Source organism: Mustela lutreola, chromosome X, assembly GCF_030435805.1.
Source record: "Mustela lutreola isolate mMusLut2 chromosome X, mMusLut2.pri, whole genome shotgun sequence".
NCBI classification, from domain to species: domain Eukaryota; kingdom Metazoa; phylum Chordata; class Mammalia; order Carnivora; family Mustelidae; genus Mustela; species Mustela lutreola.
In genome coordinates this window covers 91928705-92217062 of record NC_081308.1, presented here as the reverse complement: position 1 = coordinate 92217062, position 288358 = coordinate 91928705, and the positions used below count along the sequence as shown (strand labels likewise).

General features: G+C 36.8%; 3 protein-coding genes across 10 annotated transcripts; 2 read left to right on the top strand and 1 right to left on the bottom strand.

Annotated features, from left to right (window-relative positions):
- Positions 1-63150: 63150 nt before the first annotated feature.
- Positions 63151-101561, bottom strand: DNAAF6 (dynein axonemal assembly factor 6). Of its 2 annotated transcripts, none has more exons than XM_059158193.1 (8): positions 101492-101561; positions 100648-100922; positions 94595-94738; positions 90628-90700; positions 87345-87450; positions 84313-84409; positions 68649-68734; positions 63151-64291 (listed from the first exon to the last, which is right to left on the bottom strand). In XM_059158193.1, the coding sequence occupies exons 3-8, from the start codon at positions 94733-94735 to the stop codon at positions 64162-64164; spliced, it is 633 nt and encodes a 210-aa protein (XP_059014176.1). In that variant the 5' UTR covers positions 94736-94738; positions 100648-100922; positions 101492-101561; the 3' UTR covers positions 63151-64161. The 2 variants fall into 2 exon arrangements, with proteins under 2 accessions (XP_059014176.1, XP_059014177.1); XM_059158194.1 differs by having other exon boundaries at positions 63154-64291; positions 94598-94738.
- Positions 80312-190824, top strand: NUP62CL (nucleoporin 62 C-terminal like). Of its 5 annotated transcripts, none has more exons than XM_059158191.1 (11): positions 80312-80456; positions 100658-100702; positions 140833-140939; positions 142443-142517; positions 147101-147266; positions 155186-155336; positions 155611-155660; positions 156020-156154; positions 158317-158428; positions 162176-162242; positions 189920-190824. In XM_059158191.1, the coding sequence occupies exons 3-11, from the start codon at positions 140882-140884 to the stop codon at positions 190012-190014; spliced, it is 909 nt and encodes a 302-aa protein (XP_059014174.1). In that variant the 5' UTR covers positions 80312-80456; positions 100658-100702; positions 140833-140881; the 3' UTR covers positions 190015-190824. The 5 variants fall into 5 exon arrangements, with proteins under 5 accessions (XP_059014174.1, XP_059014171.1, XP_059014173.1 ...); XM_059158188.1 differs by having other exon boundaries at positions 142443-142541; XM_059158190.1 differs by lacking the exon at positions 100658-100702 and having other exon boundaries at positions 142443-142541.
- A 4325-nt stretch (positions 190825-195149) lies between these two features.
- On the top strand, positions 195150-253902 carry RBM41 (RNA binding motif protein 41). Of its 3 annotated transcripts, XM_059157040.1 has the most exons (8): positions 195204-195505; positions 198498-198614; positions 199179-199371; positions 199666-199870; positions 201754-201825; positions 228454-228908; positions 246184-246331; positions 248347-253902. In XM_059157040.1, the coding sequence occupies exons 1-8, from the start codon at positions 195285-195287 to the stop codon at positions 248511-248513; spliced, it is 1578 nt and encodes a 525-aa protein (XP_059013023.1). In that variant the 5' UTR covers positions 195204-195284; the 3' UTR covers positions 248514-253902. The 3 variants fall into 3 exon arrangements, with proteins under 3 accessions (XP_059013021.1, XP_059013023.1, XP_059013020.1); XM_059157038.1 differs by lacking the exons at positions 195204-195505; positions 201754-201825 and adding an exon at positions 195150-195195 and having other exon boundaries at positions 228505-228908; XM_059157037.1 differs by lacking the exon at positions 201754-201825 and having other exon boundaries at positions 228505-228908.
- The last annotated feature ends 34456 nt before the right edge of the window (positions 253903-288358 follow it).

Below are 288358 nucleotides of genomic sequence, written 5' to 3'. Positions count from 1 at the left end.
CCCTCTCTCTCTCTCTGACAAATAATTAAATAAAATCTTTAAAAAAATAAATAAAATGTTTTATCATGAAATATTCAGATATACAAAAATACGTAGAATGGTATAATGGACACCCATTTATTCGCCACCGTGTTTAAGAAATAAAACCTTACAAATATAGTGGCATCTCCTGCTTACCCTATTCCCATCCACTTCTCCACTCCCAAGAAATAACACCCTGATTTTGGAGTTTATCATTCCCATGCATGCAAAAGCCTTCTTTGATCTTTGTTAATCCATATTCATCAGGAATTTCAAACCTAGTGCAAAACTCACCTTCTTTGCAAATCATCCCTGATTAATCTCACCTCATTTAAATGTCTTTATTCTCTCTTCTCAGTCTTGTATTTCCACTTTTTAAACTGTATTCCTTTTTACCTGTGGCGTGGTAACAGCATACTACTTTCTTGGGCTTCCTTGATCTCTCCAGCCAGCACTGATGTGAGTTGTTTGTTCTGAAAGGGAGATACAGTTGGCTTTTAAGTCAAAACAGTCTTGGATTCAAACCCTGACTCCATCAGTTTCTAGCTCTGTGACCTTGAGCAATCAATTCCTTTCCCTGGGCCCCTAGCTCCTCATCTATCAGATGTAGGTTACATTCAGGTTGCTGTGAAGATCAAGTGAGTAGGGTATTGGGACTTATCATCTGCAATGCATGAAAAAGTCTTCCTCAATGTACTGAAGTCCATAGCCACCATCAATTTCAAACTTGTAAGCATTGATTTGGTGCTTGTGTTTATTTGATTCATCTATTGGTTACATACTGTCTCCTGATATACTATAATTGCTCCGTGTGCATAAATAAGTTTTGTCTTCCCAGATAAGCTGTATGCTTATGATATGCAGAGAGTGAGCTACACAGAATGATTATTTAATTTATCTCCCAAACCAAGACTATTTTGATACTGAGGGTGCTACTAATATTTGTATCCAATCCTGGTATAAACCAGGACTGTCCCAGGGGAACCAGGACAGATGGTCACCCTCGTCACATATCTTTTCAGAATCTCCCCTACTGCTCAGTCCAATGCTATGTAGGGAATAAGTGCTTGCTAAGTCAATAGTGAGGAGTGGACCTGAAGGACTGGCAGCCTTGGAAGTTAGCAAACATGGCTAGTCTTACATAGCTCATCCCTTCCTTCCTCTGTCTCTTGCACGCCCTTCTCCTTATTCAGTACTAATGTCACCCCCAAATGGCACATTCATCATCCCAAATTAGCCATTATTAAAGCCATCCATTTGCAGGGCTGCAGCTAAAATGAATTGTGTTATTATTCCAGTTACGGCAATGAATGGCTGAACATCAAAAGCCATTTTGATACTGCAGCAAGAAGGCAATCAATTATTGTGCCCTGCTGGCTTGTCCAAAGCAGCATCTAGCTTGCTTCTGGTGAGCAAAACCCTCCCTCCCTACCTAGTCATCCACATACTTCATGGCACTCAGGAGCTCAGGGAGGGGAAGGCCATATTTTTTCTACCAGTCTCAATCAAAACCCGGGGTCTTCTGGGCTTTGGGGCTGAGGTTTGAGGCTCCTCCTGGTTTATACTCCTTCCCCCTCTCCCCTGCTTCTGACCCCTATAGACCTGGGCAGGGAGCCAGCCTGGGTTGAGGTCTTCGTTCCATTCCCTCCTTACCTACACTACAAGCTGGTCTTAACAGAGGCCCAGCAAACTCATTTCTGAACCCCTCCTTGAGTCACAGAGATCCCTGGATCCCCAGCCCAGCTGCCTGGTTCCTTCCCATTGCAAAGATATTAATGGATGAGAAAGGTTTGGGGTGAATCATCTCCCAGAGAGTACTGCATCTCAATAGGGTCTTCATTGCTTTGCCTCAAAGGAGTGGCTTAAGGTCGCAGGGTAGTACAGGGGAGATTGAGGTGGGGTGACTAGACAGGGTGTTAATGGGCAGGCCCTTTCTGTGGTGGGAATAATGATGATAGTGATGGGAATAATAACAGTTACTGGGTTTTGACTGTATATATCGACTGTATATATGCTAGACATAAACCAAGCAGTCCAGACTCATCCAAATCATGCTGTGACAATCTCAGGCTGCTGGAAAGATGAACTGAACTAAGTAAGGTATTGCAGCCTGTCAACACGTATTTTCGGAGGGCCAAACTGGATGAGATGCTGTAAGCTCTGCTTCTTCTCATCATCTTGCATTGCAGCTCCGCTGCGTCTTCAGCCAGAGTTCCACACTGAGAGCCTTGTTTTCCCATCACCCCACTTTACTTTACGAGTTAGACCTGGGAGTAAGACTTAGTAGGAGTATGCAGGGTGGAGCAAATTTCCTGGGCGCTCTCCCCCATCAGCAGGTAGTGGGAGACTGGGGCCATGTGAATTAGCTGAAACTAAACTCTCTAAGCTGGATAGTGCCTCTAAGGACTACCAGAAAGGAATTCATTTGCCTGGGTGCAGTGACAGAAATCACACAAGTCCTGGCATTTTCCTCAGGCCTTGGAAACAGACCTGTGGGCAGACTGTCTCCCACTCCTATTTCCCATCATGTGTGTGTGCACAGGCTCACACACACACAGCCACAACCTACACACAGTTCCCCTCCCATGTTCCCCATCCCCCCACATCCCCCAGACATACCCACACCTCTACTCCCTACTTACCTCCCCTTCCCTGAAACATACCCCACAACACACACACCGTAGGGAAACTTTCTGGTGAGATCTTCTTAATAAGTGGGCTATAAGGACAAAACACGTTCCTCAAGCGTCAGGCCTCAAATAGTCACTGGCTAATAAATGGATTCTTGGTTAATATTTGCATTGCTTGTGGGAACACAAACAAGACCGTAAACTATATGATCTATGTTTCTAACTGCATTTCTGCCATTGCCCGGAAGAGGATAGATAGAAGGTATTCTCTTCATTTATAGGTGAGAAAAGAAGTATGAGAGGTAAGTGACTTTTCAAATTATGTCACAAATCAGAAGCTGGACTGGCATGACAAATGTAACCTTAAAGCTTCCAATTTGTTTCTTCACTTTTAAGTCAGCTCTGAGTTGAGAGTACTTGTTTATTTGTTCTATTGGGCCAGGCAGAGCCAGAGATTAATGTGTTCTTCCAGGTATCTGTCCAACTCAGATTCAAGCTTGTCCGTCTCTCTTCCAACTTTTTATGTCCTGATAGAGAGCAATAGCCTTCAAAATACAAGTACCAGTCCTGTAAGAAATCTATTATTTGCCACAATTTAACAGTAATACAAGTGTATTTCTGGTATTTAAAAAATGAAGATAAGCAAAAACATATACAACCTGCAGTTCTACCACCCAGACACAATGGCTGTAAGCATTTTGGTGCATTTCCTTTTTGTCTTTTTTTCTGTGTGCGTGTGTGTGCTTGTGTACGAAATGTGTACCTATTTTTCTTTTTTAAAAGATTTTATTTCTTTATTTGAGAGAGACAGAGTGAGAGAGAGAGCATGAGATGGGGGAGGGTCAGAGGGAAAAACAGACTCCCCATTGAGCAGGGAACCTGATGCAGAATTCAATTGGTCCTGGGACTCTGGGATCATGACCTGAGCTGAAGGAAGACTCCCAACCAACTGAGCCACCTGGGCACCCAATGTGTAGCTATTTCATACCATATTTCCTGCATTCTAAGGTACACATTCTTCATTTCTGACATCAGGATGCATCTTATGATGGATGTCAAAAGTGACTTGCAAATGGCCAGACAGAGGAATTCACTGTTATATTGTCATCATTGCTGATGTGTGTGCAGACTTAGCTGGGCATAGAGGGCATCTATTTATCTTATTGTCACTTCGGTTGAATTATTTGTATTGATAACACTGTTTGTGGTTAAATTTTTAACTTAAATTTGGCTTTCTCCCTCATTTTCACTTAAAATGTCTCCTCAAAACTACACGATGATGCATCATTGAAATGAAAAATTATTGTGTCTTCACAAGATTGCCTGTCATATGCCAGACAATACAATTAAAGGCAGTAAAAATTGCCAAATCTCTTGGAATAGATCATAAAATTTTCAAAGCTAGGAAAGGTTGGTGTGACCGTTGCATGCATTGTTGGGGACTATTACTCAGACACTAAACATCCATCTGTCAAAAGCTTCTGAGTGACTTTCAAGAAAAACTGATTGATTTTTAGCTAATGTAATTGAATTGGAAAAAAAACCCAAAGTAAATAATAAAGAAACTAGGAGGTTTTTTTTTTTTTTAAGATATTATTTTAAGTAATCTCTACACCCAACCTTGGGCTCGAATTCACAACTCTGAGATCAAAAGTTGTACACTCTAAGGACTGAGCCAGCCAGGCATCCCAGCAAGAAGTTATGAGTTTAACCAAACAGAAAATGCAGACCAACTCCCAGGATTCTTCTACATGCTTCAATATGACTAAGTCACATCATTATTAGCTGAGGTTATGAAAAGCAGCTGTAGGTTACCACAATATGCTGCTTCATTACCAATGGCCAAAAGTAATACTGAAGAGTCTTTAAACTCTCTAATGTGAAGAAAGCTTAAACTCTCCTTTTGGGGTTGTTCTTGAAAAAGAAAGTGGTATACAATTGTGTGGATATATGTATGCTACCCAGCAGATTAAAATTTAGGTATATCAAAGGTAGTGTTTATTTTCCTTAAAGCTATTCATGAACCAATGTCTTACGAACTATGTCATCTCTGAATCGAGAAATAATAGTTGGGCTCACATTGTCTGACATAGAGTTGGGATTATGCTTTTTAACTGAATATATCGTATGCATTTTCAATGTCACTAAATGCTTGAAAACATGATTTTATGGCTTGCTATTTTTTATATGACTATGACATATTTCAACCATTCCCCTATTATTAGACATTTAGTGTGATAAATAACACTGAGGTCAACATCCTTATCTTTTATCAGGGATTACTCAGTTGAAAGACAAAAATTGTTAAGGCTCTTGACACATATTGAAAAACTGCATCTCAGAAAGATTTTGCCAATTTACATTCCCATCTGCAGTGTATCTCCATCAAACATGGTTTTTTTTTTTTTAATTGAAAAAAAAAGTCTTACTAATTTGACAGGTGAAAAAAGATAGCATCTCATTTTTATTTACAGTTCATTGATTATGATGAAAGTTAAATGCTTAAAAATATAGATGTTGGGCATTTACATTTTTTGTACAACTTGCCAGGTCATATCCTTTGCTCATGTGTCCACTGGCGTCTCAAGGTGTGTTAGATTTGTTTCTAATAATGCACTAGATGCTGTTGATGCCACCCCATATTCTGGCCCACTTTATTTCACCTGCAGCTGCAGTTTCCAGCATCTTCATAGTCTTCCACCTCAAGTGGATTGCCTCTCTTCTCTGCCTGAGGCTTTCTCTGACACAGTGAACACTTGCTCTGCCTCCACCAGGTGCAACCTGGAAGTGCAGGATAATTTACACCAGTGGGGCTAACCTTTGATCAGTGGGGATGGAAGTCTGTGCATAAATATCACAGATTCCCTGTCCTCCAGTGGGAGGATTCGGAGACATGTCCTACATGGTTTCTCAGAGAGTTTCCAGCAGAACTGAGTCCCAGCTGCCCACAGAGTAGCTTTCTCATTAACATACTCATTATTAGCTTTTCTCCTTTCTTTGTCTCACTTTGCCCATTCCCTTTTTGTGCTTCATGAACTGTCTCCCCAGTAAACGTCCTGTACCCAAATCCTTTTCTCCAAGTCTGATTTTGGAGCTGAAAGTAAGAAAAAATAAGCAAGAACAGTGTCTGTCCACACACCTTTTTACCGCAATGTTCCTTCTCTCAAATTGAACTCCTCAGTGCAGATGGTACATTTGAAAACAAACATAGAAAAGTGAATACTATCTTCTTAGTAAATTTTGGAGGGCAGAACACAGCAGTGTGGAGGGCTCAGTCACCAAGGGAATGCCAGTTGACTGCTTCTAAAAACCTTGCCCGAGATAGACTGGACTCACAGTGAGGAGACAAAGGTAACTTTCTGAGTTGCAAGACTAAAGACCAGAGTCTGGACTGAGTGAATTCAAGAAGGTCAAGTCAACTTAAGCAGGCTCACATGCCCTTTTGATATATGAGACTTCTTTAAAAAGTTTGTATTTATATCCATATCTGTCTATTCTCTCTCTCTCTCTCTACATATATATATATATATATATATATATATGCATATATATATATATGCATATATATATATATATATATATATATATGTGCCAATCGATTAATTTACAATGAGAGACACAATTGTTAACAGGCCAAATGCTTGAGTAGGCAGATCGGTGTATTCTTTTCCTGTGGGCAAGTTGTGTGGGGAGCCAAATAAATTATCAAAGGATTGCTTGGTGAGCATAAAATCACAATGATGGGAGTTAGTCGATTGTAAGAATCTTTCGGATTAGTCAACTTGAAGCACTTTCATCAACTACAGGGACAGCCTTGCCAATGAACCCATAATGCTGGGTTCACTTGGCCAAGATCATTAATTTGGATGGAGCTGGCTTGTTACAGTCATTTCTTTGCTTCTAGCTGGCCAACCACTTTCTATCCACTCCAAACAGTGTATAATACAATTAATTTGGTTTCCACTTACAGAATTACAATTGCATTCCAGTTCTGCTTCCTTAAGATTTGTCCTAGATCACCTTGAGCAGAATTTTGAGAGTTTCCAAAACTTCCAGTTGCACAATTACAGATAATTTCCTGGTTGATTCCCATATATCTCTAATCCTATCCCTTTGCAGTGGATTTTCCTAGTTTAACTCCCACTGTGGCAACTTCATTTACTTTTTGTGGGAAGGAATAAAGTCTATATAGGGAGCATCATATAGCTGTCTCCCCACTTATGTTGAGATGAGAACTACTTTCAACTCAACAGATTTCTTACTTCTTTTTCAGTTCCATCTTCCACAGTCACTCTATGTTCCCGTAACAGCTTTCATCTTGCCATCGCCAGAGTAGTCAGTGCTCATTCTCCTCCCCAAATTCCACACATGCTAGAATGTACTTCTTGTCCTCATTTTTCAATGAATGCATCCATTCCTCAAGATCCAGCTCATATATCACTGCCTCTAAGACTACTTTCTTGAACCACCTCTATTCCTACTCAAGCACCAAAGATACAGAGTCTTTCTTCTTAGTGTTGCCACACACCTAATTCAAACTTCTATCATAGCATATACCCCATGGTACTACGATTATTTGCATGTCCATTTCCCACAATAGACTATGAGATCCCTGAGGGCAGAGATTCTAGTCTTACTTATTTTTATATTCCCAGAGCTTAGCATAATGTCTAACTCTCAGTAACAACTAAATAAATGAATTGCCCAAAGTCCAATAGCCGAGCATCCAGGAAGTGTTATATTTTGAAAACTTTAGTCTTGAAAGACATATGATAGAAAATCATCATGGGTCATTTAGCAAAGTTGTGTGGGGAACCAAATAGATTATGTGTGAGAGAGAGCTATGAACTTATATGATACCATTTGTTAACAAATATTTTGTGCCCAGTACTGGGAAAATAGCAATGAGCAAAACACACAAGGCCTCTATTTCATGGAACTTATATTCTACTGGGGGGAGATAGATGATAAGTACATAGATAATTAAAATAATTTCTAGATTGCAGTGACTATTGTGAAGAAAATACAACAGGGTGACATGAAAGTAAGTGATCCAGAGAAAAGGCTTATTTGTTTGTTTGTTTTTTGGACTGCTTGGTCAGGGAAAGCCTTTTCGAATGGGAGACATTTGATCTGATAAGTCAATAATGAGAAGGAGCCAGCTATTCAAGAATCTGGCAAACAGTACAGCAGGCAGAGAAATGGCAAATGCATGGAGCTCCTGAGTGGCTCCATTGGTTAAGCATCTGCCTTTGGCTCAGGTCATGATCCCAGGGTCCTAGGATTGAGCCCCACATCAGGATCCCTGCTCCGTGGAAAGCAGGCTTCTCCATCTCCCCTCTGATGCTTACCCTGCTTGTGTTTTTCTCTATCTGTCAAATAAATAAATAAATCTTTTTAAAAAAAGGCAAGTGCAAAGTCCCTGAGGTAGAAATGGCTTGTGGCTATAAGAATAGAAAGAAGTTCTGTGGGGCTGAAGAATCTGTGTGTTAGGGGCATGGTACAAGATAAGATCAGAAAGGTGGGCAGAGCCCAGATTATGTAGAGTTTTGTAAGCCACAGAAAGATGCCTGGATTTTATTTAAAGTACAATGGAAAGCCACTGGAGGGTTTTCAGTAGAAGAGTGATATGTTTTGATTTACATTTTAAAAAGATCACTAGCCTGTTGCAGGATAATTATACATAGAAATCATGAATCCCATCAGCAATACAAAACTGAAAGCTATCACTGAATTCTGCTACTTAGGCAGCACTCTGTGTAATGATTCACTGATACAGGAGGGAGTGAAAAACCAACTTAAGGCCCAGTCTATCCTCCAGAAAGTTAGTTGAGTGACACCAATTTTACAGATAGTTGGGCAGGTCATGGGAACCTTTAAAGAGAGAATTTTTAGACTAAGGAATGCAGAATCCATTCCAGTTGGATACTTGAAAGATGAAGAAGGAAGAAGTGTAGTCTTCAGAATGGCCTAGAATAGGCTGATTTCCTATGGTATAGGTATGAAGTAGCTTTTAGCTCACTTCTAGTGGTCAATAATCTGTACTGGAAACCCCACTTAAACTACCTAGTTAAGGTCTAGGAGCCCTGGAAGAGAAAAAGGCTAAGCAAGAAGCTATCCACAAAACACCTACTTTACCTGTCTGATAAATCCCTGCAGAGAAACCACACAGCAGCTTGGTCTCATCCTCAGCTCCTCTCTGCCAGCTGTAGGATTTGGAGCAATATAGGTACGATGACACTTCCACCATAACTTAGCCTGTGTGCCCTGTGATGTTCTGTATGTGCAAATGTCCCTTAAAAAACATTAGGAGACATATGGAAATAGAGGCCCATGAAGGTACCCTGTTAGAAGTTAGGGCTTTTCCTTAGAGTGAACCAAGAAGTCTGTATTCTGCCAAAGCTCAAGCTGGACAGAACATCACCAGCTAGGGAGAAATTTTGAGAGGGCAGAGTCATGGAGGCCATTTTAATCCCAATCCCTCCCCGCAAAGAGGCAGGAGCACTGGATAAGAAAGGCAGGCCCAGCACTCATATCTTGGAAGCTATACATATGGACAGTTGAACCCAGAAGGAGAGAGAGAGAGAGAGAGAGAGAGAGAAGGGAGATTTAGAAAGACAATGAGCAGGAAGGCCAGATGGATCCTGCTAACTCCTAGGAATCTAAGGTAATAAACTGCCAGATTTATTAACTGCCAGTGATACTGGTAGACAAAGATCTTGCACAAGAAAGAAAACAAAAAATACAAGGCATTGGGACTGCCTAGGCAGAAGAAGGGGGCAATTAATATTATTTGTCCTCAAAGGATATTTAGAATCCAGGTGTTACAGACAAGGGAATCAGAGCCTAGCAGTGAAAGTGAGAGCAGGGTTTAAACTTCTTTCCCCTAATGGGTACACAAAAATTAAGGAAGTGTCCAGGCCATGGATACAATTGAAATGTCAGGTGGGAAAATTAAAGCTGTTCTAAAAACATCAAGAGAATTTGGCCATGTAGATTAAACTCACAATACAAGGATCTTATCCAGTAATCTGGCACCTATGTGGGGGCCCCCAAAGAAGGAAAGGGCCTGAAATTGTTAAAAAAAACCTTCTTCCTAGGGAGAGGTTATACTGGTCCCTTAGTGAACAGGAGCCCCAAGAAGAGGGCAGAAAGAGAATTGAATGAAGGATTTACATGCTGTGAGTAAAATGGCCTACCCAGTGAGAACAAACTAATGGAAGTGTGTGGGAAGGTCTGATTAATTAACTGACTTGTATGGAGGGATATAATTATAAATCCCCCACAATTCTATCACAGTGACTCCAGTAGGGGCAGCCATTTACTTCATAGCCCTTGAGTACCTAAATCAACAGTGCATGCAGTGATCAATCCCCCTTCCACATGAGACCATCATCCAAAATTGACTGTAGAAGATTACAGATTGTAAATGAGTAGTGCGTGACAATGTACTCAGCCAGGCACATGTGGGATGAAGAGCGGAGAGAGAAAACAGTGACCTAGAGGTGGGGAGCCCTTCTTTGGAAGTTGCTGATTGGCTACTCGGGTGCCAAGAGCCTATTGAGAAATACTCATACCAAGCACAACCCACCCCTCTTCTTCAACTTATTGCCGAGCTCCTTCAGCCTCGGGAAATCTGACACCTGGTAAATTGGTGGGAAGGCAGAATGCTATGCTGTCCAGAACCTGTGGGTTAAATGCCAGACATCAGGGGAAGGAGGGAACGTCATGGCTCCTATAAAGGGACTTATCATGAAGGAGTCAATTTTTATCATATTGTTGGATCTGATGTGTTTGAAATATAGCAGACTGTCCAACTCTATGACACTTGAAAGGTTTTGGCCTGACAGTTCATGATACCTTCAATATGGGTGGCATTTCATTTAGAAGGATATATGACCATTGCCAGAGGAGATATAAAACTGCGAGAGAGACTCCGGCAGCAGTAAGCCAAAGCTCTATTGGTCTTTTTCTCAACCTTGGGATGATCTGTCAAGTCTAAGTTGTATTGTGTTTTCACAGAGCCTTTAGTTGTTCTTCCAAAACATTCAGGGAGGAAGTGGGCTGTAGGGGTAGAGTAAGTAATTATTTTCGGGCCATCGAGTTCTCTCAAATGACATGGCAAAAGATATGAGTAGCTTGACCTCTCCAAGCCTCAGTTTGCCCCTCTGTAAAGAGAAATAACACTTCATCTACTTCACAAAGTTGTTTTGAAAGTCAACAGAGAGAAAATAGATGGGCCTTGTAAACTTTATAAATGTGAAGGATTATCATTTATCACCACCATAGATCAGGTTCAACCATCTTTTTTTTCTTTTTTCTTTCTAGTGTGTGTGTGTGTGTGTGTGTGTGTGTGTGTGTGTGTGTGTGTGTGTTAAAAGCCACATAGTAAGTATTTTCAGTTTTATGGCCCACAACAGTTTCTGTCACATATCCTTCTTTGTTATTGTTGCTTTTAAGAGGCCTTTAAAATTTAAAAACCATTCTGGAGCTCATGGGCCTTATGAAACAGGCCACTGGCCAGCTGTGGCCTGTGTACTATAGAAGACCAATATCTGTTCCAGATAATCAACATACCTTGGGACTAATGATCCATCCTTTCTGTATGTTGTAAGATTCTCCAGAAGGTCTACTACCTTGACTCTAAGACTGTAAGAGTTGTCTGAATCTTTCCATTTTTCATTGAGATAAAATTCACACAACATAAAATTCTCCATTTTAACCATATTAAAGTATACAATTTAGTGGCTTTGAATACACAGTGATGCACAACAATCACCACTATCTAACTCCAGAGCATTATGATCACCCTAAAAAGAAACCCATAGCATTAAGCAGTCACTTCTCTCTTTCCCCTACCCCCAGTCCCTGGTAACCACCAATCTGCTTTCAGTCTCTATGGATTTGCCTATTCTGGATATTTCATATAAATGGAATCATACAATATGTGACTTTTTATGTTTGGCCTCTTTCATTTAGCATGATATTTTCAAGGTTCATCAGTGTTGTAACATACACACATCACTATTTCATTTCTTTTTATGCCTAAATAATATTCCATTGTATGGACATTTTGTCTATCCATTCAATAATTTGTGGATAATTGGATTGTTTTCATTTTTGACTAATAAAATAATGCAGCTATGAATATTCATATACAAGTTCTGTGTGGACATATGTTTATACTTCCTTTGGGTATATACTTAACAGTGGAGTTGTTGGATCATATAGTAAGTCTATGTTTAACCTTTTGAGGAACTTCCCAACTGTTTTCTACAGTGACTGCTCCTTTTTATACTTTCACCAGCAATATGTGAGTGTTGCAATTTCTCCACATCTTCAGCAACACTTGTTATTTTCTATTGCTGTTTTTTTTTTTTTTTTTTTTTTGATGATTTTTTTTTTTTATTTTTTATTTTTTATAAACATATATTTTTTATATACATATATTTTTATCCCCAGGTCTGTGAATCACCAGGTTTACACACTTCACAGCACTCACCAAATCACATACCCTCCCCAATGTCCATAATCCCACCCCCTTCTCCCCAACCCCCTCCCCCCGGCAACCCTCAGTTTGTTTTGTGAGATTAAGAGTCACTTATGGTTTGTCTCCCTCCCAATCCCATCTTGTTTCATTTATTCTTCTACCCACTTAAGCCTCCATGTTGCATCACCACTTCCTCATATCAGGGAGATCATATGATAGTTGTCTTTCTCTGCTTGACTTATTTCGCTAAGCATGATACGCTCTAGTTCCATCCATGTTGTTGCAAATGGCAAGATTTCATTTCTTTTGATGGCTGCATAGTATTCCATTGTGTATATATACCACATCTTCTTGATCCATTCATCTGTTGATGGACATCTAGGTTCTTTCCATAGTTTGGCTATTGTGTGCTCCATATCACTTGGCATCAGGGAAATACAAATCAAAACCACAATGAGATATCACCTCACACCAGTCAGAATGGCTAAAATCTATTGCTGTTTTTTAAAAATCACAGCCATGCTAATGGGTGTGAGATGGTCTCTCATTTTGGTTTTGATTTGCATTTCTGTGATGACTAAGGATGTCATGTGTTTATTGGCCATTAATATATCTTCTTTGGAGAAATATCAATTCAAATCCTTTGCCCATTTTAAAATTAGGTTGTTTCTATTTCTAGAGTTGAGCTGTAAGTGTTCCTTTATATATTCTGGATAGTAGGCCCTTTTCAGATATATGATTGGCAAACATTTTTTTGCATACTGTGTTTTTTTTAACTTTCTTGATAATGTCTTTTGATGCTCATAGTTTTAATTTGATGAAGTCCCATATTTTTTCTTTTATTACTTTGCTTTTTGTGTAATATCAAATAATCCATCACCAAATCCAAGATCACAAAGACTGATACCTAAGGTTTTTCTCTAATAGTTTTATAGTTTTTGGCTCTTACATGTAGGTCTTCGATCCATTTTGAGGTGGTTTTTTTTTTTTTTTTAATGTGGTGTGATGATTAATTTTATGTGTCAGCTTGGCTGGTCCACAGGAAGCTCAGATATTTGGTCAAACATTGTTCTACATGTTTTTGTGAGGGTGTTTTTATATAAATTTTATATTTAAATTGATAGGCTGAGTAAAACAGATTTCTTTCCCTCATGTGGATAGATGTGATAGAACAAAAAGGCTAACCCCTCCCCTGAATAAGCAAGAATTCTTCCTGCCTTCAAACTGTGATTTTGGCTTTTTTTCTGCTTTTAGAATCAAAATGAAACATAGTTCTTCCTGGGTCTCAAGCCTGCTCCCTTTGGACTGGAACTACACCATTGGTTCTCCTCGTGTTTGGACCTTCAGATTTGGACTGGAACTACATTTTCCTGAGTCTCTAGCAACCCCCCCCCTCACCTCTCTCTTTTGATGGATAGATAGATAGATCTATATATATACATACATATATATGTATGTATGTATGTATATATGAGAGAGAGAGAGAGAGAGAGAGAGAGAAAGAACCATAGATTTATATCTATCTATCATCTATCTATCTATTCTACTCATTCTGTTTCTCTGGAAAACCCTAATATATATTTTATGAGGTAAGTGTCCAACATCACCCTTTGGGTGTAGATATCCAATTGTCCCAATGCCATTTGTTGAAAAGATTCTTATTTCCCCATTTTATGATCTTGCTACCCTTGTAGCATCAAAAATCTATTGGCCACAGATGTATGGGTTTATTTCTGAACTCTCTGTAAAATTCCATTAATCTATATGTCTATCCTTATGCCAGTACTATGGTGTTTTGATCACTGTAGCTTTGCAGTAAGTTTTAAAATCAGGAAATGTCTGCCAACTTCGCTTTTCTTTTTCAAGATTGTTTTCGCTATTCAGAGTACCCTGTAATTCAAAACAAATTTTAGGATCAGTGTATCCTTTTCTGCAAAAAGGCATTTGGAATATTTATAGGGATCACATTGAATCTGTAGATCATTTGGGGTACTACTGGCATCATACTATTAAAAATCCATAACCATGAGATGTCTTTTCATTTATTTAAATCTTCAATTTTTTTCAACAATATTTTGTTAGTTTTAAAAGTATTGTACCTCCTTGGGTAGATTTATTCCTAAGAATTTTATTCTTTATAATGCTTTTATAAATGGAATTGTTTTCTTAATTTGCTTTTCAGATTGTTTATTTCTAGTGTATAGATACACAACTGATTTTGTATGCTGTTCTTGTATCCTGCAACTTTGCTGAATTAATTTATTACCCCTAATATTTTTTTTGTAGGTGGATTCTTTAAGGGTTTCTATATGTAAGATCATGTCATCTGTAAATAGAGATAGTTTTAATTATTCCTTTCTAATTTTGATGTCTTTTATTTTTTCTTCTTGTCTAATTGCCCTGTTTAGAATCTTCAGTATAATGTTGAATAGGAGTGGTAAGATAACATATTCTTGTGTTGTTCTTGATCTTAGAGTGAAAGCTTTTTGTCTTTCACAATTAAGTATGATGATACATTTGGGTTATTTATTTATTTGTCATTTAAAATATTTACTTATTTATTCATTCATTTATTTATTTATTATGTTCAGTTAGCCACCATAAAGTACATCATTAGTTTTTGATGTAGTGGTCAATGATTCATTACTTGTTCTTTATAGGATTGAGGAAGTTTCCTTTTGCTTGCTTGTTGAATTTTTTAAAAGATTTTATTTATTTATTTGACAGATCACAAGTAGGCAGAGAGGCAGGCAGAGAGAGAGAGGGGGACGCAGGCTCCCCGCTGAGCAGAGAGCCCGATGTGGGGCTCGATCTCAGGACCCTGGGATCATGACCCAGGCTGAAGGCAGAGGCTTTAACCCGCTGAGCCACCCAGGCGCCTCATTGCTTGTTGAAATTTTTTAATAATGAAAGGATATTGGATTTTATCAAACGCTTGTTCTGCATTAACTGAAATGACATGTGCTTTTCCACCTCACCTTATTTTTATTTATTTTTTAGAGATTTTATTTATTTATTTGACAGACAGAGATCACAAGTAGGTGGAGAGGCAGGCAGAGAGAGAGAGAGAGAGAGGAAAAAGCAGGCTCCCCGCTGAGCAGGGAGCCAGGTGCGGGGCTCGATCCCAGGAATCCAAGACCATGACCCGAGCTGAAGGCAGAGGTTTGATCCACTGAGCCACCCAGGTGCCCCAGTTTATTTTTTTTTAATTAGGCTCTATGCCCAATGTGGGGCTTGAACTCATGACCCCAAGATCAAGAGTCTCATGTGCTACCACATGAGCCAGCCAGGCACCCCACCCCCATTATTTTAATATGGTATATTATATTGATTAATTTTCACATGTTGAACCACACTTGCATTCCTGGGATCAATCCCATTTGTTCATGTTGTATGATCCTTTTAATATGCTGCTAGAATTGTTCTGTTGGCATTTTGTTAATAAGTATTGAGTCTATATTCATAAAGGATATTTGTTTTTAGTTTTCTTTTAAAAAAAGATTTTATTTATTTATTATTTATTTGAGAGAGAGACAGAGAAAGTGTGAGCATGAGTTGGGGGGAGGAAGAGGATGAGGAGCAAAAGGAGAGGGAGATGCAGACTCCCCACAGAGCAGGGAACCCAACACAGGGCTTGAGGATCATGACCTGAGCCAGAGACAGATGTTTAACTGACTGAGCCAACCAGGTACCCCTTCAGTTTTCTTTTCTTTTGATGTCTTTGTCTGGCTTTGGTATGAGTAATGCCAGCCTTAGAATAAGGAAGTGTTCTCTCTTATTCTATTTTTTGGAAGAATTTGACAAGGATTTCTTTTAATTCTTTAAACATTTGATTGAATTTGTCAGTGAAACCATTTGATCCTAGGCTTTTCTATTATAATTCTATTTCAGTGGGGTCAGAAACAATGTCTCTACTTTCTTACTTGATTTTAGTGGTGTGAGTCTACTCTATTTCCTGGTCTGTCTAGCGAAATGTTTGTCAATTTTGCTGATTTTTTCAAAGAACTAACTTCTGGGCTTTTTGTTGTTCTTGTTGTTCTTAATTGTTTTACTGTTCTTTTTATTTCCTTACTTCTATTTGCTTTGGGTTTAGTTTGCTCTTCTTCTAATTCCTTAAAGTAGAAGGAAATGACAAGATCATTCTTCTTCTTTTTTTTTTAAAGATTTTGTTTATTTATTTGACAGACAGAGATTACAAGTAGGCAGAGAGGCAGGCAGAGAGAGAGAGAAGGGTTGAAGCAGGCTCCCTGCTGAGCAGAGAGCCCGACGTGGGGCTCGATCCCAGGACCTTGGGATCATGACCTGAGCTGAAGGCAGTGGCTTAACCAACTGAGCCACCCAGGCACCCAAGATCATTCTTCTTTAAATGTAAACATTTATACCTATAAATTTCCCTCTGAGTACTGGGTTGACTCCATCATGTAAATTTCAATGTTGTGTTTTCATTTTCATTCACCTTAAAGTATTATTTTGTTTCCCTTGTGGTTTATTCTTTGATCCATTCATTGTTTCAGAGTGTGTTGTTTAATTTGCATATATTTGTGAATTTTCCAGATTTCTTTCTGGTATTGATCTCTAATTTCACTCTATTGTGGTATAAAAGCAACTTTGTATTATCTAAGCATTTCAAATTTGTTGAAACTTGTATGTGGTGTGGTAGATATGGTCTATCATGAAGAATGTTTTACGTGCAATTGAGAAGAATGCGTATTCCCCTGTTGTAGGGTGAATAGTTCTACATATCTTTTAGGTCTGGGTTGTTAGAGTATTTGTTAAGTCTTCTATTTCCTTCTTTATATTTTGTCTAGCTGTTCTATTCATTATTGAAAGTGGGATGTTGACAGGGTGCCTGGGTAGCTCAGTTGGTTAAGCATCCAACTCTTGATATTTGGCTAAGGTCATGATCTCAAGGTCATGGGATCGAGCCCCATGTCAGGCTCCACATTCAGCACAGAGTCTGCTTGTCCCTCTCCCTCCCCCTGCTTGTGCCTGTGTGTGTACTTTCGCTCTCTCTCTCAAAATAAATAAATAAATAAATACATAAATACAAATAAATAAATATTTTTTAAAAGGTGGGATGTTGAAATCTCTAACCATTATTGTTGAACTGTCTATTTCTCCTTTTTATTCTGTCAGTTTTTGTGTCACACATATTGGGGCTCTATTGTTAGCTGTATATGTTTGTTTTATATCTTCTTGATGGATTGACCCTTTTATCATTATGTACTATCCTTTGTGTTTTTTTTTTAATTTTTTATTTTCTATAAACATATATTTTTATCCCCAGGGGTACAGGTCTGTGAATCACCAGGTTTACACACTTCACAGCACTCACCATCCTTTGTGTTTTATAACGATTTTTGTCTTGATGTTATTTTGTCTGATATTAATATAACCACACCAGCTCTGCTTTGGTTACCGTTTGCATGAAATACCTTTTTCCATCCTTTTACTTTCAACCTATTTATGAATCTCTTGTCTCCAGTGTATAGGTGCGTCACAGTTTTTATCCATGTCTTCAACCTCTTAACTGGAGAGTTTAATTCACTTAAACTTAATGTAATTACTGATAAGGAAAAAACTTACTTATGCCATTTTAGTATTTGTTTTTCATATATCTTACCTCATTTTGACTTATCAATTCCTACTAGCAACAAAATCTCAAGGATTTTGTTTATCTGGGAATGTCTTAAATTCTCCTTCATTTTTGAAGGAGAGTTTTCCAAAATATGAAGTTCTTGATTTAACATTTAGAATATGTCATCCCCCTGTCTTCTGGTCTTTATGGTTTCTGGTGAGAAATCACCTGCTTATTGTATTGTGGATCCATTGTATATGAGTTGCTTCTCTTTTGGTGCCTTCTGAATTATCTTTGTCTTTTTACACTTTGGTTATAACTTGTCTTGCTTTCAATCTCTGCATTTCTCTTTCTTGGAGTTCTTGATCTTATTGGGCATGTAGATTCATGTACTTTATTATATTTGGGAAGTTTTTGGTCATTATTTCTTCAAATATTCTCTCTGCACCCTCCCTACCTCCTTCAATGACTATCATTATGCATATGATGGTATAATTAATAGTGTCCCACAGGTCTCTAAGGCACTATTTTTCTTCATGCTTCTCATACTATTTCATTTGTCCTGTCTTCACCTATTCTTTTTTTCTAGTTCCAGTCTACTGTTGTTGAACTCCTCTAGTGAATTTTTTAATTTCAGTTATTGTAATTTTTAACCTGAGAATTTCTGGGTTTTTTAAAATAATTTCCATCTCTTTATTCAATTTATTGTCTTTGTTTCTTGTTACATTTTTTAAAATCTCTGAGCATATTTAAATTATTAATTTAAAACATTTGTCGAATAAGTCCAATGTCTGAGCTTCTACAAGGACAATTTCTATTAATTTCTTTTAATTTCTTTTAAATTAATTTCTATTAATTTCTATTAATTTCTTTCTTTCTTTGCATGAATTTTTTTGTTGAAAATTAGACATTTTGAATATTATAATATGGCCACTCTGGACATCATGTTGTCTTTCCCTCTGCATAGTTTTTTATTGCTCCTTATTGTGTTTGCTCTTGTTTGTTTAGTGACTTCTCTTTAATTTTATAAACTGTATTCCTTATTGTATATGGCCACTGAAGTCTCATTTATTTCAGTGGTCAGTTATCGAGTTAAAAGTCATGAAGCTCTCCTACAAAGATTCTGCCCCCAACCCATCTTCATGATTAAACATTTTCCTGGTTACTATAAAACTTTCATTAGTTTCCAAAGCTCCAATAAAGTTGATTCTGATAGTTTTTGCCCACTTATGCACTCTTTTTGTGGAGGATATATATTTTGACATGTATTTCTTTGTGCTTGTTATACCAGTCAACACAGTGCTATCACATAGGAGATATCCAATACACGCTCTTTGAATCTGTAGTGTGATAAAAATCTCTATCTTAAAAACTAGATGGAATTCTTCCAGCATCTCCATGTCAAGGCAAATAATTTGAGTGATAATTAGTTTTCTGAGTTCAGCTATAAGCTTTGACATGGTTCAGCAGAGAGCAAGGGTCCTATATAAAACTCAAAATGGAGCAAAATTCTTGACCCAAATCAAAGAAATTCTCTTTCAAGGGGAACCCTTCTGTCTCCAAGTCCTACTACTCTCTATTAATCCAGAGTTACCTCCTGCTATATCAAAAGCCCTAGAAACTCTTTTATCCCAAACAACCCTGATTTCAAGGTCAAACTTTCCAGCACATTGTGCTGATTCTCCCTCTCAGACCTTTTCAGAAGTAACAGAAATTTTGTACTTGTCCATTCTCTCCAGCCTATCAACTCAGTTGTAATGCACCAGACTATCCTTCTAGTATCCAGGCTGTCAGAAAGTGATCATAAATGATAGGGGCTCCTCCCCCAGGCTGTTGGTTTCCTTACCCTTCTTGATTATATAGGGCAACCTGACTTATTCTACAGAGTTTCTTCTTGCCATCATATTATTGGCCTTTAGTTATGAAGGCTTTTGCCTGGAAAGCTGTGTCAGAGGTTAATGTGACTACTTTCTTTTCTCCTCCGATTCACTTTACTGGAAACAAACTCCCCAGAATGCTACTTAGATAGTTATTTATCTTTATAACTTGAAAAGGCCATGTTCATGCTAAGGACTCTGGGTGAATCTTACCATTGTTGTCTTTCCTATGTCACTTCCCACCAGTCTCATCAACTAAAAAATCCAAAAACAGACTGCAAAAGAGAGTAGGTCAATAGGATGCAGGTCTTGGCCTTCTAAAGGGCATGGCTTTTTTTCCCAAAATGGTTTGTCACTGGACACTGGAAGACAAGGACATGGATGGCTCTCTAGGGCTTTCCATCTTGAATTTGAATGAGCCTGGCCCAGGGTGAATCAATAATGATCTTTGCTTTAAGCTTTTCATCCACCCTAATATGCTTCTTTGAGCAACATCACAGTTAAAACACAGGGTGGAAGGCAGTTTCTTTATATTGGAAGACAGTCACATTTTCTTTCTAGTTCAATCTTCAACTCAGGATTTTAGCTTAGTACTTTCTCTGAGACTTGAAGTTTAGGGGAAGAGTGGGTGGTCCACTCTACTATTTCAGAACTCAAGATTGTAGCTTCTCTGGAGATACTTCCTTCATCTGGAAGGATCAGAATACAAAAATCTGAGTTAGGTCTTGTACGCGGGAGAGCCAAAGGACTGAATGGAGAGCAAGGACTGGGCCCGCCACAAAGCCTGGTTCAAAGGCGACCTCCTCTGCGAAGATTTAATGGTTCTCTCCCTTGTGTTTTCAGAGGACCTAAGAAAACCTTAAAATATTATTTTTTAATCTTTATTTACTCAGTTAATATACAAATACATTCTTTTTTTATTTAAATGATTTTATTTATGTATCTGACAGAAAGAGACACTGTGAGAGAGGGAACACAAGCAGGGGGAGTGGGAGAGGGAGAAGTAGACTTCCTGTGGAGCAGGGACCCTGATGCCCAGTGCCTGATGACTGATGACTGATAACTGATGCCCGATGTGAGGCTCCATCCCAGGACCCTGAGATCAAGACTGGAGCTGAAGGCAGTTGCTTAACAACTGAGCCACCCAGGCACACCTACAAATACATTCTTATTTAAAGGATTCAAATGATGCAGAAAAAGATAAAGACCTATTTATCTACTTCCTTGCCCTGCAATCCTAATCCCCTCTTCAAAGGTAACTCCTATTATTACAGTTTGGTATGTCTCCTTCTAGACTTCTTCTATGCACATACAAACACATATACGTAGATATACACTAAAACAGGTACTGTTTTTAAGAATATAAATAGCACAATACTGTATATTACATTTTACAATTATTTTTCCTAGAGATCTTTTCATGAATACACTTCATTCTTACAACTACTGCACAGCATTCCACAATAGGATGTGGTATATACCCCTTCTATAGTGTTTATCATGTAGCATTATAGCTAACAATTCTTCTGTCATCATTACTACCCCCACCTCCCATTGCATGCTCAGTAGATCGAGCTCTATTAGAGTAGAGATTGTGTATCTTTGGTCTTTACAGTCTCCATAGTGACTGGCATATCATACACACCAAATAAATTAGTGAAAAAAATGAATGACCAAATGATCTGAGAGGCTATTTGCAGTGAAGTCTTTATGTTTTCGGGGAGGTCCAGTAGGATTTAGGAGCACTAGACATCTTGAGCTCTTTTCAGACTCTGATGAGACATTGATAGATCAGTGGTAAAGGTGTGTGTGTGTGTGTGTGTGTGTGTGTGTGTGTGTATTAGGGTGAGGAGAGGAAATGTATACTTGGAGAAAAAAACCTGTAAACTGATTTCTCTATCTCCCCAATCTCTTTTTCACTTTTTCACCCTGACCCCCCCACCCCCACTTACCACTGCCTTTTTCAAAAAGCAGTGGCTATAGGAGGGCCCAAGAAATGGTCTCTGTCTTGCTCAGATGCTAACCATTTGCTAGTTACGTGTTACCAAACGTAGAAATCACTCATCTTGCTCTTTAGTACTCTCATCCATAAGGTGGAATGGCACTGGGAAAGGATACTCATTTTACACTTTGAATTTAGCACTTTTCATTTGAGAATCATAAGGCATTTTTATTACTTTGGTCCTTATCATCTCTGCCTCAGGCCTGATAGTTTGTTATCAGAGAAACATTTACTACTTCATATGCAGATACCTGACATATCTCCAGCAGACTTGCAGTATGTTTCTCATTCACATTTCTTTACTAGGGTGTGAATTACAATCCTCTGCTTATTGAATGATATAAATGAGATCACTTATTTATACTATTACCTACTTGTAACATAGCACTGTGCTAAAGCTCAAGGGCCATAGAAGAATTTTAAGGTGAGGTTTCTGGTTTCAAGGAGCTTATGATAGGTGGAAAGATTAGCCATTTACATATGAAACATTCAAGTAGTGATACATGATGATATATGATTTGGTGCCAATATGTATGGTATAAATCTGTGTTGTCCGATACCATAGCGGTTAGCCACATGCGGTCATTGAACAACTGAAGTGTGGGCAGTCAGAATTGAGATGTGCTACAGGTGTAAAATACACACCAGCTTTCAAAGACTTAGGACAAAGAAAAGAATGGAAACTATCTCATTAAGAATTTTTATATTGATTATATGTTAAAATGATAATTTTTTAATATGTTGGGTTAAATAAAAATATGTTATTAAATTGATTTCTCCTGCTTCTTTTCACTTTATAAAATGTGGCTACTAGAAAAATTAAAATTATATATATGTGGCTTTCATTGTCTTTCTATTGAATGGAGCTGGTATAGATTATTAAATGTCCTAAAAATTCATAGAATTAAAAGACTAATGAGCTGGAGTGGCCATAGAGGAGATGGGACTCTTGGTTACAAATAACGAAAACTCAACTCAGACAGCTTAATTAAACACACAAACACTCACACAAAAAGATAGGGGTTACTTTATTGGCTCAATTAACTGGGAAATCTACAGGGTAGGTTCAGACCTATAGGAGGCCAATCATTTACCATGTGAAAAGAACAATTGAGCTTCAAACTCATAATGTCCTAGGTAAGCAATCCAAGCAGGAAAAAGTCTCTTTTCTTCTAGTTTCACGAGACAAGTCCTGAGGAGGACCCTTCATGGCCCAGTCACACCTGTGGTTGGGGGAGGCCAACTTGGCCTGCTTGGTAGTGTGACATGGGGAGAGGGAAGTGTTCTCCAGGGGAGCAGGAATAGAAGTTAGAAAGACTACAGAAAACAAAAGCCATAGTTACTCTGTCCACTACAGCCGGACTATACATATGTACATATGATTTAGATAAGAGTATAAATAAGCTTTAGATAAGCTAAAGTGCCACACAATGCCAAAAGCAGTCTTGTAATTTCTTTTAGCTTTCTTTTCTTTTAATTAAAGTCGAGGAGATAATTTCTTTTTTTTTAAATTTTGCCTCACCACTTCTCTCTGGCATGTAAGATCTCTTCCCCTCTAGAGAGCCAGTGTGGTATGGTGGAAAAACAAGGTTTGTATTGACCTTAGACCCCAAATCAAATTAGGACTCTGCCAGTTAGTTGACATGCAACATTGATAAAATGTTTCATCTCAAATCTCAGTTTCCTCATCTACAGTATGAATAGAATAATACCGACCTTAAAAAGTTATGAGAATTTTATGGGCTAACAAATGTAGCAGGCACTCCACTGATAGATCCTCATCTCCTGCCTCTTAATAGTAGAGAACATATTTTAGAAAGAAATATAGAACCTTGTGATAATAAATGTTTGCCAACCAAACCCTGGATCAAAAGCGCTCTGATTTCTAATGTTTGAAAATTCTGTGGTATAAATACTCTAACCATGGCAGATTTCGAGCCACCAAGTTGCTAAGCCACCAACCAAGCTAAAGTCGCCGACCTCAGAGTTGGGAATAGATACACAGAATCAGCTCTCTTCATACCACTTTCACAACACAGTTCTGTCCTTGGACATTTAAACCAGACCACTGCCTCTGTTAAAGGGGAATATAGAACAAGATGGAGAAGTGATTATTTGCAAACACTGTCATGGAAATTCTCTCTATATATTCCTTTTCTGCTTAACTCTTCTGACTACTTCAGATGAATCTCCTGTAGCTCTCTCAGCTTTTCTTTGGGTCTAGGAGAAGATAAACAATTAGTTTGTGGTTTAGGGCGACCAGGCTTCCAGATGAGTGGAGACCTTTTATTGCAAAAGTTCAAAATGGTTTTCCAGGGAAAACTAGTCAGGATGGATAAACTGAAGCAATAAGAGATCTTGTCTCAAAGGAATTTCACAAGTTTCTCCTCTCTAGTTTCCTTCTTTTAAAAATAAAAGATTGATATTTGATATTCCTACCTACCCATCAAAATGACTAACATAAAAAACAGTGACATCATCAAATGCTGGTGAAGATGTAGAGAAACTGAATCATTCATACATTGCTGATGGGCATGTAAAATGGTACAACCAGTCTGGAAAACATTTTGGCAGTTTGTTAAAAAACTAAACATGCCACTAACAAACTGCCCAGCAATTGCACTTCTGGGCATGTATCCCACAGAAGTGAACATTTATATTCACATACAAACCTGTGCACCAATGTTCATAGCAGCTTTTTTCATACTAGCCAAAAATTGGAAACTCAGATGTCCTTCAATATATAATGAATGTAGTTAAATAAACCATGGTACAGTCATACCATGGAATACTCTTTATCAATAGAAAGGAACAGGCTATTGATACACGCAGAAACTTGAAGAAATCTCCAGGGAAATTATGCTGAGTAAAAAAAGACAATCACAAAATGTGCATATTATATGATTTCATTTATGTAACATTCTTGACAAATTATAGAGATAGAGAACTGGCTAGTAATGGTTTCCAGGGCTCAGGGATGGGGATAGGGTGGAAAGTGGAAGTCAATTCTGATATAAACAGCTACATGAAGGATCTTTGTGGTGTTGGAACTGTTCGGTGTCTTGACTGTGGTGATGGATACATGAACCTAGGTAATGAAATTGTGTAGAACTTCACACACACACACACACACACACACACACACTGAGTACAAGCAACACTAGGGAAATCTGATTAAGACTGGTGGATTATATCAATGTTAACATCCTGGTTGTGATATTATTCTACAGTTTTATAAGGTGTTACCATTTGGAGAAACTGGGCAAAGCCTACAAGGGCTCCACCTGTATTATTCCTTACAACTGCATATGAATACACAATTCTGAATAAAAATCTCAATGAAAAAGAAAGTAGAGAATGCTGAAAAAAGGAAAGACTAAAATAAGATCCTGGACCCCAGAGTCCTCCATTGTATAAAGGCCTTTAATCTATTTGCTTCCACCAGATGTCTCATCTTTTTTCTCCATTCATGTCTTTTCTTAAATGCCTGTACTTTTTGACTTACCCAAAATTTGCTAGTATGTATTGCATGTATCACACATAGCATTCCTTGGTCATTCCTTCCTGTCTCATCTCACATACTTCTTCCCATAATATAGTGTTCTTATTGGTGAAACTGTTCGTCTTTTTATAGATCTGGTGACTTAAAAACAACAGTGTGCCGACATTGGCTTAGGGCATTTGCACTGTCAATCTCTGCCTGATCTGGTAGCTTCACTTAGCTCTCTAAGCCAGGCCTTCCTTAAGTTATGCCACTGTCCTCCATCTCATTTATGGGGAGGCAGTCTAGAAAAGTCTTACATTTTAGTCATTTCAGAGTGTGGTGGTTAAGAACAAGAGCTTTGGAGGGGTGTCTGGGTGGCTCAGTTGGTTGAGTCTCTGATTCTTGGTTTTGGCCCACATCTTGGGGTTGTGAGTTCGACTCCCATGTGTGTGGGGGGCTGAGCACAGAGTCTGCTTCTCCCTCTCCCTCTGCTGCTCCCCTCCTCAAATAAATAAATAAAATCTTTTTTTAAAATAATAATAATTTTTTAAAATAATAAGAGCTTTGGAATAAGAGATTTGAATCAAGGGTTTGCCACTTAGTAGCTCTGTCCTTAATCTACTGAGTCTGTTGTAAAATGGGGATAATAACAATATCTCACTTGTAAAGTGGGGATAATAATAATATCTACCTCATAGGCTGTTGTGAGGATGCAATGAGATAATGTATATCAAATGCCTAGCATACAATAAATGCTTATTGGTTATTATTTCATTACTCCTGCTCTTTCTGCCCTTAGACCTGATAGCACAGCAAAGCCCATACCCCAAGGCTTTTTTCCATATCCAAGGCCAGGATCCATTTTTCCAGTCTTTTGCTTCCCAATGCCTGGTATGCCTTTGCTGCATAATGCCTTTATAAAGCTAAAACAAATGACTGTAGAAGAATGTGGCTACTGGCCAGAAATATCTGAAGGTTCAGTCCAACCCTTATTAAAATCCTAAAGTTATATGGTCCTGAAGTCTTCTTGCCTTCTCAGCCCTTAGCTGGGTTTAGCAGTGCCCCAACTAGGCCACCATATCTGTGGGATAACCATCAAGAAGCTGGTAGCCTTATCCTTTTTTCTGGTCCCACCATATCCCTTAAGACCTGGAGCTCAACTGATCTCTTCTGCACTAGTCAGAAATACGGTTGTTTTACCCAGATAATTCTAGAAAGGGCAATGGAATAATTCTTCCTTCACAACCTAAGGGAAAATCTTTCAAAGTAATTAGAGAAGAGAAGGCAATACTAACATAATCACAAGTCTTTCTTTCTACATGAAAGCTAATGAACAGTAGGGCAGTGGTTCTTTAAGGTGGTCTCCAGACCAGCAGCATCAGCATCACCTGGGAATTTGTTAGAGATGTAAAATCTTGGGCCTTATCACAGAACTTCTGAATCAGAAACTCTAGAGGTGGGACCCACCCACCAATCTGTGTGTTAACAAGCCCTCCACATGATTCTGATAAACACTAAAGCCTGAGAGCCACTGGTGTAGTGGTTAGGAGCATAGACTCTGAAGTCATATTGCTTAGGTTAGACTCCCTGTGGCTCCATTACCAGCTGTACAAACTTGGGCAAGTTATTTACACTCCCTTGCCTCGGTTTCCTTATCTGTAATACAGGAATAATAGTACTCGCTCCTTTCAACTCCTGCTCTTTTCTCCTCTTGATTTCCTTGAAACTACACTTTCCTGGTTTATCTTATACCTGGCCAGCCCCTCGGCTTCTTTTGCTGGTTCCTTATCCTCTGCTTGACCTCTAAATGTTGGAGGTTCCATGGCCCAGTCCAGGTACTTCTTCCTCTTTTCTATTTCATTATCTCCCTAGATAATGTTATCCGGTCCCACAGCTTTAAGTATTATCTATGTGCTCTTAACTCCAAAATTAGCTTATATTCCTGACTCTGGCAGGGCCCAGAACTCAAGACATGTATATCTCCTTGACACTTCAGCTTGGAATTTTATTAGGCATCTCAACCATTACATGTCTAAAACTGAACTCTTGATATCTGACCAGTCCTTTCTTGAGTCGTCCCCATTTTAGTAAATGATCCTACCATTCACCCAAATCAAGAAACCTGGGAATGCCCCTGAGTCTTCTCTTTCCTTTTATATCCTATATTCAGACCATCACCAAAACCCGTTGGCCCTAACTCCAAAATAAACACAAAATTGTCCTCGTCTCTTCTTCCCACCACCTTACTCCAAGATATCACTCTCTCATGTTGTCTACTTGCAATAGTCTCCTAATTGGTTTCTCTGCTTCTTCTATTATGGTTCCTCCACTTCTGCACTCTGTTATGGTCTATTCTCTGAAACTATCAGATTTTTCAGACTGTAAATCTGATTACCTTACTGCTCTGCTCCACACCTTCCAATATCTTCTCTGAACAAGTATTCAGAATAAAAATGAAATCTGGGTCCCTGACCCAGGCCCATAAGGGGGCCTTGATCTAAACCCTGCCTGTCTCTCCAACCTCTCTCACTTGATTCTCCCTGTTGTTCATGACTCTTCCATCACACCAGCTTTCTCTGTATTTCTCTAACATTTCAAGCTCCTTCCTGCCTTCCATGTCCTGTAGTAGCTATTTCTTCTGCCTAGAACACTTCTCCCCCATGTCTGAACGGCTGGCTTTTTATCATTTAGATCTTGGCTCTAATGTCACCTGCTCAGAGAGCCTTTCCCTTACCAACCAATCGAATTAGACCTTCCATCTCAATCACATCATATAGCACTAATCAAAGCACCTGTCATTATCTATTTGTTTGTATGTTTATCTGTCTCTTTGCACTAGAACATAAGATCCATGAAAATAGGGACCTGTAGATCTTGCTCACTGTTGTATCACAATGTCTAGCATTGTGCTGGCATAAAAAAGGCCCTCAATAAATATTTGCTGAATTAATGAATATCCTCAAATCATTGTAGTTCTTGGAAAATGGTTATTTCTTCACCTATATGCTGATACATGCCAGAGGTATGTCCCTACATGCCTGCCTGTGCTCATACCTAACTTTAGGTTGTTTTCTTCTCTAAGCAACTTTCAGCTCAATACATATATATTATATATAATATATATGAAATATATATCATATTATATATATACCTATATATAATATTATATATTTATAATTGAATAAATGAAGGAATGATATATATTTATATATAGATAAATATTATTAAACATAACACATTTTATATAACTATATAAATATTATATAATATATATTTCAGATATATTATATATAATACATAATACATATTATATATTTTCATATATAATATATAATATATAAATATATAAATATTATATATATGAACTATATAATACATAATACATATATGTATTATATAGTTCATATATATAATATTTATATATTTATATATAAATGTGTTATGTTTAATAATATTTATCTATATAAATTATATATATAAAATGTGTTCAGTAAATGTTCACGGTATGAATAAAGGAAGGAATGCACTTCTATAACCTCCTCCCTGTTTCACCTAGCACATAGATACAAACAACAGTGATGATCCAGACACTTGCTTAGCCATTACGTTGCCCTAAAGGCACTACCCTCTGACTGAAGTAAGAGGGTTACCTAAATGTAATAATGGAAGAAGGAAACAGTTAAAGTAGTTGCAAAAGCAGTGACAGAATGAGACAGCTGCAGGCTAAAGGTGGTCCTCAGTGGGAAGTGGGGAAAGCGGAATGCTTTGGCCACTTCAGCAGATCTCAAACTTCAGTAGTTATAAGAGAGCAGTGATTCTGATTCAGTAGGTCTGGGGTGAGGGTAACCACCCATCCTCTTTTGTCTGAGACTTTCCCAGTTTTAGTACTGAAAATCCAGTGTCTGAGGAAGATCCTCAGTCTGGGGAAAACCTAGATGATTGGTCACCCTAGTTCTGAGTAAGTTATTTTAAAACACCTCCAGGTATAAGGAAAAATAAAATAAGGTAAAAACAGAGAGAGAGGCAAACCATAAGAAGCTCCTAACTCTAGGGAATAAACAGGGTTGCTGGAAGGGAGGTTGCAGCGGAATGAGGTAATTAGGTGAAGGGCATTAAGGAGGGCACTTGATGTAATAAGTACTGAGTGTTGTATGCAGCTGACGAATCACTAAACTCTACCCTAAAACTAATAATACACAATATGTCAACTACTTGAATTTAGATAAATATATAAATGCAAATACCCCCCAGGTGTTTCTAAGGTAAGTGATCCCCAGGCCACTCTTGGAGACACTACAACACAGGTAAAAGTCTTGGTGGCAGCCCAGTTTGTCTTACCAACTCTGATCTCCACTCTGATACCAAATAATAAGGTTGGCTCAGCCCTGCTGCTTTCTTTCCAACCTTAGCTGAAAAGAACACTTTGTGAGGCTTCAATTGATTCAAGAAGATTGAAAATGCAGGGCTAAGTGATTAAAACTCTTACAGATGGAAGAACATTTAAATGCCAAAATTGCTTGAGTACTTCAAAAATAGGGAGAAATGGCCAAATTGTCTCACCCAAAAAGTTCTAAAATAATCAACTAAAAGGAAACACTCAGAATGTGAGTGGCATAGTGTCATTTCTTCCCTGTCTGCTGACCTCTTCACTTCAATAGCTATGGGCAGAGTTGTTAAGTGGTCTATGAAATGTTAACCTTTCTCTCATGGCTGCAGATGCTGTCACCAGAATAAATTTGAATTCAGTCGATGAAAAGGTGTCAAAGGACACCAATCTCTCTTTCCTCAATCATCTCCAATTCTTTCAAAGATTTTCTCTTCAGTTGTCACTGTGACTTGAAATCTATTTCAGTTTCTTCACCTTAGATTTCATAGTTAAAGTATATACAATTAAGGACACAACCTTTGGTTTCAAAAAAAAATCCAGGGTGAAGAGAGCCAGCTACATAAGTAAAGGAATATTTTCAATATAGATACTATTTATGGTTTATGGTATGTGTTGGCAGGGATGTGAAGAAATGGGAACCCTCACATCACTGGTAAGAATGTAAAGTGGCGCAGCTGTTGCAGAAAACAGTCTGGCAGCTCCTTCAACAGTTCAACATAGAGTTACCATATGACCCAACAATCCTACTCCTAGGTATATGTCCCAAAGGATTGAAAAAAGAGATTCCAATACTTGTACGCAAATGTTCAGAGCAGCGTTATGACAGAGGCAAAAAGGTGGTAACAACCCAAATGTTTATCGATGGATGGATGAACAAACTGTGGAATACACATACACACACACACACACACACACACACACACATATTCTCCATTAAAGGAGTGAAATCCTTCACTCACAATACAGATAAGATGCATGCTATAAAACGGATGAAACTTGAAGACATTATGCTGAATGAAAGAAGCCAGGCACAGAAGGACAAGAGAAAAATTATTGTTTAATGGGTACAGAGTTTCTGTTTGGACTGATGAAAATATTTTTAAAGTAGATTGTAGTGGCATACCTGGCTGACTCAGTCAGTAGAGCATGCAACTCTTGATCTTGGGGTTATGAATTTGAGCTCTATGTTGGGTGTAGAGATTACTCAAAAATAAAATCTCAAAAAAAACTTTTTAAAAAAGTAGATTGTAGGGGTGTTTGGCTGGCTCAGTCTGCAAAGTGTCCGACTCTTGATCTTGGAGTTGAGAGTTTGAGCCCCATGTTGGGTGTAGAGATTACTTAACATTAAAAAAAACCAATTATAGTAATTATTGTTCAACAATGTGAATGTAATTGATGTCACTGGGTTGTACACTTAAAAAGACTAATGTTTGAAATTATATATGTAATAATAAATAGACCTGATGACAAGTAGGAACTAGGAGGTTGAGGATGGCAGTGGGTTGCAGGAGAGAATGAGGAGCCTGATTCCTTAAAGGTAGTTGCCTGCTAAGTCTGCAGCTTTGAAGATAAAGATTACCTAGGGTCTGGAACTCTGAAAGAAGGATACAGAAGGTGGTATATGAGATGCTACTCAGGTGAGTCATGAAGGTAGTCCTTGGAGCACACTTCCATATGCTACAGAGTACATGGATAGGTAGGTAATCAGCACAAGTCTTGTTAAGTGGAAGTCAGAGTGACTGAACAAGTATGTAGAAGCCCAGCACAGCATATGGTAGGTGCTCCAAGAATTGTGTTGCCATTATTGATTGATGGGAAAAGATGAAGACCTCAATAAATATTTTTGAATTAATAAATTCATATTGTGGCTTCTTTTTGACATGACTTTTCCCTCCATTCCTGAGGAAATCCTGCCTTTATCCCTTAAAACTTTGGATAGACACATCCTCCTCTGTGAAGCAGTTCCAGATTTCATGTCCTTTACCCTAAATAGAAGTGTCCTCTCCTGGGACTATGAGGAGTTATGGAGAGGCATCAGTGCTAGGATTCAAAGGAATATTGGTGCCAGGAAGGGACAGCTAGGCTGGAAATGTCAGGAAGGATTACAGGTTTGCATTCAGAGTTTGTACACAGGACTTGGGGCTGCAACAAAGGCAGGAAACTGAGGGTTAGTCAACAATGAAGTTAAGTGAGGGCAAGCCCCCAATTGATCATAAAAATGAACACAAACTACAAACTGGAGGGAAACCAGTAAACCAATGACCAAGTAACCCAAGCCTAGCCGCCTGATTGGTTTCAGTGACAAACCATGCAGCAGCCTACCTCTTTACCTTTACATTAATGGCCTTTCCTCCTTCTGGAGCATTCTTTCTCCATTTCTGCATGTAGAAATTCTGCCTTCAAGGCTCAGTACAGACTAAAGCCCCTTTGATGAAGCTGTCTCTGTTTTCATGTCTCCCATCTTCAACAGTAAGATGAAACCACTCATACTGCAGTGAAAGAGAGATATGGGGACACCAGACCTGGGGACACTGGGATAAAAGAGATGGGACAGTGCTGGAAGGAAGGACTTAGGTTTTATATTAAGATTTTGCACCTGGGTTTGTTCATTTATATTGCAGTTACTATAAAACACAAAGTAACCAACCCAGAATTCTCATGCTAAGAGCTAAGCCAGAGAGACAGAAACACATGGGTGAAGGCAGGAGGCTGGCTGTAGCACTTAAGAACAGAGGTAAAACTGCTAATTGTCAGAACTGGGATTTGAATCCAGGTTCTTCTGACTCGAAAACTCATGATGCCACCTTTTATAACAGTTATTCTTACACTTCAGTATGCATCCACATTAACTAGAGAGCTAGTTAAAATGTATATTCCAGGGGGGAGGAGTCAAGATGGCGGAGAAGTAGCAGGCTGAGACTACATCAGGTAGCAGGAGATCAGCTAGATAGCTTACCAAACCATTGCAAACACCTACAAATCCAACAGGAGATCGGAGAGAAGAAGAACAGCAATTCTAGAAACAGAAAATTGACCACTTTCTGAAAGATAGGACTGGCGGAGAAGTGAATCCAAAGCAACGGGAAGATAGACCTCCGGGGGAGGGGCTGGCTCCCAGCAGTCAGCAGAGCAACGGAGCACAAAATCAGGACTTTTAAAAGTCTGCTCCACTGGGGGAAATAGCTCCAGAGGCTAAACCGGGGTGAAGCCCACGCGGGGCCAGTGTGGCCCTAGGTCCCGCAGGGTCACAGAAGGATCGGGGGTGTCTGAGTGTTGCAGAGCTTGCAGGTATTAGAGCAGGAAGCCGGCTAGAGAGACAGAGCCGAGGAGTGAGCTCTCAGCTTGGGGTTACTTTGAACTGGTCGCAGCTGGGTGAGCTCAGAGCGCGGCCAGAGGCCAGGGAGATGGGAGTGATTGGGCTCTTTTCTCTGAGGGCGCACTGAGGAGTGGGGCCTCAGGCTCTCGGCTCCTCCAGGTCAGAGACTGGGAGGCCACCATTTTCATTCCTGTCCTCTGGAACTCTACGGAAAGCATTCAGGGGGACAAAAGCTCCCAAAAGCAAACCCGAGCGGATTACTCAGCCCGGCCCCTGGTAAGGGTGGTGCAACTCCGCCTCCGGCAAAGACACTTGAGAATCACTATAACAGGCCCCTCCCCCAGAAGATCAACAAGAAATCCAGCCAGGACCAAGTTCACCTACCAAGGAAAGCAGCAGAATTCCAGTGGAGGAGAAAGTAAAGCATGGAACTCATGGCTTTCTCCCCATGATTCTTTAGACTTGCAGTTAATTTCAAAATTTTTTTAATTTAATTTTTTTTCTGCTAAATTTTTTTTAACTTTTACCCTTTTCTTTATTTAACGTTTTTTAACTAGTTTACCTAATATATATATAAATATATATATATTTATATATATAAATATATATATATAAATATATATATAAATATATATAAATATATATATATTTATATATATTTCTTTTTTATATTTTCTTTATTTGTTTTCTTTTTTAAATTTTTTTTCGGAACTTCTTTTTATCCCCTTTCTCCCTTCCATGATTTGGGGTCTCTTCTGATTTGGTTAACGTGCATTTTCCTGGGGTCTTTGCCACCCTTTGGTATTTTATTTGCTCCTTCATATACTCTTATCTGGACAAAATGACAAGATGAAAAAACTCACCACAAAAAAAAAAAAAAAAAAACGAACAGGAGGCAGTACCAAAGGCTAGAGACCTAATCAATACAGACATTTGTAATATGTCAGATATGGAGTTCAGAATGACGATTCTCAAGGTTCTAGCTGGGCTCGAAAAAGGCATCAAGATATTGGATAAACCCTCTCTGGAGAGATAAAAGCCCTTTCTGGAGAAATAAAAGAATTAAAATCTAACCAAGTTTCAATTTAAAAAGCTATTAATGAGGTGCAATAAAAAATGGAGGCTCTTACTGCTACGATAAATGAGGCAGAAGAAAGAATTAGTGGTATAGAAGACCAAATGACAGAGAATAAAGAAGCTGAGCAAAAGAGGGACAAACAGCTACTGGACCACTAGGGGAGAATTTGAGAGATAAGTGACACCATAAGACGAAACAACATTAGAATAATTGGGAGTCCAGAAGAGAAGAAAGAGGGGAGCAGAAGGTATATTGGAAAGAATTATTGGAGAGAATTTCCCTAATATGGCAAAGGGAACAAGCATCAAAATCCAGGAGGTGCAGAGAACCCCCCTCAAAATCAACAAGAATAGGTCTACACCCCATCACCTAACAGTAAAATTTACAAGTCTTAGCGACAAAGAGAAAATCCTGAAAGCAGCCCAGGAAAAGAAGTCTGTAACATACAATGGTAAAAATATTAGATTGGCAGCAGACTTATCCACACAGACCTGGCAGGCCAGAAAGAACTGGCATGACATATTCAGAGCACTAAATGAGAAAAACATGCAGCCAAGAATACTATATCCAGCTAGGCTATCATTGAAAATGGAAGGAGAGATTAAAAGCTTCCAGGACAAACAAAAACTGAAAGAATTTTCAAAAACCAAACCAGCTCTACAGGAAATATTGAAAGGGGTCCTCTAAGCAAAGAGAGACCCTTAAAGTCATAGATCAGAAAGGAACAGAAACGATATACAGTAACAGTCACCTTACAAGCAATACAATGGAACTAAATTCATATCTCTCAATAGTTACCCTGAATGTTAATGGGCTAAATGCCCCAATCAAAAGACACAGGGTATCAGAATGAATAAAAAACCAAAACCCATAAATATGTTGCCTAAAGGAACTCATTTTAGACCCGAAGACACCTCCAGATGTAAAGTGAGGGGGTGGAAAACAATTTACCATGCTAATGGATATCAGAAGAAAGCTGGGGTGGCAATCCTTACATCAGATCAATTAGATTTTAAGCCAAAGACTATAATAAGAGATGAGGAAGGACACTATATCATACTCAAAGGGTATGTCGAACAAGAAGACATAATAATTTTAAATATCTATGCCCCTAACATGGGAGCAGGCAACTATATAAACCAATTAATAACAAAATCAATGAAACACATTGACAATAATACAATAATAGTAGGGGACTTTAACACTCCCCTCACTGAAATGGACAGATCATCCAAGCAAAAGATCAACAAGGAAATAAAGGCCTTAAATGACACACTGGACCAGATGGACATCACAGATATATTCAGAACACTTCATCCCAAAGCAACAGATTACACATTCTTCTCTAGTGCACATGGAACATTCTCCAGAATAGATCACATCCTGGGTCATAAATCAGGTCTCAACCAGTATCAAAAGATTGGGATCATCCCCTGCATATTTTCATACCACAATGCTCTGAAGCTAGAACTCAATCAGAAGAGGAAATTCGGAAAGAACCCAAATGCATGGAGACTAAACAGCATCCTTCTAAAGAATGAATGGGTCAACCAGGAAATTAAAGAAGAATTGAAAAACTTCATGGAAACAAATGATAATGAAAACACAATGGTTCAAAATCTGTGGGACACAGCAAAGGCAGTCCTGAGAGGAAAATATATAGCAGTACAAGCCTTTCTCAAGAAACAAGAAAGGTCTCAAATACACAACCTAACCCTACACCTAAAGGAGCTGGAGAAAGAACAAGAAAGAAACCCTAAACCCAGCAGGAGAAGAGAAATCATAAAAATCAGAGCAGAAATCAGTGAAATAGAAACCAAAAAAACAAAGAACAAATCAATGAAACTAGGAGGTGGTTCTTTGAAAGAATTAATAAGGTTGATAAACCCCTGGCCAGACTTGTCAAAAAGAAAAGAGAAAGGACCCCAATAAATAAAATCATGAATGAAAGAGGAGACATCACAACTAATACCGAAGAAATACAAACAATTATAAGAACATACTGTGAGCAACTCTACGCAAACAAATTTGATAATCTGGAAGAAATGGATGCATTCCTAGAGACATATAAACTACCACAACTGAACCAAGAAGAAATAGAAAACCTGAACAGACCCATAAGCAGTAAGGAGATTGAAACAGTCATCAAAAATCTCCCAGCAAACAAAAGCCCAGGGCCAGACGGCTTCCCAGGGGAATTCTACCAAACATTTAAAGAACTAATTCCTATTCTCCTGAAACTGTTCCAAAAAATAGAAATGGAATGAAAACTTCCAAATTCATTTTATGAATTGATCCCCAAACCAGACAAGGATCCCATCAAAAAAGGGAATTAGAGACCAATATCCTTAATGAACACAGATGCAAAAATTCTCACCAAAATACTAGCCAATAGGATTCAACAGTACATTAAAAGGATTATTCACCACGACCAAGTGGGATTTATTCCAGGGCTGCAAGGTTGGTTCAACATCCGCAAATCAATCAATGTGATACAACACATTAATAAAAGAAAGAACAAGAACCATATGATACTCTCAATAGATACTGAAAAAGCATTTGACAAAGTACAGCATCCCTTCCTGATTAAAATTCTTCAAAGTGTAGGGATAGAGGGCACATACCTCAATATCATCAAAGCCATCTATGAAAAACCCACCACAAATATCATTCTCAATGGAGAAAAACTGAAAGCTTTTCCGCTAAGGTCAGGAACATGGCAGGGATGTCCATTATCACCACTGCTATTCAACATAGTACACCAGTCCTAGCCTCAGCAATCAGACAACAAAAGGAAATTAAAAGCATCCAAATCGGCAAAGAAGAAGTCAAACTATCACTCTTCACAGATGAAATGATACTATATGTGGAAAACCCAAAAGACTCCACTGCAAAACTGCTAGAACTTGTACAAGAATTCAGTAAAGTGTCAGGATATAAAATCAATGCACAGAAATCAGTTGCATTTCTCTACACCAACAACAAGACAGAAGAAAGAGAAATTAAGGAGTCAATCCCATTTACAATTGCACCCAAAACCATGAGATACTTAGGAATAAACCTAACCAAAGAGGCAAAGAATCTATACTCAGAAAACCACAAAGTACTCATGAAAGAAATTGAGGAAGACACAAAGAAATGGAAAAATGTTCCATGCTCCTGGATTGGAAGAATAAATATTGTGAAAATGTCTATGCTACCTAAAGCAACCTACACATTTAATGCAATCCCTATCAAAACCCCACCCATTTTTTTCAAAGAAATGGAACAAATAATCCTAAAATGTATATGGAACTAGAAAAGACCTCGAATAGCCAAATGAATATTGAAAAAGAAAGCCAGAGTTGGTGGCACCACAATTCCAGACTTCAAGGTCTATTACAAAGCTGTCATCATCAAGACAGCATGTTACTGGCACAAAAACAGACACATAGATCAATGGAACAGAATAGAGAGCCCAGAAATAGACCCTCAACTCTATGGTCACCTAATCTTCGACAAAGCAGGAAGGAATGTCCAATGGAAAAAAGACAGCCTCTTCAATAAATGGTGTTGGGAAAATTGGACAGCCACATGAAGAAAAATGAAATTGGACCATTTCCCTACACCACACACGAAAATAGACTCAAAATGAATGAAGGACCTCAATGTGAGAAAGGAATCCCTCAAAATCCTTGAGGAGAACACAGGCAGCAACCTCTTCGACCTCAGCCGCAGCAACGTCTTCCTAGGAACATCGTCAAAGGTAACAGAAGCAAGGGCAAAATGAACTATTGGGATTTCAACAAGATCAAAAGCTTTTGCACAGCAGAGGAAACAGTTAGCAAAACCAAAAGACAACTGACACAATGGGTGAAGATATTTGCAAACGACATATCAGATAGAGGGCTAGTGTCCAAAATCTATAAAGAAATTAGCAAACTCAACACCCAAAGAACAAATAATCCAATCAAGAAATGGGCAGAGGACATGAGCAGACATTTCTGCAAAGAAGACATCCAGATGGCCAACAGACACATGAAAAAGTCCTCCATATCACTCAGCATCAGGGAAATACAAATCAAAACCACAATGAGATATCACCTCACACCAGTCAGAATGGCTAAAATTAACAAGTCAGGAAATGACAGATGCTGGCAAGGATGTGGAGAAATGGGAACCCTCCTATACCGTTGGTGGGAATGCAAGCTGGTGCAACCACTCTGGAAAACAGCATGGAGGTTCCTCAAGAAGTTGAAAATAGAACTACCCTATGACCCAGCAATTGCACTACTGGGTATTTACCCTAAAGATACAAACGTAGTGATCCGAAGGGGCACGTGCACCCAAATGTTTATAGCAGCAATGTCTACAATAGCCAAACTATGGAAAGAACCTAGATGTCCATCAACAGACGAATGGATAAAGAAGAAGTGGTATATATATATACAATGGAATACTATGCAGCCATCAAAAGAAATGAAATCTTGCCATTTCCGACGACGCGGATGGAACTAGAGGGTATCATGCTTAGTGAAATAAGTCAATCGGAGAAAGACAACTATCATATGATCTCCCTCATATGAGGAAGTGGAGATGCAACATGGGGGTTAGGGGGTTAGGAAAAGAATAAATGAAACAAGATGGGATTGGGAGGGAGACAAACCATAAGTGACTCTTAAAGTCACAAAGTGAACTGAGGGTTGCTGGGGGGAAGGCGTTGGGGTAGTGGACATTGGGGAGGGTATGTGCTATGGTGAGTGCTGTGAAGTGTGTAAACCAGGCAATTCACAGACCTGTATCCCTGGGGATAAAAATACATTATATGTTTATAAAAAAATAAAGATGAAAAGAAAAAATTAAAAAAATGTAAATTCTGGGGCCTCACACCTGAAAATTTGATTCAGAAGATGGGGCCCAGAAATTGGCATTTGACTAAAATTCCCAACTGATTGTAAACTCTGCTGTCCAAGGACCACATTCTGAGAAACTTTTTCTATTTCTTGGTGCCAATTTCTCAATCCTAAACCCACCTTCATCATTCATGTATACCAATGTGATAGACATCTAATTCTTTTTTAATTTTAAAAAACATTTTATTTATTTGACAGAGAGATAGAGCGAGAGATAGAGAGAGAGAGAGCACAAGCAGGGGGCGCTGCAGGCAGATGGAGACAGAGAAGTGGGCTCCCCGCTGAGCAGGGAGCCTTATGCAGAGCTCAATCCCAGGATCCTGGGATCATGACCTGAGCCAAAGGCAGACATTTAACCAACTGAGCCACCCAGGTGCCCCAAGACAACTAATTTTAGAAGAGACTATTTCCCCCCCATTTTTGGTCTTAGCACCCTCATAGAAAATCAACTGACTGTGAATGTATGGGTTTATTACTGGATTTGCAATTATATCTCAATTTATAATATATCTCAATTATCTATATCTCTATCTTTATAACAGTACCACATATCCTTTTCATATTGAGAGAAAATTCACATCACATCATACACCATTGTAACCATTTTAAGTGCACAACTCAATGGCTTTCCCCCTAGTTCCTGGTAACCACTAATCTTTCTGTGTCTATAGATTTGCCTATTCTGGACATTTCATGTAAATGCAATCATACAGTATGTAACCCTTTGTGTTTTCAAGATTTATCCATGTTGTAACACATATCAATCTTTATTCTTTTATTCCTTCTTACAACTGAATAATATTCCATTGACTGGATAATCCCATTTTGTTTATCCATTCATCAGTTGGGAAATTAGATTATTTACATTTTTTCCCATTTTGAATAATGCTGCTATAAACATTCATGTACAAATTTTTGTGTGGACATATGTTTTAATTTCTCTAGGAATGGCATTGCTGGGTCATATGGTAGTTCTATGACTTTTTGAGAAATTGCCAAAATGTTTTCCACTATGGCTGTTGCATTTCACATTTTCATCTGCAATGTATGAGGGTTCCAATTTCTTTATATCCTTGCTAACCTCTGTTATTTTCTTTTTTTTTTAAATTATAGCTATCTTAGTGGGTATGAGGTTGTATTTCATTATGGTTTTTTTAAATATTTTATTTATTCATTGGACAGACAGAGATCACAAGTAGGCAGAGAAGCAGGCAGAGAGAGGAGGAAGCAGGCTCCCCGCTGAGCAGAGAGCCCGATGTGGGGCTCAATCCCAGGACCCTGGGATCATGACCTGAGCCGAAGGCAGAGGCTTTAACCCACCGAGCCACCCAGGTGCCCCCATTATGGTTTTTGATTAGCATTTCTCCAGTGACTAATGACATTGAGCATCTTTTCATGTGCTTGTAGGCCACTTGTATATTTTGTCTGGATAAAGGTATGTTTAACTCCTTTGCCCATTTTAAAATTGAATTGTATTTTTTGTTAAGTTATATGGGTTCTTTATATAATATTTATAATAAAATTTATCAGATATATAATTTGCAAATATTTTCTCTCATTCTATGGTTTGTCTTTTTTTACGTTCAATTAGCCAACATATGGTATAGCATTAATTTTTGATATGTAGGTTGTCTTTTCACTTTCTTGATAGTATCCTTTGATGTCCAAAAGTTCTGATTTTTTTAAGTTGAATTTATGTATTTTTTCCTTTGCTATATGTACTTTTGTCATATCTAATAAGAATTTATTACCAAACTCAAAGTCATGCAGATGTTACCGCTATGTTTTCTTCTCAAGGCTAGTAATTTTAGCTCTTACATTTTGGTTCTTGATCCATTTCCAGTTAATTTTTGCATATGGTATGAGATAAGTGCCCAGGTTCTTTCTTTTGCGTGTGGATATCCAATTGTCCCAGCACCATTTGTTGAAGAGACTGTTCTTTCCACATTTCATGATCTTGGCACCACTTTGAAAATCAATTGAATTTGAGTATACCAGTTTCTATCTGACTATTTTATTGATTATAGGTCCATCCTTATGCCAATACCATACTGTTTTAATTACTATTATTTGTAGTATGTTTTGAAATTGAGAACTGTAAATCTTCCAACTTTGTTCTTTTTCAAACTATTTTGCTTATTTAGGGTTCCTTGCAATTTCATATAAATTTTAAAATAATCTTGTTCATTTCTGGAAAAAAAGGCAGTTTTATTTTGATAGGGATTGCTTTGTGTCTGTAGATAGCTTTAGGTGGTGTTGTCATTTTAACAATTTTTTGTATCTCAATCCATGAACACATGATGTTTTCCCTGTTATTTATGTCTTCTTAGTTTTTTCCATCATGTTTTGTAGTTTTCAGTGTACAAGTCTTGTACCTACTTGGTTAGATTTATCCCAAAGTGTTTTATTCTTCTTGATCCTGTATAATTGTTTTTTTTTTGTTTCCTGACCAGATTGTTCATTTTTGGTGTATAGAAATACAAATGATATTTGTACATTGATCTTGTATTTTTCTACATTGCGGAATTCATTTTTTAGCTCTAGAAGTTTTTTTGGTGTTGTTATTTAGCCTTTTCTATGTATAGGATCATGCCATCTGTGAGTAGAGTTAGTTTTATTTTTCCCTTTTAATTTGGATGCGTTTTATTTATTTTTCTTGACTAATTGCTCTGGTAAGAACTTTTAGCACAGTGTTAAATAGAAGTAGTGAGAGTGAACATAGTTGTGTTGTTTTGTTCCTGATCACCAGGGAAAACCTGCCAATCTTTCACCATTGAGTATGATGTAAGTTTTGAATCTTTCAAACATGATCTTTATCAAGTTGAGGGATTTCCCTTCTGTTTCTAGTTTGTTGAGTGTTTAAAACAACATTATAGGGGCATCTGGGTGACTCAGTGGGTTAAGTCTCTGCCTTCGGCTCAGATCATGATCTCAGGGTCCTGGAATTGAGCCCCACATCAGGTTCTCCGCTCAGTGGGGAGCCTGCTTCCCCCTCTCTTTCTGCCTGCCTCTCTGCCTGCTTGTGATCTCTCTCCCCCTCTGTTAAATAAAAAAATAAATACAATCTTTAACAAAAATGAAAAAATAAAAATAAAACAACCTTATATTCATGGGATAAATCCCATTTGGTCATAGTATATAATTCTTTTTGTATGTTTGATGGATTCATATTTTTATAGTATTTTTCTGAGTGTTTTGCTTTTATATTCATAGGTCTACAGAGATCATATATTCATGGTCATTAGTTTTGCTTTATTGTTGTTATGTCTTTGGGTTTAGTATCAGGGTTACAAATCATAACATGCATTAGGAAGTTTTCCTTCTTTTTTATTTTTTTCAGAGGAATTTGTGAAGGATAGGTGTTCATTTTTCTTTAAACATTTGGTAGAATTCGCCTTTGGAGCCATCTCATTTGGAGTTTTCCTTTGTACAAAATGTTTTATGTTCAATTTCTTGTGGGAAATGTTCTATTTTTTCTATTTTTTTAAATCAGTTTCAGTAGTTTGTGTGTTTCTAGGAATTTGTCCATTTCACCTGGGTTATCTAATTTGCCAGTATACAATTGTTCATAGAATTCCCTTGTAATACTTCTTACCTCTATATGGGTTGCCAGCGACGGCCTTTCTGTCATTCCAGTTGCACTAGTTTCAGTCTTTTCTTTTGTAACTAAGTAGTCTAGCTAAAGGTTTAATTTTATCTATTCAAAGACCAAATTTTGGTTTCGTTGATTTTTCCCTACTACTTTCTATTTTCTATGTTATTTATTTCCTCTTTGATCTTCAATATCGCTTTCCTTCTATTTGCCTTGGGTTTAGTTTGCTCTTTTGTTGTTGTTGTTTCTTAAGGTAGAAGGTAAATACAGCTATAAATTTCCCTCTGAGCACTGGGTTCATTCCATCTCCTATGTTTTTGAATGTTGTGTTTTAATCTTCATTCATCTCAATGTATGTTCTTATTTGCTGTTTTGCTGCAGTTAAGAATATGTTGCTTAATTTCCACATTTTTGTGAATTTTCTAGATTTCCTTTTGGTTTTGATTTCTAATTTCATTCCCTTATGATCTGAAAACATATTTTGTATGATGTAAAAGCTCTTAAATTTACCAAGATTTGTTTTATGGCATAACATATCCTCTTTCCTGAAGTATGTTTCATGTGCAGCTTAGAATGTGTATTTTCCTGTTATTGGGTGGAATATTGTTTAGATGTTTATCATTTCTAGTTGGTTAATACTGTTGTACAAGTCTATTTCCTTGCTTCTTTTTAGTCTAATTGTTCTATCTCTTACTGATATGTTAAAATATCCAACTATTATTGTTGAATTGTCTATTTTCCTCTTCAGTTCTTCCTGTATTTGTTTCAAGTATTTTGGATCTCTGATGTTAGGCACATATATGTTTTAATGTTTGTATCTTCCTTCTGGATTGGTCATTTTAATCTTTTTTTAAACACTTTATTTTATTTTTTATCATGATAAGTGTACTTTTTAATCCTTATTCCTCACTTCCCCCATCCCTGATGATCATTTTAGTCTTATAAAATATTCTACTTTGTCTTTCTAAACAATTTTTGTCTTCATGTCTATTGGTATATTTTTAGTCTAGACACTTCTACCAATCTTTTGATTACTGTTGCATGATATATCTTTTTCCATACTTTAAACATATTTATATCTTCAAATTCTCAAATGAGTCTCTTAAAGACACCATAGAGTTGGATTTTAATTTTTATGTATTTTGTCAATCTCTATCTTTTGATTAGTGAGTTTAATCCATTTATATTTTTAAAAAAGATTTTATTTATTTACTTGACAGAGAGGGAGAGAGAGAGTACAAGCAAGGGGAGCTGTAGGCAGAGGGAGAGGGAGAAGCAGGCTCCCCATTGAGCAGGGAGCCCAATGCAGGGCTTGATCCCAGAACCCTGAGATCAAGACCCAACCTGAAGGCAGATGTTTAGGGCCACCCAGGAGCCCAAATCCAATTACATTTAATGTAATAACTGATAAGAAAGGATTTATGCCTTGCATTTAGCTGTTTTTTTCCATGTGCCATGTTTTTTTTGTTTTACTAATCCTCAATTACTACATTGTTTCATATTAAATAGATATTTTCTAGTGTACCATTTTAATTCCTTGTCTTTTGTTTTTACTAATATTTTGAGTATTTTTTCTTTGTGATTGCTCTAGGAGTATAATTAATGTCTTAATTTATAAAAATCTAGTTTAAATTAAAACCAAAGGAATTTCAATAGTATTAAAAATATTGCTCTTATATTGCTTTATCTACTCCTTCTTTATCTATATAATTTTCACAAAGTACATCTTTATATTTTGTATCCATCAACATAGAGTTATAATTATTGCTTTATGAAATTATCTTTCAAGTCAGATATTAGAAAATGGAGCTACATACAAAAATACATTTGTACTATTATATTTTTCTATGTAGTTACTTTTGCTAGTGCTCTATATTTTTTCATGTTGATTCAAGTTAACATCTTACATCCTTTTATTTCAGCCTAAAAAACTCCCTTTAGTATTCTTGGAGTATACTTCTGCTAGAGATTAATTCCATCAGTTCTTGTTTATCTGTGAGTGTCTTGGTTTCTTCCTCATTTTGAAGGCAATTTTTCCAGATATGGAATACTTGGTTGACCTTTAAAAGCTTTTTTTTTTTTTTAACACTTTAAGTATGTTGCCCCTCTGCTTCCTAGCTCCCATGGTTTCTGAGAAATCAGCTGCTAATCTTATTGAAGATGACTTCTGTATACTTAGCCACTTCTCTCTTATTGCCTTCAAAATTTTTTGTCTTTTGGCTGTTTGATTATGACATGTCCCAGTGCGGATTTCTCAGTTTGTCCTCCTTTGACTTTACTGAGCCTTTTATATGTAATGTTTTTCATCAAATTTGGGTTGTTTATCAGTCATAGTTCTTCAAATATTTTTTCTGCTTCCTTTTATTTCTCCTTTCCTCCTGAGGTTGACTGTATATATATGTTGGTATAATTCATGATATCCCACAGGTTTCTGAGGTTCTTTTCATTTTTCTTTATTCTTTTTTCTTGCTGTTTCTCAGCCTTGATAATTTCAACAGATCTACTGTTATGTTCACAACTCTCTGTTCAAATATGTTGTTGAGCCCCTCTAGTGAAATTTTCATTTCATTTATTGTACTCTTCAACTCCAGTATTTCCATCTGGTTCATTTATTTTAGAGAAACAGAGAGAGAGAGAGAGCACGAGTGGGGTGGGAGGGAGAGGGAGAGAGAATCTCAAGCAGACTCCCCACTGAGCATGGAGCCCAGTACAGGGCTTAATCTCACAACCCTGAGATCATGCCTTGAGCAGAAATCAGAAGTCAGAGACTTAACTGATTAAGCCACACAGGCAGCCCTCCTTTAGTTTTTTAGACATAGTTTCCTTTAGGTCTTTGAACATAATAATTTTGATGTCTGAGTTTCCTTCTGGATAGATCTATTGCTTGGTGTTTTTCCTGTGTTATGGCCATGGTTCCTCCCCTTTTTTTCATTTCTCATAATTTTTCATCAAATAAAGTATATTTTATAAAATATAATTGGGCAACCCGGAAAATTATGTCATTCCTTTCCCCCAGGGTTTGTTGTTATTGCTGGTATTTGTTGTTGTTTGCTTGTTCAATAAATTTTCTGAACTAATTCAGTAAATTCTGCCTTCTTTGTCATATGTGGCCATAAAGTCTCTGCTCAGTTAGTTTAGAGGAAAGCTAATTATTAGCAATTTCCTTAAATGCCTAGAACTAATTATCTTCCAGTCTTTGCCAAGGGGCTCTGTAAGCATGTTGGGCATACCTTCAACTCCAAGCCAGTTTACAACTCTGCATTAGCCTGCATTCCCTAATTGCATAGAACCTGAACGTCAGCCAAAGGTGAAAGCTTAGGTCTTTTCTGACTGTGTGCACAGCCCTACCTGGTACCTGGTATTCTAGATTACAAGGAATATATAGTAGCTTTTTAAAGTCTCTATGGACAACTCATTTTCATGTATTCCTTTTAAGCTTTTTAGGTAATCTATTGTTTACCCCAACTGTTATCCATTACATCAGGCATCTGTGCCATTAAAATACTAGCTGAAGTCTTTACAATATTAATTTCTTATTTGAAGCAACAAACCATTTTGTTTACATTATTTCCTATAAATTCAATGAAAGATAAATTTTAGCTCAGTTATAGTCAAGCTATTTCAAAACAATACAATTTTCTAAGCAATTCAAATGTAACAGAAGATCAGGTTAGTAAGCCTTTCCAGAGTCTTAGTGCTCAATCATTCTAGGCTTAAAAAAAGAAAGAACATTTAGAACAAGCAATAAGTGGGAGAATGCTAGCACAGTTAATGAGAGAAAGTGACAATGATGCCTTGTCTTAACAAGATTCAGAGTTACTAACTAACTTTAAAGTTGTGAAATAGTAAAGATACCATGGTCATGATGGAAATAGAGTCACAATTCAGTCTTATGTCTGTCTGACTATAGATCCTGTGCTCTTTAATTACTAGGTTATATATTTCCTTTCGTCTCTGTATTGTGTCAATTTTCTGAAAAAAATCTGGATTTACTGGATCAAGACTAAGTTGCTCTGCTGATTTTCAAGGTCTTCTCTAATTTTTACTTCACCTACCTAGCCAGATTTATTCTCTGCTAATCTCTAAAGCAATCATCCAATTTAGTCAGATTAATTTCCATATTGAATTTCAAACCTGTCATATTTATTTCTTATTCTGGACCTTCACTTTACCCTGTGTGCCCAAATCTAAGCCATTCTACAAAAGCCATATCAAGACCCATTTCTTGTATGGGGCTTTTCCCAATCTCCTATTCCTCTAAAAATCTATAGAACTTATCATCTGTAGCAAATGATTTTTTCATGATTTTTAAATTGACTTTTAATTTATAAAACATAAAATTCACCCCTTTAAAGAGTACAATTCAGTGATTTTTAATGTATTCACAAAGATGTGCAGTCATATTTTTATTGCCTGCTCTTCACCCCATTGGTGAGAGATGGAGTCCTACTTTAAGGTTATAGGGATGGCCAAACACATGACACCTGACAGTGAACAGATGAGATTGACAGTGATTTGTTAATCACATATACTCAAATCCTGGGGGGGAGTACACAGCTTGCCACACAGGGTCACATAGGAATTATACTCAGGAGCAGAGTGAATAAACAGGAGCTCTAGGAGGCAGGATTTGTAATATCAGGAGAGTGGAGTAATCATTGGTTCCCCCAAGAGGATGTGATTGATTTGTTTGAATAATTTCACAAACTGGCAGGGACTAAAATCTTTTACTTAAGGATAAACAGGAATTTTGCCTGGCCCCCATGATAAAGACTGTTGTTTGGCTTGGACACCTTATCCACAGAAGTGGATTTGGGATGATGGCTTACAGTTAGGCCATTGTAACCACACTTTTCCCCTCATTTCAAATGTTAAAGTAGTACATAATATTGAACCATCATAATATTGAACCACAAACCATCACTACTTTCTTTTTTTTTTAATGTTTTACTTATTTGACAGAGGGAGATCATGAGTAGGCAGAGAGGCAAGCGCAGAGAGAGAGAGAGAGAGAGAGAGAGAGAGAGGAGGAAGAAGCAGGCTCCCTGCCTAGCAGAGAGTCCGATGCGGGACCCGATCCCAGGACCCTGAGATCATGACCTGAGCTGAAGGCAGAGGCTTAACCCACTGAGCCACCTAGGCAGCCCCCCATCACTACTTTCTATTTTTAAAAGAGTTTTGCCACCCCAAAAAGTAGGTACATGCCCACTAGCTCATTCCTCCATATTCTGCTTTTCCCATAAATCTACTTTCTATCTCTGTGCACTTGCCTATTCTAAAACATTGATTGTGATACCTTTATAGTAAGTTTTAAAATTGAGAATTGTGAGTTCTCCAACTGTTCTTCAAGATTCTTTGGGCTATTCCGGGTTCCTTGCATTTCTACATAAATTTCAGAATTAGTTTGCCAATTTCTACAAATGAGCCACCTGGGATTTTAATAAGGCTTATGTTGAATCTAATAGATTAATTTGGGTGAATATTACCATCTTAACAATATTAAGTGTTCCAATCCACAACCATGGGATGTCTTTCTACTTACTTAGGTCATCTTTAATTCCTTCCAATAATATTTTATAGTTTTCCTTGTACAAGTCTTACAATTCTTTTTATTATTGTTCTGATTTTATTATTTTTGATGCTAATGGAATTGTTTTCTTAATTCATTTTCAGAAATACAACTGATTTTTTGTATGTTGATTTTGTTTCCTATAGCTTTGATAAACTCGATTATTAGATCTCAAAGGCATTTTTTAGGGTTCTTTGGGTTTTCCTATATTCAGAAATCTGTAGATTTTTTAAAATATACAAAATCTTCTTGTTATCTGAGAATACTGTTAATCTTACTTCTTTCTAATCTGGGTGATTTTTATTTATTTTTTCTTACCTAATTGCTCTGGCTAGAACCTCCAGTAAAATGTTGAACAGAAGTTATAAGAGTGGACCTCCTTGTCTTGTTCCTGATCTTAGGGGTAAAACTTTCTGCCTTTCACCATTAAGTATGTTAGTTTTAGATTTTTCATAGATGCTTTTATTAGGGTGAAGAAATTTCCTTCTATTCCTAATTTGTTAAATGCTTTTGTCATGAAGCATATTTAATTTTATTAAATGCTTTTTTCTGTATCTATTGAGATGATCATGTGTTTTTTGTCCTTTGTTCTATTAATACGCGGTTTGTTACATTGATTGCTTTTCATATGTTGAAACTACTTTCCACTCCTGGGATAAACAGTATTTAATGCTGGTCTATAATTCTTTCTATATAGTGCTAGATTTAGTTTGCTATTTTGTGGAGGATTTTTACATCTATATTCATAAAGAATATTGGCCTTAGTTTTGTTTTCTTGTGATATTTTTGTCTTATTTAGGTATTAGAGTAATGCTGGGCATGGAAATTTGAAGGAACTCTGTATTAGAGTTCTCTGGTGAAACGGAAACAATAGGAGATATATCTCTTTATAGATAATATTATATTTATATATATTATAGTTCATATTTTATATACACATAATATATTACATATACTATATAAATATATTTTATTGTATATTATAGATAAAATATAATATAGTATATGTTATATATTATTTTATATATAAATATAAACAATTATATATTTTTATATACATGTATAACAAAAAATATATTTATTATAAGGAATTGGCTCACACATTTATGGAGCTGAGAAGTCCTGTGATCTGCCATCTGCAAGCTAGAGACCAGGAAAACAAGTGGTGAAATTTAGTATGAGTCTGAATGCTTGAAAACTGAGAGAACCAAGATATAGATTCTAGTCTGGCTCTGAAGGCCTGTGAACCAAGAGCGTCAGGGGCAAAAGCAGATCAATGTTCTAGCTCAAGCAATCAGGCAGGAAAGACCAAATCTTTTTTCATCTTCTTGTTCTATTTATGCTCTCAAGAGATTAGATGATGACCAACCACAATGCAGAGGGCAAACTGCTTGACTGAGTTCATAGATTCAAATGCTTATTTATTTATTTACTTTTTTGAGAGCGACACAGAGAGAGTGAGAGAAAACATGAGCAGGGTGAGAGACAAAGGGAGAAGAAGACTTCCTGCTGAGCAGGGAGCCCCATGAGGGACTCAATCCCAGGACTCTGGGATCATGACCTGAACCAAAGGCAGACACTTAACTGACTGAACCACCTAGGAGCCCCTTAGATGCTAACTTCATCCAGAAACACTTTCACAGACATACCAAATATATATATATTATAAGGAAATATATAAATTATAAATAAACAAACATGTTTAGCCAAATATCTATTTGGACACTTTGTGACTGAGTCAAACTGACACATAAAATTAACCATCACAAACTTTAGTCTCATTTTGCTCCCTCCAGTGGTTTCCAGGCTGCTTGGTTTTATCATGATTGTGACCCACTAGTTTTCAAAGTTACTATGGAGCTAGGGAGAGGTTGGAGGTGGGAATAAGGTAAGTTAAAATGCCACAAATCTTGCTGTTTTTACTCAGATTCATCCCTTTTACTTGAATAAGCACTCCCTGAATTCTTGCAAGCTTCTGGTTAATTTTCAGAGGTCTTAGAAAGTTAATTCTTGAGAGTTTTTGCTAGTTTTCTCACTGCTTTTATGGAGAAGAGGATTTCTTCTGGTGGTTCTTACTCCACCATTTTTGTTAATGTCCTGTGAAACACAATTTAACATTTATATACCATCTTATTTTTTTGCTTTTGTATTGTTTGTTACTCGTGTAACCATAGATTTTTTTTTTTACTGTGTATTTCCATATACCACCTCAACAGTGTCTAGCAAAGAAGTTCATTAATCAGCCTTATTAGAATTAAGACTAAGCTCAAGATTATGTCTTTATGTTGAACAGGTTGTATTTAGGAAATAAAACCAGCTGTCACCCACAAACAGATTCCCTGCTTAGTGGAGTATATGCAGCAAAATATGAAACACATCACAGGTGAGCATGGCAAAAACTAAAGAGAGTTCCAAGCTGCAAAGACAGAGTAGTGATGTTATGACCATAATCCTATAGCTTTCCCCGCTTTAAAAAATATATATATTTATTTGAGAGAGAGAGAGCATAGAGGAAGAGGGGCAGAAGGAGAAGGAGAGAGAATCTTAAGTAGATTCTGAACTGAGCGCAGAGCCTGGTATGGGACATAATCCCACCACCCTGAGATGATGGCCTGAGCTGAACCCCAGAGTGACCACCCAGGTGCCCCACTCCTCCAACTTTTTTAAAAGATTTTATTTATTTAACAGAGAGACACAGCGAGAGAGGGAACACAAGCAGGGGCAGGGGAAAGGGAGAAGCAGGCTTCCCACTGAGCAGGGAGCTTGATGTGGGGCTCAATCCCAGGACCCTGGGATCATGACCTAAGACGAAGGCAGAAGGTTAATGACTGAGCCACCCAGGTGCCCTCCTCCAATTTTTCAAAGCAAAGTTTTATTCTAAAAAATTGTAGACTTCCAGAAGTGACAAAATTTATATAGCATTCTTACAGCTCATCCAGCTTTCCCTAAGGTTATTATCTTGCATAACTATATCAATCAAAACTGAGAAATCTACTAACCAAGCTAGAGACTTTATCTGGATTCCTCAACTGGCTTTTCAAGTCTGTAGTGCAGCAGAGACTGTAGAAGGGAAAAATGGAGGATGCAGACAAAGAGTGCCTGAAGTTGTGTAGGGCCTAATGCATCTGAGCAAAAGGAAGCAGGTTGAGGACAAAGTTCAACATAGGCACTGTTTAGTGTCTCTTCCTGGTTGGCCTCTGAGGGGTATGCCTTTTGCTGTTGGTTTCTTTGTGGAAGGTGCCTTTGGGAGGCCTTTTTTGTCAATGTGTGGTGGAGGAAATCTTTTTCTTTCTTGCAGAAAAATTCCATGTTAACCTTGGGCTTGTCTTTCCCTGTACTCTTAGTCATCCACAAGGTAAAGTTTGGAAACAAAAAAATTAACCTTTGCCCTTACTATTCACATGTTTAATATTCCTATCCTGAATGTGGTAATATTCAGACAGGATATTTAGATAAAAACACTGCTTAAGTTGAAAGATCATACTGTCTTTTTCTGCATGGAGTAAGAAACAAACAAGCAAAAATAAAACAGATTGGCAAGATGAGGAAAACAGGTGCTTTCCAAATTATCTCTAGTTGGATGTTCATAAGAGAATTCTTAAATCTGCACTGGTATAAATTCAGTGTAAGACCTATTCATATATATGAAACGTATTTTAAAGTCAAATAGAAACATTTAAAAATTATCTTGTCAGAAGAGTTGACTAAAAGTGCATGGCACTCAAATTCTGTTACTTTATAATATATTACAAATCATCAACTGCTCTTCTAACAGTATAATTTATGGATGATTTCATGGTTAAAATTAAATGGAAGAAGTCAGAGTGTGACAGTGAATGTTTTAAATGTATTTTATAAAGCTCAAGTCTAGTATTAGGAGGCTAAAAATTAATTGTTCTAAAATAATCTCCAGATGCATGCAGGTTAAAGTAGAAGATGAGGCCTTAAAACTACCAAAAATAAAAATAAGTGGATAATCTGTCTATAAATATGCTACATAAAAATAAAATCTTCCTCTTAAAAATACTTTAAACAAAAGTAAAAGGTAAAGAACATCCTGGGGAAATATTTGGAAAATATATTACAGATAACCAGATTTGATATACTTAATATATAAGTAGTTTTTACAAATCAATAAGAAAGAGTTAAATATTCTGATACAAATATGATCAACAGGAAACAACAATCCTCAAAATGAGAACATAAATGACTAATTAATATATAAGAAATGTTCAACATCACTAGTACACCTGTAATGTAAGTACCTGACAATTAGCTTTTTTGATTGTGTCTAACATTAAACTTTTGATTGCTGAGGCATCCATTTCAGAAATATCCATCTCAAATAAACACATTACCAGCTACACAAGTAGATAAAGAGACAAGCCACTCCCACCTACAAAGTTTCCATTTTATTTTATTATTTTTTTAGAGAGGGAGTGGGGTGGGGAAGAGGGAAAGAGAGAATCCCAAGCAGGCTCCACACCCAGCACAGAGCCCAACAGGGAGCTCCATTTCACAACCCTGAGATCAAGACCTGAGCTGAAATCAAGAGTTAGATGCTTAGCCAACTGGAGCCACTCAGGTGCCCCAGCAAAGTTTCCCTTTTAGAAAGCCCTGGGTGACCTAGGTAACTGGCTGATTTTCCCTTCCTGTGCTTTAATTCCCACTTCTATGTTTTAAATTCACCAATGAAGTATGAGCCCAGGAGACTCTAGGCACCTCACTCATGACCCAATAAAAGCAGAACACAAACTCTCTACCTGTGATCTCTCTGTGGCCCTGGTATGTTGTCTACCATCCTGAATATGTAAGTAATAATCCTTGTTTTTCCAGAGTTCCCGACTGCTTGTTGTGGAGAAATGTCTTACAATCACAATAGGAAGCATAAGGACCAGTCCAGCCATACATTGTCTGTGGTTGGGAAAATGTGTGTGTGGCCCCAGGCATTCCTAGCTGTTAGTATCAGTATGGACAGGCTGAGACCAACACAAAACAATGTCAAAGAAGGTAGTCTGTCAAAGTGATATGATGCTATTTTTCCCTTATGAAATTGGAAATGAAAAAGGATGACGATATTTGGGGTTTCTTAGAGTGCAGAGAAATAAGTACTCATATATTTTTGAGGAAGTATATACAAGTATAAACTTTTTGATAGGCAAATTGGCTAAATCTATCAAAATATTTTAAAATGCATTTATCTAGCGATTTCACTTCCAGCAAGAACACTCTCCCATATACTCTTGCCTTACATGGAGACAGATTTCTGAGAAATTCAGTCTATAATTGTGCTAAGAATATTTATTAACATGTAGAAATATTCAAAATATTATTCTCAGTTATGAAAGCAGACTAACCATTTCCAATAATATGGCCCACTAAATTAACTGAAAAACCTTTTGATACAAACTTCAAAAGTACAAGATAAAATATACAAAAACTCTTTTAATTGCACAAATGAAATAAATTGCATAACTGAGCTCACAAGAAATAAAGGAAAACCCCTGGATTCCAGAAATGAAGAGGAAACTGAAAATCAAAGTTGTAATCTTGTGAGTGGAAGTTGTGATTGCCATGAGAAGGGAGTTTCAGCTTTTAAGAACCACATGGGGAGTAGGGAAAGATGGTGAGGGAGTAGGGAAAGATGGTGGGGGAGTAAGAGGAACCGAGGCTCACTTCAACCCATGAATATAACTAGATAACTATCAAATCATCTTAAATACTCCAGGAATTGACCTGAAGACTAGCAGAAAACTCCATGACTTAAAGTAGAGGACAGGTCACATTTAAGAAGGTAGAAAGTACAGAGACATGGTTTGGGAGAGAAGTGGATTGTGGTCAGTATGGTGGTGAGGGAGTGATAGTTGCAGAGAAGGGTGAGAAACAGACTAGCACACAGGGGAATGCATGGGGAAAACACATCTCCATAGCAATTGCCTTGAAAAGCAAGAGGGGCTGAATTTTGTGGGTTCTTGCAACCAGTGAGGCTAAAAGCTAGAGCTTTCAAGACCAGCAGGCTTGGCTCAGATAAGAGCCCAGAGGGCATTGGGATTACTCTTGGAGACAAGACAGGGCAAATAGCCTGTGGAACATACCATGTGGAAATAGTGATCTGAAGAGTGCCTGGGGCACACAGTGGGGAGGTTAGTTGCTCCTCTCATAGTGAGTCTCAGAGTGGCAGCATTCACAGAGAGACCCCTCTGGGAACAAAGGAACTGGCAGGCACCATTTCCCCCCACCCTTGCCCCTCAGCATAAGCATAGGACCACCTGCAGGAACCAGCCCGGTGCTGACACTTTTTACCTAACCAGCTCTGTCCCCCTTACTTCAGTGGAACCACCCTTCCCAGTCACGTTTGCCCCAGTCCCAGCATGGCAGGCCTCGTCGTCCTCCAGAAGACTGGCCTAAACCTCTGCCAATACAATGTCTCTTGACCCAGGAGTCTTCCAGAGCCTTAGTTCTAGCAGAGTTGGCAATAAGTCACATTTCACAAGCAGAACACACCTAATTAAAATGAGTCACATTCAAACAAGGGCCAAACACTGCCCACAATAGGCAAAGACAGCCTCTGCAGATGACTGGCCTGAAGAATAAAGCAGCCAGGATAAAATAGCACAGCACATGCAGCACACATTGGAGACAATCCCAGAAGTGCCAGGCCCTGGGGAAGAGGGCACACTACATAGCAGGGAACTATAGGACCTCTTCTTCATAAGGCCATTACCTTCAAGAACAGGAAATATGGGATGACTGGGTGGATCAGTCAGTTAAGCATCCGACTCTTGATTTCAGCTCAGGTCATGATCTCAGGGTCATGGGATCAAGCCCTGCATTGGGCTGTGTGCTTAGTGGGGAGTTGGCTTGGGGATTCTCTACCTCTTCCTCTACCCCTCCCCCACTGTGAACTTTCTCTCTCAAATAAATAAATCTTTAAAAAAAAAGAATAGGGAATGTAGCTGATTTTCATAATACACAGAAACAACACAGAGACTTAGATGAAATGAGAAGACAGAGGAATATGTCCCAAATGAAAGAACAGAACAAGACCACGACCAGAAAAATAAGTGAAACAAATATAAGTACCATGCCTTATAGAAATTTTAAAGTAATGATCATAAAGATACTCTTAGAACTTCAGAAAACTGTGGAGGACATCAGTGAGATCCTTAATATAGAGATTTTAAAAAAGGACAGATCATAGATGAAGAGTGCCATAAATGAGATTAGAATCACCCTCGTTACAATGAATAGCCAGCTAGAAGAAGTACGGGAACAAATGAATGACCTAGTAGACAGAGAAATGGAAAGTAATCAAGCTGAACAAATGAGAAAAAAAAAGCATTATGCAAAACTAGAACAGACTAAGGGAACTTAGTAGCTCCCTCAAATATAGTAGCATTTGTATTATAGGAGTCCCAGAAGAAGAAGAGAGAAAAAAGGGTAGAAAAATTATTTGAGGGACGCCTGGGTGGCTCAGTGTGTTAAGCCTCTGCCTTTGGCTCAGGTCATGATCTCAGGGCCCTGGGATCAAGTCCCACATCAGGCTCTCTGTTCAGCGCGGAGTCTGCTCCCCCCCCATCTCTGCCTGTCTCTCTGCCTATTTGTAATATCTCTCTCTGTCCAATAAATAAACAAAAATCTTTAAAAAAAGTTATTTGAATAAGCGATACCTCAATACTTCCTTAACCTGGGGAAGGAAACAGATATCCAAATTCAGGAGACACAGAGTACCCCCAATAAAACCAATAAAAGCAGATCCACATCAAGACATATTGTGATTAAATTGGCAAAATAGAGTGAAGAAGAAAAAATTGTAAAAGCAGCAAGACAAAAGAGGACAGTAAGATACAAGGGAAATCCCATAAGGTTATCAGGGTTTTTTTTTCTCTTAGCAGAAACTATACAAGCCTGGAGGGAGGAGCATGATCTATTCAAAGTGTTAAATGAGAAAAATCTACAGCAAAGAATACTCCATCCAGCAAGGGTATCATTCAGAATAGAAGGAGCAATAAAGAGTTTCACAGACAAACAAAAACCTTTAAAGGAGTTCCTAACCACAAAACCATCCCAGCAAGAAATATTAAACGGTATCCTCTGAGTGGAAAGAAAAGACCCAAAGTGACAGTATGAAGGTAGGAAACACAAAAGCAGTAAAAATGAATATTTCCATTAAAAAAGGGTCTAAGAACTCACAAAATAAAAGGATGTAAAATATGACAACATACACCTAAAACAAAAGGAGGAGAGGAGAAACAGTGGATTCAAACTTCAATGATCACTAACTTAACATAGACCTCTCTATGCAGAAGATGTTATATATAAATCTAATGGTAACCAGGAACCAAAAACCACTAATCAATATGCAAAGAATGAAGAGAAAGAAATCCAAATATATAGTAAAGAAAACCAGCAAACCATGAAAGAAAGACAAGAAAGGATCAGAGGAAACCTTCAGAAACAACAATGAAACAAGTAATAAAAAATCAATAAATAGATATCTATCAATAATTATTTGAATGTAAACGGGCTAAATGATCTAACCAAAACACATAGGGTGACAGGATGGATAAAAAACAAGACCTATCTAAATGCTGCCTATAAGAGACTCATTTTAGACCTGGAGATACCTGCAGATTGAAAGTGAGAAGATGGTGAAACATCTATCATGCAAATGGATATCAAAAGAAAGCTGAAATAGCAATACTTATATCAGACAAAATAGACTCTAAAACAGAGTGTAACAGGAGACAAGGAAGGACACTATATCATAATAAAGGGGACAATCCAACAAGAAGATAAAATTGTAAATATTTATCCACCCAACATGGGAGTACCCAAATACATAAAACAGTTAATACAAACATAAAGAACTAATTGATAATAACATAATGATAGTGGGGACTTTAACACCCCACTTACATCAAAGTACAGATCGTGTAAATAGAAATTCAACAAGGAAACAATGACTTTGAGTGACACACTGGAACAAATGGTTTTAGCAGATATATATGCAGAACATTCCACGGTAAAACAGCAGAATACACATTCTTCTCAAGTGCATATGGAACATTCTCCAGAATAGATCACATATTAGGTCACAAAACAAAGTTTTTAAAAGCTAGAACTACTCTATGACCCAGCAATTGCACTACTAGGTATTTACCCAAAGGTTACAAAAGTACAGACTCAAAGGAGCACATGCACCCTGATGTTTATAGCGGCATTATCAACAATAGTCAAACTCTGGAAAGAGCTCAAATGTCCATCAACTGATGAGTTGATAAAGATGTGGTATATAGGGGCGCCTGGGTGGCTCAGTGGGTTAAACCTCTGCCTTCAGCTCAGGTCATGATCTCAGGGTCCTAGGATCAAGCCCCACATCAGGATCTCTGCTCGGCAGGGAGGCTGCTTCTCCCTCTCTCTGTCTCTGCCTGCCTCTCTGACTACTTGTGATCTCTGTCTGTCAAATAAATAAGTAAAATCTTTTTTAAAAAGATGTGGTATATATACACACTAGAATATGCTTCAGCCATTAAAAAGAATGAAATCTTGACATTTTTAACACTGTGAATGGAGCTAAAGAGTAGTAGTATGCTAAGCAAAATAAGTCAGTCAGAGAAAGACAAATACCATATGATTTAACTCATATGTGGAATTTCAGAAACAAAACAAACGAGCAATGGAAAAAAAGAGAGAGAAACCAAGAAGCAGACTCTTAACTATAGAGAACAAACTGATGGTCACCAGATGGTAGGTATGTGGGGGGAGATGGGTTAAACAGGTGATGGGGATTAAGGAGTACACTTGTCATGATAAGCACCAAGTGTTGTGTGGAAACATTGAATCACTCTGTTGTATACCTGAAACTCATATAACACTGTATGTTAACTAACTGGAATTGAAATAAAAAGTTAACCAAAAAGAACCACAGGGACAGAAGATAAGGTCTTGAGCCCAATGGTCACATCATTAAGTTCCCCTGGAAGGGCTGTACTCTCCATAAAAGGTGGACTAGAAAAAAATCTACATCTTTAACAGAGGGAAATTACAAGAACGTTTATCTGTCTGTGTCTAATTTCTAGATGGAAGAAAAAATATCTGTGAATTAAAGCACAGGCCTGGAACTCATGTGGGTTTTTTATTCTAATTTATACTATCTGCATTACCAGGAGCTTTTACCCTGATACTGTTGGCAGAAGCAAAAGTAGAACTGCTTTGAATGGATGTTCCCACAACATGGACCACAAAAGTCTTCACAGAATTTTTTTTAACCAACCCCATTAAAGAAGACATCACGATAAAAAACTACAAGAATAAATTATCTAACATGAGTGAGAACAAGTAGACACAAACACCAGCAAGCTCAGAATCCTGAGAACCACTGAGCTGGGGTGGGGGTTATATTTGAGAAAATTACCCAGCATGAAGAACAAATAGACATGGAAAGTATGACAGAGAGGCAAAACAACAAGGAAGAGAGAATGAAGGGTGAAACATTAATCTAAGATGCATTCCGGAAGGAAAATAGAATCAGAGAAAGGCAAGATTCAGAGGGAAAATGACTGAGGATTTTCCAGGATTGATAAAAAAAAGACTTAAGAGGTGCAAGTGTCAAAATAAATAAATAAATAAAATTAAATCTATACTCAGATATGTTAGGGTCAAACTGCAGAACACCAAAAAACGAGCAGAAAATTCTTAAAAACTGTTGGAGAGAATGTGGAGAAAGGGGAACCCTCTTCCACTGTTGGTGGGAATGCAAGTTGGTGCAGCCTCTTTGGAGAACAGTGTGGAGATTCCTTAAGAAATTAAAAATAGAGCTTCCCTATGACCCTGCAATTGCACTCCTGGGTATTTACCCCAAAGATACAGATGTGAAAAGAAGGGCCATCTGTACTCCAATGTTTATAGCAGCAATGGCCATGGTCGCCAAACTGTGGAAAGAACCAAGATGCCCTTCAACGGACGAGTGGATAAGGAAGATGTGGTCCATATACACTATGGAGTATTATGCCTCCATCAGAAAGGACGAATACCCAACTTTTGTAGCAACATGGATGGGACTGGAAGAGATTATGCTGAGTGAAATAAGTCAAGCAGAGAGAGTCAATTATATGGTTTCACTTATTTGTGGAGCATAACAAATAGCATGGAGGACATGGGAAGTTAGAGAGGAGAAGGGAGTTGGGGTAAATTGGAAGGGGAGATGAACCATGAGAGACTATGGACTCTGAAAAACAATTTGAGGGTTTTGAAGTGGCAGGGGGTGGGAGGTTGAGGTACCAGGTGGTGGGTATTATAGAGGGCACGGATTGCATGGAGCACTGGGTGTGGTGAAAAAATAATGTATACTGTTATGCTGAAAATAAATTAAAAATAAATTAAAAAAACTATGAGAGACAGCAGACTTTGAAGTTATAAAGTATAGGCCAGGACACAGGTAAATAATCTCTTCAAAGTTCTGAGGGAAAATATCTGTCAACCTGGATTTCAAAATCCAGCTAAATTATTTTTTGAAAGATTTTATTCTTAAATTGTGTGGCTTGAACTCAAAACCCCAAGATCAAGAGTTCCACCCTCTACCAACTGAGTCAGCCAGGCAACCTCCCAGCTAAATTATTATTCAAGTATGAGGGCAGCAAAAACATTTCCAGAAATGAACTGAGAAGATCAAGAATTCATAAATCCTTGCTGAAAGTAATACTGAAGTATTTACTTCTGAAAGGAAGTACTGATGTGGGAAACGAAATTGTAAGCAAAAATACTGGCAAACATGTGGATAGATCTAATAAGCATTGATTGTAACAAAAAAATGATGATGATGAATAATTTGGGGCTATGAAAACAAAGTTGGAGAGTCATGGTTTAGTTAAAATTGTCTAAGTCCTTAAATTGTTTAAAGGGAAGGCAGAACTACTGAGAAAATTTAGACATTTTAAATAAAAGGGAAAGAAAGAACCAAACTGTGTAACTTCCAAACCACTAGGAGAAAAAAGAACTTAAAAATTGACTAATGCAGGCACACCTGGGTGGCTCAGCCATTAAGTGACTGCTTTCTGTTCAGGTTGTGATCTCAGGGTCCTGGGATCGAGCCCCACATTGGACTCCCTGCTCTGCAGGAAGCCTGCTTCTACCTTTCCCACTCCCCCTGCTTGTGTTCCCTCTTTGGCTGTCTCTCTCTGTCAAATAAATGAAGAATCTTTTTAAAAACATGGACTAATGGAAAAAAAGCATAAAAGAAAAAAAAGTGTAGGAAAAAAACAGAATAAGAAAGAAATCTTATAAGGTGATATAAATAAATCCAAATGTATCATTAATCACAATTAATGTGGTTGGACTCAAACTTAGGAGTTTAAAGACATAATCTTGTTTGAATTTAAAAATAAAAAATTTTGGGGTGCCTGGGTGGCTTAGTTGTTTAAACATCTGCCTTTGGCTCAGGTCATCATCCCAGAGTCCTGGGATCAGCCCCAGGATTCTGCTTTTATGCTCAGCCGGGTGTCTGCTTCTCCCTCTCCCTCTGCTCCTCCCCGCTACTTGTGCTCTCTCTCAAATAAATAAAATCTTTAATTTTTTTTTAAAAATCCAAAATTTAGCTAAATTTTCATAAAAGTCACTAAAACATCAGGGCATAAGAAATGATGGGAAAAGGCCAAATACTAGCCAAAATTGATGTAGCTATGCTAAAGTTAAACATACAAAATATATAAAGCATATAAAATATACAAAGTGACAAATATTACTAAGGATAAAGAGTATCATAGTATATTTATAAAAGAAAGAATTCACCAGGAAGATATAACAGTTCTAAATTTGTCTGCACCCAAATACATTGCCTCAAAACATGTAAGAGAAAACTTGACAGAATTACTAGGAGATACCAACAAATTTTTTTAAAGATTTTACTTATTTATTTGACAGACAGAGATCACAATTAGGCAGAGAGGCAGGCAGAGAGAGAGGAAGGGAAGCAGGCTCCCTCCTGAGCAGAGAGCCCATGCGGGGCTTGATCCCAGGACCCTGGGATCATGATCCCAGCTGAAGGCAGAGGCTTTAACCCACTGAACCACCCAGGTGCCCCAGAGGTAAATTTAAATACACCTCTCCATGTTGATAGAGAAAGCAGACCAAAAATTAACAAGAATGTAGAAGAATTGAACAGCCCAATTTAAAAAAAAAAACACTTAAATCGATATATATAGAATTCTATACCAAATAATTACAAAATATTCATTCTTTACAAATACACATAGATCGTTTATCACTTTGCAATAAAATTAGAATTCTAAGAAACAAAAATGAAAAAAGAATTTACTTTAAAATTAAAAGAAAGTAGGTTATAAAACCAGTTTGTGCAATATTATCCCTTCTGGGGAAAAAGAGTAGCTATGTTATACATTGAAAAAAAGGTCAAAAAGAGGCACTAAAAATGGTAAGAGTGGTTATTTATGGTTTGTTGGCTTACAAGTGATTTTTAGCTTTGCTTTATTTATTTTTTTTAGCTTCACTTTATTTTTAAAGAGCTTTTCTGTGTTGTTAAATTTTCCTGCATGGAACATGTAAGCAAATACACACATGCGCGCGCGCACACACACACACACACACACACACATATTTCCTAATTAGAAAAAAAATCAACAATGAATTGTACTTCAGGTAATGTGTAGAATAATAACTTGCCTGATTTTGGTCATGGCCTCATAATTGGTCTCACAATCTCCATGCTGGCCTAGTTGAATCTCTTTCCCAAAGGATTGAGAATAAAATTCAATTTCCCAAGTTTGGCTTGCGAGGTTTTGCATGACATTGCTCTAGCCTACATTTCCGACCTTACTTGTGGGCGCACTCCCCAGATTCACTCTAATCCAGCAACACGGGCTTTCATTTCCTTGAATTCTCCAGGTTCTTTTCATCTGGTCTTCCCATTTGCTACTCCTTGAACCTGGAAGCCCTGCTGTTCTCCTTCCCCCAACACGCTCTTCACCAGTCCAAGTCCTAAGTATCCTTCATGTTTCAGTTGAAGTGTTAAATCCTTAGGGAAGCCTTTTCTTCTCTCACTTCCCACACTAAGTTTGGTTTCTCTGATCAATATTCTCAAAGCACCCATTTTTTCCATCATAACAATAAAAGGAAACTTGAAAATAAACGTTTATGTGTTTATTTGGTTATTGTTTGTCTCCCTTGATAAACCATTTGCTCTATAAGGACAGGGACCACAGATGGTTTGCTCATTGCTCTATCCTCAGCACCTCATAGAGTGCCAGGCATGTGGTAAGTGTTCAGTGGGTATTTGTTGAAAGAAAGCATAAATGAATGAATGAATGTACGACTGAATCCTCCTGAGTGCTCCTGGAGATTAATGGAACCGAAAAAGGAAGTCAAGAAGTTCATAAAGGAGAAAGCTAATGATATGCCACAATGGCGGTTGTAACTTTCAGGTCTCCTGGTCATGGCTAAGATTCATTGAAAGGTGCTGACAAGATAAATTTCCTTTTGTATTCTCTTTTCTCCATCTGCTTTATTGGCCTATTCCCCTTTAAAGGAGGGAAGTCCTATGAATTAGCTTTAAAACAAAACAATAACAACAACAAAGTTGTTATATCTGAGGCCAAGGACAGTGAAGTAGGATCCTGTACAGATGGGTCTAATTACTGAATCACATTTCATTGTCTTGAAGTTCTGTTTCATTATATAATTGATACAGTACCACATAACCAAAGCCCAATTCAAGTTGGCCTGGATATGTTCTATCTTTTCTTCCCCGGACAACTTGTACACATTCAGTCAGCTTGAATAATAATGGTCTTTATAATTAGGGCCGGTGCATAGGAAAAAGAGATATATTTTCTGACTCACTGTTGCTTTCTAGAAGAAAAAAAAATTGGTTACTTCTTAGGCTTGCTCCCGAGTTTACACTTCAGGGTGTAATCTTAAATTCTTAAAATACAGCCTTTAAAAAAGATGCTGAGGAAGCAAAGTAGGATACTCTTCTGTTCCTGCAATATCGTGGACTTAAATTCACAGACACTAGTTCCTTTTAGTTAATCCTACCTTCAACTCTTGCCCCCATAGAGGAAATCATGGTGCTAATTTCAATGGCAAATTCTCTACAAGAGTTCAAGACATTCACACAACTAGTTTGGCCCAAGTCTCGGTCTTTTCCTTTTATTAGATCTAGTCACAAACTAGACGCGTGGTAGTCACCTATGAAAGTAAGTCTAGAAAACATCTGCTTGAGTATTTAGTCCCCTACTGGTTCATATAGAAGTAATAAATATCTTTCAATTTTTCATCTCTTCTCAAAATTTCACTCCCAATTACCTTCACAGTTCTACAGTGAGGTGTGAGACCTAGTTACATGAGCTTTAAAATGTGATTTATTCATGAATAATTCTGAAATAAACAGGCAATACAGTCCAGAAGAGGCAGATGACATTGACATAATTCATAAAAATAGGTATGGTCAATTACAAATAAAGATAGGAAATGAGAAAGAACAGGTTTTGTAAATGCACTATGCTTTCCTTTATATTCCTTTTAAATGTCAAGGATTTTGATACTAAATATACACACAGTACCCCAAAAGGCATTGCTAGTAATTATTAGTGCACAAAAGGAAGACTATTTTTAACCCAACTAGATCCAAACATGGAGAGCAAGACTGAGGAAGCAAAATAATGCTGTGTGCTCTGGAGTATTTCTTATTCAAGTAAAACATGTTAGTATGGTACACCAAACTATTTATATCTTTTGTTATTTGTATCTTTCAGAATTGTGAAAGTCTAACCAGAGAACACTGTAAATCATTTGATAAAATCAATGAAAAGGCAACCAAATAAACTTTTCTGGTAATAATGACCAACTGCAATGCAACTGATTGTATCATAGTATACTTAATTGGCTTAAGTTCTTCAGACTCCTGAAATAAGTGGACCAACCATTTCATGGTCATATTTCAGTTTTAATTGACCATGCAGTAATCTAACTGGATAACCTGTCAGCTATATCCAGCTATTGCTATAAAAATGGAATAGCTTATGAATATGAGAAAACAATATTTTCCATCAGAGTAATAGAAATGACTGTCAAAAGAGCAGGATCTCACTTGAATTGAATTGAGACCCTTTCTGAAATATGTCAGAGTAATAAAGAAGATAGAAAATATTAACTAATGTTTTCCAAAGTTTTCTTTTATTTTTTTTTTATCACTCCAATGTACCCCTTTTCCTCCTTACTCATGAAGTTTTAGAAGAAATTAATGAAATCCAACTCCCTTTTCAACGTTGTGGTGACTTCAAGAGTCTCAGTCTCCAGAATATAGAAAGCTTTGGCACTGTTGCATTCCACAGGATGGGGAAGGGTTATCAACAGCTTCCTAAAAATCAAAACAAAACAAGACAAGAAAAAAACCTAGAATCATCTTCCTAAAGAAATATCAAGAAAATATCACTTAATGAATCATTGAAACTAATATGTTAACTAATTGACTTTAAATTAAACAAAAGATATCACTTTTAATAAGGTAATGGAAAGCAATACATACCATCAGAAGATTGGGAACCAAAAATTATTTAGACAGTATAAGTACCGGGTCAAAAATATGCTTAATTAAATAACACAAATAATATACCAGGTTTTTTTTTTTTTTTTGGCCTTAAAAATCCAAGCAGGGGCTTTGATCCCCTACTCTTTTTTTTCAAAATTGACCCCATTTTGCATTATAGATACATAGTCTCAGCCTTGGTTTATAGACAGAGGAATAGAGCCATTGCAACTTTAAGTTGGCTGGATAGATCTGTTGCCAGCCATGCTTACATGTAGATGGAATGTGACTGACTGATACAAATCTGAAAATTGGAATGGTTTTATAATAATTCTGCTAGCACAATCCCAGGCTGAGTCTCCACTACAGGTATAGTTATTGAAATTCAGGCCTGGAATGATTTTAATACAAGATCAATGAAAGTGCTTCTCTGTGCTTGCTTTTGGTTCTTTCTACTATACACTGACAAAAAGCCCTGTGAGAAATTGCTGGGTTTATTTTGCTGTTGTGGCTCAGTTACAGGATAACTGTATGCTTTAGATGCATTGCTGGGATGAGACATCCATAATTCTGTCATAGGGATATGAATCTGAATTATGCATGGGGTCGGCACATGCTGGTATCTGCATAAAATTAAATGCATGAAACTCTTGTTACCTCACATTCTCCATAGAGAAGGCTTGAGTATCTCTATAAAAAGTGGGCCAAAAAGCTCTTTTAGAAGGTAAAGGTCCAAATCAGTAAAGTAATCTGGTACTTTTTAGGGCTACTTATTGAATATTTGTAAAAGTAGTGCTTGAAAACGAACTCTTGAAAACCAATTGCCTCTTTACTCATTTGCAAAGACCTAAGTTAAAGAAATGGGGCTCATTAAAAATATTTATCACGAATATCTGGAACCAAAGGAAATTTTCTGTGACTCTTGTTCCATTCCAGGTATTTGGGGTAGAAAAAACAGCTTTCTCTACCAGAAGTAATGCTATCATAATGTATTTTAATATAGCCAGTAATATTTGGTATCTCCAGAAAGTGGGTGCAAAAAATGTTGAGTCTATCTTTTTAAAATTGTTTACAATATAGGTTGAGCTGGAGTTAGATTTGCTTTATCCCTTATTCTACAAATGATAATGTATTCACTTCAAAAATAAAGCAAAGCTCAGTGGTGGTAGCTTCATTGCACTAAAAGACAACTATAAATCAACTAAAGAAGGAGTTCTAATGATAATGTGCACCTCTCTGTCCAGAAAGAAATAAATTCAGAAGAGACAGTTAGTGGCATTGGGATGATCCATCTATCTCTGTATTTCTGTCTAGTCTTTAATAGTATGGCTTGACATACTAAAATTTTGAAGAATAGAAATGGTGCAACTTATTTAGGCTCTTAGGAGAAGGGAAGTATTTTGTCTGTTTTACTGCCTGTTATCTGAATTGAGATTTACATTTAAACAAAATAAAATTCTACAAATACTTATCCATGTACAATTCATTGAAGTACAGGACTCTATCTTATTTTTGTGTCCCCTCAGTGTTTAGCAGAAGACTTTATAAACGTTTGTTGAATGAATAAATAAATGAATGAAAAGCAAATAGGTCACCACAAAATAATATTTGAATACGTACTATAGATTAGTACTATCACATATGAATAAATATTTAAGCCCAATCCCTCAGCCTTTACATTAATAGTATACTTGCTTTTAAGAAGGTGCAGTTTAGGCACTAATCAAATGTCTATCCAGTGTTAATTGCCATTAGCAATTATTTAAAAGTGAACTATAACATATGAAAGTCAAGAAAAAAAACCATAAAGTGAATTTTAATTTAGAGACTTACATACTTACATTTATATTAGCAAAGTCAAGGTGATGTTGCAAGAGATTTAAATACAAGACAACCTTGTTCTGTGCATATTCACATAATGTAGTTTTATTTTATGTAGTTAATAAATTATTTTATCTAAATATCTGGGTTAAAAATATACATGGCTTTTTAAAGGTTTTCTATTGGAGCCATAACTATTTTCAAAGCAAGTACAGAAATAGCTACTGAGTTGAACTTCACTACTTCATTTTGAAAGCATTTTTTTTAGTTCAAACATCAGTCAATTCTCAATCAATCTGAGTTAAAGGAGCACAGCAAAGGTGAGAATTATCTAAATAGCATTCAACCAAAATTTAACTCATACTTGTATTTATAATATGTTCTTATTATCCCATTCAAGGAATTCATTTATGACATTCTTAGGATTTACCTCAAAAAATAGTGGAACCTCATATGAAGACAAAAATCCTTGGGAAATTATCCTATTTCCCCTATCTTTCCTCCTTTCTATCTACTCCATTTTGGGAATCAACATGCCAAAACAACCAGTTTTTTAAAAATGAAGAATTCAAGAAATTGCTTTATTTCTTTAGCTTGTATAATTCCAAAAAATCTGGGCTTTATTGATAATTCTAATGCAACTGACTATTATTTGATTGATATTTCTAGTCCATTCAGTTAAAATAGATTCACTTGTTCTGCCTTATACATACAAAAATAGGATATTTTCTCATACCTTTCTTGGGGTAAGTAAACAGTGTTAGAGGATGTCAAAATTAGAAACTAAAGAAAGTCAATGTAAATATCAATAAATTCAAAAACAAGACACACTTCCAATAACACAATTTCATATAATAGCAAGGCTCCAAAAATGCTCAAGTGTTTGGGAAAATGGTAAAAATGTAAAAACAGTATGATCCAAAAATTCTAGTGTAGTCCACATTCTATGTGGACAGGTATCTCTGTATGCGTCTTTCATTTAGTGGGCCCTGATAGATATCTGAAATGACAGCATAGCCAGAGCAGCTGCCTAAAGATTGATGGAGAACTGCTAGGGGAACGGAAATTAACTCCATGGTGTGTAGATATGTATGTGCTTTTAACAAGCACACCAATATCATGGAAGATTAACTGTTCATGTAAGCAATCTTCCTTGCAGAGTTTGTGTGGAAGAATAAAAGCATATATAACATGAATTTAAAAAGAACAATACACCTTGAGGTGAATACATCCAATAGTGGATGTAATTTTAATAACATGAGACAATTTCTTGTGAGAATATAGTTTTGAAATGATATACATGATGAGAAAATATTTTCTGTATATTACCTCTAGTTCATTAGGGGTTAAATGCATCTACTGTGGAAATCAAGATTAAGCTACATATGTACACTGGGTTCTTTACACATAGAGGTCTTGTATGAAGGATGTACTTTTTATTTTTTTTGAAGTCCCAAGATCAACAGAGAAGTACTGATACTGATAATGCAAGAAAGAACAGGTGCCAGAAGCTGACTGCTCTCCACACCCAGCCTGAAATGTTCATGAGTTACAGAAAAAGAACCATTGCAATCAACCCAGGTGTGCTCACTGCTATACATTCAGATGAAAAGTGAACAAAGCAGTGAGATATTTAGATATTTTTTCTGACATACACCGGTTTCCACGGATTCTCTCTTTACGGAGTTGGTTTTGAGAGACAGGACTGATTTGTCCAGGTTTCAGGATAAACATTAACATCAGAATCTTACTGCATGTGTTGTGTTTGGGGAAGATAATTTGAACTTGTGTAATAAGAAGACTATTTTTAAAATATAAAAATGTTTAATTCAATTATTCCACTATTACCTGTATTCTTTTTCAAGGTAGTCACACTACTTGAGGAACTAGTGATAAATTATTAGAATTTTTATTTTAAGTAATTGATGACAAGACTCTTCTGTAAATCTTTAGATAAACATAATCAAATTTAGCCTTAGAGCTGCACAATAACCAAAAATTTTAAAGATATTGCTTCTCTTATACCATCACTGTATAAAAAACCACATGAGAGACTTACAACTTATGAGATTTTCACCTCTAGTTATTTTTCCTCACAGATAAGCAAACTGTATCTTAATGTAAATGACTGTGTTTTGGGCACAGTTTTGGTGGTGTCAACCTACTCACAATGTATGGGGGCAAAGCAGAAAAAAATCAGGTGTTTCCAAATATATTTATATTTATATTACGCAGATCAAACATCTGAGTGACTTTTCCACTTTTCTTCAGACTTTAGGGGTAATGCAGAATAACTATGTATACTTTAAGAATATTGGCTAAAGTTTTGTTAATATAATACATTATTCTAGTTCTAAGTTTTACTCACTTATCAGGAGTACGGAGGTCAAGAACCATTTCTTGGATGTCAATTTTAATTTCAGAAGGGTTTGTATTTGGCAGTTTAATTTTAACCTGAAAGAGAAAATGAGAAGAAAAATACTGCTGTCTTGAGGAACATTAAATATGAAGAGTGTAGGAAAATATGGGGAAATGAGAACTAATATTTATTAAGTTACAGCTATGTGTCAGCCTAGACTCTTTCCTCATAACAGTCTTGAGGGGCAGGATTACCCCCATTTTAAAGATGATGAAACTGAGATACAGAGAAATTTAATGAGGGCTTGAGGGTAACTGTGTGTAATTGAACTAAGGTCTGTCTGACTCCAAATCTATATAGAAACACGTTGGTTGCTTGTAACTTTCATTGTCTGAAGGTGTGTACTAGTGCACCTGCTAGGGCTGGGGACTTTCAGCTGGCTTTACATCAGTAGACACTTTGAATAAAACGTGGTTAGTTCTCGTGTTGGGTTGTGGGTTGGTGATGCCACCTACAGTATCTCAGTGTAAACTCCCATACCACAATTCCTAGAGAAGTGTAGGAGTCCATAAAAGTTGTTAACGTAACAGAAGATAAATAACAACATGATCCCTACACACACACAAAAATGGGATTCTTCATTGGTTTGGTAAGATTTTACTTAAAAATGTCTCATCTCAATTAGCACATGACCCAGCAATTCCACTCCTGGGTACATACCCCAGAGCATATAAAACATATGATGTTTTTGTTCACAGCAGCATTATTCACAATAACTTGAATAAAAGGCACAAACAACCCAAATTTTCATCAACTGATAAATGGATTATCTAATTGTGGTATATCCATACAATAGAATATTATTCAGCCATAAAAAGCAATGAAATACTATTACATGGATGAACCTTGAAACATTGAGCTAAGTGAAAGAATCCAGGCACATACTGTACGAAATATATTCATATGTAATATCCAGAGTAGGTAACCCATAGAGACTGAAAACAGATTGGTGAATGCCAGAGGCTGGAGAGGGAGAAAAGAGGAGTGACTGTTTAGCAAGTATAGACTTCCTCCTGGGTTGATGAAAATGTTCTGGAATTAGATAGTGATGGTTGCACAACATTGTCAATGTACTAGGTGTCACTCTTAGTGAATTTTGTATTGTGTATTTTACCACAGTAGAAAGTCTCATCCCTCACTCTAATTTAATTAATTCCTTTTTTGATGGAAGTTGATTTATCATCTATCATTTATCAATCTATGTATCTATCATCTATCATCTATCTATTCACCCATCTATCTGAGATGCCATGGCAGATGGTTTCTATAAACAACAACAAAAAAAACCCAGAACAAAAAAAAACCACAAAAATTTACCTTGAGGTTAAGGTAAATTATGAAGCTTTCTCTAAAATGAGCTATGAGACTTGAAATATCAGACATTGGGTGATTTAAGAACTGGACTGGTATGGTTAAAAGTACCAGGTTATGAGGGAAATACATATAAAAATAAATAATGGGGAAAATGGAATTCCTTGTAAGAAGTTTAAAGTAGGCAATAGTGTTTTTTGTTGTTGTTGTTTTTGTTTTTTAAAATTTATTTATTTAATTTATTTTTTATTTATTTTCAGCATAACAGTATTCACTGTTTATGCACCACATCCAGTGCTCCATGCAATCCGTGCCCTCTCTAATACCCACCACCTGGTTGTTTTTATAATATAAAATATGTGGACTTATACATGTCTGTGAGTTATATTTTACTTTATTAGATCTGTATATAAAAAAATTTGTAAATTGAGCTCTAGAAGTCCTATTATCTAAATATATCCTATCATGGGGTGCCTGGGTGGCTCAGTGGGTTAAAGCCTCTGCCTTCAGCTCAGGTCATGATCCCAGGATCCTGGGATTGAGCCCCTCATGGGGCTTTCTGCTTGGCAGGGAGCCTGCTTCCTCCTCTGTCTCTCTGCCTGCCTCTCTGCCTACTTGTGATCTCTGTCTGTCGAATGAATAAATAAAATCTTAAATAAATAAATAAATCTTATTGCTAGTATTTTCATTAAAGAAAGAATTACCTCCTAGTGCTGTGAAGTGTGTAAACCTCCTAATTTATATTTTGAAAATTCAGATGTTCATAATTATAGATGTTTTAAGTGAGATAGAGCATTTCTTTTTTTTAATATTTATTTATTTATTTATTTATTTGAGATAGAGCATTTCTTAAAAGGTAGTTACAGGTGCTCTACCTCAAAGTAAATGAGCATTCTATTGGATTAAAAAAAGACCTATTTTTTATAATAACTTCAGATCTGAGAGTTGAGATGTTCTTTAGTTGCAGGATGACTCATATCACCTGGACCAAGGGATGTAAATATTTATTTCTTTAGTCTGAAATATTTAGTTCTTTCAGGGTAAAAGATTATTTCCCCAAGGTTGAAATGACATTTGAGGAAGGAAAAAAATTATAACTTATGTGAAATGTAGATACAACTTCTGGGTAGAACGTTTGAGTGGTTCTTAAAATCATTGGCAACTCTAGTCAAGGGGAATTCGGAAACAACTCACTGATTTTTTCTCTTGAGAAAATTAAAATTGTGTACAAAAATGTTTTCAGAGGAGGGACAGGAAGGAACAAATTAAGTGGAATCATATGCATTAATCTCATAAGTTAGAAGGTTCAATAGTAATCTTTAATTTAATTTAATTTTTTAAATATTTATTTATTTATTTATTTAATTTTTTTAGAGACATTATATAATTTTTTATTTTTTATAATAGTAATCTTACCAGAAAAACTCCTAAAACATGAATCAGACTTCTTTAAAAATACTTTTAATGAATTCCCAGAAAAGAGACATGGTTATTTATTGACTTCTGATTATTCCCAAGATCTAACTGGTTATTTATTGACTTCTGATTATTCCCAAGATCTAACTAGTCCAACATTAATAAGTACAGTATGTCACTGACCAAGCAATTAAAGGAATTGATGTTCCTCTCTTTTCATAGGATGCAAATTGATTTATTTCAAAGAATTACTTATCTGAATAGGTAAACTAAGGAAAACTAAAAATTTCACTGGGGACCTTTCAACCTTTTGGGAGCTCAACCTTTGGAGTCAAAATTGGGTATGAATTCTGTTCCTATCACCTATTAGGTATTAATTGCTTAGATTTATCTATTGTTTTACCACCAAAGCCGATTACACCTCCCCCTCCTAATTTGTGGCTCAAAACAATACACAATTTTTATCTCACACATTTTCTGTGAGTTAAGAATTTGGGATTAGTTTAACCACGTAGTTCTGGCTTAGGGTCTAAAATGAAGTTCTAATCAAGATATTGACTGGGACTGCATACATCTGATGACTTTATTGGGGCTAGAGGATCTGCATCCAGGATGGCCCACTCACATGTCTATTGGCAGGAGGCCTCAGTTCTTCACCATATGGACTTCTCCATAGGGTTTAAGGCTGCTTGATTGTCCTTATGAGACAATAGCTGTCTTCTTCCCAGAGTGAATTGTCCAAAAGAGCAAGGCAAAAGCAATGCCTTTTTTACCCCTACATAGCCTCAGAAATTGTACTTTTTCATTTCTGTGATATCCTGTTGGTTATACAGGGCAGCCCTATTCAGAGTGCGAGGGGACCACACAAAGGGAAGAATATCAGAAAGTGAAAATCATTAGGGACCATCTCATAGGCTGGCTACCACAGTACCTATTACCAACGTCGGTTCAAACCTGTCTTCCAGCCTTGTGAATAAAATGTAGCAGGAAAAGATACACAACTTTAAGGTTTGCGTGAGCCCTTTTTTACACTTTCAGCTTGTCTCTTAGTCTGTCTCTGGGAATGCACTTTGGGGCTTTCCTGGAGATAGGTAAAGGTAAGTCAAATTGCTTTCATGGCCCTCTATTTATTCTCCTCTATGTGTTGTAACAGAGCTTTGGTAATGTACCAAAGCATTTGGGAGGGGGAGGTCATTAATGTAGGATTATCATTTTGAGTTTTAAATTTCCTCTTTATTGTTTTTTTCTTAGGACAGATTTGTATGACAAGATGGTTCCTGAAATGATAACATTCCTGTAATCTGTAAATGATTAATACAGGCCCCTTAGCTCCTCAGACAAGTGTCTGTGATCAGATTACAAGATGTTGGAAAACTGAAATGAGAAGGCCAAATGGCGAATGTTCCACAGAGGTCATCCATTCTACATTTCCTCTTGAGCTGTCACTTCCTGACAACCAGAATGGAAGAATAAATGAAATATATCTTATATTTAACTTGGCCAGTCTATGTATGCTATTTACTGAAATTCTATTGAAGCTCAAGATATACAGAAGGGTTTGGGCTGAAAATTTAATATTTAATTTATGGATTCAGGATATTATAAAACTACTTTTGAATTGACAGAAATACAGGAACCACCTCCAATATATTTGATTCTTAGCAAGGAATTTAAATCTATTTGAGTTTCAATTTGAAACTTAATGTTAGGAAATTTTGATTAACAGAAAAAGTTTGGGTAGGTCTCATTCTGAATTGTTTCAGTAATTTAACTTCCCATTGTTTTACTATGGAAACCCATGTTTAACTATGGAGATATTTTTCCCATTGCAGTCATCTAAGTATTTTATAAAAATCTTCATGAGTATTAATTATCTATAGGAAAATGAAAAAAAAAGTGGTGGATCCCTACTTTGAAATAATATATTTACCTCTGAAGAATAAAACTATAGAGGTATGTGTTCTCTGAAACCAAGACACAAAACCAATAGATATCTTTTTAAAATAAAGGATAAATTTTCTATGATGTTATCACTTTGGCTTTTAAAATTTTATTTATTTATTTGAGAGAGAGAGACAGAGGGGGGCAGAGAAAGAAGCAGACTCCCCACTGAGCAGGGTGCTAGACGTGAGGCTGGACCCCAGGACCCTGAGATCATGACCTGAGCTGAAGGCAGACAATCAGTTGAGGCACTCAGGCACCCCTGATGTTACCACTTTGAAACATTCCAGTATTATAGTGTCATGCCTGTCTTATGAGATCATAGAAGCACAGCACCTCTTCTCTCACAGGAGTGCTCAGCTCACTCTGAAATAAGAAGAATCTATAGGACCTCCATGTCTCTATTGGCGCCCACAATCACCCCCAAACACTCATGGTCTCACTACCACTAGCTGTCCTGAGACTACCAGAACACAATCCATTATACTTTTATCTCTATTTGTCAAGAGCACAAGAAGCCTCAGACTCCCAAGTCCTTGCTTATCACCTAATAATTACCATCTGGACCTTCATATTCTCTATTTTGTTTCCATTTCCTACCCCTCACCAACTATGAAACACTTCCATAGTTCCTTTGGAACACACAGTCCATCACCCTTTATCTCGTCAGCCTCTGAGTATTCCTTTCAGTTTCTTGAAATCTGGATCTCTCTTGATGACATTGCTTCCCCAGTCTTCACCATTGGTGCCTGTTTTTCTTTTTTTCCTCCCATTGCATTTGTATCCCTGGACCTGCCCCTTTCCTCCAGCTTTTAAAAATGAGTCATGTCTTTACACTATACCACCAATGACCCTTCTTGTTGGAAACCATCGACCAATTCCTTAAAACATGTTTTAAGAAGGAGAAAGTAATCAAAACAGCAAAATACTGCTGGGTGGTCATCTTAATATCTTTAATAATAATAATAATAATAATAATAATAATTCTTTGTTCTCTATTGGTATTTCTAACTTTAAATTTCTTTCTTCAGTGTTGATTTATATATCCACTTAGATAACCTTTCCAGTCTCTTACCCTCACTTTCTCATGTCCTTCAAGTCTTTGCACAAATATTTCCTTCTCAGTGAGTTCTTCCCTGACTATACTATTTAAAATTGCAGCTATGGGACACCTGTCTGGCTCAATCAGTAGAGCATGTGACTCTTGAACTCAGGGTCATGAGTTCAAACCCTACATTGGGCATAGAGCCTACTTTAAAAAATGCAGCTACTAAGGCCAGGGTGGTTAAAATATAATGAACAAGGAAGAAAATGTGGTGTCAAATAAAACTGAAAAAGTAGGTAGGTGTCATCATATAAGGCTTCATAGGTCAGGAGTTTGGATTTTGTTCTAAGTGCTATAGGAAGCCAACAAAGAAGTGATGTGACCTGATTTGCTTTTTAAAAGGATCTCTCTGGACACTGTGGAAAGACTGCAAGGAAGGAATTATTGAAGGAGGGAGAAGAGAAAAGAAGGACTCATAACGGTCCAGGCAAAAGATGGTGGTAGTTTGGAACATGATGGTAGTCATGGTAGTAATGAAAATTAGATGGGTTTAGAATATATTTTCAAAGTAGAGCCAATAAGACTTGCTTATGGTATAACAGAAAGAGGAATGAGGGATGATTTAGGCGTTTAGTTTGTGCAGTTGGGTGAATGTTCTTGCCATTTCCTGAAATGATGAAAATCAATGAAAAAGAGGTTTGGGGAAGACAATTAAGAGTTCTGTTTGGGGAGCAACCAAATGGCTCAGTGCGTTAAGCCTGTGCCTTCAGCTCAGGTCATGATCTCAGGGTCCTGGGATTGAGCCCCGCATGGGGCTCTCTGCTCAGCGGTGAGCCTGCTTCTACCTCTCTCTCTGCCTGCCTCTCTGCCTCCTTGTGATCTCTCTGTTGAATAGATAAATAAAATCTTAAAAAAAATAAAACTTTCTAAGAAAGAGTTCTGTTTGCAGGCATGTTAGGCTTGGATTGCCTATTAAAGTGAGAGATGTCAAGTAAGCAGTTGGTTATATGTATCTGAAGATTCTGGGAGAGGCCATGAGTAGAGAAATAGTATTTAAAGCCATTGGACTGGATGGAAAGAGAATACAGAAAAAAGAGACATGGGTTGTTTTTTTTTTTTTTTTTTTCAGAGGCTTAGAGAATTTCAGCATTTCAGCCAGGGGAGGAAAAACCAGTCATTTGGGGTCATTTGGGGTCAATAGAGATGAGGAAAGCCCAGTGATTCTGGAGGAAGGAAAACCAGGAGAGAGAGGAGTCATTAAAGAGAAAAACATGTTTTAAGAAGAAGGAAGTAATTAAAAAAAAAAAAAACGTAGAATACTAGGTGGTCCATCCTCGTATCTTCAACTCTTACTTTTCTAATTTTGTGCAGGACAACCATTTATTTTTAGGATTGTCCCTCTTATTGCAGGATTTAGAGCATCTCTGGTCCCTAAGTACTACATGCCAATAACATCCTATAACCAAAAATTCCTCTACCCATTTCTAAAAGTCCTTTGGGGGCACATAGCATGACTACTTTTTTACTCTTTGTTCATTCACTCGAGTGACACACAGTAGGCACTCAATAAATATTACAATCGAAGGGATATTTGTCATCAACTGAAAAGCATTCTTAATTCTCTTTTATCCTAAAAAAATTACCCCTAAATCCTGCCTCCTCCTCAACAACCACCTGTTCTCTCTCCACCCCTTCGTTGCTATTCCTCCTCAGAGAATGATCTACATTTGCTGCCTTCTCTTCCTAGCTTCCTGTTCACTTCTCGGCTTTCTACAATCTGGTGTTGGCTCCCAGCACATCACTGAAACTGCTGTCTTCCAAAGGTCACCAAAGACTTCTTAAATGATGAATCTAAAAATTCCTTCTGTACCCTAATCCTGGTTTACCCCTCTATAGCACCGGACACTGTTATGGCTTTCCCCCATCTCTGAATATCTTTCTCAGTTCCTCTTCGCTTATCTACCCCTCAAATACTGGAATTTTCTTAGGGTCAATCTGTTCTTGCTTGCAGGGATTCAGAAGTTTCTGCCTGTTCTCATTCAAGGATTCTGGACCATGTGATTCAGATATTTTGATGAAAGCTCATCAAAATGTAAAATTTCTGATTTTTTTTTTTAACCAAGTAATATGGGTAAGACACATTTCACTTGCGTGCATGGGTGGCTCAATCGTTAAACATCTGCCTTCAGCTCAGGTCATGATCCTGGGTTCCTGGGATCGAGCCCCACATCAGGCTCCTTTCTCAGCGGGAAGCCTGCTTCTCTCTCCCTCTCCCCCTGCTTGTGTTCCCTCTCTTGCTGTGTCTCTCTCTGTCAAATAAATAAACAAAATCTTTAAAAAAGAGAGACACCTTTCACTCTTATTTCATACTTGACCATAGCCATCGCAAATTCTCCCCATCTCTCTCTCTCCCTGCCCACATGCACTCTGCATCTATCTCTCATTATGGGGGACTTATATTTTCAACTCTACTAATTTTGTTACTATTTAAAATTTTAAATACATCTAACTTTTGTAATCACAAATGTATTAAATCTATACAATTAGATTAGCTTTTAAGGAGGTATTCATCCTTCTACCATCATTATGAAAGAATGTTATGATATTAACTATAAGTGTACATATATTACCAAGAGAACCATTCGAAACTGAATTGAAGGTTTACTGTGCTGCCTGGAGCTGATAATAAGGAATTGTATTACAGCTCAAATATCCTTCTCTCTGACACACAGTCTGATATATAACCAATCAAATAAGGTTAGCATAATCAGAAAGCCTGCAAAAACATGTCCATCCTCTAGAATTTATATGGAAAGGAGAATCTATTCTACTATCAAGCAGCCAAATCCATTTATTCATTAAAGGTAAATGAATACGACTGATTTAACCTAAGAGAGAAAACAGGACTTGAGAAGTAGACCATTCAAGAAACAAGTGAATTCTCAGAAGCTAGGGAGACACTTTGCTCAGAATGATTGATAGCCCTTTTTGAGATGAGAATGTGTGATAAACATGTGACTCCTGGTTGTATCTGCCAGATAGTGACTGACTCCTATACCATCCTTGACTCTCACCCCATTCTCAGTGAGATTTAGAGATAGAGTAAGGCTCATATCCCAGTGACTGCGGTGATGATGAAAGAAACAGGCTTAATGCCTTGCTTTATAGGTAACATCAGAATGTCCCCTTATCAATACAGATACATTAAATCAGAAGAACCAAAATATTATTAATCCATTTCAGGTCAAAAAGAGTATCAAGCTATGTGCAGGCTGCTTTTCCCCTCCTCTAGAATAAATGATGGGTCACTTGGCAGAATATCAATAACCCTAGCCCTATTCACTTTTGGATTTTAGAGATAATCTACTGTTCAACATGCATGGGTGAAAATAGGAATCCACTGACCTACTTCCCCACTGCACCCACCCCCCTTCCTGCCACAAATAGTCCTATGGAGAAGACAGGCTATCTTCCTACATATCCTTGATACCTTAATTTCCTTTTTCTATGTCCCCCAGCTGGCACCCAAGAGGTCAGGTACTTTGGTCAGCCCTGTTTCTCAGGGGTAGGCAAGTTCTTATTTTTCCCCACCTTGTTTCTGTGACAGCTTTTTGGCTTCCTCCATCATCATTGTTTTTATCTCTAAAGCCATGAGACAGTCTCAACCTTACTTCATTGATCCGATTCCTCTTGGTTTTTGATACCTGGCTTGGAACTGGAGCGAGAATTTCTGATGCCTCTGTTTGAACTCTTCCTCTGAATATTGACCCCATCCCCAAAGGCTCTGTATTCTGTTCTCAGTCCCATTCTGCAAGTTTCTTAGTGTCCCTCTCAACACCTCCCCCTCTCCAAACATAGAGGTACTACCTAAAATCAGTTCTACTTCATTCTAAGCCTGATACAAAGCCAGCACTCAGTGGTAGCATATTCTAATCCTTCAGAGAGCAAACTCCAATTCTGAAAATCAACATCTCCAGTTCCTGTCTTTGAGTTCTGCATGGATTTTATATTTCTAACAGCCTACTGGATGCTTCCAACAAGATTTCTTGCAGGCACTTTGAATTCAATATAACCAAAACTTAATATTTTTCACTTAGAACTTTGTCTTCTTTTGCATTTCTTACCTGATATTCCCATACCACCAAAAACAACAACAAAAAACCCACCTTGGTTTACTCTTATTCCAGAAGTAATAGATGGTAATTGTAAAAAAAAAAAAAAAAAGTCAGATGAGCAAAAAGAAATAGAAACCAGTTCTAAGACTACCATCCAGAGATAAACCACTTTACATTCCCATATCTTAATTAATGTTATCACCATTTACCCAGTCACCCAAGCTAGAACTCTTGACTCCTGTTTCTCTCTTACATATCCCATTAGACAAATTTCTAAATCCCATCAGTATTACCTCTGAAACGTCTACTTTGCTCTCTATCCCCACTGCCACACTCTAGGCTCCTGCCTCTCTTACCTGAATTAATGCAATGGTCTCTCAACTGGTTTTCCTACCACCAATCTCCCCAGCTCACACCCATCTCCTACCATCACCTCTTCTAATTTTTCCACCATAATCTGCCACTAGAGCTTTTTTGAAATACACACCTAATTGTTTAATTCACCTGCTTGAAGACATTTTATAATTCACCTGATTGAAGACATTTTATAATTCTAGTGCCCACAAACGTCCATAGCTCATGGTGTCTTAGCTGGTGCTGTCATAACAAAATACTACAGACTGGAATTCTGAGCATGCCAAACATGCCAATATGGTTGGTTTCTGGTGAGAACTCTCTTTTCAGCTTGCAGAAAGCTGCCTTCTCACTGTGTACAGAGCAAGCTCTCTGGCATCTTTGTATCAAGACACTAATATCATCATGTGGCCCCATCCTCATGACCTCATCTAAACCTAATTACCTTCCAAAGCTTCCATCTCCAAATACCATTACAACAGGGGTTAGAGCTTCAACACATGAACTTGGTGGTGGGGGGGGGGGGACACAATTCAATCCATAGCACATGGTGTGACATCCAAGGGCTTTTACAACTAACTCTAAACTGCTTATTCTCTTTTCTTTTATTGCTCCATGTCCATTCTGGGACTCCAAGAACACCACAAATAGTTCTCAAAAATATCATATACTTTCATAAGCACTAGGCCTTTGCCTATGCCACTGTTTATTCTGCTCAGACAGCTTTTCCACCCTGACAAACTACCAAGCACTTCACATGTCCAGGCCAGATGTCTCCTGTATTGTGAAGTCTGCTTGGACCATATCACTTTATACACACTTATATCAAAGTCAAATTGTTTGGGTCCAATTATAGTTCTACCAGATTCTAAGTGTGTGAACTTAATGCAAGTCACTTAACTTCATTGTGTGTCAGCAACCTCCTCTGTAAAGTGAAAATGATGGCACCAATTTCATAAGGTTGATGTGGGGATTGATGATTTACTATGTGCAAAGTTCTCAGAGAAATGCCTGGCACACAGTAAGCGTTCTATAAATGATTTGCTATTATTATTATTATATCATTTTAAGTAAAAACAAGTATGATAAAAACCTTTATTCATAGGCTGTGAATGTAGGAAAATGGCTCCTCGATGGCACTCTGGTGAACCTGTACTATCCACGTTGGCCACATAGGCAAAGCTCAACTGCTGTTGGCCCCAAGTCTTGGCAGAACATCCTGTGATCCTCCCGGAACAGGGGAAGATAGAGTCTTGTGAGGAGTTGCCTCAAGGCTATTTCTTATCTGCCTTTCTACCCTGTGGGAGGCTCCTTATCTTGCTGGAGGCTACCAGTGAAGCAGTTTCTCACCCTCCTCCCTAGTTCCAATAAGGCATAAGAGCTTTCTACCTCCCTCCCCTTGGGTGTAGATACAGGCTATAAAACTGTCCAGCTACAGCGTAGAGTTGGCTTTTCAGCAACAGAGTGTCCCACCGCTCATGTCACCTGTTATCTAGTCCCTTTAGTTCAGTGGTTTTCCTGTGGGGCAAAGGGACATGTGGAACTGACACCCAGCTGATCTTGCTTATCCTGTCTGTAAGTAATAACCTTTATGCATTTGGGTTCACTGTTTCCTTATTGAATGGATTTATGGAAGTCTGTGCTGCTGCTTATAGACTGCTTGATCTCTTGATAGTAAGCTCCTTGTGAGAAAGAGAAACTTTTCTATTGTGTTCGACACTGTATATCAAGTATCTGGCCTATAGTAAGTGCTCAATAAGTATTTGTTGAATTAAAAGTACAGCAAACAGGGGTAAATATGTATTCAAGGTTACATAGTCAAGGATATATATCAAACCCATTATGGCAGGATCTTTGTGGGGAGCGATGGAAAGTATAGAGAACAAAAAAGAAAATAAAAATAGTAAAATCAAAAAAAGTAAAATAGAACAAGACAGGGGCATTATACTCATGAGGTTTAAAATAAAACATGCATGTTACCTAGGAGGAAAACACCTTCTAGCTCTCTTATTATTCTTCCATTAATTTATATGAATATTTGATACCTTTACAAGCTTGACCTTATTTTCTCAACTGTAATACAAGGAGAAAGTCTAGATAAGCATCTTTCAAACTGTGTTCCAAAGAGCCCCAGTTTTTCTCCTAGGAGCTGCCTCATGGGTGATAGTACCCTTTTATTCAAGGCAGTGGTACTTTTATGTGTTCTCTATGTTGGGCTTTCTCATAGAATTTGGTTTGAAGAAAATGGTTGGCAGCTAAAAATAAAACAAACTTGCAAAAAGCTGACATATAAAGCTGAAGCTCTGAAATGTACATCAGGATGATTACAGTTACTAATACCATATTGAATACTGGGAATCTGCTAAGAGAGTAGATTCCAAGTGCTCTCAACACACACACACACACACACACACACACACACACACACACACTCACACACTGGTAAGTATGTGAGGAGAGGATGTTAATAATGCAGTAATCATTTCACTATGCAGAGGTGTATCAAATCATCATGTTGTACACTTTACATACAATTTTTACTTAAAACATAAAATGCCTAATTATAGATTAAGGCCAGGGAAGCTTGGTAGCTACAAACCCCGTAAAGGAGCAGTAGGCAGAATTTAGATAATGAAGCTCTTTGGTTTGAGGTTAGAAGGAAAGAATGGAAGATTTGCTGAAGACATACATAATCATAACTGAGAATTTTGTTTAGGACAATTGCTTTGATTCAAGACTCATGAATCCTGCTTTCTTATTTGGAGTCTGGGGAGGGTAAAGGAAAGGGTGGTCCTTGTGGATTCTTAAACCCCAAATCACTCCCTGTACTTAAACAGATTGTTCATGCTACTATCTTCTTCAGCTTAAACAGAGGTCTTCTTAAAGTCTCTGTACTGGGTTGTTACATATAGACCAGGTCCAGCCCCCAGATAACAAATTTAGCCAGTTCTAAGATTTAATTCCCCCCATATTTTAGTGTTTCTGTTACTGGGTACGTCATGCAATCAATGTGTACAATTAATGGGGTAGCACACTTATTGTTCCTTTGTATTAAATAAATGACAATTCGATGATGTCTTAGATCTGGGAAAATGCCATATTACCAACAGGAATAGTAAGCTGATAAACTTGAGCAAGAAATACTTGAGATGTGGTCAATAACCTCTTTAGTCTGAGTCTTACCAGTGGGGTTAAGCAATGATGGTGGATATCATCATTAATATGCCTACAAGATAAAATTCAAGCTACAAATCAGGGGTTATTTTCCCTTTTTTGAGAGTTGGCTTGTAAGTACACCACTGACAACTATTCTTTATTCTTCTTATGCTCAGAGCTTACTCAAATAAGCCAGGCTATTTCATGCCTGGATACTGCCCCATGTGCTTTACTCTGTTTCTTGGAATGTTGTCCACTGGAAAAATCTTGTCTACCCAGTGTTGATCTCTTTCTGCTTTATTACACCATATATGTCACACATATATGCCTCTAAGTATATACTTACCATACTGAATTGCAATGATTTGTTACTTGTCTGCCTCCTTTATTGTAAATTCCTTGAGGGTGATGACTGTATCTTATTTACCTTTGTATCCCTAGTACCTAGAACAGAGCCTGGTGTGTAATAGTACTCACTAAGTATTTAAAAATTGAATATATGCACTATTCCTTATGTTCCACATATGAGTGAAACTATATGATAACTCTCTTTCTCTGATTGACTTATTTCACTTAGCATAATTCATCCATGTCAATGTAAATGGTAGATAAAGTGCAGAGGACAATAGGGGAAGGGAGGGAAAACTGAAGGGGAAGAAATCAGAGAGGGAGACAAACCATAAGAGACTCTTGACTCCAAACCTCTGTTTCCTGGAGTCAGGAAGGTGGGTGAAGGGAGATGGATTGGGGGGATGGGGTAACTCGGTGATGGACAATAAGGAGGGCATGTGATGTGATGAGCACTGGATGCTGTATGCAACTAATGAATCATTGAACATTATATCAAAAACTAATGATGTACTATATGTTGGCTAATTGAATTAAGAAATTGAATATATGAAGAAAATGCAAGAGAAAAAAAAACAGTATACATGTTGTGAAGTGCCATAGCACCAAAAAATATTTCATACATCTTCCATTCCGTACTGTCTATACCTTATCCAAACCTTCTAAACTCCTGGTAGACTGTCAACACTGAGTTTAACTGTTAATAAGAAGCTGATTTCATTTATGTGAGTTATGTCTCCCCAGTCAACTAGAAGTTCATTAAAAGGGGGGGAGCAAGTCTTCTTCAGCATATACTTGTTGAGTTTTACATAAACTGTGTACTCCTACTCTTGGGTACAATTTGGTTTCTGAGAGTCTTCATTCAGGACACCTTTATTATTAATACTAGTAGCACTTTAAAAGGGAGAGAGATGGAAAGGCTCACAACAGTTATTTACTTAGGGCCCAGAATTTCTCCAGAGTTTATAGCAATCCCCAACACTAGACATCAAAAATGTTATTTTACAGTTATTTAAAAAAGAGGAATTGGGATGTTATTGGAAAACCCTGGGAACTAATTACTTCAAGATCACTTGAAACCTTAACTCATTAGAGTTTGAAAAATCTCCTAAGCTACTTAAACTCACTACTTATGTTACTTGCTTCAATTGGATGTCTTAGATTTTGCTAGTAAGAGAAAACCTGAAGTTCATGCACAAGATAGATTCCATTTACCGTTTGCTTAAGGAAAAAAGATTAAGCATTTCCAATGGGCATCTCAGTACTCCATACTGTAGAGTGTTGTGAGACAGAGAGGGGAAAAGATAGAAGCACAGCCACTGATCTCAGGAAAAGAATTCTCCACACCAGAATTACCAGTGTTTGCTGTCCAAACCGGTTATATCCCTCTTTTTTGGTTAGGCCCAGACTTTTCAACAGGATCATTCTGAGTCTTAAATAGGCAGAAGTAAGGGGATCTCATTGATCTTATTGGTATTGCTATTGTTATTACATAGAATTAGTGTCATTCTGATAAGGGAATGAAGACAACATTTTAGATGTCTTTTTAGAGTTTTAAATTAGAAGTTCGGGTCCAAAAATTAAGAAAAAGTCCCTTTTTAAACTGCACGATGTAAGCTGAGTCATTAGAAAATATAGATATAAGAGATAAGAGAGATTCAGGGAAGGACAGTTTTCACAGGACTAGAAATAGTGTATTATATCTTATGAATCTATTATGTTTATTTGTAAATCTTATCCACATGTGTAAATTTAGTTTATTTTGTATGTATTAGCCAATTTTAAATTGTCAATCCCATTATTCCCTTAGTACCTAAAACATAGCAACCACTATTTTTAAAGAGTTTACTGCCTTGCCTATGGTATTATGCATATAACAGCCAGTCAGTGTAGCCACAATGGTCATAGGGAAGATAGAGAGGCTCACCACTAGATCTTCACAACATGCGGTTGAAGAGTCTTTTCTCGAAAATCCTAGAAAAATGTCCTCAGTTCCCACTTGCTGTTTGAATATTATCTCATACCTAAAAAAAAAAAAAAAAAAAAAAAGTCAATGATACTGAGACTCAAAAGAAAGCAATTTTCTGTCCCAGAGCAAAAAAAAAAAGAAAGAAAAAAAAAACCCCAAACTACAAACTTATGAGGACATGCTATTACAAAAAAAATAAAAGGACTAAATAAAGTGCTGACCATTTCTTTGAGCATGTAGCAGAATCCTAAAGGAATAGGAGTCCAGAAAAATCAGTCAAAAAATACCAAACATGAAATATATATATATATATATATATATATATATATATATATATATACCTAATACTGTAAAGCAGGATTTATATTGTATCTACTTCATTTTGAAAAATTAAGCTTAATTGTTTCAGAGCTAGACAAATAAAATGAATTGAGAGAACTTCTAATAAGATTAAAAGCAAAAAGAAAAAAAAGGTTTTTTTTCCTGGAAAATGATGGCTCAGAAAAATTGTAGGCCCATAACCCAGAGTTTGATGGATAGATAGAAATCCTTATCTGCTAAATTTGAGACACAGAGTAGAGTTAGAAAATCCAGGTGTAGTTCTTTTTCCGTCCTTAACTGTGTGCCCTTGGTCAAATCACAAACTTATGGGGTTCTCTGCTTTCAGATTTGTATAATTTATGGGAGAGAGGTAGGTTTGAATTCAGTGACCTCTACAATATTTTCTCCAGGTCTAAAAGTCTATAATAGAAACACTGGTAATGTGGTCAGCACAATAACATTGCAGTATTTAGAATCTAGGCCTATAGAGTTCTTACTCTGATGAAAGATTTTCCTGGTATTTCACCTCACACAAGAAGATAATTCACAAATCTTTCTTTGCCCCCACATTTGGGTCCCTAGGGATAGAGTGGTTTACAGAAAGAAGCACCCAACCATAATGTACCCTATATCTTTTTAGACGGAATGAAGTGAGCAAACATTTACAGATGATCTTTACTCTTTAATTCTCCCCTAACGAAGAAACGGTAACTCTCTGGATAGGAAGACTAAAAGACTACCTTGAACTTCTGACCGCTTGCAAATAGGAAAGCCCAAGGATGGAAAAGGGATTTCTCTGAGTTTGAACAGGACTAACAATAAGTAGCTATTTGATATGGGGCACTTTTTTCTTAATAGACTATAACATTTACCTGATATTTACAAAGGTGAAGACAGGTTAAAGCAAAATAGAAAGGTATTGATCCATATGCCTATGACTCCCAAATGGATTTGCTCTAGCTGCTGCTCTTCTCTGCACCTGCAGATGCAGTTTTCCAACTGTCTACTATATCCATTTGCCTGGATGTCCCAAAGGCACCTCAGAGTCCACACATCCAAAACCAAACTCATTGTTTTCCCTCTACCTTCATTCCCAGTCCCAGTTAATGGCCTCACTATTCATCCACTCACCCTAGTCAGTACCCTTAGCATCATTTCTGACGCTTTCTTGTCATTCATTATATCTAATCAGATAACATATATTCCTTTAAGAATCTCTCAAAGGCCCTCATACTTCTCCCCCAGGCCAGTGACTTAGCTCAGGTCCTTATTACTTTTTATTTGGCCACTTGTGATTTTTTTTGTGAGCAGCCTATCCCCCTTTTTTCCCAATTTCCTCTTTACCCACTGGGACATTTTGAAATGTACTTGTGTAAGATAGAAAATAAAGATTAAAAAAATCTTATAATTTTCTTCATATCCTGACTGGAGTTCTTATTCATTTAAAACTTTCATGGATGTTCTTTCTACAGAACATCAAACACCAGGATGAGAAGTGAAAGTTTACTCAAATTTGGAACTTGCCACATACGGATGTTTGACATTCATTAGACAATATGATGAATGAGTGGCTTACTTCATACCTTTCATCGGATGTGTGGGCATTGTATAAACATAACCTGAGATTTACTCTTCATTTTTAAGGTACACACAGAGATGTTTTAAAATCCCCTTTGATCTTTTTTATGAGGTTTATGGGGTTTTTTGACATTGTTTATTTGAAAGCTGGATACATTTTTCCAGTTAATTATCTGCAGTCTCCCACTGCTTCTATTTTCAGAATTGATGTAGAGGACAGAAAGAGAGGGTTGGGTTTAAAAAAAAACAAACAAACTTGGACACAATTTTATAGTAAGAATTAGATAAGTTGTCAGATCACTTACCATAGAAGTCCTCAAGAATTCATAAAGTACATTATAATTTAGTAAGTACTGCCTTGGTTTTTCAAGTTATTCTAAATACTCAATCAATATTTTATTTTAGAATACATATATTTAAAGCTTAGTGTATTTAACCATTAATTTCAATTACAAATGTGAACACACTTTCAATTCCTTGAAACTGTGGGTGATTTATTTCATCAGAGTGAAGGGCTATTCATGATAATAATCCTAAATTTCATATTTACAGTTCATATTCATAATTCCTATTGAATAAGCTACAAAGTGAGGCTTCACGACCGCTTGCAAAATATGTTAAACATAATCCTAAAATCACTAGTAAATAGGTCCACGTAATAATAGATAATTGGAGAGAGAACACAGCCTTTTACCATAATTGTGGAGCATTGAATAATTAAAAGCAGGTCTTTGACAGATAAACATGGTAAAATAATTTGGCTTGTATGAATGCTTGTAACTTAATGGGTTTTCTTTCCCAGTGTTAGATCCACATTAAACAACTAGCCAATAGTAAATATAAATTTGTAATGGAAATGATTGTACGTCAGTTTTTGTTTGATAATAACTGAAAGGAAGGTATTATATTTCATTATTTGTTTCTGCTTCAGAAGGAAAAAAATCATCAATTACACATGCCTTCTGTGTGTCACCATAGTTTTATCTTTTATGTGGTAGAAGTTATTTTATGAATCTTGTCAAAAATAGAATGATATCAGATGACACATCTACCTTAAGCCCCAAACACATTCCTGGCCTCATCTGACTTACTCTGGTATTTCTCTAGCATCCCACAAGTCCTCATGCTCTGCTCCCTCTGGAACCTCTTCTGGATTCCAGATATCCTCGCCGTTTTCATCACTGCTTTGAGGGATGACTATGGAGAAAGGGAAGATAAAGCTGAGGCTGTTTCTATTCTTCATGCTCAGTTTAGGATCATCGAAGTAAAACATGTTCTATTTGTAATCACTAGTTTGTGTTTTGGTCCAAACAAGCTAACTTAGTAAAAAAAGTAGAATTTTTGAATCAATCCACAAACAGTACATTGTAAAATTGTAATAACAGTCGTAAAAAATTTGGAAACAACATGTAAGCAAAAAGAAGAAAAAAATCATCTGTAATCCAACTACCCAGAGATAATCAGTGATCGCATTCCGGTCTGTATGTGTACATACAACATATAATATGTAATATAACATATATATGTTAATATATGTTATAATATATGTATATATTATGTATATAATGTGTATATGTATATAATGTATGTATGTATAGATACATACATATTATATACATATAAATATATACAGTATATATACAGTATATATAAAATGTATATATACATTATATAAACATATATATGTATGTATATGTGTACATATACATGTATATATATGTTTGTGTATACATGTATATATACATTATATATACATATGTACATACATATGCATGTATGTACATATGTACGTATATACATATACATTATATAATGTATATGTACGTATATACATATACATTATGTATATACATATGTATATACATATGTATATACATATGTATATATACATATGTATATACATAATGTATATATGTATAATGTATATATATGTATATACATATGTATATATACATATGTATATACATAATGTATATATAATATATATGTATATATAATGTATATATGTATACATATATACATATATGTATATATGTATATGTATATAATGTGTATATGTATATATGTGTCTATAAGGTATATATGTATATGTATATGTATATATAATATATTATATATGTATATATTATAACATATATATTACATAATATAACATGTAATATAACATATAATACATACTCTGTATGTGAAAGAACATTTTATATGAAACATATTATATATAACTTACATATGTAAAGAAATATTATACTTTTTTTTTCAGAAACATCAATAGGATCTTAATGTCCAACATTTACATAAAAGAACCAATCAAACATACAATCATTTGATCCGGGGAGCCAATGCCTTATTTTGCTTTGTGTATTACTATCTAAAAACTTTGATACCTGTGTCATGAAAGCATGACATAATTCTTAGAAAACATCAGTTATAGAAACTGAAAACAGGGGCACCTGGGTGGCTCAGTGGGTTAAGCCTTCGGCTCAGGTCACGATCTCAGGGTCCTGGGATCGAGCCCTGCATCGGGCTCTCTGCTCAGTGGAGAGCCTGCTTCTCCCTCTCTCTCTGGCTGCCTCTCTACCTACTTGTGATCTCTGTCAAATAAATAAATGAAATCTTTAAAAAAAAAAAAAAAAGAAACTGAAAACAGTAGATACAATGATCATTTTTTTTATTAAAAAAAAAAAAAAGATTTTATTTGGGGCACCTGGGTGGCTCAACTGGTTAAGCAACTAACAGCCTTCGGCTCAGGTCATGATCCTGGAGTCCTGGGATCGAGTCCCAAGTTGGGCTCCCTGCTCAGCAGGGAGTCTGCTTCTTCCAATGACCCTCTCCCCTCTCATGCTCTCTCTTTCTCTCTCACTCTTTATTTAGTTGACAGAGAGAGATTGAGAGAAAAAGAGCGCAAGCAGAGGTGGCAGCAGGAAGAGACAGAGGGAGAAGCAGACTCCCTACTGAGCAGCAAGCCCAAAGCAGGACTCTTTCTCAGGACCCTGAGATCATGACCTAAGCTGAAGGCAGACACTTAACACACTGATTCACCCCAGTGCCCCAGTGATAATTTTTTAATCTAGTATTTTCCTCATGTAGATGTGAGCCTCAAAGAAAATCTCTATCACTTGTCCTTTATGCAGGACTAAGCATATACCTGGGTTCTTACGTGTCATCTTTAAATATTTAAAAGCAAATGAGGCATGGAAGAGCCCAGCTTACATTTGTTCCAACATTAGGTGCAGAACATTATTTCAAGCTCTCCTTTCAAGCATCCCCAGAAATGTACCTGATTACCAGGTTTTCAATACTGCCAACTCTTTTGTAATTGTCTGCTTCTGTCTAGCATGAGCTTTGTAAAGCCTAATTACAGATTTCATATAAAATAGTTTGCATATGATTCATTTTTCTCAGAATTTAGAGGATATTAGATATACACTATCAGAAATTCAGGCAGCATAGAAACACATCAAAATTTGAACTAGCCTTCCAACATCTCTTGAATGAGGCAAAGAGACTCTTGAGTATGTAGGGGATAATAACTGAAATTTTAAAATCATCCCCTCAGACCTCATTTTAGCCATTATTTTAAACATTTTCCAGATAAAATCTTTAACAATCAGCTAAATTGATGAAGGAACTTCACTTCCTTTCCCTGTTCACCCTCTGGTAACTGTCATCATGACAGAATTAAAGCTTTCTATATTTTTGAAGATGTATAAAATGCTCAACTCTGTGAAAACGTATGGGCCAAAATGGTGGGGAAAATCTCCCCCAAATATTTATTCTAGTTTATAGAAGCCTGTGACTATATACATCGCTTCATGGGCTTTAATTTATAAGCATTTTGATATAAGATAAAATTGTGTAGCTATTTATTATGTTCTCCAAAAGACTATTAACTCGATGGGAGCAGAGACCTTTCTATTTTGATCTTCCTCATAGCTCCAGAGTTGTTACTACTACCTGGTACACAACAGGCTTTTAATAAATATTTGTTGAGTGAATTAATGAATTCTGTAAAATTCCCAGAATATAGCAGGGTAGAAGATGAAGAAACTAATCATTTTGGGAACTAGACCTTAAGTAATAAAAAAGTTGTTTAACCACACATGACTTTCTTGGTTTTACTTCTCAGGAAATATACCAAAAAGTGAACGTCAATAATTCAAGGCAAATTAATTTCCATTAATATAAAAGTGACTTACCTATAACAGTAGAATAAAAAAAGCGTCTTTATATGTAAACGACTGTTCATCATTTCCGCAATTATCTGAGTTCATCTTTGACAAACTCTAGTGTTAGTATTACTCTCCTTATACTTTTGCTCCCAGAGAAAATATTTTACTGATTATACTGATCTATATGCTTTGCTAAATAACTTACCTTGGAGCTCTTCTGTTGTTGGTGGTCCAATATTCCCAGGACCCATGGCTCCAAGGACAGATGAACAGTTTGGCTTGGAGAAAAGAAAAAAGGTCCAACAAGTAATTATTACTTGTGTAACCTTTATGACCGGTAATGCTTTGAATTTGATAAGCTTTCCATATAAAATTTCATAGAGCTTCTCATTTAATCATCATTGTTATACAACAAAGCGACAGATGCCAAGTATTATTTAGAATGTGTTTTCCTTTTCCTTTCAAAAAGTATTTAGTTTAATAGGCTGAAAGGCAGAACTGATCTTTGATCAGACAAAATCCCCAGTTCCAGCCCAGTGAATTGTGTATCCCTGCGGATAGCGGAATGAACCACATTCATCTCTTTGAAGGTCAGAACCAAGTATTAGTATAAAAGCATCAACACTTTTGGGTTTCGGCAGTGTCTTGCCAGAGTTAGATGGGGGATGGAAAAGGACGGGAAAGTTTCATAGAAACAAAAACAAACCACTAAATAGAGTCTTAAGTATTTAGATATCAAAGGACTCATTCGAAACTCCTGGTAACTGATTTTACTTTTTTTCCTCTGGGGACCTGAAACACTTTCTAGTCACTCCACCTCATGACACTGAACTAATGGATTTAAACAGAAACCCCAAATTAAGAGTGTCAAATACACGCTGAACCACTTCAGTCATCATGCAAGTTCATTTTGCCATCCCCTGTGCAAGCAAACACACCGTCATAGGACTGCCCCTCTATTCACCAGTACAAGAACAATTTTCCTTTTTTCAACTAAGTATGATACATATTACACTATCAGAATAGTGGCAACCACCTCATTGGTCCCTCTCCGGGGTCTTTTGATAATTCAAGAAATCCCAATATTTTCCTAAATGTTCTTGCTGATGCCAGACTCTGAAGCTCCAGTTTACTCCATTGCTGACAGTCAAAACATTGTTCTCTCCCTGGATCCTGGCAAACTAGCACATGAGGCTCTCTTTTCTCAGGCCCCTGCCTGGATCTCCCAAGACTTCAGGTATGTACAAAAGTTACAGTGTCCTGTTTGGGCAAGAGGAATAGTGTTTGTCCTTGAAAGCTGGTGGAAAAATTCACCTGTGTCTTTATTATGCTAAACTACTCCAACAGCTATAAATCAGAAATTAATCTGTAACATCTCAATGGCTTCTAAGACAGTAACCATTCCTTTCCAAAAGGTGCTTCAAAAGTGCAATGTCTCTGGTTAAGGTGTTACAGACAGTTTTATGTGGAAATCCCAAGATGGTACTCTACATTTTTTTTTCGTTTTAATCACTAAGGTCATATAAAGTAGTAGTGCTTTCCTTAAGTTATTAATCATCAGAATACTAATAGTCAATCGGGGCAAAGCATTTCTTGGAACATGAGGGCTTCTTGTTTTGTGGAGTGACTCCTTCCAAGGAAAATTAAAATCCATGGAAAGGAAAACTTGAACATTCCTAACAAAAATTGGTATGCCCTCCCTGCATAGTGATGATTGGATCAGTGAAGGAGGGTCTCAGTTTATTAACTTAATGAAAATAAACGATTAAAATCAAATTTCAAGTGGAATGAAAAATGAGGATAATAAAAATATTAAAAACTATCTTGCAAGTTTTTTCCATGAAAATATCATTTCAGCCTTTACCATGGAGCCACATCCCATTATCTGAGAAATTTATCATTGCAGTTCATGCCACTTTGCAATAGGTAAGAGAGTTAGAACAACTTGGTTACGGTGTCTGTGGAGTGGTGAACCTTATTTCCCACAGGTCTTAAGATTCCCATGTGAGTTTAAAAAACACTCTCTTCCTAATCTCTCAGATTCTTAGCAGTTCATGGTAGAGATGGTGTAAATAAGCCAACGTGTATACAACAGTTCTAATGTTGTTTTCAGAGAGTATTTTCAAAAACAGATCACTCTTGTGATCATTCCACAGTTCCCAAGATTAATATATGTTAAAAAATGAAAAACAATTTCTCTCCTGGAAAATTTAAGAGTTCATTGGAAACATTAATTATTCCCCACTGTTCTTATACTCCATTTCTATATCCTCTAATGATATCTGTACTCCAGTGTCTGAGTGACCAATTACCTCAAAATTGCTGGTAACCTAGATACACAGAATCATACGTTATTACAGTAATTTTCCTCTATGAATTGTACAATTGGATAAAATTATCCTTGCCTATTCTCATAATCACTCATCTTTCTCCTAGAATCACCTCTAGATGCAAATAAACAACTCTATATGTAAAGGCCAAAGAGAACAGGCTTTGTTACCAGGGAAAATCTTTCATCTTTGAATCTGTCCCAGTTACAAGGTCCACTCACCTTTCTTGAAGACTGCTGTTTCTCAAATATTTAATATGCTTTTTGCATAAGACATAATCCTACCCTTCCCAGGATGTATCCTTCTACTTGAGCTTAAGGTAACCAAAATGTACTTGCCTTCCCAACTTCATTGATACCTTGCTCCTAAATTTTTCTCCAGTGTCCTGTGTGTTGTATATATTCAATGCTATCATTAATGTCCTGATTTTTGTTTGGCCTCTACTAACTTTTCCCTGACTAACACTTCTTGGATTCTGGCTCCAAGCTGATTCAGTTTCCATCCAAAAATTTTATTCCCATTGCACATCTTCCTTGATTCTGTGCCTTCCACCTAAACTCTTCTTGGGAGGTGGAAGTTCCATCCAGTGTTGATCTGAGCCACTGAATTTGCTGCCTATTCAGATTACATTTGTTTTTCCACACAATGGCAGAAAAGAATTTGGGGGGATGAGCAGACTGCTAGCATGCTCACTGGAGATGGTTTATTCATGGAAAATTGGGCATAATAACAACTTCACTAAGATCATGTAAAGCAAATTGATATATTCTGTTATTGTGTGAGATTTCTGGCCCAAATTTTGTCTTCATGTAGGCAGTCTGACAGCTGAGGTTTGCTGATACCTAAGGAGCAGGAGAATGGAGAGCAGGGGCTACATAGAAGTATTTTGATTATTCTGGGAATATGGGCAGTGACTGAAGGTCAGTTTATGGAACTATCCCACCCAAAATGAAGCCCACCTTGCTGCAGCAAGCCTCCCTGGGGCTGCCTGCCATGATCCCAAACACTATCCAACAAATCAGATTTCACAGCTATGTGTGAGCATATACCCAGAAGTCAATTTTAGTAAGCTAAAATTATAGTAGTTTATCCCATTATATGGGTCAAATTGCTCTCTGTTCTGTTGTCATGTGTGGACAAATTTTTAAAAATTAAGGGAGCTGGCAAGATTTCATTTCTTTTGATGGCTGCATAATATTCCATTGTGTATATATAACACATCTTCTTGATCCATTCATCTGTTGATGGACATCTAGGTTCTTTCCATAGTTTGGCTATTGTGGACATTGCTGCTATAAACATTCGGGTACACGTGCCCCTTTGGATCACTACGTTTGTATCTTTAGGGTAAATACCCAGTAGTGCAATTGCTGGGTCATAGGGCAGTTCTATTTTCAACATTGGGATAAAAATATATGTTTATAAAAAATTAAAAATTAAAAAAATTAAGGGAGCTGGTTGGTGGGGGCCTAATTAACACTGTCTCATGGAAATTATTTGTTTTATAGAAATACTGTCTAGGCTTAAAAATCCAAGTTACCACTCTCTGCAATGGTTGTCAAGCATTCTTTTTCCATAAATATAAATGACAAACATTTTGAAATGTGGCTATTGCTACCATAATTAAAGAACTATTTTCTTAGTGAGTGTTCAGGTAATTTAGAAAAAAGATAATTATGTTCGCTAGGAATGAACCAGAGGTGATACTCTCATGTATAACGACTCCTGCAACCTCCTGTTGGATGACACAACATTGCTCCCACAGCAAGGTTGGAACAAGTTGTTCAAATACAGTTTAACAACTTAGCATGAATAGAACTAATTCATCTGTAAGTATACAACCACCTGTCCAGGCTCAAAATCATCCTCTTCTTCAGGATAAAGTAGCTTAGAGAGAGCTTGCAGAGCTGAAACTGAAGAAATTGTTTCAATTTCCATATTTTCATATTCTAGATTTTCAGTTTCCATATTTTCAGAATCCATGTTCTGAGGAAGAAGATAATCAGAAAGAGATATTTTGGTTTTCTGTTTCATTGAAGACCGAAGATTAAATTTTTAGTCAGCCCTTGATAATGCCTAGCATTATACCACCACCTGAGAATTCTAGTGGGTTGGTTCGTTGGCTTTAGTGAAGAGTTCACACAAAATAATTGAACTGTTTTATGGTTATCATAGTGATACTATATATGTATATAATGAAGATTTTAGGAAATAACACATTAAAAACATAAATAAGATCACCACGACTTATAATCCTACCAGCCTTTAAATTAACCCTTATAGGGGAGCCTGGGTGGCTCAGTGAGTTAAAGCCTCTGCCTTCCGCTCAGGTCATGATCCCAGGGTCCTGGGATGGAGAATCAGGCTCTCTGCCCAGCAGGGAGCCTGCTTCCCTTCCTCTCTCTCTGCCTGCCTCTCTGCCTACTTGTGATCTCTGTCTGTCAAATAAATAAATAAAATCTTTAAATAAATAACCCTTATAGTCACATTTAGGGTAGGAATTCAGGGTCCTTAAACATCTTGGTAATGTCACAGACTTTAATGAATAACCCGCATAAAGCTTATTGCGAATGATTTGGGCATAAATATAATGGGAATCTTTTCTACATCTCTGTTCATATTTTTCAAACGTAATTTTATAAAACTAACTCACGGAAAACACTTCTTTAGTGCTGTTATTAAATGATCCACTAAAATTTCTGCATTGTGCCTAGAATAGTAATACAAAGGGATTCTCAAATGTGTGCTCATACAAAATCACCTGTCAAAATCAATCTGCATGCAGATGGTATTTTACAAACCTTCTGTTTTATTATGTTTTACTATTATTTTGACTTTCTTTTTTAAAAATTTTATTTATTTGACAGACAGAGATCACAAATAGGTAGAGAGGCAGGCAGAGAGAGAGAGGAGGAAGCAGGCTCCCCGCTAAGCAGAGAGCCCGATGTGGGACTCGATCCCAGAACCCTGAGATCATGACCTGAGCTGAAGGCAGAGGCTTAACCCACTGAGCCACCCAGGCGCCCTTGACTTTCTTTTTTAAATGGAAAACTGATCTTAATGCTTATTCAAGATGTCAAGGGTATGAAACACATGTGAAATAGCCTTGTATGTCTAGCGTAGAGGCAGTATATCAGAGTGGTTTAGAGTAAGGTCTCCAGAGTCATGCTGCCTAGATATGTATCTATCATTTACTTTGCAGCACTGTGACATTGGGCACATCATTTAAACTCTATACACCCCATCCTCCTTACCTGTAAAATAGGAATAATCATAGTGCTACCTCATAGGGTTGTTACAAGGATTGAGTAGCTTCACACACATCAAAAAGCTTAGAACTCTGCCTCGCACACATTCTAACCATTGTAAGCACTCAACATATGTTAGCTATTATTGGTCCTTTAAAAATTTAATTTTGCTGGGCATGAATATCACTTCTAATAATGTCAAATAAGTTAATGATAAAACTCATTACACTGGAAACTCATTAAATTGGAAAAGGTGAAATAAATGGTGATAAAACAATCTTCTCTCACAGTATGGTCTGGTAGTCTGCTATGGAAATGAATAATTGACACATATTAAACAAAGAGGCTCTTGTTTGTATTTCAAAAGTTCTAGTTGATTATGTGTTCATTAAATATTTACTGAACATTAAAAGCAAAAAGTTTATTGACACATTTTCTACCTTTGACAACAAAAGGGGAAATGGATCTAGGTCTCAGATGCAGTGATATGAACAGTATTTCGAGTTGAGATTGCACAAACAATGAGGTTTTATAAAGCAAATATAGTAGAAACTGTTTTATTATTCCAGCATTTCCACCCCTTACAAAATTGTTGTTATGGCCTTCTTATTATTTTTAAAGATTTTATTTATTTATTTGACAGATAGATCACAAGCAGGCAGAGAGGCAGGCAGAGAGAGGAAGGGAAGCAGGCTCCCGCTGAGCAGAGAGCCCCATGCGGGGCTCGATCCCAGGATCCTGGGATCATGACCTGAGCCAAAGGCAGAGGCTTTAACCCACTGAGCCACCCAGGTGCCCTTGTGATGGCCTTATTATTAATAGCAATGTAGGTGAGAGAGTTTGCTAAAATATGAAAAACTGCATAAAATTATCATTATTATTTGGCACATACATTGTGCCTGCATACACAGATACTTGATGATGAGCCTTGTGAGAGCTTAATGGTGGGCCAGTGAGAGGGGAATAAACTGGAACCGGTAAAGCAAACCCAGAAGAAGGGTATTCAGAAGTTCCAAATACCGGGTCTGAGGTAGCAATCAGAACTCCTATTCATTTATTTTCATCTGCTTGGCAGGGACATGGCAGCAGTTTGGGAATATGAGCAGTGTTTCAGGGCAGAAAGATTGAATAAGTATGGTTGTAGGGAGGTCTGTTTAGGTGGAACAGAACCCTGGTCCATAGGTGGGGATAGAGGAGGCAGGGTCTGACTCTTGAGGATCTTTGAGGAGCTGGCAGCTAGACGAAGGTTCAGAATAGGGCAGGGCTCAACATCACTGCAGGAAAAGAAATCTAGGTACCAAATCATAGGCTTTCTCATGTTACTCTGGGCAGCTACGTTATGAAGTGAGTCTGTCGTTCAGTGAGTACAGTGGATACTGGATTTAGGGAAAGCAGATTTATTCTAAATCCCTACCAGTTGGGAAGTAGCTCTGACTTGGCTCTCTGGTGAGAGACAGGGCGGTGTGAACAGTGGGAAGCCATCCCTTTAAGCCGAGAGTCTCAAAAACCAGAGCTGGCATAGAGTCAGCAGTTTATGAATACTGAATGAAGAATGATTAAACTCACACGGCTATTGTATTTCAAAGTAGTCACCTTAGAAGGTTATACGCTGATGTAAATTATGCTATCAGTGTTCAAAATATTTTGGAATTGCCTTCATATGTATCACCAAGAAAACAGGTATCATTATAGTATCACTCAGTTTAATTATACAACAGATTTGTCTCCAAGTGATTTCTAGATGTATCAAGATATCACATCTACTTTCAAAATATGAAGATTTGCTGCTTTGAGATTCAAAAAAAAAATGTGCTACAGGCCTCAAGGCGATTCTAAGAGTATTTTCAAACGTAATTTAAGCCATAGCAACAGCAAGTGGATAGACTCCCAAAGTGACTGCTTTCAAAGGATGCCCCTTCTTGGGATGTATGTTTGAGTATATAACAAATCATTCACAATAATTTATAGTAACACTCTATATATCTCAAGCACATTGGGACTTAGACTTCTTAAATTCCAAATTAGGCTGGCATAAAATGGCATAGATTCATATGTAGCTAAATGGGTGTAGAGATGTCATAATGAAATTGGCACTCTAGCAAAAATATTTTTACTATATCAACTGTAATAATCTGCAAACACAAAATAAGAAATCAAAATATGCTTGTTGATATATTTTGAGAATGAATCACCAGTACTTTGTGAATAACTAAATAGTTCAAAGGATCAAGAGAAAAACAGTGATGTGAATTTTTGGAAAAAAATAGTCTAAATTTAATAGAAATACAGATTCTGCCACCTTTTTTAGAAGTCTAAAAATTAACAATAGCTTATTAAGCTTTGTTGAAAACATTTATTTGGCAGAAACAGATCAACTGGACAAACTAAAGCAAGATGCCTTTTTACAGTGTTAATTATTTGAGGGATATCTTTCACCTGGAAATTTGACATGCAATAGTTTCCTCTTAAGCCTGGCAATCAAAGTCCTTTAAGATATGACCCCAACCTAATTTTGCCACTTCTTACTTATTCTTCTACATGCAATCTGTGTTCTGTTAAAAACTGAACTTCTTATTAAACATACCCTGTGACGCGTCGTTGGCTCAGTTGGTTAAGTGTCCAGGTCTTGAATTCGGCTCAGGTCATGATCCCAAGGTTGTGGGATTTGCTTTGGAATTCTTTCTCCTTCTTCCTCTGCCCTTCCCCACTCCCCAGGTAAAATCTTAAAAAAAGAACTTATGATCTCCTGCCTTTATACCTAATGTATACTTCCTTTTGCCTACTCAGTGTAGTGTAGTGATTTAAAAAAAAAAAAAAAAGAAGAAGAAGAGGAAGGAGAAGATTCTAGAGTGCCACTGCCTGAATCTGGTATTACCACTTAAATAGGCCAAGAATAAATTGAAATTCAGAAAATTTAAGTAATTTCATTAAAAACAAAATATATTGCTAAATCGATTTGAGATTTGGTTCTTAGAAAATAAATTTTCCACAAGTGAAACCATATGATAATTGACTCTCTCTGCTTGACTTATTTCACCCAGCATAATCTCCTCCAGTTTTTGATACAAAAGTTGGGTATTCATCCTTTCTGATGGAGGCATAATACTCCATTGTATATATGGACCATAAGGAGAGGAGAAGTGAGTTGGGGGTAAACGGAGGGGGAGATGAACCATGAGAGACTGTGGACTCTGAGAAACAAGCTGAGGGTTTTGGAGGGGAGGGGTGGGGAGGTGGGAGGGCCTGGTGGTGGTTATTAAGGAGGGCACATATTGCATGGAGCACTATGTGTGGTGCATAAACACTGAATCTTGGAACACTGAAAAAATAAAATTAAAAAAATTTTTTTAAAGAAAATAAATTTTCTGTGCCCTTTGCTTTCATTTCTCTCATTCTCCTTTGCTAGGCAAATTCCAAAGGCAACATTTTCCAGATAGAGCTTATGATTTGCCCACATCAACTTCAGTCCTTATGGCCTTCATACATAAAGGTGTGATTGGGGGAATCTCTCTTCATACCAGTCACAAAAAGCTAAAAAGACAGACACTTCAGAAACAGCTCATTACGGAAACAGAGAAACCAGTTAGGGACTAAACAAGTATGGGTCCAGACGCCTGGCACTGAAGCAGCATCAGAGATTAAGTCAGACTTTGGTTATGAGGGCTGGGGTTGTGCCTTCTTTTTCATTTGCTTCCACCCACAGTGTCTGTAGGGATGGCTCTTTGACTTGAACTAATTGGAAAAAAATCTAGGTGAAATTAGTGAAAACCCTGAATTACAGACTATTCAAAAGGAAATATTTTATTAATTCAAGTATATATAGTAAATAAAACCAGGGTCATAAAGAATTACCACATAATATCCTTTGAGAACTTGTTTGATAGGTAAACACATACCCCTATGTAAAGCACTGTTTACAGCTGGATGATTTCAAATTATTCAAAACTGATTTACTCTCTTAAGTATATTTGGCATTTCTTCTGCAACTTTATTTACATAGTTCTTATTTGGCAATTCCTGTATTAAAATCTTCTGAAAACACAAAAGTTTTCTTCTGAAAACAGATGCTATTAGCATCTCTGCCTATGTCTGAATTAAATTACGTATACTGGCTATTTTTTTTTTTTACACTTTTGACATCTATGCACATCAATGATTAGTAAAAATAATTCATTTTTGACTTTTTCTTTATAATATGAAGAATGATTGCCTTTTTTAGGAATGTCATAAAATGTACCAAGTCTTAAGTAACTATGAGGACTTGACAGGGTTTTCTTACAAATTTAAAATATATTCAATAGAAGATGATTTTTGGAAATACCTGGAATATTTCATATATGACCTTCTTTTGATTTAATACTTCCTCTATTATTCTTTATTTTAGACAGACTTAATACACTTGGCAGTAATCTTTCTCTCATTCTCATACTCCGCCACTATCTAAAAAGGAGCTGAGACAGCAAATTTTCCTTCAGTACTTTGAAATTTTCTCCCTAAGTCAAAAGGCTTGTTTAATTTCTTGAGGAAACAGTCTCTGTTCTGAATTCTTGTCATAATAGGAAGCTCTGAGAAGAAATTACCCCTAACTCTGATCAAATTCTGTTCTCTCCTTATACACAGATTTTTTTTTTTGACACTGTTTCTTACCTTTTAACAGGTATAGTCCCACGACATAGAATACTCAATCTCTGATCAACTGTTGGTGAGTAGCAGCCTCGCTGAGGTTAAGTACAAGTAGTCTTTGCACACGACGCTTTAGCCCACTCAAGCATAGTCTGACTGCTTCTCCATCCTCAACGGATCTAACCAACGGCCGTTGGAACCCTCAGGGCACAGTGTTCACATTCTCGCACACAGGATATTGTCCACGCGGAAAGTGGCACCGGCCATTTTTTTTTTTCAGTTTGAACAACGTTATACCCCTTAAAAAATAAATATCTATGTAGATATCTATCTACATAGATAGATAGATATCTACATATCTACGTAGATATATCTACGTAGATATCTATCTATCTATATCTATGTTTGTATCCCAGCCAAGGCACTCTGGGTAGATCATGCCTGTACGTGTAAAACAAAAGGAACAGTGGGTGCCTTGGAGCGCCCAGATCTACCTATAAGGAGACAGTTTTCATTCTCAAATTAATGTTAAAACCGTAAGTGCGTGTGAGTTGACACAGGCATTGTGAAGCCTTCGTGTGTTCATTTTGGCCTTGAGACGGTCAAACAGCATTTATTCCCCGGCATGGTAAAATTGACCCATCTCTCACTCACATCCTGAATAGACTGAGTTTTGTTATAGCTGCCTCCTGCTTCTAGTGTCCAGGGAAGGAAAACTTAGGGAAAAGGTCTGTACTCTTTGCGACTTGTGGCTTTTTTTGGGTAGCTTTCAGAGTCGTAACCACTCTAGAGTTCACCCTAGTTTTCCCGATAGCCAGGGCATTTGGGGACCCTTTCTTTCCCCTTTCTAAGGTTCAGGTTTCCTCACCTGGGTCAGTTTTCGGTTCGCTGGCTGGGCTCCGAAAATAGACAGCTGAGAGCACTGCGTCTCTCTGTTGCCTAGGTAACAGTTTTGTTGCCCCCTCCACCCACCACCTCCGGGTTCCCGCTTGACTTTCCTGGCCAATCACAGAAGACTTTCCTTTGAAACAGCCCCAGAATCAACCAATCCGATCGCGTGCCAGTCAGGGTCAATGGCCGCCCTCTCTAGTTAACTAGGTGGACCCCAGTTAAGCGTTTGTCTCAGTTAGCGTCACTCCAGCGGTACCCAGTCCGCTGTGGAGGAAGGTCCCCCCCCCCCCCCTGCTCGGATTAGGCCGAGGCCCGGCTCTCTGGCTGCAAGACAGTCTTGGAGGTCCTTATCCATTTACTTTGGGTCTGTGACTGCGAGCGGCAGAGGCGGCGGCAGGCACCAAGGTAAGTTTGTGGGGATTTCGTTTGTCCCAGTCCTCTGCAGGCTCGCTCATTACGCTTTTCCCTCACGTGAATTCCAAACCGGACAATTCCTCCCGTGGACCTGGGACAACCGGGGTGGAAGGATAGGCTCGGTGGCTAGGGGGTTGAGGTTTTGCTGTAGCTCTGCACGCGCTCCCCACGCCCCCTCCCCACCCCGCGACAGAGACACGTTTTGTGATTCCTTCCCGGCTCAGCGTGTGTGTCTGTTTATACCCACGCGCGCAGTTAAGGCGGTATGGTGCTTCTTTTCCTCAGCCCAGCTTGTGTGTGTGGGGAGGGGGCGTGTAGGGTAGGTTAGTATCGCGCTTTTCCTTAGCTCGTTGTGTGTGTGTGTGTGTGTGTGTGTGCGTGAGCGCGCAGGCTCGCGCGAGTGGTGGGATCGTGCTTCTTTTCTTGGCTCAGCGTGTGTGTGTGTGTGTGTGTGCACGCGCGCGTGCTCGCGTGAGGGGCGTGTTTGTGTGTAAGGTGGGGTCGCGCTTCTTTTCCACGGCTCAGTGTTTGTGTGTGTGTGTGTGTAGGGTGGGATCTCACTTCTTTTTCTCTGCGGTGGGCAAGACTTCTGGGCCCAAACCCTTGGGGGGAGCATCCCTGCGGCCGCCAGACCTACAGCCCACTCCCAGTAACATAGAGGACCTAGTGCCCTTCTTTTCCCGCCTTGGAGTGGAGAAACGCTGATGCGCTGCCGGCTTGCCGCTGCTTGTCAATCTGAGTGTCTTCACTTCACGTAGAGGTACAGTTGTGACACTGGTTTCCCGTGAATTCCGTGGTTAGATTTTAAACAAACGGGGGGAAAAAGGGAGATGGCTTAATAAGCATTTGGAGTTTTCAGAAGTGATTAGTTTTGTTGGATAGTGGAGCCCCTAATTCATTATTTGAGTGTTGTAAGCAAAGAGAGATAGGATGGCTTTAATGGATGGTTACTTTTGATTATTCACGGATTGGAATTCGATTAATGAGTTAACTAAAGTGCTGTCCTTCTTTTGACTGTCATGTTTTTCTAGCTTACACCTTTTCTGGTGAAGGCGACGGTCAAGCTTGAATAATTTGTCCATTCTACTTGTTATTACCACAGCAAACAAAAGAAATACTTAAGTTATTGCCTAGAAGTAAAGTTACTGGCTTTTTGGCCAAATTAATTATACCACAATATCCCTTATGACTATAGATGATTAGAGTTTAAGTGTCTTAATTTTTCTATTTCTCTAGAAATTTGTGGAACTTTTCTATATGCTATGCTCTTTCTTTCTTTCTTTGAAGATTTTATTTACTTATTTATTTGACAGAGCTAGAGAGCACAAGCAGGTGGAGCAGTAGAAGTAGAGGGAGAAGCAGGCTTCCCACCGCGCAGGGATCAGAGACAGGGCTCCGTGCAGGCTCCATGCAGGGCTTCATGCGGGGCTTGATCCGGGTCTACGGACCAGGACCGAAGCCAAAGGCAAAGGCTTAACCATCTGAGCCACCCAGGCGCCCACTATGCTCTTTCTTGATTTTTTTTAATTACTGTTCTGCCTCATTGTGCATTATCCTAAATCAGTAATGCCTAGCTAGTACTTCTCAGACCTTTTTTCTGTGACTACAGTAAGAAATAAATTTTTTGTTGTTGCCAAGTATATACGTATACAATATATAATTGACAGCCATTTCACAAAAACAATGCTTACTACATGCAGTTCACTCTGGTAGTCTCTATTATGTATATATTTTTAATGTAGCCATAATCCACTAATGAATTCTTGTTCACATTTTGAAAAACACTGGCCTTCCAGTTTTGGTTTTCAAACTTTTATGTATTTAGGAATCACATAGGATGTTTGTCACTTTGGGGGAGGAAGAAAAATTTTCTCTATCCCTCAAGATTCTTCTAGCTGGACTAAGACTTAAATTGACATGAGACAGATTAAGAGGAGAAAATGAAATTTAATTTTGTACATACGGGGAATCTACAGACATGAAATTTCAGACAGGCAAAATGAGGTATAAAAGTCATCCAGAACTAAGGAGAAAATGGGGTCTGGGATTTCAAAGGAAAGGAACACAACTCACAAGAAGATGAAAAGGGATATATGTTTGGTAAACAAAGGTTTGCTGCCCCGTTTAGAAACTGTAGGACTTAGAGAGGACTTTAATCAAACAGGTTTTGCTAGGTTCCTTCCTGTCTACTATACCTAGTTCATATTCTAATGTTATCTGTGGTGATAACTCTCTTGCTGGAGCAGGTCCTTTTTTATCTAAAATCTTTTAGGCTGCTGTGGTGGTGGTGGGGGGAGGTCAGTTTCTTCCTGAGTCTTTGGACTTTGTTTTCAGCTCAGCATAGTCTTCATGCCAAAGTGGCTCATCTTGGGGCAGCCTACCCTTGGCCTCTAAATTGCATATACAGATTTCCCTGGCTCCATGAATTGGTTCTGTGTCTGTGGTTGGGAAGGTGGGTCATATAACATGTTTGAAGTGCTTGGTACAATATTTGGTAAATAATAGTTTACTTCTTGGGAAACAAATGCTATTTATCTTTGGGGATACAGTTCCCTCTTCAAGGTTTGGCCTGCCCCTAGCAAGATGCAACTGATGTTAAATGCTGTTTTTCCCAGGGTTTAGGAGGTAGGAAAGTAGGGAATGAGCCCTGGATCTGAGATGAATCTTAGAGTACTTGACTTCCATGGAGAATTTTGTAAATACAGAAACTTAGAGATAGAAGAATACAAACATTACAGCGTTTCAGTGATTAGCCCAGGATCACATTGTCAGTTAATGGATTTCAGAGATAGAACTCACTTAATGAAGTCTAATATTCTTTTTTTTTTTATATTTCTTGAAGTCTAATCTTGATAGCAGGTCAGATCTAGAGGCAGAATTTGAAACAGGAAGAGAGCTTCTCTGACTTGCAGAGTCTACAGAATTTCAGGCTTTGACAGGCTTTAATGAAATGAAACTTGAGAGATCTAAAAAGTAAAAAATACACCTAAAAGTTTTTGTGGGTTATAGCTATGAAAAAGGGATTTAGTTTACCTAATACTTCTATAATATATAGAACTGTCTTAAAACACTACTTAAGTAATTCATTAAGCCAGCACTAAAAGTTATTACATAAAAAAATATTTTATTTATTTATTTGAGAGAGAGAGTGAAGGAGTGAGAGAGCACAAGCAGGGGGAGCCTCAGAGGGAGATGGAGAAGGCTACTCCCTACTGATCAGGGAGCCTGCCCACTTAGGCTTGATCCCAGGACTATGGGATCATGACCTGAGCCAGAAGAGAACAGATGCTTAACTGACTGAGCCACCCAGGCACCCCATATGTACCCATATGTTTGAATTATCTTAATATTTTCTTATATAAGTTTTGTTCCTTTTATTTAATACTGTTCTGGGAATTTTTTCTATGTGATTGATAGTTTTCAAATTTTTATTAGTAATAGCCTCCTAATGTTCCATAGAGTGAGACGGCCATGATTCACTCAGCCTAACTAATCCAACAACAGAACATTTATTTAGGGTAATTCCATGTTATCAATAATGCTGTAAAGTTTGAGTTATTTTTTTTAAAGATTTTATTAATTTATTTGACAGAGATCACAAGTAGGAAGAGAGGCAGGCAGAGAAAGAGAGAGAGAGAGAGGAGGAAGCAGGCTCCCTGCCTAGCAGAGAGCCCGATGCAGGACTCCATCCCAGGACCCTGAGATCATGACCTGAGCTGAAGGCAGAGGCTTAACCCACTGAGCCACCCAGGTTCCCCTAAAGTTTGAATTTATTTAAAATCTACCTTCCATGAAACTCAAGAGGAATCCTAACAGGAAGGCCAGGGATCTGGACCTGAGATGCTAGTTTTGGCTCCAGTTAGATGTATGAATTTACCCATCTAGGTTTCTGTTGCTAGAGCAGCAGTGATCAACCATGATATCTATTGTGATTATGAATTAGACTGAATGTATTTTTTGTGTAATAAGCATAGACATTTTTATCTTTATAAATATATTTAATAGGTATAGACATTTTAAATAATTTTCAAATGATTTACTTTAAAAGATGTATGAATCGTAGCAGATTCAAGCCGATTCAAGTGCTATAAAAACACTCATTCTGATTAGCTTTCTTTATGGATATCTTTTCCAAAGAAGATGAGTGTGTATTCATTTGTAATTATAAAATTTTTTTTTATAAAGGAGCCAATTAAGTTGACTGGGAGAATAAAAGCTATAATTGGCCTTTATTAGCACGTCTCCCTTTTCAAAGTGCGCATATTGTCTTATTTTCTGTCATTCTAAACACTAACTAGTCCTTTCCAAAATTATAAAGTATTTCAGACAAAAGTACAGAGACTATTCTACACCATCATCCATGTACCTACCAAAGATTTAATGTTTGTTAACATTTTGCCGTATTTTCTTTCGGCATTGTTTTTTAAAGAACTAAAACATTATATAGTTAACTCTTTATACCCCTTCCCAGTCTCATTTCTTTCCATCCCAGAGATAATTGTCCTTCTGAAGTTGTTGTCTATTTTCCCAATCTGTGTTAAATGTGTTCAAATATAGATGGCCATAAATGATTTGCAATCTGTTCTTTAAAAAAAAAAAAAGATATTTATTTATTTGAGAGAGAGCTGAAGGCAGATGCTTCACCAACTGAGCCACCCAGGCACCCCTGATTTATAATCTCTTCTATTGTATGCCTTTAATATTTCCATCAACGTGTTCCATACTTGTCTTCTCAACTTACTTACTCTTCTGCAACTTTTTTGTGTCACCATTGTTTTTCAGATTTATCCAAATTGCGAAATATAGATAAAGATAAAGTATCATTTATTGCTGTATTCCATCATGTAACTATGCCACTTTAAAAAATCTCTAAACCCTTATTGTTGTTGAACATTTAGGTTGTTTCAAGTATACAAATATTCATATAATCCATACAAATACTATATGGTTCTAATATGAAGTTCCTAGAATAGACAAGCTCATAGAGACAAAAAAATAAAGTGAATGTGGGGAAAGGGGAATTATTTTTCACTGCCGAACTCTGGAACTGAGAAGGTTTCATAAATGGATAGTGGTGATAGTCGAACAACATTGTGAGCTTACTTAATGTCATTGACCTGTATGCTTAAAATGGTTAAAATGGTAAATTTTACATTATGTATATTTTACCACAATCATAAATGACAAACCTAAGAATTATGCTTATTTTTCAAAGGCATATACTTGGTGGCCTTGTTTTTTGTGGAGTCAAGCACTGAGAGAAGTGAGTTTTATTCTTTTTTTTAATTAATTAATTGATTTTCAGCATAACAGTATTCATTATTTTTTTTCAAGATTTTATTTATTTATTTGTAAGAGACAGAGGGAGAGAGAGCAAGCGAGCACAGGCAGACAAAGAGGCAGGCAGAGGCAGAGGGAGAAGCAGGCTCCCTGCCAAGCAAGGAGCCCGATGTGGGACTCGATCCCAAGACGCTGGGATCATGACCTGAGCCAAAGGCAGCTGCTTAACCAACTGAGCCACCCAGGCGTCACAGTATTCATTATTTTTTCACCATACCCAGTGCTCCATGCAATCCGTGCCCTCTATAATACCCACCGCCTGGTACCCCAACCTCCCACGCCCCCCGCCACTTCAAACCCCTCAGATTGTTTTTCAGAGTCCATAGTCTCTCATGATTGACCTCCCCTTCCAATTTACCCCAACTCCCTTCTCCTCTCTAACTCCCCATGTCCTCCATGCTATTTGTTATGCTCCACAAATAAGTGAAACCATATGATAATTGACTCTCTCTGCTTGACTTATTTCACTCAGCATAATCTCTTCCAGTCCTGTCCATGTTGCTACAAAAGTTGGGTATTCGTCCTTTCTGATGGAGGCATAATACTCCATAGTGTATATGGACCACATTTTCCTTATCCATTCATCCGTTGAAGGGCATCTTGGTTCTTTCCATAGTTTGGTGACCATGGCCATTGCTGCTATAAACATTGGGGTACAGATGGCCCTTCTTTTCACGACATCTGTATCTTTGGGGTAAATACCCAGGAGTGCAATTGCAGGGTCATAGGGAAAAGTTCTATTTTTAATTTCTTGATGAATCTCCACACTGTTCTCCAAAGAGGCTGCAACAACTTGCACTCCCACCAACAGTGTAAGAGGGTTCCCCTTTCTCCACATCCCCTCCAACACATGTTGTTTCCTGTCTTGTTAATTTTGGCCATTCTAACTGGTATAAGTTGATATCTCAATGTGGTTTTAATTTGAATCTCCCTGAGGGCTAGTGATGATGAACATTTTTTCATGTGTCTGATAGCCATTTGTAGGTCTTGATTGGAGAAGTGTCTGTTCAAATCTTCTGCCCATTTTTTTGATATGATTGCCTGTTTTGTGTGTGTTGAGTTTGAGGAGTTCATTATAGATCCTGGATATCAACCTTTTGTCTGTACTGTCATTTGCAAATATCTTCTCCCATTCCATGGGTTGCCTCTTTGTTTTTTTGACTGTTTGCTGTGCAGAAGCTTTTGATTTTGATGAAGTCCCAAAAGTTTATTTTCGCTTTTGTTTCCTTTGCCTTTGGAGACATATCTTGAAAGAAGTTGCTGTGGCTGATATCGAAGAGATTACTGCCTATGTTCTCCTCTAGGATTCTGATGGATTCCTGTCTCACGTTGAAGTCTTTTATCCATTTTGAGTTTATCTTTGTGTATGATGTAAGAGAATGGTCGAGTTTCATTCTTCTACATGTAGCTGTCCAGTTTTCCCAGCACCATTTATTGAAGAGACTGTCTTTTTTCCACTGTATATTTTTTCCTGTTTTGTCGAAGATTATTTGACCATAGAGTTGAGGGTCCATATCTGGGCTCTACTCTGTTCCACTGGTCTATGTGTCTGTTTTTATGCCAGTACCATGCTGTCTTGGTGATCACAGCTTTGTAGTAAAGCTTGAAATCAGGTAACGTGATGCCCCCCGTTTTATTTTTGTTTTTCAACATTTCCTTAGCGATTCGGGGTCTCTTCTGATTCCATACAAATTTTTGGATTATTTGCTCCAGCTCTTTGAAGAATACCGGTGGAATTTTTATTGGAATGGCATTAAAAGTAGATTGCTCTAGGCAGTATAAACATTTTAACAATGTTTATTCTTCCAATCCAAGAGCATGGAATCGTCTTCCATCTTTTTGTGTCTTCTTCAATTTCTTTCATGAGTGTTCTGTAGTTCCTCAAGTACAGATCCTTTACCTCTTTGGTTAGGTTTATTCCCAGGTATTTTATGGTTCTTGGTACTATAGAAAATGGAATCGATTCTCTAATTTCCTTTTCTGTATTGTCATTGTTAGTGTATAAGAAAGCCACTGATTTCTGCACATTGACTTTGTATCCTGCCACGTTGCTGAATTGCTGTATGAGTTTTAGTAGTTTGGGGGTGGAGTCTTTTGGGTTTTCCCTATAAAGAATCATGTCATCTGCGAATAGAGAGAGTTTGACTTCTTCATTGCCAATTTGGATACCTTTTATTTCTCTTTGTTGTCTGATTGCTGTTGTTAGGACTTCTAATACTATGTTGAACAAGAGTGGTGAAAGTGGGCATCCTTGTCTTGTTCCTGATCTCAATGGGAAGGCTGCAAGCTTTTTTCCATTGAAGATTATATTTGCTGTGGGTCTTTCATAGATAGATTTTATTCTTTTTTTTTTTAAAGATTTTATTTATTTATTTGACACAGAGAGAGATCACAAGTAGGCAGAGAGTCAGGCAGAGAGAGAGAGAGGCAGGCTCCCCGCTGAGCAAAGAGCCTGATGTGGGGCTTGATACCAGGACACTGAGAACATGACCTGAGCCGAAGGCAGCGGCTTAATCCACTGAGCCACCCAGGTGCCCCAATAGATTTTATTCTTAAAAATGAACTTTAATTGGGATGCCTGGGTGGCTTAGTTGGTTAAACATCTGCTTTTGGCTCAGGTCATGATCCGGGGGTTGTGGGATCCAGCCCTGCATGGGACTCTGCTCAGCTGGAGCCTGCTTCTTTCTCTCCCTCTGCCAGTGGCTCCACCTCCTTGTGTTCTCTCTTGCACTGTCAAATAATAAATAAAATATTTTAAAAAGTGAATTTTAATTAAGTTATATTATCTAAATCTCCTTTTCATTGTAAAATGATAGTTTTTGAAATTTTTAAATGACTGCTATTACTTGTAGGCTTGTATGAGGTTTTTATGCATACTGTGCTTCAGAAGTCTATGGGTTTGTTTGTTTGTTTGTTTGTTTTGCTCTACTTCTCAGTGTTTTGGGGAAATGGGTATGCCTTTGAGGCTGGGTTCTTTGTGGGTTTTTTTGCATTTGAATGCCATTCCTCTTTTTTGTGTGTGTGGTTTTTTTTTTTTTTTTTTTTTTTTTACTAGCTCTCTCAAGTGTTTCACTCTCTTCTCTTTCTCCTCCCTCTTTCCCATAACCCCGTTCTTTCTCCCTTCCTCAAATCCCCCCACCCCACTTCGTGCTCTGCCCTCTGCCTAGATGCCCAGTTTCCCAATAGCCATGCCTTCTTTTAGGTCTCTGCCTTCCACGCCTGCCCTCTTGTGAGTCCTCCTCCTGCACACACTCCCCCCCCCACTTCCTTCTCACTCTTATGTCCCTCTCAGGACTTCAAAGATTCTTGTCTCTTTAGTCCTTCTGCACACCCTCCCCTTTGGTCCCCCACCCCTGGTGTCTTCCCTTTTCCAGTTTTGTAACTGCTGTAGACATTCACTGATAATTGAGACCTGTTTCATGGCAATTTAGAGTCTTCCACCATGTCACACTTTTTTTTTTTTTTTTTTTACCATGTCACACTTTTAATATTTGGCAAGGTGGTCTTAATTTTGGAATTTTTAAAATTTATTTTATTTTATTTATTCTTTTTGGAATTAAAAAAAAAACCTTTTTCTAGCTCTTAAAATAAGATTCTGACATAGCTTTGATATGTTACTGGATGAAGGGGGAAAAAGCACTTAATGTGAAAGATAATTTGTGAGTTATACTGCTTACAATGTTTAATATGAACTCACAACTAATATACCATTTTCAGTAGCCCTGTATTTTATTGTGGCATAAAATAAAACAATCATCATTACAAGTTTGCTCCCTTCCTATTTTCCTAAAAATGGGCTAATTTCATATCTCCCTATCCATTTCTTTTCTGGGGACCCAAACATTCAGAATAAAATATTAGTAACTCAGTTTCTACTTCTAGAGTTGGCATCCATAGCTATCAGTGGCAAATAAGGACTCTACTGTACTTTGAGGCTTACATTTTTCTACTTTCTGGGAGGCTTTTTTGGTGAAACAAGGGGTTTCTTCAGTGCATTTGTACTTTCCCTTTGTTTTTCTACCTCTCCTTAGTTTGGTAATTAATGATATGTTAAAGAATCATATGTATTATCATAAGTTGCTATTTATAGGGATGGCTTTGTAACATGACTAATCATGTGAGATCATTTAGTCATGATGTTCTTGAGAAGGTGAAGTGAATTAGTGGAACGCCACGGTTGCCAAGTATATACCCAGGCCATTTAGGGGGAATGTGGCCAGCAAGGAAAAATAGTCTATTTGCTTCTGAGAAGGTAGGAAACATTTTTAACAAATTACATGGCTTGGGGCGCCTGGATGGCTCAGTAGTTCAGCATCTGCCTTTGGCTTGGGTTATGATCCTGGAGTCCTGGGATCATGATCCCTGGGTCCTTGGGCTCCCTACTCAGCGGAAAGCCTGCTTTTCCCTCTCCTACTCCCCCTGCTTGTGTTCCCTCTCTCACTGTCTCTCTCTCTGTTAAATGAATAAATAAAATTAAAAAACAAAACAAAACAAATTACATGGCTGAGCTGCTATGCTAGTCACTGCTTTAACATCATTTTTTCAAGTAGTATCAGGGAATAATGGCATGAATGATCCCCCCAAATCATTTATATTTTATAAGACAGAAGCCTCTGTGCTGAAATAGTTTATTTCAGGTATTCTGGTTTGAAATTACTTTGGTTTGAAATTACTGTGTTTGAGATGCAGACTTCTCTAATAATGTGTTGCTTACACTAATATTAAAATGGAAGTTTTGTGTCCATTTCCTTCACTGACTAGTTGCTTGGCCTTGGGGAAGTGTATTAATATTTCAGAGACTCAGTTTCCTCAGCTGTAGAATGGAGATCAAAATAACTTTATAATTTGCTGTAGGTAATTAGAATATAAGGAGTTTCAGATTCAATAAATCCTTTTATCTTTTCCCCCTTCATTTTACCTAAGAGATTCAAGAACTTAAGTGGTAAAGGATGTGTCCTGAAATAACCTACCATATTTGTTGATCCCCATTCAGTTCTTCTACTACCCAGAACGCTCCTAGGTACAATAAATGATGACAGGTTGTATAAAGTGAAAATAATCTCCATGCCAATAAATTAGATAGATATGTGGTAATTTTTTGAATTCTAAGTTGAAATCCAGTTTATGTTCACTCTCTGGGCCAGCTATGAGAGTATGATATCTCTGATTTGCTGATCCTTCACTGACAGCAAGGAGAACCCCAACATTATACATTGGAAAGCTTTCATATAGCACTTTACATTAAATCAGGTAATGTAGATGGAGGGCCCTTCATAAACTTATTGTTAAAAAACATTTTGGTTACTCATTTAATGGAACTGCCAGAATTGTCGAGGTCTGCAAACTGAGGCTCCAGTGTGTTTAAGTGACTAGTACAATCTGATGGGCAACAGTACTCATTGAATGGTTTTCTTCCTATCCGGCTGTTGAGTTAATTGAGTAAGTCCCATTGAGGTTGGACTGTCTGGGAGGGAGCATCTGCCCATTTCTACAAACCTTTTCAGTGAGCTCTGATGATTTCTTTGGGCCTAGTGGGTTTTCTGAAGAAATCCTTTACCATTTGGTATTTCTTTCTTTGAACATGTGTGCTTGAGTTTAAGGCATCCAAGATAGAACTGTGAGCTGGGTCAACAGAAGCAACTGTAGTTTTGTCAACTTTAAGCTCCTATCGTCCGGCAGTGTGGATGAAGAGAAATAGAGGTTGGCTAGAGGAACTCATCAATGACAGAGACAGCTATCTCCACTCATATCCATATATAGGGAGTACAGACTTGTTTTCCATTTTTTAATAAAGCAGTGATATACACAGGGAAGCTAAAGTGTGCGAAGATCCTGTTAAAAAGGATAGGGAATATGGATTAATTTCATACTGTTAGAAAAACGTGAATTTAAGTCTGTATGTTAAAAGGAAGAATAAAAAAAATACAAATTAATAGAATATGCAATTTCCAAGCATGGGAGAAATAAAAGGAATAAAGAAAATTCCATGAATCCAAGTATGTAAACAAAGATAAAAGATGTATATTGTGAAGGACCTCAATGTGAGAAAGGAATCCATCAAAATCCTTGAGGAGAACACAGGCAGCAACCTCTTCGACCTCAACCACAGCAACTTCTTCCTAAAAAGGGCTAGTGTCAAAATCTGTGTCAAGATATTAAGTCAATGTACAGAAATCAGTTGCATTTCTTTACACTAACAACAAGACAGAAGAAAGAGAAATTAAGGAGTCAGTCCCATTTATAAATTGCACCCAAAACCATAAGATACCTAGGAATAAACCTAACCAAAGAGGCAAAGAATCTATACTCAGAAAACTATAAAGTACTCGTGAAAGAAATTGAGGAAGACACAAAGAAATGGGAAAATGTTCCATGCTCCTGAATTGGAAGAACAAATATTGTTAAAACGTCTATTCTACCTAAAACAATCTACACATTTAATGAAGTCCCTATCAAAATCCCATCCATTTTTTTTCAAAGAAGTATAACAAACAATCCTAAAATTTATATGGAACCAGAAAAGACCTCGAATAGCCAGAGGAATATTGAAAAAGAAAGCCAAAGTTGGTAGCATCACAATTCCAGACTTCAAGCTCTATTTGAAAGCTGTCATCATCAAGATAGCATGGTACTGGCACAAAAACAGACAAATAGACCAATGGAACAGAATAGACAGTCCAGAAATAGACCCTCAACTCTATGGTTTAATTTTTGACAAAACAGGAAGAAATATTCAATGGAAAAAAGACAGCCTCTTCAATAAATGGTGTTGGGAAAATTGGACAGCCACATGCAGAAAAATGAAATTGGACTATTTCCTTACACCATACACAAAAATAGACTCAAAATGGATGAAGGACCTCAATGTGAGAAAGGAATCCCTCAAAATCCTTGAGGAGAACACAGGCAGCAACCTCTTCGACCTCAGCCACAGCAACTTCTTCCTAGGAACATCGCCAAAGACAACAGAAGCAAGGGCAAAAATGAACTATTGGGATTTCATCAAGTTCAAAAGCTTTTGCATGGCAAAGGAAACAGTTAAAAAAACCAAAAGACAACTGACAGAATGGGAGAAGATATTTGCAAACGACATATCAGATAAAGGGCTAGTATCCAAAATCTATAAAGAGCTTAGAAAACTCAATACCCAAAGAACAAATAATCCAATCAAGAAATGGGCAGAGGACAGAACAGACATTTCTGCAAAGAAGACATCCATATGGCCAATAGACACATGAAAAAATGCTCCACATCACTTGGCATCAGGGAAATACAAATCAAAACCACAATGAGATATCACCTCACACCAGTCAGGATGGCTAAAATTAACAAGTCAGGAAATGACAGATGCTGGCGAGGATGTGGAGAAAGGGGAACCCTCCTACACTGTTGGTGGGAATGCAAGCTGGTGCAACCACTCTGGAAAACAGCATGGAGGCTCCTCAAAATGTTGAAAATAGAACTGCCCTATGACCCAGCAATTGCACTACTGGGTATTTACCCTATAGATACAAACATAGTGATCCGACGGGGCACGTGCACCCGAATGTTTATAGCAGCAATGTCTACAATAGACAAACTATGGAAAGAACCTAGATGTCCATCAACAGATGAATGGATCAAGAAGATGTGGTATATATACACAATGGAATACTATGCAGCCATCAAAAGAAATGAAATCTTGCCATTTGCGACGACATGGATGGAACTAGAGGGTATCATGTGTAGCGAAATAAGTTAATCAGAGAAAGACAACTATCATATGATCTCCCTCATATGATGAAGTGGAGATGCAACATGGGGGGTTAAGGGGTAGAAGAAGAATAAATGAAACAAGATGGGATTGGGAGGGAGACAAACCATAAGTGACTCTTAATCTCACAAAACAAACTGAGGGTTGCTGCGGGAGGGGGTTTGGGAGAAAGGGGTGGGGTTATGGACATTGGGGAGGGTATGTGCTATGGTGAGTGCTGTGAAGTGTGTAAACCTGGCAATTCACAGACCTCTACCCCTGGGGATAAAAATATATGTTTATAAAAAAAAATTAAAAAATAAAATCCAGAAAAAGAAGATGTATATTGTGGCAAATAAAAAACATAAAATAAGATGAAAGACGTAAGTCTAAGAGTATGAATAGTTAAAATCAATGTAAATAAAGTCAGTCATTAAGAGACTCTTAGATTAAAATTTTGCAGCTTTGCTTTTTACAAAAACTGTACTTAAAATGATTCAGAAAGGTTGAAAACAAAGGAATGGAGAAAGATACAATAGGCAAATACCAACCAAAAGAAAAATTGGGAGGCAGCATTAATGTCAGACAAAATATGATTATAGGCAATTTGGTAATAAACAGATATTTCACACTGATGAAAGGAAGAAAATCTTCCAAGAGGCTATCAAACACAAATCTATGCCCGTAACAACATGGTCTTGAAATACATAAAACAAAAAGCAGTGGGATTGTAAGGAGAAATTGACAACCCCTAATAATAAATGGAGGCTTTTTAAACACCTTTGTCAGATAATGGTTAAGGAAAATAGATTGAAAAATGAAAAAATATAATATGAAAGATTTAAGATCTAAATGAGATGGTAGAGAGAGAAACTTTGATGCCAAATTCTTAGTGACACATGCATTTTTAGTGCAAATGTGACTCTTTTTTGTTGTTTCTCAAATTTTTTAGGTAAGAAAGATTTAAAGGTACATGCTACATTTAACAGGAAGATTCTTAAATTACTTCCAAAAGAATAGAAGGTCCACAAATGCAGGGGGACAGGAAGAAACATTCCACCTTTTGTTGCCTACCAGAAAGGACTCCTTTGGCCTGCAATGTGACATTGACAATACCTAAATCCCAAAGTGTCGATTTCTGTTACAGCCTCACAACCATGGCTTGACAACAATTTTTCTGTCAACATTTATATTATCATATGATTATATTTCATAAATATATAATACATATAAGTATGTATCATGTAATAGTAATATATTATTATAATATAGGTTATAAAAACATAATACTTAAAACCTTGGGAGAGTGATACCCTTGGGAATGTAAGAATAAATATAGCAAAAACTCTTCTCTGCTCAAGGTGCCTCTCTTCCTGTGCCTTCTAGGACTGAGTGATTACACTTGAAATGACCATTTGGGGCTTACATTTTAAAAGGTTTAAGATGTATATATGGCTTAAAAATAAGCATGTTGCAACTATGCTGTCTTGATGATGACAGCTTTGTAATAGAGCTTGAAGTCTGGAATTGTGATGCCACTAACCCATTCAGGTAAATATTGTCCTTCAGAATTACCCTGGGGTAGATGTTCACTTATATCCATGCCACAAATACTACTCAAAATGCCATATTTCATCCATTTTAAGAGGTAAAGTTTTTCATATTTTAACATCTCTGAAGTTGAAAAGAGTCTGAATGGTCATTGGTGTTTTACAATCCCTTTTGGCCAGGTGGCAGTTGCAGCATCAGAGTTGTTCCTGTATGCACACTTAATATCAAAATGTCTAGGATCAAAACTTGCCTAATGGGTGGCTTGGGTGGAAGCCCTGAGACAACGGGGGATCACGTTCAACTCCTAGAAACCAGTGGTTCTGGGGAGAGAATGGTGGAGATTGTTGACCAGATCTAGTTACTGATTATGCTAAAATGAAAGAAAAATTTTGCTAGTTTACATATTTGCAAAGCTGACTTGAAAGCATAGTTAAATGGCTTTTAGTTTTCTTTTTTAAATTAAATTTATTTTTAAAATAAACATAATTATGTTATGTTAAATAACAAATATGCTAAATAACATAATTACTAAATTCCTGTACAAGTCCTAGAAGTTTTGGAGTGGAGCCTTTTGGGTTTCATATCATCTGCAAAGAGAGATAGTTTGACTTCTTTGCTGATTTGGATGCCTTTAATTTCTTTTTGTTGTCTGATTGCTGAGGCTAGGACTTCTAGTACTATGTTGAACAGCAGAGGTGATAATGGACATCCTTGCCATGTTCCTGACCTTAGCGGAAAAGCTTTCAGTTTTTCTCCATTGAGAATGATATTTGCAGTGGGTTTTTCATAGATGGCTTTGATAATATTGAGGTATGTGCCCTCTATCCCTACACTTTGAAGAGTTTTGATCAGGAAGGGATGCAGCACTTTGTCTTTAAATGCCTTTTTAGCATCTATTGAGAGTATCATATGGTTCTTATTCTTTCTATTATTAATGTATTATATCACATTGATTGATTTGCAGATGTTGAACCAAACTTACAGCCCTGGAATAAATCCCACTTGGTTGTGGTGAATAATCCTTTTAATGTACTGTTGGATCCTGTTTGCCAGTATTTTGGTGAGAATCTTCACATCTGTGTTCATTAAGGATATTGGTCTGTAATTCTCTATTTTGATGGGATCCTTGTCTGGTTTGGGGATCAAGGTGATGCTGGCCTCATAAAATGAGTTTGGAAGTTTTCCTTCCATTTCTATTTTTTGGAACAGTTTCAGGAGAATAGGAATTAGTTCTTCTTTAAATGTGTGGTAGAATTCCCTTGGGAAGTTGTCTGGCCCTGGACTTTTGTTTCTTTGGAGATTTTTGATGACTGTTTCAATCTCCTTACTGGTTATGGGTCTGTTCAAGTTTTCTATTTCTTCCTGGTTCAGTTATGGTAGTTTATATGTCTCTAGAAATGTATCCATTTCTTCCAGATTGTCGAATTTGTTGGCGTAGAGTTGCTCATAGTATGTTCTTATAATTGTTTGTATTTCTTTAGTGTTAGTTGTGATCTCTCCTCTTTCATTCATGATTTTATTTGGGTCCATTATCTTTTCTTTTTGATAAGTCTGGCCAGGGGTTTGTCAATCTTATTAATTCTTTCAAAGAACCAGCTCCTAGTTTCGTTGATTTGTTCTTTTGTTTTTTTAGTTTCTATTTCATTGATTTTGGCTCTGGTCCTTATTATTTCTCTTCTCCTGCTGGGTTTAGGCTTTCTTTGTTGTTCTCTCTCCCTCTCCTTTAAGTGCAGGGTTAGATTGTGTATTTGAGACCTTTCTTGTTTCTTGAGAAAGGCTTGTACCACTATGTATTTTCCTCTCAGGACTGCCTTTGTCGTGTCCCACAGATTTTGAACCATTGTGTTTTCATTATCATTTGTTTCCATGAGTTTTTTCAATTCTTCCTTAATTTCCTGGTTGACCCATTCATTCTTTAAAAGGATTCTGTTTAGTCTCCATGTATTTGTGTTCTTTCCAAATTTCCTCTTGTGATTGAGTTCTAGCTTTAGAGCATTGTGGTCTGAAAATATGCAGGGAATGATCCCAATCTTTTGATACTGGTTGATACCTGATTTATGACCCAGGATGTGATCTATTCTGGAGAATGTTCCATGTGCACTAGAGAAGAATGTATATTCTGTTGTTTTGGGATGGAATGTTCTGAATATATCTGTGATGCCCATCTGGTCCAGTGTGACATTTAAGGCCTTTATTTTCTTGTTGATCTTTTGCTTAGATGATCTGTCCATTTCAGTGTTGATCTTTTGCTTAGATAATCTGTCCATTTCAGTGAGGGGAGTATTAAAGTCCCCTACTATTATTGTATTATTGTTGATGTATTTCTTTGATTTTGTTATTAATTGGTTTATATAGTTGGCTGCTCCCACATTAGGGGCACAGATATTTAAAATTGTTAGGTCTTCTTGTTGGACAGACTCTTTGAGTATGATATAGTGTCTTTCCTCATCTCTTATTATAGTCTTTGGCTTAAAAATCTAATTGATCTGATTTAAGGATTGCCACCCCAGCTTTCTTCTGATGTCCATTAGCATGGTACATTGTTTTCCACCCCCTCACTTTAAATCTGGAGCTGTCTTTGGGTCTGAAATGAGTTTCTTGTAGAAACATATAGATGAGTTTTGTTTTTTTATCCATTCTGATACCCTGTGTCTTTTGATTGGGGCATTTAGCCCATTAACATTCAGGATAACTATTGAGAGATACGAATTTAGTGCCATTGTATTGCCTGTAAGGTGACTGTTACTGTATATTGTCTCTGTTTCTTTCTGATCTACTACTTTTAGGGTCTCTCTTTGCTTAGAGGACCCCTTTCAATATTTCCTGTAGAGCTGGTTTGGTTTTTGAAAATTCTTTCAGTTTTTGTTTGTCCTGGAAGGTTTTTATCTCTCCTTCTATTTTCAATGATAGCCTAGCTGGCTGCATGTTTTTCTTGTTTAGTGCTCTGAATAATCATGCCAGTTCTTTATGGCCTGCCAAGTCTCTGTGGATAGGTCTGCTGCCAATCTAATGTTTTTACCCTTGTATGTTACAGACTTCATTTCTCGGGCTGCTTTCAGGATTTTCTCTTTGTCTCTAAGACTTATAAATTTTACTATCAGGTGATTAGGTGTGGACCTATTTTTATTGATTTTGAGGAACGTTCTTAGCATCTCCTGGATTTTAATGTTTGTTCTCTTTGCCATATTAGGGAAATTCTCTACAATAATTCTCTCCAATATACCTTCTGCTCCCCTCTTTCTTTCTTCTTCTTCTGGAATCCCAATTATTCTAATGTTGTGTCGTCTTATGGTGTCACTTATCTCTCGAATTCTCTCCTCGTGGTCTAGTATTTGTTTGTCTCTCTTTTGCTCAGCTTCTTTATTCTCTGCCATTTGGTCTTCTATGTCACTAATTCTTTCTTCTGCCTCATTTATCCTAGCAGTAAGAGCCTCCATTTTTGACTGCACCTCATTAATAGCTTTTTTAAATTTCAACTTGGTTAGATTTTCGTTCTTTTATTTCTCCAGAAAGGGCTTTTTTCTCTCCAGAGAGGGTTTCTCTAATATCTTCCATGCCTTTTTTGAGCCCGGCTAGAACCTTGAGAATCATCATTCTGAACTCTAGATCTGCCATATTAGCAATGTCTGTATTGATTAGGTCCCCAGCCTTTGGTACTGGCTCTTGTTCTTTTTTCTGTTGTGAGTTTTTCCGCCTTGTCATTTTGTCTAGATAAGAATTTCTTTCTCCTCCTCTGGAATTCCGCTGTTCTCCTTGGTGAGTAAAGTTGGTCTTAGCTGGGTTTCTTGTTGATCTTCTGGAGGAGGGGCCTGTTGTAGTGAATCTCAAGTGTCTTTGCCCCAGGCGGAATTGCACCACTCTTACTGGGGGCTGGACTAAGTAATCCACTCGCGTTTGCTTTGGGGAGCTTTTGTTCCCTGAGCGCTTTCCATAGAGTTCCAGAGGATGGGAATGAAGATGGCGGCCTCCTAATCTCTGGCCCGGAGGAGCCGAGAGCTCGGGGTCCCGCTCCTCAGTGCTCCCTCAGAAAAAAGTGCCCAACCACTGCCATCTCCCTGGCCTCTGGTTGGGCTTGTAGGAAAGTGCTCAATCGGTCGCACTTGGAGAAAAGCGCCCAGTCACTTCCATCTCCGTGGCCTCCGGCCACGCTCTGAGCTCACCCAGCTTGCAACCGCTTCAAGGTAACCCTGAGCTGAGAGCTCACTCCTCCCTCGGCTTTGTCGCTGTAGCCAGCTTCCCCGCTCTAATACCTGCAAGCTCTGTGACACTCAGACACCCCCAGTACTTCTGTGACTCCGCGGGATGTGGGGTTATACTGATCCCGCATGGGCTTCCCCCCCATCCCGGTTTTGCCTCTGGAGCGATGTCCCTCCATGGAGCAGACTTTTAAACGTCCTGATTTTGTGGTCCGTTGCTCCCCCGCTTGCTGGGAGCCAGCCCCTTCCCCCATGGTCTATCTTCCCATCACTTTGGATTCACTTCTCCATAGGTCCTACTTTTCAGAAAATGATCAATTTTCTGTTTCTAGAATTGTTGCTCTTCTCTTTGATTTCCCGTTGGATATGTAGGTGTTCGCAATGGTTAGATAAGGTATCTAGCTGATCTCCTGCTTCCTGATGCCGTCTCAGCCTGCTACTTCTCTGCCATCTTGACTCCTCCCCCTCGGCTTTTAGTTTTCTTAATGAGTTCCTCTGCTCTATTTAATCTTAAGTTCCCAAGGGTACCACCCTCCTGAGGTTTTAAGTGTTATGTTACCCCAAATTATGTTATAATAGCATATTTTTACATATCATCTAATATGTAGTTATTTATTATATATTTATGATATAAAGTTATATGGGAATATCATAAATTTTGACCAAAAAACTCGTTGTTGTCACCATTTTTTAAAAAGATTTTATTTATTTATTTGAGAGAGATCAAGTGAACAGCAGAGGAGGAGAGGGAGCCACAGAGGGAGAAGCAGGCTCCCTGCTGATCAGAGATTCCCAATGCAGGACTCAATCCCAGGACCCTTAACTGGCTGAGCCACCTAGGCACACACCTTATTTTTTAAAAAATATTTTATTTATTTACTTGAGACAGAGAGAGAGCAACAAGCAGAGGGAAAGGGAGAAGCAGGCCAGGGAGCCTGATGTAAGGCTTAATCATAGGAACCTGAGATCCTGACCAGAGCCAAAGGCAGATGCTTAACTAACTGAGCCACTCAGGTGCCCCATCACCATGGTTTTGATACTGTGTCAGTAGTGCTCCTGGTGGCACAGAAGACATAAAAGAACTGAGTTGATAATTGGATTCTCAATAGTTTTTTCTTAAGGTATGCATGTTTGATTAAAATCTGTCTACATTGAAAAGAGCTCTTTCAAGAAGTATAAAAAAATTTAAGTGATAAGAAGGAGTTGTGACAGGTTTTTTTTTTTTCCTTACTGGTGTATAAAGTAATGGGACTCTTAACTTTGATGAAATATTTTTTGAAACTGATTTCTTAGAATTGCCTTTCAGAGCTATTGTTTAAAAAATTGATCTTTAGACACATCCCATTTCTAAGTACACAGTGATTTTCCCTTAACACTTTAAAGATATTCCATCATCTAAAATTTATTGTTGCTAATGAAGAGCCTTCTGTCAAACTGGTTGTTAGTCCTTATTCGGTAAATTTGTTTTTTTCTCTCTGGCGATGTTCAGATTTTCTTCTCTGTATTTAAAACTGTCATATTTCAGTATATTGCATATAAAGGGTGTGCGTGCGCGCACGCGCGCGCGCGCGTGTGTGTGTGTGTGTGTGTTGGTGGTGATGGTGGGAAGGGGTTGCCTGCTTGCACATGGTGGCCTTTTGAACCTGAGGACTCATTTTAGTTCAGTTCCAGCAAACTCCTTTGTTAACTCTTTCAGTATTGCCTCTGCCATTCTATTTTTTTTCCTTCTTATATTCTTTCTGGATACATATTGAAGCTTTTCTTATCTCTGCTCTCATTTTTCAGGACTATAGACTCCCTAATTAGAGGTTTTATAATTTGTGTCTGTGAGTTAATTCTCTGGGGGCTTTTTCTAACCTTGTGTCACTAAGAAGTGGAGGAGTCACCTCTGTTGTATAATGTCCTGAGCAACCTACTTGGCATTGAAGGTTTTATCAGCTCCTAATCAGTTTTTATGTTATCCTTTGAGACTGAAATTTCTACTCAATAAAGATAAATGGAATTTGAGCCATCTATGAATGTCTTCTTCACCAGCTTGGGATTCCTACATGTTTCCATCGCCTTTTCCATTCTCTTGTAGATCTTTCCCAGATTTAAGCTTCACGGGGCCTCTGCTGATTGAGGAGCCTTACCCTGTGGCCTCATATCATACCCATAACCCATCATATCTCTAGCTGTTAAGGAACATACCTCATTCAGGTCTCCCCCTTGGGCTAAGCAGCTTCATATTTTGCTTATAGATATAAATTTCTTCTCTGTCTGGCCCCCGAAAAATTGTCCTGTGTCTTCAAAACCCCTGCTGTGTGCATTTAAAAACATTTTTATGAAGTGCTTTTTAACCAATACTTCTAGGAGTTTGGAGTACAAGAGAGTGATTCCAATTTGGCTTCTAGCTAACATCTTGACTCGAAGGGCTCATTGACATTTCTGAAATTTGTTTTCTTCCATGCCTCTCTTACCCATATTTAGTGTCTGGAGTCTTAAGTGGGTTTCATTTTGGAGGAACTGGTATCCCTCCAGGTGGGTTCGCTTTTGGCTCTGTAGACAATAGCCACCAGTTCAACTACCAGGTTTACATTCTCTATACCTGGTGCAGGAGGGTTTAAGTTTGAGACTCCACCCCAACTGATTATAAGTGAGTACCTCTTCTACTGGCCTGTACTGATTCAGTAACACAGCTCCTGCTCCACAGACTAAAGAATTCAGCTTAGGAATACCAGTTGTATCAACTCCTGCCCCAGAAGGAACTGGGTTTTCTGTAGGGTAAGAGCAGTACCCTTTGATTCTTTTAGTGGGGACAAAGGTAATCATCTCTCAATGACAAACTTGCCATTTAGAGTATGGAAAGGCCAAAGAAATGGTATGGCATTTCTAAGTCAACTATTTGGAATTATGCTACTCATTCCCAAGATCGCCTTACAAACTGAAACCATCTGAGATTTAAGGCACAAGGCACATTGAATTCTGATCTTGATTTCTCTTCATTTTATGTGAGCCATAGGAAGAGTACTCACTGAGTTTTGGACATAATTCATCTTGAAATCAGGCTACTTGCTTATTAAATCTCTCTCTTGAGAGATCTTTATCTATTGATGATTGTAATGACCTTGAATATACATTTTTCCCTCCTGCATTTCAGAATTTTATTTTATTTTTTTTAAGATTTTATTTATTTATTTGACAGAGAGAGACACAGCAAGAGAGGGAACACAAGCAGGGGGAGTGGGAGAGAGAGAAGCATTTCAGAATTTAATTTAATTAATTTTTTAAAAAGATTTATTTATTTATTTATTTATTTGACAGAGAGAGAGAAAGAGAGAGAGAGAGGGAAGCGGGCTCCCTGCTGAGCAGAGAGCCTGATGCGGGACTAGATCCCAGGACCCTGAGATCATGACCTGAGCCGAAGGCAGCGGCTTAACCCACTGAGCAACTCAGGTGCCCCACATTTCAGAATTTTAAAAGGAGCACACTTTTCATGCCTTTCTATGTAAATCCAGATGGATCCAGCCATTTCTTTTGGTAGTACCTGGTGGTCCAATGAATGCTGGAGTATTTCCTCTAGAATTCTCCCTGATTCTGTTATCTAATAACTTGTAATATTTGGTCATCTTTCCTTTTGTATTGAGATAAAACCTATGAACAAAATCTCATAAACTGCTTATATTTAAAACTTATTTTGGCAGAAACTACATTATCTAGCTGCCATTCAATGTGTCAGAATTATTATATTGATTTTGTTCCTCCTATTTAAATAAATGCACCAAAATTACACTTGAGCAACACATGCTCTCACACAGCCTGCAATGGTTACAGGGGCTTTGGGCTGGGTACCAAGTAGTGTCCCATGACACTGAGTGACAGCATCTAGCCTTTTGCTTTTGGCTCTGCTACTCAGTCTGCAACTGCCACAGGTTTCTCCTTCATCAGTGGAAGTACACTCCAGGCTGGGAGGGCCAGTTTCAATGCTTTCTCTGCAGTGGAGAATGCAGCTCAACCAATAGCATTTGCAGGTTTACCACTCACTCCTGCTACTCTGCCTCTGGTGGCACAGTTGCTACACAACCAGTTGTGCCTTTCAGTATCCGTGGACAGCTGACACAGATAAGGTTGGGACTCTGCTCTCCAGTGGAGAAGCACAGCATTCAAGACCGATTTTGAGATTCTTGTTTGGATTGCTTCAAATCCAAATATGACTCACTTCTCTTGCTGGAATTTAATGTTATTGATGAATGTGATAGAAATTAAGTCCAAACTGCTCCTTCTGGTGTTTTAGGTTTAGAACCAAAGATTGTTTTGGAAAAAGTTACAACCTTCTGAGAAACCAACAGTCGAGATAATTCTGCATTTAGTAATGCTAGTTATACTGAAATGTTTTGATCAATTATTTAATGCTTGTGTTTAGCATGTATATTTTTATTCATAATCTGTTAGTATGTTCTGTTTTCTGTTTTGAAAATAAAACTCCTGAAATAAAATTTATCAGGAGGTACAATAGAACAGCAAAGTATCTTGAGGGCGATGTAAAATTTTAGAGAATATCAATAATGCAATAAGTCACTTTTATGTTATGGCTGGGGAATGGTGAAATATTTTGACTAGTAGAAACAGCTTACATGTGTGGGTTACCAGTTTCCAAATAATTAAGATTCAGTAGAATACATTTAACCTATATTGAACATTAATGAGAAGGCATTTAGGATCTTGCTGAACCAAAACACGCTTAGTAAAGAGTTCTGGTTTATAAGCTGTATAAACTTGGTTTTATTGTAGACGCATTAGATATTTTAGAATTTGGGAAATGCACTGAGTTGTTAATATATTTTATTTTATAGTGTATTTTATTAAATTAGATATTCATAGCAATAATTTCAGAGCTTTGGGAAACAACCAAAATGGAAAAAAATATTTTTAAAATTACAGACAATATAGAACTAAATTATTTATAATTTGTAGTAATGATAATACCAATTTTGAACGGTTGGCATAACATTGTAGGACATAAAGAGATGAAGTAGAACACTGAAATAATTATGATGCTGGAATATTTGGTCACTGCCTTGCTGGGGGGGCTTCACTGTAATTGTATACAAATGAATTTTTTTGTGTTAGAAATAATGCATAACTGTTATTTTAAAAATCTAGGAAATAAATGTTTGAGTCTCAGCTCTGTTCATTACTAGTTCTGTGACCTTGGGCAAGTTATTTTACCCTCTCAATGATTGATTTGCTCATATGTAAGTGCTCAACACTTACTTCATAGGGTTGTTGTGGGGATTCGATAAGTTAATATAGGTGAAATGCCTAGAACCTTGTCTGACATGTAATAGGCACTCATGGGTAACTATCGTTGTTTTTATGAGAATGTACATTTCCCTACAGTGTTGCATATGTTGGCTATTCCTTTTCATGTGTTTTTTGATTTGATAGCTTTATAGTGGAAATAATATCAGCATTATCTTGATTTACATTTCTTTAATTACTAGTAAGAGGACTCCTTTTCAGATTATTTATTGAGTAATTATATTTGTGTGTGTTTGTATGTGTGTGTGTGTGAGAATTAAATCAATTCCTGTTTTCTAATACATTTGTCTTTTTCTTGTTGATAATGCAGTCACAGTATCTTAACTCTTTGATATTGTACAAGAAGTGTTTGCCCTGTTAGTTTGCATTTTATTTTTCTAAGAGCTTTATAGACATTAAAAGATCCTAATTTTTTTAAAATTAAGCTTTTTATTTTGCCATAATTATAGATTCTCTTGGAGTTGTAAGAAATTCCACATACCTTTTAGTTCATTTTCTCCTAGTGGTAACATCCTTGCGTAAATGTCAGACATTATCACAGCCAGGATGTTGATCTGGATAGTCAAGGTATAGACTAGGCCTGTCACTACAGGGATCCTGCATTTTGCCCTTTCAGAGCAGCTGTTCCTATAATTTTATCATTTCAAAAATGTTATATAAATGGAACCATACAGTATGAGGTATTTTAGAAATGGCTATTTATTTTAAAGGAATGGCTATTTTTAGCTCAGCATAATTTCCCATAGATTCATCCAGATTGTTGTGTGTATCAGTTGTTTGTTTTATTGATGCGTAGTATTCCATGGTGTGGATGTGCTGCAGTTTATATAACTATTTGCCCATGGATGGATATTTGTGTTGTTTCTACTTGTTGGCTATTGTGAATAAAGCTGCTGTGAACATTTATGTACAGGTTTTTTTGTGAACATAAGTCTTCATTTCTCTTGGATAAATGCCCAGGAGTACAATTGTTGGATCGTATGGTAGTTGTATATTCAGTCTTATAAGAAACTGCCAAACTGTCTTCCAGAATGGCTGTACCATTTTACATACTCATCAGCAAGTATGTGTGATCTAGTTTCTCTGCTCTTCACTATCATTTGGTATTATCACTATTTTTTGTTTTAGCCATTCTTGCAAATAGTGATATCATATTGTGGTTTTTATTTATATTTCCCTAAGGGCTAATGATGTTGAACATCTTTTCCTGTGCTTATTTGTCATCTGTATATCCAATCTGTTCATGTCGTTTAGAGTCTGAAAAAAAAAACATTCAAAAATAGTAATGTATTATATGGGTCATTTTCATGTAGGGACTTGAAAATGTCAGTGAATAATAGGGTTTTACAAAAGACAGAAGTGCTGATCAACTGGGATTTTTTTTTCTCTTATTGTTAGATTTATACCTGAGTGTTTTCTTTTTTAAAGTGATTGTAAATGATACTGTATTTTAATTTCATACTAAATTATTGCTAGTATGTAGAAATACAGTTGATTTTGTATGTTTATCTTGTATCCTGTGACCTTACTGAACTCATTTATTCTAGGAGGGTTTTTTTTTTTTTTTGTAGATTTCTTAGGATTTTCTACAAAGACAGACATGTCATCTGAAAATAGGGACAGTTTCATTTCTTCCTTTCCAATCTAGTTTTTTTCCCCTTGCTTTAATGCAGTAGCTAGCAGTTCTAGGACTATATTGGATAAGAGTGATGAGAGCAGGCATCCTTCCTTTTTCTAAATCTTAGGGAGAACCATCTAGTTTCTCATTAAGTATGGTGTTAGCTGTAGTTTTTTAATAGATGCCCTTCATCATGTTGAAGATGTTCCTATCTACTCCTCGTTTTTTGAGACTTTTACTATAACTGGGTGTTGAATTTTGTAAAAGCTTTTTCTTCATTAGTTGATATGGTCATATGGATCACATTGATTGAATTTTCAAATATAATACCAACCTTGCACCCCTAGAATAAATCCCACTTGGTCATCATCTTTAATCTTTTTATACATTGCTGAATTCTATTTGCTTATGTTTTGTTTGATTTTTAAAAATTCTTTCATTCATATTCATAAGGGATATTGACATGCAGCTTTTCTTTTTTATACTGTTTGTCTGGTTTTTGTTTTTGTTTTTTTTTATATTTTATTTATTTATTTGACAGAGATCACAAGTAGGCAGAGAGGCAGGCAGAGAGAGAGGAGGAAGCAGGCTCCCCGCCGAGCAGAGAGCCCGATGTGGGGCTCGATCCCAGAACCCTGGGATCATGACCTGAGCCGAAGGCAGAGGCCTAACCCACTGAGCCACCCAGGTGCCACTGTTTGTCTGGTTTTGATCAGAGTATGATACTGGTTACATAAATTAAGTTGGGAAGTGTTCTCCTGTTTTATTTTCTGAAAGAAATTCTTCTTAAACATTTGGTAGAATTTTCCAGTGATACCATCTGGACTGGGAGATTTGTTTTTCAGGAGTTTTTTAATTATGAATAAATTCCTTAAGTTATAGGGTTACTCAAATTATCTATTTTATATTAGTGACTTGTGGTAATTTGTATTTTTTGAGTTGGACCATTTCTTTGAAATTATCAAATTTGTGAGCATAGTATTATTCTTTTGATGTCTACATGGTATGTCATGATACCCTGTTTCATTACTGATATTGGTAATTGCATTTTCTGTTTTCTTTTTCAATCTTAGAGGTTTGTTAATTTTATTGATGTTTGAAGAATCAACTCTGTATCATTGATTTTTTTCTATTTTTGTTCTCCATTTTATTGATTTTTGCTCTTTATTATTTTCTTCTGCTTGCTTTGGGTTTATTTTGCTCTTTTACTAGGTTTTCAGGTGAGAATTTGGATGATTGATCAGAAACTTTTGTTTTGTTTATATTTGTCATCCTTCTGTTTTCTGTTTCTTGCCTTCCTATTGATTACTTGAACATGTTTTAGAATTCTGTTTTGGTTTAACTACAGTATTTTTGAAAATACTGCTTTGTATAGCTTTTTTAGTGGTTGCTCTAAATATTACATATATATGTATATAATATAACTTATATAGTATAGTGTATATATATAATAGTCTACTTGTCATCATACCTGTTTTTGTGAGGTATAGAAACCTTTCCCAGGGTGACTGGGTGGATCAGTCTATTAAGCATCTGACTCTCATCTCAGGGTTGTGAGTTCAAGCCCTACATTGGAATCCACACAGGTGGTGGAGCCTACTTAAAAAAAAAGAAAAAGAAACCTTTCTCTCTGTATGTACCTTAACCCACCCTTGTATGCAATGTAATTGTCTTAAAATATTCTGTCTATGTACATTTAGAAACATATCAGGGTGGGTTATAATTTTGGCTTCTACCATCAGACAATTTTAAAAACTTAAGACAAACAGGAAAACCTATTGTATTTACCCATGGTTTTGCTTTTCTATTTGTTGTTTCATCCTTCCTGAAGTTCCAAGATTCCTTCTTTTGTCAATCCCTTTCTGTTTAGAGAACTTCCTTTAGCTGCTCATTTAAGGTGCTCTGTTTGCAACAAATTCTGAGTTTTCCTTTTCAGAATCTCAATTTCCTCTTCATTACTGAAGGATATTTTCACTAGCTATATATAGGATTCTGGGTTGGCAGTTCTTTTCTTTCATTACCTGAAAAATATGGTGATACTTTCTTCTTGCCTCCATGGTTTCTGATGAGAAATCTGTCATTTAAAGTTTTTTCCCTTATAAGTTAGACACTGTTTTATCTTTAGTGTTCAGAAGTTTATTTATTCTGTATGTCTTAGTGAAGACTTCTATGGTCTGTCATCCATTTCACTGATTCTAGTCTATCTGCTATATTCTGCTGTTGAATCTTTCGACTTAGCTTTGTGTTTTGGTATTGTCTTTATCAATTCTCAAATTTCCATTTGGTTCATTATATCTTTTATTTCTTTGCTGAGGTTTTCTTGTCATTTATATTTTTTCTGATAAGGCTGTTCTTTTCACATGTTTCAAGTGGGTTTACAATTTCTTGTTAATGCATTTTTGTCATGGTTGCTTTCAAATCTTTGTCAGTTAATTCGAACGTTTCTGTCATCTTGGTACTGTCATTTTTCACTCAGTTTGAGACCTTCCTGGTTCTTGGTAGGATGAGTGTTTAATTGAAACCTGGACATCTTATTATAGTATGAGACTGAATCTGATTTAAACTTTTTTTTCCTTAAGCTGATTTTATTTGACATTGCTGTAGCAAGGGAAGTAAAAGGTACTGCTTCATTACCCTAAGGTGGGAGTAGAACTTCATTTTCCCCCTTTGTCTCCATTGTTACCCAAGGCAAGGGTTTCCCAGTTACTGGTGGGCGAAGGTGGAAGTTCTTGCTCCCAGTGTGGTTTCCATTGTCACTGTAAGGAGAGGGTTCATAAACTGCTGGCAGAGATGAAAAACCTGGCTCCCTACTTGACCTTCTCTGTTATTTGACCACTCTGGTAGGGGTATTAGGACACCTCATTACAGTCTCACATGGGTAGAAGTTTAGGCTCCTTTCTTAGTGTTTAGTGCTTAGTAGGTAGGAAATGGGGCCACAGTTTATGTGATATTGGTTATACTAGAGTGGTTATTGTCTAAAAGTTTTCTGTCCTATTAGTCTGCCCCTTTTCTTGTCTTTTCTATACAGATCAGGCTTTTGTTGGGACCTTTATGAGAAGGGTCTGTATCCATTGGTATTTCTGGGTTGCTAGCCTATTCAGTCCCAAGCCTGGCAAATACAAAGCAAAAAGAAAACCTGTGGACCCACCACCATATATCATTCCTTGGGACTCAAGATCCCTATCTGGTTTGCCTTCTTCTCACAACTTTTTAGGTTCTTCTTAGGTTTGTTTTATGTATAATGTTTTAGTTGAATAGGGGTTTTATTTGAATAAGGAAAAGTACATGTATCCCATTTTACTGGATGTCCTTAATTTAATTTTTATATTATCACATCTCTTATTCTTCTGAGTTTCTCTCTCTGGACAAATAGGCCTTTTCCATATCAAGATTCTTAATTCTTAATTCTTTTTGTACTTTTATTTGGGTTTACATTTATAGGAATCATTTTTTTCTAAATGATTAGTGAGTAAAACCATTATACTTCATTAAATAGCCATTCTTTTTCTATTGATTTGAGATGCTGCCTTCCACATACAGAAAATTATTATATATGATTATTTCTGCTTCTGGACTTCCTATTCTGTTCTATTGATCTGCGGTTTATTGTTCTAGTATCACCATTTTAGTTATTGTAGCATGCCCTACTGTCTTTAGTGTAGGGCTACCTTTCCCAATCCTATAAAGAAAATCCTATTAAAAAAAATTTGTGGCTATTTTCTAGGGCCAATAATTTATTAAAATAGTTGCCAAGTTGCCTTGGTGGCTGAGTCAGTCACCTGACTTCAGCTCAGGTCCCTGATCTCATAGTCCTGGTCAGCCCCAATCGGATTTCCCACTCAGCAGGAAGTCTGCTTGTCCCTCTGCCCCTGCCCACCCCCCTCATGCTCTCTCAAACAAATAAATAAAATCTTGAAAATAGTTGGCATTTTCTTATGTTCTTAAACATCGAGGAATTAAGGCTGATTTACGTATCCTGATACCACTGGATGGAGAAAATTATATTGAACCCTTCTTCTAGTCCGGGGGTTCTCAACTGGAGATGGTTTTGACCCCTCTCCTAGAGGATATTTGGCAATTTCTGAAGACATTTGTGGTTGTTGAGACTGGGGAGGTACTACTGGCACCTACTGGAGAGAGCCTGGGGACGCTGCTTTTGACTTTGAAAATAAAACAGCCAGTTATTTTGCTAGCAAAATAAGTTTGTTTGAATAGCAGAGCAATTTCAATTTTGGACAAGCAATGCTGTGTTAAAGCCACAGGCAAGTCTGGAGAACAAAAAGAGAAGAAAGCTCCTTTATAGAGGAAAGGGGGGGGTGGTTAGGAGGGGCTGTTGTAAACAAAAAGTCCACTGGAGTAAATTGGGAGTAGGAAGTGTGGCTTTTAATTGCCTGAGTCGTGAAGTATCTCATTGGCCAAGTTGTTGCTGAGCCAGGAGAAAATCTTCCTCCTGCTCCTGTAGTAAAAGGTTTTTTTCCCCCTCTTAGGGCCTGCAAAAGGCTGCAACAAGTGATATGGTGTGAGAGCTCCCCCTTCTGGCCTCCCAACCCCATTTTCAATGCGGTTTCCTTGATTCCGTTTCACACTGCAAAATATCCTGCAGTGCATATAAAAGAAAACCTTGTGTCCCCTACACTCAGTACCTCTGACACCAAATATGGAGGGTTCTTCCCACACCAACCAGTTCCCTAACCCGGGACACCAGCTGGATTTTGGTTTCCTACATTCAGTTATGATGCTCATTACCTGGAGTTACCACAAGACCACACATTTTAAGGGTTTAGTCCTATAAGACTCTCTACTGCTTCAGATACCAATTAGGAGTCCCAGGTTGTCACTTGTACTTCTGACTAATTGCTCAAAAGTTGGGGGTTCCCACGACTCTCTCCTTGGGTCACTAATTTGCTAGAACAGGTTAGAGAATTCTGGAAAACACTTTACTTACAATTACTGGTCTATTATAAATGATACAACTTAGGAACAACCAAATGGAAGAGATGCATAGGCGAGTATGGGGGAGCGGCCCAGATCTTCCAAGTCTTCTCCAGGCATGGTCACCCCTTTAGCTCCTCCATGTGTTCACCAACCTATAAGTTCTCCAAACCCCTTCATTTAAGGTGTTGATGGAAGTTCTACTCTGTAGGCATGATTGATTAAGTCATTGGCCAATGGTAATTTAACTCAATCTTCAGCCTCTCCCATTTCCAGAGGTCAGAGGGTAGGATGAAAGTTCTAACCTGTAATCACTTGGTTGGTCCCTCTGGTAACCAGTTCTCATTTTTAAGGGCTCTTTAAACTTCACCTTATTAACATAAATCAGGCTTGGTGGTTAAGGACTTGTTATAAATAATCAGAGGCTCCTTTCCCCTTTATTGTTCCTGGAGCTATTTCAGGAACTCGAGACAAAAACCAAATATTCTAACAAAAGATGCCTCTAACACTTTTACCACTTAGGAAATTCCAAGGGTTTTAGAATTTGTCCAGGAAAGGGGACACAGACCAAATATTGCATTTCTTACTATATCCCAGCATAGGCTAGTCCTCCACAACAAAGAATTACATGTCCCCAAATGTTGAAAAACCCTGCTGTAATTCTATGATTAGGAAAACAAGACTGACTCTTAAATCCTTTATTTAAGAGTAAGACTCCTTTAACTTAAAAGCAAATCATGTTAAATGGCATTTGCTTCCTCAGTTACCTCTGCATATGTGATTGAGGGTCAGGCCCTGAAATTATGCCAGTACCCAAGACAAATCGGGATTTTAAAATATGGGGATAAATGAAGTGCAAATTCAATTAGCACTAGTGAAGAAGTTTCCATAATATGGCCAGTTATAAATACAAAAATCAATAGTGTTCCTGTGTTTAAGTAATAGTAGTTTGTAAATATATAAATGGAAAAAGTTCCCATTAACAATTTCAACTAAAAATTTAAAGTATCTAGCAATAAACGTTTAAAATGTGCATGACCTATTTGAAGATAACTTCAAAATTCTACCTTGGAATATAATAGGAGACATGAATAAATGAAGATACCCACTGAATGTGCAGACTCCATATATAAGAATGTCATATATCTCCACATTTATCTACACATTTAATGTAATTCTTATAAAACCACAGTTGGAATTGTTAAAAAGCAAAATTCAACCGAATACATTTGAAGATTTAATTGGCTTTTTAATTGATTCATGAATTGGGCAGCTTCCCATCTAGCAAGTAGAGAGATGCTGTGAGGAACTGTACAAAACGGAAGGTTTTTATGGGAAGGAGGGTGGGGCAAGAAGTTATTAGCAAAAGAAAAGAAAGGATTGTTTCTGGCTGGACCTCTTTTGGGTGGTAGGGAACAGCAGGGTTTTTTTTTGTTGTTGTTGTTTTTTTTATCATGCAGATTACCTTCCTGGTGCAGATCAGGAAATTTCAGATTGATTTTTGAAAGGTCACATTTCTGGAATAGATTGAAAGTGTAATTAAATTGTGGTTTCCTGTGGTGGGGGACAAATGACTCCCAAATTGGGCCTCTTTTTTTTTTTAAATAGATTTTTTTTTGAGGAAGGAAAGGAAAGAGGGACTTGAGTATAGTTGAATCTGGGGGAATAAATGTATGAGTCTAGTCAACTCTTTTTTTTTCCAGAGAGATAAAGAGTGCTGGAAGCGAGGTGGGGAGGGACAGAGGGAGAGAGAGAAATCTTTTTTTTTTAAGATTTTATTTATTTATTTGACAGAGAGAGAGAGAGATCACAAGTAGGCAGAGAGGAAGGCAGAGAGGGGAGGGAAGCAAGCTTCCCAATGAGCAGAGAGCCCCATGCAGGGCCTGCTGCTGGCCGACCCCAGGACCCTGAGATCACCACCTGAGTTGAAGGCAGAGGCTTATTAACCCACTAAGCCACCCAGGTGCCCCAAGAGAGAGAGAGAAATCTTAAACAGGCTCCACACCAGCCCAGTGGAGAGCCCAGTGTGGGGCTCGATTTCATGACCCTGAGATCATAACCTGAGCCAAAATCAAGAGTTGGTTTCTTAACCGACTGAGCCACCCAGGCACCCCTCAACTCTTTTGTTTTCTAAGGAAAGTAATGATGGAATACTTGAAGGAAAATACATGAAAATGTATGTTAAATTTATTCTCTTATATTGTGTAATGTAAGAGCACATGAATTCTCGTACTATAGTAATTGAAACTTCCTTGGGGAACAGTGATAGAAAAATTTTTAAGTCTAGAAACAAACATGGGTCTGTGAAGATGGCATTTCAAATCTGTGGGGAGAGAGGATGGGGTAGTGAGTAAATGAATTGTAGTAGCTGGCTAGCCAGGCGATTTGGGGGAAAGGGGATAAATTTTTGCCTAAGAAGATCATTAAAAAGAAAACCACCTCGGGTCCAAAAGGCCCCAAGTCAGTAAACCTGGGCTTAATACTTAATCTAACTGTAGTTTCAATCTCCCAGAAATGTAAGTCTTAACTGGTCTGTCAGGAATTTTCTGATAAGCACCAATGAGGTAATCTGTCACATGGACATCTGCATAATAAGATTCTCTGCCCTTTCCTATAAGAGCAGGTGATCCTGCCAGAAACAATCCTTTTTTCTTTTGCTTATAACTTTCTTGCCCCACCTTCCTTCCTGTAAAAACCTTCCACTTTATGTAATTCCTGTGAGCGCCCCTCTGCTTGTTAGATGGGTTACTTCCAGATTCATGAATTCTTTAATAAAGCCAGTTAGATCTTCAAATTTACTCCACTGAGTTTTGTTTTTAATAAGATCAACCAAAAGAAATACTGGGTGAATTAAAGGTAGAAAATGAGGCCATAAACATTTAAAAAGCTCAGGTAAATATGAAAATATGTAAATAATATATCTTAGGTTGGGGAAAGAACCTTTGTATAATTTAAAATATGTAATATATTCAGTCAAATGGTTTACAAATAAGACTATACATAGTATACATGGGTATACTGTACCCCATCTACCCTGCATTACCCCTACCCACTCCACTGCCTTGATTCAGCTGACCACTATGACTATATGTATCCTTCTAGAGTTTCTTCATGAATTTGCTAGCAGATTAAAAAAATATTCTTAGCCCTCTACCTTTATTTTTTTACATAAATGACAGTATACACAGTGCTCTGTACTTTGCTTTTTTAAAAAAATATTTCTCATTCTTTTTTAATTTTATTTTTTCAGTGTTCCAAGATACCTTGCTTTTTAAACTTGCTTATTTATTTATTTATTAAGATTTTATTTGTTTATTTGAGAGAGAGAGAGAGAGTGAGAGAGAGAGTATGAGAGGGGAGAAGGTCAGAGGAAGAAGCAGACTCCCCGTGGAGCTGGGAGCTGGATGTGGGGCTCTATCCGGGGACTCTGGGGATCATGACCTGAGCCGAAGGCAGTTGCTTAACCAACTGAGCCACCCAGGTGCCCTAAACTTACAAATTTTATATACTTACTATAAATATTTTGGAGATAGGTCTTTTCATATCAGTCACTATATAGACCGCTCCCTCAGTATTTTTTTGTAGTATCATAGAATTCCATGGTCTAGATGTGCTAGAATTTATTTATTCAGTCCCTTGCTGGTGGGCATTTAGGTTGTTTCCTCATTTGTTAGTACAAACAGTGATGTCATGGCTCTTATTTTACAGGTCATTTTATAGGTGTACAGGTAGATCTTTGTGGATAAATTGTGAGAAGAAATATTATTGGTCCAAAAGATAGGTTCATTTGGAATTTTTCAAACATTGGCCACTTGGAGGGGCTCTACCCAATTTACACTCCCGTAAGGACCCTCAGAGGCTGCTTGTCTGTTCACAGTGTCCTTAACAGAGTGTGTTACTAGTTTTTTATTTCTCCCATCTGTTTGGTGAACTCATTCTCAATATAGTTATAATTTGTGATTTTCTCCTAAAAATGATGTTGAACACCTTTATTTTTTTTTTAAAGATTTATTTATTTATTTATTTGATGGACAGAGATCACAAGTAGGCAGAGAGGCAGGCGGAGAGGAGAGAGAGGAGGAAGCAGGCTCTCTGAGAGCCCGATGCGGGGCTCGATCCCAGCACCCCGGGACCATGACCCGAGCCAAAGGCAGAGGCCTTAACACGCTGAGCCACCCAGGCGCCCCCAGATTGAACACCTTTTGTAATGTTTAAGTGGGGAAGCCTTTTGAAACATATCATGGAGACATAAATCATAAAGGAAAAAAATGATGGAAAGATTTGACTACATAAAAAAAGAAAACCAAAATAAAATGGGGCTGAGAAATTTTTGCAACATTTTTTTTAGAGAGGGGTATGGTAATGTTCCCCCTTCCTTCCCAGCACTTTTGTACCCTTCACCCTCAGTGGCCTTAGATCTTTTGGATAGCAGAGTCTTACATTATATATTGCCAAGAGTTGTTCAGCAGTTGGATGTAGGCAGCAACAGATTCAAGTGCAGTTACTTATTAAGTACTTTATCCGTTTGAAGAGGAAATAGAATGTCATTATGTATTGGAGTCTGGAAAAAGTGGGTTCAATTAAGCAGAAACTTTGAGTACTTATTACCATGTGCCATGTACAATGATCTACAATGAGGATGAAAAGATAAACTTTGTGTTTAGTTAACCAGTGAATCTCATTTGTGTCTTTATATACTTCATTTCTCTAGCTTTATTTTTTTGTACTTTTTATTTGAAATTTTAAAGCAAGAGGCAGGTAGTCTGTTTTCTGAAGCTTTATTTCAGACTTCTATTTATTATTTTTCCATAAAATATTATTATGAATGTTATTTTTTATAAAATATTATGTAATTCATATACCATATAATTTGCACATTTAAAATGTACCGTTAATTGGATTTTGGTATATTCACCAAGTTGTGTATCATTACTGCAGTCAATTTTAGACTATTTTCATTACCCTCAAAGGAAACTCTATAACCATTAGCAGTCACTGTCCGTTCCTCCCTGTCTCAATTCCCGACAACCACTAATCTGCTTTCTGGCTCTAGAGTCCCCTATTCTGCACATGTTATGTAAAAGGAGTCATAAACTATGTACTCTTTTGTGATTAATTTCTCTCACTCCACATAATGTTTTTAAGGACTCATCCATGTTTTAGCATATATCAGTGCTGCTTTTCCTTTTTATGGCCAAATAAAATAGCATTTTGTGGATATACCACATTTTATTTAGCCATTCATCAGTCCATGTTCATTTGGGTTGTTTCTACCTTTTGTCTGTTGTAAGTAAGTAATGATACTGTGAACATTCACACACATGTTGTTGTGCAGATACATGTTTTCATTTCTCTTGTGTAGATACTTAGGAGTAGCATTACCGGGTCATGTGGTAACTCTATGTTTAACACATTGAGGAAGTGCCAGAAAGTTTTCCAAAGTGGCTGTACTATCTTAACATGCTCATCTGCATTGTTAGAGGTTCCCAGTTTCTCCACATCCTCACCAAGGCTTGATATTATCTGGCTTTTTGATTATAGCCATCTTAGTCAGTATCAAGTAGACTCTCATTGTGGTTTTGATTTTCAGTTCCCTAATGACTAATGACATTGAGTTTGTTTTCATGTGTTAGATGGCCGTTCGTATCAGCAGCTTGGTATCTTTCTGATCATTCTTTTGTAGTCATCTCTCCCTCTGGTCACAGCCTGGAAGGAATCTCTACTTTTAAGGATTTATATCATTAGATTTTGCTTACCTGGATAATCCAGGATAATCTCCCTATCTCAAGGTGCTGAACCTTAATCACAACTGTAAAGGCCTTTTTGTCAAGTAAGGTAATACGTTTGCAGGCTGTGGGTATTATGAGGCAGCTATCCTTGGGGACCATTTTTCCGCCTACCATACCATCTTAACAATACTAAATCTTCTGATCCACAAAAGTGAGATCTTTCCATTTATTTAGGATGTCTGTCTTTAATTTCTTGCATTGATGTTTTGTATTTTCCTGGTTATAAGTCTTGTACTTCTTTTGTTAGATTTGCTCCTAAGTATTTTTTTTGAGCAATTATTAGTGGAATGATGTTCTCGATTTCATTTGTGGATTGTTCATTGCTAGCATATAGAATTGTAATTCATTTTTCTGTGTTGATCTTGAATCCTGCAAATTTGTTGAACTTGTTTAATGTTCTAATAGATTTTTTTTTGTGGCTCCCTTAGGATTTTCTGCATTCATGATCAAGTCACCTGTAACTAGAAAAAGGTTTATTTCTTCCTTTTCAACCTAGATGCCATTTATCTTGCTTTCTTGTCTAATTGTTCTGGTTAGAACTTCTAAGGTATTGTTGGGAAGAGCAGACATCCTTGGTTTGTTCTTGATGATAGTGGTAAAGTATGCCATCTTTCACCATTAAATATGATGTTAGCTGTGGGTTTTTCGTAAATGCTCTTTATTATGTTGAAGAAATTCCCTTCTCTTCCTAGTTTGTTGAGCATTTTCATCATGAAGATCTGTTCCATTTTCTCAAATCCTTTTTCTACTTCTTTTGAGATGATCCTGTTTTTTTAAATAACATAATCGAGATATAAATCACATATCTTAAAATTTACCCTTTTAAAGTATACAATTCAGTGTTTTCAAAAAAATATTCACAGAGTGTCCAATCATAACCACTATGTAACTCCAGAATATTTCCATCACCCCCGAAAGAAACCTGGTACCCATTAGCAGTCACTCCCTGTTACCCCTTCCTCCTACCTCCTAGCATCCACTGATCTACTTTCAGTCTGTGGATTTGCCTATTCTGGACATTTCATAGAAATTGAATCATACAATATGTAGCCTTCTGTGTCTGGCTTCTTTCATTTAGGGTAATATTTTCAAGATTCATGCAAGGTGTAGCATGTTTGAGTACTTGATTCTTCTGATCTCAGGAGGAGGACTCTTCAACTTCCTCTTTCCCTAGTTACCCCTGGTAAACTAGCTGGCTTATAGCCTAAACTGTTACTCTCATGAACCTGCTTGCTTCCTCTTAATTGTTTAGCACCAAAAATCTCCATTTTTTTTTTTTTTTTGAGAGAGTCCTTTGGGTTGAATCTCCTCACACTCCTTTTCAGATAAAGTCGTACTTTCGGGTGTAGTTTGGGAGCTCTCTGTTTTTATGTGCCTTCTTTATCCCTGGGCAAAAACCTTTGAAACAGTGCTGTGGGTGTTGTGTAGGGCCATTTCCTCTGACCCTCTTGCTTATCGCTTCAGGCATGGAATCTCAGTCTTGTGAGCTGGGACAAGGAAGCCAGGGTAGGGGTAACCTGTGGGGCCTGGTGTAGAGCCTCTACCCTATGAATGAGGCCTGACTAAATGTAGGAAGTCCCTCAATTCCTGGCTCTACTTGCCAGGAATTTCAACACATTAAATATGTGTTAGAGGTGATTTGCTGGCTGCTTGGCTTTCCCAATGAAATACTATATCCCTTGGTTGGGAGCTGGCCACTCCCACCTGGAGTGTGGCTTTCTTCAAGGTGAACAGGGGGATAAAGGGAATGAAGGGAATGGGTTGTGGTTCATATACTAGACTCTAACTGGTATAACTCAGTCTTAGCAGATTTTCTTGAATAAATGTTCTTTATTTGCTGTATATCTTTTGGACGATATCCTGAGATTTCAGATTGTTTTCAGTATTATTTTTTATACCAATTATGGTGTTTCACTGGGGAACAGGTCCCTAGGACTTCTTATGCTGCAGTTCTAGAAGTGGATCTCCCTTTTACATTTACTTTTTCAGTAAAGTAGAATTTCTTTGTTATGATGGTGCTAGAAGACTGGCTATACTGTGCAGTACTGATAAACTGTTTTTTTTTAAAAATCAGGCTTTTTTAAGATAAATTTGTTTATTTACTTGAGAGAGATAGAGAGATGGGGAGTGAGAGCAGGAGAGGGGAGAAGGTCAGAGGGAGAAGCAGACTCCCCATGGAGCTGGGAGCCCAATGCGGGACTTGATCCTGGGACTCCCGGTGCTGGGATCATGACCTGAGCTGAAGGCAGTGGCCCAACCAAGTGAGCCACCTAGGCACCCTAAATCAGGCTTTTATTATGTTTTATTTATTAGATATCATAGTATCTGATTTTCCTTGCTCTGTTACAGTTTCTCCTATAAATGAATCTTGTTATAATGGTATTTTATTTTTTAAAGAACTGTTCTTTGGTGACATATTTTTCCGTTTATTTCTTTGATTTTTAGGTTTTGCTTCAGCTTCGACTGCTGAAGCTCCACTACTTGTTCAAGCACCATGCTGTTTACTTCAATGTCAAATGCTTCTACTTCCGCTTCTGCTACTGGGCTCTCTTGTAAGTTACTGGTTGCAAAGAAAATACCCTTATTTTGCATCAGGCCACTTAACTCAATTTGCCAATATAAGCTATGGGTCTCTTGCATCTCATAAATTATCGTTATGCTTGAACCCATCTGTAACTGCTGCTATCAATAGTAGCATTGCTTAAGAACCTAATTGTCATGGCTTTTAACTGTAAATTTTATGTTAACATGATTATTCCCGCTTAAAGTGATAATTTTAAGCATATAATTCATTAATGCTGTAATATTTTGAAACAACTTCTTGAAACTAATGGGAGTAAGAAGAGTGGGAGTTTTGCCAAGTATATCTGAAGGGAAGAAGTCTTATTATCTATGTGAGTAAGATAAAATAGGAATTAAATGTTGGAGCCTTGCTATCATGTATTCTTCTAGATAGACCAGGTTTGTGGTCCTTACATTTTACCTCTCAGAAGTGATGGATGACAAAAGGACCAGTTTAGGGTTTTAATTAACACTGTGTGTTGCCTTGTGGCTTCTCTCCTTGAAGAGGAACATCTGGATGCCTTGAGCTGAGAAGTGGGATATTAATTATCTTGTAACCCCAACTTCCTTGCTATGTATCTTCCATTAGTACAATAACAGCAAATGTTGAGCAATTCTTTCTTACAGGTCCATATAACTGACTCTGCTTTTGAGATATCTTCACAGTGCCATGCCATTTATCATTAGACTTTGTTGTTGTAACCCTAGCTATAATATGGTCCCCCCACAGGCCTATTAGAGCAAGGTTGTCACCATTTCTAGAAATAAAACTTGCCAGAAATTGCTCATGCCTATTTCAGGATGAAAAATAGTGGTCTGTTGTCCCTGTCCTCTTGTGAAGTTGGAATAGGCCAACATTAGTTAGAATTGCTGGTTACCACTTGAATTGTATTTTCTACCAAATAGACTTCCAGTTTTGAGATGTGACTGGGATTCTGGAAGCCTTTTGATATATGTAAGCGATGCCCTTCTCCAATACAACAGATCTCATGAATATGACCACGTCTGAGGTTGGAAGTTATAATTGTTTAATGCATTCCACTTTCAATCAGACTTGCCCTCTGACCTCTGACAGGCTTGTTTTCATTCCTGTCTTTGATGTCCTTGCTCACCAAATGAAAAGAAATCTTGACCATAGTATTTTTAAAATTAACTTTAATGAGGTATAACTTAGATATAAAATAACTTATTTTAAGTGTATAATTCAGTGATTTTAATAGGCTGAATTGCATAACTACCACTCAAACTCTAATCCAGTTTTAGAACATTTCTGTCCTCCAAATAAGATCTTTCAGCCCCAGACAGCTACTAATCTATTTTCTGTCTCCATAGATTTGCCTTTTCTGGATGTTTCTTATAAATGGATTGACTGTAGGCTTTTGGAGTTCAGCCAAAAGTTTCTAAAGGACTCTTCAGATGAAAGAGACTATATCTAAATTGCTCACTGTTTTAAAATTAAAGTGTAATAGGTAATATTATGTTATTCTCTGCAGTTGGTGCTCCAACAACTTCGACTGGAACATTTGGTGGCATAACTTTGGGATTTGGATTAAAAGTCCCTGGAACAGGTGGAGCAGCTCATACTGCTTCTAGTAAGATTTGAGAATTATTGGGGTGTGTGATGTGTTTGGATGCTCAGTGGAAATGTGCTGTATAACAAGCAGTAAGTTGTGTTCCATAGCTTTTAGGACTGTCTAAGTAGGTTGTGATCATTTCATCAGAGTATGCAAAAGGTACACCAGTAGTGATGACTGCCAAAGTATAGTGAGACATTTGATACCAATGATGCTGCTTCTTTGAGATGACCATACTCAATACTGCTGTCAAATTCTTGTCAACTTATAAATTGAAGAAGTTTTAGTATTGATCATAGTGTTTACATCGATCCAATATGTTGGCATTGATAGTTCTTTTTCCCTAAAACATAATTTAAGTTTTGACCTGTACTAAAGTTGACCGTATCCTAAAGCTGATTACAGGAGTTCCCATCCTAAATTTGTTTCTGCCAGTTAGGAGCTACTTAGGTTGTAGGTTGATGAGAACTTGGCTAGTTGTAGCCTTGTAGCTTATGGTGAGCTGGGTGGTTAGGGGTCAGTTGCTACTCAAACCTACCATTTAAGTCATTCTCCGTTCTGGGAAAGTCTTATTTGTTTTATTTTAAAAGTTTACAGAAGGCTGAATAAATCTTTCCTCAAATCTGGTCTAAATTAAAGGTCACTCTTTTCTAATTTTAAAATAATTATTCCTAAACAGAGATGTCCACCATCTATTTTTTTATTCTTTTGCATGAGTGATGCTTATCTGAGTTTCTGCTGTGTACTAGGCAGCTGGCCAATCTACAAGAGTTGTGAAGAGTGTGTCTTGAGGACTTTACAGGTTACCATATTTGCAAATACCATAACCCATAATTTTCCCTGTAAAATGCTGAACAAAACTGATTCTTTCAGCCATGGGTTGAGTCACTGAAGGATGAATTGGCAGGCTCTTCGGTGACTCTGCCATAGCCCATCCCCTCCCCAGCTAGGTCTCAGATTCCTTCCTACAAACTGGTACCTTTGATACTAACCCATCCCTCCTGGCCATTCCATCCACCATTAATTTATATACCCATCTCCCTGTCAGACGTATCTCAACTTGACACCCTTAACCTGAAGTTGGTTTTTTCCCCCTAGTCACTTTTCCTTCTCCCCAAGCATATTTTCTTGCTCAGACTCTTCACCTCACAAATCAACCTTGTAGGGCAGCTTTCAAGTGTCTGTGTTTGCAGATTTATTGTCAATTGGGATTATTCTCTGCCCTAAGTATAATCAGCAAGTTTTAAGAGAAGGTTGCTTCTTATCAGTCTTATATCTTTTGTGTTTGTTTGGATAGGAAAATGTTTGTTTGGATAGGAAAATTGGATAGTAGGATGTTTTAAAGGATGTTTTCACTATTTTATATAACAATCTTTAAGACCATCAGAATGAGATTTATTTAAATGCAAATGTGGTGTGCAGTTATTTTGTATTTTTTATAGAACTGTGCTTCCTTTTTACTATGCACATAATGTAGAGTTGTCTGTATTTAGTTTAGATCAAAGTCATAACGCAAAATCCATTACTTTTTGTTATTAATTGAAACACTTTTGTTATTTGAGTATTATCTTCTATGCCAGAGCTAATTTACACCTTTTAAAAATACTGTAAAAAATAAAGAACAAAGATAAATGCTGTGTAAAAAGGTTAAAATAATCATACCATTTTTTTATGACTCAAGATTCTTTTGTGTTTAGGTTGACAGGTATTAATTTTCTAAAGGTATTATTCATCTTTGTGGAGATGTTTTGGTAGTGATGGTAGTTGCTTGCTTTTTTTTTAAATAAAAATTATGCACACATGTATATATACATATATCACTGTATCTAGAGTGAATGATTTGGTGTTTATCTTTCCAGCCTTTTTTTCCCAACACATACAAACATACACTGAATTTGTTTTACAAAAATGGGATCATTATAAATACAAACACATTTAATCCTAGAATCTGCTATTTTCTTATATGTCATTTGTCCATGCTAGGAAATACAGATTACTTTAAAAATAAAGAAAAAGGGAAAAACAACCCTTGGGTGAAGAAAAGCTTTTTAAGAAGGACTCTTTCTTAGTTGTTTTTCTGTTTTCCATCTTGAATGTAGTAGTTACAGAGTTTTTGAATGAATTAATAAAGGAGGGGTCTCCATAGTGTGATTAAGTTTCAGTATTTCTGGTGGGGTTCTTTTCAGATAAGACTTTATTCTCGGATGAAGACTGATGACATAGAACTGTAAAGAATGCCACATGGAATCCAATCTATAATCTTCCCAGTGTTTTGGGTGATTAAGTGACCTCAGGGATTCTTTGTGACTAGATATGCTCTTTCCCTGTGGTGTTCATTCCACCCTCACAAAGGCTAACTCAAAGAATCAGGGAATTTGGGTGCCTGGGTGGCTCAGTTGGTTGAGTTCCTTCAGCTCAGGTCATGCTCCTGGAGTGCTGGGATTGAATCCTGCATCAAGGTCCCTGCCTCAGTTGGGGGTCTGCTTCTCCCTCTAACCTTCCCCCTCTCATGCTTACGCACGTGCTCTCTCTCTCTCTTTCAAATAAATAAGTAAAATCTTACCAAAAAAAGGAATCAGAGAATTCTTGTAAGGATTCCTGTGGCCAAAAGGGAAATGGAATCTTTTGGAAATGTAACACAGGTAATATCATCGCACTGAACTTTAAAGAAATGGAATTTAAGAGTTATTCGAAAGGAATAGGGACCTAAATCTGTTGGATAAACATAATTCAGTTCTGTTCCCTTAGTCTTCTCTTTTGTAACTTCCCACTGGTTTCCTTACCTCTTTTTCTACCTTACTATTTTAGCTTATTCTTTTTTTTTTTTTTAAGATCGTAATTATTTATTTGATAGAGAGAGTATGTGGGTGAGCAGGAGCATGAGGACAGGAGGGGCAGAGGGACAGGGAGAAGCAGGCTCCCGGCTGAGCAGGGAACCTGATGCAGCCACTGGATCCCAGAACCCTGAAATCATGACGTGAGCGGAAGGCAGGAGGCACACACTTAACCAGCTGAGCCACCCAGGTGCCCCTTAGCTTAGTCTTCATTTTGACTTGCTCAGAAGCCTTAATTCTACTTCATATCCATTCTCTGTTGGTTCTTTCAACCCCCCTGCCTGTAGTTGGATTCTTTCTACACTTTTGGGAATATTTCCAAATTTCTGCTTATAATCTGATTCTTACTCTATTTCTGGAAATATTTCTGTATTTCTACCTATAGTATGATTTTTTCCATAGTTCTAAATTTTTAAAAATGCGATTTTGACCTATTTTATCCCTGCTTGGCTAGAGCTTTCTGTGTCAGACTTGTATAGGCTGCCAGTAGTATGTGAGATGGATACCATGCTTTGGATACCCACCCTTGTCCCAATCAACTGTGAACCAGGAGCAAAGGACAGAATTCTTGGAATAAAGAAAGAGTATCTGAGCTTGATCCCTGAGCAGAAATGAGAAGGCCAGTTTCCCTCAGTATAGGCTGTGCCTGTTTTGGCAGGCAGCATGATTTATGTATTTATCTCGTATGGTCATTAACCTGAAAATATTGCTAATTGGGAAAGCAAGGCTAATGTAAAACAAACAATTGTGTACATATGATAATGTATTTTTATAACAAATTTCTAGTTACAGAAGCAGCATCTATTGATTACAAAGAACATTTGAAAACAGAGAGAACCAAAAAGAAGAAAACATTTGCAGTCCCCACCAGCTGCAGTTTTCTGAGAATTACTCTTTAAGTGCTCAGTGTGTAGGAAAAACCAAAAGTGCTATGGAAGTTCAGAAAACCAAGGGATGATGATGGAGTAGAAGAGAAGTGGGTGACAAATATGAGGAAGGAAGAATGTGAGTTAGGCCATGAAATATAGTGAGGATTTCATCTAGAGAGGGCTAGGTATTCTAGTAGGGGTACAGTGGAAGAAGACATGTAAGAGAGAGGCCTGGGCTGTAGATGAAACTTTAAGAGACTTTCACCTATTAGGCTGGTGAAGATATATGCCTAGTATGAGCTATAACATTGAGAAACAGGAACTCTCCCTTACTGATAGAAATGTAAATTGGCAAAATCTTTTTGGTTGGGCAATATGGCAAGATATATTAAAATTTATAGCATGCTGACCCTTTGATCCAGCAATTTCATTTCTAGGAATTAATCACACAGGTACATTCATGTAAGTATGCAAAGACATAGATGTACAGAGAGTTTGTATAAGATTGCAATTATTCTTTCCTTGGAAGTTTAGTAGAATTTTTCAGTGAGGTCATCTAGGTCTGGAGGTTTTTTTAGTGGGAAGAGTTTTGAGGATTGATTCAATTTCTTTAATGATTATAGGTCTGGTTAAGTTGTAAATTTTCTTTTTCAACACACATATCCAGGATTTTAAATTTTTAGCAGAAAGGTTAATCCGGATGTCTGGCCTGCTGTATATCACTTCATATTACAACAGTGTGGAGTGCTAATCCACACAACTTTGAGTTTAATTTCACATTTAAAACAATGTTTCTCTAGCTTTTATCCTGAGTGATCAAGGACGAAATAAAATAAGTCTCTTATTTCTTACTAATGTGCATTTTATTTTCCAGCTACAACATCAACAACAACCACCACCACTGTCACCACTACCACTACCACCACCACTACCACAACCACCAGTGGCTTTACCTTGAACCTAAGGTCACTGATGTCACCTGGGATTAATAACATTTTTCCAGTTGGCATTAATTCGCTGCCATTTACTTCGACTGTTAAGTAAGGCTGTTTCTTTGAAAATTTATGTGAATTTCATTTTATTTATCATATACAAGGTATAATTTTCTTGTATAGCTTTAGAATAGCGTTTGAAATTTGGGTAAATGACTCAGTCAAAGTTGCAGATAAAGGATTTCTGTAGCTTAGGAATTGGAATGATTAATAGCGCACCTTTGTTTTATTACCATTATAAAATGATTATTACTAATAATAGCTAACATTTACTGTGCAATTACTGTATGTTTAGCTAAGTGACAGTGCTTTACAAACATCATATTATTTAATCCTCACAATAACTCTTTGAAATTTGTGCTTTCTTTTTTTTTTTTTAAATTTCCATATGGACACATTTTTTTTTTAAAGATTTTATTTATTTATTTGACAGACGGAGATCACAAGTAGGCAGAGAAGCAGGCAGAGAGAGGAGGAAGCAAGCTCCCCGCTGAGCAGAGAGCCCTATGTGGGGCTCGATCCCAGGACCCTGGGATCATGACCTGAGCTGAAGGCAGAGGCTTTAACCCACTGAGCCACCCAGGGCGCCCCGAAATGGTGCTTTCTTTGTTCCTACTTTATAGATGAGAAAACTAGAGCATGTAGGAATTTTATACTCTGTCCCTGGTAAAGGTTGAGCCTGCATTAAAATTCAGGCAGTTGAATCCATGCCATGTTCTTCTCTAATTGTTTGGGTTTTTAATTAATTTTTAAATTTTGAGACCATTATAGATTCACACGTGCTTCTAAGAAATAATACAAAAAATTCTGTGTCCCTTACCTAGTATCCCTCAATAATAACATCTTGCAATGCTGTTGGTACAAGTGGTACCATCAAGATATAGAACAATTCCATCAGCACAAGGATCCTTCCTGTTGCCCTCTTATAGCCACACTCACTACCACCCCCTCCTTTCCCTGACCCTGGGCAGTAATGAATCTGTTCTCCGTTTCTATAATTTTGACGTTTAAAAATGTTACACAAATAAGTTCTAAATTACTTGATCTTTGGGCATTTTTTTTTCTAGTCATACTTCCTTGAGTTTGTCATGTGCATCAATAGTTTGTTCCTTTTTATTTCTGAGTAGTAGTCCATGGTATTGTAGATGTACTCTATAGTTTACTTGTTGATGGCCTTGTTGATGGACTTCTAGGTTGTTTCCAGTTTCTGGCTGTTATGAGTAAAGCTGCTGAGAAAATTTGTGTTCAGGTTTGTTTTTTTTTTTTTTTTTATGAGTGTAAGTCTCATTTCTCTGGGATAAATGCCCAGAGTGCAGTTACTGGGTGGTATGGTGGTTGCATGTTTATTTTTTTTAAGATAATGCCAAATTCTTTTCCAGAGTGACTGTGCCATTTTACGTACTTGACAGCAATGTATGAGGGATCCAGTTTGTCCACAGTCTTACCAGGATCTGGTGTTGTTACTATTTTTTATTTTAGCCCTTCAAATATATGTGAGATGTTATCTCATTGTGGTTTTAATTAGCATTTCCCTGATGACGAATGATGTTGAACATCTTTTCATGTGTTTATCTGCCACCAGCGTATCCTCTTTGGTGACCTATCTGTTCATGTCGTGTCTTTTGTCTGTTTTCTACTTGAATTTCTTTTTTTAATTTCAGGTATTGAGAGTTACATATTCTAGGTTCAGTCTTGTCAGATATGTGGTTTATAAATATATTCTCTAAATTTGTAACTTGTCTTTTTGTCTTTTTAACAGGGTACTTTGCCAAACAAAAACTTTTAATTGATGAGGTCTAGTTTATCAGCTTTTCCTTTAATGGACCATGTTTTAATGTCAAGTTTAGGAGCTCTTTGTCTAACTCTAGATACCAAAGATTCTCTTATTTTTTTCTAAAAATTTTACAGTTTTATATTTTGCAGTTAATTTTTGTATGAAGTATGAGTTTCAGAGTAAGGTTCATTTTTTATTTTGGTCTGGGGTGTCCAGTTTTTCTAGCATCATTTGTTGAAAGACAGTCTTCAACTTCCTTCATTGAATTACTTGTATACCTTTGTCAAAAATCAGATGGACATATTTGTGTCAAATGTTTATTTTGTCTCAGTTGATAGAATAATTTAGGATTTTTCCTCTTTAGCTTAATGATATGGTGAATTACACTGATTGATTTTCAAATGTTGAGCCAGCCTTACATACGTAGGATAAATTTGACTTGGTCATGACATACAATTTTTTAAATACATTTTTGGATTAGTTCGCTAGTATTTTGCTTAGGACTTTTTTATTTAAGTTCATGAGAGATATTAGCCCATAGCTTTATTTTCTTTCATTTTTTATTCTGTCTTTGCTTTTGGTATGTGGATAATTCTAGCCTCATAAAATGATCTGGGAAGTATCCTCTTTTGTTTTATAGAAGGAATTATATAAAATTGTATTAAAATTGTATTTGTTAAATATATGCAGAATTCTCCAGTGAAACCTCTAGGGCTGGATATTTCTTTTTTGGGAGGTTTTAAGTTACAAATCAATTTCTTTAATGGTTCCAGGACTATTCAGTTTATCTGTTTCATCTTTGGTAAATTTTAGTAGTGTGTGGTATTTAAGGAATTGGTTTAGTTTTCTAAGTTGTTGAATTTATGACTATAAAGTTGTTGGTGGTATTTGCTTTTTGTGCTTTTAATAGCTGTTTCATTTCTTCTGTTGGTGTTCTGTACCTTTCTTTTATCAATTTTATTCATCCTTTCCCAAAGAAGTAGCTTTTATTTCACTGATTATTCTCTATTGTTTTCATTTTCAATTGCATTGATATCTACTATTTATTATTTTTTTCCTTCTGATTGTGTTGGCTTCATATTGCTCTTTTCCTAGTTTCTTGAGGCATGAACTTAGATTACTGATTTGAGACCTTTCCCTTTTCCTAATGTGAATGTTCAATGCTATAAATATCCTCACCATTGCATTAACTGTGTACCACATATCCTTTAAAAAAAAATTTTATTTATTTATTTGAGAGAGAACGAGGGAGCAAGCAGGAGTGTACGTGAGTGGGGGGAGGGGCAGAGGGAGAGAGTCAAGAGTTTTGATCCCTGGACCCTGAAATCATGACCTGAGCTGAAGTCAGATGCTAAACCAACTGAGCCACCTCAGTGCCCCTGTGTACCACATGTTCTATTATGTTGAATTTTCTTTTTCATTCAGTTCTGTCTACTTTTCAAATTACTTTGTGAATTCCTCCTTGACCCATAGATTATTTAGAAGCATGTTGTTTAATTCCCAAGTGCTTGGAGATTTTCTTGTTTTTTTTTTCAATATTGATTTCTAGTTTGATTCTTTTATAATCAGAGAACATGCTCTGTATGACTTGAGTCTGTTTGTATTTCTTCAGGTTCATTTTATGATGAAGATAAGAGTCTTTCTTGGTGGCTGTTCCACAGGTCCCTGAAAGTTGTGTTTTCTGTATTGGGTGGAGTGTTCTATATATGATGATGAGTTCCTACTTCATTGTATTTTCAGATCTGTATCCTTGCAGCTTTTCTCTCTATTGCTTCTTTCAGTTGTGGAGAGTGGCAATTTGAAGTCCCCAACTAGAATTGTGGAATGCTCTGTTTCTCCCTTTAGCTCTAACAGTTTTGCTTTTTGTATTTTGAGGTTCTGCTGTTTGGTTGCCTACCAACCAATGCCTACCATTGTTGGCCTTTCCTGGTGATTTGATTGCTTTATCATTATCCAGTGTCCCTCTTTGGTAATTTTCTTTGCTCTAAAATTTACTTTATCTGCTATTAATATAGCCATCTCTTTTAAAAAATTAATCTTACTTGTATGTCTTTTTCTATCACTTTACTTTCAACTCATTTGTGTCTTTGTATTTGAAATGAGTTTCTTGTTGATAACATATGGATGGATCATAATTTTTATCCAGTTTCTGCCTTTTAGTTGATATATTTGGCACATTTACATTTAAGTTAATTATTGATACGTTAGGGCTCAAATCTGCCATTTTATTATTTGTCTTTTGTTTGTTACTTCTGTTTTTGTTTTTCTTCTTTTTTTTTTATTTCCCTGTGGGATACTCAAACATTTTTAGGGTTCCATTTTGTTCTATTTTTATAATGTTTCTGAGCATATTGCTTTATATAATTTTCTTACTAGTTGCTCTAGGTATTACAGTATACATATGTAACTTCTAATAGTCTGTTCATGCTGACATTTTACCACTTTAGTAATTCCATTTAGCACCCTTAACTCTTCTTACCTTTTAAGTTTAATTATCTCCAGTATTTCCTCATGTACATTGAACATGATGTTATGTGCTGTTATACTTTTTGCTTTAGCCATCAAATATGACTTAAAAATTCATGAGAAGTTGGATAGTCTATTATACTTACCCTTTTTGCTCATTTTGACTTCTTTCCTTTAAGAAGTTCCAAGCCTTCTTCTGTTTTCATTTTTATTTTCTGATTAGCCAATTATCTTTATATATATATATTTTTTTATTAATTTATTTATTTTCAGCATAACAGTATTCATTATTTTTTCACCACACCCAGTGCTTGTGCCCTCTATAATACCCACCACCTGGTATCCCAATCTCCCACCCCCGCTCTACTTCAAACCCCTCAGATTGTTTTTCAGAGTCCATAGTTTTTCGTGGTTCACCTCCCCTTCCAGTTTACCCCAACTCCCTTCTCCTCTCTAACTCCCCATGTCCTCCATGCTATTTGTTATGCTCCACAAATAAGTGAAACCATATGATAGTTGACTCTCTCTGCTTGACATATTTTACTCAGCATAATCTCTTCCAGTCCATGTTGCTACAAAAGTTGGGTATTCATCCTTTCTGATGGAGGCATAATACTCCATAGTGTATATGGACCACATTTTCCTTATCCATTCGTCTGTTGAAGAGCATCTTGGTTCTTTCCATAGTTTGGCAACCGTGGCCATTGCTGCTATAAACATTGGGGTACAGATGGCCCTTCTTTTCACGACATCTGTATCTTTGGGGTTATTACCCAGGAGTGCAATTGCAGGGTCATAGGGAAGTTCCATTTTTAAATTTCTTGAGGAATCTCCACACTGTTCTCCAAAGAGGCTGCAACAACTTGCATTCCCACCAACAGTGTAAGAGGGTTCCCCTTTCTCCACATCCCCTCCAACACATGTTGTTTCCTGTCTTGTTAATTTTACACCATTCTAACTGGTGTAAGGTTATATCTCAATGTGGTTTTAATTTGAATCTCCCTGAGGGCTAGTGATGATGAACATTTTTTCATGTGTCTGATAGCCATTTGTATGTCTTGATTGGAGAAGTGTCTGTTCATATCTTCTGCCCATTTTTTGATATGATTGCCTGTTTTGTGCGTGTTGAGTTTGAGGAGTTCATTATAGATCCTGGATATCAACCTTTTGTCTGTACTGTCATTTGCAAATATCTTCTCCCATTCCGTGGGTTGCCTCTTTGTTTTTTTGACTGTTTCCTTTGCTGTGCAGAAGCTTTTGATTTTGATGAAGTCCCAAAAGTTTATTTTCGCTTTTGTTTCCTTTGCCTTTGGAGACATATCTTGAAAGAAGTTGATTAGCCAATTTTCAAAAGGTACATTTGCCAGCAACAAAAATCTTGCAAGGGAATATATTTATTTTCCTTTCACTCCTGAAGGACATTTTCACCAGATAGAGAAGTTGTGGTCAACAGGTTTTTTTTTCTTTCAGTACTTGAAAACTGTTGTGACACTTCCTTTTAGCCTCCATGGTTTAAGATGAGAAATCTGCTGTCATTCGAATTGGTAGTACCTTTTAAGTAATGTGTTGTTTCTCTCTGGCTACCTTCAAGATTTTTCTTTCTTTCTTTATCCTCAGTTTTCAGAAATTTAAGTATTATGTATCTTAGTGCAGCTTTCTCTGCGTTATTCTGTTTGGGGTTTGCCCAGCATCTTGAATTTGTAGGTTTATGTCATTTGCCAAATTTGGGAAGTTATCACCTTTATTTTTCAGAATACTTCTTCATCTCATTTTCTCTTTTCCTCCTAATCTGTCATCCTCCAATGGTACAAATGTTATCTCTTCTGTTATTGTCCTCTAGGTTCTTTTGATTTTTTTTCATTTTTGTGTCTTTTTTCTCTTAGCTATTCTGTACATTTTATTGATCTACTCAAGTTCACTGATTCTGTCCTTTGTCATTTTCACTCTTGTATCAAACCCTCTAAGTGAGCTTTTTAGTTTCCAGTTCTATAATATAATTATAATATAATTTCCATTTGGTTGTTTTTCATAATTTGAGTTTCTTTGCTGACATTTTATAGTTTTCATTTGTTTCTAGAAAATTCCTAATTGCTTGTTGGAGCATTTTTTTGATGGTTGCTTTGAAATTCTTTTAGAGAATTCCAGTATCTGATACCTTTCAGTGTCAGTGCCTTTGGCTTATCTTTTCTCTTTTGAGTTGTGATTTTCCTGGTTCTTGATAAGACAGATAATTTTAAGTTGTATCATAGACATTTATGTCTATTATGTTAGGGGAGTCTGGGCCCAATTTTAATTTTTTCAAGTCAAGTAATCCTTTCATTGGGGTATAGTACAAGGGTTGGGTGTGTTTGCATCTTCAGCTTCCTACTAGACGCTGCCCATACCACCCCAGGACAAGTGGAGTACTGACTCATACTGCCTCAATGCAGATGAGTGGTATGAAAGTTCAGCTACCCACTCAGTCCAACTAACTCATTCCCCATGAAAGTGGGGCAGCGGGTCATACCACTTCATTGCCTCAAGTGGGGATGTAAGCTCAGCCTTCAGCTGGGTCCCTGGGACGCCCAAACAAGAGGAAGTGGGGGACTAACTCATACTGCTTAGTTGCTGCAGAGCAGAGACAGAATTTCAACTTCCTTTTGGGCACCACTGGTGGAAAAGGAGTGAGGAAGCGGGTTATCAACTATTCTGCATCTTATCACTTCATTCACTTAGCTCCCCACTAGGCCTCACAGACACAGGTTCTAGGGAGAAGGAGGTTGGGGTACTGACTAGCCCTGCTTTGCCCTGCCTCATTCAGGTTGATTTCTCCAGTAGGTGTGGAGGTTAAGCTCCTCACTGAGCCTTGCTGACACCAGAGGTGGTGGGAAGTAGAGTCCTTACTAGCTCCAGCTTGCATTGCTTTGTTCTGTCTCAGTGATGCCAGGTGGGTATAGTGGTTAAGCTCCCCATTGGGTCCCACTGACACTGGAGACAAGTGGTGAAGCCTAATGGTAACTAATCCTTTCTCACTTTGCTTTATTAAGTCTTATTGCCATTGAGTGGATATTTAGATTCAGCTTGTCACTGGCCTTTGCTGACAGAACCCTGGTAGAGGAAATAGAACACTACCTGCCTCTCCTGAGCAGAGAATTGATGATTACCTCTGCTTCGCCCTGCTGACACTGCCCCAGCAAAGGAATCAGAGCATTGCCTGGTTCTGCCAGTCACAGACTGGAATTTCAGCTATTGCTTAGCTTATTTGATAACACCTGGCAGGGGAGTCAGAGTTCTGCTTGGTTCTGCCCAGTGGAGGATGGACGATCAGCTGCCTACTTTGTTTTGTGGATGCTACTTCGATTTGGAATGGATAATTTTCACTAAGAGCTATGGGGAGAGGGAGTCCTATCTCTAGCCACATGCACCCAGGATGAAACTTGCATCATGCTGAGCTGAGGGCAAGGGAAGGGAGCAGGTGTGGCACAGAATTTAGCTGTTCTTACTGAAATTTGGTAGATTTCTTAATAGATTTTTTTTAATTTGCTGTATTCCTTTAGGATAATTTCCAAAGATTTTAAAATGGTTGTTTTAAAAATAATCTTGACTACCTATGCTGGTTCTGTTGGGAAGCAGGTCTGGAAAATTCATGTGATAATTTCTTCTCTAAGTCCTCCTGTGTTATTCATTTTAAAAATATGGTTATACTTTTAAAAATGTGATCATATGGTCTTACTGTATCCTTTTTTAGTTCAATTGTAACTCCTGTGATGACTTATGGTCAGCTGGATGGTCTGATAAACAAATGGAACCTTGATTTAGAGGATCAAGAGAAGTACTTTCTTCACCAGGCCACTCAGGTCAATGCTTGGGATCGTACCTTGATTGAGAATGGTGAGAAGGTAAGAAGATAGTCTTATTAATCTACCTGTATTGTACAAGTATTTTCAAAGTCTCAGTAGTCTGCCTGCATTGTATAAGAGCACAGACCTGTTTTGTGGTTAATTTTCTATCTCAATGTTGGTGATCAACTGAAAAATATTTTCCTTATGTAATGAGTGTCCTGAATTAGGAAATTGTTGATATTTGAAGTGTATATGAGAAAATTAGTATTGCCTTAAAATTATAACATAAATTCAAATATTTACATTATCATATTCTTGTGTTCCTTTATAGATTACTACTTTACATGGAGAAGTGGAAAAAGTGAAACTGGATCAGCAGAGGTAGAACCTTAGACTCCCTAGGTTGAAAGATTAAATATCTGTTTCTTTGTCCGTTCTTTTTTCCTTGTTGTAGTTTTTTTTTTTTAAAGATTTTATTTATTGATCAGAGGGAGAGAGGGGGAGAGAGTGAGCACAGGCAGACAGAATGGCAGGCAGAGGCAGAGGGAAAAGCAGGCTCCCTGCTGAGCAAGGAGCCCGATGTGGGACTCGATCCCAGGACGCTGGGATCATGACCTGAGCTAAAGGCAGCTGCTTAACCAACTGAGCCACCCAGGCGTCCCCCCTTGTTGTAGTTTTTGACATTTATTATGACACTCCAAGTTCCTTTCATCAGCCCTTCCGTTGACTTGTTTTTTCAGGCTGGAACAAGAATTGGATTTTATCCTGTCACAGCAGAAGGAACTGGAAAATCTCTTGACCCCTTTAGAGGAGTTTGTGAAGAACCACAGTGGGGCTCCTTATCTGCAGCTTGCAGATGAGGATCATGGGAAGACGTAAGTAACTGAATAAAGATCAGGGAATGGGGCAAGACTTAGCTACTTAAAAAAAGGAAAAAATAGAATTGAAGGGCAGGGAATAAAAATTGGTAGAAAAGGACAAGTTCTCGTAGTTGCCATTTATCAACCTACTTGGCTGTTTTCCATTTATCTTTTCAGGATGCTTGAAAATGAAGTAATCATTCTGGCAGTTTTGCTTTATAGCATTTTGTATACTTACTAATCTCAAGCTTATACATGACCACTGTAAAGTTTTTATATTTGTCAATTTTGTTCTTAAATTAGAAATACAAGTTTTATGTGTGTGGTATCATAGTACCATGGGATATTTATGGTGTCCTGTTTATATTGACTCTTTTAAACTTAATGTTCATGCAATTGCTTCAGTGATAAATCACTAGCTATTTTAAAGGCAATTTGTTAATCTGGGGGCAGACTGCATTGCTTTCAAAAATTGAATGATTTTATCAGTGTCTTGGGCTGAATCTGTGTGTGTGTGTGCGTGCATATGTGATTCAGTCTTTTTGTTCATGATATTACCAAGCAAGTGTCCTCACAGTAACTTCTTCTCTCTGGAACTGAAATTTGGTAATCAGGCCAAATAATGAAGTATTGTCTAAATGTGCTACATAAACCAGACTGAGACCAAATCAGACTCCCTTTGGTAATGGACTATTAGTGAGTTAAGACTGATCTTATTTTCTAAAAGCTTGCAAATTAACTTTTTTGTAGGTACATGAAATACGGCAAATACAGCTAATCTGTATGGGCCTAGTTCTTTTTTTTTAATTAACATATAATGTATTAGTAGCCCCAGAGGTACAGGTCTGTGAATTGTCAGGTTTACACACTTCATAGCACTCACCATAGCACATACCCTCCCCAATGTCCATGACCCCACCACTCTCTCCCAACCCCCCTCTCCCCCCGGCAACCCTCAGTTTGTTTCGTGAGATTAAGAGCCTCTTATGGTTTGTCTCCCTCCCAATCTCATCTTGTTTCATTTTTTTCCTTCCCTGTCCCCCAAGCCCCCCACTTTGCCTCTCAAATTCCTCATATCAGGGAGATCATATAATTGTCTTTCTCTGATTGACTTATTTTGCTCAGTATAATAGCCTCTAGTTCCATCCACGTCATTGCAAATGGCAAGATTTCATTTCTTTTGATGACTGCATAGTATTCCATTGTATATGTATACCACATCTTCTTTATCCTGGACCTAATTCTGTTTATGCTTTTGTATTTCAGCCTTTGTGAATCAAATTTTTTTTCTCTGCATTTGTTTCTATGCATTCTATCATTTTTTGAAGCCTAGAGAGTTAAATTTTTGGACATGTAATTTGAAGGGATAATAGAAACGTAGTTCTTTTCCATTATTTTTATGTAGTCAGATTTATATTGTGGAATCTTTAGTAGGATTTTCAGCAATCAAGGAAGCCAATTACCTTTAAATACTCTGGGACAGAAAGGCAATAAATAGTTAACAATATTTGTTAACTATTGAATCCTTTAATCTTTATAGATATTAAAGTTGAAAAACTCTGATCACTTTAATTCATAAACATATTATTGACTAGGTTAAGTGTGTTATGTATGTGTGTAAATATTTTGCGTGGAAATCTAGTTTGGAATTTAGCCAACTAATATTTGCTGGGTACTTAGAAGATTTATCTACCTTTGATTACTGTTAATCTCATTTCTCAAAATATCTTTTGTTGGATGATGGAGTATATTTATGTAAGGTTTTACTTTGAAAATTTATTTAAAATCATTGAAGACATCTCAGCACTTAATGAATACACCTAAACACCAACTAACTTACTATGTATCTAAATGTCTTACGAGTTCATTTTAAGAGCTAAAAAGAGCTTTGTTGCTTCAGAGGTCCCTGGAACATTATCCAGAAGGAAAATAGGTGACTATAAAAATGCCGAGTTGGTTAAAAGCCTTCACCTATGGAGTCTTTTTAGAATATGGTAATAATAAGGTCATGAATGCTGCCTACATAAAAATGTGCCATGTGTCATAACTGAGACTTACTTAGAAGGCAGGGGGAATTGGTGCAAATCCAGCTGGCAGTATCATATTCGTATGTCAGTAACAAGACATAATGGAGAAAGAATTTCTTGTTAATCTCTTTATTTTACCTTCTTTTTCAGTTACAAATTAGCAGAAAATATAGATGCTCAGCTGAAACGAATGGCCCAAGATCTCAAGGACATCGTTGAGCACCTGAATAGAGTTGGAAGTCCTGCTGACACTACTGACCCGGTGTGTGACCTACTTTATCTATTTAGACAACCAAGATTTAGTATGAAATTAGCATTCTGTGAGTTCCTTTAGCTGGTCACCTTCTCCTGTCCTCTTGTGCTCCTTACCTGCTTCTATAGATATGAACTTGGGGTATAGTTAAGTGGGGCAAGAAATATTTAGGAGCAGAAAAGGTTATGAGATTTTTTTAAAGGTTTTATTTATTTATTTAATTGACTGGGAGAGAGACAGCAAGAGAGGGAACGCAAGCAGGGGGAGTTGGAGAGGGAGAAGCAGGCTTCCTGCTCAGCAGGAAGCCCCATGAGGGACTTGATCCCAGGACCCAGGGATCATAACCTGAGCTGAGGGCAGATGCCCAACAACTGAGCCACGCAGGCACCCTAAGGTTATGAATTTTTGTGATTATTCCCAGGAGGGTAAAAAAAAGGACTTTCCTCCCTAAATTTTCAGGGGTTTCTCCCTGTTCTTCACAAAGCTAAATATGTCCCTGTATTTGTTTTTCTGTTCCCTTACTCATTGGTTAATTCATTCCTCCTTTCACATATTTTTCTGTGTATTCATATAATTGTGAGTATATGTGTTTGGGTTTATTAGGTATATCCAGGTAGGCCTGAACTTACAACTGGGTTATGTCTTAAATGTTTGATAAGTCAACTACTTGAGTCTTAAAATACATTTTTTCATAGAGACTTTGTTAGATGTGGTTATTAGGTTTCCACCTGCCTCATAGGATCTACCTACCTCATAATGTAAGTGTATTTTAGCATGGGAAAATAAAGCTGAGGCTCCAATTAGAGTTGAGATGTTTTGAATTACTTTGGCCATAAGAAGTGTTTGATACTTTTCCCCTTTATCTATGGCCTAATTAAAGAGCTTATTTCCTCTGCCTTTCCAAGTTGTCTTAGCAACTAAATGGGAGCTCTTTTTTTTTCCCCTCTCTCACTCCATGGGAGTAGTGGTAAGAAGATTCTTCCCATTGTAAGAACTGCCATTGTACATTCTTGGGACCAAGATCTGGGTTGGTGAGGACAAAGGATATATATTGTGATTATTCTTTAGTAAGCTCTTTGTCCAGTCGTACAGACGGTTCTTTATCTATTTACACATTACTAACTTTTTCAATTATAAAGAGACAGCATAGTATAGTTGAAAAAGCATTAGAATTTTATTTAAGTCACTTAATCTCTCTGAATCTTAGCTCCTTCTTTTGCAAAATGTCAAGGGTCGACTTAAATGATCTTGAAGTCCCCTCTAGCTATAAAAATTATGCCATTCTCTACTTTGGGTGAATCTAAAATTGAACAAAGATAAATATAAATTAGTCTGGGATTATCTATGCTACCATCTTCTTGTGTTCATATAGATGATCAAAGAGTTGACAGATTGTAAGTTTTCTTTTTATGAAATATTAGCTCACCATTGTGATGATAAAGTCCACAATTCTATAAAACAATTTTTATGTGTAAATAAATACATGCAGATTTAAGCATGAGGCAGAGGTGAAGTCTGATCTCTCTGTGTTGAAATAAAATAAGTTTCTGAACAGAGTAAGTGAAAAGGGACTATAATCCTATCCTTATCCTTTTTCTCTACTTAGCCTTGGATTGTTTTATTTTATTTTGGTAGTGGGGAGTAAATGCTATGAGTCTTTTGTTTTTGTTTTTCTGTCACAAAGGTGATTGAAATGTTTAAGATGAGTGAATTAAAGATAATTGCTGCTCCATAGCAGGACAAAAGAAGCAAGAGATCAGCAACAATTCATCTCTTTTCTCAGATAGCATAAATGATTGGGTGAGAAGCAGAGAAAACATTTGCTGAACAATAATATTCTTGAAGATAATTTATTGTAACCAGATCAACAAATCTTCCTTACTATAGGCCATACACCAGGGTAGAAAAATAGCCACAGTGTTTAATAGTATTCACAATGATGGCATTTACCTGTTTATTTTTACTGTTTGTATGTGGGGTGGGGGTGGAGGGAGAGGGTATGTGGGAGAGGATAGTGGGGAGGGGGTACGGAGGAGATGGGAGAGACCACCTGACACCTAAAATTTTTATTAAGCAGATCCATATTATGATATATGGTCTTCAGTTACCTTTTCTTACAAAAACTCATTGTTCCTACTACAAGTTGTATTTCTATTTGTTATGTTAAAATGCATTAAATTTGTTTTCATTAAATACTGTTCTTTCAAGTGTAGTAACATTTTCATTTCCTCCTACTTTTATTTAAAAAAATTTTGAATGTCTAGTGTGTCTCATTACAAAGTAATTACATATACTTACTCAATGTATTATGCTTGGGAAATATAGAAATCTGTGAAGAAAATTAAATCATCTCTATTATCAGTACCTTGCTGATAATATTAGTATATTATTAAAAATATTAGTATATTTTTTCCAAGTATTTTTGCTATGCTGGTAAAAATTCTCCTTTTGTTTTAAATAACATTGGAAGCATACATATATACAGTTTTGTATTCTCTTTTCATTTCATATTCTTTCACATGTTTTCCTAAAATTTTAAGCATTCTTTGAAAATTTTGGAAATCTTTGAAAATATTAATGACTTTATAATATTTCATTAGAGGTGACTTTACCACAATATATTGAATTACTTTTTTAATTGGTGGAAAGATCGTTTCCAGTACTTCGCCATTATACACTTGATCTCTATGACCACTTATGTATAAATTTGATTATTTCCTCTGGATAGATACCTAGAAATAGAATATATTGAGTTAAAAGATATGAATATTTTAAGACTGTTGATATATATTGTAAAAATTTACATTTTGAAGGGCTGGGTCAATTTTTATTACTATAGAATGTATAGGCATCCACCTATTTTCTCCACACAGTTGACAACTGAGTATTACCATTTATTAAAAATTGCTGACTTGGAAATCTTGCTCTTTGCAAGAATATGGTTGGAACTTGAGGGCATTATGCTAAGTGAAATAAGTGAGACAGAGAAAGACAAATACCGTATGATCTCACTTATGTGTGGAATTTTAAAAAACGCCAGCACCAAAAATACAAGCTTGTAAATACAGAGAACAGATTGGTGGTTGCCTGAGGCAGGGGTTGGGTGGTGGGTGAAATGGGTGCAGGTGGTCAAAAGGAACAAATTTCCAGGTATAAAATAAGGTATGGGGATATAATGTACAACATGATGACTACTGTTAGCAATACTGTATTGCATATTTGAAAATTGCCAAGCGATTAGATCTTTAAATGTTATTATCACAAGAAAAAAATGTTTTTAACTACATACTGTGATGGATGTTATTAACAAGACATATCGTGGTGATCATTTTGCAATATATACAAATAGCAAACCATTGTGTTAAATGCCTGAAACTAATAGAATGTTATTTGTTAATTATACCTCAACAAAATTAGCTGATTTGATTGAAAAAAGTAATGTTTTAAATTTTATATGCATTTCTTGTCTTGTGAAATGTCTTTTAATATTTGTTTTTAGTTATTTTTATACTGTGATAGTCAGTGTCTTATTGAATTATAGGAATCAAATTCTTAAGTTACAAAATAGATTGAAGTAATATAAAGATGTAATGAACATTACAAATATGAAATAGCAGAAAAAGCCATTAATATCTTATATATCCTCAGTCCATTTCTTACCCAAAAAATGAAAAGTCACTTCCTAATTTCTGTTTTTTATGTTTGCTTTATCATATCAGAATTATCATAATCTAAAAATTTTGTATGTGTGTTTAGCTCCAGCAGATCTGCAAGATCCTGAATGCTCATATGGACTCTCTACAGTGGATTAATCAGAATTCAGGTGGGAGTTTATTTGTATTGTGAAGCTATCTGTTACTGCAGTTAGAAAATGTGATGCAAGGGGCGCCTGGATAGCTCAGTGGGTTAGGCCTCTGCATTCAGCTCTGGTCATGATCTCAGGGTCCTGGGGTCGAGCCCTGCCTCAGGCTCTCTGCTCATTGGGGAGCCTGCTTCTCCCTCTCTCTCTGCCTGCCTCTCAACCTACTTGTGATTTCTCTCTGTGTCAAATAAATAAACAAAATCTTAAAAAAAAAAAAGAAGATGGGACGCAAGTCAGGTTTTGTGCACCATGACCATGCTCAAATGAGAGGTTGGTTATAGGGATATTACTTAACTTACAGTTTGTATACATTAATTCTGAAGAACTATAATTGTTGGTTTTTATAAAGTGGAACATGGTAAGAATAAACTAGAAACTAATGAAAATAGGGGCTGTATGGGAATGAGGTGGAGGAGATGGGGACAGAAGCAGGACTTCTCTATGTTTATATCTTAGTATAGTTTTGACTTTCTGGCCCACGTAAAGTTTAAATACTCAAAAACTAGAATTAAGCCAAAAGTACTGGGAAGGAAGACAAATGCTAAATTGAATACGTACAAATTGAAACCAGACAAACCTATATAGCTATAACAATCATGCAGCTCAGATAACTTTTTTTAAAAGATTTTATTTGACAGACAGAAATCACAAGTAGGCAGAGAGGTAGGCACAGAGAGAGGGGCATGCAGGCTCCCTTTCGAGCAGAGAGCCCGATGTGGGGCTTGATCGCAGGACCCTGGCATCATGACGTGAGCTGAAGGCAGAGGCTTTAACCCACTGAGCCACCCAGGCGCCCCGCTCAGATAACTTTTGAACATGGTGTTCTTGATAGTACATTCTTACTAGGATATAATCTTAAGGACAGAAAGAACTATAAAGAAATCTTTTTTTTAATTAAATTTATTTATTTTCAGCATAACAGTATTCATTATTTTTTCACCACACCCAGTGCTCCATGCAATCCGTGCCCTCTCTAATACCCACCACCTGGTACCCCAACCTCCCACCCCACCCCCGCCACTTCAAACCCCTCAGATTGTTTTTCAGAGTCCATAGTCTCTCATGGTTCACCTCCCCTTCCAATTTACCCCAACTCCCTTCTCTCTATCTCCCCATGTCCTCCATGCTATTTGTTATGCTCCACAAATAAGTGAAACCATATGATAATTGACTCTCTCTGCTTGACTTATTTCACTCAGCATAATCTCTTCCAGTCCTGTCCATGTTGCTACAAAAGTTGGGTATTCATCCTTTTTGATGGAGGCATAATACTCCATAGTGCAAAGAAATCTTAAAAAGTTATTGTTAGTTTCAGAATTATATTATGTTTCTATCTATTCTAATATAACAATATTATTGCCATCCTATATATTGTAGGGTAAAACAGAGGCATAAGGATAGTGATGGTAATGGAAGACAAGATAAAATAGAGGATATTATTCTGTTCCTTCTTTTTTGTTTGTATTATAAATTTGATGCAAATATTAGTATGACTTCTGCTCCCTTGTTCTGTTTATATAAAGGGCCAAGAAGCAATGTCACCCTACTAGCAAAGAACAGCACATCAAGCACCTAAATCTTGGTTTCTAAATACCATTTCTATTAAAAGTAACCAAGGCTTCTTGGGGAAATATCTAATCTCAGGTTTCAGGCAGGGAATGTATAGGGTGAGTTTGGCAATTTTTTATTTTTTATTTTTATTTTTTTTAGAGAGAGAGAGAGAGCAAACACGGGGGGAGGGGGCAAAGTAAGAGAGGGGGAAAGAGAATTTTAAGCAGTCTCCTTGCTCAGCACAGAGCCTGACTTGGGGCTTGATCTCATGACCCTGAGATCATGACCTGAGTAGAAATCAAGAGTCAGATGCTTAACTGGCTGATCCATCCAGGTACCCTGGGAACTTTTTATGCAAGCAAATAGATTGTTCGAAACTAATGGGGTTATATCAGGACAAGCCCATTGTGCTTGAATGGGCTTCTATTGGCCAAATTAGGATAGTTTGAACATCAAAAAGAGTATCAGTAATGGATTATTATAATACCCTGAGGGAAGATATCCATGAATCTGCAGTGATGGGGATTCAGAGGGGAGGGAGAGAGAGAGAAATGGGATGTGCAGGGAAAAGCTTTTATAGAAGTGTGCCAGCTAATAATTGTAGAGAGAATGATGGAATTAGAGAACTGCAATTAAAAAATTTTTAACAGAGCATTTTTATTAAGCCTACCCTGATCTTGAATACCTTGCCTCATTTATAAAATGTTTCAGCTGTCAGTCATTTCTTGGCAGAAAAAATATGCCAGAAGGAATGGACCAAGTACAAATTGCATGTTACTGAGTTAATTTATAAAAGCAGTTTTGTTGAAGTATAATTTACATACCGTAAATTTCACCCATTCTAATTGTATAGTTCAGTGAGAAAGTCACCACTTTGCCTCCCAGCATCATGATGATTCAAGCAAGGGTCATCAGTGAATGCTAATACTACTGAGTCTAAGATTGTTGAGGAACACCTTTACAACAGAAATATCTGACAAGTACCACTTTAAATAGGTGATAAATTTTAATGTCACTAACAGTGGAATAACTCGATGTGCCTCTTGATCTGACATGATAAGAAATAAATAATATCATATATATAATTTTCTTATCAAAACTGGTTCATCTGAATCTAATCATAAAAAAATTAGACATTCTATAGGTGAGATATTTTGAAAGATAATGTAGTATTCTTATAAAAAAAAGTTTAACTGAATAAAATCACAAGAAAATAATCAGACATTCTATGTGTAACACATGTTAAACATGTGGGACTTTTTAAAAAAAGTCAGTCATGGGGGGTGCGCCTGGGTGGCTTAGTGGATTAAGCCTCTGCCTTGGCTCAGGTCATAATCCTAGGGTCCTGGGATCAAGGGATCAAGCCCCACATTGGGCTCTCTGCTCCCCAGCAAGCCTGCTTCCCCCTCTCTCTCTGCCTGCCTCTCTGCTTATTTGTGATCTCTGTCTGTCAAATAAATAAATAAAATCTTTAAAAAAAAAGTCATGGGAAACAAAAAAATTCAAAACCAGGTTAAGGGGATTGTCTCAGATTAAAAGAAACATAACAATTAAGTCTATTATGTTAATTTTGGATACTGGATCAGAACCAAGAAGACATTTTTCTCTTTTGTCTTTTCTTCTTTCCTTCTTTCTTTCATTCTTTTGTTCTTTCTCACTCTCGTTTGCTTTCTTTCCTCCTTTCTTTCCTTGCCTGTCTTCCTTTCTTCTTATTTTTTATTGAGGTATAATTGATCTATATCACTATGTTAGTTTTAGGTATACAACATAATGATTCAATATATAGACTGTGAAATGATCATTATAATAAGTCTAGTTACAAATAAAGAATTACAAAAAAAAACCATTTTCTTGTGATGAGAACTTTCAGTGTTTACTCTCTTGGCGACTTTCAAATATATACTACAGTATTATTGACTATAGTTGACATGCTGTACATTACATCCCCGTGACTTATTTATTTTATAATTGAAGTTTGTACCTCTTGACTCCCTTCACCCATTTTGCCTTTTCCCCTCTAGCAAGCACTGTGCTGTTCTGTGTATTTATGAGTTTTGTTTTTTGTTTGTTCATTTGTTTTGTTTTTTAGATTCCACATATAAGTGAGATATGGTATTTGTCTTTGTCTGACTTATTTCACATAGCATACATAATACCCTCTAGTTCCATCCTTGTTGTCACAAATGGTAAGATTTCATTTTTTATGGGTGAGTAGTATCCCATTGTGTGTGTGTGTGTGTGTGTGTGTGTGTGTGTGTGTGGTGTGTATACCAAATCATCTTTTTCTAAAAAAAAATTAATTCCAGTATAATTAATGATGTATTAGTTTCAGGTGTATAACATAGTGATTCAACAATTTCTATACATTACTCAGTGCTCATAATGATAAGTATACTCTTAATTCCCCCCACGTATTTTACCCATCTCCCCACCTACCTCATCTCTATGTTCCAAATCTTCTTTATCCATTCATCCAGCAATGGACACTAAAGATTAGGGCCATATCTTGACTATTGTAAATAATGATGCGATTAACATAGGGCATGTTTATCTTTTCAAATTAGTGTTCTTATTTTCTTCAGATAAACACATGGTACTGGAATTGCTGGATCATTGGTGGTCCTTTTTTTAAGTTTTTTGAGGAACCTCCATACTGTTTTTCATAGTGACTGCACCAACTTATATCCCCATAGCCCCACCAAAGTGCATGAGGATCCTTTTTTTCCCACCTCCTCTCCAACACTTATTATTTCTTACCTTTTTGCTAATAGGCATTCTGACAGGTGGTGGTGATATCTCATTGTAACTTTGATTTTCATTTCCCTGATGATGACTGATGCTGAGCATCTTTTCATATATCTGTTGGCCATTTGTGTGTCTTCTTTGAAAGAATATCTATTCATGTCTTCTGCCCATTTCTAATTGGATTGTTTTTCTGGTATTGAGTTGTATAAGTTCTTTATATATTTTGGGTAATAGCCCTGTATTGGATATATCATTTGCAAATGTCTTCTCCCATTCAGTGGGTTGCATTTTCATTCTGTTAATGGTTTCCTTTGCTGTGCAGGTTTTTTAGTTTGATATAGTCCTATTTGTTGTTGTTGTTGTAGTTGTTGTTGTTTTATTTTGTCACCTTTGCTTTAGGAGTCAGACCCCAAAAAACAGTTGCCAAGACCAATGTCAAGGAGCATATCACCTATGTTTTCTCAAGAAGATGTTATTTAGAACAATTGGGGAAACTGGATAAGAATTGTGTATTAAATGATATTAATGAATTTTTTATTTTTTTACATGTGTTACTGTGGTTGTGTAGGAAAACATTTTTATTCTTAGAAGCTGTATGCTGCATTATTTAGAGAAGTGTCATGTCTAGTTTTCTTTCAAGTGGTTTGACAAAAATCTTGTGAAAAGAAAGAGATTGAGCAATTTGAGGCAAAATAGTAACGGGGGATAATCTACATAGAGGATATACAAGTTTGTGATTTTTTACTACTCTCTCAACATTCTGTAGATTTAAAATAAAAATACAGGGGAAATAATTTCTATAGACTTTTGCCTAAAATATGGAATATTAGTGAGACCTCAGTAATTGAGATAAATGGAGGCTAGTTAGGCAATCAGTTGTTACTCTTTTTGAAGACATAGTATGAAAATAATACAAATTTTCTCATTTCTCATTTCCAGAATCCTCATTCTCTTCATTCATAGAGGTCATCAACCCTGAACTTCTTTACCTTTTTTCCCTTCTAGACATACCTATACCATCCTCAACTAGCTATAGAAACTATCCTTTTCTAAACTCTTTTGAATCAGAGTTCTATAGAACTTAACAGAGTTGAGTTCTATACTGCCTTAGTATTCATTACCTGATAGTGAGAAGTTTCTGGATGGGTTCAAGTCAAGGCATTACCACTTAATAGTTGTGTGACCTTAACTGTTACTTAATCTGAGTCTATATCCTCATTTGAAAAATGAGGGAGAATATTTACCCTTCAGGGTTGGTGTTTTTTTTTGTTTTTTTGTTTTTTGTTTTTTTTGTTTTTTTGTTTTTTGTTTTTTTTTTGAATAAAGACTAAAAGAAACAATGTTGAACTTTCCTTAAGCAGTGCCTGGGCCAGGTTGGCAGTCAGTAAGTAACAGTGGCAGAACTGGTTATCAGAGATTACTGTGTATATAGGAGAGAGAGGGGGGAAGAAAGAAAACAAAGCCATTTGATTCGAAAGATAGCTATTAAATTGGCCTAGGAGGCAGTTCCAGGAAGATTATCACTGAAAATTACTTACCTTGAAGAAGTTGTAAGAATGGCTAAGATGTGGGAGAATGTCAGTGACTAGAAAACACTGAGGAATAAGATTATGCAAAGTTTGACTCTGTTGTCTTTCTGTATGTTGCATGTTTTCCTACAATGAGCAGTGCATCTTGGGTAGAGTTAGGGGATGTCAAAATGTAAATATGCTGTAAAGAGAGATAACAGTAATTTTTTTTTCTCTTGGCTGGGATCTTCTTTGTCATAAGTAACATATCAAGGCTCTCGGCCAGTGCTTTCCTACTAATAAAATTAAGGTTGCTAGTGCTGCAGAGGACTTACTTTATATAAATGAAGAAACTGTGGCCCAGACAGGTTAAATGACTTCTCTAAGAACACACAGTTACAGGCAAAGCTAGGCCCAGAATCCAAATTTCCTGATTACCAGAACAGTATTTTTTCTCCTTATGCTCTCAAAACAATTCTAATGTAGGCATCACTGGATGTGGAAAAAAAAATCTTAATCATGTACCAACATTAGAGGAGAAGGGTTTTCCAAGTATGATAGTGGTAGTACTTTGTGTGGGACATACTTTCTAAGTGTCTTGGTAAATTTCCTAGTCAATACAGGGTAAAAAGAGTAAGACTTTGGATAGTAGTGATTTCTGGGAGTTACTTTTTTGCTTAAAATTCAATTGAGCTGGAGACGCAATGAGGTTTTGCCTAGGTTCTCAACTGAGAAAGTGGAGGTCATGATGAAGAGGGGGGAAAGCCCAGTAATTCCTGATGCTGTGGAGTCCTTTTTGCTGTTCCCACCTAAGCAATCTTTCCTTTTCATATCAGGAAATAACATGATTAAGTAATGGAGAGTGTCAGGCTTCAATTATACTAAGAGAGTTTTGTTTTGTTTTTGGTGGTGGGCATGGTTCATTTTGCTTTTTAATAGTTAATGAGATCATATCTGCTGAAATGGTCTGTGGACTGAGAAGTTTAAGGTTAAACTTCTCAACAAGTCCTTTTACTCACATGCAAGTGATAGTTCTAGAAAAACTAATTAATGTGTCATTTTAACAATGGAAATAATATATTTTTTCCTAAAGAAAAATCTCTGTGTAGTTTTGTTTTTTTAAAGAGTTTATTTATTTGTGAGAGAGAGTGAGTGAGCAGAAGCAGGGGAAGGGGCAGAAGGACAGGGAGAAGCAGGCTCACCGCTGAGCAGGGAGCCCAAGGCGGGACTCCATCCTTGGACTCTGGGATCGTGACCTGAGCTGCAGGTAGATGCCCATAACTATATAGGTTTTTAAAAATGATTTTAATGTCAAAATCTGTATTTTAAAAGGTTTCTGGGAAATGTTTTTGTGATTGAATATCCTTAACATTGGTATGAATTTTTTTCCTATTGTAAGACATAGCAACTGTAATGTTAATAGGATCATGTTTTTACCATAAGAATTGGCTTATCTTTAAAAGTGACTTAGAAACCACACAGTATATTTTAAATATGTTTAAAGATTGCACTGTCCAATCAACTGTTCAGTATTCAGGAGGGAATTATAGAGAAGAAGCAGGCCCCCTTTTCCCTCTAACCTCCATAGAACTGTGATGGAACTGAGCTGGAAAGTGGTCAGAGACAAGTACAAGAGCATTGAGTCAGGGAATGTCTGAACATGTACTGATACTGACCTGTTCTCAAATTTGATAGTCATCCATTTTTTAACATTATCTTTGCCCCCTTTCTTCCTGATCAGGATAGATGATTGAGAGTTAAGAGTAGCAACAGTTAAATACCACTTTCCTCTCTTGTCTTTCTCTGTATAAATTTATGGCCTTATTTCAAGGTTTGCTTGATGGCAATGCTGCAGTCACACATCTGTCTTCTGAGTTGGCAGTCACTGAAACTACAGCAGCTCCAGCTCTTCTGGGACCACTTAGGACAGAGTTGACAATCAATCTGGGCTAATTTGCTATTCATTTTAAATATATGGAGCTCCTTCTCTTAGAGAGTGGGAGAAGTAGGGGTGAAGGACAGACATTTTTTGTTTCTCCTTATACCAAACCGTTGTCTATAACATTAATATTTATCACATGCCACAATGAAGGGTGGACAGCATAAAAATCTTAAACTTATCATTATTTAGAAGTTCCTTGAGTATTTTCATGGCGTTTTGCTTTTTTGGTGAGGTGGCCAAAAGTATCACAACTAACATATATTTCACCCATGATCTTTGCAGTCTCTTATGGGTTATAACCCCATAATTATTTAATAGCCACTCACAACACTTTGACTGCTATTTAAGGAAGAAAGGGAAGACTCCTTGGAGTAAGTAAAAATGCCATAAGAAATTGTGTGCTCTTTCCAAAAGACAGTCCCATTAGCACCGGGTCTCCGATCACCTAGTTTTTCCTTTTTGTTGTAAAACATTCTCAGTTATCTAGTGTGGTGTGACTAACTCTTGAATAAAATGCCTTTAGGATCATTTCAGAGAAGCAGTTTTTTGTGATATGTCACAGTTGTAATTCATTTTTACCCAATGTTAATATTTATTATTTGAGGGGACTATATTAAATTAGAGTTTTCAGGGTTGGGTATTTTTAAACCTTTTTTTAAAAGACAAAATGGAGGTAGATTTGACATATAACATTATATTATTCTCAGGTGCACAGTGCCATGATTCAATATTTGTATATATTGTGAAATGATTGCTACAATTAGGTTGACATATGTCACCTTACATAGTTACAAAAAAGTTTTTTTCTCATCACAAGAATCTTGTGATGACAACTTTTAATATCTGCTTTCTTAGAAACTTTTTAAAAAAGATTTTATTCATTCATTTGAGAAAGAGAGAGAGAAACAGAGAGAGCACAAGCAGGGGAAGAGGCAAAGAGAGAGGAAGAAGCAGATTCCCCTCGAGCTGGGAGCTCAACATGGGACTCGATCCTGGGACTTGGAGATCATGACCTGAGCCAAAGGCAGAAGAGGCCCAGCCATCTGAGCTACCCAGGCACCTTCTTAGGAACTTTCAAATATGCAGTATGGTATTTAACAGTGCCATATTTTTTAAAGAAGCTTGGTCCAGATAAATGCTTTAAAACTATTTTTATTAGTTTACTTTCATCCTTCTTGTATCTGAAGAGCATCAAATGCTGAGATGCTAAAAGATGCCTTTGAATTCCAAAGAAAATATCTTCTTTGTCTTTCATCCTCTAAAATAAAATCTGAGGGGGCGCCTGGGTGGCTCAGTGTGTTAAAGCCTCTGCCTTCGGCTCGGGTCATGTTCTCAGGGTCCTGGGATGGAGCCCCGAGTTGGGCTCTCTGCTCGGCGAGGAGCCTGCTTTCTCCTCTCTCTCTGCCTGCCTCTCCTCTCTCTGCCTGCCTCTGCCTACTTGTGATCTCTGCCTGTCAAATAAATAATAAAATAAAATCGTTTAAAAATAAAATAAAATAAAATCTGATTTACTGGTTAAGGTGGCTTCTTTTACCTCCTCTTTTTCTTAAATTCTTTGAGAAGTCTTGGTGACATTGGTTGATCAGTGAGGTCATCTGTTGTGCTCTGGAGTGTAGTGTTCCACTTCAGATACTTGAGAAGCAAATGCTCTTGATCTGCCAGAGATGTGGCTACTCACTCTAAGGGTCTCTTGAACTCAACAGAGACAGGTACTTGCTTCTTCCCATTGCAGTTAACTTAAAGGTATTTTATGTCTTTCCATTGTTTAATGAGCTGCCTCCTTGTCTCCACCACCCTTTACAGACAAGATAGATTTATTGTCACATTATTGTTCCCTGATCCTAAATAATCTCTTGTAGGTAAGATTAGGGTACGAAGGTTAAAAATGATGAAGTCTTCAGCTCCTGTTAGGAAATAGTGTGTGATGGTTAACATTCTCAGAGCTCCACTTCTATAATTCCTTTTCTATATGTAAATCCAGATGTGAAATACACTCAATGCATCTGCAAAATTAGATTTCTCACTAATCCTGTTTATGTACATTTTGTGCCCAAGTGAATTTCCTCAGCTGGAGAGCCTCCCCAGATGAATTATATGTAACATGATTTAAATCACTCTCAAATAGCTGGATTTATATTGTTTGTGAGATATACAGAATTTTCTCCAAAGCAATTTTCTTCCTTTTAGTGACTAAAAACTATAAATATGCTGGTGTCTTACTATAATGCTGTTTTGGGGGCCATGCTCTATGACCATCTCATAGATAAAATGGCCTGATAGTATTTCACTGATGAAATTTCTCCCTAGATGGGGTTCAGATAGGCCTGCCTTATTTTGAGCACTTCAGTGTTTGAAAGGACAACGAATAGCATTATTCTGTGGAGCCAGTTATTAGCTCAGCATAGTACTTTTTCTTTAAACCCCTCACAGCATTTGACAAACAGGCACACTGTAATAGAAAAAGCACTCATAGATGGGAGTCTGAAGATACGAATCCTGATATCATTTTTCATGAGCTTTGGCCTTTGGGAAGCTACTGAACCTTACCTTCTTGACTTTTTAATTCTATCCTGATGGATATTGTGGGACTCAAATAAGGTAATAGGTATAGCCATTTTGAAAACTGAAGTACAGTTTAATGGGAATGTGTTCTCTCAGATACAAGTTAAAACCGCATAGCTGTGACTCTTAAATACAAAACACCTGTTATGGGCTGAGGCACTGTTAATCAGTGTAGGAGGTATAAACATGAATGGTGCACTGCCTTGAACAGGTTCAAAGTGTGGGGGGTGGAGGCAGCAAAGAAAGAGAAACCTAATCTTTAGTTGATTTCCTGGAGGAAGTAGAATTGAAATGAGGCTTGAATAGTAAGTGATACTTCAATAGGATAACTGTCTGAGGACCACTTAGGATGTAATGTAATAATTCTACTACCTTGTTTCTGCCATGTCGTTTCCAAGAATTCAGGGTACCTTCACCATCTTTTCTTTTTATGCCTTTCCTTGAAATGTATATTTTATTAATTTTATGTGAGGGGTAGTGCTATACACAAGCAGAGTATCCACATCACCAACTTAATGTGTCAGTAGCAAGACTGGGACGAGCATTCCCATAGCACAGATGAGAGCTTTGTTCTCTAGAAGTACTCTTCTTCCCATCAGACCATAGTACTGAGAATTCAAGTATATTTATTCTGAGTGTTACTTCAATTTTAATAAGCTGGGAATCTTCTTAAAAGTAGCTAAGACAAATAGGAGGACAGTGTCTTCTCTCTCTCTCTTCTTTCCTTGCCCCCTTCCTATCTCGTTCTTCCCCTTTCTGAATCAAAAATAATCCTTAATTATATTCAGCTCCTGCAATTTCAAGGTTACTTTTAAACAGCATCCTAACTGAATACAAAAACCTTAATATATGGCTCTAGCTTAACAGGCATGCAGCAATGAGGAAACCTAGATCATAAAGCTAAAAAGATGGCCAACATATTAAATAGTGAGAACAGATTTGTTAAAACTATCACATCATGTAAACTGGGGGTCATATTATGTGCCTATTGAACAGGCACTTCTGGAAAAAGAGGTAGGGAATCCAAACCTTATTTGTGTGTGTTAGTCTTCATCCTTGAAATTTTTACACATTCTACAATTTGAGTTAATTGTACATTACAATGCTGAAGAAATAATACAGAGGTCTATTTCTTCATTACCTAGTTTCCCCCAGTGCTAATGTCTTATAAAACTATAGTACAGTAACACAACCAGGACATGGACATTGGCATAATCTGTCTTGTTCAGATTTTCCTGGTTTTATTTGTATTGCGTTTGTGTGTGTTTCCTTATACACAGTTTTATCACGTGTAGGTTTTTGTGTGCATTACCATAGTTGAAATACAGAACAGTTCCATTACCATAAGAATTCCTCCTATTTCCCTCTTATTGCCACACCCACCTTCCTTCCACATCTCTAACCCAGTTCCTAATTGCTAGAAACCACCAATCTATTCACCCATTTCTAAAATTTTATCATTTTAAGATACTATATAAATGGAATCGTACAGCATATAACCACATGGGGTTGGCTTTTTTTTTTTTTCTCAGTGTAGTTCCCCTGAAATCCATCTAAATTACATGTATCAATGGTTCGATCCTTTTAGTTGCTAGTCAGCTACTCCATAGCATGTATGCACCACAGGTTATTTTACACATTTACCAGTTGTAGGACATGTGGGATGTTTCTAGTTTTTGGCTACTCACTACTACTAAGCCGAAGGCAGACACTTAACCTACTGAGTCACCCAGATGCCCCTTGTTCGTTTGTTTTAATGTTTTGAGACTTTATTATATATTCTAGGGTATATGCTAGTCCTTTGTTGGCTCTGTGGTTTGAAGATATTTTCTCCTAGCCTGTCATTTTTCTATTCCTCTTTAGATTTTATTTATTTGACAGACAAAGATCACAAGTAGGCAGAGAGGCAGGCAGAGAGAGAGGAAGGGAAGCAAGCTCCCCACTGAGCGAAGAGCCCGATGTGGGGCTCAATCCCAGGACCCTGGGATCATGACCTGAGCTGAAGGCAGAGACTTTAACCCACTGAGCCACGCAGGTGCCCCTTGTCTATTCCTCTTAACAGAGCTGTTCATAGGATAAAAGTTTTTTAATTTTGAATTTCTCCATTTTTTTTAATGGATTATGCTTTTGGTGTCAAATCTACGAACTTTTTGCCTAGTACTCTATCCCAAAGATTTTCTCCTTTTTTTTGCAAGTTTTATTGTTCCACATTTTACATTTAAGGCTGTAATTCATTTTTGAGTTAGTTTTTCTTTAAGATGTGAGGATTAGATCAAGGTTCTTTCTTTCTTTCTTTCTTTCTTTCTTCCTTTTTTTTTTTTGCCTATGGGTAGCCAGTTGTTTCAACACCGGTTGTTGAAAAGACTGTCCTCCCTCAATTGAATTGCTTTTGCATCTTTTTCATATATTAGTTTGGCATATGGATTTCTGGGCTCTCTATCCATAGATCTATATGTGTTTCCCTCCTCTAATATCACACTGTGTTCACTATTGTAGCTGTATAGTAAGCCTTACTATATGGTAGAGGGATTCCTCTCACATTATTTTTTTTTCATCAAGATTATTTTGGCCATTTTAATTCCTTTGCCCTCTAATAAAAATTTTCTGGGATTTGATAGAAATTATATTAAACCTGTAGATCAGTTTAGGGGAGAATTGACATTTTTACTATGCTGAATCTTTCCATCCATGAGTGTGGCATAGCCCACCATTTATTTATTCGCCAGCATTTTGTAACTCCTAGCATCCACATTATATATGTTTTGGTTTTATTAGATTTATACTTAACTATTTTATTTTATTTGTAGTAATTACAAATTATATTGTGTTTTAAACTTTGATTTTCATATGTTCATTGCTAGTGCATAAAAATGCAATTTGTTTTTATTTATTTTTATTTAAATACAATAGCCAACATATTAACACTACATCATTAATTTTTGATGTAGTGTTCAGTGATTCTTTAGTTGTGTGTAATACCCAGTGCTCATCACATTATGTGCCCTCCTTAATGTTCATCACCCAATTACCCCCTTCCCCTACCCACCTCCCTTTCTACAACCCTCAGTTTGTTTCCTGGAGTCAAGAGTCTCTCATGGTTTGTTTCCCTCTCTGATTTCTTCCCATTCAGTTTTCCAGTTTTCCCTTCCTTCCCCTATGATCCTCTGTGTTATTTCTTATACTTCACATATGAGTGAAACCATATGATAATTGTCTTTCTCTGATTGACTTATTTCACTTAACATAATACCCTCCAGTTCATGGCTGAGGAATATATACGAACCAAATCTTTTTTTAATTTTTTAGACTTTATTTATTTATTTGATAGAGATTACAAGTAGGCAGAGAGGCAAGCAGAGGGGTGGATGGGAAGCAGGCTCCCTGCTGAGCAGAGAGCCTGAGGTGGGGCTCGATCCCAGGACCCTGGGATCATGACCTGAGCTGAAAGCAGAGGCTTTAACCCACTGAGTCACCCAGGCGCCCCTAGCCATTCATCTGTTGAAGGACATCTCGGCTCTTTCCACAGTTTGGCTATTGTGGACATTGCAGCTATGAACGTTGGTGTGCAGGTGCCCATTCTTTTCACTACATCTGTATCTTTGGGGTAATAACCCCAAAGTAGTGCAATTGCTGGGTCATGGGGTAGCTCTATTCTTAACTTCTTGAGGAACTTCCATACTGTTTTCCAGAGTGGCTGTACCAACTTGCATTCCCACCAACAGTGTGAGAAGGTTCCCCTTTCTCCACATATCCTCTCCAACGTTGTTGTTCCCTGTCTTATTAATTTTAGCCTTTCTTGTATGTATGCTTGCTGAACTTACTTCTTATATCTAGGAATTTTTGTTTTGTTTTGTTTATTCCTTGAGATTTTCTACATAGGTAGTTATATCATCTGCAGATAGGGGAAGTTTTATTTATTCCTTTCCAATCTGTATGCCATTTATCTCTTTTCCTCACTTTGCACTGGCTAGAACTTCCTGTACTATGTTGAATAAGAGTTATGAAAGCAGACATCTTTGTCATGTTCCTAAGTTTCTATGGAAAGCCTTCAGTCTTTCACTTTAAGTACAGTTAGCTGTAGACTTTTTGTAGATGTTCTTTATCAAGTTTAGGTAATTTCGTGCTCTTCCTGACTTGCTGAGGATTTTTATCATGGATGGATAGTGGATTTTGTCGAATGCTTTTTCTGCATCAATTGATATAATCGTGTGTTTTTTTTCTTCTTTAACTTGTTGATATGGTGGATTGCATTGATACATTTTTTAAATTTAAGTTTTGTCATCATATAATGCAACATTACTTTCTGGAGTAGAATTCAGTGATTCATCACTTACATACAACACCAGTGATCATTACAAGTGGCCTCTTTAATACCCACCACCCATCTAGCCCACCCCTCACCCACCTCCCTTCATCAATCTTCAGTTTGTTCCCTGCGTAAAGAGTCAGTTATGGCTTGTTTCCTTCTCTCCTAAGATTATCTTGGTTGAATTTGCGTAATTTATGGTTTTCTAGGAGTTGGTACAATTCTTTGTTGTTGAATTTATAAGCAAAGTTTTTCTTAGGATTTCCTTTTGATACTTTTAATGACCACAGGATTTGTGTGATCTGCCCTGTTTCATTCCTTATATTGGTGATTTGTGTTTTCTCTATTTTTATTTTTTTCTGTCTTGGTAGAGGTTAATCAATTTTTATTAATTTTTTCTGCAAAGAATCAGCTCTTGTTTCATTGATTTTTCTCTATACTGTTCCTGTTTTCAGTTTCATTAGTAACTAGTCTTTATTATTTCCTTCCTTTTGCTTGCTTCAGGTTTGTTTTGCTCATATTCTATTTTCTTAAGGTAGGAACTTAGATTATTGATTTGAGACCTCCCCTTATCTCTAATAGTGTTCTCTTTTAAGGCTCTTCTGAATATCAGCACTTCTTAAACCTCAGTTGTCATCTCTAACCATCAGTTTTACTTATGGTTCTTTTACTTTGCATTATAAAGCTCTATGTTAACAAACATCTGCACATAGATACCCCAAAGGCGCCTCAAATTAAACTTGTGTAAAGCTAAACTCATTATCTTCACTCTCTCCTGGGCCTCCCAGATCAGTAACTCCAACTCCTTCAACTTTTCTTTTTCTCAGCTAACAGTTGCTATTATTTGCTCAGGGACTTATGGTAGACTATTTCTATTTCTTTCAGTAAGTGATGATGATTATACTTCTTAATAGCTCCTGAATCTTCTTTTCAGTGGATTACTATCACTGCCTTATTTCAGGTCTTTTTCATCTACCACCTTGAAAGTAGAGGGTAAAGTGTTTTTTTTTTAAGATTTTATTTATTTATTTGATAGACAGAGATCACAAGTAGGCAGAGAGGCAGGCAGAGAGAGGGGTGAGCAGAGAGCCCAATGCGGGGCTCGATCCCAGGACCCTGAGATCAGGGCCTGAGCCGAAGGCAGAGGCTTTAACCCACTGAGGATAAAGTTTTTAAATAAGGTTTATGAAAAACATCAGCTTCTCTCTCCATACCCTGTTTTCCACCCCTAGAAACAATCATTTTCAATTATTTCAGCTGGTTTTTTTTTTAATATTTCTAGATCTCTAAATACCATGTATACTTTACTTTTTAGCTTTTCCATTTTAGGCCTTCTGTATTGGCTTCCCCAAATGGGAAGTAAGGATTTAACTCTTTTATACCACCCTCATTTTGTGTATATGTGTATGTGTGTGCAGTACAATATACCACCATACTGCCCCCCAGTATATGTACATATTACATTTATAGAAGCATATAAGTATATGCATGTAAGCACACTTTTCTGTCATCTTACCAATATAACCATATCATAAATTACACATAGAACAGTATTTATTGTTTTGAGTTAAGATTGCATAAATTTTATTTACAGCCAGGCCATATAGCATATTATATTGTCTTCTTTCCTTTTTTTAAGATTTATTTATTTATTTATTTGAGAGAGAGAGAGAGTGAGCAGGGGGAGGGGCAGAGAGAGAATCTCTAGCAGACTCCCCACTGAGCATGGAGTCCAATGTGGAGCTCCATCCCAGGACCCTGAGATCATGACCCAAGCTGAAATCAGGAGTCAGGCACTTAACCAACTGACCCACCCAGGCACCACTATCTTACTTCTTTACAAGTTTCTGTTTTCCTCTGAAGTTTATTTCATCATTTGCTAAATTTTCTATATACTTACCAGTAAGTAGTTCATTCTCTGATAGGTGCTTTTTCTTTAAACCCATCAATTTCACCTTCTTGGATTCCTTTCTCCCAGACCCTGTAATCCCTCTAATCCCGAATCCCTAATCTATTATCTCTTGGTTTACTACTCAGCTAGGTTCTTCCCTCTACAGCAATCTTGTATTCCATCTATTTCTTTCTTTCTTTCATGGCTCTTATATTTCCCTTTTTATGGTTTATTCCCTTGTTTTAGTATAACATGTATTTCATCAGCTTCCTGAGAGAAGGCATGGGAAGTAAGTATTTTGAGATATTACGTATCTGAGGTGTTTTTTTATTTCAAGTATAATTAACATACTGTGTTATAATAGTTCCAGGTGTACAATACAATGATTCCACAATTCTATACATTTTTTTTCTCACTGTAGCACATACCCTCCCAATTTCATACATTTCTAAGTGCTCAGTCAAGAGAAGTGATGCCTGGGGTGCCTGGGTAACTCACTTGTTTAAGCAACTGCCTTCAGCTCAGGTCATGATCCTGGGGTCCTGGGATTGAGACCTGCATTGGGTTCTCTGCTCAGCAAGGAGCCTGTTCCTCCTTCTCCCTCTGCTCTTGCCCCTGCTCATACTCTCTCTCTAATAAAATCTTTTAAAAAGAGGTAAGTATACTCTTAATCCCCTTTATCTATTTCACCTTGGCCCCCCAATCTACCTGCCTTCTGGCAACCACCTGTTTGTTCTCTGTAGTTGTCTTGTTTTTTGTTTGTCTCCTCTTTTTATTTGTTTGTTTTGTTTCTTAAATTCCACATATGAATTAAATTGTATGATATTTGCCTTCTCTGACTGATTTCACTTAGCATAATACCCTAGGACTATCTATGTTGTTGGAGATGGCAAGATTTCAGGGGATTTTTAGGGCTGAGTAATATTCCAGAGTATATATTCACCACATTTTTAAAAATCTGTTCATCTATCGATGGCCATTAGGGTTGCTTCCACATCTTGGCTACTGTGAATAATGCTACAGTAAACATAAAGGTGCCTGTGTCTTTTCAAATTACTTTTTTGGGGGCGCCTCAGTGGCTCAGTGGGTTAAAGTCTCTGCCTTCAGCTTAGGTCATAATCCCAGCGTCCTGGGATCGAGCCCCACACATCGTGCTCTCTGCTCAGCGGTGAGCCTGCTTCCTTCTCTCTCTCTGCCTGCCTCTCTGCCTACTTGTGATCTCTGTGTATCAAATAAATAAATAAAATCTTTAAAAAAAAACAAGTTACTTTTTTGGTTTTCTTTGGGGAAAGGTCTTTATTCTACCCTGACAACTGATAGTATCGGCTATCAAAGTCTAGCTTGGAGGGCGCCTGGGTGGCTCAGTGGGTTAAAGCCTCTGCCTTTGGCTTAGGTCATGATGCCGGAGTCCTGGGATCGAGCTCTGCATCATGCTCTCTGCTCAGTGTTGAGCCTGCTCCCCCATCTCTATCTCTGCCTTTCTCTCTGCCTACTTGTGATCTCTGTCTGTCAAATAAATAAATTAATTAATAAAATCTTTAAAAAAAGTCTAGCTTGGAAATAATTTTCTCTTAAGCATTTGAAAATGTTGTTGATTGTCTTCTAGATTTGAGGTCCATTCTGATTCCTAAACCTTTAATGTGACCCCTTCGTTTTCATGTTTTTTCCCCCTATGGAAGTTTTCAAGATCTTCCCCACAATACTGAAATTTCAGATGTGCCTCCATGTAGGTTTAATTCATCCACTGAGATGGTATTCAGTGAGCTTTTCCAATTAAGAAAGTGATTTATGTCAGTTTGGGGGAATTTTCTGGAATTAGGTTTCTGCTGTATTTTTGTTAAATTTTCTCAGATAAGTACTCAGCTTTTTATTCCAGTCTTTCTACTGATCTTTGCTTCCTGTAAACCTTTTTAGTTCGCAAGAGCTTGTAGTACTGTTTTATGGTGTGTGTGTGTGTGTGTGTGTGTGTGTGTGTGTGTGTGTGTTTTAAATAGCATCCAGTTCTTATTTCATGGATTCAGTGTCTTCTCTCTGATGATATTACTGATTTTTAAAAATGTTTTATTCTTCCTGGGGCACCTGCATGGCTCAGTTGCTGAAGTGTCTGCCTTTGGCTTGGGTCATAGTCTCAGGGTCCTGGAATTGAGCCAATGTTAGGCTCCCTGCTCAGTGGGGGGTCACCTTCTCCCTCTCTCTGCCCCTCCCCCCGTTCATGCTCTCACTTTGTCTCAAATAAAAAAATCGTAAACAAATATTTTAGTTTTCCTGGATTCTGTCTTCCAGCTTTCTTTATCTTTGCTTTGTTTTAGTCTTTTGGTCTTTCTATTTATTTATTTATTTATGGAGGAGAGAGAGAGAGAGAGAAGTCAGAGGAGGGAGGGAGAGAAAGAGAGAGCATTCCAAGCAGACTACGTGCTGAACACAGAGCCCAACATGGGGCTAAGTCCCACAACCCTGAGATCATGACCTGAACTTAAACCAAGAGTCAGACATTTAACCTATTGAGCCACCAAGGTGTCCCTGGTCTGTCTTATATTAAAGAGATTCCTCAACATTCTGGTGATTCTTGGTTTTCTATTTATATTCAAGAATGAGACATTAAACTGTAGATGGATCTTGCTAATTTACTATAGGATAATTTGGCAAGACCTTTTTACTGGAGGATCTCCAGCCATTACTTTTAGAATTTTTAGGATTCTTCTCTTCAGTTGGTCATTTCTCCAAAGAAGAATCTTTCAGCTTTTGGCTAGAGACTAATAAACCTAGTGGTATGCCAGTGTTCTTGGGGCTGTTAAAAAAAGGATTGGAGCTCAGTGCTTAGGTTGTAGACTTTTACTTTATCCCTTGCAAACTTTCACTTATATTTTTGGTACAGATACCTTGTCCTCAGCTCTCCCTGGTGACTCTGAGCCACAACCACCTGGTTTACCCTTTCTAAACAATAAGTCCTCTGCTAGGCTTGGGTAGGGAGAATTACCTAGATGAGGCGGAATGGAGAGATCTGCCTCTTACTGACTGCTTACAGTCCCACTTTAACCACTTCTTTGAATTACCTAATTCTGCTAATTCCAAATCCTTTTAGCATTCTACCACCACAGTCATCATTCCTTTCTACAATTTATAAGTGAAAATATTTCCATTGTTCAGTTGCATTCTTCTGGTTACCAGTGAAGATGAGCATTTTTAAATATTTATAAACAGTCTGTATTTCCTTTTTTAAGCTGCTTATTTGTATCTTTTGACCATTTTTTCAAGATGTTTTTTCCTCCAACTGCCCCAATTGTTTTTCTAAAAGGAAAATAAGAGTTGTACTATAGCAGTGTTTATGAAAGTACATTGTTTCCTTTAGCCATGAATTTAGTATTATCTAATAATTTTTATATGTGGGGGCCCCTGGGTGGCTCAGTGGGTTAAGCCTCTGCCTTCAGCTCAGGTCATGATCTCAGGGTCCTGGGATCGAGCCCCTCATTGTGCTCTCTGTTCAGCAGGGAGCCCGCTTCCCTTCCTCTGTCTCTGCCTGCATCTCTGCCTACTTATGATCTCTCTCTGTCAAATAAGTAAATTAAATTTTTAAAAATTTTAAAAAAATTTATATGTGTAACTTAAAATAATTATAGTAGAGCACTGTTAGGGTTTAATGAGCAACTCACTTATTTTCATAACTTTATATGAATGTCTTTTAATCTTTACCTAAAATATTTGCAAATAGGTTTAGATGAAGAAAACATCTGTCCCATACACAGAATAGGACTGGCTAGAAGCAATTTTACCAGAATCTTCTTGGGAGGTGCAAGTGATTTTTAGGAAATGTTTTAAACACACTAATCTATCATCTTAAACAATGGCTGTTTAAAACTCAGAGTTGTGCAAACATTAGACAGTCCATTAGAAAACATTTCTATTACCCTAAAAAATTCCCTCTTGCTTGTTAGAAATTGATCCCTGATCCTGCCAATAGTCTACTTTTTCTGTCTTTAGAGATTTGTACTTTCAGGAGAGTTTATATAAATGGAGTCATATTATATGTGGCCTTTGCTGTCTGGCAAAATGGTCTGAGAGATCATCTATGTTGGAATACATATCAGTACTTCATTCCATTTATTGCTGTGTATCATTCCAGTGTGTGGACATTCACATTTTGCTTATCTGCTCATCAACTGATTGATATTTGTGTTTTATTTTCCAAATACAGTTTTCCTTTAAAGTTAGATCCATAATGCACCTTGAGTTTTTTTAAATTTATATTTTATTTATTTTCAGCATAACAGTATTTATTATTTTTGCACCACACCCAGTGCTCCATGCAATCTGTGCCCTCTCTAATACCCCTCACCTGGTTCCCCCAACCTCCCACCTCCCCCGCCACTTCAAACCCCTCAGATTGTTTTTCAGAGTCCATAGTCTTTCATGGTTCACCTCCCCTTCCAATTTCCCCCAACTCCCTTCTCCTCTCTAACTCCCCATGTCCTCTATGCTATTTGTTATGCTCCACAAATAAGTGAAACCATATGATAATCGACTCTCTCTGCTTGACTTATTTCACTCAGCATAATCTCTTCCAGTCCCGTCCATGTTGCTACAAAAGTTGGGTATTCATCCTTTCTGATGGAGGCATAATACACCATAGTGTATATGGACCACCTCTTCCTTATGCATTCGTCCGCTGAAGGGCATCTTGGTTCTTTCCACAGTTTGGCGACCATGGGCCATTGCTGCTATAAACATTGGGGTACAGATGGCCCTTCTTTTCACGACATCTGTATCTTTGGGGTAAATGCCCAGTAGTGCAATTGCAGGGTCATAGGGAAGTTCTATTTTTAATTTCTTGAGGAATCTCCACACTGTTCTCCAAAGAGGCTGCACCAACTTGCATTCCCAACAGTGGAAGAGGGTTCCCCTTTCTCCACATCCCTCCAACACATGTTGTTTTTTGTCTTGCTAATTTTGGCCATTCTAACTGGTGTAAGGTGATATCTCAATGTGGTTTTCATTTAAATCTCCCTGAGGGCTAGTGATGATGAACATTTTTTCATGTGTCTGATAGCCATTTGTATGTCTTCATTGGAGAAGTGTCTATTCATATCTTCTGACCGTGTTTTGATATGATTATCTGTTTTGTGTGTGTTGAGTTTGAGGAGTTCATTATAGATCCTGGATATCAACCTTTTGTCTGTACTGTCATTTGCAAATATCTTCTCCCATTCCATGGGTTGCCTTTTTGTTTTCTTGACTGTTTCCTTTGCTGTGCAGAAGCTTTTGATTTTGATGAAGTCCCAAAAGTTTATTTTTGCTTTTGTTTCCTTTGCCTTTGGAGACATATCTTGAAAGAAGTTGCTGTGGCTGATATCGAAGAGATTACTGCCTACTTTCTCCTCTAGGATTCTGATGGATTCCTGTCTCATATTGAGGTCTTTTACCCATTTCGAGTTTATCTTTGTGTACGGTGTAAGAGCATGGTCGAGTTTCATTCTTCTACATATAGCTGCCCAGTTTTCCCAGCACCATTTATTGAAGAGACTGTCTTTTTTCCACTGTATATTTTTTCCTGTTTTGTCGAAGATTATTTGACCATAGAGTTGAGGGTCCATATCTGGGATCTCTACTCTGTTCCACTGGTCTGTGTGTCTGTTTTTATGCCAGTACCATGCTGTCTCGATGATCACAGCTTTGTAGTAGAGCTTGAAATCAGGTAACGTGATACCCCCAGTTTTATTTTTGTTTTTCAACATTTCCTTAGCGATTCGGGGTCTCTTCTGATTCCATACAAATTTTTGGATTATTTGCTCCAGCTCTTTGAAAAATACCGGTGGAATTTTTATTGGAATGGCATTAAAAGTATAGATTGCTCTAGGCAGTATAGACATTTTAACAATGTTTATTCTTCCAATCCAAGAGCATGGAATGGTCTCCCATCTTTTTGTGTCTTCTTCAATTTCTTTCATGAGTGTTCTGTAGTTCCTCAAGTACAGATCCTTTACCTCTTTGGTTAGGTTTATTCCCAGGTATGTTATGGTTCTTGGTGCTATAGTAAATGGAATCAATTCTCTTATTTCTCTTTCTGTATTTTCATTGTTAGTGTATAAGAAAGCCACTGATTTCTGTACATTGACTTTGTATCCTGCCACGTTGCTGAATTGCTGTATGAGTTTTAGTAGTTTGGGGGTGGAGTCTTTTGGGTTTTCCATATAAAGAATCATGTCATCTGTGAAGAGAGAGAGTTTGACTTCTTCATTGCCAATTTGGATACCTTTTATTTATTTTTGTTGTCTGATTTGCTGTTGCTAGGACTTCTAATACTATGTTGAACAAGAGTGGTGAGAGTGGGCATCCTTTTCATGTTCCTGATCTCAACGGGAAGGCTGCAAGCTTTTTCCCATTGAGGATGATATTTGCTGTGGGTCTTTCATAGATAGATTTGATGAAGTTCAGGAATGTTCCCTCTATCCCTATACTTTGAAGAGTTTTAATCAGGAATGGATGCTGGATTTTGTTAAATGCTTTTTCTGCATCCATTGAGAGGACCATGTGGTTCTTCTCTCTTTTCTTATTAATTTGTTGTATCACATTGATTGATTTGCGAATGTTGAACCATCCTTGTAGCCCAGGAATGAATCCCACCTGGTCATGGTGGATAATCCTTTTAATGTGCTGTTGGATCCTGTTTGCTAGGATCTTGTTGAGAATCTTAGCATCCATATTCATCAGTGATATTGGTCTGAAATTCTCCTTTTTGGTAGGGTCTTTGCCTGGTTTGGGGATCAGGGTAATGCTGGATTCATAGAAAGAATCTGGAAGTTTTCCTTCAGCTTCAATTTTTGAAATAGCTTCAGGAGAATAGGTGTTATTTCTTCTTTGAAAGTTTGGTAGAATTCCCCAGGCAATCCGTCAGGTCCTGGGCTCTTGTATTTTGGGAGGTTTTTGATCACTTCTTCAATCTCGTTACTAGATATCAGTCTATTCAGGTTGTCAGTTTCTTCCTGGTTCAATTTTGGGATTTTATAGTTTACTAGGAATGCATCCATTTCATCTAGGTTGCTTAGCTTATTGGCATATAACTTTTGATAATGACTTCTCTTGGTTGTTTCTACTTCCTTGGTGTTAGTTGTGATCTCTCCCTTTTCATTCATAATTTTATTAATTTGGGCTTTATCTCTTTTCTTTTGGATTAGTGTGGCCAATGGTTTATCGATCTTACTGATTCTTTCAAAAAACCAGCTTCTAGTTTCACTGATACATTCTACTGTATCTCTGGTTTCTACCTCATTGATCTCAGCTCTAATCTTGATTTCCCTTCTTATATGTGGAGTTGGTTTGATTTGATGTTGATTCTCCAGTTCTTTAAGGTATAGAGATAGCAGCTGTGTTCTGGATTTTTCAGTATTTTTGAGGGAGGTTTGGATGGCTATGTATTTCCCCCTTAGGACTGCCTTTGCTGTATCCCATAGGTTTTGGACCGAAGTGTCTTCATTCTCATTGGTTTCCATGAATTGTTTCAGGTCTTCTTTGATCTCCTGGTTGATCCAAGCATTCTTAAGCAAGGTGGTCTTTAGCTTCCAGGTGTTTGAGTTCCTTCAGAACTTTTCCTTGTGATTGAGCTCCAGTTTCAAAGCACTGTGATCTGACAATATGCAGGGAATAATCTCAGTCTTTTGATATCGGTTGAGTCCTGATTTGTGACCCAGTATGTGGTCTATTCTTGATAAGGTTCCATGTGCACTTGAGAAGAATGAGTATTCTGTTGTTTTAGGATGGAATGTTCTGTATATATCTATGAGGTCCATCTGGTCCAATGTGTCATTCAATGCTCTTGTTTCTTTATTGATTTTCTGCTTCGATGATCTGTCTATTTCTGAGAGAGGTGTGTTAAGATCTCCTACTATTAATGTATTCATATCAATATGACTCTTTATCTTGATTAACAGTTTTCTTATGTAATTGGCTGCTCCCATATTGGGGACATAGATATTTACAATTGTTAGATCATCTTGGTGGATAGTCCCTTTAAGAATTATGTCCTGTCCTTCTGTATCTCACTACAGTCTTTAGTTTAAAATCTAATTTATCTGATATGAGAATCACTACCCCAGCCTTCTTTTTAGGCCCATTGGCATGAAAGATGCTTCTCCATCCCTTCACTTTCAGGCTGGGTGTATCTTTTTTTTTTTTTTTTTTTTTTTTTTTTTTTAGTCTGGGTGTATCTTTAGGTTCAAAATGGGTCTCTTGTAGACAATATATGGATGGGTCCTGTCATTTAATCCAATCTGCAACCCTGTGCCATTTTATGGGCGCATTTAGGCCATTCACATTGAGAGTGATTATTGATAGATACGTTTTTATTGACATCGTGTTACCTTTGAAGTCTTTCTTTCTGTAGATTGTCTCTATATTTCTGTTCAATGCTATTCTGAGGATTTTTCCTCTTTTATAGAACCCCCCTTAATATTTCCTGCAGTGTCGGCTTGGTGGTTGCATAGTCTTTTAAGCCTTGCCGGTCTTGGAAACTCTTTATCTCTTCATCCATTTTGAATGTCAGTCTTGCTGGATAAAGTATTCTTGGCTGCATGTTCTTCTCAGTAGTGCCCTGAATATATCTTGCCAGCCCTTTCTGAATTGCCAGGTCTCTGTGGACAGGTCTGCCGTTATTCTGATGGGTTTTCCTTTTTAAGTAAGGAGCCTCTTTGTCCTAGTGGCTTTCAAGAGATTATACCTACAATTATGATTCCTCAATTTGACTATCAGGTGCCTTGATGTTTTTCTGGAATCTATAATCTTGGGTGGAGACCGTTCGGCCTCTAGTTCATGAACCCTGGTTCCATTCGCGAGATTGGGAAAATTTTCATGAAGAACTTGTTCCACTGTATCTTCTAGACTTCTTTCTTTCTCCTCCCCTTCAGGGATTCCAATAATTCTGACGTTGGAATGTTTCATGGCATTATTTATTTCCCTGATTCTGTTTGCATGGTTTCTAAACTGTTTGTTCCAGGCTTCCTCTTGATCCTTTCTGTTTGTCCTCCAGATCACTAATTCTATCTTCTGTCTCAGTTACCCTAGCTTTGAGATAATTTAAATTAGATTGGAACTCTTTGAGACATTGTGAACCTCAGCCCTGGTAGCTTTTAGCTCTGCCCTAACATTGTGAACATCCTGTCTGGTCGCTTTCAGCTCGGCCCACCTTGAGTTGTTTTTTGTGCATAGTTAAGAAGTAAGGATTCAAATTCATTTTCATGTAGGTAACCAGTTGTCTCTGCACTATTTGTTGAAAAATACTATGTTTTCCCCCACTGAATTGTCTTATCACCTTCATCAAAAATGAATTGACCATAAATATAGAGTTTTATTTTTGGACTTTCTGTTCCATTGATCTCTATGGCAATCCTATGTTAGTATTACACCATCTTGATTAATGTGGCTTTGTAGTAAGTTTTAAAATTGTGTAGTGTAATTCTTGCAATTTATTATTCTTTTTCAAGATTGCTTTGCTATTCTGGGTCCGTTCCATGTAAATTTTAAAGCTTTTCTATTTCTATAAAAATAGCTTGCTGGAATTTTCATAGGGGTTACAGTGAATTTGTAGATCAGCCTGTGAGGGATTGCCGTCTTACCACTATGGAGTCTTTCAATCCATGAACATGGGATTCCTCTTCATTTCTTTAGATCTTAATTTCTCTTAGCAATGTTCTGTATGTTTTGGTGTACAGGTCTTATACTCCATTTGGTAGGTTTATTTCTAAGTGTTTTAATTCTTTTTGATGCAGTTGTGAATGGAATTGTTTTCTTAATTTCATTTTCATATTGCTCAATACAGTTCATTTTAATCTCAAAATTTATATGGTGTATTTCCCCCAATTATTGACTAGTCCTGGCATTTATCTTCTAGTATGGTATATAATTTCATAGACCTACAGGAACCAGTCCCTAATACATATCTTCAGAACTGAACTCTGGGCAGTTAAATTTTAGGAGCAATTTTTGCCCTCAAATAATGAAACTCCTAAAAAATGTAAAGTATGTTAATATAGAAATAGTCCTGAGAATTTAATTTGAAGACATGACAAAATATTTATAGAAAGCTCTCTTAATAATGCTGGCTTGTGTTGCTCAACATTTCATTGATTTAAAAAAAATTGTATAAATGTATTCCTTAATACATTATCAATCAGCAAATTAAGTAGATTTTGCTTATGTTGACAATTCTGGCCTCAAGTTAATGGTTTGTTATAGTGCTCATTGTGCCTCTGTCACACTGAAAAATGTAATTTAGTGGTTAAAAAAAATTGCACCCTGCAGTTATTAGAAAAAAAAGGAGATGTATTTTGGCAGGCTCAATGTACACTGTTTTTCTAGCCTTTCAGTATATAACCATTAGTTCTTAAGGTATAATCTTGCAAAATGTCTGTATGTCATAAGATAGAATGACGTATTCTTATACTTTAAAACTGAATAACATTGGGGCTTTTCCAATTGGCTGAAGAAAACTGAAGTATGTTGTTTCGAATTTTTCGTGTTTCTCTTGTGAAGTTTTTTTTTTAATCGTTGGCACCAGCTATTGCTTATTGGCTAGTAAGCATTAATGAACACTAAAACAAATGACCAACTGCACATTAATAGAAAAATCTAGATTATCATGCTTACTTTGACAGCTTATTTTTACTATAGAATATTGCTGTTTTATATGGTAAAATTAATGGTGTTTTGTGTTGCTCTGCTCCCAAGCAAATTGAGGACCACCAAGTTAAATAAACCATTAGAAAGGAACAGAAATGTGAATATACTATGTGTACTAATTTGCTTATAGACAGCAAAAACCTGTACCAGAATCTATAACCTCAATTTAATGACTACCTTGTATAGCACTTTTAAGCTGTAATGAGTAAAAAGCAGTTTTCACTTCTCTTCAACAAAACATAAATGTCAAGTAGACAGTTATTTACCAGAAAATTAGAGCAAATCAAGAATGGTCTTGTCCACTCTTTTCAGTTTCTAAACAGATTATTTTTTCCTGTATATTCTAATAGTTAAAGCTATTAAATAAAACTGATGTTTTATAAGTCATATTGAAGTGAGAATGTAAGCTATTCTGTTCCTTGGACATTTTGACCTCAAATTAATGATGCATGACTTTTCCTCCTGTAGGCATGCTGCAGAAGAAGGTAGAAGAGGTAACACGGATTTTTGAGGATCATCGTCATGCAGAGCAAGAACACAATATCAGAATTGCTTTTGATTGAACGACCACATATTCTGCATGCTGTTTTGGGATTATACTTTATCTACAAGTTTTTATGATGTGAAATAGAGTAGTATTCACAAGTAACTACTTAGTCTTTGGTTACAATGCAGTTTTCTTGTGGTTGGTTTGATTTTTTTTTTTCAATTAAATATTGTGCTGTTGAGAATTATACTGTAGTTTGGCTTTTAGTAGTAGCAAACTATGACTGTATTAGCCCTCTTGGCTCTAGGCAGTAACCTATTACATGTTGACTCCGTGTGTGTAATTTGTATCTTAAACTCTCCTAGATCCCATATTCTACCAGCAGCACACATTGTCCTTCTTCCTCTAACCAGATCATCGAGAGATGTTTGCCAAGAAATAGATTCCAGCTAGTCTTTACTGGGTGTCTGCTTTCAACATGTAGTGCTAGGTACCGTAGTCTTTTTCCTCAAAGGAACTTACTGTCTAGTTTGAGATATAATTAATGCCTGTCTGTATGAAAACAGTATAGATAATACAAAGAAGTGTGTTATAAAGTATAGAAAGTGTGAGAAATTTGGAGAAGAAGAAATATTAGAGTATATTTAGTTCTTGAATTAGGTTATGTTTAAAAGCATAAGGTTCAGGCAATTCATATATTTTTGATGTACGGATAGTCTGGTATTTTATTTGGTTTTAGCATATAGTTGCTGGCTTTGGGACATTTGTTTTTCAAGAAAAAACCTTGTTCTTAGCTTGGGAACAGTCTGATCTCTTGTGTTACATGTTTTACCTGTCATAAATAAAGGTGATATTCTAAAAAATAAACGTATAACGTGAAAGCAAACTTACTTAAAAGTTCTTGAGTGACTAGAGCTTAGTTGACTATAATTACTGAACTAAATTTCTCTAATACTGACTGTACATGTGCAGGGGGGTCCTGCACATATTACAGGAAGAAAATATCTTTGAAATGAGTACTAGTTATTTTCACCACCTTATAAGTAAACTAAATATCAACTTATATGACCTTTTCATTCCTACCCAAACTTCTCAAAGTAGCAGCTTATCAGGTAAGCTTTTGTTACCACTCAAAACTTTAGAATATGAAAATAATCCAGAGACAATTTAATTTTGTGGATGATTTCTGTAGGCATAGAGCTTTGGCTATAATTTTGAGTAATCTCCAGTTTTTGAGCCTAGTGTTATTTCTGTTATACTGTAGATAAGAGATTTTCCTTATTGTTTTTGGAGATTTAACTCTTATAAAGTAGTTGGTGTATGAATTAAGTTCTAAGCTCAGTAAAAGGTACATAGTATATTAGTGGAAACACCGGATTTAGTCTTGTCCCTACTTAATTAACTGGACAAATAATTTCATTTTGGGTATCATCTTTCATCTCTACCATGAAAGCATTTAATCATATGAATAAGGTCTTTCCAAGTAAAAGAAATGATTTTTCATTTCTCTGAAGCTTTGTGATTCCTTTATGTCCTTTCACAAATGATACATGCTTATTCTAAAGTTCCTCAGTGAAATGAGGGGCTCGTGTATTCCTGCTGGATTTGTACTGGGAGTTCTAGGGTTTTTTTTTTATTCCCCAAGAGCTGGAAAAACGATGGGTAGTGAGGGCTTCCAGATCAATGCAGTTAACAATATAAGATTTACTGGCAGAATCTCCATGTACTGGAATCTGGAGTCTTGGATTAATTCATCTCTAAGGTTCCTTTTGACTTGGATTCTAACGTGTGTCTAGAGAACATGACATTGTTGAACAAATATTAATTAAAAGATCGCAAATAACCCATTTTAAGGCAACATTTTTGTTAGGTACTAGAGTCTTGAGCCTCTTCTAACCATATTCAAGACCAGCTAGGATTTAGCTGAAGGAAAATTTCTTAAATTTGTCATGTTATTAAATTAGCCTTTTCTTTGTCCTTTGAAAAAGATGCTGTATTTATTTTCTCTAAAACAGCATTTATGCTATCTTATTTGGGGTATTTGAAAGACATGCACAGTTGATTTCTCTTAATATTGGATGAGTGATGCTAGCCCTCTTCTAGAGAAGAGTTTTGATTTTAGCATCTTCTTCCACATCTGGAAATTATCATTGTTTCATAATGTACTCATCAGAAATGTGCTGCAAACAAAGCATCTGAAAAGGACAAACACTGAAAATATATCTGTGTTAAGGAAGAACTTCTGGCTTAATTAAACGAACCTTATTAAATTGTCAGAAAGACAAATAAGGCATATTTTTCAGTTTGTCATAAATTCTTCTGAGATGAAATTGTGAAATTACCTCATGGTAAGATGTCTGTGTCCATGAATAACATCTACAACTCTCAAAGCTTTTTGTGAACTGTCTCAAAGCTTTTATACACTGTCTCCCTTTAAAAGCAGGGAAAGGCATGCCGTGGGAAAAGAAATAGCTATTATTCCACAGTTAATACGTTTGACAGAACTAGAAATAGCCTGTTTTTCCTTCTAGTGCAATTTTCTGAATGTTTGTCCCTTGCTACCAACCCCTGGGACTAGCTACAGTTATACACAGGTACAGAGAGTACTTCCTCGTGACCTTGCTTTCAAGTTGCAGTTCCACTCTACATGTCTTTTTAGCCATTTATCCTCTACTCATCCCTCCTAGATGGATTCCTAATGAAGTGTGTATCTCTTCTGTGCCGATAGGATGTATGTCTTATTCGAAGTCGTACACATGTCTGGTATAGTATTTGTTCCACCCTTTGCCACTTTCCCAGGGGACAAATACACCAGCAGCTTTGGCAGATTTTCCCATCTACTTATGGATTGATGTGTCCATTGAACAGTTTGGTTGAGCAGCGGAATTCAGCCTCACCATCATACAGGATTTACCTGGTACAGGCTTTGGTATGACCCACACTTTGTGCACGCTTACATTCTTTCTGTGCTCTCTGCCAGAGCCACAAAATAGTACATGTTATACCAGCATTCATTCATCCGTGTCCTTCAAGAACATACATATAACAGGTTTTGGATAGCTCAGATACTTTCTGTGACCTTTTCAATCTGTAAGAAGTTCTTAGGAAGTACAGTGTCTTCTAGGAGCTGCTCTTTGTCTTATCCTCTAACTTGAGCATGGGAGTACAGAAAGTTTGAAGAAGTTCTACCAGATGACAGAATATTTGCTCATAGATGACCACCTATCAAGTGAATTTAAAACCATACTTTTATGTAACACTTTATGGTCACCCTATTCAGAGGTACTCTCCCAATTTTACAGATGAGGAAGCTGTCCTAGACCAGTTAAAGAAACTTCCTGACAATCACATAGTCTTATAACTTGCAAAGCAAAAGATCAAGTCCAAACTGCCTACTATGTTCTCTCTAACTATGGGAACTGAGAAATCCAAACAGTGTGCTCCCCAAACACATGATCTTTTTCTTTTTTTATTCTTTGTGGTATAAGAAGGGTCCCTTTAATTAAAAAAGAATGTTGACTAGGTAATAAATATTCAAAAATCAAAGGTATAAAAAGTGAAGTTTTTCCCCACCCTTTTTGCTAATCATCCAGCTCCCCTACCTGGAAGCATTCATTTATCACTGGTCTCTATGTTTTCCCAGAGGAATTTGATGCATACACAAGCATACATACATATAATCCCCCTCCTTTCTTTTTACACAAATGGAAGCATACTATTGATACTGTTCTGCACCTGGCTATTTCACTAAACATAATTTAGATTGTTCAGTAGCAGCCCACAGTAAACTCTGTCATCTTTAGGACTGCTGCACAGTTTTACATTGAATGGATTTATTACATTTGTGGGTATTTTATGTTTGCAAAATTTGGTTATAAACAATGTTGCACTGAATAACTTTACATGTAAAATACATATAAACTTGTATATGTGTATGAAATATATACACATAAAATACATATGTACATATATACATATTACACACACACACACACACACACTTGACATATAGTATTGAGGATCCTATTCAGAGAGGTTGAATTTCTGTTCTGAAGGAAATGGGGATTTATGGTTTCAACTGTATCCTCACATTACCTTCCATAGAGGTTGTACCAATTTATGTTCCTACCAGCAGTGTGTAATGAGAGTGCTTATTTTCCCACAGTCTCAACAAAAGTAATGCACCCTCAAACTTCTGGATCTTTATTAATCTTGTAGGTGAAAATGTTATTTTAGTGTACTTTTAATAAACTATTTTTAGAACAGTTTTAGATATATAGAAAAGTTGTATAGTACAGGGTTGTGTATACCTCTACTCATTTAACCTCTAGTGTTAACATCTTTATAATTCTGGTATATTTGTCACATCTAATGAATGTTATAAACTAAAGTGCATAGTTTATTCATGTTTTTTTAGTTATTACCTATGGCCCCTTTTCTGTTCCAGAGTCCCATGCAGGATATCACATTACATTTAGTCTTTATGTCTCGTTTGGTTCCTTTCGCTGACACGTTCTCAGACTTCCCACGTTTTTGATAACCTGCACAGTTTTGAGGAGTACAGGTCATATATTTTATAGTCCTTGTACTTCGAAATTTCCATCGCACTTATTAAGTGAGATTAAACTTCTTTTCATATACTTAGGGATGTTTGTATTTCCATTTCTGGGAGCTCAGAGGTCACGGTCTTAACCACTATGCTATACCTCTCTCTTGATTCAACCTAATCTTCAACTAAACATTCATAAGGACTTCTGATTCTCAGGGTAGGAAGTACAACATCTCCTAAGCTTCTGTTACAGTTAGTGCAGGTGATCTGGTCAAACTTGTGTCTGATCACGGACTACACTGCAGAGGATTGATCAGGGGCCCAGCTGGAAACAGCGGGTAGGCTCGATAATAAGTCCTTGAAAGCAGAAGCAGGGTTGTTAATAGGCATACATTGGAGGAAAAATAGAGGAGCCAGGATTTGGCTATTTTGAATGAGACAGTCAAGAAGTCTCAAATGACTCCTAGCTTTATGAGCTGGATATTTTGGGTGCTGCCGTTAACCCGCAGGAGAAATATTTAAACAACTTACAACACCTCATTCAGTAGAGTACGTACTCTCGGTTTCTTTAGCTCTGAGCGACTACAATTCCCAGAGCCCCGCACTCCACCACAATCCCCTTAGAGTCTGCCGCACAGAGTTCTGGGACTTGAAGTCCGCGGCCTATTCACCCAAGTTAGAGATAGGGGCCTGTGGAAACATGAAGAGGTAAGGGCTTCTCTGAGAGCAGGCGGCGAAGGGAGCTCTCATCTACCTTTTAACTTTGAAAATGGCTTTTATGACTTTGTGTTTGGGGTATGTCACGTTGTCGGGATGCGATTTCGTGTGAGCGGGAAGACAAAAGAGGAGGGAGGAGGGGAGACGGGCTAGACAGGCCTGCGGGGCGAAGTTCAGGAAGGGCCTCCGTCGCCGGTTCCCGTAGGAATGCCTTGCCAGCACAGGCATCTAGGCCACGGCTCCGGCCCCGGGAGCTGCACGGATGCTGTGGCTTCTTACTACTTCACACGGACCCACCCAGGTAAAAGGGTCTTGGCCGACTGATGCCCAGTGCGGGAGAAAGCCAGGCCAGCTCGTCCCCGTCCCGCCCTACCTCCATCTCATCCTCGGAAGGGCACACGGTGGGGGCGAGAAGGGGGGATGTCTTTTTTTTTTTTTTCTTTTTTTTTTTTTTGCAGTGTTTGTTTACTAAGGAAGACTTTCTCGGGCCCTGAGAGCATGTAGAGCTTTCAAATCTTAACCTAAGCTACTGATACTTTGTTTCTAAAAATTTAGACGGAAAGTACAAAACGGGCTCAGTGTATCATAGGGAAAGAAAAGCAGCGGTGTAAGCAGTTCCCCCTACTGGTTCTGCAGGAAATGGCAGCTTTAACTTAGCTGGTCATTGTTGAAAGCCGGAGCTTCACAGTTGTTGACAGTACACAATGGCTTTTTTAAAGGATCCTCATTAAATTAGTTTTGGATTCATTGCAAAGTAGAATAATCACTCTGGAATAGAGCAGTGCATTTAAAGTTCTGATATTATGCTCTCCTGTATTGTTGGTTTCTGCATCTTTTTTTTTTTTTAAGATTTTATTTATTTATTTGACAGAGGGAAATCACAAGTAGGCAGAGAGGCAGGCAGAGAGAGAGGAAGGGAAGCAGGCCCCCTGCTGAGCAGAGAGCCCGATGTGGGACTCGATCCCAGGACCCCGGAATCATGACCTGAGCCGAAGGCAGCGGCTTAACCCACTGAGCCACCCAGGCGTCCCTGGTTTCTGCATCTTTTAAACAAACGTTTCCCTGCCTCAAAATGACTTTTAAAAAAATGCTTATTGTGATATTTCATACATGCAAAATAATGCATATGTACAGTCTAAAGAATAATAATAGATTCGGACCCACTAAAGCTTTAGAAATAGAACATTAGCAGTATCTTATGGGTCCCTTGGGGGCGCCTGGGTAGCTCATTCGGCTGGGCCTCTGCCTACAGCTCTGGTCATGATCCCAGATTCTGGGATGCAGCCCCTCATCCAGCTCCCTGCTCAGCGGGGCCTCTGCTTATCCCTTGACCCCTCACACTGCTTGTGCTCTCTCTCACTCCCTCTGTCTGTCTCTCAAATAAATAAAATTTTTTAAAAAGTCTCCTGTGTGCCCTTCCCTGATTGCTTCTCCTTCCTCCTTTCTCCCTGAGGGGATCACCATCCAGAATTTGGCTTTAATCATTACCTTGCTTTAAAAAAAATAGGTCCACCACAGATGAATTTATCTCTAAACAAAATGTTGCTAGTGTTATCCATTTTTGAATTCTGTAAACGGATACAGACTGTATGAATTTTTCTGTGACTTGCCTTTATTTCACTCAGCATTTCTTTTTGAGGTTCATGTGTACCGATGTAGTTAACTAGGGTTTATTCCTTTCAAATCCACTTTAAACATAGTAAGAAATTTCAGAATTTTAAATAATAAATAAAAATTGAGATACTTAGAAGGAAGTTTTTTTAAAACCATGGACCTAAGGAAGGATATTTTAAAATTTTCTAAAAATAGGCCTCAGTCTTTCTAGAGTATGAGATCTTGCTCATAACCCAAATGGTAAAGGACTGCTTTATAAAGAAGGTATTTCATACTTGTTTTTCTCTTGGAATTAACTCATTTCATTTTTGTCTATTATCATCTGTTGTTGCATGCTCTACTGGTCCTGCTATTTACACTCTAGTAAGAGGTTTTCAGTTACTTAGGATTGGCTAGTTTATAGCATTACCTAGATTTCTACAGAGTAGTGCCTCAGCTATAAAGTGTCATGACCCTCTTTGCATTTGTTTCTATACTCTCTGGAGATCTGCTCCTCTTTCACAGCTCCAGATCCTGCCAACACAGATGACTCGAGATTTCCATGTCCAGCCTCAGACTCTCACCTGTACAATTCTTCCATCTCCCGGTTTCCTGTTAGCCAGTATCACTTATACTGTCACCTCAGACTCAGTATGTCTTTCATACTGAGCAAACAAATATCAGCATTCCTGATATTTCATGCTGGCGTGTCAGTTGTAATAGGTAGTTGACTCAACCTGGCTAAGACAATACTGACTTTCCCCTTCTGAAAACATTTATTCCATCTGGATTTTCCTCTTTCCTTCATTGGTACCATTATTCTCATAGTTATGCAGCTTGAACTTTCAGGTTTATCTTTGACTTCTTCCCTACCCCTGCCTTCAAAAGGCCTCGCTCATCTAAGTCTCCTTTTCTGTTTCCACTATTACCACGCCAGTTTGAACTTTCTTTGTGTTATGCTCGACAAATTTAAAGTGTTTCCCAACTCATTATTCTGGTTTCTTTCCTATGAATCCACAAGACATAGTATAACCACATTCATTTTCCTAAACCATCATTTGTACCCTGCCACTTAACTGCCTAATAAATTGCTTTCTAATACCTATACATGAAGACCCAGGCCCCTTAGTTGGAGTATTTAAGGCCATTCAAAATCCGTGTCTAATTACCCCCTCCAAGATTGTCTCCTAGTGCTTATATGTGAATGCCAACTGAAGGGAGCTTCCTATTCCCCAGAACATATTTCTGTCTCTTCTTATTCAGCCTCCCTTTTCTTTCCTTCATCATACCCAGTCCTTCAAATGCCAGTTTAAGAATTACCTTTCCAAAGTCTTCATTTACCATCCTAGCTCCCAGTTATCTCGTACTTTTCTCATCCTCCCTCTCTCCCCTTCCCTCTCCCCCCTTCCCCGCATAGGCATACAACACAACACATATACACAGGCCCTAAATAAATTGCAAGCTTCTTGAGGATAGGGACTGTGCCTTGAATACCTTTGACTGCATCAGTACCTAGCACAGTGCATTGCATGGAAGTAGGTATTTAGTAAACATTTGTAGGATGAGTGAATGATGAAGGGCAACAAACAGAAGGCTTCAAACAAATGGGGGTCACTACTGGTAGATGATATAGCTAAAGAACATGTTTTGAGATTGACTATTTCTTCTGCTTTCTGTATACATTCTTATATCTGCTCCAGGGTAAATAGCTGTGTGAAAAGTGGTGAGCATGTCCTGGAGGAGTTGGAAACAGAAGGGGAGAGGCAGCTGAAAAGCCTCCTTCAGCATCAACTTGATACCTCTGTCTCCATTGAGGAGTAGGTATTGATTTTGCGAACAGGTAGAGTATCATAGACCCTCACCTCCAGGTGGCCGACGCCTCTGAAAGGCGGGATGGAACACTCCTCTCCCACTCCCTTTTCCTTGGCCAACTTCTACTTATTGGACAGCATTTTGCTTCTGTGTCTCTTCCTCTGGGAAGCCTCCCATATCCCGCTAAGTCTGGGCTAGGTGTCCGTTCCTGTCTTCCCTTAACATACATAACACTTATAACCCAATAAGATCATTGTCTGTTAACTTGATTCTCTTCTGCAAAAGCAGAAACCATTTTTATCTTTTTTTGCCGTTAAATCCTCTGTACCTGGCCCAGTGTCTGATGTGTAGTAGGTATTCAGTAAATATTTGATTCATTCATTTATTGGCCCTGGGTGAGGGGAAGAAGGACGGAATTCCATGTCATTACAGTGGTGCTTTCAGCCTAGAAATAGGCCATGAGAGAGAAATCGCTAGTATGTTCCATTGTGCCTCTTTTAATGGCTAGTCCTATTTCTGTAAATTGTGGTAACCTGAAAATATTAACTTGCTTCCTGCTTGTTTTGCAGATGTGTGTCTAAGAAAGAGAGCTTTGCTCCTGGTACTATGTACAAGCCCTTTGGGAAGGAAGCAGCTGGGACTATGACTTTGTCCCAGTTCCAGACACTGCATGAGAAGGACCAGGAAATTGCTTCTCTTAGGGAACTGGGGCTCAATGAAACAGAAATCTTGATCTGGAAGAGCCATGTTTCAGGTGAAAAGGTGAGTGGGGCCATTTTTATTTTTCCTAAAGAATCAAGGGGAAGATCGCTTCCTTTAACACTGAGAGCCTTTTCATTTTTAGTTCTTACCAAACTGAGCTCTGTATATGAGTTTTCTTTGGTTTCTGTGATAGGGGTCTTGGTAAAGAGAATGTCTTCCTTGACTTTTTCACTAACACGTCTATGAACAGTCACCTCTGGTCCTTCACCAGCTTCTTTTTTATCTGAGGCATTAGATCATCACTTTCAGGCTGTGTTCTCTATGATACATGCCATCTCATTTCTCTGGTTTCAGAGGACAAGACTGAGGGCAACCCCGGAAGCAATCCAGAACCGTCTTCAGGATATTGAAGAAAGGATCTCGGAGCGTCAGCGCATCCTCTGCCTACCACAGAGATTTGCCAAGAGCAAACAGCTGACCCGGCGAGAAATGGAAATCGAAAAGTCTTTATTTCAGGGAGCCGATCGGCACTCCTTCCTCAAGGCTCTTTATTACCAAGGTATGTGATTGCCACTGACTTTAATGTGCTCTTTCACTGAGAGAAAGATTTAACAGCAGGACATTAAATATGGAGAGTTAGTGAAGGGAGTAGGGGAAGGACAAACAGTCAGTCTCCTTGAGGAATGTATATGTCCGTGGCAGACACAAATACATACATAGTCAGTTGTAATACCACATGGAAATCACTGATACAGAGATGTGAATAAAATGCTAAGGGAGCACAGAACATTGAACATGGAAGTCTAGTTGGGGGGAGTCAGGAGTTGACATTTGTACTAAGTCTTGATAGAGCAACAGTCATTTGTCAGGTAAATAAGGTAAGAGGGCATTACAGATAGTAGGTGAACAGGAACAGGTCTGTGAAGGGACATAGTGCATCTAGGGGACAATGAGAAATTCATTGTGGCAGGAAGTATGGGGCACAGCAGGGGATGCGAGGGAGTGACACTGGAAAGGGAGGTGAGGCTAGACTGTGAAGAGTCTTTGGGCTGAACTGTATATGAGCACAAAATACACAGATAAATGTTATGCATCTTAACCAGAAAGTATTAGTTTAACAGATAAGTTTTGCTAGGCACTGTGGGAGGTGCTCAGAAGTTTAGGAAATCGTTCCTGACCTTGTAGCAATTATAGTCTGGTTGGAGAGAGAACCATGTAACATTTGGTGACAACACTGGATATAGTTGTTAAGTGCTATAGTTCATAGGAGGGAAAGGCCACCGTGCTTTGGCATAACTGAAGAAGGCCTCTCAGAGGAGGTAAGATTTCAGTGCTCTTTTAATACTACCTATTCTGTAGTAAGGAGAAGGAAAAGCAATTCATTTGCAGCAGATGGTATGAACACTATTGCGTGTTTGGGGCTCTTGTGAAAGACCAGGTTAGAAAGGTAGCTAAAAATTTAAGACCTTATTTGGTGGGTAGTAGAGACCTGTACAGAGTCAGTTATTCGGATAGTTTGGATATGGTGAAAGGATTCTGAGCCAGGATTAACCCGGTAAAAGCAGTATTTGAAAAGAATGAATCTAGTGGTCAAAAAAATAGGATGAGACAGAGAAAGAACTGAAAGCAGCGAGAAGGATTTAGGAGGCATTATGGTCATCTAGGCATGGAGATCTAGACTAGAATGATGGCAGTGGTATTGGAAAGAGAGGTAGGTGTGGTTATAAGAGACATCACAAAGGAAGAACTGAGAATGAAGGAGGAGGGTCGAAGGTGAGGTCAGAGACAACCCAGATGTTTTCAAGCCTGTGTGACTTTTTAACAACTGGCAAAATTAAGGAAGTCTTTATGGGGAGTTTCTGATGAAAGACAAGTTCAATTTGAAACATGTTGATTTGGTAAGAATGGCAGGATCATTAAATGCACATATTGAGAAGGTGGTCGGAAATGCAGCAGGGAAGTCAGTGGAGTAGTCAGAGCTGGCTGCATAGACGTGGGAATCACGGACACTCAGGTGGCAGACAGGTAAAGCCATGAGCATGAATGAATGCTTTGTTAGAGACAGAGACCATAGACGTGGAAGAGCAGTGGTGAAGGAAGGAATGAAAGAACAAGTGAACAGCCTCTTGTGGAGAGACCTAGTATACTGATTATACTGATTAAGAGCATGAGCTCTGGAGGCAGACTGCTGGAAAAACCCTGGCTCCCCCACTTAGCTAGCTTGTTGTAAGATGCTGGGCAAGTTACCACCCTACACTTCAGTGTCTTCATCTTGTAAAATGAGAATATTAATAAGACCTACATTTTAGGGTCGTTAGGAGGATTAAGTGAGGTAATACATGTAAATCACCTAGAGCAGTACCTGGTATTTGGGGTGGGTGGGTGTTGTATGAATCTGTTCTGTTTCCTATCTTTGAAACTCCTTGCTTTAAACCTTCACAGCATACCACAAAAAGACAAGTGCAGACAAGTACATGACCTCAATGAAGAGGAAGATAAAATTAGGCACAAAAGGCAAGTCGAGAGTTTTCTTACAGTGTTAGATTTAGGAATGTAACATAGGGTCCCAGACTTCTGAGTTGAGTGCTTATTTAATTCCATATTCAGTATATGACAATGTTTGTAGGAAATGATCCAGAGGGAGCCATTTATCCTGATAAAGAATATTAAAGAGAGGAGATATTAAAAGTTGTAAAACTTTTACATTTAGTGTTGTTGATTTTTTTTCTCTATACCTTTATGTTATTGTACCAGACATAAAATGACCTTAATGATTTTTGGATTCTATTTCACAACTCATTCTGAATCTTTTTATTAATCACTAAAGTATAACTATTATGATGATGATGGTATAATAGCAATATTCTCTTTTATTTTAAAAATGAATTTACAATAAAATTGTCTGTTTTTCTTTCTTATTTTTTCCTTGGTGTACAATTCCATGAATTGTAAATCATGTAAATCATGTAAATTCATGTAACCACCACCACAATCAGGATAGAGAACAGCTTGATCACTCTAAAAGTCCCTCATCCCATCATTGATGGTCACCCCCAACTCCACCCATAATCTCTGGTAATCCCTGATTTATTTTCCATCACTATGGTTGTGTCTTTTAAAGAATGTCATAAAGATGGAATCATACAGCACGTCATCTTTTAAGTGTGGCTTCTTTCATTTAGTATAATGCCTTTGAGAGTCATCCAAGTCGTGTGTATTGATAGTTCTTTCATTTTGCTGAGTAGCATTCCATTGTGTGGATATTCCAGTTTTGTGTATCCATCTACCCATTGAAGTGCAATTTGGGCTGTTTCCAGGTTATGGTGACTATGAATAATACTGATACGAACATTTTTGTACAGGTTTTTGTGTGAACATAAATTTTTATTTCTCTAAGGTAAATAAGGAGTGGGATTACTGGGTCATATGGTAAGTGTTTGTTTAACTTTATAAGAAGCTGCCAAACCATTTTCCAGAATGGCTGAACCATTTTGCATTCCCACCAGCAATGTATGAGAGTTCCAGTTGCTCTACATCTTTGTCGGCATTTGGTATTGTTGGTATTTATTTTAGTTCCTCTAGTAGCCGTGCAGTGGTATCTCATCATAGTTTTCATTTGCTTTTCCTTAGTAGCTAATGATGTTGAACATCTTTTCATGTGCTTATTTGCCATCTTTCTATCCTGTTTGCTGCAGTGTCTGTTCCAATCTTGTGCTGGTTTTTAACTGGGTTGTGTATTTTCTTCATGACTTTTGAGAGTTCTTTACATGTTCTAAATGCAGTTCTCTGACGGATATATGATTTGCAAATATTTTATCCCAGTCTGTAGCTTATCTTTTCATTCTCTGAACAGTGTCTTTTGCAGAACAAACTTTTTAAGTCATGGTAAAATATACCTAACATAAAATTGACCATTTTAACCATGTTTTCAGTGTACAGTTCTGTGGCATTAAGTATATTCACATTGTTCTGCAACCATCATCACTATCCACCTCCAGAATTTCTTTCTCTTCCCAGACCGAAACTCTGCACCCATTAAACACCTGCTCCCCTTACACTCCTCCCCTTTGCCCCTGGCAACCACCATTCCTTCTGTCTTTGTGAATTTGACTACTCTAGGTGCCTCATATAAGTGGAATCATGCATTTGTCCTTTTGTGTCTGGCTTATTTCACTTCATGTCTTCGAGGTCATCCATGTGTCAGAACTTCCTTCCTTCCTTCAGGCTGGATAATATTCCATTATATGTACCTATCACATTTTGTTTATCCCTTCGTTTGTCCGTAGACACTCGCGCTGCTTCTGCCTTTTGGCTATTGTAAATAATGCTGCTGTGAAACTGGATGTACAAGTGTCTGTTCAAGTCCCTGCATTCAGTTCTTTTGCATATATACCCCGAAGTGGAATTGCAGGATCATATGCAATTCTGTGTTCAATCTTTGGAGGAACCACCATACTGTTTTCCACAGAGGCTGTATCATTGCACATTCCCACCAGCAATGAAGAAGGATTCCAGTTTCCCCTACCCCCTTGTCCGACACTTAAATTCTTTTCTATTTTGTGACAGCCATTCTAGTGGGTGTGAAGTGGTACTTTGTGTGGTTTTGATTTGCATTTCCCTAATGATTAGTGATGTTGTGCATCTTTTTCATGTGCTTTTTGGCCTTTGTGTACGTTCTTTGGAAAAATGTCTGTGTACTGCCTTTGCGCATTATTTAAACTGGTTGTTTATTTTTTGTTGAGTTGTCAGCTTTTTTTGCATATTCTAAATATTAATTCCCTTATCAGGTAAATAATTTGCCAGTATTTCCCTTCATTTCATGAGTTGCCTTCTCACTCTGTTGATAGTGTCCTTTGATGCACAAAAGTTTATGTTTTTGGTGAAGTCTGATTTGTCAGTTTTTTCTTTTGTTACTATGCTTTTGGTGTCATGGCCAATAAATCATTGCCAAATCTAATTTCATAAAGGTTTTCTCCTATGTTATCCCCTGAGCATTGTACAGTTTTAGCCCTTATGTTTAGGTCTTTGGTCCATCTTGAGTTAATTTTTTATATATGTTATAAGGTAAGGATCCAACTTTGTTTTTTGCACATTGATAATCTAGTTTTCCCAATACTACTTGTTGAAAAGACTCTCCTTTACACATTAAATGTTCTTAGCACCCTCTCCAAAAATTATTTGACCATAAATATGAGTCTGTTCTTAGGCTATCCATTCTATTCCACTGGTATGTATGTCTGTGTTTATGCCAGTGCCACACTGTTTTAATTACCATAGGTTTGTAGTAAGTTTTGAAATCAGAAAGTGTGAGACCTCCAACTTTGTTCTTTTTCAAGATTTTCACTATTGAGGAATCCTTGAGGCACCATATGAATTGTAGGATGGGTTTTTCTATTTCAGGAAGAAATGTCATTGGGATTTTGATAGGGATTTTACTGAATCTGTATAGCACTTTAGGTAATATTGACATCTTAATGATATACTATGTCTTCAATTCATGAACAAGGGCTGTCTTTGCATTTATTTGTATTTTTAATTCTTCTAGCAACATTTTGTAGTTTTTAGTACACAAGGTTTTTTTTTTTTTGCCTCAGAGCAGATGTTTTAAATTTTGATATAATCCAGTTATCCAGTTATCAGAAAGAATTTTTCTTTCATATTATACTTTTTTATGTCAAAGAACTCTTTGACAGCAGATTATGAATAAGATTTTTCTTTAAACAGTTTAATGGTTGTATATTCTACATTTAGATCTATGATCTATTTTGTCTTGATGCTTTTATAAAGTGTGGGGTTTAGGTTAAGGTTCAGTTTTTTGCCTGTGAGTTTCTAGTAGTTTCAGCACCATATGTTGAAGAGAGTATTTTTCTCTATTTACTTGCCTTTGCATATTTTTGTCAGAAATAAATTGGCCGTATGTTTGTGTTAATGATTGTGTTAGTAATTAACTTCATAATAAATGGTGAAAGACTGAAATATTTCCCTCAGTATCAGGAATAAGACAAAGATGTTCACTCTTGCCAGTTCCATTCACAGTTGAATGAAATTAGAAATCAGTAATAGAAGGGCATTTAGAAAATGTACAAATATGCAGAAATGGAATGACACTCTACTGAATAACTGATAGATCAAAAAGAAGTCACCAGGGACATTAGAAAATGCTTTGAGATGAATGAAAACAAAACTTAACATACCAAAACTTACATGATGCAATAAAAGCAGGGCTTAGGGGGATATTTATAGTTATAAATTCCCATATTAATAAAGAAGAAAGCTCTTAAATTAATAACCAAAACCTTATACCTTAAGACCTATAAAATTTTTTTAAAAGCTAGAATAATTTGTCCAAATCCTTAGACTGTATAATGCCAAGAGTGAACCATAATGTAAACTGTAAACTTTGTGTAATCATAGTGGGTCAATGTAGATCCATTAGTTGTAAAACTGTACCACTCTGATGGGGGATATTGATAATGGGATAGGCTATACATGTGTGGGAATGGGGTAATGTGGGAAATCCATGTACCTTCCCCTCAGTTCTGCTGTGAACCTGTAACTTCTTCAAAAATATAAAGTCCCGATTAAAAAAAAGAAACTACAAAAAAAAAAAAAAAAGGAGAAACCTAAACCCACATCAAACTGAAGGGAGAAAATGATAAGCTTAGAGCAAAAAAATAATAATAATAAAAATAAAAAACAATTTAAAAAATACAGAGAATAGGCAAAACCAAAAGTGGTCCTTTGGAAAGATCAACAAAATTCAGAATCCTTAGCTAGACTTACCAAGGAAGGAAGAAGAATGAAGAATTTCTTATACCCTGCTCTACTTTGATTCTTTTTTTTGCATGGAGCATCTTTTTCCATTAACTTTTTAAAAAGTCTAAAGTGTATCTCTTTCTCTTTCTTTAAAAAGATTTTATTTATTTGAGAGAGAGAGAGAGAGATCGCAACAGATCACAAGCGAACAGGGAGTAAAGGGAGAAGCAGGCTCCCCACTGAGCAGGGAGCCCAACAAGGGGCTCCATCCCAGGACCTGGGGTCATGACCTGAGCTGAAGGCAGATGCTTAGTCGACTAAGCCACCCAGGCGCCCCTAAAGTGTATCTCTTATGGACAGCAAATAGTTAGGTTGTGTTTTCCTTTTTTAATCTACTTTTCCAATTGAGTGTTTAGTTCATTTATATTTAATCTATGTAATTGGAATCTTTTGCTAAAATAGGATTTGGTCTGCCATTTTACTCTTTGTCTTCTTTCTTTTCTTCCCCTCTGTTATTCCATTTATTCCTTCACATGAAGTAGGTTTTTCCAGTATATAATTTTAATTAACGTGTTGCTTCTTTTACTATCTTTTTAGTTGCTTTTTAAATAGTTGTCTTGGGGATTATAATTAACATCTTAGTTTAAAAAAAAGGTTTGTATTAATACTGACGTAATTTCAGAAATACTCAAAAACTTTGTCCTTTTTATCTGTTTTCTCCTTCTTCCTTTGTACTATTACTGTCACACAAATTACATCTTTATAGATTTCAAGCTCATCAGCATAGTATTACAATTATTTCATTATGTAGTTATTTCCTAAGTCAGGACAAGAAAATGAGTTACAAAGACAAATACATATATATTGTGGGTTTTTTTTTATGTTTTCCTATACAGTCATCTTTTTATAGTTTTCTTTTTTTGAGTTCCTGAAGAGTGTTCATTTATTTCAGCCTGAAGTATTCCCTACAGTTTTCTCATAGGTTAGGTCTTATAGTGATGAATTCTTTTAGTCTATGCTTATCTTGGAATGTCTTAATTTCTTCTTTATTTTTATTTTTTTGTTTTTTTAAGTTTTTTTGTCAGTTTATTTATTTAGAGTATAAATAAATAAAGAGAGAGCACAAGTATGCAGAGGGAGAGGGAGAGGCAGGCTCCCTTCTGAGCAGAGTGCCTGATTTGAGACTCGATCCCAGGATTCTGGGATCATGGCCCAAGCCGAAGGCAGATGCCTAACCGAATGAGCCACCTAGGCGCCTCTCTCCTTTAGTTTTAAAGTATAGTTTTTTGCCAGTCTGAAGTTTTTGGTTGGTAGTCTTTTTCCTTTAGCACACCAAATATGTCATCTTACTGCCTTCTGGCCCATGTAGTTCCTGTTGAGCAGCCAACTGTTGATCTTATTTAGGACTCCTTGTCCATGATGAGTCTCTTCTCTCTTGCTACAGTCAGGATTCAGTCTTCATCTTTTGATTTTGACAGTTTGGCTACATGTCTGAATGTCTCTTGGACAGACTCCAAATAGGTCCCTTGAGTTTGTCCTACTTGGATTCTTTCAAGGTTCTGTAATGTTTAGATTAATGTTTTTCATCAATTTTAAGAAGTTTTCAGGCATTAGTTCTCCAAATACTCTTTGTGCTCTTTCTTCTTCTGAGATTTCCATTATGGATATGTTGGTGTGCATGATGCTTACCCACAGGTCTCTAAGGCTGTTATTTTTTCTTTATTCTTTCTTGTTTTTGCTCCTCAGAGTAATCTTCCTTAGATGAGTAGTCAACATATCTTCAAGTTTGCTGATTTTTCTGTCAGCCCAGATCTTCTGTTGGGCCCCTCTAGTATAGTTTTCATTTCAGTTACTGTACTTTTCAACTCCAGAATTTCTATTTAGTTCTTTATTATAATTTCTGTCTCTTTATTTTTATTCCCTATTTGGTAAGGCATTCTGAAACATTCCTTTAGTTCTTTATACATGGTTTTCTTTAATTGTTTGAAGAATTTTAACAACAACTGATTAAAAGTTTTGTCTGAGAAGCCCAGTGTGTTTTCTCATGAAAGCTTCTATTGACTGTTTCTTCTTTCCTGTGTATGGGCCATGTTCTCCTTTTCTTTCCCTTTTTTTCAATGTCTTTGTCTTAATCAACTCAGGCTGCTATAACAAAGAACTGTCAACTGGGTAGCTTATAAACAACAGATTTGTTTCCCGCAGTTCTGGAGGCGGGAAGTCTGAGATCAGGGTTCCATTATGATCAGGTTCTGGTGAGAACCCTGTTTTGGGTTTCAGACTGCTAACTTCTTGTTGAACCCTCACATATCAGAGAACAGGGAGAGGAAGCAAGTTCTCATTACTTCTATAAGGGTACTGACCCCATTCATGAGGGCTCCACCCTCAAGACCTTATCTAATCCCAGTTACCTCCCAAAGGTCTTCACTTCCTATTACCATCACATCACCAGTAGGGTTTCAAAATACCTGTTGGGGGATGGGGGACAGATATTTAGTCCACAGCAGTCTAACATTTTTTTGGTGCAAATGAGTCAGTTAAAATAATGTAATGTGACAATTCTGAAAGTCATTTTCCCCCACACACCCAGGGTTAGTTGTTCTTGATGTTTGTATAGTGACTGTCCTAGACTAATGCTGTAAATTTGAATTCTTTGTCATGTGCAGCTGCTGAAGTCTGTTCAGTAAGCAGAGTGTCCACTAATGAGTAGAGAAAGTTTTCCTTAAGTACCTTGAACCAAAAAAGTTCTATCAGCCTTTGTTGAGGGTGTGTGTGTTGGGTCCCTCCTTCAGTGCCCCACCAGGCAGTTTGCAGCTGTGCCTTAGACTTCACTTCCTACTTGTTCAGAGCCTCAAGGTTAGCCAGAGGTGAGAGATTAGTGACTTCTCAGGCACTAACTTTCCTGGGCACACACATAGCTCAGCACATGTTTGTTACCTTCTAGAGTCCCAGGAGTATGTCTGAACTTCTCAGAGCCCCTTATGGACATCTCATTTCCTCTTTTTCTTTCTTTTTTATAAGAACACTAAACAAATTTTTGAATGTACAATGCAATATTATTAAATATAGGCACAACATTGTACAGTGGGCCTCTAGATCTTAGTCATTTTGCATAGCCGAAACTTTATAACCTTTGAATAATAACTCCCCATTTTCCCCTTACCCCAGCCCCTGGCAACCACCATTATATTCTCTTCTTCTTTGTGCTTGATTATTTTATATACCTTACATAAGTTGGCAGCATTTGTCCTTTTTCACTTAGCAGAATGTCTTCAAGGTTCATCTGTGTTGTCAAGATGGCAGGATTTTTTTTTTTTAAGGCTGAATAATATCCCATTGTATGTATATACCACATTATCTTCATTCATTGATGGACAGTTAGGTTGTTTCCGCATCCTGGCTGTCGTGAACAGTATAGCGCTGAATACAGAAGTACGGATATTTCTTGCGGGCTCTGATTTCAGTTCTTTGAATACTTAGCGGTAGGGTTGTTTTAACACATGGTATTTCTATTTTTATTTTTATTTTTTTTTAAAGATTTATTTATTTATTTGACAGACAGAGATCACAAGTAGGCAGAGAGGCAGGCAGAGAGAGAGGAGGAAGCAGGCTCCCTATTGAGCAGAGCCCGATGTGGGGCTCGATCCCAGGACCCTGGGATCATGACCTGAGCCGAAAGCAGAGGCTTTAACCCACTGAGCCATCCAGGCGCCCCGGTATTTCTATTTTTAAACTTTTGCAGAAACCTAAGTGATCTCTGTAGTAGTTACACCATTTTACATTCCCACTGAAAGTGTATAAAGATTCCAGTTTGTCCAGATCCTCACCAACACTTGTTATATTTTGTTTTCTTTGATGTTGGCTATTTTAACAGTTGTGAGGGGATATCACTGTGGTTTTGATTGCCATTTCCCTGATGATTAAGGCTCTTGAGCACTTTTTCATATTCCTGTTGGCCATTTGTATATCTTCTTTGGAGAAATGTCTATACAAATACTTTGCACATTTCTTAATCAGGTTTTTAAATTTTTTTTGTTTTGTTTTAAGATTTTATTTATTTATTTGACACAGAGAGAGACATAGAGAGAGAGCCTAAGCAGGAGTAGTGGGAGAGGGAGAAGCAGGCTTCCCACTGAGCAGAGAGCCCGATGTGGAGCTTGATCCGAGGACTGTGGGATCATGACCTGAGCCACCCAGGCGCCCCAGGTTTTTTTATTTTAATTTTTAAATAATTTTTTAAAATTTATTTTTATTTATTTTTGGCATAACAGTATTCATTACTTTTTCACCACACCCAGTGCTCCATGCAATCTGTGCCTTCTTTAATACCCACCACCTGGTACCCCAACCTCCCACCCACCCGTCAATTCAAACCCCTCAGATTGTTTTTCAGAGTCCATAGTCTCTCATGGTAAATAATTTTTTTTTAAATTTGAATTCCAGCAGTCCCTGGGTGGCTTAGTGGATTAAGTGTCCAACCCTTGCTTTTGGCTCAGGTCGTGATCTCATGGGTTGTGAGACTGAGCCCTGCCTTGGGCTCTGTACTCAGTGGGCAGTCTGCTTAAAGAGTCTCTCCCTCTGCCACTCCCCCCATTCATGCTTTCTCTCTCTTTCTCTCTCTCTCTCAAATAAATAAATAAATCTTAAAAATTTTTAATTCCAGTATAGTTAAGTTGAGTTGTAGGAGTTCCCTATATGTTTTGGATATTAACCCTTTATTGGATATATGGTCTTTCACTCTGTTAATTATGTCTTCTGCTATGCAGGTTTTAGTTTGATATAGTTCCACTTTCAATTTTCGCTTTTCTTGCCTGTGCTTTTGTAGTTATATTTAAGAAATCATCACCACTACCAATGTCAAGACAATTTTCGTCTGTTTTTTTCTAGGAGTTTTAGAGTTTCAGGTCTTCTTTTTAAGTCTTTAATCCATTTTTAAAATATTTTTAAATTATTTTTTAAAGATTTATTTATTTATTTATTTATTTGACAGAGATCACAAGTAGGCAGAGAGGCAGGCAGAGAGAGAGGGGGAGGCAGGCTCCCTGCTAAGCAGAGAGCCTGATGCAGGGCTCGATCCCAGGACCCTGGGATCATGACCTGAGCCAAAGGCAGAGGGTTTAACTCACTGAGCCACCCAGGTGCCCCAAGTCTTTAATCCATTTTTAATTGACTTTTGTAACCGGTATAAAATAAGGTCCCCATTTCATTCTTTTCCATGCGGAGATTCAGTTTTCTAGCATCATTTATTGAAGGGACTATCCTTTCTCCATTGTGTATTCCTGCCACTCTTGCCAAAGACCAGTTGACCATATATGTGAGGGTGTATTTCTGGGCTTTCTAGTCTGTTCCACTAGTCTGTATGTCTGTCTTTATGCTAATACTGTTTTCATTGCTATAGCTTTGTAGTATATTTTTGAAAACTGTAAGTGTGTGCTCATTCCCTATGTCTTCTTTTAACTTTTTTGTCATCCTCTTGTTAGCCCCAACTGGTAATGCTTTCTCAAGCAGCTACAGTGTTGAACAACCCTCACCAATTCGTTTTGACAAATGCCTTAAGGCTGGGCTGTTCCTGCAGAGTGAGATGTGAACCAAGTCAAAGACAAACCCTCAGATTATAGCTTTTCAGTGAAGTACTAGGCTGGTCAAGCAGTGACAGTTCTCTTAGGGTGGGGCTTTTGGTGAACTTCAGACTGCTCTACTTCCTATAAGATCAGCTAAGCTGCTGTTTTATTTACAGTTACCACAGTTGCAAGATTGTTGGCTTTCAAGGCTACTGCAAAGTTGGAGAGAGGAAATCATGATTACAGAAAGTTGAAATGCAGTAAGTCTTACTGTTCTTAGTGAGACTCAGCTGTTTTTCTTGAGTAACTGTTCTTCCTATTGTTGTATGCCTCTATTTAATTTCCAGACTTATCAAAAGTTTAATTTTTAATGAGTTTTGGGTTTATGGAAGAGCGGATTTTCAAGGTCCTTACTCCAACATTCTAGAACTACTTTCTGTCCATTTTACTTTTATCCTATCTATATTACTATATTTGAAAGTAAGTTTCATTTTCTATAATGAGTTTACTAGAGAATGTAGTTAGGTCATTTTTCCACCCACTTTTTTATTGTGTTATGATTGACATAGCATTAAACTCACTAATTTTAAATGTACAATTCGGTGACTTATAGTAAATTTACAGAGTTGGTCAGCCATCATCACTATCTAATTTTAGAACATGTCCATCACCCGAGAGATGGTTCTCAGTTCCTTTTTCTTCTCCCAGCCCAGATAGCAACTATTCTATTGTTCCTCTCTATGGACTTGCCTATTCTGGACATTTCATTATAAATGGGACCATGTGACCTTCTTTAACTTACTTAACACAGTGTTTTAATTATTCCTTGAACTAGTACTCTTCCCCGAACTAAGGGATTTCCTAGTCATGGAGGATTTGTATGCAAACTGAGCACATCTTCCATAGTCAGCCAAGCAGTTTACAACTCCATTTTAACCCTCACTTCCTGCTTATGCAGAGACTTAAGCAGGTAAGAGCTTAGGGTTTTTTCTAGTTTTTCCTGAGCGTGCATACAGCTCCAGCCATGAGGACAGGCCTATGCACATGTGTGGCCTTCTAGATTCCTGGAAATATGTTGGAGCTTTTCACTGCCCTCTAAGGACATTCCATTCCCCAAAATTTCTGTCTAGGCGTTTTTGGTTAACCTATTGTTTATCCCAGCTCTACCTCCTCAGGCAGGGGAAGAATTCACCAACTGCCTCTGAGTATTTTTTTTAAAGGTTTTATTTATTTGTCAGAGAAAGAGAGAGAACACAGGCAGGGGGGACAGCAGGCAGAGGGAGAAGCAGGTTTCCCGCTGAGCAAGGAGCCTGATGTGGGACTTGGTCCTAGGACACCAGGATCATGACTTGAGCTGCAAGCAGATGCTTAACGGACTAAGCTACCCAGGCATCCCCTGCCTCTGATTATTTTTGACAAAAGTTCTGGGGAAGAAGGCTCTGAGCACTGGTTGGTGAGCTTTGAGTTACATCAAGGAGAGCCTTGCCTGTGAAATCTTCCAGGAAACTACTAGAAAGGCCACCTAGATGACTGTTCTCTGACAGTGGTGCTTTGGAGGTATTCCAGCCCCGTTCTTCCCTCTCTGGTAGCTGCCAGGCTGCTGGTTTTCACTGGGATTTCACATTGTTGGTTTTCAAGGTTACCACGGACCTGGAAAAAAAAAAAGGACAAGGAAAGGGCGAGTTAAAATGCCACAAAATTTATTATTCTTGCTGAGGTTTAGCTATTTTTATTGAATAAATATTTCCCAGATTGCTGCAGGCCTTTGGTTAATTTCTAGAGTCCTGGAAAAGCTGATCCTGATGGTTTTTGACAGTGTTCTCATTGCTTTTATGGAGGAGAAAATTTCAAGAGGTCCGTACTCTGCCATTTTCACTAATGTCACCTCTCTTAACAATATCTTCTGAAGCTTGGAAGTTTGTGATTTTGGCGAAGTCAAATTTACTTTTTTTCATGACTTCTGCTTTTGGTCCTATAACCAAGATTTCTTTTTTAACCCAAGGTTGCAGAGATTTTCTCATACGTATTCTGTTGCAGGACTTATAGTTTTAGCTTGTACATTTAGGTCTATGAACCATTTTGAATTAATTGCTGAATTACACGTCATGTAAAGTTAGGGTTATATTAATCTGTTTTTGCATGTGGGTATCCAATTGTCCTGATACCTTCAGTTGAAAAGACTATCCTTTCCCAGTTAAATTGTCTTTTGTGAAAAACCAGTGGACTATAAATATAAGGGTTTTTAAATGCTCTCTCTCTGTTATTCTACTCTTTTTTGTTCTGTTTACTTTTCAGCAATCTGATCATGCTGTGTCTGGGCATGGGCTCTTTGTTATTTCAAATTCTCACCTGTTCCACCTGCTACTGTGTAATTTTTGCAGTCATCAAATGTTCCCTGAATTTTCGCCAGGTTTTAGAATTGTAATCAGTGTGAGAGGTAGGGGTGAAGTATGGTTACTTCTTACATTGAAACAGAATTTCTAATAGCTATTAATTTTTGAGGGCTTGTTTGTGCCATTCCTTGTGCTAAGCATTTTGTATGTTTGCTCATTTAACTTCATAATAACCCTGCAAGATAGTGGCAGTATTATAACCATTTTACAGATAATGAAATTGAGCTTCTGAGGAGGTAGGCAACTTTCTCAAGGTCAGTTGTTAAGTGGCCATGCTAGGACTTAAATCTAGGTCTGTTCTTATGTGAACATCAGTGGTCTTGATCATAGCATCTGTGTAGGGGATTTGAGAAGATTTTTTGGTTTATTAAGTGTGATTTTGCTGTATCTTTTTTTTAAAAGATTTTATTTTTAAAGGTTTTATTTATTTATTTGACAGAGAGAGAGGGCAAGAGAGCACAAGCAGGGAGAGGGAAAAGGAGCTGAGCAAGGAGTCTGATATGGGACTTGATCCCAGGACCCTGGCATCATGACCCAAGCTGGAGGCAGATACTCAACCAACAGAGCCACCCAGGTGCCCCTGATTTTGCTCTGTCTTGAGATAAACATTTTTGGGGGAGTAACACATATCCCATCTTCTAACCTTAAATCAGTGGGAAAGCAACATACATCATCTCTAGAAATAAACTTCCTCTGAAATCTTAAGCCCCAGTATATTACTCTGACCACAGCCTATTTCTTTTACTTCTGGCCCTCGTAACTCTCTTCAACCCTGTTGAAATCTCCAGTTCCTTGACCTTTTTATTTTCTCCCAATCTGTCATCCCCTTCATGTCTCTCTTTCCTTGCACATCTTACTTAGACCCCCTCACCCATTATTTACTCATGTTCTTGCCAGTGAAGCATTCTTTTTGTATCCTTGTCTGTGTGCCATACCCGCCTGGCAAAAACCTCAACCCTGAATCAATCCAACTAATTGCCTTCTTTATTTCTGCAGCATAGTTTTCCAGCATTGCCAGAGAACAATTGTATAATTTACTGATTAATGCCTCTGCAGTTTCCTCATGTCTGATCTTGTCTAGAGCCTTCTTGCTTGTTCAGCAGTGTATCTCCTGGTCCCTGGTCAGCTCTCCTTTTCATTCCTTCCATATACTCTTTTAGATCTTCATTATTCTTTCCATCCTACTGTTTCATTATTTTTAGCAGATAGGTTTCCTATTTCAAAGGAAACATTGTCATTGATAAGAGCCTTCATCTGCTTTCTGCCTGACTCTGCTAACTTCTGCATCCTGAGTCTTTATTTTCTTCCATCTCAGCTCAGTGGTGTAGGTACATCCTTTGTGCCTTAAGTTAATCTTTACACATTTGTGCTGGATCCTAGCCCTATGATCTCCTGAGGGATCTCAGTCAGTTATCCCCAGTATTGCTTCTTTCCTTTCAGGATTTTTTAAAAGGCTTTTATTTATTTATTTGACACAGAGAGAGAGAGAGCACAATCAAGGGGAGTAGCAGGCAGAGGGAGAGGGAGAAGCAGGCTTCCTGCTGAGCAAGAAGCCCAATGCGGGGCTTGATCCCAGGACCCTTGGATCATGACCTGAGCTGAAGGCAGATGCCCAACTGACTGAGCCACCCAGGAGCCCCTCCTTTCAGGATTTTAATATGCTTTTTACTACCTGACGGTTTCCGTAGTATGCATACTCCTACCATGAGCTATCTTTAAAAACTGATAAAGACAGGGGTGCCTGGGTGGCTCAGTGGGTTGGGCCTCTGCCTTCAGCTCGGGTCATGATCCCAGGGTCCTGGGATCGAGCCCCACATCAGGCTCTCTGCTCGGCGGGGAGCCTGCTTCCCCCTCTCACTCTGCCTGCTTCTCTGCCTACTTGTGATCTCTCTGTCTGTCAAATATATAAATAAAATATTTTTTAAAAAATTGATATAGACAAAAATGCCCTTCAGTTGTTTAGCTACTTGAGCTAACAATATGTTAGATTCTCTGCCTTCACTATACCATAATGAGTAGCACTTGTTTTAAAAATTGAAATACCAAAATGAGAGAATTAAATACATATGTTAATATTGTTTTGATATCTATATAGGAAATGATGTTTCCCTAGTCTTTAATGAAAATTTTCAAACACACAGAAATGTTGAAAAAATTTTATTACAAATACCCATTATATCACCAACTAGATTCTGTCATTAATATCTTATTACATATCTGTCCCTCCATTCATCTATCAACCCATCTTACTTTATTGATGTATATAAAAGAAATTGCCAGGGGTGCCTGGGTGGCTCAGTGGGTTAAAGTCTCTGTCTTTGGCTCAGGTCATGATCCTGGGGTCCTGGGATTGAGTCCCCCATTGGGCTCTCTGCTCAGCAGGGAGCCTGCTTCCCCCCCACACACTCTGCCTGCCTCTCTGCCTACTTGTGATCTCTGTCAAATAAATAAATAAAATCTTTAAAAACAATAAATAAAAATAAATTGCCAATGTAAATACATATCCCCCTAAATGATTCAGTATGCATATTGTTAACTAGAATTAAATATTTAAATTTTTTTCTTTGATGTAAAATTTGCATGTCATGAACTGCACAAATTTCAAGTGTTCATCCGTGAACTTTTGACTAGTATATACATTTTTGTAGTGATGTATTGGCAAATGTTTAACAGCCGGCTCTTCAGAAAGTAAAAGGGCTGATTTGTTTCATTTGCCAGTTTCCATGGTGTACATACTTGCATGGCAACTCTTAAGCTACCAAAGTGTTATCACTGAAAATGGAGTCTGGAAGACATGTGTCTAATCATTGGGCCATTTCTAGCATACCACTGCATCTGTGTAACCTAATCCATAGAAGATTACCACCATTCCAGAAAGTTTTATCGTACTTCTTGTCAGCAATTTCCCAGAGGCAACTGGTGTTTTGGTTTTTTTTCAATATAGATTTTCCTGTCCTAGAACTTAAGATAATTGAAATGATATCCTTTGTGTTCTTTCTGTAAGGCTTCTTTAACTGAGCATGTGTTTTTGAGATTCATTCCTATTGTGTATGTCAGTCATTTTTCCTTCTCTCTGCAACAAAATTTCTTAGAAGAATTTTCTAAAATCACTGGATTCTTTTTGTAGGACTGCCATAACAAATGGCCTCAAATCTAGTGGCTTAGAACAACAGAAGTTTAGCCTCTCACAGTGGTGAGAAGTCTGAAATCAAGGCGTTGGCAGGGCCATGCTCTTTCCAAAGGTCTCTAGAAGCCTTCCTTGTATTTTCTAGCTTCTGGCACTACCAGCATTCCTTGGTGTTCTAGCTAGCTGCATCATTCCAGTCTCTGCCCCTGTCATCACATGGTGGTCTCAGTGTGTGTGTCTGTGTCTCTGTGCCTTCACATGGCCTCCTTATAAGCACATCAGTCATTTGAATTAGGGCCCACCTTAATTCATTGTAATGTCATCCTAACTCGTGACATCTGCTAAGACCACCTTTACAAGTAAAGTCATGTCTGAGGCTTGGCATGGGCATGAATTTCGAGGGTACACTATTCAACCCAGTGTAGTCTGCCCTCTCGTCTCCAAATATTCATATCCATCTCACACAAAATCATTCACCCCATTGCAACATCCACACAAGTCCTAACCTATTCCAGCATCAAGTCCAAGTCCGAAAGCTCATCTGAATATCAACTCAAAAAGTCTCAAGTGTCATTATCTAAATAATCAAAACCAGGTGTCAGCAAGGCCCTGAGTATGTTCCACCCTAAGACAAAACTCTTCTCTGTCCAGAGACCTGTGAAACCAGAGAGATTATCTGCTTCCAAAATACAGTTGTGAAACAGGCAGAGAATCAGCATTCCTACTTTGAAAGGGCAGAAAGGAAGAAATAAAGGGGTTACTGGTCTAAAGCAAGTTAACAGCCCAGCAGGGCAAATTCTGTTAGGTCTCAGAGCCTGAGAATAATGCTATGGGCTCAGTGCTCTGTCATCTGGCCCCCAGGGGCGGTCTTGATCTCTGGGTCCTCTGGGATAGCCCCACCTTCTCAGCCTACCAGGTGGCTGTAGCCCCACCCTCATTTGCTTTTGCATCTGTGGCTTTGCCTTTGCAGTCATCCTTCATTTTGTCCCATCTTTGTCACTTTCACACCAGGCTGGGGTTTCTGTTGGTATGCAGTTCTTTAAAAACCTTGTTGATCTCATGCACGTCAAGAGACCCATATAATCAGTTATAAGGGTTTTCCACAGGTCCTTTCTGGATAACCCCTCCTCTCTTCCTGGCTTCTGATGAGAATAGTTGATTGCATCCATGAGTCACACACCTAACCTCTTCAGTGAAAGTCTGTCTAGCCACACCATTGGCCTGTTTCCAGAGCACATTGTTTAGATACACGAGAATCTCTAAATCATCAAGTGCTGGTTTCTTTTTTCACAGATCCTTCCTCAATTTGTCTCTCTTTTCTCATCATTTTATTATAAGCATCAAAGAGAAATCAAGATGCATCTTCCACACTTTGCTGGGAAATCTTCTTAGCTAAATACCCACTTATAAGTGAAGTCCACCCAACAGCAAAACTCCATTCAGCCAAGTTTCTGCCACTTGATGACAAAGATTGCCTTTCTTCCAGCATCCAATAACATGTTCATCATGTTCATCATTTCCTTCTAATGCCTCACCAGAAGTACATTTTCTAATGCTCATATCTCCAGCAGTGTTCTGTTCATGATGATATATGTATTCTCGAAGATGGTAGAAGCTTTCTCTGTTATCCTCTGTACTTCTGAGCACTCACCAGAACTGCTATTTACACCCATATTTCTACTGACAGTCTTCAAGGTAACTGACCTTTTGCTGTCAAGCAACTCAAAAGTTCTTCCAGCCTCTAACCATTACTCATTTCCAAAGGCACTTAGACATTTTTAGCTATGTGTTATAGCAGCACCCCATTTCCCAGTGCAGAATCTATTAGTTCCCTAGGGCTGCTGTAACAAAGTACCATAAACTAGGTGACTCAAAACAACAGAAATGTATTCTCTCACAGTTCTGGAGGCTAGAAGTTCAAACTGAGATGTTGACAAGGTTGGTTCTTCTGGAGACTCTGAGGAAGAAACTGTTTGGTGCCCCTCTCCCAGTTTCTAGTGGTTGCTGGCTATCCTTGCCTTGTACATGCATCACTCTGATCTCTGCTTCTACAGTTAGGTGACATGTATGTCTGTGTGTCTGTGTCTACGTGGCCTTCTTAAAAAGACACCAGTCATTGAATTTAGGACCCACTCTAATCCAATATGACCTCATCTTTTGTGAAGGGGTTGTCCCAGCTGTATCTGCAAATACCCTATTTCCAAATAAGGTTACATTCTGAGGTTCTGGGTGAACATGAATTTTGGGGGGATATTATTCTACCTGGTATACTGAGTTATCTCCTCTTTACTGCTTACTTTTTAAAAAAAATTTTTTAAAGACTTTTTAAAATTTGTTTGAGAAAGAGAGAGAAAGCATGAGCAGAGGGAGTGGAGTAAGAGGGAGAAGCAGGCCAGGGAGCCCAACATGGTGCGCTCGATCCCAGGACCCTGGGATCATGACCTGAGCTGAAGGCATATGCTTAACCAACTGAGCCACCCAGGTTCCCCTAAAAAATATTTCTAATAATGAAATGGATCGTGCCAGAGAATATGTAGCACTTAGGGACAGTCAAGTCAGGAAATCAAACGTTGCCAATACTCCAGAAGTCCCTGTACGCTCTGGAAATCACATCTCCCTACCTTCCAGATCTAACCACTGTCTTGACTTGTGATAATAATTTCTTTATATTTTTACCAACTATACATATATTGCTAGACAGCGCTTAGTTCTTCTTGTCTTTAAGCATTCATTATATCAATAAATTGTACTGTATGTATTCCACTGGGTCTTCCTTTTCTACCTACTGTTAAATTTGTGAGATTCATCCATACTTCAATGTATAGCCATAGTTCATTGACTTTCACTGTAGTATAATATTCCTTTCTGTGGTTATATTAGCATTTATTTATCCATTTTACTGTAGTTGGACATGTGGGTTGTTTCCATTGGAGGGGGTGCTGTAAATATCAGTCCTGTTACTGTTATCATTTTTGTACATGTATCTTGGGACACATGTACAGGAGTTTCTCGGGATGTATACCTAGGAGTGGACTTGAGGGGTGAAGAATTCCTACCTGTTCAACTTTATAGATGTTACCTCTTTTGTGAAGGGATTGTCCCAAGTTAAAAACCTACCAACCACGTGCGAAGAAGGTTCAGGTTGCTCCATATCTTTGTCCACACTGGGTATTGTCAAACTCCAATCTGATGGGTATTTACTTATATTTCAGTATATTATCTTTCCCTTTCTTAATTAGCATTCATTTATATGACTTTTTACTTGACTAGGGTTTAGTAAGGTCTTGTTTGCCTCAACCTTTCAAACATGGAGAAAAAGTGAAAGAATAGTACACCCACATCCTTCACGTACATTTACCAATTTCCTCTACACTAGAATGTGTGTTTGTGTAGTTTGTGTATTGTTAAACAATTCGAAAGTAAATTTCAGACATTAAGAAGTTTTACTCTTAAATACTTCCATTACGTCTCTTCTAAGAAAATAGATATTCTCCTGTATATTCATGGTATTATGATCACTCAAGCAATTTAGCATTATTACACATACTATCTAATAATACAGTTTCTAATTAAATTTCTCAATTTTAAATTTAGGTTGTAATCAGGGATCACATATTGCTTTTAGTTTGCTTTATAACAGCTGTGTGTGTGTGTGTGTGTGTGTGTGTTTGTGTGTGTGTGTCTGTCTGTCTGTCTGTCTATCTTGCAGGCATTGATATTTTTCAGGAGTCTAAGTTCAGTTTGTTTTGTTTGTTTCATTACGGTTTTAACTTCCTTCCCTTGATATCTAATGAGGTTGGAAGCCCTCTCACACATAATTGACCATTTGGATAGCCTCCTTTGTGAAATGACTGTTCAGTTCTTTTGTCCATTTAACAAATGTTCTCTGAATATCTTTCCATCTGTTCATATCTGTGTCCAGGTGCAGTCTTGGTTCAGAGGTCATTTTAGGCCTGTATCAAAGCAGTGGCTCAGCCCCAAAGCCCTGGGATCTCAGTGATCACTACTTACCTTCAGTAGTGCTACAGAGAAATGGGGCTAGTAGGAAAGTGTTGTGATTTATGTCCTGAATATTCTATTTCCAAATTCCGTCTCTCATCTTACATGCATTTCTTATAAATTTGTACAAGTTCTTTATTATTGTGGATACTTGCTCTTTGTTGGCTGTACGTGTTGAAAATGTCTGTTTCCATTTTGTGGCTTATCACTTCATTCCCTTTATGGTGTCTTTTGATGAATAAAAGTTCTTCATTTGTATGTAATGAAAATCTATTAATTTTTCTTTCTACTTTGTAATTTTTGTGCTTTGATTAATGAATCCTTCCCTACATGAGCTCAGGAAGATATTGTTCTTTATTCTAAAGACTTTATGTTTTTGCGTTTCACATTTAAGTCTTTGATCCACCTGGAGTTGATTTCTGTATATGGTATGAAATAGGATTTCAGGTTTTGTTTTGTTTTGTTTTTTGCCATATAAATAACCCTCTATCCAAGTACTGTATTTTGGAAAATGTACCTGCAGTGTTGTTATATTGCTAGTTCTGGGATACATCAAGTGTTCATATATGCATGGGTGTTTTTATTGGCTTCTCTCTTTTGTTCCTTTGGTCTTTTTGGCTATCAGTATACCAGAACTAGTATGACACTTTAGCTTTTTTAATGTCTTGATCTCTGGTACAATAAAATAAACCAATTCCTTCTACCTTGTTCTTATTCCAGAGTGTTTTGTATACTTTGATACTTTGTTTTTCCATGGAAATTTTAGAATCAGCTTGGCAAGTTACACACACATACTCAAACACATTCTCTTATGTGGTTTTGATGGAGATTCCGTCGAGTATTTAAATGAATTGAGGACAATTGACATATTTACAGTATGAATCTTCAGATCTTCAAAGGTGAATATGCTATATCCTCTCATTCATTTAATTATTCTTTTGTGTCTTTTAATATATTTTCCCTATTTTCTGTTCTAACATTTTGTGAGATCAATAGGTTTTTTTCTTGATTTTTAAACAGCTTCATTGAGATATGTAATTTATATGTGGTAAAATTCACCTATTGTAGGTATTCGATTAGGTGATTTTAAATTTATTGACTTATGCAGTCATCGGTACAATCCAGTCTTTAGGACATTTCCATCACTCTACTAAATTCCCATCAACGTAGTTGCAGTAGATAACTCCTGTGCCTACCCCAAGCCTTCTGTCTCTATAAATTTGTTATATCTAAGTGTTTCATATAAATGGAATCTTACCAATACGTGATCTTTGGAATTTGGCTTCTTTCAGGTAACATGTTTGTGAGGTTTGTTCATGTAACCTGTATCAGCATTCATTCCTTCTTATTACTAAATAATTTTCCATTCTATAGATATACCACATTTTATTTATCCTTTCGCTGCTGATGGCATTTGGGTTATTGTCCACTTTTTGGCTACTGTGAATAATACTATGAGCATTCATGTCCAAGTTTTTGTATGGCTATGTTTTCATTTCTCTTGAGTGAATGGAGTTTCTAGGTCATACGGTAACTCTATATAACCATTTGAGGAACTGCCAAACTGTTTTCCAATGTGGTTGCATCATTTAACTTTCTCATCAGTGATGTATGAGCATTCTTACTTCTTTACATCCTTGCCAACACTTGTTATTCCCCTATTTTTAACAGCCATACTTGTGGGTGTGTACTGATATCTCACTGTGGCTTTAATTTGAATTTCTATAATAGCAAATAATCATGAATATTTTTCATGTGTTTATTAGCCTTTTTTATGTCTTCTTTGATAAAGTGTCTATTGAATTCTTTTACCCATTTTTTGATGGGGTTGTTTTCTTAGTATTCAGTGGTAAGAGTTCTTTATGTATTCTGAATGTAAATACTTTATAAGTTATATGATTTGCAAATATTTTCTTCCATTCTGTAGCTTGCTTTATTTTCTTAATGGTGTCTTTTGAATCACAAAAGTTTTTAATTTTAATGAAGTTTCCACTTATCGATTTGTTTCTTTATGACTTGGGCATTTTGGTATCATGTGAAAGAAATCGTTACTGAACTCAAGGTCAGAAAGATAGTCTCCTGTGATTTATTCTAGAATATGTATAGTTTTAGCTCTTACAATTACAGATCTGTTAATCTGTTTTTAATTCATTTTTTGTGTGTGGGATAAAGATTCTAAGTTCATGTTTTTAAATATGCATGTCCAACGGTCCCAGCACTATTTATTGTAAAGACTATTATTTTCTCCATTGGATTGTCTTGGCACCTTCATAGAAAATCAATCGACCATAAATGTAAGTGTTTATTTCAGGGCATTTGTTTTGATTCCATTGATTCCATTGATGTATCCTTATACTCTGAATGTCTACCTTTATTTAAGTTTTGAAATCAGGTAGTGTAATTCCTTACTTTATTCCTGTTTTTCAAAACAGCCTTGGTTATTCTAGGCCCTTTGTTTTTCCATGTACATTGTATAAGCAACTTTCAACTTTTTTATAACAGAGCCTGCTGATACTTGATAAGGATTGTGTTGAATCTGTAATTCAACTTGGGGAAAACTGCCATTTTAATAATATTGACTATTATAATCCAAGAACATGGAATGTCTCTTCCTTTATTTAGTGCTTCTATAATTTATTTGTTATGTTCTATAGTTTTCTTTTTATAGGTATTATATTTTTATTCTTAAATATTGTTTCATTTTGATGCCTTCCTTAATACCCATCACCAGGCTTACCCTCACCCATCCCCCTACCCCCTCCCTTCTAAAACCCTCAGTTTGTTTCCTGGAGTCCATAGTCTCTCATGGTTCGTCTCCCACTCCGATTCCCCCCACTTCATTTTTCCCTTCCTTCTCCTAATGTTCCACAAATAAGTGAAACCATATGATAATTGACTTTTTCTGCTTGACTTATTTCACTTAGGGTAATCTCCTCCAGTCCCATCCATGTTGATGGCAAAATTTGGGTATTTGTCCTTTCTGATGGCTGAGTAATTTTCCATTGTGTGTATAGACCACATCTTCTTTATCCATTTGTCTGTTGAAGGGCATCTCGGCTCTTTTCACAGTTTGGCTATTGTGGACATTGCTGCTATGAACATTGGGGTGATGCCTCATCCTTAATTCTTGATTTTAGTCAATTTTGTCTTCTCTCTTGGTTGGTCTAGCTAAGGGTTTGCTATTTTGCCAAACTTTTCAAAGAATCGGCTTTTGGTTTCACTGATTTTCTCTCTTTTTCTGTTTTCTATTTTACTGATTTATTCCCTAATCTTTATTATTTCCTTCTTTTTCCTGGCTTTGTGTTTAGTTGTTCTTTTTCTAGTTTCCTTAGTTTGGAAGCTCAGATTGTTGGTTTAAAAACATTCTTCATTTCTGATACAGTTGTTTAAAGCTGTAAATTTCTCTCTTAACATTGTTTGATTTGCATCTATAAATTTAGACACTATGTTTTCCTTTTCATTTAGTTGAAAATATTTTTAAAATTTCCTTTGTGAGTTCTTTTACCTATGAGTAATTTAGAAGTGTGTTGTTTAATTTCTAAATATTTGAGTTTTCTCAAATATGTACTCACATGATTCAGACTTTTTAAATTTTTTGAGATGTATTCCTCACTTTGGGGCTCTCACTCTAATATCAGCATGATAGATTCCCTCACTTTCTTTAAGTCATATCTCTTAAATGTCACTTTCTTAATGAGACACTGAGTCCAGCATTAAAATTCCAACTACTACTACTACAACCCCCTAGCACTTCCAATCACCCATTACACTGCTCTGTTTTTTCCATAGCACTCATAACCTTCTGACATACTATATAATTCACTGAGCTCTATGAAGATAGTGATCTTTGTTTTAATTACTGATATATCCCAAGAATCTAGAATAGTACCTGAGTCATAATAGTCACCGAATATATATTTTTGAATGTATACATTAGAATATTTATCCACTTGGTCATATGTAGCTGAAATTTGTTCACTTTCATCAGAATATAGTATTTCATTATATAAACTGACCACAGTTTTATAATTGATTCTTAGATGGACATTTATATTTTTGCCAGTATCAGGCTACTTATAAGTAGCACTGATCTAAACATTATTATTATTGTGTCCTGGTACACATATGCCTAAGTTTCTCTAGGGTATATATGTAGGAATGGAGCTGACTGGTCATATTATGATATATTCAACATCAGTAGATAATGTTATAGTGATTCGTGCTGTGGGTGCACATTCCTACCAGCAATGTGTAAGGGTGTCATTTCTCTACAGTTTCACTGACATGTGATATTGGTGTTCTTTTTAATCTTTTGCCAGTATGGCAGTTTCCTATTAATATCCCAACCCATTCTTAATTAGCATTTCCCTGAATTCCAATATGGTTGAGCATTTTTGTGTGTATTTATTAGCCATGTATATTTCCTCTTTTATGAGGCATCTTTTCATTTGTCTGCCCCTTTTCTTAATGGTTCTTTACCAGTTATTTATGCTGCAGATATTTTTCCCATTCTATGACTTTTCTCTTTATCATATTTTTAATGAACTGAAGTTTTAAATTGTAATATAGTTGAATTTGTCAATATTTTCCTTAATGGTTAATGCTTATGAGCTCTTAAGAAATCCTGCTATAAATATTCTTATACCTTGCTGGTGGAAATGAGGAATAATACAACTCCTACAGAGTGGAATTTAGCAATATTAGGAAAAATTACATACACATTTACCCTTTGTCTCAGCAACGCCTTCTCTTGTTATCTGTTTCAGAAATATACTGGAAAAATACAAAATCATGTATGCACAAGGCTATTTGTCAGGGTGTTATTCATAAAAACAAAGAAGACTGGATATAACACTAATGTGCCTCAGGAGGGGAGTAGTTGAATAAACTAGAATAAACCAGTAGTTGGATAAACCTCATAGAGTACTGTGGAGCTATCAAGAGGAAGGGGAAGAGCTCTACACGTTAATATGTTATCTCCAGGATATGTTGTTAAGTGCAAAAAAGTAAGTTGTAGAACAGTATTTATAATAAGTTACCTTTTATGTAGGAAAGGAATGTAAATAATGAATGATATAGATACACACATATAGGTGTTGTGTGTGCACCCCTATTAGCTTATATTTTAAAAAAAAAGAAATAATGGAAACATAATATCAAAACCTAATAAAAATGATTACTTAACGGAGAAGGAAAGGAATGGGATGAAGGGGACAGAGATGGAGGTGAGACTTCTGTGAAGGTACTGTATAACACAGTTTTCACTTTAAACTCCTATAAATGTTCTGCATAATAATGAAAAGGGAAAAATCAGTTCCTAAAATACATAAATAACCCAAAGCAAATAAACCTACCTATAAATAAAGCAGGTAATGTAACCATCCAGAAAAAACAACTGTGTAAAGGGACTTTAAAACATTGGTACATTACTAATTTGATATATTATTTTAAGGACAAAAATAACTGCAAAGATGTATGAAACTGTATTTAGTAGTTTTATCATTAATAGTTATCTTAGTATTTTTTTGACATTTTAAAATTCTATAAATATGTTATAGGAAAAAGCTAATAAATAAGTTTGTTAATATCATTGAGCCAGTATTTTAAGCATATGTGAAAAGAGATACAAGTCTAAAATCAAGGCATTTGAGTAAAAAACTTGTAATCTTAAATTTAAAGTGGAAATACTAGTAGAAACTAATGATTTATTTTTCTTTTAAAAGAATTTCCTAGCTTTTCCACTGAAAAGGCCTAGAAGCAACAAAACAATTCAACAGCTATGAACACAGCTAGCAACACATTGTGGTTTCTAAATACTATTTCCAATTAAAAAGAGCCAGGGATCCTTGGAGAGATAATCTAGGTTTGAGTCAGGAAATATTCAAAATGAACTTGTGACATCTTGCTGTGCCAAAAAACTGGAAAACACAGGAGCCAATTTGAAGGGACTTATTGGTCCCAAGTGGAATAATTTGACCACTAAAAAGAATAAATATTACATTTAATTGAAGCACATCCAACATATAAAAATGATTTTACAGTTATACTAAAAATAATAATTGGTCACTATTGGAAATTTCTAAGGTACCAACTCATTACTTTTGTAGTTGATAAATACTGGGGAAAAAAAAATCAAGCATTTGTCCTGCCTTTCCTGTATGAACTATATATGGGGAAACCAAATAATTGACGGTAAGTTCATTACAAAATTCCAGATAATAAATCAAAAGAAATAATAGTATTAATAAATATAAAATAAAATAATTAGGGGACCTCCATTTTGCAGCTTTATAATAAATAACAGATCTAGGCAATGGTCATTAATGGATGCAAGACCCATTAGTTGAGTGGGAAAACTTTATAATGGAGGGATTAGACTAATACCACCTGAATATGCTGATCAACTTGAGTGCCATTAAAGTGAGACCGCCACACATTATGTGCCTTATGACATGATGTAATAGGGAGTACACCTCTACCTATGGGTGATTGTTGCCTAAAATACTGAACTTGAATCTAATCAAATCTCTAGATCAGCACTATCTTAATGCAGCTGTCCACAATGATGTAAATGGTTTCTATCTATTCTGCCCATTACGGTATCTACTAGCTATATATGACTATTGAGCATTTGAAATGTGACTAGTTTAATTGGGGAACTGACATCTAAAACATTAATTTAAATAAATTTGTGTGGCCAGTGACTATTGTATTAGCATAGATCTAGATTTAACTGCCAGTTTGTAAGAAATAGAGGGGATCAAGTTAACTTGAGGATCAAGTTAAACAATAATGTCAGCAACAATGTCAAATTTCATTTGTTCTCTGAACAAATGATGTGGTTCCTCTAATAATTCAATAAGATGGAGAAAAAATGAGTTGGAGGGGTGGAAAAGACGGGGCACTGTTTTAAAATCAGAGACTTAAAAGATGAAACAGCCAAAGCCTGGTTTAGATTTTGCATCAAACATCCAAGTATAAAAAGATACCTTTTAAGATAATCAGAGCCATTTGAATATGAACTTAGTAGTAGATGATACTAAGAATTAATTTTGTCAAGCACAATAATGCCATACTGGTTACATTTTTAATGTCTTTATCAGTTAGGTGCATGTACTTGCATGAATCTGAGAGTGAGCCCCTCCTTAAATTTTGCACCTGAGGTGCCTCACCTGCTTCACCATAGTTCCAGCCTTGCTTGAGATGCACCACATTAAAATAGCTTTATACTATTGTCATTTGTCTAACTTGCCCCAGCAAAGTTTCTGTGTCTGAGATCCAAGATTTAATTTTTATTTATTTGTCAAAGGTTGTGTTGGTAGGCTTTGTAGAACTTCCCTATCTCTTTGTCTTGATCTAGATGAACCCCAAAAGAAGAACAAAGGTGATCCCATGAACAACCTGGAAAGTTTTTACCAAGAGATGATAATGAAAAAACGTCTTGAAGAGTTCCAACTTATGAGAGGTGAACCCTTTGCTTCCCACTCACTGGTCTCAGCTACATCAGTGGGCGATAGTGGCACAGCTGAGAACCCGTCATTACTCCAGGACAAGGGAAAACAGGCAGCACAGGGTAAAGGTCCCAGTCTCCATGTGGCAAAAGTTATTGATAATTCACCTGAGCAGTGTTGGACTGGGCCTAAGAAGCTGACGCAGCCAATAGAATTTGTCCCAGAAGATGAGATCCAGAGAAATCGTTTGTCAGAGGAAGAGATCCGAAAAATTCCTATGTTTTCTTCATATAATCCAGGGGAGCCAAACAAGGTATAGGCCAAACCAAGAAAAAAAACATGGGTTGTTTTCATTTTTCTTTACCTCTACCTAAATTAACACTTTTAAATTAGCTTTGGTTATACCAAGGAATCATGACATAGGCACTGTGATTGTGTTTTTCCTTGACTTTGACTATTAATTCTCTGCGAACTATATACATAGCATACTTCCTATGATGTTCTTTGTGGTTTCCTAAGGTCCTAAGCTACCCTTAGAATTTTAAAGAAATCTTGATGAGACCCCAGTCCTCATCTATTAGAGGTCTTGAAGTGAAGGAAGAGTAACTTCCAATTTCCCAGGCTAGTAATAAATCAAGTAATATTCATAGGACCACTGTATCGGGTAGCCATTGTGCCTCTGTAATTAGTCAGTAAATAAGTGGCCACCTGGTTGTGAGTAGGGTCTACTGTTATTACATGAGTATTTTTCTTTAGAATGCTCCACCTGGCTTTCATACGACATGACTTTAAATTTCTGATACTAAACAGCAAAGTGAAAGTGCAGGATCTCTTAAATCTTGAGAAATTGACAAATATATAAGTAGAGTTGTAAATAATCCTTGTTTTATTGATCACATCATTATTTCACATTACTGGTGTATGTTAGATCCAGAATGGAAAACATTATTGTCATGTCATTCAAAGAGGCTGCACAAGCCCCTGGAGCATATACTTGGTTGTGTTTAATTTAAAAAGCAAAACAAAACAAAATAATGTTAGCTTCTGGCTATCTCTGAATTAAAAAAAAGAATAAAACACATTGTAGATGAGGGATATTAAAGCAGTTTCCGTTGAGTGATTGCAATTCTAATATATTCTTGCTGTTGGTTCAAGGGCAGCTTGATTTGTGTTTTTTTAATAATAAAATATTACTATTATACAAAAAGTTATAGAGAATAATACAGCAATACCCTTATACCTAGCCAACCATCTTTATCAGTTCTTGGTAGTTTCCATATTTGCTTAATTAGGAAAATAATAGAACCTTATAGATAAACCTGAAGACTTCCATGTATCCCTCACCAATCCCATTTCCTGATCTCCTCTCCAGAGGTAACTACTATCCTGAATTTGTTACTTATCATTCTGATGCATGTTTTATATTTTTACTACATATTTATATATTAATAAGCAACATATAGTTTTACATATTTTAAAATGATGATATCATACTCTACATATCCTTCTACAACTTGCTTTTTTAACTCAATATATAAAATGTTTTTGAAACTTATTTTAATAATATAAGAAACTATGTAGTATTCCATTGTAGAAATATACCATAATTTATGCATTCTCCTGAAGATATTTTATTTTTACTTTTGCTATTACAGACAATTCTGCAGCAAGCATTGTATGTACCTCCTACTGTATATGTACAAGAGTTTCTCTAGAACAGTTTTCAAAACTTTAGGTTGGAATTAGTAGGTCACAACAAGCAATTTTTTAATGAAACATAACGGAATAGAATAGAAAATATCAAAGTACATTCTAGAGAGTAAGGGTGATTACTGTTTCTGGAAAGAGCTTTTGGTTTGGTTGTGTGTGTGGTGTATGTATGAGGACCAGAATGTAAAATGCATTTCTTTCTATAGATTTCAGTCAAAAAAGTTGGAAAAATCTTGTTCTATTGCCGTGATTCTCAAATGCTAGTATGCACCAGAATCACCTGGAAGGCTTGTTATAGCACAGATTGCTGGGCTCTACCTTCAGAATTTCTTAATTAAGTGGACCTGGAGTAGGGCCTGAGAATTTGCATTTCCAACAAGTTCTCATGAGATGCTGATGCTACTGGCCCAAGAGTGACAGTTTAAGAATTACCGTTCTAGATTACATTCCTAGGAGTGGAATTACTATGATAATAGGGTATGTATGTATTCAACACCATGAGCAGGGTTTCAGGAATCTCTTTCATATTCTTGCAAAGACTCTTTAGTATTGGACTTGTTATTTTTGCCAGTATAAAATGTTTGAAGGTATCTCATTGATTTAATTTGCCATGTTTCTGACTGGCAATGAAGTTACACTTATAATTATACATTTGTTAGCTTTTCAGTAATCTTGTGTGTTTTGCCTGTTTCTTTTCTTTGCCTATTATTTGATTGTTTAGTTTGTCATATTATTTACAGAAAAAAATTTTTTTTAGCACGGGCTTGAACTCAGGACTGTGAGATCAAGACCGGAACTGAGATCAAGAGTCAGATGCTTAACCGACTAAGTCACTGAGGTGCCCCAAGAAATTATTTTTAAGTTCTGGATGCAAACATGTGTTGTTTGTTTAGCAAATATATTCATCCAATGGGTGGCTTTCTTTTTAACATTATTTATGATGTCTTTTGTTAAACAGAAGTCTGTCATTTTAATGTAATCAAGTCATCAGTATTTTATTTGATGGTTTGTGCTTTTTGAGTCATTTTAAGGAAATCTTTCCCTACAAACCAACAAGAAGTATACAAACAACCCAATAAAAATGACCAGAAGATGTAAACAGGCAGTTCACAGGGGAAAAACATGAATAGCCAATTGCCTACAAAACTTATTAGTAATCAAAGAAATGCAGAATATAACTACAGTGTAAACCTATTTAGTATCCATGAAGTTGGCATACTTTTAAAGGCCTGACAATGCCAAGTATTGGTGAACATATGGAGTAGTAAGAACTCTAATATGCTGCTGGATGAATGTAAATGAAGACAATCATTTTTATGAACATTGTGGCTATTCCTAGTAAAATAGAAGATGCTCATACACTAAAAGGCCACAGTCCCACTCCTAGGTTTCTATCCTAGAGGAACTCTTATACATGCACATTAGGAGATATTATGAAGATACTCACTGTAGCATTGTTTATAAACAACACTCTTGTTCATCAGCAGGAGAATGGCTAAAGCATGGTGTATTCATAAAGCAGAATACTGTACAATATAGAAAATGAATAAAATAGAACTACAGGTATCAACATGCATGAAACTCACAAACAATTTTGAATGAAAAAAGCTACTTGGTTTCAGCTCCAACATGTAAAGTGTTTGGAAGTTGTCACTCATGCCTTATAACAAGAGAAACAGCTGAACAAAGGAAACAGCAATGATTTTTCTTGGACCCTTCAGAGAACTGAAGTCACAGAGTAAACTGCAACCCCCAAATCTGGTGAGGCAGGCAATTATAGAGAATCACGGCTTATCAGGATGAAAAAGCACTGGTGCCATGAACTGGTAGGGACAAGTGGTAACGTTGACAAATTTCTGGAAGCAGAATGTAGATTGTTTGACAAACTCTAGGGGCCTCAGTCTATGAGGGCCTTCACATTTGCATTACTTTTAGTTCCAGGAACTCCACTAGGTTTCTCAAGGGGGAAGGGCCAAGAAACAATCTCCTGTTCCTGGCATAGAGAAGGAAAAAGTAATCATTTTGAAATATATCCAGAGGTTCGACTAACAGAGGGATACCCAGCAAGTGAAAGAACTTTACCAAAGCCTTCAGCTTGCTAGAAGGGAAATTATCCAACTCCAGATGCCTCTAGCTTTCCTGTCTCATCTAAGAGAGAGAGAGAAAAAAAAAGCTATGAAACACTTTTGAAGGTTACAGGCTGGGAACACAGGCACAGTAAAAGACTTGAGACTTAATTATGAGATTACAGAATGTTTCTCTTGCTCCACACTTTATCACTACATCAATAGGGCTTCAGTGCAATAGCTATGGATTACAGGTAAAAGACTTGCAAGGCTCAGAATCTAATGAGTATTTAGGGAAACCCCCCAAAAGAGGGGGAGAATAAACAAAGACATTTGAAGTAATTGAAACCTCTGTCACCTACAGCTAGAGTGAACACTAAACATTGCCAACTCCTGGCCAGATTAACAAAACTTTCTACTAATGCCCTATTTACCTTAGTTCCTCTAAGAACTTATAAATCATGTCCAGCTTTCAACAAAAAAATCACAAGGCATGCTAAAAGAAGAACCACACTCTGAAGAGATAAAGCAACCATCAGAACCAAACTCCTCAGATATATAGGTTTTGGAATTATAAGATATATGGAATTTAAAATAACTATGATTAATATGCTAAAGAATCTATTAGAGAAAATACACAATATGCAAGAACGGATAGGTAATGTAAACAGATAGAAACTCAGAATCAAAAGGAGATACAAGAAATCAGCAACACTAAAAAGAAATACTTTTGATACCCTCATCAGTAAACTGGGAGTGGTCAAGGAAAGAATCAGTGTGCTTGAAGACATGTCAATAAAAACCTCCCAAACTGAAATGCAAAGAGAAAAAAGACTGTAAAAAAAAGGAAAATAATAGCTAAGAACTGTGGGACAATTTCAAATTCTGTAACACACATGCTATTGGAATACCAGAAGGAGAATAAAGAAAAGGAACAGAAGAACTAGTTGAAGTAGGAATGGCTGACAATTTTCCAAGATTAATGACAGACACCAGACCACAGATTCAGGATCTGGAAAGACAACTATCTAGGGTAAATACTCCCCCAATACCCCTAAGCATATCATGTTCAAACACAGAAAACTTAGACAAGAGATCTTGAAAACACCCAGAGAAAACACTTTAGTTATAGAGGAACAATAAGAATTACACTGGATTTCTGGTCAGAAACCATGCAAGCAAGAAGAGTGAAATATTTAAAGTATTGAAGGGAAAAAAAAACCCATCCAGCAAATCTATATCCAGCAAAAAAAATCCTTCAAAAGTGAACAAAAAAATACTTTGTCAGACAAACAAAAACTGAGGGAATTTGTCAGCAGTAAATCTGCCTTGTGAGAAATATTTATTTTTTTAAAAAAAGGTTTTCCAGAGAGAAGGAAAATGATATAGGTCAGAAAATCAGATCTCTTCAAAGAAAAGAAGAGTATAGGAGAAAGAAGACCTGAAGGTAAAATAAAATCTTTTATTTTTTCATTTTAAAGTGATTTAAAAGATGACTGTTCAAAGTAATAATAACAATATGTTAGGCAATTATAGCATATGGGAAAATGAATGTTATAAAACAGGAATGTTATAAGAGTAGAAGGGAGGAATTAGTATTTAGTGTATATAACTGTTACAAGTTATCTGTACTACCTGTGAGATGGTATAATGTTCAGAGTGGACTTAGATTAGTTGTAAATGAATATTGTAAACTCTAAGGCAACCACTAAAAATTATAAAATGAAGTGTAATTGATATGCTGAAAGGGGTGAAAATGGAATCTCAGGAACGATACCTGTTCTCTACAATCTTTTCTACAAAATAGAAACAGAGGGAACACTTTCTAACTCATTTTATGAAACCAACCTTAGCATAATACCAAAACCAGATAAAGTCATTGAATAAAGCAAAACTGTAGACCAATATCGTGATCATAGATGCAAAAATCCTAAATTTTAGGAAAATAAAAATATTTGATTAAAATATTTTGATTGAAAAATCAAGATATTAAAAAATCACAGCCAACAGTGTATCAAAATAGTTATGTACCATGATCAGGTAGGAGTTTTCTAGGTATCTATGGCTGATTCAACATTTGAAAATCAATTAATATTATCCACCATATCAACAAACGAAAGAGGAAAAATCGTATAGTTATTTCAGTTGATAAAGAAAAGGTATTTGAAAAAATCCAAAAATCATTCATAACAGAAAACTCTAATCAAACTAGGAATAGAAGAAAATATCCTCAATTTGATAAAGAATATCTACAAAACCCTACAGCTAACATTGTACTTAGTGGTGAGAAACTGAGTGCTTTCTCCTTTGATCAGGAATAAATCCCCTCCCTATTACTTTTCAGTATTGTGCTAGAAAAGCTAGCTAATGCAGTAAAATAAGAAAAGGAAAAGCACACAGATTGAGAAGGAGAAAATAAAGTTGTCTTTTTTCACAAATGACATGTATGTCTGTGTAGAAAATCCCAAAGAATCAACAATAACAACAATGTGAAATAACTACTGGAACTAATAGGTGGAATGTAGCGAGGTTGGAGGATACAAGGTTTATATACAAAAGCCAGTTGCTTTTCTTTCTACCAAGAAATGAACAATTGAAATTTAAAATCCAATACTTTTTTATGAAAGCACCACAAAAAAGTGAAATACTAAATTATAAATCTATCAAAATATGTATAGGATCTATACACAAAACTATAAAACTGTGCTGAAAAATTAAAGAAGATCATAAATAAATGCAGAGATATCCTATGTTCATGGATTGGAAGACCTAGTATTGTTAAGATGTCAGTTCTTCCCAATATGTAGATATGTAGATTCCACACAATCCCAATAAAATCCTGGCAAGCTATTTTGTGGATATATACCACTGATTCTAAGTTTGTATGGAAAAACAGAAGGCCCAGAATACCCAACATAATACTGAAGAAGAACAAAGTGGGATGACTGATACTACACAACTTTTAGATTTACTATAATCAAAAAGGATAGTTTGGGTTAAAAAAAAAAAAAAAGATACATAGATCAGTGGAGCAGAATAGAGACTCCAGAAATGGAATAGAATAGACACTCCAGAAATAAGCTCACACAAATATAATGGACTAATCTTTGACAAGGGAGCAAAGGCAATTCAATAAAGGAAAGATAGTTTTTTCAGGCAATTGTGCTAAAATAACTAACTGGTTACCACATGCAAAATCGGAATCTAAACACAGATCTTAACGTTATTTAAAAAAAAATTAACTCAAAATAGATCGTAGATCCAAATGTAAAACACAATACTGTAACATTTCTAGAAGAAAACAGAAAATCTAAATGACCTTGTGTTTGGTGATACATTTAATAGATACAACACCAAAAGCATGATTTATGAAAGAAAAAAATTGAAAAATCATACTTTGTTAAATTTATAAACTACTGCTAGGTGAAAGACACTTTAAAGGAAATCAAAAGACAAGCCTAAGAATAGAAAAAAAATTTGTAAAACATGTCTAATAAAGGACTTGTATCCAAAATAATCAAAGACCTCCTAAAACTCAACAGTAGTAAAACAACCCAATTAAAAAATGGCAAAATAGGGGCGCCTGGGTGGCTCAGTGGGTTAAGCCGCTGCCTTCGGCTCAGGTCATGATCTCAGGGTCCTGGGATCGAGTCCCGCATCGGGCTCTCTGCTCAGCAGGGAGCCTTCTTCCTCCTCTCTCTCTCTCTCTGCCTACTTGTGATCTCTCTCTGTCAAATAAATAAATAAAATATTTTTTTAAAAAAAGGCAAAATATAAGAACAGACATCTCAGAAAGAAAGTTATATACATCTCAAATAAGCATATGAAAAGGAGCTCATCATCATGTAATCAGAGAATTACAAAATAAAACAACAGTGAGATGCCGTACACTTATTAGAATGGCTAAAATTCACAATAAAACTGACAATATCAAAAGCTATTGAGGTTGCTGAGCAACAGGAACTCATTCATTGCTTTTGAGAATCCAAAATGGTACAACTTCTTTGAAGTCAGTTTTGTAGTCTTACCAAGTTAAACATTGTTTTGCCATATAATCCAGAAGTTACACTTTTAGTTATTTGCCCAATTTATTTGAAAACTATTATTTATACAAAAACCAGCATGCAAGTGTTTATAATAGTTTTACTCAATTGCCCCAAACTGGAAGCAGTCAGTATGTCCTTCAATAGATGAATGGAGACAATCACCTGTGCTGCATCTATATGGTGGAATATAGTTTGTCAATTAAGAGACATGATCTGGCAAACCACAGAAAGACATAGAGGAACTAATGAGTATATTAATAAGTGAAAACCAGTTTGAAAAGACTACATATTATGTAATTCCAATTATATGACATTCCAGAAAACACAAAAACATATAGTAAATGATCGGTGGTTGCCAGGAGTTTAAGGGATTGGGAAAAAAAGAATAGGTGAAGCACAGGGGATTTTTAAGGTAGTAAACTTACTCTATATGATAATATAATGGTGGATGCAAGATACACATTTGTCAAAACCCATAAAACAGTACAGTATAAAGAGTGACCCTTAGTGCCCACAAATATTAAAAACCATTTGAGAGGTAGGGGAACCCCAGGAAAGAATACAGACTCTGACAAGGGAATCTATGTTACAAATAACGTGAAGCAACTTCAGTGAAGGTATGGAGTGTGAAAGGTACTGACTTAAGCATCTTTGGAAATATGTAGAATCTAGAAGACTAAAAACAGAGCTGCATATAATCACTGTATCCTAGTTAATAAGGTTGCGTCTCATGGAGGTACTGGTTAGCAATCCTGATACTGATACATGTGTATTATGAGATGGAGCAATTAAGTAAATGGATGGCAGGTGTTGGGAGCCAGGTTTCTCACTGGTGGAATTTACAGATAAGCAAAGGAAAGAAGCTGGAATGATCCATTCAGTGGTTTAGAGTTAGAGACATCAGTATGAAATCATGTTTAAATTGACATAGATATAGATGGTTACATATAAAATATTTATTGATATGTATATACACAGGTTAGTATAAATATATGATTTTTTTCTCTGTCAGCTGAGAGGACCTAAATGAAGTGATACTCCAGTAGCAACAAGCACCTTCAGCACCCAAATTGTAGTTTGTAATGCCATTCTCTAATGAAGGAATCAAGGTGGCACCTGGGTGGCTCAATTGGTTGAGCATCCAACTCTTGGTATTTGGCTCAGGTCATGATCTCAGGGTCATGAAATGGAGCCTGCTTAGGATTCTCTCTCTTCCTATCCCTCTCCTTCTGCCCCTGCCCCCCTACCCCCTGCTTGCGCGCGCTCTCTCTCTCTCTCTCTCTCTCTCTCTATATATATATATATATATATATATAAAAGTAACCAGGGTTTCTCAGAGAAATGTCTGGCTCTAGAACTGGGGCAGGAAGTATACAAGATGAAACTTGAGTATTTTGTAGTGACAGGAAGTAGGAAAGTGCTGAACATACCAGCATAAAAACATTGTTGGGTATATGTCAAAGAAGCACGGGAGCCAACTGAAAGTTTCTAGTGACCAAAATTGGAACAATTTGTGCAGCAAACTTAGGTAAATTAATACTGGATTATAACCTAATGTATAGGATAAATAGCTGTGACTCCAGAGTGATAATAAAAATGATTGAGTAAATCAAATAACTGGGGGAGAGAAGGCAAATATCCCTCACAGAAGAATTCTAAATAATTTATATAGATGCTTCATCTCAACCTAGGGGAGCATAACTTTCCACTCCTTAGTTTTGAGCTCTTGAGTGACTTTGAAACAGTACAGTATGGAAAGGCAAGACAAAAGAATAATACTGCAGTGTAGAAACCTAACCAACACTGCCTCAGCCAGGTAATCAAGGCCAGCATCAACACTCATTAATAATGTCGATAGCATGCATGCTTGATATGTGACCAAAACTGCACTTTCCTCTCTGGTCTTCCTTCTCAACCCATAACCCCAATCTAACCGTGAGAAAAACAACAAAAAAAATCCTAGTAGTGGGCCATCCTACAAAATATCTGACCAGTACTCAAACTGTCAAGATTTTTAAAAACAAGGAAATTCTGAGAAACTACCACAACCAAAGAGGAGCCTAAAAACACAAGAAAACTAAATGTACTCTGGTACCCTGGATGGAATCGTGGAACAGAAAATGGACATTAGGAGAAAACTAAGGAAATCTAAATAAACTATGGACTTCAGTTAATAATAAGGTATCAATATCCATTCATTCATTTTAACAGTGCACCATAGTAATGTAAGATGTTAGTAGTGGAGGAAACTGAGTGTGGAGTTACAGGAACTCTTTGTACTATGTACTGTCAGTTTCTCTGTAAATCTAAAACTGTCCTAAAAATAGTCTCCTTTTTAAACATTAAAACAGATACCTGCAAAAGAGTGCATACAATATAATACTATTTATATACAGTTCAAAACATACAAAATGATACTGTGTATTGCAGAAGGAGACCCGGAAGTTTCATCTTGTATTATCACTTGGAATATGTTTTTCTGTTTCACAGAAATGTTTATCTTGTTTTTGAGCCTAGCTGTATTGTTGTGCATACCTTGATATATATGAATATATATATGTGTTGTTAATACATACATACATCTATATCCATGTAGATGGATGTGTGTGTGTGTGTGTGTGTGTGTGCGTGTGCGTGTGTGTGTTTGGAGCAAAGAAGATGCTCCCAAGCAAGAAGTGACCAAGCCGCCTCGACCAGAAGTCTTCTTCATTTTTTAAAAGTGTTCATATCAAAGGGAACAATCTTAGTATGGATCTTTCCTACTTGGTGAGAAACTTGCAGTATGTTCCACATACTCCTTTCTATAGTTATTTTATTTGATGATGCTTTTACTTTAAGTATTTCATAGCCAAAACTCTAGATCACTTGAATTCACTTAAGTGAATCGTAGGTCAGTTAATCTGTGCCTTTGCCTTTAAGTTAAAAGTATAGTTAAATGCTAAGTATGTAAATACCTAGCTTCTAAAGCCTATGAGACATAGAGTCTCTTGCTTATTATAGTGTTTAATATATTTATTCATATTTCAGTGATTACCTTATTTAAGTGGGCTCTGTTTTCTGGCTCTTTGCTTGTGCTGCTTCTGTCTGAATTCTTCTCAAGTTCCATTTAAGTATAAATTATATAATTTATTCCAGCTAACACATAGAGATTTTTTCCTCCATCTTTTTTTATAGTAATAAAACATGTAAGTTGAGATCTACCCTCGTAACAAAATCTTAAGTATACATTAGAGTATTGTTAACTGTAGGCACAGTGTTCTATAGGAAATCTCTAGAACTTTTTCATCCTGCATGACTGAACTTTATAAACATTGAACAGCAAGTTCCCATTTCCCCCTCCCCCAGTCCCTGACAACCACTGCTCTTTTTGCTTCAATGAGTTTGACTGCTTTAGATACCACATACAAGTGAAATCACATAGTATTTGTCCTTCTGTGACTGGCTTATCTCACTTCACATAGTGCACTCAAGATTTACCCATTTGTAGCATATGACCAGATTTCTTTTTTCTGGCTGAATAATATCCCACTGTATGTGTGTATGCCATATCTTTATCCATTCATCCACGATGGATGTCTCCACCTTTTGGCTATTGTGAACAGTTTGCAATGAATGTATGTATTCAGATATCTCTTTGATATTCTGATTTTAATTCTTTGGATAAGTATCTGGAAGTGGGATTGCTGGATCATGTAGTAGTTCATTTTTACTTTTTTGCAGGACCTTTAAAATGTTCTCCATAGTACCTGTACCATTTTACATTCTGCCAGCAGTGTGCAAGAATTCTGATTTGTCTATATCCTTTTTAACTTATTTTCTACATGTATTTATTGGGAAAATGTTTAGTTCTTGGGCCCATTTTTTAAAAATTGTGTTGTCTTTTTGCTGTTGGGTTCTAAGAGTTCCTTATATATTTTGGATATTAACTTCTAAGTTAATATCCAAACTTAATTCTTAAATATCCAAACTTAATTCTGTTTTTTGGATATTAACTTCTAAACCATAAGATATATGGTTTCTAAATATTTTGTGCCATTCTGTACATTGCCTTCTCACTTTGCTGATTGTTTATTTTGCTGTACACAAGTGTTTCAGTTGATAAAGGTCCCACTTTATTTTTGCTTTTGCTTCCCGTGGTTCTGATGTAATAGTCAAGAAATCATTGCCAAGGCAATGTCATGAAGCTTTTCCCCTGTGTTTTCTTCTGGGAGTTTTAGAGTTTAGGACTTATGTTTAAGACTTTAATACATTTTGAGTTGATTTTTGCGTGTGATATAAATTAAGAGTCCAGTTTTACTCTTTTGCATGTGGATACCAGCTTTTCCCAACACCATTTGTTGAAGGAACTATCTTTTCTCCATTGTGTTTCTTGCCCTTCAGTTGACTGTATATGTGTGTTGCCCCTCAGTTGACAATGTATGTGTGGGTTTATTTCTGGGTTTTGTTCTGTTCTAGTGGTCTATATAACTGTCATTATAGTAGTTCTCTGTTTTGATTACTATAGATTGGTAATATGTTTTGAAATTAAGAGGTGTGAAGTCTCCGTTTTGTTATTTTTTCAAGATTTCTTTGGCTATTTGGGGGGTCTCTTGTGGTTCCCCATGAATTTTAGGATTTTTTTTCTATCCCTAGAAAATACTATTGAGATTTTGATAGGAATGGAATTAAATCTGTAGATCACTTTAGGTAGTGTATAAAATTAAACAGTGTTGTCTTCCATCCCATGAATATGGGACAATTTTGCATTTATTTGTGTCTTTAATTTCTTTGAGCAATGTTTTGTGGTCTTCAGTGTACAAGTCCTTAACTTCCTTCATTGTTTTTTTTTAATTGAAGTATAATTGACGTATAAGAAGCTGTACATTTTTTTTTGTTCAGTTGGGTTTTTTAGTATCAATTTTTTAAAAGATTTTGTTTATTTATTTGAGAGAGAGAGACAGAGATAGTAACAGAGGTCATGAGTGGGAAGGAAAAGGAGAAGCAGGCTCCCAACTGAGAACAGAGCCCAGTGTGGGGCTCAATTCTAGGAACCTGGGATCATGACCTGAGCCAAAGGCAGACACTTAACCAACTAGGCCACCCAAGTGCCCCAGCTTTTTATTTACATTCTAGTTAGTTAACATATAGTGAAATGTTGGTTTCAAGAGTAAAATTTAGTGATTCATCACTTACATATGACAGCCAGTAAAGCTGTATATATTTAATGTATGTACCTTGATGAGTTTGAAAATAAGTGCACACCATTAAACCATCACCAAAACAATGCCCTAAACTTAACCATCACCTCTAGAAATTTCCTCCCTCCTTTCTCTTGGATAGCATTTAACTAAGATCTACCCTCTTAATAAATTTTAAGTATCTAATACAGTATTGAACACTATTTGCAATATGCTGTACAGTAGATGTATAGGACTTCTTCATCTTGGATAAGTGAAACTATATGCTGTGATGAACATCTCCCCAGTTACCCCTTCTCCTAGCCTACTGGAAAATATGATTCTATTCCGCTTTTATGAGTTTGATTATGTTAGATGCCTGATATAAATTCCTATTTAGTATTCTACAGATTCTCATATAGTATTTGTTCTTGTGTTTGGTTTATTTATAGTGTCTTCCAAGATTTGTTTTTTTAAGGCCAAATAATATTCCATTGTATTTATACACATTTTCTTTATCTATTCATCTGTAAGTGGACGTTTAGGTTGTTTCCATATCTTTGCTATGGTAAATAATGCTGCAGTGAGCAAAGGAATACACATATTTCTTCCAGACTCCAATTCCAGTCCTTCTGGATATATACCCAGAAGTGGATTGCTCGATTATATTTTAGTTCTATTTTTAATATTTTTAGGAAACTCCATACTGTTTTCCACAGTGGTTATACTCATTTACAGTCCCACTAACAGCAAATGAGGTTTAAAATTTCTTCATATCCTCACCAACACTTACTTTTGTTGTTATTGTTGTTAATAGCTATCCTAACAGGTGTGAAGTGATATTTCATTGAGGTTTTGATTTGCATGTTCCTGATGATTAGTGATATTGAGCATCTTATATACCTGTTAGCCATTTGTATGTCTTTTTTGAAGAAATGACTATTCAGGTCTTTCAGGTCTTTTACCCATTTTTAAAATTGGGTTATTTGGGGGCTTGGGGGGGTTATTTTATGTTAGGAGCCCCTTATATATTTTAGATATTAATCCTTTATCAAATATATGATCTGCAAATATGTTTTCCTATTCTGTGTATGGCCTTTCCACTTTGCTGATTTTGTTTGCTCCTAATTTTTGTATGCATCCTACAACTTGACTGAATGTATTAGTTTTACTTGTGTTAAAACAATTTTGGAGTTTTTAGGGTTTTCTACATATAGGATCTTGTCATATACAAACAGAGGTGATTTTAATTCTTCCTTTCCCATTTGGATGCCTTTTATTTCTTTTTTCTTGTCTAACTACTCTGGCCATGACTTCTAGAACTGAGTTGAATAGAAGTGACAGGAGTGGGCATCCTGGCCTTATTCCTGATCTTAGAGGGAAAGCTTTCCAGTTTTTCACTGTTGAGCATGACATTAGCTGTGGGCCTTTCATATTTGGCCTGTATTGTGTTGAGGTAAATTCCTCTTATTCCTAGTTTCTTAAGCATTTTTATCGTGAAAGAGTGTTGAATTTTGTCAAGTGCTTTGTCCGCATCTGTTAAGATGACCATGCTATTTTTATCTTTTCTTCTGTAATGTGGCATATCACACTGATTTTTTTATGTGGAACCATCCTTGCATCTCAGAGATAATTCACTTGGTCATGGTATGTGATCCTTTTAATGTGCTTTTGAATTCATTTTACTGCTTTTCTGTTGAGAATTTTTGCACCTGTATTCATCAGGGATATTGGCCGGTAGTTTTCTCATAGTGTCATTTTTTCCCTTTTGGTATCAGGGTAATGCTGGCCTCATAAAGTTAGTTTGGGAATGTTCCCTCCTCTTAAGTTTTTTGGAAGAGTTTGAGAAGGGTTGGCAGTAATTCTTTAAATGTTTGGTAGAATTCACCCATGAACCCATCTGGTCCTGGGGTTTTCTTTGCTGGGAGGTGTTTTTTGTTTGTTTTGTTTTGTTTTGTTTCTTGTTTTCGAAGAGACTCTTTTTTAAAAAAGATTTTATTTATTTGACAGACAGAGATCACAAGTAGGCAGAGAGGCAGGCAGAGAGACGAGAAGTGGGCTCCCCGCAGAGCAGAGAGCCTGATGTGGGGCTCAATCCCAGGACCCTGGGACCACGACCTGAGCCAAAGGCAGAGGTTTTAACGCACTGAGCCACCCAGGCGCCCTGCTGAGAGGTTTTTGAGTACTAATTCAGTCTCGTTGCTAGTTGTAAATCTCTTTAGGTTTTCTGTTTCTTCATGATTTAGTCTGGGTATGTTGTATGTTTCTAAGAATTTATCCTTCTCTTCTAGGTTACCCAATTCATTGGCATATAGTTGTTGGTAGTAGTCTCTTGTAATCCTTTTTAATTCTGTGGCATTAGTTGTAACATCTCATTTATTTCTGATTTTGAATCTTCTTTTTTTTCCTCAGTTATGCTAAAGGCAGTCAATTTTGTTGATCTTTTTTTTTAAAAAAAAACAGCATCTTAGTTGTTTTCTTTTCCTAATCTCTTTTGTTTATTTTTGCTTTAACCTTTATTTCTTTCCTTCTGCTAATTTTGGGCTTAGTTTGATACTTACTTTAGTTCTTTAAGTTGTGGAGTTGCTTATTTGAGATCTTTTTCTCTTCCCTCCCCTCCCCTCTTCTCTCTTCTCCTCTTTTTGAAGTAGCCTCCAAAGCCCAAGGTGGTGCTTGAACTCAAAACCCTGAGATCAAGAGTTGCATGCCAGCCAGATACCCCTAAGATCTTATTTTTTAATGTATGCATTTGTGACTATAAAATTACCTCTTAGTACTGTTCTTGCTGCATTCCATTAATATTGTTACGTTGTGGTTTCATTTTCATTTGTCTAAAGATATTTTCTAATTTCTCTTCTTATTTCTTCTTTGACCCATTGGTTGTTCAAGAGTATGACAATTAATGTCCACATATTTGTAAATTTTCTTGTTTTCCTTCTGCTATTGGAATTGAGGTATTGAAATGTCCTAGTATTAATTGTGTTGCTATCTATTTCTGCTTTCAGTTCTCTCAATGTTTGCTTCATATATTTAGATGCTCTGATGTTGGGTACATATAAATTTATACTTGTTATATGTTCTTGGTGAATTGACCCTTCTGTTATTATATAATAACCATTTTTGTCTCTTGTGACAGTTTTGACTTAAAGTCTATTTTGTCTGATAGAAGTATGGCCACCCTGCTTTCTCTTGGTTATCATTTGTGTGGAATATCTTTCTCTAGCCTTTCATTTTCAGTTTATATGTGGCCTTAAAATATAAAGTGAGTTTCTTGTAGACAGCTATAGTTGGAACTTGTTTTTTTTATTCATTTGGCCACTCTGTGTCTTTGATTAGGGAGTTTAACATACTTACTTGTAATTATTGATAGGGAAGGACTTACTATCCCCATTTATTATTTGTTTTCTGTCCTGTAGCTCATTTGTCCCTCTTTTCCTCTCTTGCAGTCTTCCTTGTGTTTCATTGGTTTTTTAATAGTGATGTGCTTTTTTCCTTTCTTATTTTGAATATCTTACACAGGTATTTTCTTTTGGGTTACAATGGGGCTTCCTTAAAATATCTTATAGTTATAACAATCTATTTTAAGCTGATCAGAACTTAAATTGCATTTGAGGGCTCTTTATTGTTTTCTTGAATGTTCTTTTTTTAAAAAATAGCATCCCATTTCTAACAGAATATTGTCTCATTTCTCTAAGAGTATTATTAATGATTTTTTGAAGTTTTCTTCACCCTGCATGATGTTTTTTTTCCCCCCATTTGCTTTCATTTCAGTTTGTTCTGTTCTCTCTTTGACATTAGAGGCTTTCCTCAGATTCCTGGTAATCTGTGCCCATATTTATGAGTAGGGGGCCAAAAAGCAGATTGGAAGCTCTGAGCACATGAGCAGCCCTTGTTGACTTTTAGCTTCATTTTAAAATTATCTGGCTGGTCTATTTGTTGGAGAAATTCCCAATGCCAAACCAGTATTTTTTTTAATCTTTTCTCTTGGGGCTCATCATATTTAGTGTACATTATTTCTCTTAATCCCCTTTTGTTCAGTTAAAGTATTTATACCCTCATCTGTGTCTGGCATTCCCCATATTCAGCAAATGAGCTACCACTATTCACCAGGATTGGGATTGGCCTTTACCTAGTAGCTAATTTTAGGAAAAGTTATTTAAGATCTAGTTGACTTTTAAACAACTTTCAACCTACCTACCTTATCTTAACCTTATCGCTGTACATTCATTCCCAGAGGTACGTGAAGCTATCTAAACTGTTTGAGGATTCTTAAGTGTGTACTGGGTTGGTTCCTGGCTTTCCCCACCACTGGTTTAAGATTCAGCTTTCTTAGTACACTTATCTAATTATTTTTCAGTTTCCAGAATATTATTGCTATTGCTTCATTTCCTTGTTCTTTCTGATGTGTGTGTGTGTCTGTGTGTGTGTGTGTGTGTGTGTGTGTGTGTGTGTGTTTAAGTCCCTATAGTTTTAGAGAGTTTTCTGGAGGGAGTGAAATTAGATGCATGTATTCAATCTGCCATCTTTATCTGGAACTAACTCTGACCAAAGTGAAATAGTTGCCTTACCTTCCTCATGTGATATTTCTGTTGATCCTCGGTTTATATTAGGTGTTATACTTGAAGAACCTTAGCCCTCGGGTGACCGAAAGAGATCTTGTCTCACTGTTCGCTCGGTTCCAGGAGAAAAAAGGACCACCAATTCAATTCCGAATGATGACTGGACGAATGAGGGGGCAGGCTTTTATCACCTTTCCCAGTAAGTAGCCTTATCTGGACAATTAATTGTAGCATCAGTTCATTGGAGATTATTTATACCCCCTCTAATTTAAATCTAGCCCTTTGATTTCTCCATAGTATATAAGAAGTATGTGCTTGAAGAAGCACATGGGAAGAAGGAAAGAGAAGTAAGGGAAATATGTTTTCAGTGTTCCTCTATCCTCCCTTCTGTGCTTCCTCTCCTCCATTGACAATACATGACTGGCCACTGTATCCCATTGTCCTCAGTTTCCCCTAGTCTTGGCACTTCCTTCTATCAAAATGTACCTTCCCTTTGCTGATGACAGTATTTCTAGTTCAAGTTATAGTACTTATTAATATATTGGTATTCTGGTCAGCATACTTGTACTTGCCTTATGCCCTATTCCTTTGAGACTAAGAGACTATAAGTTAACGTGCTAATTCACTAGTAATTCATAATTAACTAGTGAATGATGTTAAATTATTTTAACAATTGTTTCTATCTTAATACATGACTTCAGTATTCTAATTAAAAGAGAATAATGATAGAGGAATTTCATTTTCTATAACAGACGAGACTGTTTATTTTGGTGGAATCTGGGGAGGAGCTACACCTTTCATTATCCCTAAACTATCATTACTTATAAACAGCCCAGTCGTCCATGTATAGGCAAGTGCTTTTACATGTAAGCAGTATCAAAACTCCCCTCCACTTTTTTCATACATTCTTATATTATCTTTCCTATCATGTTGGAGGTTTGTGGATCTTCTATACTAGCAGTTTTCAGTCTTTTCAGGTATGAGGGCCCTTTTTAAACTTAAATATATTTTATTGGTCTCAAGTTACTATGACCCATTAATTGAAAAAATATATAATAAAAAGATTTTATAAACTAAGTACTTTAAAGTAAATAGTTTTTTACTAGTAACAGCAGTTTCACATTTGAAAATTCTCAGTATATACATATGTGGGACATAAATTGGTTTAGTCTAAAGACATTGCTTATTTGCCTGTGATTTCACAGACTCTGGGCAATAATTCCACTTCCAAATTTCCCACATCCAGGCTCTGAGGCCCATAAATTGAAAACCCCTGCTATATACTGTATACTCCCGTACCTCAGGCATCCATGTGGCTGTAAGAATTCTTTTTTTTAAAGATTTTATTTATTTGACAGAGAGAGAGAGATCACAAGTAGGCAGAGAGGCAGACAGAGAGAGAGAGGGGGAAGCAGGCTCCCTGCTGGGCAGAGAGCCCGATGCAGGGCTCAATCCCAGGGCCCTGAGATCATGACCTTAGCTGAAGGCAGAGCCTTAACCCACTGAGCCACCCAGGCGCCCCAGGGTGTAGAATTCTTTTTTTTTTTAAATATTTTATTTATTTTTTTTGACAGAGATCACAAGTAGTCAGAGAGGCAGACAGAGAGAGAGAGGGAGAGGCAGGCCTCCCACGGAGCAGAGAGCCTTATGCGGGGCTTGATCTCAGGATCCTGAGATCATGACCTGAGCCGAAGGCAGAGGCCCAACCCACTGAGCCACCCAGGAGCTCCTGGGTGTAAGAATTCTTAAACTTACTTATCCTAATGAGGATTCCCACTCTTCCATCAAAAGGAAAAAGTAACAAAATGTTAACATGATAACATCTTTTATTCATCTATTTTATTCATCTATTTTGAAAATGATTTCATTATCACAACACCTGTAATCTGTTATCTAAGAGGTTCATATATTATTATTTATAGCTTAGCTTAGCTTTCTTTGGCACACTATGTTCTTATTTCTTTAACCTTATCTTTGAATTAGGAGGCACTCTCATACATCCATTTTAAGTTTTTATTGTCATTATTCTTAGCCATTAGTTTAATCTTGCTGAGTTATACAAATTTGAAAATATAGAAAAGAGAATAAAATTAAATAACTATATAGCCTTATAGCCTGTATTTAACTCTAAGGCAAAACAAAATAAACTAGACTTGGAATAGAATTGAATTATTAAGCCCTATGTAAATTGATATTTTTTTCATTCTCTTTTAGGTAAGGAGATAGCAAGGCAAGCATTATATCTAGTAAATGGATATAAACTACGTGGGAAAATATTGGTGATAGAATTTGGAAAGAACAAAAAGCAACGGTCAAATCTCCAGGCTGCTTCTCTCATATCATCTGCTACAGATAACATGACAGAAATCAGTGGTAGCTAAAAGATATATAGATGGTGAGTCCCAGGAGGTCTTCCTTGCATCAGAATCTTGGATCTAGAATTTGTGTATAGATAGAGTTTGGATTTGAAGAAGAGAAACTGAGGGAGAGAAAAATTAAGATAATCCCTCTCAGTTTCAGGATGAATTGGTAGAAAACACTTTTTATAATCAAAGACTATATAGGACAGACATGCCAAGTATGAAGTATACGATACAAAAAGTATCATTTTCTCAGGATAAATTACAAATGATTATTTCTAAGGATTTTTTTTAAATCTTTATGATTTATCTGGGGTCTTCAGTATTTGTCCATAAATATAACATTCTTTCCAAGATCTCCTCCTATATGCAGAACCAAAAAACTAATTAAATGTTGAAGTACTTATTTACTAGGGCTCCCTATTATCCCTAATTATAACCACCTAGTAAATAAAGGACTAAGACCCCAGGCCTAAACATCAACAAATGCTGTTGAGTGGGAACTATCAGCAGTGACAATATGTATTTTCATAAATCAGTCCACATATTTAATGAATGCTTCCCCATAAAGTTATCAGTGTCTTCAAAAAGCTATATATTTTTCTAATGAAATCATTTAGATCAAAATATTGATGTTCTCATAGTCATTTAAGCTAGCTACCATTGAGTAATCATTGAATTCAAAGCAATAAACATTGAATGACTATTTAATATATGTTACATATTAGGTATATGAATTTACCATTAGGTATATGAATTTACCCTAAAGGAGGATGGGAAGAAAGCAGTCTCTAGAAGAGAGCCACCCATTCCCAAATCCCTCAGTTGTGTGCTTGTAGTTGCTGGCGAATAGCAAGAAAATATGATATAGAGGATGTAGTACAAACTTTGGAATCAGACCTGTGTTTGAACTTCACAGCCACACTTATCACTTCATGACCTTGGCAAGTCACTTTATCTGAGCCTCAGTTTTCTCATCTATTAAATGAGGATAATAATATTACTTACCTCACCGGGTTATAAGTATTAAGTGAGATGATATTATTTTGGCTGAAGAACAGGAAGAAAAAAAAAATGAAGGTTGAACAGAGAGTAGGACCATTAATCACTCCAACATACTTGTAATGAAAGGACCAGAAAAAGAGAAGAGAAAGAAGCAGAGAAAATATTCCAATAAATAATGGATATAAATGTCCCAAATTTGATGAGAAGCATTACCTACACATCCAAGAATTTCAACACACCCCACGTAGGATAAAGAAGAAGTCCACAGACACATCATAATAAAAATGCTAACAGTCAAAGACGAAGAGAAACTCTTGAAAGTAACAGGAGAAAAATGAATCATTACTTACAAGAGAACACCAATCAGATTAACAGCTGACTTCCCATCAGAAACAATGGAGGTGGCAGTGGAATAACTTATTCAAAGTGCTCAGAGAAACCAACTGTCATAGAACCCTGTATCCAATAGAGCTGTGTTTTAAAGAATGAAGATAAAATGTAAGTCTTCCCACATATCATAAGCTGTTGTTGCTGGCAGACCTGACTTCACAGGAAATACTAAAGGAAGATCTTCAGGTGGAAAGCATTGACCTCAGATAATAATTTAAATCTACCCATATAGAAAAGTAGCATGGCTAAAGGTAATTACATGAGATAGTCTAAATGCATTTTTCTTCTCTTACTTGATTGAAAAAGTAATTTTGTAAAACAATATGTACATAGTTGCAGTGTTGGGTTTATAACATATAAAACTGCAATATATTTGCCAATAACAGGCCATAGGAGGTGGGTGAGGCAAAGCTGTATTGGACTATAGAAATGGCTCCAGATGGTAACTCAGATTTACAGGAGCAAGTGAAGAGAAAAAGAAATGGGAATTAAGAAAGTAAATATAAAAAAGCATCAAATATTTATTTGCTCTTCTTTCTTCTCTGAGCTTCTTTAAAAGACATAAAATTGTATCAGTAATAATTATAACAGTATATTGGGTTAATAATGTGTAGAAATAATATGTATAATAATAATAGTACAAAAAAGTGGGGGAAAGAAATAGGTTCATATAGGAATAAGGTGTTTATATCATTGGAGTTAAGTTTCTGTATATCTGAAGTCAATTCAGTTAAGATTTGTATGGTAAACCCTAGAGCAACCACTACGAAACTACCTGAAAATATGTAGTAAAAATATTATTAAAGAAGTTTCAACCTTTCATTAGAAAATATTCAATGCAAAAGGATGAATAGAGGAACAAAGACAAAAAAAAAAAAAAAAACCCAGAGACACATAGGAAACAAATAGTAAAATGGCAGTCTTAAGTCCACCTATATTAATAGTAACAATAAATATGAATGGATTAAACAATCCAGTCAAAGAGAATGTTAGACTGGAAAAACAAGCAAGATTTACCTCTAGGCTATTTGTTGAAGTCACACTTCATATTCAGAGATACAAACGAGGCACCTGGGTGGCTCAGCTGTTAAGTGTCTGCCTTTGGCTCAGGTCATGATCCTAGGGTTTTGGCATTGAGCCCCACATCAGGCTCCCTGCTCAGCAGGAAGCCTGCTTCTCCCTCTCCCACTCCCCCTACCGGTGTTCCCCCTCTTGCTATCTCTTTCTCTGTCAAATAAATAAATAAATAAAATCTTTTAAAAAAAGATAAAAACAGATTGAAGGTAAAAGGATAGAAAGAAGTATCAGATGGCAACTGTAAGCAAGCTGGAGCAGCTGTACTAATATGTAATAGACTTTAAAACAAAAAATGTCATTAGACGTAAAGAGTGACATCTTACAATGATAAGAGAGACAGCCCATCAGAAAGAGCAAAATTACATATGCAGTAGCAACAGAGTGCCAAAATACACGAGTCAAAAACTGATATAAATGAAGGGAGAAATCCACAAGTCTACAATAAGAGTTGGGGTATTCAGTATCCCATTTTCAATAATAGAACAATTAGATAATAAGGAAATAGAAGACCTGAACAGTACCATAATGAGCTAGACCTTAAAGTGATCTATAAAACACTATACCTAACATGAACAGAGTGCACATTCTTCTCAAGGGCATATGAAATACCTCTAGAATAGATCATATCATAGACCATAAAACAAACCTCAGTAAATTTAATTTAATGCAGAGTATGTTTCTGACTCCATGGAATGGAATTAGAAATCAATAACAGAAAGTTGAGGAACTCAGAAACATGAATTGGACATACTTTCAAATGACCAATGGGTCAAATAAAAAAATCACAAGGAAAATTGGGAAATCCCTTGAGATGAATGAAAATGAAGACATGACATACCAAACATGGGATGCAACTAAAGTAATGCTTGGGGGAAAATTTATAAATACTAATACTAATGCCTATATTTAATAAGAAGAATAATCACATATCGATAATCTCATTTTATGCCTAAGACACTGGGAAAAGAGCAGACTAAATTTAGAGTAAGCAGAAGGAAGAAAATTTAAAAAAAGATCAGATAAATAAATGACAGAGAATATAAAAACAGTAGAGAATGTCAATGGATCTAATAGTTGGTTCTATAAAAGAAGATTAACAAAAGTGACAAACATTTTGTTAGATTAACCAGGGAGAAAAGAAGACTGAAATTACTGGAATCAGAAGTGAAGGAGGGAACGTTACTACCAACCTTCTAGAAATAAAAAATATTATGAAGGGACCCTATGAACAAGTATATAATAATAAATAACTTAGATGAAATGGAAAATTTCCTCAAAACACAAAACTACTGGAACCAATAGAAAATAAAACCTGAAAATATGTATAGCAAAGAGATTTATTAATAACTCTTAAAAATACCCACAAGAAAAAACCTAGGCTCAAATGGCTTCTCAGATAAATTCTAGCAAACATTAAAAAAGAATTAATACAAATTCTTTGCATTCTCTTTCAAAAAAGTGTTCATATTCTAATTTATGCTACAAACATGAAGAACCCTGAAAGCATGCTAAATGAAAGAAGCCAGTCACAAAAGACTATATGTGATTCCATTTATATGAAGTGACTAGAATTGGTAAATATGTAAAGACAGAGAGTGGATTAGTGGTTGCTCAGGGCTGGTGGTGATAGCTGAATTGTATGAGGTTTCTTTAGAGGTTGATTAAAATGTTCTGAAATTGATTGTGGTGAAAATTGTACAACTCTATGAATATATTATAAATAATGAATTGTATACATTAAATAGGTGATTTTTTAATGAATTATATCTCAAAGTCACGAAAAAAAGGAATTGGATAAAACCCAACTGTCCATCAATAGGAAAATGAATAAATAAATCATGACACATTCATTTAGTGGAATACTATGCATCCATTAAAATAATGGGATATATCTGTGAATACATTCTGATCTGAATGATATGCAGAATTTTGTATTAATTTAAAAAGCAAGAAATGGTATAATGTGAATGAATTTTGTAAACAAAAGCATTTGTATATGTACGATACATGTGTATATAGGTATTTCTGAATAAATGTAGGAAAAGCGGGGAAATATACATACCAAATTGTAAACCTTTTAGAAGTGAGATTAGATAGACTGAAAGGGGACTTTTTGCTTTATAAAATTTTTAAAGTGGTATGATTTGGGGCAATTTTTACTTTTTTTCAGGTTTTTTTTAATTAAAATTTTTTTTTTTACTACTCTACAAATCACTTGGCTTCCAGAATACTTGTCAAGCCTGCTCTGAGGATATCATCTAACTATACTCAGGACAAACTCCTATTCCTTTGATACAGTGCTCACTTAGGATTAACTCTTCAATTTTAAATACAGTGTAAAAGGAAGAAGTTAAGTTATCCTGATACAACCTCTTGCACATGTTACCCAGGGACATACTTCTAAGCTGGACTTTTCAGAACAAACTTAGTTCTGTTGAGTGGAATATCTCGTCTCCACCCTTTGCTAGACCTGCAGATCACTAACAATAGAGGAAAATAACAATGGAGGATGTCCCTCAACTGGTGCATAAACAAACTGTGGTATATCCATAAAACAGCATCCTACTCAGCAATAAAAACTATGATGAACTGTGATACATACAACAACTTGGATGAATCTCAAATACATTTTGCTAAGTAAAAGAAGCCAAACTCAAAAGGCTACTTGCAGTTTGATTCCATTTATGTGATATTCTGGAAAAGGCAAAACTATAGGAACAGAGAACAAATCAGTGGATGTCAGGGGTTAAAAATGGCAGACTGATTACAAAATGGTAGCACAGGGAATTTGCTTTAATAATGGAAAGTTTCTGTATCTTGATTATAGTTACTTAAGTGTATGCATTTGTCAAAACTAGAATTATATGCCAGAAAGGATGAATTTTACTATATGTGAATTTTTAAATAAATGTAATTTTTAATTGAGAGAAGTCATAAAGTATTGTTCCTATTCTGTGGTCTTTTGATTACATGGAAGACTTAAAGCCACTTAGCTACTATTCCTTATTTTTTGCACACAGGTCAACAGAAATCATCAGTTAAAAAATCTACATATAGCAAAAAAAAAAAAAGATCTGCATATATATATATACACACACAAACCCACCATAAAAAGATCAAAAGACAAACTAGAAAATAATTTGCCATGCACAAGGAGATAATTTCCTTAATATGCAATATATATAATTTTCTTAAAATACAAAAGTCAATGCAAGAAAAATGTGGGTAAAAAAGTTTATAGAAACAAATATAAATGACTAATTAAAAATATTCAGAATAGTAATCAAAATTAGAACAATGAACTCTCTTTTTTACAAAAAAATTAGATTTATAGGAAAGTTAGAAAAATAGCAAGAGCCTCTCATAATTTTTTTTTAAAGATTTTATTTATTTGTTTGACAGACAAAGTAGGCAGAGCGGCAAGCAGAGAGAGAGGGAGATGCAGGCTCCCTGAGGAGCAGAGAGTCCCATGCGGGGCTCGATCCCAGGACCCTGAGACCATGACCTGAGCCGAAGGCAGAGGCTTAACCCACTGAGCCACCCAGGCGCCCCTCATCCTCTCTTAATATTAACACCTTATATAACCACAGTATAATTATCAAAAAGCAGGAAAATAATATCATTACAGTACTATTAACTAATTTACAGACCTTATTTGATTTTTACTACTTGTTCTACTAACGTCTTTTAATGATCCAGGTTAAACTCCAGTATCCCACATTGCATTTATTATTTATTGCATTTATTTTGTAGAATGTCCCTAATTAGGGTTTGTCTGATGATTGCCTGTGATCAGAGTGAGGTTATGTGTTTTTGTTAAGAATACCAGAGAAGTGATGTGCCCCCCTTTTATTAATAGTTTCAAAGGTGGAATTTAGTGATTCCTCAGTTGCATAGAACACCCAGTTGTCGTTACATCAACTGCTCTCCTTAATGCCCATCACCCATTACCTCATCCCCCAACCCACCTCCCCTCCAGCAAACTTCAGTTTGTTTCCTAGAGTTCAGCATCTCTTATGGTTTGCCTTCCTCTCAACCTCTCCATTTTCATCTTACTTTATTTTTCCTTCCCTTCCGCTATGTTCATCCATTTTGTTTCTTCATTTCCACATATGAGTGAGATCATATGGTATTTGTCTTTCACTGACTGACTGACTTCACTTACCATAATACCCTCTAGTTCCATCCATGTCATTGCAAATGGCAAGATTTCTGTCTTGGATAGCTGAGTAATACTACATTTATACCACTTCATCCATTCATCTGCCATTGAACATCTGGGCTCTTTCCAAATTTTGACTATTTGGGACATTGCTGCTATAAACATTTGGATACATGTGCCCCATTAAATCACTATGTATCCTTTGGATAAATATCTAGTAGTACAGTTGCTGAGTTGTAGAGTAGCTCTACTTTTAACTTTTGGGGAAACTCCATACTGTTTTCAGCAGTGGCTGCACCAGTTTGTATGCCTACCAACAGTGTAAGAGAGCTCCCCATTTTCTGCATCTTCACCAAAATGTTTTTTCCTGAGTTGTTAATTTTAGCTATTCTGACAGGTGTGAGGTGGTATCTCACTTCACAGGTGAGACACAGGTGTGTGGTTTTGATTTATATTTCCCTGATGCCTAGTGATGTTGAGCATTTTTTCATGTGTCTGTTGGCCATTTTTGTATCTTTGGAAAAATGTCTGGTCATGTCTTCTGCCCAGTTCTTGACTGGATTATTTGTTTTTTGGGTGTTGAGTTTGGTAAGGTCTCTATGGATTTTGGACATGAGTCCTTTATCTGATAAGATATTTGCAAATATCTTCTCCCATTCCGTAAATTGACTTTTAGTTTTGTTGACTCTTTCCTTTGCTGTGCGAAAACTGTTTATCTTGGTGAAGCCCCAGTAGTTCATTTTTGCTTTTTTATCCCATACCTCTGGAGACATGTCTAGCAAGAACTTAGCAGCTGAGATTTTTTTTAAAAATGTTGCTGCCTGTGTTCTCCTTTAGGATTTTGATGAATTCATAGTTCGGTCTTTCACCCATTTTGAGTTTATTTTTGTGTATGGTTTAAGGAAGTGGTCCAGTTTAATTCTTCTACTTGTGGCTGTCCAGTTTTCCCAACACCGTTTGTTGAAGAGACTGTCTTTTTTTCCATTGGATATTCTTTCCTGCTTTGTTGAAGGTTAATTGGCAATAGAGTTGAGGGTCCATTTCTGGGTTCTGTTGTCTGTTCCTTGATGTATTTGTCTTTTTTTATACCAGTACCATACTGTCTTGATGATTTTACGACTTTGTATTACAGCATGAAGTCCAGAATTGTGATGCCTCCAGGTTTCCTTTCCTTTTACAACATTCCTTTGGCTATTTGGGGTCTTTTCTGGTTCCATACAAATTTTAGGATTGTTTATTGCAGCTCTGTGAAAAATGTTGATTGTATTTTGATAGGGATTGAATTGAATATGTAGATTGCTTTGGGTTGCATAAACCTTTTAACAATATTCTTACAATCCATGAGCATGGAATGTTTTCCCATTTCTTTGTCTTCCTCAATTTCATTCATAATTGTTCTATAGTTTTTAAAGTACAAGTCTTTGACTTGTTTGGCTAGGTTTATTTCTAGGTATCTTAGAGGTTTTGGTGCAATTGTAAATTGGATCCACTCCTTGATTTCTCTTTCTTCTGCCTCATTGTTAGTGTATTGAAATGCAACTGACTTGTGTGCATTGATTTTATATCCTGTGTCTTTGCTGAATACCTGTATCCATTCTGGTGATTTTTTGGTGGAGTCCTTTGCATTTTCTACATAGAGAATCATGTCATCTGCGAAGAGTGAATTTGACTTCTTTGCCGATTTTTATGCCTTTTATTTCTTTTTGTTGTCTGATTGCTAAAGCTATTAATTCCAGCCCTGTGTTGAAGAACAATGGTGAGAGTGGACATCCCTCTCATGTTCCTGACCTTAGGGGAAAAGCTCTTAGTTTTTCCCCACTGAGGAAGATATTCACTGTGGGTTTTCAATATATGGCTTTTAAGATATTAAAGTATATTCCTTCTATTCCTGTACTGTGGAGAGTTTTAATCAAGAAAGGATGTTGTATTTTGTCAGATGCTTTTTCTGTATCTAGTAAGAGGATCATACAGTTCTTGTCCTTTCTTTTGTTAATGTAGTGCATCACATTGATTCATTTGTGGATTTTGAATCATGCTTGCAGCCAGGAATAAATCCCACTTGGTTGTGGTGAATAATCGTTTTAATGTACTGTTAGGTCCTATTGGCTAGTATTTTGGTGAGAATTTTTGCATCCATGTTCATCAGGGATAATGGCCTGTAATTCTCCTTTATAGGGGGATATTTGGTTTTGGAATCAAGATAATGCTGGCCTCATAGAAGGAATTTAGAAGGTTTTGTTCCATTTCTATTTTTTGGAACAATTTGAGAGGAATAGGTATTAATTCTTCTTTAACTATTTGGTAGAATTCCCCTGGAAAGCCATCTGGCCCTGGACTTTTTTTTCTTGGGAGATTTTGGATTACTGATATAATTTCTTTGCTGGTTATGGATCTGTCCAAATTTTCTTTTTTCCCCCCTAAGCTTTATTGAGATATAACTGACATACATCACTGTATACATTTAAGATATACAGCATACAATTTGGTTTATATATAGTGTGAAATGATCACTTATAAATTTAATTAGCATCTGTCACCTCATAGAGATAGAATAAAAAGAGAAAGCAAAAAAAAAAAAACCAAATTGTTTTTCCTTGTGATGATAACTCTTGGGATTTACCCTCTTAACCACTTTCACATGTATTATAGAAGTGTTTTATCCATAGTTGTTACACTCTACATTAAATCCACTTTCACATGTATTATAGAAGTGTTTTATCCATAGTTGTTACACTCTACATTAAATCCCTACTACTTATTTACATTATAACTGGAAGGTTTTACCTTTTGACCACCTTTCCCCCAATTCTTTTCCCCCCACCCCCTGCCTCTGGTAACCACAAATCTGATCCCCTTTTCTATGAGTTTGGTTTTCAAAGTTTTTTGAGATCCCACATATAAAGGAGATCATATAGTATTTGTCTTTCTCTTGTCTGGCTTATATTATCTAGCATAATGTCCTCCAGATTTATCCATGTTGTCATAGACAGCAGGATTCTATCATTTTTATGGCTAAATAATGTTCCATTATAATATCTATATATCTATCTATATGTCTATACCACTTCTTCATTCATCCTTTTTTTTTTTGCTTTTTTAAATTGTGTTATATCACCATAAAACATACCATTAGTCTTTGATGTAGTGTTCCAAGATTCATGGTTTATGTACAATACCCATTGCCCCATGCAATATATGCCCTCCTTAATACCAAACACCAGGCTCACCCATTCCTCCCATCCCCCACAAACCCTCAGATTGTTTCTCAGAGTCCAGTCTCTCATAGTTTCCCCCTCCGATTTGTGCCAATTCACTTTTCCTGTTCAAATTTTCTATTTCTTCCTGTTTCAGCTTTGTAGCTTGCATGTTTCTAGGAATTTGTCCATCTTTTTTAGAATGCCCAGTTTGTTGGCATATAATTGCTTGTAATATTCTGTTATAATTGTGTTTCTGTGGTGTTGTGATCTCTCCTTTTCTATTCGTGATTTTATTTATTTGGTTCCTTTCTCTTTTCTTTTTAATAAGTCTGGCTAGTAGTGTATCAGTTTTGCTAATTCTTTTAAAGAACCAGCTCCTAGTTTTGTTGGTCTGTTCTACTGGGGTTTTTTTAAATTTCTATATCATTGATTTCTGCTCTGTTCTTTATTTTCTCTTCTGCTGGATTTAGGCTCTGCTTGCTGTTTTCTCAGCTCCTTTAGGTATAAAGTTAGGTAGTGTATTTGAGACTTTTCTTGTTTCTTGGGAAAGGCCTGTATGCCAAGTACTTCCCTCTTAGGACCACTTTGCTGCGTCCCAAAAGTTCTGAACTGTTGTGTTTCATTTTCATTTGTTTCCATGTAGTTTTTTAAATTCTTCTTTTATTTGCTGCCTGACCCAATCATTCTTTAGTAGGATGCTTTTTAACCTCCATGTTTTTGTGTTCCTTCCACAATTTTCTTGTATTTGATGTCAAATTTTCAAACACTGTGGTCTGAAAATATGCATGGATTAATCCTAATTTTTTGGTATTAGTTGAGATCTGATTTGTGGCCCAGTATGTAGTCTATTCTGGAGAATGTTTCATGTGCACTTGAGAAGAATGTGTATCCTGCTGCCTTAGAATGAAATGCTCTGAATATATCTGTGAAGTCCATCTGGTCCAGTGTGTTCTTCAAAGCCACCATTTCCTGGTTGATCTTCTGCTTAGATGATCTGTCCTTTGCTATGAGTGGGATGTTAAAATCCCCTACTTTTATTGTGTTATTATCAATGAGTTTCTTTAATTTTGTCATTGATTCCTTTATATATGTGTCTACTGCCAAGTTGGGGCATAAATATTTATAATTGTTAGATCTTCTCATTGGATAGACCACTTTATTATGATATAGTATCCTTCTTCATCTCTTATTACAGTCTCTGTTTTAAAATCTAGTTTGTCTACTATCATATGATCTCCCTGATATGAGGAAGTGGAGATGCAACATGGAGGTTTAAGGGGCTAGGAGAAGAATGAATGAAACAAGATGGGATTGGGAGGGAGACAAACCATGAGTGACTCTTAATCTTACAAAACAAACTGAGGGTTGCTGGGGGGAGGGGGTTTGGGAGAGGGGGGTGGGGTTATGGACATTGGGGAGGGTATGTGCTTTGGTGAGTGCTGTGAAGTGTGTAAATCTGGCAATTCACAGACCTGTACCCCTGGGGATAAAAATACATGTTTATAAAAAATAAAAATTTAAAAAATATCTAGTTTGTCTGATATTGATATGGCTACTCCAGCTTTCTTTTGATTTCCATTAGCATGATAGATGGTTCTCCACCTCTCACTTCCAATCTGGAGGTGTCTTTATGTCAAAAAAGAGTGTTTTTTAAAGCAGCATATGGATGGGTCTTTTTTTTTAATCCATTCTGATAACCTATGCCTTTTTATTGGAGCATTTAGTCCATTTACATTCAGAGTAATTACTGAAAGATAGGGATTTAGTGCCATTGTATTACCTGTAGAGTCACTGTTTCTATATATTGCCTCTGTTCCTTTTCGATCTTTGTTATTTTGGGAGCGCTATCTTTGCTCAAAGGTTCCCCTTTAATATTTCTTGCAGGGCTGGGGTGCCTGGGTGGCTCAGTGGGTTAAGCCTTTGCCTTCAGCTCGGGTCATTATCCCAGGGTCCTGGGATCGAGCCCCACATCGGGCTCTCTGCTCAGTGGGGAGTCTGCTTCTCCCTCTCTATCTGCCTGCTTCTCTGCTACTTATGCCTACTTGTGATTTCTCTCTCTGTCAAATAAATAAATAAATACCTTTAAAAAAATATTTCTTGCAGGCCTGATTAAATTTTCATTAATTTCTTTAGTTTTTATTTGTCCTAGAAACTATCTCTTCTATTCTAAATGATAGCCTTGCTAGATAAAATATTCTTGGCTGCGTATTTTTCCCCTTTAGCATGTTGAATGCCAGTCCTTTCTGGGTGCCAGGTCTCTGGACAAGTCTGCTGCTGAACTTATATGTCTACCCTTGTTATGTGTTAAGAATCTCTTGTTCTGAGCTTCTTTCAGTTTTTCAATTTATCACTGAAATTTTCAAGCTTCACTATTATATGTTGAGGTGTTTACCTGTTTTTGTTGATTTTGAGGGGTGTTCTCTGTGCCTCCTGGACTAGAATGCCTGTTTTCTTCCCCAGACTAGGGAAGTTCTCAGCCATAACTTGCTCAAATAAACCTGCCCCTCTCTCCCTCTCTTCATCGTCTGGGACCCTTATGATTCAGATATTGTTTTGCTTTATAGAATCACTGAGTTCTCTGTCTCCTTTTTTGATCCAGTAGTTGTTTTCTCTCCTTTTTTCAGCTTCCTTGTTCTCCATTATTTTATCTTCTATATCACTGACTCTCTCTTCTGCCTTGTTTATCCTTACTTTTAAAGCCTCCATTTGGGACTGCATCTCGGTAATAGCATTTTTAATTTTGGCCTGATTAGATTATCGTTCTCTTATTTCTGTAGTAAGGGATTCTCTAGTGTTTTCTCTCCTTTTTTTCAAGCACCACTCGCATCCTTATAATCATTGTTTTAAATTCTATTTCCGACCTCTTACTTATATACATATTGATTAAATCCCTAGCAGTGAGTACTACCTCCTGTTCTTTCCTTTGGAGTAAATTTTTCCATTTTGTCATTTTGTTCAGAAAAGAATGGAAGAAAGAAAGAGAAAAGAGAGTTATAACAATAACAGAAAACAAAATAAGTAAAATTAGACAAGAAACAGAGCAAAAAAGTCCTAGGTCCTGGGCATGTTTTGGTCTGCTTGTTAAAAGAAACTGTATCCCCAAATAGGAAAGAAAGAAAAACGTATATAAACTCAAAAATAGGAAAATACAATGAAAAGAAAGAAAAAATTAAAATTTATAATATAAATAAATAAAAATTAAAAATTAATTTAAAAAGAATTGAAAAAATAAGAAAATTGCTGAAAAAATAATAATGAAAGATGAAAGAATAAAGAAAACCACGAATGCTGTATACTGTTTTCCCTAAGAGCTGAGGCTTTGCAGTTTTCTAAGATCAGTAGACTTGGTGCTAGCCAGTTGTTCCTATTGGTCTTCTGGTGTAGGCACCTGATCCACTGATTCTCAGGTGGCATTGCTTTTTCCAGCAGGCTGGGCTAAGTGTAAGCAGCTCTGGATTCCACTATGTGGCACTGTTTTGCTCCCTGAAGATTTTCAGCACTGATATGGGGGATGAAAATGGCTGCATCCTGCTCTGTAGTCCCAGAGGTAAAAGTTCGTGCCCCCTACTCTTCAGTGAGCCCTCATAGAAAAGCAATCACTCTTGTCTCCTCAGTTTCCATCCTAACTCTGTGTTCACCCAGCCTGTGACCGAGCATTTTTATCTCGGGCACACAACTGAATTTCAAGACCAAATTTCATGGACTCCTGCAGCACACACCTGCACTGTTCTTTCTGGGGGAAGCTGGGGGTCTCATCAGGCTTCTGCCTTTTGTAAGGCCCCTGCCAGGAAAACAGTCACATGACCATGCAGCAGTTTGCATTTTATGACAACACGAAGCAGAAAGCCTGCACCTAGACTCACGATTTTCAGCCAGCTTCCCTGCTCTGATGCCTGGAAACTGCTGCACTTGGGCACCCCTGTTCTTCTTGTGACCCTGGGACTCCTAAGACCACACTGTCAGACCTGGGATTACATCCTGCTTCACCACCTGAGCACCTTTAAGCCAGGGATGTCCTCCCCCTCACCCCGCCACCCCCACAGCAGACTTCTAAAATTCCAATTTTGCACTCCACTGTTTATGCTACTTTGTGGTAACCTCCTTAAGCTGGCTCCCTCCCCTCCACAGTGTCTTCTGACAGATCACCCCAGATTCAAGTCTCCACATCTCCTACCTTCCAAAAAGTGGTCACTTTTCTATTTGTAGAATTGTAGCATTTTTTTTCTCAAATCCAGTTGATTTTGCAGGTGTTTAGAATGATTTGACAACTATCTAGGTGAATTCCAGGGACAAGATGAACTTAGGGTCCCCTACTCCTCTGTCATCTTAACTCCTCCCCATTGTTTGTCCTCTTTAGTGCATCATATCAGATGATAGCTAATGCTGATATGTCTTATTGCTGGTGATATTAACCCTGATCATTTGGTTAAGGTAGTGTTTGGTAAGCTTCACTATAAAGTTACTGTTTTCCTATTTATAATTAATAAATGTCTTGAGACTATTCAAATACCATTTCACATCATACTTTTGCTCACTAATTTTAGCATTCATCAATTGTTCTTGATAGTGACAGTTATTACTGTTTACCTAATGTTGATTTTTTTTAATTCTTTCATTCCTTCTATATGTATTAATTGAAATTCTATAAGGAAGATATCCCATCTCCCCCACTTATTTACTCATTTATAATAGATGCATTCCTAGATGGTTGTTTATTTTGTTCTGACTTATAACCTAATACTACCATTACTTTGTTCAGATTGTTTCCACCTTGGCCATTGAGAGCTTCTATGTCATTTTGACAGGTCCCTATTATTTGACTGCTTCCTTACTTTCTGGCACCACATGTTGTACCAGATTAATCTTATTTTTCCTAACCCAGTGCTGGGATCAACCATTTCTACATGGAGCCCTAATTTATTTGATTGGAAAAACAGTATTTAGAAACCAAGACCTCAGCACTAGGTGTTCTTTTTGCAACCTATGAGAGTATCAAATATTATAAAGATTGATAACAAGAAATGTTTCCAAGGGTGTGGAAAATAAACACTTCCATATACTTTGGATAGGAGTATAAATAAGGGTAATCTTTTGAGCAGATAATTTGGCCATATCTATTAAAATTTTAATGGAGAAGATCTAGAAAATCTACTTCTAGAAATCCATTATACAGAAATACTTATATATATGCTCAAAGATAAATGCACAGAAATATTCATTACAGCATTGTTTTAACAAAAACCTGAAAACAAAATTTCATCAATAGGGAACTCATTAGTTAAATAACTATATTGTGGTACAACTATATGATAAAGTATTATGTTGGCATTAAAAGGAATGAGACATCTATAAATACTGATATAGACCTTGCTTCATATTATTGAGAAAATAAAAGCAATGAGATGAGAACTTCCTCCTCTTTTTATAACCAAATCTACCATCTGTTTAATTTGTGTCCACACTCTAGCTTTCTCCATATACTGTATAGAATAGTGGTTAAGGGTGTGGGATCAAATGCCATATTCCCAGGGTACAAATAATGACTCTACCATTTACTAGAACTTGACTTAGTGAACTTGACTAAGCTATTTAAACTTACTAGGCTGTAACTTTTTTTCTTATTTAAAATGAATGAGGGCAGTAAAAATTTTTACCTCACAGTCTTGTTGCATTAAATGAATATGTGTAAGGTGTTTTAAGTAGTACCTGGTACATAGAGCTCAATAGATATTAGATTATCATTAAAATGGATGGAGTATCCTTGCTCCTATCAAAGGCCATCCCCTTTATTTGTGCTTTGGATTCCAGTCCCCTGATTTCTCAAGGATCTAACACATATAAGTGTATTCTCTTTCTACATCACCAGTCTCATTTCTATCAGCATATAAGCATATTCTTGTGTATCCTCTTTATTTAAAAAAAAAAAAAAAAACTTCCATGTCTTCACATTCCGATCAAGCTATTGCTCCATTTTTCTATTCTTGACAACAGAATTTCTTGAAGTTTTCTATAGTCATTGTATCCATATTTCCAATTTTCTCCTAAATCTGTTTCAGTAAGGCACTGCTCTTGGCAAGGTCTTTTGTAACATCCCCCACCCCATCTTGCCAAATCAATGGTAATTTCTCTGTCCTCATTATATCTCAACTTCTCAACTGCATTCAATGCAGTTTACCACTTTCTCTTTCTTGAAACATTGTTGTCTTGGCTTCTGTAACACCATGATCATGGTTTTCTTCTTCACTAATATATTCCCAGTTGTTTTATGGCTCCTTCTCTGCTTGCCTAAATATTATTGGGCCCCAGTGCTCCTTACCTAGCCTATTATTTTCTGATTTCATGTTCTCCCTAAAAGTTCTTACCTAGTTTCACAAATTTATATTACTAGCTATAGGTTTATGACTGCCAAATCTGCTTCCAGCTCAGATCATTCTATTGAGTTCTGGATTTTTATACCAACTGACTTCCTGACAAGGCCAGTTGAATGTCAAAAGCCATCTCAAATGTAACATTGAATATTTACCTCCCCAACCTGTCACTTTTTTTAGTCCCCCTCATTGGTAAAATGGCACTATTATTCAAGTTCTAAGTATGTTCTTCATTCTTTTTGTCCTCTCACTTTCCACATATATTCATAAGCAATCCTGGAGTTTACCTAGAGCTAATCTCCAAAAATATACCAGGAATCACCTAGTTTTTTCTTTATTTTTTTATTTAAATTCAATTTACTTAACATATAGTGTATTATTAGTTTCAGGGGTAGAATTTAGTGATTCATCAGTTGCATATAACACCCAGTGCTCATTACATCAAGTGCCCTCCTTAATGCCCATCACCCAATTGCCCCATCATCCCACCCATCTCCCTACCAGCAACCCTCAGTTTGTTTCCTAGAGTTAAGAGTCTCTTATGGTTTGCCTCCTTTTCTGTTTTTATCTTATTCTTCCTTCCATTCCCCTATGTTCATGTGTTTTCTTTCTTAAATTCCACATATGAATAAAATCATATGGTTTTTGTCTTTCTCTGACCTATTTCACTCGGCATAATATCTTCTAGTTTCATCCACATCATTGCAAATGGCAAGATTTCATTCTTTTTGATGGCTAATATTCATATATATATATATATATATATATATATATATATATATATATACCACTTCATTATCCATTCATCTGTTGATGGATATCTGGGCTCTTTCCAAATTTTGGCTAGTGGGGATATTGCTGCTATAAACATTAGGGTGCATGTGTCCCTTTGAATCAGTATTTTTGTGTCCTTTGGATAAATACCTAGTTGTGCAGTTGCTGGATTGTGGAGTCACTCTATTGTCAACTTTTTGAGGAAACTCCATACTGTTTTCAAGAGTGGCTGCACCAGCTTACATTCCCACATTATACGAGGGTTCCCTTTTCTGTACATTTTACCAACACCTGTTGTTTCCTGAGTTGTTAATTTTGGCCATTCTGACTGAAGAATCACCCATTTTTTAAAAAAAGTTTACTACCAATCCAATCTATCCAAGACAAACCCATAATTGGATGAACTACCACTTAAGCGTCCTAACTAGTGTCCTTTGTTCCACTCTTACCTCTTTACAATCCATTCTTCAAAGAGCATAGAATCTTATTTTTTTTAAAAAAAAGTCTTTTAAAGATTTTTTAAAATTTACTCATTTGAGAGAGAGAGAGAGAGAGAGCATGAGCAGGGGCAGGGGCAAAGGGAGAGGGAGAAGCAGACTCCCTACTGAGTAGGGAGGCCCATGTGGGGCTAGATCCCAGGACCCAGGGATCATGACCTTAGCCAAAGGCAGACACTTAACCATCTGAACCACCCTGGCACCCTGAGAGGAATCTTTTAAAAACATAAATTGTAATCCTGTAACTAATTGGCTTAAAAATCCTTTAACAAATTTCCACAATCGTAAGAAAGAAAAGCAAACTCCAGAATGCGATGTCACTAAAAATGGAGGAGTAGGGAAAGCCAAGGGTTTATCCTTTTACTAATGCAATGTTTAGGAAAAAACTGTTAGAATCAACATTTTTGGAATTCTGAAATTATAAAACAAAAACAAAAACAGCTTACAACAACCAGGGTAGTGCTTATGAAGAAAGAGGCTCCTGAGTTTCAGTAAGAGAGAATTATGACATTTTTACTTACCTGCCAAACATCCTCCAATCAATAACTCAGCAACAGCCATGGAACTGTGGGCTTACAGTTGCCAAAGGAGGCAATGCAGAACTTGTTTTCGAAGAGTTGTAGTTTTGCATTTTGACCTGCCTGGTGGCTCCCTGAGGGATCAGCTCAGGAACTTGCTTTTGATTTTCCCACCTCACCCCAAGTTATCTCGGGATGGAGTAGCCTCCTGGGCAGCATTTTCCCCATTTTTTTTGTTGTTGTAGTAAAATACACATAACAAAATTTGTCATCTTAACAATTTTTAAGCACACAGTTCAGAGGTATTAAATACATTCCTATTGTGAGGCCATCACCACTCACTCATATCCAGAAGTCTTTTATCTTACAAAACTGAAACTCTATAAACAATAATTGCCCATTCTTCCAACCACCCAACCCTTGGCAACCACTGTTCTACTTTCTATCTCTATGAATTTAACTACTCTAAGTACCCCATATAAGTGGAATCATATAATATTTATCTTTTTTGTGACAGACTTATTTCACTTAGTATAATGTCCTCAATCTTCATCCATGTTCTGGCATGTGTTAGAATCCCCTTCCTGTTTAAAGGCTGAATAATATTCCATTGTATGTATATACCACATTATGTTTACCCATTCATTCATCAATGGACACTTGCATTGCCTCTGATTACTTATCAGAAACCATATAAATCAGAAATTATGGGGTGACTTATTCAAAGTGATGAAAGGAAAACTCTGTCAATTGAGAATTCTAGATCTAACAAAATAATCCTTCAAAAATGAGGGTGAAATGAAGACATTTCCCGATAAACAAAAGCTGAGAGAATTTGTTACAATTAGACTTATCCTATAAATAGTGCTAAAGAAAGTCTTACAGAATGAAATGAAAGGATACTCAACAGCAACACAAAGTCATATGAAGAAATAAATAACACTGGAAAAATAATTATGTATGTAAATACAAATCTAGTATTGTAGTTTTGCTTTGTACCTCCTTTCTGATATTATTTAAAATACAATTGCTTAAACAGTACTTATAAATTTATGTTAATAGGCACCAATGTACTAAGATGTAATTTGTGACAGTAATAACAAAGGTGAGGGATGAAAATGTATAGGAGCAGAGTTTTGTATACTATTGAACAAAGTAGGTATTAATCCAAACTAGGTTTTTATAAAGTTAAGATGCTAACTGTACACTTTAAATGGGCAATTGTATGGCATGTGAGCTATATGTCAATCAAGTTATAATATGGAAGGAAGAAAAAGGATGTTAATTATAATCGCCACAGTAACCACTAAGAATATAACTAAAAATATACAGAAAATAGGTACGACATATAGAAAAGAAAAACCAAAATGGCAGCAATAGGTCCTTTTTTACCAGAAATTAGATGTAAATGGATTGAACTCTCCAATTAAAAGGCAGAGACTTGAAGAATGGATAATAATACATGATTCAATTATATGCTGTCTAAAAGAGACACACGTTAGACTCCAGGACTATAATAGGTTAACTGTAAAAAATGGAAAAAAATTATATGTTAATAATATCCAAAAGAAATCTAGAATGGATATATTAATATCAGACAAAATAGACTTTAAGTCAAAACTTTGTTACAAGATACAAAGAAGAATATTAGATACTGATGAAAAGATAAGCTCACCAAGATATAAAATTTATGTATGTACATACATCTTACAACAGAGCTCCAAAATATATGAATCAAAAGTTGACAGAATTAAAGGGAAATGTAGATGGTTCAACAATAATAGTTGGATATTCCAATATCCTACCTATGATATGTATATAACAACTAGACAAAGATCATTAAGAAAATAGAAGACTTGAACAACATTATAAACCAGTTAAACCTAACAGATATTTATAGAACACCCCATCCCACAATGAGAACACACATTCTTCTCAAGTGCACATGAAAACTTTCAAAGATAGACCATATATTGGGCCAAAGCAAGTCTCAGTATATTTAAAATTATTAAAATAACATCAAGTATCTTTTCCAACAACAATGGAATGAAACTAGAAATCAATAACAGAAAAACTTGGGAAAATCCACAAATATGTGAAAATTAAACAGATTTTATAACAGTCAGCAGGTTAAAAAAAACTTAGAAATACATGCAGATAAATGAAAACAAATACACAGCATAACAAAAATTATCAGATATATCAAAAATGGTGCTCAGAGGAATATTTATAAGCTGTGCACACCTACGTTTTAAAAAGTGATCTAAAATCAATAATCCAACTTAACACATTAAGGAACTAGAAATAGAACTAAACCCAAATTTAGCAGAAGGAAGGAAATAAAAAGATTAGAATTAATATAAATAAAATAGGAAATAGACAACAGAATCAACAAAAACAAAACATGGTTTTTTGAAAAGATCAACAACATTAACATGCCATTACCTGGACTAAGAAAAAAAATTCAAATTGCTAAACTCAGAAATTAAGGTGGAGACGTTACCACTAACCTTACAAAAATATAAAGGGTTAAAGGAGAATACTATGAATAATTGTAAACCACAAATCAGCCTAGAGGAAGTGGGCAAGTTCATAGAAACACACAAACTACCAAAATTGCTTTTAAAAAAATACGTGATGTGGTGAGCACTGGGTGATAAATTATTAAACACTAGATCTGAAACTAATGATATACTATATGTTGGCTAATTGAATTTAAATTAAAAAATAAATAGAAAATTTGAACAAACCTGTAACAAGAGACTGAATCAGTAAGTAAAAACCTCCCAACAATAAAAAAAAGCCCAGGACCAGAAGGTTTCATTGATACATTCCATTAAACATTTAAGGAAAATTTACACTATCAATCCTTCTCAAACACCTCCAAAAATAGAAGAGGAGGTAAGACTTCCTAACTCATTCTTCAAGGCTAGTATTGCCCTGCCACCAAAGCCAGAAAAAAAAAAACACCACAAGAAATCAAAATGATATACCAACATCTCTTACTAATGTAGATGCTAAACTCTTCAACAAAATACTAGCAAACCAAATCCAATAGCATAGTAAGAGTATTATACACTATGACTAACTGGGATTTATCCCAAGAATGCAAAGACTATTCAACATATGAAAATCAATCAGGGGTGCCTAGGTGGCTCAGTTGGCTAAGCATCTGCCTTTGGCTCAGGTCATGATCTCAGGTTCCTGGGATCTAACCCCACACTGGGTTCCCTGTGCAGTGGGGAGTCGGCTTCTCTCTCTCCCTCTGTTCCCCCACTCCAACTCATTCTCTCTCTGATACTCTCACTCCTCAAGTAAATAAAATATTAAAAAAAGAAAATCAATCAGTGTAATACACCAGTGTGATAGAATGAAGGAAAAGGACTACATGATTATCTCAATTTATGCCAAAAAATAATTTGACATAATCCAATACACTTCCATGATGAAAACATTCAGCAAACTAAGGAACTTCCTCAACATACTAGAAAGCATTATAAAAAAATCAAAACAGAAACAAAAACTCCACAGCTACCATCATGCTCAATGATGAAAAACTAAAAGCTTTTTCTCTAAGATCAGGATCAAGACAAATATGCTGGTTTCTGCCATTTCTATTTAATGGCGTACTGGAAGTTCTAGCGAAAGCAATTGGACAAGAAATAAAAAGACTTACCAAGTCGAACAGAAGTTAAACTATCTGTATAAAACAGATATAAAACTATATCTTTACAGATGGGGCATGGTATTGTGTATATAGATAGATAGTAATAATATTGTTATATATTGAACAAATATATCTATATCTATATCTATGTATCTCTATATATCTATATAGATATATAAACCCTAAAGGATCCACACACAAAATAACTGTTAGAAGCAACAAGTGCATTTAGCAAATCTGCTGAATACAAAATCAACACACAGAAAAACTCACTGTATTTCCATATATTAGCACGAACAATTCAGAGGAAATTAAGAAAGCAATTCAATTTATTATAGCACCAAAAAGAATAAAATACTTAGAAGTAAACTTAACCAAAGAGGTACAAGACTAGTAAAATTTAAACCATAAAACAGTGCTGAAATAAATAAAAGACCAAAATAAATAGAAAGACATCCTGTGGTTATGGAGTAGAAGACATAATATTGTTAAGGTAGCAATGCTCCCCAAAGTAATCTACAGATTTAATGCAATCCATGTGAAAATGCAAATAGCCTTTTTTAAAGTAATGTCAAAGCTGATGCTCAAATTTATATGGAATTGTAAGGCACCCAGAGTAGCCAAAACAATCTTAAAGAGTAATAAAGTTGGAGGACTCACATTTCCCAATTTCAAAACTTGCAACAGTTACAGTAATAAAAACTGGCATTATTTTACTGGCATAAGGATAAACATACAGATAAATGGACTAGAATTGAGACCCCAGAAATTAATCCATACATCTATTGTCGATTGATTTTTTACAAGGATACCAAGACCATTCAATTTGGTATCCTTTTCAACAAATTGTGCTGAGACAATTGGATATCTACATGCAAAATATGAATTTGGACTCTTATCTTGCATTATATAGATACATCTTTGTCCGTTCATCTATCAGTGGAAACTTGCATTGCTTCCATATCTTGACTATTATAAATAATGCTGCAATAAACATAAGGGTGCATATATCTTTTTAAATTTGTGCTTTTGTTTTCTTTGGGTAAATGTCCAGTAGCGGAATTACTGGAGCATATGGTATTTCTATTTTTAATTTTTAATTTTTTCTAAATAAAATTTTTAAAATTAAATTTAATTTTTTAAAAAAATTTATTTTCAGGGGCGCCTGGGTGGCTCAGTGGGTTAAGCCGCTGCCTTCTGCTCAGGTCATGATCTCGGGGTCCTGGGATCAAGTCCCACATCGGGCTCTCTGCTCAGCGGGGAGCCTGCTTCCTCCTCTCTCTCTGCCTGCCTCTCTGCCTACTTGTGATCTCTCTCTGTCAAGTAAATAAATTAAAAAAAATCTTAAAAAAAATTATTTTCAAATTTTAATTTTTCAAGGAACCTCCTTACTACTTTCCATAGTGGTTGCACCAATTTACACCCTCACCATGAATGCATGAAGGTTGCAACAACATGGATGGACCTAGAAGTATTTTAAACAGTGAAGTAAGTCAGACGAAGACAAACACCACATGATTTTACTTATGTGTGGAATCTAAAAAACAGAACAAATGAACAAACAAACAAAAAACCCAGACTCTTGAATACAGAGAACAAGCTGGTGGTTGCCAGAGATGTGGTAGGTTGGGGGATGGATGAAATAGATAAGGGGGATAAAGAGGTACAAATGTCCAGTTATAAATGTCACAGAGATAAAAACCATAGCATAAGGAATATAGTCAATAATATTGTAATAATATTTTATGATGACAGATGATGACTACACTTATTGTGGTGAGCATTGAGTAATATATAGAATTGTCAAATCGATATGTATGTAGTACACCTAAAACTAATATAACATGTCAATTATACTTCAATAATTTAAAAAACACACAATGAGATATTAAATCACACCCACTAGGATGGATATAAAAGTAATAATAGTTATTATCATTAAAAAAATAAATGTAAATAAATAAATAAAGGAAAACAAGAATATGTGGGAATTGAAATCCTCCTATATGGCTAGAAGGAATTTAAAATAGTGAAACCACTGTAAAAAATAGTTTGGCCATTGTTCAAACATAGAATTACCATATGCTGGACTGAATGAGGAATTGTTCAAACAAAATTTGTACTCTACTGTTTCTACTATTCTATTGTAATAGATAGATGAGAACAATCCAAATGTCCATCAACTGATAAATAAATATATCTATATAAAAGAATATTATTTAGACATGAAAAGGAAAAAAAATCCTGATACATGCTATATAATGTGGATGAACCTTGAAAACATTGTAAGTAAACTAAACATAAAGTCACATATTGTGTGATTCCATTTATATGAAATATAAATAAAAAAGCTACAATATGTGGCTTTTTATATGAAATATAAAGTTTTATATGAAATATATATCATTTCATTTTATATGAAATATATATCACACATATTGTGTGATTCCATTTATATGAAATATCCAGAATAGGCAAACCTACAGTGACAAAAAGATTTGTGGTTTCCAGGGGTTGTGAGGGAAAGGGAATAGAGAGTTCCTACTTAATGGTTACAGGTTTTTGGTTTTTGGTTTTTTTGGTATATTGAAAATGTTCTGGAACTAGATAGAGGTAATTATTGCATAACATCTTGGATATACTAAGTGTTACTGTATTGTGCACTTCAAAATTCTTAAAATGGTTAATTTTATGTTATGTGTATTTGTCAAAATTTTTGAAAAAGTGAGCTCCTTGCCCTTATTACAAAGCCTTATACCATATCTCGTTATCAACCCCCTCTGAACTCTTTTCATACCACTACTCTTGCTCATTATACAGCAGGTATACCAACCTTCTTTCCATTCTACATACAACTGAAGCTCACCTTACCTTGGGATCTTTGTTTCCTTTGCCTAGAAAATTGTTCCTTCCCCATATTTGCACATGGCTGCCTCCTTTCTTAGAACAAATGTCACTTCCTAAGAGTAGCTTTCTTTGGTTACCTTATTTTGATAGAATTTCACCTGCCATACTCATAGATATTTCTTATCTCTTTACCTTGTGTATATTGTTCATACCACACATTATATAAAATTATCTTACTAATTATTTGCATATTTTTTACTGATCTCCCCCCATTAAAATACAAACTTCAAGAGAGCAGAAATGTTGTGGGTTTGTTTGTTTGTTTGTTTGTTGTGATCCAAGCACCTAGAATAATGTTTGGCACATAATTTTTAAATAAGTAATTATTGAATTAGTGAATTAAAAGATATAATTGACACATTAGCTAATTCTCAGAGTTTTTCTGTTTGCTACAGTGATTCTAGTATGAAAGTCAAACACCAAAAATTATGTCTCCAATAATACTTGGGCAGCTGTGGATGCTTCCTGGTCTCTGGTGAGATTAGCTCATGTATAGAGAGGGTGTTCTGTCACCACAAGTATGCTCACAAAATTCTGAGTTTCTTGTTCTGAGGATTTGACTTTCTTTTTTGTTCCAAACTTAAGGAATCAGAAGATGAATAATAAAAATCTTAAAATTATCTAGACTAGTATAGAAAAATTCAAGGAATTCTCATACTGACATAAAAATAATAAACATAATTTACCTACCTGTGTTATGCTAAATGGTTTCTCTAAGTAAATTGCATAATCTCATCTTTAAATATAAACCCTCCTTTGATCTCTTGATGCCCTCCCAGCTATGATCCCATTTCTACACTCCCCTTTACAGTAAAATTCAAAGTTGTTTGTACTTTTTTATTTCCATTTTTTCTCCACTTTGACAAGGATTTACGCCCTACCACTCTACTGAAACAGCTCTTGTTAAGGACACCAGTTGCCAAATGCAATGGTCATATTTTTTGTCTCCATGTTCATTAATCTCTCCACATCATTCAACACAATTGATCACTCCCTCCTCTTAAAATGCTATCTTCACTTGGCTTCTGTGATACCTTACTCTTAGTTTCCTTCCTTCCTCACTGGCTGCTTCTTCACTGCTTCTTTTGCTGACTAACTTATTCCCCTTCTCACATCTCTAAATACTGGATTTCCCCAGGTGTAAGTACTATAGAACTCTTCTTTTTTATTAATTAGCATATAATGAATCATTTGTTTCAGGGATACAGGTCTATGATTCATCAGTCTTGTACAATTCCCAGCACTCACCATAGCACAGACCCTCCCCAATGTCCATCATTCAGACACCCACCCCACCCATACCCCTCCCCTCCAGCAACACTCAGTTTGTTTGCTGAGATTAAGAGTCTCTTATGGTTTGTGTACCTCTCTGGTTTCATCTTGTTTCATTTTTCCCTCCCTTCACTTATGATCCTCTTTCTTATTTCTCAAATTCCTCAAATCAGTGAGATATGATACTTGTCTTTCTCTGATTGACTTATGTCACTTAGTATAATACCCTCTAGATCCATACATACCATTGCAAATGACAAGATTTCATGTTTTTTAATGACTGCATAGTATTCCATTGTGTATATATAGATATATGCATATATATATATATATATATATATATATATATATATATAATATATATATATCACATCTTCCTTATCCATTCTTCTGTTGATGGACATCTAGGCTCTTTCCATAGTTTGTCTATTGCAGACATTGCTGCTATGATCATTGGGGTTCACGTGCCCCTTCAGATCACTGTATCTGTATCTTTAGGGTAAATAACCAGTAGTGCAATTGCTGGGTCATAGGGTAGCTCTATTTTCACCTTTTTGAGGAACCTCTATACTGTTTTCCAGAGTGGCTGCACCAGTTTGCATTCCCACCAAAAGTGTAGGAGGGTTCCCCTTTCTCCGCATCCTCACCAACACCTGTTGTTTCTTGACTGGTTAATTTTAGCCATTCTGACTGTTGTGAGGTGGTATCTCACTGTGGTTTTGACTTATATTTCTCTGACACTGAGGGATGCTGAGCACTTTTTCATGTGTTTGTTGGCCATTTGGATGTCTTCTTTGCAGAAATGTCTGTTCATGTCTTCTTTCCCTTTCTTTTTTTTTTAAGATTATATTTATTTATTTGTCAGAGAGAGAGAGGTCACAAGTAGGCAGAGAAAGAGGGGGAAGCAGGATCCCCGCTGGGCAGAGAGCCCGATGTGGGGCTCTATCCCAGGACCCTGGGATCATGACCTGAGCCGAAGGCAGAGGCTCAACCCACTGAGCCACCCAGGCGCCCCTCTTCTGTCCATTTCTTGATTGGATTATTTGTTCTTTGGGTGTTGAGTTTGATAAGTTCCTTATAGATTTTGGATACTAGCCCTTTATCTGATATGGATTTTAGATACTAGCCCTTTATCTGATACGTCATTTGCAAATATCTTCTCCCATTCTGTCAGTTGTCTTTTGATTTTGTTGACTGTTTCCTTTGCTGTGCAAAAGTTTTTATCTTGATGAAGTACCAATAGTTCACCTTTGTTCTTGCTTCCCTTGCCTTTGGCAATGTCTCTAGGAAGAAGTTGCTGTGGCTGAGGTCAAAGAGGTTGCTGACTGTGTTCTCCTCAAGGATTTTGATGGATTCCTGTCTCACACTGAGGTCTTTCATCCATTTTGAGCCCATTTTTGTGTGTGGTATAAGGAAATGGTTCAGTTTCATTCTTCTGCATGTTGCTGTCCAATTTTCCCAACATTTATTGAGGAGACTGTGTTTTTTCCATTGGACATTCTTTCTTGTTTTGTCAAGGATTAGTTGACCATAGAGTTGAGGGTTTATTTCTGGGTTCTCTATTCTGTTCCTTTGATCTATGTGTCTGTTTTTGTGCCAGTACCATACTGTCTTGATGATGACAGCTTTGTAAGAGAGCTTAAAGTCTGGAATTGTGATGCCGCCAACTTTGGCTTTCTTTTTCAATATTCCCTTGGTTATTCAAGGTATTTTCTGGTTCCATATACATTTTAGGATTATTTGTTCCATTTCTTATGAAAAAGTTGATGGTGTTTTGATAGGGATTGCATTAAATGTGTAGATTGCTCTTGGTAGCATAGACATTTTCACAATATTTGCTCTTCCAATCCAGGAGCACGGAAGGTTTTCCCATTTCTTTGTGTCTTCCTCAATTTCTTTCATGAGGACTCTATAGCTTTCTGAGTACAGATTCTTTGCATCTTTGGTTAAATTTATTCCTAGGTATCTTATGGTTTGGGGTGCAACTGTATATGATTGAGTCCTTAATTTCTCTCTCTTCTGTCTTGTTGTTGGTGTATAGAAATGCAGCTGATTTCTGTGCATTGATTTTATATCTTGACACTTTACTGAATTCCTGTATGAGTTCTAGCAGTTTTGGAGTGGAGTCTTTGAGGTTTTCCACATAAAATATCATATCATCTGCAAAAAGTGAGTGACTTCTTCTTTGCCAATTCAGATGACTTATTTCTTACTGTTGTCTGATTGCTGAGGCTAGTACTCTAGTACTGTGTTGAATAGCAGTGGTGAGAGTGGACATCCCTGCTGTGTTCCTGACCTTAGGGGAAAAGCTTTTAGTTTTTCCCCATTGAGAACAATATTCACTGTGGGTTTTCATAGATGGCTTTTATGATATTGAGGTATGTACCCTCCATCCTTACACTGTGAAGAATTTTGATCAATAAAGGATGCTGTACTTTGTCAAATGCTTTTTCTGCATCTATTGAGAGGATCATATGGTTCTTATTCTTTCTTTTATTAATGTATTGTATCACATTGATTTGTAGATATTGGATCACCCCTTGCAACCCAGGAATAAATCCCATTTGGTCATGGTGAATAATCCTTTTAATGTACTGTTGGATCCTATTGGCTAGTATTTTGGTGAGAATTTTTCTGTGTTCATCAGAGATATTAGTCTGTAATTCTCCTTTTGGATGGGGTCTTTATTTGGTTTTGGGATCAAGATAATGCTGGCCTCATAAAATAAATTTGGAAGTATTTCTTCCATTTCTATTTTTTGGAATAGTTTCAGGAGAATATGTATTAATTCTTCTATAAATGTTTGGTAGAATTCCCCTGGCCCTCTGACCCAGGGCTTTTCTTTGTGTTTAGGAGATTTTTGATGACTGCTTCAATCTCCTTACTGGCTATGGGTCTGTTTAGGTTTTCTATTTCTTCCTGGTTCAGTTTTGGTAATGTATAATATCTAGGAATGCATCTATTTCTTCCAGATTGTCAAATTTGCTGGTGTATAGTTGCTCATAATGTGTTCTTATAACTTTTTGTATTTCCTTGGTGTTGGTTGTGCTCTCTCCTCTTTCATTCATGATTTTATAAATTTGGGTCCTTTCTCTTTTCTTTTTGATAAGCTTGCCCAGGGTTTTATCAATCTTATTAATCCTTTCAAAGAACCAGTTCCTAGTTTTGTTAATCTGTTTTACTCTTCTTTTGGCTTCTATTTCAGTATTTTCTGCTCTTCTCTTTATTATTTCTCTTCTCCTGCCCTGTTTGGGCTTGACTTGCTGTTCTTTCTCCAGCTTCTTTAGGTGTAGGGTTAGGTTGTGTATTTGAGACTTTCTCATTTCTTGAGAAAGGCTTGTATTGCTATATACTTTCCTCTCAGAACTGCCATTGCTGTATCTCAAAATTTTGAACAGTTGTATTTTCATTTTCATTTATTTCCATGAATTTTTAAATTCTTCTTTAATTTCCTGGTTGACCCATTCATTCTTTAGTAAGATGCTCTTTAGTCTCCATGTATTTGAGTTCTTTCTTACTTTCCTCTTGTGGTTGAGTTCTAGTTTCAATGCATTGTGGTCTGAAAATATGCAGGGAATGATCTCAATCTTTTGGTACTGGTTGAGACCTGATTTGTGACCCAGGATGTGATCTATTCTGGAGAATGTTCCATGTGTGCTAGAGAAGAGTGTGCATTCTGTTGCTTTGGATGAAATGTTCTGAATATATGTGATATCCATCTGGTCCAGTGTGTCATTTAAAGCCTTTATTTCCTTGTTGATCTTTTGCTTAGATGATCTGTTCATTTCAATGAGGAGGTTATTAATGTCCCCTACTATTACTATATTATTGTCAATGTGTTTCTTTTTTTGTTTTTAATTGGTTTATATAATTGGCTGCTCCCATGTTAGGGGCATAGATATTTAAAATTGTTAGGTCTTCTTTTGAGGTAGACCCTTAAAGTATGATACAGTGTCCTTTCTCATCTCTTCTTATGGTCTTTGGCTTAAAATCTAATTTGTCTGTTATAAGGACTGCCACCCCATCTTTGTTTTTATGTCCATTAGCATGGCAAATTGTTTTCCAGCCCCCTCACTTGGAATCTGGAGGTGTCTTTGGGTCCAGAATAAATTTCTTGCAGACAGCATATCAATGAGTTTTGTTTCATTATCCATTCTGATACCCTGTGTCTTTGATTGGGGTAGTTAGCCCATTTACATTCAGGATAACTATTCAAAGGTATGACTTTAGTACCATTGTATTTCTTGTAAGGTGACTGTTAGCATATGTTGTCTCTGTTCCTTTCTACTCTGTTTCTTTTAAGTTCTTTCTTTGCTTGAAGGACCTCCTTAAATATTTCTTGTAAGACTGATTTGGCGTTTACAAATTCTTTTAGTTTTTGTTTGTCCTAGAAGCTTTTTATCCTTCTATTTTCAATGACAACCTAGCTGGATATAGTATTCCTGGATGCATATTTTCTCATTTAGTGCTCTGAATATATCCTGCCAGTCCTGTCTGGCCTTCCAGGTCTCTGTGGATAGGTCTGCTCCTAATATAATGCCATTATGGTTACAGACTTCTTGTCCCGAGCTGCTTTCAGGACTTTTTCTTTGTCTCTGAGACTTGTAAGTCTTACTATTAGGTGATGGGGAGTTGACTTATTTTTATTGATTTTGAGATAGGTTTTCTGTGCCCCCTGGATTTTGGTGCTTGTTCCCGTCCCAAAGTTAGGGAAATTCTCTGCTATAATTCTGCAACATACTTTCTGCCCCTTTCTCTCTTTCTTCTTCTTCTGGAATCCCAATTATTCTAATATTGCTTTATCTTATGGAATCAATTATCTCTCGAATTCTCCCCTCATGATTCAGTAGTTAACTTTCTTTTTCTCAGCTTCTTTATTCTCCATCATTTGGTCTTCTATATCACTAATTCTCTCTTCTGCCTCATTTATCCTAGCAGTAAGAGCTTCCATTTTTATTGCACCTCATTAATAGCTTTATTAATTTCATCTTCGTTAGATTTTAGTTCTTTCATTTCTTCAGAAAGGGATTTTATTTCTCCAGAAAGGGATTGTCTAGTATCTTATATGCTTTTTTTGAACCCAGCTAGCATCTTTTTTAATCATCATCTTGAACTCTAGTTCTGACAACCTACTAATGTCCATATTGGTTAGGTCCCTAGCAGTTGGTACTGCCTCTTGTTTTGTTTTGTTTTTTGACGTGAGTTTTTCTGCCTTGTCATTTGTCCAGGGAAGAATAGATGAATGAGAAAACAAAATGCTAAAAGGGTAAAAACGACCTCAGAAAAATATACACTAACCAAATCAGAGGAGACCCAAAACTGGGGGGGGGGGGAGAAGAAAGGAACTAAAAATATGATTAGGCTGTTGAATAGAAGAGAGCTGCACACTTGATTTTGGGCGTATTTTGGTCTGTTAGATGAAACTGCCTCCCCAAATTTTAAAGAAAGAAAATCTTATATATATATATATATATATATATACAAAAATAATGGTAAACATGTTTAAGGGATGGAATATGACTGTAAGGATGAAAATTTTAAAATATTTTAGAAAAGGAATTAATAAGAAGTTGGTTGAACAAAGAGGGAGAATGTAATAAGACTGGAGACTAGAACAAAGGCATATGCTAGATTTAGGGCATCTTTTGGTCTGTTAGAAGAGACTGTGTCCCAAAATTTTAAAGAAAGGAAAACTTAAAAGCATACAAAAAATAAAGTTAAATATAATGAAAGGATAGAATGTGAATGTGATAATGAAAATTTTAAAAAAATGTTTAAAAATGTATTGATAAGATAGGGGCACCTGGGTGGCTCAGTGGGTTAAGCCTCTGCCTTCAGCTCAGGTCATGTTCTCCGGGTCCTGGGATTGAGTCCCACATTGGGCTTTCTGCTCAGCAGGGAGCCTGCTTCCCCCTCTTTCTCTGTGCCTGCCTCTCTGCTTACTTGTGATCTCTGTCAAATAAATAAAGTCTTTTTTTAAAAAGGTATTGATAAAATAAAATAGTTAAAATAGGAAAGAGGAATTTTTTTTTAAATAACAAAAATTTTAAAAATTTAACTTTGAAAGACTAAAGAATACAGGGAAAAAGCCATGAATTCTATGTGCTGTACTCCCCTAGCACTGGTGTTTTGCAGTTCTCATTGATCAGTAAACTTGGTCTTGGCTGGATGTTCTTGCTGATCTTCTGGTGGAAGGGCCTGTTGCAGTGATTCTCAAATGTCTTTGCCTGAGGTAGAATTTCACTACCTTTGTCAGGGGCCAGGCTAAGTAATCTGCTTGGGTTTGCTCTCAGTAGTTTTTATTCCCTGAAAACTTTCCCTACAGCTTTGGTGGATGAGAATGAAGATGGCAGCCTATCAATCTCTACCCCCAGAAGAGCTACAATCTCAGGGTCCCCTCCCTCTTCAGGGAACCCTCAGAGAAAAGCAGTCAGTCACATCTGTTTCCCTGGTCTCTGGCTGCACTCCGTGCTCATCCAGCCTGTGACCAAGCATTTCTATCTCTGGCACATGGCCCTGTTTGGAGTCTCCATACCCAGCAGCTTCCTGCAGCTTGCTCCTGCATTGTTCCTCCCGGGGAGAAAGGGTATCTCCCCAGATCTGCTGCTTGTTGGGTCCCTACTGGAAGAGTAGTGGCCTGATTGTGCCTCAGATCGCAGTTTAAATAACCCCTAGCTGAGAGCCCACTCCTCTGCTCTGTCTTTACTGCCAGCTTCCCTGCTCTGATTCCTGGGATCTCTGGCACATTCAGGCACCACCCCCCAGTCTTTCTGTGACCCTGAAAGTCCTGAGACCACACTGATCCAGAGAGGATTCCACCCTCTGCTTAGCCACTGGAGTGACATCCCTCTGTGGACCAGACTTCTAAAAGTTCTGATTTTGTGCTCCCTTGCTCTCTTGCTTGCCAATAGCTGGCTGACAGAGGACCCCCTCTCCCCATGGTCTATCTTCCTATATATCACGTCGGATTCACTTCCCCACATATCCTACCTTCTAGGAAGTGGTCAATCTTCTGTTCCTAGAATTGCTGCTATTCTTGTCTTGATATCCTATTGAGTTTGTAGATGTTCAGAATGGTTTGTTAACTATCTAGCTGAATTCGTGGGACCAGACAAAATTTAGGTCTCCTACTCCTCTGCCATCTTACTCTTCCTTATAGACCTCTTCTTAATAGGCCCTCATTCTCAGATAATCTCATTCAGACCTATGGCTTTGAATCCCATCTATATCCTGATGGTCCCAAAATTTATAACTCCAGGTTGGCTGTCTCCCTTGAATTCTAGACTTGTGTATACATCAGATGGAGCACAACCCTGCAGGATATAGAAGGTAGGAACAAACCTCCTTCCCATTGTAACAACTAGGAAAAAAAGAGATATCTGTCTGTATCTATATGGCCTAACAAGGGAAGAGTCCTTTAAATTTGTGTGGAAATTAGCAACCTCTTTCCTTCTGTGGGCATCTGGAAAGTCTGGATATGAAGTAAGGTTTGTTTTTGCTGTAGACAGAGGCACTCTGCTGAGGGGGCAAAAAAGCAGAAGAACATTTTATAGCCTCATTGGTTGGCATGACAGGTCAGAATTTGGTTTGCCTCACTTTAGTTTGTCTCTTTGGGCTTTTGCTCAGTGCTGGAATGGCACTGGAGGCTAAGAAATTAGATTGGGAAGTCAGACATAGATTCATTGCAGTCTCATGATTTATAAGAGAGAAAGTCTAGGTAGAGAAAAGGTTTTCTATTAAAAGGAAAGGACCTGATTTTAAATTTTTCCCTTGAGACTTTTAGTTAGAACTGAGTGGGAACTAAAGCCACAATCCAGTGTTACCTAGCTCAATTCCTATTTGATTTGAGATGATTATCTCCTTACTCATTTTCCTGACAATGACCATATCCTCTCTTGGAAGGAAAAAAAACTTTGACATTAGAATTTATAGTCACTTTATGCACAATGTTCAGCATACAAATATTATGAGACGTGTAGGAACAGGAAACTGTGACTCTTAATAAATAAGAAAAACAGTGAGTGTAACTATACCCACTGGTGATCCAAGGGGTTGTGCCTCAAAACATTATGCTCAGTGAAAGAAAACTGACACAAAGTATCACATATTCTTTGAATTCACTTGTATAAAATACCCAGAATAGATAAATTCCTAAAGACAGAAAGCAAACTTGTGATTATCAAGGTCTAGAAGCAGGGGAGAATAGAGAATAACTAATTAATGGGTATGGGGGTTTTCTTTGGAGGTGTTGAAAATGTTTTGAAACTAGAAGTTTCAAAAGTGGTGGTTGAACAACAGTGATGGTTGCACAAAAATTGTAAGTGTACTAAATGCCACTGAACTATAAACTTTAAAATTATTAATTTTCATCAACATATACTACATAAGTTTTTGTTGTAGTGTTCAATGATTGAACATAATGAAAAATAAAATCTGTAGAAGGACATCTGCCTTGTTCACACCCATGTTCTCAAGGGTCAAGTGTATTTGTTCAGATGCCTGAAAGGGTAGAGCAGGAGATGGATGTCTGAAGAGGGCTAATTATTTTCACTGTGTCTCTTTTTTTTCCTTTGGCCATATTTGGGATTTTTTGCATGGAAAATATTAATTTTACTCTGAAAAAATTATTAACTTTTTATGTGTGTATTTCGCCTCTATTAAAAAATAATTCCTTGAATGGGTTTACTAGCAGGCTGAACACAGCAGAAGAGAGGAATAGAGAACTCAAAGACAGTTCAATAGAAACTATCCAACTGAAACATATGTGGGAGATTGTCGGTCAGTTTAATATATGTGTAACTAGAATCCCAGAATGAGAAGAGCAAAAGAATAAGCCAGAAAAATATATTAGAAGAAGTAATGGCTGATAATTGCCCCAAAGTGGTAAAAGACAATGGGGTGCCTGGGTGGCTCAGTTGGTTAAGTGTCTGACTCTTGATTTTGGCTCAGATCATAATCTCAGGGTAATGGGATTGAGCTACACTGAATGTGGAATCTGCTTGAGATTCTCTCTCTCTCTCTCCTACTCTCCCAATTCTTGTGTGTGCTTTCTCTCTTCTCTAAAAAACAAACAGGGATGCCTGGGTGGCTCAGTTGGTTAAGCAGCTGCTTTCGGCTTGGGCCATGATCCCAGCATCCTGGAATTGAGTCCCATATTGGGCTCCTTGCTCAGCAAGGAGCCTGCTTCTCCCTCTGCTTCTGCCTGCCTGTGCGCTCTCTCTCTCTCTCTCTCTCTCTCTCTCTCTCTCTGACAAATAAATAAATTTAAAACAAACAAACAAAAAAGTTTTAAAGACATTAACCATAGATACAAGAGTCTCAGTAAAGCCCAAGGAAGAGAAACAATAAAATCATACCTAGGTATGTCATAGCCAAACTTCTGACCCAAGGATACAGAGAAAAACCTAAAAGCACCTAGAGGACAAAAAAGACAAGTTGCCTTCAGAGAAGTGAATATGAAACTAACAACATACCCTTCAACATAACATAATCCATGGGTGCCAAGATATAGCATAGTCACATCTTTAAAATGTTATAAGAGAAAACTGCCACTCTGTACCCAGTGAAATATCCTTCAAAAATGAAGGTGAAATAAAGGTGTCTTTGAACATGTAAAAGTTGTGAGAATTCATTGCAATAAGAGATGAACTATACAAAATACTAATTCCTTCAGACTGAAGAAAATGATACTTCTTTGAAGAACAGAACTGCAGAAAGAACTGAAGAATACCAGAAGGGATATATGTGGGTAAATATAAAACATTATATATCATTTAAAGTAGCAATAATATCCGTGCCTTGTGAATTATATTGTACATAGAAATGAAATATAATAGCTAAAAGTGTGGGAGCAGGTAAATGGAGTTTTACTGATGTATCATTTTTACATTTTTAAAAAAAGATTTATTTATTTATTTGACAGAGTGAGAGAGATCACAAGGAGGCAGGGTAGGGGGAAGCAGGTTCCCCTCTGAGCAGGGAGCCTAATGTAGGACTCGATCCCAGGACCCTGAGATCATGACCTGAGCTGAAGGCAGAGGCTTAACACCACTGAGCCACCCAGGCACCCCTAATTTTTACATTTATAATGAAGTGGTAAGGTACTAATTTAAGGTACACTGTAATAAATTAAGGATGCATGATGTAATCTCTAGCTATCAGAAGCAGGGTTTCTCAACTTTATCTCAATCTTATGATTTTTGGACTTGATAACTCTTTGTTGTGGGGGATTTTCTTGTGTATTGCAGGATGGTAAACCATATCCCTGAACTCACTCATCCTCTAGATGCTACTAGCACTTCCCCCCTATGAGTGACAACCAAAAATATTTCCAGACATTGCCAAATATCCCCAAGGTAGCAAAATCACTCTGATTGAGAAAAACTGCTCTAGAATAACTACCAAAACAATAGACAATGATACAAACAAAATGCTAATAGAAGACTCAAAATGGAATAATAATAAAAATGAGAAACTTGATTAATTTGAAGTAAGGCAGGATAAGAGGAACAAAGAAATAATGGACAAATGAGACAAACAGAAAATAATAGCAAGGTGGTCATCTTCAATACAACTATATCATTAATGACATTAATATAAATGAACTAAATGGTATTTACAAGAGATATTTTACATACAATGATACATAGACTGAAAGTAAAAGGATGGAAAAGATACCAGGCAAACACTAATAACAACAAAGCTGTCATGGTTATAATAACATTAGATTAAATAGTCTTTAAGGCAAGAAGTATTACTGGAAATAAAGAAACACATTTCATAATACCTTCAAAAGGAAGGCAGTAGTCCTCATTCTACAAAGGGGATACTATTTTTTATTCCAATTTTTACAAATGAGGAATCTAAGTCACAGAAACATTATGGAACTTACACAGGAAGTAAATAATGGATCCAGAGCAAGCTTATGCTTCTAAATACTATATTGTATTCTTCGGCAAAATAAGCGGGGGGGGGGGACCATTTCTCTTCATGATTGAAATTAAAGGATTGCAGTACCCAAGGAACAATGACACTTTTCTATATTTCTTTAGGGAGGCAGGGCAGTTTCTTCACAAAGACATTAAGTATTCAAATGTAAACTTCAACCTGAATGAGGCCTTATTATGTCATTTAATTTGTGAAGGTAACAAAAACATTCTATGACACCATACCCTATGTGTAAAGTTTCGTTCAGCACAGCTGTGGTCTGGGATCCTCGTAGAACACTTAAATCCACTTCCAAGAATCAAGTCAAATCATCTCTTTTTAGATTGCTATAAAACAAAGTGGAAACTTTCTTTTTCCATTACTACTCAAACTGCTTCAACAAAGCAAGTCTTATATTCCTGGGGGAAGCATAGAAAGGATATGAGTAAAATTTAATTTTGCCAGTAAAGTAAATAAAAAAGAAAATTTCCAGTAAGTCATATTCCTCTGTTCTCTGGGAAATAATATTTTCAGTCTGACTCTTCTGAAAAAGGCTCTGGACAGGTTGGGAATCCACTAATCTGCAAGGAGCCATTTGACCTTTAAAACAATTTTTCTACATTTAAAAATATGTTATTAATTAGCTTATAAAATTAATACGTACTAGAAAGAGAAAAAATGGTAAGGAGAACCTTGGGAAGCACATCTTTAACTTAGTGATCAAGGTTTACATCAACAATGGTAAGTCATGCTGATTTATGTACTCCTGATGTGATGCAAAAAGAGCACATAATTTCTATGGTATTTCCTCCCAAAACTCATAGCCTAAGTGTAATCATGATTAAAATATCAGATAAATACAAATTGAGGGACATTCTACAAAATTCCTGACCAATACTCCTCAAAACTGTGAAAGTCATGAAAAACAAGGAAAGAAACTATCACAGACTTGAGCAGACTAAGAAGACATGACAACTAAGTGCAGTGTGGTATACTGAATTGGGTCCTGGAAATGAACAACAGAATTAGTGGGAGAAAATGACAAAATATAATTCAGGTCTGGAGCTTAGTTAATTCTTTACCAATGTTAGTTTCTTAGGTTTGACAAATATGTGACGGTAATGTAAGGTGATATCATTAAGAGAGACTGAAACTATGTACTGTGTTTGCAACTTTTCTCTAAATCTAAAACTATTCCAAAATAAAAACACTTATTTTAAAATGTCATACATGATTGTGGTGGGAAAAAAAGGAAATGAAAGAATAAAGACAGAAAAGAAAGAAAGGGAATGGAAGCAAGGAGGGAAGGAAGGGAACAATAAATAATAAATGTAAAAAAGTAAATAATTTTTTGAAATTCTCCCAAGGTAAATTAATGATGTTGAGCATTTTTTCCATGTACTTGGTTGTCCTTTATATATCGTCTTTGGTGAAGTGTTTTTTCAAGTTTTTTCAAGTTCGAACTTGTTCACTTTGGTGAAGTGTTTTGCCAGTTTATAAAACTGGATTGTTGGTTTTCTTCCTGTTGTGATTTTTATTTTATATTTTAATATTTTAATAAGCTTTAAAATTTTAGACTATATTTAGATTTACAGAAAAAAAGTGCAAAGTTGATATAGAGAAGTTCCATATATCCCACCTAATTTTCCCTATCACTAACATCTTACATTGGTTTGGTACATTTGCTACAATTAATGAAACAATGTTGATGTATTAAATTCACATTTTATTCAGATGTCTTTAGTTTGAACCTAATGTCATTTTGCTGTTCCAGGATCCAATTCAGGATACACTTCCCATTTAGCCATCACGTTTCTTTAGGTTCCTATTGGCTGTGACATTTTCTCAGATGTTCCCTGTTTTCAGTGACCTTAGCAGTTTAAAGGTGTACTAGTTAGGCGTTTTGTAGATTGTCCCTCAATTTACTTTTTTAATGTTCTTCTTATGATTAGAATAGAATTTGGAGAGGAAGACCAGAGAGATAAAGTACATTTCATCATACCACATCAAGGGTACATACTTATTAGCAAGACTTATCAATGTTGATGCTGATCTTGGTCACCTTCTATTTAGTTTTTTTTAATTTATTTTTTATTTATTTTCAGCATAACAGTATTCATTATTTTTGCACCACACCCAGTGCTCCATGCAATCCGTGCCCTCTATAATACCCACCACCTGGTTCCCCAACCTCCCACACCCCCCCGCCACTTCAAACCCCTCAGATTGTTTTTCAGAGTCCATAGTCTCTCATGGTTCACCTCCCCTTCCAATTCCCCCCAACTCCCTTCTCCTCTCTATATGTGAGTCTTTGACCACATATATGATTTGCAAATATTTTCTTCTAATCTTTAGCTTGTCTTTTGATTTTTTTTACATTGTCTTTTATCAGGAAAAGTTTCAGTTTTCTTTTTTTTAAAGATTTTATTTATTTATTTGACAGATGGAGATCACAAGTAGGCAGAGAGGCAGGCAGACACAGAGAGAGGGGGAAGCAGGCTTCCTGCTGAACAGAGAGCCCGATGCCGGATTCTCCATCGCAGGACCCTGAGATCATGACCTGAGCTGAAGGCGGAGGCTTAACCCACTGAGCCATCCAGGTGCCCCAGGAAAAATTTCAGTTTTGATGAAGTTTAATGTATCAAGATTATCTCATATGGATCTTATTTTTTTTTTTTTTTTTTTTTTTTTTTTTAAGATTTTATTTATTTATTTGACAGAGAGAAATCACAAGTAGATGGAGAGGCAGGCAGAGTGAGAGAGAGGGAAGCAGGCTCCCTGCTGAGCAGAGAGCCCGATGCGGGCCTCGATCCCAGGACCCTGAGATCATGACCTGAGCCGAAGGCAGCGGCTTAACCCACTGAGCCACCCAGGCGCCCGGATCTTATTTTTGTTATCATGTTTAAGAACTCTTTTCCCAACCCCAGGTTATGAAAGCCTACTATACTTTCTTCTACAAGTTTTATATTTTTACATCTTACATTAAGATACATGATCCATTTTGAGATACATTTTGTATAAGGTAAATAAAGATGTTATAGTGTTCAGCATATAGATCCTGTACATATTTTCTCTTGTTTTTCTAATTACAATTTCATCTACCTCT

What these genes read in the sequence shown, in the direction of transcription:
- RBM41 (XM_059157040.1), top strand. Translation starts at nt 195,285, where the DNA reads ATGTCACGTTGTCGGGATGCGATTTCGTGTGAGCGGGAAGACAAAAGA. An exon ending in GCCATGTTTCAGGTGAAAAG is followed by an intron (nt 199,372 to 199,665) that starts GTGAGTGGGGCC and finishes CTCTGGTTTCAG; the next exon opens with AGGACAAGACTGAGGGCAAC. An exon ending in GGCTTTTATCACCTTTCCCA is followed by an intron (nt 246,332 to 248,346) that starts GTAAGTAGCCTT and finishes ATTCTCTTTTAG; the next exon opens with GTAAGGAGATAGCAAGGCAA.
- DNAAF6 (XM_059158193.1), bottom strand. Translation starts at nt 94,735, where the DNA reads ATGGATTCTGAAAATATGGAAACTGAAAATCTAGAATATGAAAATATG. An exon ending in ATTTTGAGCCTGGACAGGTG is followed by an intron (nt 90,701 to 94,594) that starts GTTGTATACTTA and finishes CTTTTCTCCAAG; the next exon opens with CCAAACTGTTCATCTGTCCT. An exon ending in GACCTCCGTACTCCTGATAA is followed by an intron (nt 64,292 to 68,648) that starts GTGAGTAAAACT and finishes TTTGATTTTTAG; the next exon opens with GAAGCTGTTGATAACCCTTC.
- NUP62CL (XM_059158190.1), top strand. Translation starts at nt 140,882, where the DNA reads ATGCTGTTTACTTCAATGTCAAATGCTTCTACTTCCGCTTCTGCTACT. An exon ending in CTGCTGACACTACTGACCCG is followed by an intron (nt 158,429 to 162,175) that starts GTGTGTGACCTA and finishes ATGTGTGTTTAG; the next exon opens with CTCCAGCAGATCTGCAAGAT. An exon ending in GTGGATTAATCAGAATTCAG is followed by an intron (nt 162,243 to 189,919) that starts GTGGGAGTTTAT and finishes TTCCTCCTGTAG; the next exon opens with GCATGCTGCAGAAGAAGGTA.